Source organism: Micropterus salmoides, unplaced genomic scaffold (genome assembly GCF_014851395.1).
Source record: "Micropterus salmoides isolate LMB-PRFRI ecotype aquatic unplaced genomic scaffold, ASM1485139v1 Ms_hic_scaffold_13, whole genome shotgun sequence".
NCBI lineage: Eukaryota > Metazoa > Chordata > Actinopteri > Centrarchiformes > Centrarchidae > Micropterus > Micropterus salmoides.
This window is the reverse complement of record NW_024040374.1, coordinates 21,101,902-21,328,205: the sequence shown is the minus strand read 5'-3', so window position 1 is coordinate 21,328,205 and position 226,304 is coordinate 21,101,902. Positions and strand designations below refer to the sequence as shown.

Genomic DNA, 226,304 nt, shown 5'->3' with positions numbered 1-226,304 from the left:
TTTTAAACCTATGTTCATTTCAACCTGCCTGGTCCAATCAAGAATCAATTTCTATATTCCCCAAAATGACAGACAGAGTGATAACAACATTAGATTTGATTAATTCTACAGCCAACCACTGACCCACTACTACCAACTGAGCAACAGCTGCCCACACAACAGCGAGACCTGAGAGAGAGTGGTGGAGAGCTGTGCCAGGTGGTTGAAACCATTATACAGTGTTGAGTAGTGGATTGTCTTTCATATCATGGATAGTGTAGAGTGAATCTCCATAGGGCACGCATGCCAAAACATGATGTTTTACATCTCTGAAAATTACCAATGAAACTCCCTGCCAATCCTACCTTCTACTAATGTGTTAGGTCAATGTTAAAGAGTTTTATTCTGGATTGAATTGTTGTAATGCCATGACACATGCAGTATTTTCACAACACACTGTTATCAACACAGGCAAAGAAAACAAAAAAGTATAATATACTGACTTACAGCATACAGCAATATATTGACTTATAGCATACAAGAACAGTCAACATCATCACATTACCATATTAATATGGTCTGAACTAAAAAGATAGAGACATGTTTACAGTTCTAAAAAAGACTGGGCACTTTTCCCACTCCATTCATTCTTAACTACAGCGCGAGGAGTCCCATTTTACTCTTTTGTAGGCTCAGACGCTGACAAAGAGGGGAAGACATGCATTCTTCCTTCAGGCATACTAACACATCTTTTACATTTCACTGCCGCTTTTTAACAGAGCATAAATCAGAGCCTGAGGCAGTGCAGGAGTGTCATATCCAGGTGAAAATGGAGGCTGTGCCATGTTTCATCCTATCTGCAGTCTGCGTTGCTGTCCTCAAAAGCCACAATGGAGATTTCCAGTGCTGGTGCTATATGTGCTGCAGTCTCTGAACACTACAGTGTCACTCTCCACACTGTAGAGTGAACAATTTAAATGGAGAAATTACATAGGTGAATTTTTATTACACAATAGCAACATTGCCACTGGTTACTGCATTTTTAAGCCCAAATTGCTGTACTGTCATAGCCTGTAGTGACCTTCAAGAATGTCATTTCCCCTCAACCATTTCCTTGGTTGGCTTAAGGTAAAAGCCCTGTAGCAGCTTTATAATAATACCACAGCACAGTAATAATCATTATGCCTCCCTCCATGCTTCATACCTGTGGGCAGTAGTCCACTCTGGGTTCCAGAGGCGTTTCTGACATTTAAAGGGGTTTCTGCAGAAGTATTGAGGGGGTGGGTGTTGATATATATTATACATAAAACATGAAGGCAATGTTCCCATCTGCTGTGCAGGTTGAAAAGTGTGTACATCAACTCTAGGACTTTATAGTCATTTGTCAAATTGAAAGAACTGCTTACCCCCGCTTTTGCTGTGTGTGTGTGTGTGTGTGTGTGTGTGTGTGTGTGTGTGTGTGTGTGTGTGTGTGTGTGTGTGTGTGTGTGTGTGTGTGTGTGTGTGTGTGTGTGTGTGTGTGTGGAGCTGTGTTACCAAAAAAAACAAAAAAATTCAGTTATGGTCCTGGGATCCAAATGATGTGGTACTCAGGCAGGGGTCTGAAGCAGTTTAGTACATTCATGTTTTTAAGAACAGAAGTAATGCTACTTACTTTGTGAGATTTACTACTTTAGTTCACAGCATTATAGGGGGAAATATTGTGAAGAAACCAAAAAATCATGCACACTTTCTCACTTGCACTAATTTTATTAATAACCTTTCAATCGTCAGGCATTCATCTGGGAAAGTTAGTCAAGCAGCACCACGTACAGTATTATCCCCCGTGACATTATGAATTCTACTTGATAAAGGTCACTTGTCACATTGACCGTAATTGCTATTTGGAGGGAAATATTGTAAAAAAACTAATAAAAAACTAAATGCCCTTAAGTCCACTTCTTGGACTTAAGGGCAGAGGATTGGCACGAGAGGCTGGACGCGCTAGCCCGCTTCGAGAAGGCTCTGGGTCAACAACCGCGCCTACTGTGTGCTCCAGGTATGGCTGAGCTGCTTTGGGATGTGGGTCGTCTCAAGGAATCCCTGCAATCGGATCTGAATTCCCCAGTGCTCCTCATGCTGGGCTTAGCATGCGGCCTGCTAGCGCCACTAGCCTCCAGTCAGTCCCTCCTAGTCTGGTCCTGATCCCCAGCTTGCTAGCGCAGCCAGCCACCAGCCTGTCCCTAGCGATACCCGGCCTGCTAGCGTCGCTAGCCTCCAGCCTGTTCCTGGCCTGCTAGCACCGCTAGCCTCCAGCCTGTCCCTGATCCCCAACCGGCTAGCCCCCAGTTTGGTCCAGATCCCCAGCCCCCTAGCGCTGCTGGCCCCCAGCCTGTCCTTTGGCCTGCTAGCGCCGCTAGCCTCCAGCCTGTCCCTGATCCCCAGCCGGTTAGCCCCCAGTCTGACCCTGATCCCCTACCTGCTAGCGCCGCTAGCCCCCAGCCTGTTCCTCGGCCTGCTAGCGCCACTAGCCTCCAGCCTGTCCCTGATCCCCGGCCGGTTAGCCCCCAGTTCGGCCCCGATCCCAGCCGGCTAGCACCGCTAACCCCCAGCTTGTCCCTTGGCCTGCCAATACTAATCAGCGAAAATGTGCAGTTTCACTGTATTAGTGGTCCAGGGGAGTCCAGTTTGTGCTGAAATTCTTTGGTGCTGGATGTGAAGGTCCTGGGCTTGTGTGGTTACACGTGGTCTTCAAGTTGTGAGGCCGGTTGGATGTCCTGTCAAATCCTCTGAAACGCCTTTAGAGACAGCTTATGGTAGAGAAATGAACATTCAATTCACGGGAAACAGCTCTGGTGGACATTCCTGCAGTCAGCATGCCTACTGCACGCTCCCTCAAAGCTAACAACATCTGTAGCAATCTGCACATTTTCGAGTGGCCTTTTATTGTGGCCAGCCTAAGGCACACCCGTGCAATACCCATACTGTCTAATCAGCATCTTGATATGCCACACCTGTGAGTTGGATGGATTATCTCGGCAAAGGAAAACTGCTCACTAACATAGATTTTGACAGATTTGTGAAAAATATGAGAGAAATAGGCCTTTTGTGTACATAGAGAAAGTCTTAGATCTTTGAGTACAGCTCATGATGAATAGCGGCAAAAACAAAAGTGTTTTTAATTTTGTTCAGTGTATTTAACAGGACATTTGCCGTCACAGCCTCCAAAAATTCCCATCAAGCTGTATGAACATTTTATCACTATCAACAGAAAATTAAATAGAGGGAGCTTCATAAAACAGTTATTTACTACAGCATTATTGCTCTAAGCTTTGAAGATCTCCGACCACTGCTCACCTTGACTGAAGGCCATTAACAAACACTCACCAAAGCCTTCTGCTAGTTTTATGTCTCACCCACTCATACAGACAAACAAGCCAATGGCCTTGGGCAACTTAAAGCAGTTTTACCCATTAATGCACACCCACCGACTGAAAGCAAAACACATAATAAAGAGGAAAGGTGCAGATTTCAGTGAATGGGGAACAAAGAGAAGCACAGCAGTGGGATGTGGCACGCCTACATTGAATTTCCTGAAAAGTAATTCTGCCAGAATTCAGAGAGCCAAGGGGTGAGTCGGCAAGATTAACATGATTTGAACAAAGAACAACTTATTAATTTATGGATGTCTTTATGTTGAAAAGTAACGTGATGCTAGGAATTTTTAAAAGAATTTTTCGGAAACTTTAGAAAAGATATTGGGTTTAGTAGAGTGTCTCCCAACCTTTTTGGCTTGTGACCTTTTAAAGTGAAGACTAACTGCAAAGCCAAAAGCAAAGCGAGCGTTCGGGGCGGTAAGTTTACATACAAAGTCAATGCAAAGACACTTGCCGTGATTTCCTGTTGGGCGACGCGAAGGGGGCGGTGCTGGCAACGCTAAGGCAACATGAAGGAGTTGAAAATGTCCAACTCAAACGAATATTCGCCACATCGTAATCGCCTTCACGCTTTGTGTGTGAACACTTGCAGCGAATGTACTCACGCGAGGAAAGCGTCGCAAGGATTAAATTCGGGTTTAGTCTGAAAGCACCATAACAGTCTACAGCAAATGCTAGCAGCGCTGTGAGGCTGTACTTAAGAACAGCAGTTCCTTGAGCTAAATGCTAACACCAGCATGCTAACATGCTGTGGTTTAGCAGATATATTGTTTACATTGTTAACCATCTAGTTTAGCGTGTTAGCATGCTAACATTTGCTAATGGCACTAAACATAAAGTAGCCTACAGCTGAGGCTGATGGTAAAGTCATTAGTTTTGCAGGTATTGTATCATAAACTGCAAAAAAAAAAAAAGTATTGGAGAAATTTGACCTGATTGTGGCTCTAGAGGAAAAACCAAGGGATCACCAAAGTTATTACAATTCATCCTGAGGGGCACACGAACATGTGTACCAAATTTCATGGCAATCCATCCAAATTATTTCCTATCTTGTTCACCATCTTGCAACCCCTCACTTCACGTTTTCACTCAGTGGGTGAGAAGGCACGCAAGCACAGTGTTAGATCTTCACTGCCGCCGTGAAAAAGGCAGCGTGAGTAATCGTTGCTGCTCAGCTCGTCTCCCCGCTTTGGACTCCCTGCGGGTGAAGCGAGTTCAGAGGTGGCACATGTAATTCACAAACAGTGCAGGCATATTCAAGCAGAAAGAAACATTAATAACACTACAAGCATGAATGTACCAAAGCAAACTCACAAAAAGCAGACAAAGCATCTGTGTCCGCTGGTGCTGTGAGCTGATGATTTCTCCTCTCGATCAGGAGGACAGAAATTAAGTGACAGTGCTGCATGTGTAACACATTAGGCGGGATTCCTCAGAATACCAGCCAAAACCAGATGAGACATGACACAAATGTTATGTACAAGCTATAACACGATTCAATCAAATATGGTGGCTGAAAACAAAAAAAATTTTAAGGGCTCTGCTAAATTTAACTTTCATCTGCAAGGCCATATCGTCATCCTCGCCCTGTAGTTCCAGCCTTGATGCAATGTCCTCATCCTGATCACTGCAATGGCCCCTTAGTTACATGGCTCTCTGTAGGTGAAGTGTGAAAACAGGCCTGATTTTGTACTTTTCCTCTTAATATGATGTGATGACTTGAAGTGAGGATTTCCATACTGTAGCCAGGCAGAGGCAGGATGAGTAATATGATGGTGCTCCAGTGTCTGTGTGGCATATTATTGTGTATTCGTGTGTAGGCTGGACAGTCCCACACCCAGAGGCTGGGACAAAGGTTGGTGACTCACCAGAGCTCAGCCGAAGTAGGAAGAAAAACAAAGTGATACAGAGAACACATGGGGCTGGATTAGTGGTGACTCTAAGAAGAGGAGAGGGGGAAAAAAGGAAAGGATGGAGGGATGGAGGTCTACAGGGAGCCTAAAGAGGGAGAGGAGAAACGTGTGAGCAGAGAGTAGAAAGAGGCAAAGAGGAGACGTCTACTTCTCCCTGAAGACTGAATCTGTGGGGAGTGACTGAAGGATGAAGTAAATAAAGAAAGGAGAGACCAAAGGAGGAGGGCTAGGCAGGACCCACAGGGACTCTGAAGGAAGCAGCAAGGAGGAATAGAGGAGACAGCTTGGAGGAACTCGAGAGACTACAGGCACACACAATATCTTTTGGATGAGGGCAGGAGACCATATTTGAATAAATACAGAGGCAACTGGGAGACTGTGTGTGTGTGTGTGTGTGTGTGTGTGTGTACACACAATTACACACTTTCATTCCTTACAACAGTGTTTACATAAACAGGAACCAGAGACTGCAATGGTTGTGGGCCTCGAGCTGCTTCTGACTTCTTGCATTATGTCAGACTGCTTTGCAAATCATTGCAGCTAGAACTAGAAAGGCACGTATAGCTTAACACCACCACTGGGAGTAACCAGATGATTAAACAGACTGGCTCTGGAAAAGTCTTCTTCTTACTTTCTGTGCTGTCTCAACATCAACTTAAAAAGGCACCCTGCGGAGTATGACCTCTCGTGGTGCTTTACTGTACAGCAGAGTTTTGATGAGTGGATCTCTGAGTGAAGTTGTGCATAACAGTTTGTGGGTGTGATTTACAAGAAGCAGTACATAAAAACACACTAAAACAGGTTTTGCAAATGTTTTATGAAGTACTGAATGAATTCAACATGCTTGCTCGTTTGATTCTCAGATGTCCATATACATTTGTCACTGCAATAATTCCTCATGGCCATACACTCACCAGCCACTTTATTAGGTACACCTTGCTAGTATCAGGTAGTACACACTTTTGCCTTCAGAACTGCCTTAATTCTTCGTGGCATACTTTCAACAAGGTGTTGGAAACGACCCTCAGAGACTTTGGTCCGTATTGACATGATAGCATCACGCAGTTGCTCCAGAACTTATTTTCATGTTCAAGAAACCAGTTTGAGATGATTTGAGCTTTGTGACATGGTGCATTATCCTGCTGGAAGTAGCCATGAGAAGATGGGTACACTGTGGTCATAAAGTGATGGACATGGTCAGCAACAATACTCAGGCAGGCTGTCGCGTTTAAACTCAGTGGAACTCAGATGCTCAGTTGGTACTAAGGGGCCCAAAGTGTGCCAAGAAAATATCCCCCACACCATTACACCACCACCACTAGCCTGAACCATTGATACAAGGCAGGATGGCTGTTGTTTACACCAAATCCTGACCCTACCATCTGAATGTCGCAGCTGAAATCGAGACTCATCAGACCAGGCAACGTTTTTCAGATCTTCTATTGTCCAGTTTTGGTGAGCCTCAGTTTCCTGTTCTTAGCTGACAGGAGTGGCACCCAGTGTGGTCTTCTGCTGCTGTAGCCCCTCTGCTTCAAGGTTCAATGTTTTGTGCGTTCATAGATGGTATTCTGCATACCTTGGTTGTAATGAGTGGTAATTTGAGTTACTGTTGCCTTTCTGTCATCTCAAACCAGTCTGCCCATTCTCCTCTGACCTCTGACATCAACGAGGCATTTTTGTCCCCATAACTGCTGCTCACTGAATAATATTGTCTATTTTTCAGACCATTCTCTGTAAACCCTAGAGATGGTTGTGAGTGAAAATCCCAGTAGATCAGCAGTTTCTGAAATACTCAGACCAGCCCGTCTGGTACCAACAACCATGCCACGTTCAAAGTCACTTAAATCCCCTTTCCTCCACATTCTGATGCTCGGTTTGAACTTCAGCAAGTTGTCTTGGCATGCATTGAGTTGCTGGCATGTGATTGGCTGATTAGCTATATATGTTAATAATAAAGTGGCCAGTAATTGTACTGGCCCTAAAGCGGCCCCTTCCTAACATTTATGAGAGGGAGGAGGGATACTTGCTGGTATTCACATATAGGTTTATCAGACAAGTCAAACTGCTGAAGCCTCATATTAGCTTCAGCTGAACGTTTAAATGCATTTTTGCAGAGAACAAGATACGCATAACAGGTTTAGTGACAGACGAATATATAAAACAAATGGGGGTTTTTTTGCAGTGAAAATTCTACATTCAAATTAAATCAATTAATACATATATATTGTTTACAATAAAAGCAGAATGAGAAAAAGTAGTAGAATATCAGTACAACTAATTTTACTTGTCTTAAATATGATTCTGCGAAGAGTATTTTTTCTGTATTAAAAAAACTTTCTTAAAGTTTGACTCATGATGACAAGATGACCAATGTGTACTTCAATGGAATATCTTCACACAATGATACAGTACCGTATCAGTATGTGCTGATACGGTACTGTGTACTCAAATGAAAAAATGAACTTAATTTTAGACATGCAACTCAATCATCTCTGCCACAGATATTAAAGCATTGTGGTGTTGAAAAACCCTCTAAAACAGGTATTTATATCCTCACAGGAAACTTGAGTCCAACCATGCAGATGAACTTCTCTGAGGAAGCTTTTCTGCTGCTCCATTTTATTGGAGTTGGGCAACCATGAATATCCAAAACTATAAGTAGCAATAAATCTGTCTTAGTAATAGATTAAGTAATATTGAGTGAGCACAGATATCTGACCCACTTTCTGTTCCATCAGATGTTCTGTCCATCATATCATTTATTACAGCTACAGTCAAGCCTGCAGGGATGGAAAATACAAATGTCCTTCAAGGATGAAATATGACCTGCACACACACAAAATAGTAAAATAAAATTTACTGCAATTGACTGCATATGCGTGTTTCTGGGTCAAAGTCAGTCCTGTCAGAGTGAGAGGTTGGCCCTGCACTTGAGAGTCTGTCCCAGCCTTTAGTATTGAGGGTCAATGCCTCCCAAAAGGGATGTGGAATATCTCCCCAAGTCTGCACACATCACTGCATCATATGAAACAACCCCAGCGGCTTCCTGCCAATGTCAGAGACACACAGGCGTAATAAAACACCCCCAGCGACAGCAGGGAGAGGAACCAAGAGAGACACAAGGACACATTCATGACAGATCTCTGATTAAACACAGACATTCAAATATAGTATTTCATGTTTTCCTGCATAAGTGCATAAGTCTGTGTAGCTGACAGCGGGATGGGGAGCCAAGCTCGACATATCCAGAGCCATGCAGGCAGCTTCAATGTTAAATAATGATTGTTGCCTGGCAATAAGAAAGTAGCAGGTGTGTTTGTGTGAGTGTGTGTGAATGCTGTTCATAGCATATGACTCTGGCTCAGGCAGCGTATGAATTCATTAATTAAGTCAAGGCTTCGGGACTAAACCAAACCCCGTAGATGAGAGTAAATTCCCCTGCTAGGTTAGCTAATTAAATCACAGCAATTATTTATAACACAGTCATAAAGTTAAATTAATGTTTAATTTAAACCAAATGTGTGTGTATGGGCAGAGGGGTGTATGTATGTAAGAGAGAGCGAGTGAAGAATATACTATAGTGTTAGAGAAGGGAGGGGGACACTTTGTTTTCATACTAAAGAGAGAGAAATAAAAGACTGTTGTGGGTGATGGAAACGAAATGAAATAAAATAGTACACAAAATGTGGCTGCAGCTCAAGGATAATACACAACAGCTGAGATTATCCATCATATAAAGCTTTTAGCCCTGAAGGAGCTGAGGCAGCAAATGAAGGTGCAGGTGAAAATCAGTCACGGATTCGTGCCTCAATAAAGCTGAGGTTGGCAGAAATGAAGTAAACATGGCGAGCGGCTGCAATGGAGGAGGAGGAGGAAGCAACATGCAGCCAGCTGCTGGAATGTTGAAACTGGTTAAACAGCCTGAGTAAAGGGCAAACTAAATTACATTTTATTATACGACGTCACAGTCATGTCAAAAACTATTTGTCCACTGCTTTAACAGACTGGCAGCTCCAGGTCATCATCATGTGTGTCTCTCTTTCTCTCTTTCTTTCTGTCTCTCTCCCTTTCTCACATTTACACAAGACACAGCAAGACAGCTGATGCTTTTATGTGTATTAAAAATTGCTCAGGTTATTGCACAGCTATGAAAGACTGTAAACAAGTAAGATACTTTACTGCTTTATCTCACCAACAATGCACAGCTGGATGCTTCCGAGTTAAATTAAATCACATTAAATCAAAAGGGAGGGGGGTAATTTTAATCTCTCTAAGATTTGGAGCTCTTGGATCCACAAAGCCTGGCTGTATGGAGAGATGATGGCATGTTGCTTATACACAGGGGCAAAGACAACAAAATGCTTATTTAAATGGAGGGACAGTCACAGGGAGTCGCTTTTAATTGCGTTTGTTCAGTCTGTGTATGACACAATGGTTATTTTGCCCGTGGCGACGCAAGCCTCCGTCTTTTAGCAGTGCACTCTCACAGTTTCTTGCTGCCTACAGTTACTGAATGTTAAAAGTTGAAGTTGCCTGGAGAAAACAGCGTCTACATTAAATGCAAATGGAGTGTTAGTTATAGATTAATCTTTTCCATATGCCTGTTTTGCTATCTATAGTGCTTCTACCCATCTAGCTTGATGACATTACTTTTTTTAATTATGTAAAATTCCCAATGTAAATTCAAACAACTCATCACTCTACTGTAATGTGCACCATCTGCTCTTGCTGATACACAAGGCATACAGGAATCCACTGAGTCCCCACCTGTTGTCGAGAGATAGTGATTTCAGAATTGCAAAAAAAGAAGTTGAACACTTTACATATGTTATTTCCAGTTTGGATATGAGAATGTCTGTGGACTTTGGACATATATGTTTGTCACATTTTAAGGATTTTTTTTTTTTTAATAAATTGTGGAGGTAGTTATTGTAAGCAATAAGTGTGCACATGTGCAGAAGGGTAGTCTTGCTGTCCATTTGGGCCCAAGCATGGCTTCCCATGTTCATCTCTGTGTGCTGATCTGGGTGCCACTGGGGCAGCAAATGAGCATTGTGAAGTCCAGCCAAGCGCTCAAACTGCTGCCCACAACATCATGGTAGAGCAGGTCTGGGCACAGAGCCAGAACTCAAACAAAGTGCCTGGCTGTCACGGCCACCCTGTGTATATGCTCCGGCTGAACAAAAGGATATTGATTACTTTTTAGTTAATTTTTGGTCTTAGGTGTTGGTGCCTTTTAAGTGTGTGTGTGTGTGTGTGTGTGTGTGTGTGTGTGTGTGTGTGTGTGTGTGTGTGTGTGTGTGTGTGTGTAGACAGAGCTATCTGTTCCAGTCTATAGATTTTATGTATTATCCACTCATACTGTCAACACTAAAGTCTAATGATATCTAAGTTAAATTATGTGCAGCCGTGCCAGTAAAAACAACAGAATTAAATTTAAATTTAAAAGGTTGTAAGGATAAAAGATTTTAAGCCAACTCTAATACAATGACTGTTGTCATTGTCAATCTGTATGTGCTTCTTCCTGGAGGCAATCCTTGATGAATCTACATCGCGACAACAACTTTTTCCAAGACAGAGAGTTCAGACGTATATTTATTCGGCAGGCAGGAGCCTTTGCTCTCATCTTATCAGACGGTAATGACAGAACTGTCTGTAGCTGTCACCCAGAGAAACTCAGTGGCCTTGATTAATCCACCTCTTCCCCTTCTCTGCTCTCCTAAACCAATCTCAAATCTACTCTGTCTTTTTTTTCCTGCAGTCTCAACAAATGGACTGTCCAATCCACAGAGAGAGACAGAGAGCGAGAGAGAGGCTGGAGGACTCAGAAAACAGGGTCAGCTATTGATGAATCCCCAAAGCCAGCAAGTAAGCCTGGGCTGCAGAGAGATGGGGGGAAAGAGAGATATCAGGAGGGTTGAGACAGGGCAAGAAACAAGAGGGGGAGAAAAACTCACTTCACTGTATAAGGCTGGTCGACTCTAAAAGAGAGCGTGTCTGACGAACGGTGTGGAAAATGTGATCACAGTTTCAATTTGAAGCTGTCAGGAGTAAATAAGGAGTATGTGGCTGGAAGGCATAGAGGGCAGGATTACTGAGCCCCGCTCTGCTGCAGCTCATTTCCACCTTTACTACAAAACCCCCCAAAGTAAGAGACTTTAAAATGCTTAATGCCCGCAGGAGGAAGGATAAGCCAACAAAAATATATGGATCCGGTGTATGAAATTCAAAATGCATCATGATGAAAACCATGAGCTAAATGTGTTATAAAAGGAAATTCTGCATCTTTTCATGCTCGTGCATCTGCGTTTCCTCTTACAGAGGATCGGCTGCAGATGTGACGTGATGTCACTCTCTGCAACCTCTTAGCCAAGACAAAAATAACTTCAACTCGTAAAATATGCAGCCTGTGGAACGTGTCAGAGGGGATTATGGGAACTTGGCCATAGCGATATTAAGCACTAAGTTAGAAATCATCGAAGTGCTTAGTGAGCAAGGGGAAAAAAACAGGGGGAAGTTGAGGAGAAATGCAGTATTTTTGTCACAACTTTGGTCTTTCCTTTCAGCATTTTTGTGGCTCATATTTGAACCAGAGTGGTCAAGCGTAATATATAAATGCACATACAAAATCAGACATTAATGTAGAGCTTGGACGCAGCTGAAGGCAACAATTGCTCATTGCTCTGAGCTTTCACATATCTATTTGAGCTTATTGAGAAAAGCATGCAGTCAAAATAAAAGCTAGCAGAAACATTGTCCCCAGACTATATTACAATACATCAACATCCCCAGAGAACCTACAGCCTCTGGCCATATTTGCTTCACGTGCAATGACAACAAAAGCTTTTCATTTCCAGTGAGGGAAAACATGTAATACAGCAGAAAACTCTCCCTGCACAATTATTTAGGGGCCTTGATTGCAGTTCTTGTAGTCCTTTATTAAATGATAAGTGGTTATGTGTGTAAGGTGCGAGTGTGCGAGTGTGTGTGTCTGTACGTGTGCGCGCTGCCCATATTTAATGTGGCATCAGATCAGTGAGTTCACACAATAGCCTCCCACATCGTATGCAGATCGAGGCAGAGCAGAGGATAGTGGGTGGATTAGAAAGCTCTGGGGTTATGTTTCCCTTTTCTGTGGTTTCCAGCCAGTTTTAACAGCTCAGACAAGAGGAATCCAAATCACTGCAGATGATACAAGCGAATGAACCAGTGCAGATACAATAAAAACCAATTAGATGGACACAAAAGGAGACATTTTCCATGCTCTGGCTTTGCTGGAGTGAAAAAAAAATGCTATCAGTAAGTGTACATTTCAAAAATTGGATTTTTAAAATTACTTTAAGAAGGTGGAGAGATCATATTCTCCCTTTGGCCTTTGATGCTCTTCTCATAACTTACTTACACAATGTACTGCTGCAGCTGATATGTATAATATATAGCTATGTTTATACGCAGCTTGTCTTAATGGGAAAAGCATTCATCAACACACAATGGAGTACATGCGCCTTCTCATTTGTATGCACACACACACACATCACAGCACTGATGGTCAACTGCAGGGCAACAATATCCGTGACTGGCTGATTTTTCTTGCTGACCACTGCTTCATTTTGCCTTAAGCTTGTTAGAGCTCAGGCCAGGAGAGTCGATTAGGGTGGGTGGCCAGTTGAGTTAAGCTGAGCGCTGCGATGCACACAGTTCACATAAACATCACCACAAATATCAGGAAGCAAGGGAGTAAGAGATAGAGTGTGCACAGTGGGGAGTGTGTGTGTGTGTATGTGTGTGTGTGTGCGCGGGGGGGATTACTGAGTGGGAAAAGTCCAAACTTATAAACCAGAAGTTATGCAATCAGTTAAGGTACAATGGAAGGCATCACAGCAGGATGCTGCGACAAACTAAACTCAGTTTGAAGAATCAACCGGAGCTGGTTTGGGTTGACATTATATCCAGCTCCAATCACAGCCACACAAAAGGCTACTCTCTGCCTCTGAATGCACAGAGGTAGGAATAAAGACAAACAAGCTGTTACAATTGAACTCCCACTCACTCTATCTGTCACCACATTGTTCTCATCGCCTATCTCATCGCCATCGCTTATTTTTAGACCTGTCAAATGGCCTCTGCCTTGGTGCCTCCAAGTATCAGCTCCCCACCCGGCAGTTCATCAGTCTTGCTCGGATGCCTCTGGCTACTCTCCTCATGTTTTTTATGTTATGTAAGGAGGCTGGAGCCAAACAGCACATCCACAGTTGCCAGGTTCGGTTCCTGCTACTACTGCTACAAAGCTACTCTGACGCCACTCTCCATCGCTACATCCCTCTCTCCCTCCCTCCCTCTCTCGGGTGCATGAGCCAGTTTTTAAAAGGCACACACACTCGCCGCTAACAAGTCTCTGCTCACTCTGGATGCTTTAGTCTTTTTGTGTGTCATCCCTCACTTCTGTCCTCATTTCAAATTCAAATAACAAAAACACGGAGGCTCTTCCTTCTAAAGCTCCATCAGTGTGGGAGCACAGGCAATGAAGAGGCCAAATAGGCTATTGCCTCCATGACCTTTCGCAGTTAAATCAATCACACAGCTGAAAAACCTTTTGAAGGATCTGAGGTATAAACTCACTGTGGCCAATACCCAGTAGCCAGACAGCCAAGGTGAGGAGAAATGAAATCCTATTAAACGCTGAGGTCTCCAGACAGTAGAGTTTCCAAACAAGTATTTCACAAAAACAGCACATTGGTGTGGAAATGATATTTCTGTGGCCTAAGGCCCTTTGAGTTATCTCAGCCTTGAAGTGCTGTTGAGGCTATGAGGAGTTACCTCCTGGTTTAATTTCCTGTTGACTCACCAATCGCAGACATCATCTATACCGACAGGAGCTGGAGGAGGTCTGAGGAAAACATTCATATTCCACTTAAATCAATAACACACTGACACATACATACACCTGTACCTTTCTGTCGTCGCTTGCTCTGCAGCCATGAGGAAATTCCTATTTGAAATGAGCTGAATTACTGAAAGGAAGTCGTCCAACAAATTACTGTCACTCAAGCTACGGCCGGGGAGCATCTAACTTTACCGCTAGTGTGTGTGTGCGTGTGTGTTTGTGCGTAGATATGCAAACATTCAACACAGACTGCAGTGATTCTGTCAGAAAAGATGACAAATCTCATTAGTGCCAGTGGACACATCAAAGATGCGGGTTTTTAGGATTTGACTCTCGTGTGTGTGCGTGTATGTGAGGTCTCACTGTGACTAAGAGGAAGCTTAACATTCACTCTGCATGTTATCAGCAATGTCACTCAGCTGTGCCTGGCATATTTTCAATAAGCGCAGGACTACACAGAGCTGTGGGGAAAAACATAATGACAAACAAAACGACAGCCGACAGTGAACATACCAAAACAACCTTGGCGTCTAGGAGACGCAGAGCAACAAAAAAAGTGTAATTTCTGCAAGATACATCTGGTTATCTAACTGCAAAAGAAATTCTGTTTTCATAAGCCAGAAAATCTGAAGCTACAGCAAAATCGTCTGCAGTGGAAGTTCAGCTTCTTTACCATCACAGCCCCGCATACTTTTATTTATCTGTCCTACATTCTGCAACCAGCATCACCAATACAAACTCATGTAACAGAGATTATTTCACCATGAGAACAAGAAACAGCAAAAAATATGGGTTAATTGGACAGCTGGTAATTGGAGCGTATTAGTCTCTTTGCTGCCACAGACAGTATTCAGTGGGAACAGGAAAGTGGGGGATTTGGGAGGATCTCAAGCTGCTGATGGCCTAAAAACAATCTGGTGAGATGTATGGTCTTTTAAAAATGAGGCTAGAATATCACAATCCAATCACATCACAGAACCAGCTGGTGCCCACACTAGACTTTAGCAGTCATAAAAAGACAGATTTAAAACTCCACAGGAGGCCAAACATACCTCAAAAAAGCTTGGTTGGTGTCCAAAACAACAGGTTTTCATATCTAATTATTTTTATTGTAGCTGCCCTCCCACTCTGCTGTCTCTCACTGTGTTCTACATTCCCACTTACCAACAGTGTACAGTAGTTCTTTTCCCTACTGGTGGAAAGTATATTTACTCGAGTACTACGCTTTAAGTACAATTTTGAGGTTCATGTACTTTACTGGATGGAGGGCCAGAAAGCAGATTTTCGCTTCCCGTGTGAAACAAAAATTCTTATGGCAAAACATCAAGTGTTTTTATTTAAGTAACATAGGTAACGTAAATTGTGTAAGTTACGCAAATAACTTTACTTAACTTATGCGTTAACTAGGGATGGGTATCGCTACTCGATACCTTTAAGGTATCAACCAAAATAGCCCAGTATCTAGTAGAATCGAAACGTCTCCAGTCAAACCAGTACTTCATTCGACACTTTGTAACCAGATTGCGGCAAACACGCAAGCAACACACGGAAAGAAAGAGAAGGGCATGCTTCTTTTTGTTATGTACCTGCACACGCTTATAAGTTTATGTGTGATTTAACAGTCCCTCCACTTTGGCTGCGGTCCCATACATGTCGTTACTTTTGCAAGTTTCTCATCACATTCAAATACAAAAAACCTCCCAAGCGGTCTTCCTTCCTCTGATGACACAACCTGTGAGGATGACCTAATTAGGATAAGGGGCAATCTGATACTAAAACCCAATATATTTCTATAAAAGTTGTTTAAAAAAAAAAAAAAAATCGTAAAATTTTAAACAATATCCAACCCTAGTGTTAACTGACGTACGTAGTTATTTTAACCCAAACCATGATCTTTTCCTAACCCTAACCAAGTACTTTTGCTGCCTAAACATTAACGTTGAAATGTTTCACAAGTTCAGCAACGTGCTTTTTCAAAATGGCTTTCTCCCAGTTCATCCAGCATAATGTGTCATCACAACATAATCAGCTGTGCTAGTAAGACGAAAATAATTTTAATCTGCTAGCCCAAACATTTGTTCCTGCAAAGTATTACCGCATAATGTTATTAGTAATTTAGTTACTTAGCTGATGCTAAATAACTAAATAAATAAAAATGCATTTATGCATCTTTTTCTGAAATTTGAAAGGCAGCTAACCGCTACTCTTGTTAATAGATACACTAATCTTGCTATTTGTTTCATGTCGGTAAATGAAAAATGTTGGGAGGATCATAGCAGTCTTGTGGATCAAGCTAAAAGTGACAGTTAAAATCATCTGTCTACACAATATGTGAACAGGTGAGCAGCCTGTTGGTAGGGTAAGAGCAAGCAGCTGCCTTCCCATCGCCACTTGAGGAAAACAAACTCTGTCAGTTTCTTGAAACCAGAAAAAGCAACCGATGTGGTTGACTGACAGGGATACGAGTCACACTGCAGACACTGCATGTAACTATGGCAGGCGGTCCACTTATTTCACCACCCCAAACTTCAAATTAAAGTTTTTTCATCCAAAGCCAACCATGTTCTGACCAGCCCATTTTATAACAGCAACAACAGTTTCTCTTAACAAGTTTTTACAAACTCCAATTTGTATATTTTTGCAGTGAACAAGGAACACCTGAGTGTAAACTGATTTCCAGATGAAGTCTCTTCTCTCTTCTTGAAAGAACATCTCGTTACTCAGCAAAATTAACTGGTGAAGTGAATGATTTGGGATTAAAGCTTGCTGGAAAGGATGGAAATTTAGAAGCTAGGAGCATCTATGCAGACACAATCTCTGCTGCAGTTGAAGATAAAACAAGGTGCAAAGTGCCAAAGTGTCTTTATTCAAGAGCTGTACCTACTGTCAGCACCGTTTTGAGGTGCTGACACTTGGATTTTTTTTTTTTTTTCCAGGTTAGAAGAGATTTGATACTTTTCAAGCTTTGACTTTGAGGCTTTATCTCACTCTTACTTGTGACATGTTATGAATTTTTATACTTTAAAGTACTTCATAGTAAAGTTATAAGGCATATTTAGACTACCTAGATAAATTACCTTTCACGGTTTATTGCCTCAATATATTTATTAATACTTCTGAAGCATATTTTACTATTAACGCTTCTATACTACGTCTTTGTATACTCCTACATATAGAGCAACTCCTGTAAAGCCATTTTGTATTTTATGTTAAATAGTTTAACTTTTATCACTAAAATACACTTGATAAACATAAAAACAAATGTATACCTAGAGAAAGATGCAGATAGACTTAAATCTTGCACATCTAGTGAAAGCTGAAAAATAATAAACTTCACAAAATGTTACTTAGGAAATAAACGTTACAAAATAAAGCTCCCGCTGTCTGAAAGCATTCAACATAAATTAAGATATTAAGTATTTCACATTTCCATTTGTAGACGTTCTCATCCAAAGCAGCTTACAGTGCTGCCTGATTAAGACACCACCAAATCAAGTGAACATGAGTCATCAAATTACATAGTTTGATTTACTTGTAAGAGCCTCTTCAAGGGTTAAACTCGCTCCTAGGGCTTCAAGTAATTCTCTGCTACAAAGTTCCATTAAAATTTCATTTTTATTCCATTTATTTTTTTCAAGTCACAGGTTTAAATCTGAAACCAAAAATGTTTAATGTCTGTCTGTGCGAGTAGTATGTAGCTGCAGTTTCAGGACCGCAATCCTTGGACATGAACTGCATTGACAGGACCCTTGTTTACTTTGACACTGCCAGCTAGCTCGCTGCTAGCTGTTACTCTTGACAGCCCCCCGAAGCCAATTACCCTTACTCTAACCATCACAGGGTCTGTGCCTAAACCTAAGTTATTCATTATATGCATGTTGACCGGTTAACCCTACAGCTGCACACAGACAGGGTTAACCTCCTTCGTGTTGCTGTGCATTACCACCACCACAAAAGAACTACGTTCCCAGAACTGCGGTCCCAGGATTGCAGGGGTCCTGAAACTTCAGCCTCCGGTACTGCAGCTATATACAATGAACAAAATTATAAACACAACACTTTTGTTTATGCCCCCCATTCATTATGAGCTGTACTCAAAGATCTAAGACTTTCTCTATATACACAAAAGGCCTATGTCTCTCAAATATTGTTCACAATGTCAAAATCTGTGCTAGTGAGCCCCTAGTGAGGCAGTTTTAGTGAGGCAGTTTTGTTGGTTTGGATACACAACCCCCCTGTCTGACTCTGATTACTGGAGGTAAATCCTTCGCTGTCTAAAACACATGATTCCTCAAGCTGTAAAGTGAGAGGTGTTGTTTTAATCCTTCAAGGTTGTAAAGGTGGATTAAAGGAATAATTTGACATTTTGGGAAATACACTTATTCGCTTTTGAGAGTTAACTCAGATGACAAGATCGATACCACACTCATGTCTGCACATGTATACTGAACAAAATTATAAACGCAACACTTTTGTATTGTTCACAAATCTGTCAAAATCTGTGTTAGTGAGCACTTCTCCTTTGCAGAGATAATCCATCCACCTCACAGGTGTGGCATATCAAGATGCTGATCAGACAGCATGGGTATTGCACAGGTGTGCCTTAAGCTGGCCACAATAAAAGGCCACTCAAAAATGTGCAGTTCCATCACACAGCACAATGCCACAGATGTTGCAAGTTTTGAGGGAGCGTGTAGCTGTTGCCTGTGAACTGAATGTTCATTTCTCTACCATAAGCCATCTCCAAAGGCGTTTTAGAGAATTTGGCAGTACGTCCAACCAGCCTCACAACTGTAGACCACATGTAACCACACCAGCCCAGGACCTCCACATCCAGCATCTTCGCCTCCAAGATTGTATGAGACCAGCCACCCAGAGAGCTGCTGCAATGAACGGTTTGCATAACCAAAGAATTTCAGCACAAACTGTCAGGAACCGTCTCAGGGAAGCTCATCTGCATACTCGTCATCTTCTCAACCTGACTGCAACTTCGCGCAGCTATTGAAGAGGAGTGGACCAACATTCTATAGGTCACAATCAACAACATGATCAACTCTATGCGAAGGAGATGTGTTGCACTACGTGAGGCAAATGGTGGTCACACCAGATACTGACTGGTTTCCGGACCCCAACAATACAGTGAAATTGCACATTTTCGAGTGTCCTTTTATTGTGGCCAGCCTAAGGCACAACTGTGCACCTGTGCAATACCCATGCTGTCTGATCAGCATCTTGATATGCCACACCTGTGAGGGGGATGGATTATCTCGGCAAAGGAGAAGTGCTCACTAACACAGATTTTGACAAATTTGAGAACAATATTTGACAGAAATAGGCCGTTTGTGTACATTGAGAAAGTCTTAGATCTTTGAGTTCAGCCGTTAGTTTGTGGACTGCCGTTTTGAATCCTCGAGTTTGGGCGATAGGGGCCGCCATGTTGATTTTTTACAACCAGCGGCACCGGACGTGACCATATTTGGACAAGACAGTGGCGCTAACGGCCATGGTGGAGCTAGCTAGCTTGCTTAGCTAGGTGCATCTGTAATTCATTTTCATTTTAACATTCATTTTAACAGGGCTGACAATTTTGTGTAGCGAACAACAATCTTAAAACTAAATGTAGCTACTCACCAGAGAAAGTGAACAGCCAACTCCTGATAAGTTTTTCAACGGCGCTGGGTACGAGTCACCTTAGTGTGATTGACAGGTCGCCATGGTAACGACTTGTCAATCACAGATAATCCTGCCCTGAAGCATAGTCTGATTTATGGTCTATTTTCATCTAAATGGGACCATAATTTACTAAATAAACATCATGTTATATTGAAGAATACATGAAACTAGCGATTGAGACCATAAACTCATTAGGAAAGTGTTTACTGAGGTAATAAATCAGGTGAGAAGTAGGGACATTACCATTATTTCAAATGGAACCGGACTTCTTCTTGCAACCAGAAGAGTCGCCCCCTGCTGGGCCGTTCGATAGAATGCATGTTTAAGGGACTTCCGCATTCGCCTCAGTTCTCTGACCGGAAGCCTCCCGCTTGTCTCAATCACTATGCCTCACTAGCCTCCACCCTATCGTCCAAATATTGTGACTTCTGGGTCCAAAAACCCAAGATTGCAACGGTCAAAATGTCAGCTTCAAAACGGTAGTCCACATACCAATAGGTGACGTCATGGTGGTTATGACAGCAGTGCATTCAAAAACACATGAAAGGAGACCTTTAAGCTACAAAGCTTTCCGTTGAGACCTACATGTTTTCAATTTGATCCCGCCAAATCTGTCAAATTTAAACTGGCTTGCTGTACACAAAAAGTGACAAGGAATCCGTCTGCACTGCAGCTCCTCATTTACAAGCTGTCTGACTCACAGAGGATTGTCACCATCTCTCTGTATGTCTGCATGCCTTGGCTCTTCCAGTTTTTGCATATCTCGCTGGTCTCTGGGTCGTTTCTCAGAATAGCATCATAAATGTGCAAATGGATTTACTTCGGCAGTGGCTGACTTAACACACTTTGAGGGCTCTGCACACTTTGCTGTGAGTCAGAGGCGTCGGCGACCTTTAGCCAGACAAGGACAATCACAATCGCAGGTAGCGGCAAAGCCTTTAAATCCTACTGGATTGATCAAGGAGCGCAGTGAGATGTAAAATACACTCATCTAGATGATAAGCTAAGGTGATGCTGGCTGGTAGCTCAGGGGACTTTGAGGATAAGCTAGCCTGCGAGGGTTCAGGGCATTAGATTATCATGTATAACTATTTGAGAGGATAAAACCAGCATTAAGGAAATGAAAAATGCTGCCAGGTCAGTGTATCTCTTAAACAAATTTACCTCCCTCTTGTTCTGAAAAAAAGACTTGATTTTGAGAGACAGTACCCTCAGGTAGCAGTTGCTCATCCACCAACAGTTGTTCCTCCACTCAGTCCACAGCGCTTGGATCAACATCGATTATACAAAATGTGACTTTCATGCAGGTTTCCTTTACTCTGAAACTTTCCGAGAGCCTTCAGCGTCAAAGTGTATGACTAACTGTAGGCTCCGTCTGTTCGCTTCATTTTTCATGCCTCTTTTCCTGCTCTACTTCTGTGAAGATGATGGATGCTCTTGAAATCCACGGGGACAGCTGGTCATTAGGCTGGAGGTAAAGCGAAACACGCTGCATGACTGTGTTGAGGGAGGGGGTGCAGAGGGGCAGTAAAGAAATATACCATGGAAAGGTAAGAGGCAGGGGAGCAAGTTTGAGCGCTTTTGTTGGCTGACATTACAGAGTCATATTGTAATGCAGCAGATAATAGCCTGCAGGTCGGACTGTGAGCCTGGGGAGTAGCCAGCACCTGCTGCCATTCATTCAAGGTGACAATAAGCCGATGACACCAAGTCCCTGTTGTGGCTCTGTGTGTGTGTTTGTCTGTCTGTCTGTGCGTGTGTCTGTCAGAGAGGTTTTATAACAATTTTGGCTGCATCAACGTCAAAGTATTAAAAGAAGCTGTGACATAATATGAAAGCGCCTGCTGCCTGCAACATAACCACACCGCATAAGCTGACCACCTACACAAATCACTCTGCATGCAGCCATCCATTACAGAACAACAAGACCACCACTAGATTCCCCACATGAGGCAGGCAGGCAGGCTTTTTGTTCTGTAGAACACATGGGACTGTGCATGAAATTCACAGCCACTTCAAGGCGCCAGGCAAAGACAGAGCTTCTGGTTTAAAAGCTCTCTCCAGCTGGCTACAAACACCAGAGATAGAGGTCGATGCTCTCTATCGCTGCCTCCGCTGAGCAGTCTACCCTTCAAACGTTCAGACAGCCATGAGAGCCCCCAGAGACCATCAGTTCCTGTTCTGTATCCAGCTCTCTCTGCTGCTGCCCTTCGACAAACACACTCATACAGACACACACACACACACACATCAAGCATTTAATTCATACCAGTGGGCGCTCCGTTGCTTCAGTAAGGTGACGGCTGCCTTTGCACCCAAGCATCAGAAGGTGAAAAACATCTGAGAGGGAAAGAAAAAAGTAAGTCACAAAGTTCACTGTCAAAACAACTTCAAGTGCGTTTAGGAATTAACTGAAGGCAACTGAGTAGCTTCCCATTTATACTGGATCTTGTCTCTTTTAAAATGTGGCGTCTGATCACCCATCACACAAACACAGGAAACATAAACTTTAACAAAGCTCATAAATGTTTTTTGACATCTTCAGAGTTGTTGACCTTCTGGCTTTTGGTCAATGTTAGCATCATTTTATGACACTTTCTCCTTTCCCACGTTAGCCTATAATTCAGCAGTGGTTGCAACAGAAATGGCCACAATTCAGGCAGAAAGTATTTGGTTTCTTTGCTCCTCTGTAAGCCTGCGATGGACTGGTGACCTGTCCAGGGTGTACCCCACCTTTCGCCCGATGTAAGCTGGGATTGGCTCCAGCCCCCCCATACCCTGTATGCAGGATAAGCAGTTGACAATGGATGGATGGCCCCTCTGTAAGACATCTCAGGGGCTTTGATTACCCCTTGTATTACAGCTGACACAGGCTGTTAATTATTTAAAATCGTACTCGAATTGTGACCGTGTGAACAAATGTGGTCAGGTCTGTAATCTAAACGCGATTTACCTGAATAAAAGGTTATGTTCTCAGATGTTCCATTATTACACTCACCTAAAGGATTATTAGGAACACCTGTTAAATTTCTCATTAATGCAATTATCTCATCAACCAATCACATGGCAGTTGCTTCAATGCATTTAGGGGTGTGGTCCTGGTCAAGACAATCTCCTGAACTCCAAACTGAATGTCAGAATGGGAAAGAAAGGTGATTTAAGCAATTTTGAGCGTGACATGGTGGTTGGTGCCAGACGGGCCGGTCTGAGTATTTCACAATCTGCTCAGTTATTGGGATTTTCACGCGCAACCATTTCTAGGGTTTACAAAGAATGGTGTGAAAAGGGAAAAACATCCAGTATGCGGCAGTCCTGTGGGCGAAAATGCCTTGTTGATGCTAGAGGTCAGAGGAGAATGGGCCGACTGATTCAAGCTGATAAAAGAGCAACTTTGACTGAAATAACCACTCGTTACAACCGAGGTATGCAGCAAAGCATTTGTGAAGCCACAACACGCACAACCTTGAGGCGGATGGGCTACAACAGCAGAAGACCCCACCGGGTACCACTCATCTCCACTACAAATAGGAAAAAGAGGCTACAATTTGCAAGAGCTCACCAAAATTGGACAGTTGAAGACTGGAAAAATGTTGCCTGGTCTGATGAGTCTCGATTTCTGTTGAGACATTCAGATGGTAGAGTCAGAATTTGGCGTAAACAGAATGAGAACATGGATCCATCATGCCTTGTTACCACTGTGCAGGGTGGTGGTGGTGGTGTAATGGTGCGGGGATGTTTTCTTAGCACACTTTAGGCCCCTTAGTGCCAATTGGGCATCGTTTAAATGCCACGGCCTACCTGAGCATTGTTTCTGACCATGTCCATCCCTTTATGGCCACCATGTACCCATCCTCTGATGGCTACTTCCAGCAGGATAATGCACCATGTCACAAAGCTCCAGTCATTTCAAATTGGTTTCTTGAACATGACAATGAGTTCACTGTACTAAAATGGCCCCCACAATCACCAGATCTCAACCCAATAGAGCATCTTTGGGATGTGGTGGAACGGGAGCTTCGTGCCCTGGATGTGCATCCCACAAATCTCCATCAACTGCAAGATGCTATCCTATCAATATGGACCTTGTTGAATCAATGCCACGTAGAATTAAGGCAGTTCTGAAGGCGAAAGGGGGTCAAACACAGTATTAGTATGGTGTTCCTAATAATCCTTTAGGTGAGTGTATATTTTCTCCTAGAAACATTTAATCACACAGCACATGCTCTAGGCCTATATACTGTATTTAGCCCCTACTGTGAAAAGGGATCAAGTGATTTGGTCTTGCACTTGCATACATTTGGGGTTTGATTCACAAGACTTAAAAAGTCAAATACAGAAGAAGCATCAGAGGCTCCAAAAACACTGGATCCTTCATTTCCCATAATACAACTCATTGGCATCTTTTCATTAGACAATCCCTACCTCGTAAAACCTCACGTCTTTCAAACTCAACTTCCAGTTTGCAACGCAGGTTTTCTGTTTTGAATTTGTAGTCATAACACCTGATGATGTCGTCAGGAGTTATTCTCCAAGATGTGACGAAGCTCCCCCAAAGCCAGAAAACATTCAACTGTTTTCACAGAACATCCTCATGACTAGTAAACATATTTTACATATAAGTTGTTCAACACAATTTTACTTTTAGTTCTTACATTCAACCTGAAGTGTACAATGTCTAAACTGCAAAACAACTTTACTCCAACCATGTTCTGCCCCACCATCAGTGTCAACGAAGGAACCAGTAGTAGCATCTCATCTACAGCGTGGGAGCTGATTGGACACACGAGTGCTGGTTCAGTCATTTTCAAGAGGTTTGGGGGTGGGGGGCTTGTCACAGTAGCCTGCCACCTACTCCCAAAAACACAGCTCACCCTCAGCAGTGAACAGTGTGTGCAGATGGACAGAAGAGGTACCTGCTGTGTGGGCAGCACAAAATTACATTCAACATCCTCGCCTAATGGCACTCACCAGCAGCAGAGTCAGTGGGATTATGAGTGCTGCGATAACGCTCATTTTCTGCTTGGAGGAACTCAGGTTAAACTGAAAGTCGTGCGTGTGTAAGGTCAGAAATAGCACTGGTTTGCAGTGTTTAATATAGACCTAGCACACAGTAACTACAGGTCATGCATGAAGGGTTTCATCTATGACTCATGACAGTGTCCCTTGAAATTGAGGGACTGAAGTTAGATTTTGAAGAGTCTGCCTTTCCTAGCTGGCCATAAAATCCACACTCTGGCCTGAAGGTGGTGCCAGAGGTGTAGCAGCATTAACCCCTTGTATCCTCTGGTGATGAGTTAGGCTGCTTTAATACAATGAAGGTGCCCTTGTAGAGGATCAGCTTAGCCAAACCATTTTTTGGGCCCAAGTGCTGTACAAACCAATGAATACTACCATACATTTGGCAAAAAGTTTCAATCCCATGTTATTTGTATTGGGGATGAAAGTCAGCCTCACATTTGTGTAATGACACCTTTTAATATGACTAAGGTGTCATGTTTGCCACAGGAGATTCATGTAGATTACAGCTCCTCAGAACACCTACACATGTCACTTTGTACATGATTACAAACATTGTTTGAGGCCTTTTGCTTCCAGCATTATCACATGGTGGTTCATTTAGCATAGTTGAGTATTAACAGGGAAATAGCTTTCAGTGTATAAAGCTGCCATTAAAACTTGTACCCTTGCATGTGAGGATTACATGATCCCAGTGGTCAGCAAGTTCAGCTGCTTATATTCAAATATGCAGTTGCAGAGCCAGTAGGCACCTTACCAAAAAACAGATTTTACTAGAGTTCTCTTAATGAGGTCATGTGAGCTTCTCTTGATTAAAACCTTTGTGGCATTTATTTTAGATATTGCAGCGGTCACATGCAGTTGCAAACAGCCCAATATAGGAGTACAGTCGCACTGGTGAGCACAAAAACCAAAGCTTTAACCCCTATGAGACACCAAGGTGAATGCAAAAAAACTGAGAGCCTACACACTTGGCAGAATTTCATCTTTACTCCCACCTGTAGTTGGCACACATTTTAATCCTCTAAGAAGTTGAGCCAAGCTGTAGAAACTACTAACATTTAGCACAACCTTACAGGTGCCAAGTTTAGTTCAAATATTGAAACACCAATGTATACATTTAACTTTAAAATGCTAACGGATGCATTTTAAAGAGAACTGCTAGTATTTAACCTTCACTCTAAATACAAATTGTTACTGCCATCTACTGGGAGGCCAGAGCAATGTCAAGGCAAAGTACAAAGTTTTATTGAATTTATAAACAGAAATACACTGAAACAATACATCAATGTAACTTAACAGGAGGGGGCAGCTCAACATCCTACAAAAAAAAAAGTCTGTTAGAGAATCATCCTGATCTACACATTACCCAGATGTTTCTTAAACTGCACCTTGATCTTACCGTCTTCACGTCTTTAATAATGGCCAAGCCATGCTCAGCAACCTCAATGTCACTTTCTGTGTCGTTGTGCGTGCAGTACTCTTCACTTGCTGTCTCCATGCTACTGGGCTGAGAAATTGTCAGTATTAATGGGGTTGTGTATTTTCCAAGTGTTTACTGTGTTTTCATGAGAAGCTAATATAACAATACATTAGACATGTTACCATGCATGCATATTTCTAGCATTCAAGTGGAGGGGATATCACCCTGAACACCAACCTCATAGTCGGGATCCTCCTCAGGGAGGTCTTCGTCAGTGAGCTCTTTAGACAATGTTGCCACCCAGGTTGGCTGCTCTTCATCCTCATCCTCCAACTCATCCTGCTTTCTCTTGCTGCCCTTTCCACAAGGTTTAGTAGGAGAGACTCTGATTTCTGTTGGGAAACAAGTTTGAAAAAGCTGGCACCAAAATGTGACAACTGTTCCCTGGTTGTCCATCAGCACATTTAGATGTCCACCTTGCTACCTACAAAGCCACCATGGTGAAGTGGGCTACCACATGCCATTAGTTCAGGGTTGTTTTCTTCTGAGAGCACTCCCTACTGTCACCTTAGAATTCACTTGTCTTCATTGCACCATTTGTTACTTTCACTCAGCCCCTAGGTATCCATGCCATTGATTGAGTGTACATTAATGCTATTGCCATTCTGATTGTTACTCAGATCTTTACTGATGCTAATGTTTCTCAAATGTAACATTGGAGGAAAGCATCTGCTAAATGTTTAGATTAAATGAAGTTTTAGTAAATTTACCCCCTCATGAGCCTAAGGTAGTCTTAAAATTTGTCCTCTAAACAGTTCAGTGAAGAATGTGTCAGTGTCTGAAATATAGAAGATGTTTGATTACTGAAATCAAGCACAATGATAAACAAAAGCTCCAAGACAAAGTGACTCAGTGTAATTAGCCGTAGAAAATGGCTGAATGCCCAGTTTAAGGTCGGTCCCTCGCGGGCCCCTGTTGAAACTACCAAAAGAAAGGAGTTCTTGCCATCGAGTACTGTAAGGTATTAGCTCGATGAAAATTAAATATTCACGAACTATATACCCGCCATACCTGGCGAGAGGGAGCGTCCAATGCTGCTGGACACCGGGTAACCCAGGCCGCTCTGCACCCAGCGGGGAAGGATGGACAGCAGCAGGCGGGTGACCCGGCGCAGGCGCTTGCGGCCGGCGAGGCTCTGGCGTGCAGGGCTGGAAACCGAGGGACTGACGAGGGGTCTCTGCTGTGGCTGCCGGAAGCCCAGCATCCACCAAAAACCTCGGTACGCACGTACCTGTTAATCGAGAGCCATGTTTAGTCATATGTAACGCTAATAGGTTAGAGTCTACCAGACATAAGTGCTGCTCGTACCACGATGCCGAATGGCCACAAGAGGCCGCGCAGCATGAAGCGAAACACACCGTCCTTCCTCACTACTCTGTCCTGCAGGCCAGGAGACAAAACGGGTGAAAACTTGAACAATTTACAGTCATGCTGATGGAAGTCATCTCTAGCGACAGGAACGGATTACATGACCACTTAGCTTTGATTTGTCTGCCCACCATCACCTCAGTATTTTCGGCCTGCTCCTGCTCCACGGCGTCTCCACAAATTTCTGAAGTCATCCTGCTTCGGGTCAAAGCCTGGTGGTCCTTGCCGGGCTGCAATGACAAAGATGAAGGGCTAAGGTATGTGGGAGGTTTGGAGGGTTAAATATACCCGGAGGTTGCCACGGTGTAGCCAATAAACAGAGACAAATTCACCTGGCGCAATCAAAGAGGACCAATGAGCAAATCCCGCCAATTAACCTGCAACAGGCCAAGAAATGGCGGTCACGTGACCGGTTTGGACATGATGAAAGCCGTTAAATTTATATTTTGATCAGAAACTAGTAACATGCTGAAATGTCAAATAGCTTACTACTGCTGCTGCTGCGGTCAGGTAGGAAACCCTACTTACCTAAACTGCATATGTTAAATGATCTGTATGTTACTGCAATAGGCTACGTCTAGATTTTTTTGTTACATAACAGGTAAAAAAAATTAAAACAATTGAACTTACATAATGATTTTAAAATCACCAGGAATTCAAATATAACAGATTCTTTAAAACTTGAAAACAAACATGTAGCTTAAAAACAAAATATGTAACTGTTACATTTCAAAAAGTAACCCACTTTACAGTTAAACAAAATATTTTGAATGATCGTGAATGCTACAAGCTAAATTACATCTTAAATATCTTGTGTGCCTCTAAAACAAACATAAAAGTAATGCTAGCTTGTGAGACTTCCTGTTGATTGCTCTTGATTTACAGCACTAACATTATAGATGTTTCCTAGCCACACATTTACCAAAGTCTTTCTTCTTAGGATGGACTTTACCTTTGAACTTAGTAATGGATTTATGAACAGCTGGAGCAAACCAAATAAGACAGAAACCCTAAGGTTAACATTTCACTTGCACTTTGGGAACAAGATGTGATCACTTCATGGATTTCATGTTTCATAATATATGATTGAATGCTGCTGAGGAGGTCTATATAAATTTCCTGAACAGTAAGCTATGCTTTTACTTATAAAATAAAAATCATCTGTACAACAATCAATCATTAGTCAACTTGGTCAGTTAATATAGTCACCTTTTGTACATAATAGTCCCATCTGTTCTATTTGTCCAGATTTCTTATCCTTGTTCTTAGCTGCTCTGTCTGTTCCTGTGTAATTAATATAATGAAAAAAGTGAGTCAAATTCCTTGTATGTTTACAAATAGTTTCTCCATGTAAACATTAATAAAACAAAGTAATACCTAATTTACAAGATAGGCCTATGTGAAGAAAATAGGTGTATATACGAAACTTTTCTTGTGTCTGTGAAATATCTGATTATGCTAAACTAACTGATAATAGTATGTTATTGGCATAATGTTTCATATTTCAAGGTATGTCATGCTGTTTTTGTTAAATGTAACTTAAAATCTTGAAGATCATTATTAAACAGCATTCATGTTTCAGCTCAGATATGTCGACCGTATTCCATATTAGCTCTTTTATTGTAAATGTTAGGGCTGGGATGATATACCTATCTTCCGATTCCATACCATCATGATACTTAGGTGCCGATTCAATATGCGATTCTTAAGTATTCTGATTCTACAAATACTGCAATTCAATATCGATATAACTTACTAACAAAAATGCCAAACATTTCTTAGTTCCAGCTTCTCAAAGGTGCAAATTTGCTGTTTTTACTACAGTATCTATACTATATTGAATAGTTTTGGACTGTTGGTTGGACAAAACAAACAAGACATCGTCCTGGGCCTTAGGAACATGTGATGGGCATTTCAACAATTAATTAATTGATTGAGAAAATAATCTGCAAATTCGCTAATCGCTAATGAAAATAGTCAGTAGCTGCGGCCCTATTGCACACAAAAAATCTGACTGAAAGTATTTAACCATGACAAGTTGAATAGTTTGTTCATAAAAATTAGGAACATGTTACGCACAGACGCTCTGAGAGGCATAGAGATTCTGTATCTCTGTCCGCTCCTTAGCATCTGAAGAGGTTCAATAGAGAGAGGCCTGTCATTATGCTTCCATACTTGACAAGATCCCTAATTGGTAACCATTTCCGCCTCTGGTTTTCGTCACATATACGCATCTGTTGATGTGTTTGATGTTGGACAAAATATGGGAAGTAGAGAAGTATAAAAGCTTGCCAGTCTGCAGCCAAGCCTCTGTGCAATGAGAGAGTGAGAGACATTCAATGATGGATAAGAGCACAGTCACACGGACGTTCAGCATTGGCACTATATGCAGTGGAACCAAAGCTTCAGATGATTTCTACTCAGCACGCAGGCACAGCAGTGCAGGGATCCGTGCACTCTTGTGGGCTACCAGCAGTGCAAAGTCCTTTGGATGTTCTCTTGGATCAGACTCCTTGACAAGCCGAGAGAACATTTTTCCAAATATCCTGACACCTGACAGCATCCCACAGTTCACTATACCAAGTTTGTCTGTGCAGAACAGTTTAAGATCATTGGATAAAGAGAGAGAGGAGGATTATGCAGAGTCAGAAGAAGGCTTAGGGAGTTCTGGGACTGAGCCAAAGTCATATTTATCTGCCTCTCCGCCCTCCTCCACGCTCTCATCATCCACATCGTCCTCAGGCTTCAGTCTGGTTCTGTCAGACCGCAGGGCTGAGCGCAGTGTCTCAGACCCCTTTACTCAGAGGAGATCTCTTCTTCAGAGGGAGGCGTCCTATCCCCGCTCCTACATAGAAGCCCAGCATTGCCTGGACCCTGCCAGCAGAGCCGCTCTCTCCCTGCCACACCTAACCAAAGTCACCACCCCGTACGGCTTCATCACCTTGAGCCAGAGCCCACAGATGGCGAGCGAGGAGGAACTTCTCTACCAAGCTGGGCTATGGCGCTTAAACAAGGACGAGGAGACTGCATCCTGCCTTAGCAAAGCTCCAGGGACGAGGACAGTGGACAACAATGGCAACTCCTCTCACCTGTCAGGAGACGATAAGAGACTGACTAAAGACTCAACTTACTCGCAGAATAAAGGAAGATCAGTAAAGGGAGAGATAAAAGTTTCTTCTACCTCCTCCATCAACACTACAGCTTCAACCTCCTCTACACTCAGACACCCAGACAGCAAGCGTAAGCGGCGCTTCTATGAGGTTATAAAGAAACACTTCACCTCCCGCCATTAGGAATTAAATCATGGGACTGACTTGCAGCAATGCCAAGGAGACGTGTTTAACAACTTAACATGGTTTAAATTTTGCATTTATTCATGTAAAAAAGTGCCGCTTGCCATAAATCTCTTTATGAAATACACAGTTTTTGTCTTGTGTCAGTAGACAAAAATGTCTGTATGACTGAGCTGTGGAAAATGTGCCAGTTGTCGTCACTTGAAAAAAATTAAACCAACAGACTGCTGCACTGTTGTGTGTATTACGTTTGAGTCTTTCATTGTCATCTTTTATTTATAAGTTCCTGTTTCTTGTGTTGAGGAGCACGGAGGGTCACCTTTAAGATTCTCATAACAGACAGAGTGAATACTTCACATCAGCCATGTGTTTAAGGTTAATGAATTCCTCCACTGCTTTCAAGGTGTAAATGTCACCCCTTTAAAGCTGCCTGCTCATATTCAGCCCCCCTCTTGAATACCTCTGTATACTTTCCACAGTAAACCTGAACTGCATGTCCCACAGTAGTAAATGTCTGCTGATGCTTTCTCAGGCAGAGTAACCAAGCAGTTGTCCTTGCTCCTTTGCATATGAAGAGCTTCAGTGGAGAGGCCCTTAATGATGGTCAATTAATGCGTCCTAAAAGCCTCAGCTCTCCCACACAGTAAAATTTAGTGGGTAAATATCACCATGACGCAGATTTCTCTGCTCTAAGTGGAGGGCGAGAAGAATACAAGAGTGAGTCCCGGAACACAAGAATAGATTAAGGTGATCTGAATTTATAATCACTCGCCATGTTCTGTATGTGCATGACGTAAGTGATTTTAAAAATGAATGAAAAAAGGCAGGAGTGCCCAGATGAGGATAAACCTAGCTTTGTAATCTTGAGAACATACACATACACACACACACACACACACACACACACACACACAGCAATTTGCAAGTCTGTTTAAGTCACTGAATTTAACTGCATTGTGTTATACTGAGAGATGTTTCTTATATTTATTTTATCTTCAGTGACCCTAACCCAGTCATATAAATGAGGTCAGCAAAATGTCAGAAACATCTCTCAATATATAGGAATACAGTTAAACAGCACCACAAACCACATCCTCCTAAATGATCATAGTTGAATCACTACCTTTCTAGGTCAGGTCCGACAGAAACTGAACATAATTTATTCCAGGGATGTTGTATCAGACTGCATTAGTTGTATGTTTACCTGATAAACTGGCAACACAGTGTATATCTGTTGACTAATTGAAATATCATTGGACTGTATATAAAGACACCGGACATAACCAGTGCTTCCCTAACCTTGTTGGTCATGCCAGCATTTGGAAGCCAAAGAAAATGTCACTCTCTCCTGTTTAGTGATGGGCATTACGGCTCTTTGAGGGGAGCTTGGCTCCTAAACGGCTCTTCATTTAGTACATTTAGTAATTCTAAGTTACATTCTTGTTTGTTGCAAGATATAAAAATGCAAGATTCTCAATTGGCAACACATTGAAATATATTACTTTTTTTGACATACTGATAGTCAAAAAGTGTGAAATGTCAAGAATAACTGTCTTAGTTATATAATAAAAATGACAGCCTGCTAATGAAAATGAAATAGAATGGTTAATAAGTAATTACACAAGTCTTTACAGACACATACTGTATATTTATATTTCAATTAGCAGAAATGAATTTAACTCCTGTGAGATTAATAAAGAACCCAAAAGCAGCAGTATCTTCTTCATGTTTTTGGATTGGAAACCATGTGCGGCTATTCTATAACAAAGCTGCTCTTTAGCTCCTTATGACGCTGCTTTACATTTGGTTATGTACTGGGGTTCACTTGTCGGTCACAACATCTTTACACACTGTCATCATGTTTTTCAATGAGATTGTGGCTGGTAAGGTATAAATACAACTGAACTGATACTGAATAACCTGAACAGCCCTTTGCACATGTGAGTCATTCTGAAAGGGGAGTACTTCAGCAGCGCAGGCTCCACCTGAAGCATACACTCCACGCAGCACAACAGCACTAATAATGACTCCATTCAGATATTAGAATATAATATCATAGACCCATTGTGTGGGAGTTTTGTATATATCACTGACGTCACACAGGATATCCCAAATTGGTCACTATAGTTGTTTGGTCCTGTGGCTTTGTCACACTGTTGGTTTATAAGTAGCATTGTGGTGTGAGACTTGATTTCTTTGTTTATTATAAATATTAATGCTCTTTGTAATTTATATTGAAGATGCTTCATAGGCTTTCTCACATACTCACCATTTATAGAAGCATTTTTTTGCCATGCTAGCAGCATGAAATATCAACTATTGGATGGATTGTACAGGCATTTATGATCCCCAGAGGATGGATCCTAATGGTGATCCCTGACATTTCCTCTAGTGCCACCAGCAGATCAAAGTTTTCTTGAGATTTGTGGTTTTGAGTGAAATGTCTCCACAACATCTTGGATGGATTGTCCTAATATTTGGCACAGACATTCAGGTCTCCCTCCAGATGAGTCATTTTTGTGATCTTTTGGCTTTACATGGAACATCACGTCAGAATTTCACTTTTTTACAACCAGATCCCTGCAAAACTAATGAAATTCCCAACAGCCTCCGCTGTACTTTGTGTTTAGCGCTAATTAGTGTTAACATCCTAACACATTAAAGATGATAAATTATCATTATACCTGCTAAACATTATACCAGTTAAACATGTCAACATTTAGGCCAAAGAATTGCTACCTAAGTACGGCAAGCCTCACAGAGCTCCAAGTACATCAGTTCACACCTGGCATTAGAATGCGTCTTCACAAAAAACTTTCAATTTGATTTAAGGTATGGATTATAAAATCGAAATCCTAGTCTGAATTATCAAACCCATTTCTTAGATTTAATCTAGTCTTATTACAAAAAAGTGATTCAAAGCCTACATGCCTTGCAGAAGTTCCTTTGAGCAAGACTGACCTCTGACCTCCCAGCAAAAGAGCTGCAGAGGACAATAAATCATCAACTATAACTTAAAACATGCACTGTAAATGCCTTTAATATTTCCCATAGTGCAATGCTCAATAAAAGAAGTTCCTTCATTGCATGATGTATAGGACGTACAGAATAGAATTTACATTCACTACATGAAGTTATCTAACTAAATATTTGTCCAGAATTTCCCTGTTGTGTAAGATATGGACAGTCATCTCTGTCTTTATCTGCTTAAAGGTTTCACCTTTTCCTTTAAAGTTAGTGAAAGCAAAAGCCCCAACATATAAGTACCAGTCCTGCAGAGGGCATTGCATGTGTAAAGACTCAAACTGCATCATCCAGAAGAGAGAACCTCACGCTGAGGCTGCACATGGCAAATGTAGATCGACTGAGAGAAAGGAAGAAACAAGAGTGCAAATTGAAGGGGCTTTGGTAAGTCTGCTCTTCCCCATTCTGGCAGGTTGAGGTTTCCTTAGAGAACTGTCGTGCCCTCAGAACAGACGCAACTTTTCCGGTACCAAACCTCAAGCTCAGGTTGAAAACAATTAGTGCAAAAGATAACGAGCAGAAAATTCACTTGAAAGCATGCAGCTACACAGACAAGAGAGAAAGCAGCAGAGAAAAAGTGACAGAGGGAGTAACTGACAGACGGGAAGTCTTTCGTAAGCTTCACATACGCTGCATTCAGCGACAGTAGTGAAGTGTGAGAGCGGTGGAGGAACAGGTAAAGTGTTGTAACTTTGTAGATTCCTGATGGCATCTGATCCTGGCAGCAGAGCGGAGGAACAGCCACCAGCGCTGCCTGTCAAACAGCACAGGTAAGACAAAATAATTTGACATCTCATTACAAGTTTGTAATTATTCTACAGATTGTCTTATTGGGTTTTCACTGGGTAAAATCATCTTATAAACTTTCTTAAAAGACCCTAATTATTTGGATATGTAAATATCCTTAATTCGGTGTCCTGCAGTGCATGCCCTTAAATGTAAAATGCACCACAGAAAACACATAAGAACTAATATTATAGATATAGATACTTTTTGCAGATACAAACTTTCCATTGGACCTTAGTTTTGTTTTTACCCATCTGTTTATGCACTGTGAATATATTCATGGTAGAAGGGTAAAGTTCTTTTGTTATTCTGTGCATTTCATTACACAGGAGTCACTCCTACAGAGGCTCCAGTGTGGGGTCTGACTGTGTCATGCTCAGCCCTGTCGGACTCCAGCGTCAGAACTACGCATTCAACGATGTCTTCCTTGAACCCACTGATTGTCATGCAGCCCAGTGCCCCATACACCAGCGATACGGTGGGTTTGCAAAATGATGAAGTGAGTTCAATTGAGGGGAAGTAGTCGCATGTACTAAATGCCACTAAAAACAAAAACAAACCTACAGCTATACAGCTCAATGTGATGGAAAAAAGACATAACACACTGTAACGCGTGGTTCGTTTCTTCTCATTTCGCCTTTCCCGTGAGAACTGAAAACGAGGAAGTAACTGTCTGAAACTTTTGCTTTCAGTAACATGCATGTGATATTAAGATCGGTTACAGTGACACTGTGGATGCAGGCACCCTTTCTAATATAAGAGATGTTGGGTTCCAAACTGTTACATGTTCATTGCTCTTGCTCACTGTTCAAGTCTGACCTAAATCCCTCTCACTGTGTTGCTCAGATCCCTCCCGACACCAGGAGAGATTTTTCTCTGATGGCACCCCGCCGCCTGTTCCAAAGAAGAGGTTAGCTCGTACCCTCTCCCTCCCTGGCATCGATGGGCCTCCACTCTCTCCTCTGTCTCCACTGCAAAGACACCCTCAAAACTTTGACAACCCCCTGTACATGCTGGCACCCATATCAGACACCTGTTGCCACGAGGAGACAGAAGAGTTTAAATCAGCCAGAAGGAGTCCTGTCCCTTTGTTGCCGTTGTCCCAGCTGTCCTTTCACACCCCAGACGAACATCTGCCCTACCTCTTCAGCAGCTTTGACGACCAGAGGGTTGTTTGTCAGGGGATTCAGCATCGCCATCTTCTCTTCCTGAGAAGTATGGCACAGAGCGTGGAGGCCGGTATCCTGCTGCAGGGAGAGGCCTCAGAGAGGGACGTCAGCTCATACCAGCCTCAGGATTTCCTGCTGTGCGAGGGCAGCAAGCCTAAGCAGATTGGAGACACAGTTTACTACGGCCTGCGCAGCCCCAAGCTTCTAGGGAAGGTGCTTGGTTTAAGGGTAATGCTACAGCTCTTTTATTCACTCCACAGTTTACATTATGTTCTATTATGATCATGCATGATGTTAAAATGTCCAAATGTCCTGTTGTTCAGTTGCAGCCACTTTGCACTTGAAATTGCATGCAAAACAAAGTAGTCTGCACATTGCACACAGCAACCAGTAATACAAGCACGATCTTTATCAACGGTGGTAACCGTGACACTGACTTGTGGTGCCAGAAACACTTCCTTTAAAACTGTCATCAGGTGTCACAACAGCGACAGGGATATGACACTATTGCAATGCAAGGGTTTCCTGATGATGACTTTAGTTTGATGAGCGTCTCTGTTTTCCATCTTTCTGTGCAGGTGCACAAGCAGACTGATGAAGCTTCGTCAGCTCACACCCAACACCAGTCATCGCATGTCAATGTGCAAGATATTATTGCTCATTTCCAGCCAAGCAACACAGTGAAGAATGATTCCGGCATCTTGCAGGCTCAAGATCCCTCTCCTCCTTTAAAGTCAGACTGCACTGCCGCTAAACCAGCAGGTGGAGGCAGCACTGAGAACTCCACAGATCGCATGAACATTAACCTGCCCTCAGTTCAGTCTTTCCTCCAGAAAGGACACCCAGTTAGCGTTGAGAGAGACCTGCCACATGCCACTCTAGAGGACTTTGTTCAGGATAGCTGCTTGCTGCAGAGCACAGATTGTTTGCATTATGACAGACAGGTATGTGTTCTGTTGCTGCAGATATTATTGGGCTCACAACATCTGTACGTCAGTGCCACGGCAGCTGAGTTCAAACCTCAGAAGATCTTTTTAGTGTGGCCCAACGGAGAGAAGAGAGAGGGAGAAAACGTGTTAGAACAGGATGCTGCTGAAATGAAGGAGGGCTTCAAGACCAGTAGGCCTAGATTTAAAGAAGAAATGGAGTGGGAAAAGACAAAGAAAGGAACGATCCAGATGTCATGGAGGTCACACGGTTCCCCTCGTGTAGTGTTAACCCCGCTATCATCTGCTCTCTCTGTACCTCACCCCCTCACCTACATCAGATCCCAAATTGGAGCGCTAATTCAATACTGCCTCGACTCACAAGAGAGCCTGACACCTCTGGGCTCAGTTCCAACTCTGCCCAAGTCCTCTTACCGCAGGGGGCTTCTTTATCTGGCCTCTGAGCTCCAGAGTGAGAGCAGTGGGCCACAGATGCCTGACATGGTGGCCATGCTTCAAGTGCTCCTCTGGGGGCCACGTGACCCACTCTTCAATCACAGAGGCTCTACGGCCGCCACTGTACACAACTGGCTGACGGTCAAGCGGGCCCTGCTGGTGATGAAGTTGGCAGAGAGAGGGCTAGTCCAGGATCAGTCTGTTCTGGACTGGGAGGACTGTATGTGCCTGCATTACCTGTCATTTGCAGACCCTGAGACAATTGTGAGCGTGACCAGTCAGCTATGGCTCACTCTGAATATGGACTGACATTTAGAGTGAAAAGTTGGGAGTCACGGGAGTTGATGGTTAATTAGTCAACCATCAGTCGCTTTATGTACTGTGGTCAAAAATACACTAAGAATGTGTATGTAGTTTCCATCCTTCAACAATGTTTTCCCTATACTGCTCATCATAATGCAAACCGATCTAATAAAATGCTCGACTTGTTCAAATGAGTGAATATTTGCTGCTGTAAAATCAGTCATTAAAAGGCCATGAAAACGTATTTTCTCAATCAGCTTCGGTATTTCTCTGAAGAAAAAAAAAAGCATACAGAGATCTTAACAGCATTTGTCTGTGACTTCACAAGACCACAGACGCCACTCTGTAAGGTGAGCAATTTTATTTAGTACAGTTACAACATGCAGATTTCTATCAAGTGAATCAATGCAACAAATGAAAATCATGCACACGTAAAAAAAAAAAAACCCTCAATATAAACAGGATAATCAAATGATAATTACCATTAAAACATATCTACTTACATGAGTAGGATGAATTTAAATTTATCATAAATATTACACTGTGGAGATGATCTTCACGGTGTTCAGGGAAGGTAAACAGGAAGTCAGCACTATCACATCATGGAAAGTAATACAGGGTATTATGTGGGCGCTTACTTTACATTCCTGGTATATTAACATCTTACCCTAGTGCAAATATTGAAACACAGCACATAGTAGGTACAGGTAAAACAAACAAAAAGCAACCTTTCACAGGACACCTCAACCATACGTAACTTGGATCATATGTTCATTTCCAAAAAATTATAAAGATGTGTGGGTATGGATTAAAATAAGAACAACAAACATTTGTAACTGCTCAGCGTCATTTAATCATCATCAGAGGAGTCTCGCTCGATGCTGTAAGCCATGAAGAAAGCGTCAGGGCGGGTGGGAACAAGGGGATGACCCGGTCTCACAATCTCAAAGCCCAGGAAACTGAATGTCCGCAGCAGGGATGCTGAGGAGAGATAAGATGTGAATAGATGTAAATCTCTAAGACTTGATTCCTCACCATGACACTACTATCCAAAATAAAGCACACGCAAAACTGCTGAGAAAGGGCTTAGAGTTAGTGTACATATATAGTACAGATTTAAGCACGTTGACAAATAATGTAACCCAAAAAAAAATTTTAGGTTGAGAGTCAAAGTTAAGGTGGGGTCAGTTTCCAGTTGGGTCGGTTCCCGGTTTTGTCGGTCCACTGTAAGAGCTTAAACCGGTTTGAGTTTATGCAAACTTACTAAACCGGCATTTGTCATTATGAGACGTCCTGACAAATTAAAAAAAAGGATCCTACATCAGCAATCTGTGCCGACGGCGCTGAATCCATCTTTGCATTGCATTAGTAATAAGCAATATGACAACATGACATTATGTTGTCAAAATTACTTTTTCAAACTCACTTGTTACTTGACTCTCCCGTGTGTGTATACCTCACTCTCTGCCTCGAGTCACAATGCACAGATTTGAGTGGCTAAGTAGCGACACATAACATGATTTACAATGCATGCAATTGGTTTCCGAGTTTCCTGGGCCGCTAAACTAGTAAGTCTGGGTCAGATTGGATGGTGCCTGTGTCTGGACCCGGAACGTCTATTAGAGACCTTGGCTTTAGAAGAAAAAATGTTAAAGTTAAATGGTTGTTGGGAGAAATAAAAACACGTGTCACTCAGTTGTCCTGATCATGGTTCCGCTACACTCTCATGGGATCATAAGAGCTTAACAAGCCACACCTAGTGGTAGAAACTTGTATTACTGGTCCAGTATATGGCTTAATATCAAACCGGTCTTTTTACACTAGCCCAAAACAAATCACAGTCACAATAAGAACCATCTGAAACACTGATAATTTATTAACTTATTGAAATATTGTAAGTGTTTCTGTGGAGCCCAGGGAGAGCAGCTACCGTTGGTGTTAAAGCAGCTAATAAAAAATAAAAATGGACAATCCACATATGCAGGTGTCTCCTGACTGTACATTTGCAGGTACAAAGTCAGCATCTTCTCTGTCACGATAAAGCTGAATTTCATTGGCCACATTTAACCTGATGTAAATTTCTTTTCAACTCATTGACTACATTTATTAAAGTAAAATTGTCAGTAATTAGTCTTATAGTTAACTCTGACTTTGCCATGCTAGGGGAAAATATATAACTGTGAAACTGTCTAAAATCTATTCTAATTGTTTAGAGCTTCAGTTATATTTGACCTCGCAGTTTGATTATTTCTTTGCCATGAACCAACTCCGTTTCTTGTGTTTGTAATGTTACTTCATGGGGACCTCCTTCATCAGTTTGTAACTGAATGATACAAACTGGATTTACAAATCAAGTGGTACTATTCATCCTACTATCCTTTATGTGAAAATCTAAAAAATGAATGTTGTACACCAGTGTTTCTATATCAAGCATTAAGAGTTTATGAAGCCCAGACCAAAAAGTCTCACCTCTATCGTCACGACTCTTGTGAAAACAGATGAACGCGTGATCAACCTGCAGCTGCTCTTCTGCAAATTCCAACAGAAGGGCCAAGCTGTAAAGAAACAACGCAAACAAAAAGGTGTTACTGTATTATAGGGGGGATGTTAATGAATTTCAGAAGAAAACAATCTTTCATGATGATCTAAGCACATTTCTATGAATCATACATACATCATACAAGTCTGTTTTTACTTTACTGCCATTTGACAAAATAATTGAATTGATTAAACTCAACTTTTGTTTAATTTCATTAATAAAAACAACCCAACTTGCTATGTTTCAACCGAAGACAAAATACTGACCTGTCTTTGCTGCCCTCGGGCAAAGCTCCAGGAGGGATTTCAACATAAAGGTTCCCTCCTTTCAGCGCCGCCCTCCAGACACAGTGCTTGCCCTCAGAACGACGGGGCTCAAAGAGCAAGAAACGCACTCTGCCGTTGGCAGGTGGAGGCTCCTCAAGAACAAGCAACTGGGTATCCTAGAGGACAGATGAAAAGTTTGACACAAAAGAAATGCATTCAGTTCACTTGACATTAAGAATAAAGTCAAAATTACAAAATGCAGGTTTAAAAAAAAACAACATCCGTGACTACTCAAATTAACTTATTATTGAAAAGGAAATTATGAAGTTAACAGCAGCTGTGCCAGATGGCACGTGAGCCCCTGATCTAAAAACACACTCCTACTAAGGCAAGAGGTCAAATTGCTGTAGGGAAAAAAATGAAAAGGTGGTTTAACTTACAGAATAGAATAGCTTAGCTGAAAGATTGCGATCCCGCTGGTCATTCCCTCGCCCACCTGGGATCTTCAGGGGTGGGAGAGGGGCATCAGGAGCACCACAGAGGCCCCGGACACGGGTTACTGCAACAGCGGGAGCACCTCCTGGGACTGGAGATACTGGACGGCGAAACAAACACACACACAGATGGAGCCATAAGCAGTGTATTCACTGGGGGTTCTTCTACCAAACACAAACCAGACTCCAAAAATAAGCAGCAGGCTTAGCACACACAACACCGTTGAGTGAAACAGTTGCTGCGAGTCCTAACAAAATACAAAACTGGGCGGCACAGTTCAATCAGTAACTGTCCTCATCAGACATTTGTGTGACCTGTTGGCTGAACAGGCAGGAAGCAGTTTGTAACACTACCACATCACTGATGAAAAATGAAATGCGATTAACATGTCAACTTTATGGTCAATTATTTAATACAGTTACTTGGGACAACTTTTGTTTTCGACTCACAAAGACATTTCACAATACTCATCACCGTCTCCTGAGGAAACATTTATTGTTCATGTAATAGAATGACATTTGTCTTCCTAAAACTAACAGATCCGTGTGCCTTGGTTTCTGTGGGATAACGTTAAGCCTGTCACATGATTCTTAGAGGAAGGCTGCCAGAAGAACAGGCTCTGTTTGTCTAACCATTAGCCTACTTTAGTCCTGCACTAACCGCACTGCTCCAGTTCACAACAGACGAGGACAAACACCTGTTTAGCGAGTGAGATCAGCCATTTTAATTCAGAGGCCAGCCAAAGCGCTCTATAGAATTAGCTTGGCTTGCTTGCGCAGGGCTCTGTGTGCGGCGCTGTACACATTTACAGTGCCGAGGGTGAGCCCATTCTCAGAGCGCCCGTCAGGAACACAAGCCATTAACAGCAGCAGTGCAGCCACAACGACGCAGACGCTCTCTTACGCAAATGCCACTGCTGTGCTATATGTGGAGCAGATGTGTGAAAACAAAATGAGAGCCATCGTTACTGCCATAGCTCGGGCCAGCCGAGTCAATATGTAATGCACTACTGCAAGGCATTGAGACTGCAAACTTGCTCAGGTTATTTCTTAATCTAATTATCAGATTATGTAAAACAGCCAGTTAACAGTAGTCCTTGAAACCTCCAAGCCCACAGCAATACACATTCAGGCATCAGGTTTGTCTTGGCAAAGGCAGCTAACTCTGGTCACATGAGTAAAGAGTCTCTTGAGCTCTTCATTGCATAAGAGCACCTTTGCCATGTATGACTATTATGTAATGAACCCCTCATCTCTAGGGGGACATTATAATTTAATATTATAAGGGCAAAGTATTGGTGCTTCAGGTGGACATCCAGCTGCTACCTTAAAGTAGACCAAAGGGTTTTAGCTGTGAGGGAATCTGTTAAAAAAAAAAAAAAAATGGACACCTACTAGTGTCTAAAAAAAAAAACACGTTTTAAAGAGAGAAAACAAATGCAATGTAACTCAACATATTTTACACAATCTTCAACCATCTCTACTAGGTGTTGCACAACAGTATCACCAGGGTCAACAGGAAAGTCTGAACATAACGATATATCTATCGATAAAGGACTAGCATCCGTATAACGTAACAATGTGTCATGACAAGACTCCACATGACACATTGTTGAGTCCCCCCCCCCTCTCGCAGTGCAGTGGAAATTTCCTACGAGTCCTTCACAACACTGTTGAGCTACAGGCAAACAAGCCTCGACCAGAAACGTATCAGCACAAGACTTGGGTAAATAAAATACAAACACACTCCTGGGCTAATCTGTCAAAGTTTTTGATTAACATTAAATCCGATATTTCCAGGCATCAACCCCCACTGTGTTCTTATTTCCAATCAATCACCACATTCAATTTAATGGGAACCAGTAAACAAGCTGGAGTCTAACGTTACTGACTGGCACAATTAATATAATACAAAATCAGATCGAATCGCACAGCAAATGTTACTTTAGGTGTTGATTAAATAGCTCGACCTATTGCCCCATTGTAAAACCTAATTGCTTCATCGGATCCTTTTCGACAAGTTACAGGATGTCAACGCTAGCTGGCACATCAGCCCGAGAACCAAGTGGAAAAAAACAAGCAGTGGAGCTACAGACGACCAATTCAGCGATCACTGCGACGGTTAGCAATAAGCTAGCTTTACATAACGTTGTTTAAATAGCTGTATTGTCCCATGTCTTCTAACAAGACAGAGGTAAAGATTTTATGTGAAATATAATCAAAATATCGCCTTCTTGTTGACACAGATTGTTTTCACTGCAACTGCGAAACAAAAAGTGAAAACATCCATGATATTACGTTAACGAAATGTTAGCAATAACGTTAGCCGTTAGCTAGCTATTCCCTATAGACATTCATGAGAAAAATAAGCCACCACACTCCAAATAATCGGGAAATATTGATATTCACACAAGATATTTTGAATAAAATATAAGACGCTAGATAAGGGACAGTCAGTGGCCCTGTTAACAGTGCTAACTTTAGCTAGCTAGCGCCTTAGCATTTAGCTAACGCATTTCTGTGGCGTTTCTCATATTAGCTTGTGCGTTAGCTTAGCTAGAGCGTGGATACCAACAGAACGTCCACAGTGATTTTGTCCATTTGCTGAATACCACTGTAAAGTAAATGTCACACAATCGGGATACAAGTCTGTAATTTAAGGTGATTCAGTAACTTAAATACGTTAAACGAAATGGTTTCAAACCAAATGCGACTGATGCTATTGATTGATGTATTTCGGAAACGTCAACTGAAATAATGCTGTTATGTAACGTTAAACGAGGAACATGGGGCACGGTGCTAGCCACTCCTGGAAATATACCGATCTCTTGGGTAGGCCGCGGTTTTTAAACTTGCCTTAGCTCGCTAAATTAGCTTAACGTTATAACCATTTACAACGACTACACAACAACATACCTTTCACTTTCAGGTTTATTACTGGATTGCTCAATAACAGGCATCTCGGATAAGTTTCTCTCTTTTTCTCTAACAAAACAATGGCTATTCAAAATCGTCTGTAGGTTAGATTTAACCATCCGGCCAGCGTCCGCACCAGCTCCTCGCTCTGTCCGCTCCCCTTCGCCTAATGTTGGGCTGAGAGCTGGCAGGCTGCAGTATTTGTCAGGGGAGTGTCCTGTCCATCATGACGTGCTACTGTGAAAATATGACGCAGTTAATGAGCTCTATTATCATCTTTATTATCTATCTCTATTATTATTTAATTTCATTTAATGATGAGCCTGGGCTATTATACCTTGATGTAGGGCTACAACAAGTAAATGTCCTGTGTTGAGAATGTAAACGTAGGTAATTTCAGTTCAATTCAATTCAAAAAACGTTATTGTCTATCACATTATGATTATGAAAATTATTTTAGGTTTGGGGCTTACATAAAGCATAAAAACAATCACCAATGAAAGACTCACATTAAAATTAAATTTCAACACAACCAATTCCATGAATAAATTAGAGCATGTGTGCAGCCGCATTAAACATAGTGTCAGTCTGTTTGTCCTTGGGAATAAGTGGGAATAAAAGAGTTTTTAAAAATTGTCTTTTTGCCCAGAGGTGCTCTGAAGTGGCAGTGCTGATGGGAGTAGCTGAAAGGAGTGATGAAGGGGGTGTGAAGGATTTGAGTTCTGCCAGTGATTTGTGTTGCATGTTTGATGGTTCTTGTGAGTTTTCTTTGTTGCTTTTCTCTGTGAGGAAGTTGTACCATGATGCAATGTTGAATGTGAAAACTGATTCAATAAAATGGCCTGTCTGACATTAAAACCTTTCAACCTTCTCAGGAGGAATATGCGTTGTTGGGCCTTTTTGTAGCCATTTTACTTTTGTAGCTGGTGGAGGGGAAGCTAATTTCAACTACATACTGTTGGGTAGATCTTCTATTTAACAATGCGTTGTATTAGTAGTAGTAGTAGTAGTAGTAGTATACTTTATTGTCCTCGAAAGGAAATTTGTTTTGGACTGCATGGATGCTGCATGTACATAAAAATATACAATATACAAGTATAAAAAGAGGAAAGACAATTAATTTACAAATTTAAAATTAATAAGATAGACTATTATTCAACATACGTGTAGACACAGGAACAAAAGAATTTTTATACCGGTTTAGTTTGCACAGTGGAACTCTATATCTTCTGCCGGAGGGGAGCAATTCATACTGAGAGTGCAGAAAGTGAGTTTGGTCCCCCACAATTTTCTGCACCTGATTTAAAGTGCTGTTCTCAAATAACTGTTGGAGATTCAAAGATTCCTCATTTCCAACTGTTTTAAGTGCTGTCAACACCGATGTGACAATTTGGATTTTAGCTGTATAGATAGGTTCCCAAACCATACTGTAACACCATACTTAACAATACTTTCTAAAACAGCCTTGTAGAACAGCATCATAATTTTCTTATTCACCCCATAAAAACGTAATCTACGTAAAAAAAAATATATATATAAAATATATATATTTTATGTATTCTTATTCTTGTTACCGGTATTCTCAATCTGCAAATACTTTTCAAAAAAATCTTAAAACATACTTCTTTATCTTAGCATTTCCTTAACCCTCTTTTAGCTTGCTTTATCTTAAGGCTCTTTTATGCTGGCATGCATAGTAACCATTTTTTATTGTGTCTTTTCTCTCGTCTCCTACTGTCCTAATGATATTGTTGCTCATGATTTCTATATATATTTTTAATCCTTTATATTTGATTTCTATTTATTGTTATTCCTTTAATGAACCTTTTAGTTATTTACATACTCATTTATTTGTTGTATTTTTATGCTAAACTGAGTACTTACACTCTTTTTGCTGTTAAGCACTTTGCATTCAAGTACGGGAGGTGCTATATAAATAACATTTATTTTACATCCTTAATTTGCAAACCTGTAACTCTAGCTGCTCTCAAATAAAATGATAAATAATAAAATATAAAATAATTGTAAGTAATGGGGTAGTATAGTAAGTAAGTATAAACTAGCAAAACAATGAAAATACTCATGTACAGTTCAAGTATCTCAGATTTGTACAGTACAGTACATGAGTAAACACACTGGTAAAAGGTGTAAAAGAGTAGCTCTGTTTTATTCCTCTTAATAGTAAATTAGTTTCATTATTTGTATCCCAACATATATAGGCCAATACTGGAAGCACTTATAAAGGGACTGCACTTGTATAGCGCCTTTCTTGTCTTCCGACTACTCAAAGTGCTTTACACTACATGTCACATTCACCTCATTCACACATTGTTACACTGATGGTAGAGCACCAATTTGATGGCACATCAGACCTCGTCCACCAATAGCTTCACTGCTTGTAAGTATCAAAAGTATTAGTACACACTGTGAGTCATTTTCCTTTTTTCAGCAACTTCCATCTGTGCCTGTCAATCAAGGGAGCAAAGTAGCATGGTGTAGGGTGTGTATAACACTGTCTCTGGTGCCCGCAGAACAGAAATCAACACAACCACATTACTCTTCACGTCTGTGGTGAGACATAACTCAAGGGTCTAATCAGGTAAGTTTTTTTTTTTCTGTGCAGATGTTCATATACAACTTAACTCAGCTTCTTTAAATCATATTTGTCTTTTTCAGCTAGCTGCAGGTGCCTATTTTAAGCTGTGTTATGTTGGTCTATGACATACAGTCTAGCCTGAAAGACATGGCACATAGCAGCACAGGCACATATACTTTGCAAAAAAAACAACAACAATTTTCTGTTGTTTTTATGCACGAAAAAAAAATTTCATCTTAACTGACAGCTTAATTTTGGCTCCAACTTTTAACTTAAAACCTCAACCTGCAGGACTTCAGGAACCAGAGTTGGAACATCTGAAAACATCATAAGTAAGAAATATGTCTGCCAGCCGAGTGAGTTCTATGGCAACTAGTACATGCATCTTACTCGTTTGTGTCTCTACATAGTGTCTTATGACCGGATTCTGTCCATCGAAAGTTTAAGTGATGTTCCAAATCCATGGAAGGGGTTCACTATGAACCGATGCTTAGTGCTGGCCCTGGTTGTTCTGCTTGTGAGCTCAGGGGTCACTGAACTGCATGGTGAGTACTGTAATCATGTCACCTTACATACAGAAAGGAAACACGCTTGAAAGTAAATTCCTTGAGTAAGAATGACAAATAAGCTGTATGTCTAAAACAGTAAATTTGATTGGGTTTGTTTCTCCATTATTTCAGTATTATGCCTGTTTCTAACAGTACTTTCTACTTTAGTGTAATATTTTATTATTTTCACTTTCATGTGTAATGCTTAACTCTTTCTCCTCTGTTTAAGCCAACGGGCCTTCAGTGTCTTTAAAATTGTTTTGTTTTCTAGAAGCAATGGATTCTTTTGTTGAGGAGTCAGGTTTGAGGTCTTTCTACGGAAGTCTGCAGGATGGTTCAATATTTCAGGTATCGTGTGTCTCTGTTTTTCATACTTATTCAGTCATACAAATCAACAGAGGCCATTGTTTACGTCTCTGTGAGCAGTGAGAAGATACTGTTTTCCGAATGGTGAGATTGTTTTATTTGAGCACATTTGCAGGATGTGAATGGACTCATTTGCAGTCCTGCTGCTGCCCTAGTCACTCTTAGGCTAATATCGTGTTGTAGAATCTTTTTCTCATCAAGCTCAAGGAGATTTGGAGAAAGTCTTGTCAAAATATGGAAATTAAGAGATAAGTATACATATTTTTGACTGAGAATTTACAAATGCACACTTACTACCCGCTCTATACAAGGATGAGCACTAACGCCACACTCACCCTCATTTCTTTTGTCATTTCACTAGGTTAAGTCAACCAGGGTACTGCACATTTTAATTCACTTACCTTCATGAGCGTGACAGATTTTAGATATGGTTATGCAAGATTAGCGCTAGGCTAATTAGTGCAATGCATTACCAATGCACATTCAGCGTTGGTAAAGATATATTTCCCTACATGTGTGCAGAGCTTGTACTTGATCCTATGGACTTGGGGAGGGACATGGAAGCTGGATGCTCAACATGGGGCGGCTGTGGCTCAGGAGGTAGAGCGCGGTTGCCCATTAATTGGAAGGTTAATGGCGGTTCAATCCCCGGCTCCTCCAGGCTGCATGTTGAAGTGTCATTGAGCAAGAGACTAAACCCCGAATTGCCCCTGGCGGCTGTTCCGCCACTGTATGAATGTGTCCGAATGTTAGTTTCTGTTTGAGCACTTAGGTTCAGTGTATGAATGTGTGTGTGGATGCAGATGTAGTGTAAAAGCGCTAGAAAGAAATTAGAAAGGCGCTATACAGAGCATTTACATCATTGGGGGCAAGAGTCAGACAGGGACGCTGAAAGATGCCAGGGGTCACAGATATTTGTTGTCTCATTCAGAGCTATTGATGAGCTGTTTTCAGGGGCCCCAAAATTTCTAGCAGTGCCTGATTACCGATTTAGCATCCTAAATACACTGTAATGTGTGAAAAGATAACAATGCATTACAAGTATGACTTCATTGCACCATATTACTACAATATGTCATATTTTACAAGGTCAAAGGTGATAATAATTATCAATCAATTTTCTTTGAAGGTTTATAGAGTCTTAAATCCACCAAGGTGCTTTCTGGGATCCTGACAGCATCTGTCTCTAGATGACGTCATCACCACCATCTGTCTCTCTGTTGTTCGTCCAAAGTGAACAAATTCATAAATTAAACTATAAAATAATTTTTTAAAGGATTTCCTTTACGTACAACTAAGCAATACTGAAAAATCACAAAATGTACAATCTAATCCTTGAAGTGACCGTATAATTTATAAAGATATTTTCATCTTTTCTGTATTTATGTGGTTGTGTAATAAGTGGTTTTTGAACCAGACTGTGTTGTTTGTTCCCTGCTGTCTGCCTCCAGATTTCCATATGGGACAGTTTCATGTGGTGGTGGCGATCTGAAGAAGTTGGAGCGATACGAAGAAGAAAAAAGCCTATTGGCAACAAAGCAATCCTGAAACCCAAACCTAAACAATGATTTGTGTGCGGCTGTTTAAAGAAAAGTGAAGAGTCAACAAATGGATGTCATCAACCATCACAGACACACAGTCTTCAATATACTTTGCATTTAATAATATAAAGATACAGAACATTACATTAATCAATTTTTGTTTGTATTGAAAAGAACACAATTTAATTAGTTTGGCAGGACATTCAACTTTATGATACATATTTTAAATCACTCCATAAAATCTCCCTTTTAGTATCACTAATTTAGAAATGTCACCACCACATTGTAATATAATCATCATCAACAACTTGATAGTTTTACAACAGTATTTTCAGTGATTATTGGAATTTTAATTAAAACCACAAAAAGTGGTCTTATGAATGATAAGATGTTTGATGATGATAATACTATATTTGGCTTACATGAAGACAAAGACCCACCCTCGAACACAATCGTTTTTGGTTTCAATACATTTGATTATTTGTAAGTGTGAGAAACACTGTGCTGTGTGCATCTACTGCAAATATTGTCTATATATGTGAAAGTATGTAGCATAAAGACACTTCTGTGAAATAATGTGCATTTACTCCCAGTGTATTAATACTGTGTGAATAAATAAATGACAGTATCGTAACATTTAAGTGATATGTTTCTAACTATGGTCAGTGACTGTTAAACCAAAGATGTAAAATATCTTTTGTGTCACAAGTACACTCCAAGAAGAAAACAGCTTTAGCGGCATCCACACTCCTTCGCTACCATATCTGGTTTAATGGAGAGGCTAGTCCCATGTTCATGCCAGTCCACCACCTCCAGGGCTTCATATGCCACAGGCACACAACACGGCGCCCGCTCGTCCACATTCTCACTCTCGATGTGGGAGTTGAGCAGGACGGCATGGTTGTTGGCATTGACCAGGGGGAAAGCACAAGAGCCATGGCAATTATTGATGTTGGCAGAGTTTGGACCCATGAGACGTCTTTCAAGGGACACAGTGAGGCTCCTCAGGCCACATATGTTGCCCCTCACTGGGTTGTTGGGGCCAGCTCTGGTAGCCCGCAGTCCTCTCTGCACCTCATACGTTCGGGCCACTGTCTTCAGGGCCTTCAGCAGAAGAAATGCACGGTACTGGCTGTCTCCTGTTCAATGCAGAAGAGGGAACAGAAGCATCAGTTAAAAAGTGGTAATAAGGGATACCTGATACCAAAGAAATCTAAAGTGGTATACAGTGTTATGATTAAGAGTACAAGAAGACTATTTAGATTTTATAATATTATTAATATTACTTAAAATAATGCATAATTATTTGAAATAGTTAGCTAAATGTAACTTGAAATACCTAAAAGCAACAGATAAACAATTGAAATAGTTAGCTAAAAGTTGTTAATGGTATCTTAAACAGTTGAAATAGGTAGCTTATGTTAAAAGTAATACATGATTGAAATTACATAAGGAAGTGGATAAACAGTTAAAATAGCTTAATGTAACTTGAAATAGCTAAAAGCAATGGATAAATAACGGAAATAGTTAGCTAAATGTAGCTAATGGATAAACAGTCAAAATACATGGCTAAAAGTAATGGGTAAACAATTGAAATAGTTAGCTAAAAGTTGCTAATGGTAACTTAAACAGTTGAAATAAGTAGCTAACGTGGTTAAATGGTTAGAACAAACAATGGACAAATGGTTCGTCTTCTGTTGCTCAAAGTGGCAACTTAGTACTTTCAATGCAAACTTAAACCGGCCAAAGCACTGACAGACCAATTGCATGAAAAAGTGTGTGTGTGTGTGTGTGTGTGTGTGCCAGATATATATATATACATATATATGGAACATGACTTAAGGGGGTACTGGAGTTGTATGGTATGAGAGGGTTGTAGGGGTGTGTCTGGGAAGAACTGCTTCTTGTACACATCACCTGCTGCTGGTTCCTTCGCTGGCAAAGCACTAAGTTCTTTGAGCCTCCCCAGCCTCTCCGTGGCTCTATGACCGACCTCCTCCTCCCTTATTACCTCCATTATCTGCATCACAGTCTGCTCCAACATCTGCCTGAGCTCCTCCAACAGTGCAGGAGACAGGGCCAACTCTCCATGCACCTGAAACATGGAGCACCAGTTGGAGAAGGAGAAGAAGGTGGGGGCCGAGGAGTTCATTAGTCCTGCCAGCAGGGCCTCGCTGGAGGATAAGCCTAGTGTCAGTGGAGGCAGGGACTGTAAGGAGTCCAGCCTGACAGGAGAGGACTCGGGCTGGTCCTGAGGCTGGACATCACCCAAGAACCGCTTCAGCTCACAGAGGAAGGAGGAGGTCTGTGACGAGGCTGGGGAGGAACCTGAAACATGTGTATATCTGGGAAAGAGAGTCAAAAATGTTAGAGCACGACTAACTATAGTTGGTAAAATAAGCAGGGAACGTGAAAGCTAAGAAAACCTTGTATCAGTTCCTGTTTCCCCAGAGAAAAGCAGAAGTGGACTCATGGTGAAGTTACTTCCTGATTTTCCACCAATAAGGATGTCTTTCAGGCTTTGTTCTGCAAAGAGAGGAACTGTGAGGAGAGTGCACATGAAACAAGAAATCATGTCTTATGCGTATTGTATCTTACTCATCTCAGGGGATTTTGTCTCAACAGAAATCCTCCATTTCTGGTGAACATCTGATGCTTTTCCTGTCAGCATTATGTACTGTGTTTCTCCTGAAATGCACACAGACTAGAAAGCACAATAAATATATCTATGACAATAATCACATTCAGCAGATTTCCAGTGGAAACTCGGGACAGGTTTTCATTCATGCATTATTCACACCAGGCCTTTTTATACCTGTGTGTTAGGATGCAGTGACTGACTAGTGAAAGTGACGTCCAGGTTTCTTCCTGTGAGGGGACTTTCAAACGCCAAGAGCAGCACAGGGTTCAGCTTGAGCAAAGGTGACTGTGGGAGGTCAAAGGTGAACTTAAGCGCTCCTCTCTTGTCTTCCTCTGCCAGGAGCACTGATATAACATACACAACATGCCATAAGATGGGGGGAAAAAAACATTAAAACAAAAACTATTGCAATCTGAGAGCACTGTTACCTCCAGCTGGTTGCAAAACCTCCAATCCATTTATCTGGTTTCTGTTTGTTTCCTTAGCAAGATCTAATAAGGCCGAGCCTGATGAATTTTCAGATACTGTGCAGATTCCAAACAGGGCCAAACTGAAGTTTGTGAGTTCACCGTCGTTCCCCACATCACGCAATGCTGCGAATATGTCATGCACAAAGCACAGTGCATGGTGAGGGATGTGTTGAGAAACGGTGGAGGCTGATGAGGTCTCTGTTGATGGCTCTGCATTTTTTATTTCCAAACCATCTGTGGTCTCTGTGTGGTGGACTCCTTTGATTGAATTGGAAAAAGAACAAATTACATTACACACAGAAAAAAAACAGGAAAGCTAGGAGGGGGAACTACATGCAAACAATCCAATTTTAGCTCAAAACACAGTAATTGACAGCAACATCAAATGTAGAGGCATTGCATGAAGATTAATGCACAACTGTTGTAGCTGGTTTAAATTGAGCTAAATCTGACCTGTTATTGTGGGGCCGTGGGCCGGGATAAGTGGCCGTCCATGTGAGACCTGCAGGGCCACACAAAGCCTGGTCCAGCACAGCATCAACGCTCCATAGTAGAAGACATTCAAAACCAACATACTGCACTGTCTGTGTGCCTGTGTGGTCAGACCCCTTCACTATCGCTTGTTTTGAATGGGTCAAACTCATGAGGGTGGGAGTTATATCCTCCCACATTCCCTTCTCACTAACTGGGGATGAGCCTGCCAAAGTAGGAATATCACGTGTCCTTGATGATTTAGACTGTAGATTATATTTGAGATGTCTGCTGCACATGTAGGTGCTTTATTCACCTTCAGAAGGCAGTTTTGTTGGTTTGGATACACACTGAACCCCCCTGTCTGACTCTGATTACTGGAGGTAAATCCTTCGCTGTCTAAAACACATGATTCCTCAAGCTGTAAAGTGAGAGGTGTTGTTTTAATCCTTCAAGGTTGTAAAGGTGGATTAAAGGAATAATTTGACATTTTGGGAAATACACTTATTCGCTTTTGAGAGTTAACTCAGATGACAAGATCGATACCACACTCATGCCTGCACGTGTATACTGAACAAAATTATAAACGCAACACTTTTGTATTGTTCACAAATCTGTCAAAATCTGTGTTAGTGAGCACTTCTCCTTTGCCGAGATAATCCATCCACCTCACAGGTGTGGCATATCAAGATGCTGATCAGACAGCATGGGTATTGCACAGGTGTGTCTTAGGCTGTCCACAATAAAAGGCCACTCGAAAATGTGCAGTTCCATCACACAGCACAATGTCACAGATGTTGCAAGTTTTGAGGGAGCGTGCAATAGGGATGCTGACTGCAGGAATGTCAACCAGAGCTTTTGCCCGTGAATTGAATGTTCATTTCTCTACCAAAGCCGTCTCTAAAGGCGTTTCAGAGGATTTGGCAGTACATCCAACCGGCCTCACAATGGATTTGAATGGAATTATCTCGGCAAAGGAGAAGTGCTCACTAACAGATTTGTGAACAATATTTGAGAGAAATAGGCCTTTTGTGTACATGGAGAAAGTCTTAGATCATTGAGTTCAGCTCATGATGAATGGGGGCAAAAACAGTTCAGTGTATTTGTGGCACAGATATGACAGTTGTATCAATCTTCTCATCTAACTCTTGAGAAGCAAAATATTCAATCAAGCTCTCACAGTAATGAGTCAGCCTTTTATGAAATGATTCCTTTGAACTGCTCTTTGTTGTGAGAAAAGATTTAAATTTTTTAGATTTAGTTCATGGCAGGCATTCTTGTTAGTTTGTTCCAGTTCATTGCTGACTTGTTCTTGGTCAGACTGTGACTCAAACAATACAAAATCATTCAGAGCATTTGATCCTAACGAATGTGAACAATGTTATCTGCTTTCATTCATGTTAGAAGGGGAAAAACAGTGAATAAAGTCCTGCTCTCAGAAACCCGAAATCTGATTCCTTTCAAAGAGCCGCTGTACTCCCATCACTTTTCTCACAGCTGCAGTCTTGTTTTGTAGACAGTCAAGGTCTCGGAGCTGTTTAGTAGCATTGTATCCCAAGAGATAAAGCCGAGGCTCATTCTTGTACATCACAAATCTTCAGTGAGGAATGACAAGAACTGTTTGTTATTCTCTAATGGCTGCTACATGTTATCAACATCAGAACATTTTTTGGCAGATAACACAACATCCCAAAATCTTGCAGACAACCACGTGAGGTGATTTCTTTATGTCTAAACTGTGGGAATCAGGGCCTGTATTCAACATTTAAATGAAAACATACATCTTTAATCTGGTGTAACTACATATTTCTACTCTGAGAATTTAGTAAAGAACTTTGGAAGTGTCTATCACTATCTAATAATACTATATAACTACCAGGAGCCAGTGTCTTTTGAATGTGTTATTTTCATGTGGGTCCAGGTGAAAAGCTTCACTATACAGACTCGTTGAGACCTTACAGGCATTTTGGCACAAAAACAAGTGCATACCTCTCTAAATTGTGGTACTTGGAGCGCTGGCTATTTGTGAAAGGTAAAAATGCAACAGCACCACATGAAAAACAATTTTCAAATGTTCATTTCAATTAAGCTTGATAAGAACAAAAGGTGACCGAGCATTTGCTGTCAGAGCCCCAAGGCTCTGGAGGCTGGCAGGGTCGGCTTCTTCCTTCAAATCTCTTTTAAAAACTCACTTTTACCGGAAAGCATATCCAGATTTTATCTGAGCTGCCACTCGTTTTACTATTCCTGCCCTATCGTTCTTATCACTTTGTTTCCTTGTCTCATCTTCCATATGTCCTACTGAACATATTTGTTATACTCTGTGATCTTTGTTCTTATATTCTGTATTTTACCCCCCTGTATCTTATTACCCACATGGTTATTTGTTTTTGCATTTTAAGTGTGATTTGTTGTGAAGCACTTTGTACTCTGTTTGATAAGTGCTATATAAATAAAGCTTATTATTATTATAAATACAGTTGGCTCATTATGATAACCATGCAAAATGTTATTTTTAGCACTGGCCTTTTATTTTACTAGTTCATTTCAAAATAAGACAACACATATTTGGTCAAAGTTATGCAGCATAAACTTTAGCATGATCTACTAGTCTTCCCTGAGGGAAAACAGAATACAATCAGATACAAACACCACTACACACAATAAAATTAATTCAAATATTATGAAACTTTTTTTTATTAATAATCATAAAACGCAGAAAAAAAAACATTAATTCCATTTGTTTCATTATAACATCTTAGGATAAAAGCACCAACATCAAACAGTGACAATTTCTATCATGAAAACCCAGGGCCTTTTGGAAAGTAGGTTTGCCGTTATTGCACCTCAAACCTGCCCTGGCTTCACCGACCAGAGATCACTATACACTTGCTGTAGGTCACGTGTGTCCAGTGTCAGTTTACCTCCCAGATAATGGGAAGAACCCCCAACAAAGGACAGCGGACCTCCTTCTTAGAGACTCAATTCTAGACAGAGGCAATTGTGAGATGAGGAAGATGCTGAAGGTGTAGCCATTTCACAGCTTCTCGAGATCAGACCGACTCATAAAGCTTTATAAAGCTGGATTTCACTGGAGAGGCTGGATGTATGTGGCAGCGAGAATGAATCTGAGGAGACCTGACAAGACGGCTGGCAAATTTTACCTGGAAATATGCTTAACTGAGAGGTTGTCCTGGTCCTGAGTTGGGTTAGAGAGGGACTTCATCATGCCACAGGATGGTGAATAGGTTTGTGACATGTAGTAGTTTAAGCAGAATTGTTTACATCATTTCAAGCAATCTGGGAAGTTCCTGAGTTTAGACCTTTGGCAGGATTTAGAGTAAACAGCCTCGACTGCAAAGCTCTCACAGATTAACAATAATGCACCAGGATGGGAGCCTGCTGGAGAACTGCATAGAAACGTTAATTCAAATCATGCGCACACACCAAAGGACTTGAATAACAGCACCTCACCCCATTGACTGATTGTACGAGTAGCTACAAAACTGGTTTAAAATATGTAATGAATATAACTTTTGCCATTCTCACAAACCATTCCCACTTACACATACACCACACCGCCCCTCCAGGTTAGAGAAACATCCGTATGTTAGATTGGACCATGAGAAAGCCGCCAGGCAAGCTCGTGTTGAAGATTATTAAACCATAAAACCCTGCAGCACAACAGGAGAAGAGTAGTATTTATCAATAGCTGCAATTTCCTTGTTTTAAGTGAAGGAGAGCACCGTGCTGTCTGTCTGACTAGTAGTATTAAAAACTGACAAGAATCTGAAGACAATTAAAAGCATAACATGTAACTGCAATTGTATCAAACACCAAGAATAAGAAAATCAAAACAGCATCAACAATAGTTACAAAAGACCTCTCAGTGCTGGTAACAAATGGACTACAGTCTCTAATTATGTCCTAAAATGACTTTCTTCTTCTCACTTAAACACTCTCAGGTGAGAAACACATTTGTGTTTGCAGAGTGAGTGCACAGGACAGGAGTTTACAATAAAGCTTCGATTATTAGTCTACTCTTCCCTTAGATATGCGCTGGCAAGTGGAGGAAAAAAGCGTGCGCGCGCACACACACACACAAACTGAGCTTAAGTGTAGTCCCACTATCAGGAAAAAGGGAAGCTTGGCTGCTCGCACTCCCAACCAAGTGATGAGCGTACATACCCTAACACAAGTGTTTTACATCAGCATGTCTTTGCAATTACACAATATGCTCACATTTCAAGGCATGGCCTTGACAAAGACATGTAAGACATCTAAAGACAGACAGTGTGTGTAAGAGGTTGACACGTAGTTTTCTATGCACCAGTAAAGTTTGTAAAATCTAAATTGCCATTGTTTGGAAACAGAAGCACCATTTTTCCTGCAGAATCTGGGTTGGTAAAACAAAAAAAAAAAAAAAAAAAAAAGAAGGAAAAACAAAGATGTGAAAACATCTGATAAAAGTGATGACAGTTCTAGTGCTGGAATCTAGTTGTGTTCAAGCCACAGCACCTTTGTTTGTCTGCGTTAAATACACACTGCTTTTGAGTTTCTAGTTCTGTGGTGTGTGTATATCACAGGGATTCAGGTGCTGTTGTGCCACCATGTTGTTAGGCACCATATGTTAAGATCCTGTGGTGGCGATGCTCGACACTCCTTGGCTTCAAGCCTCCTGTTTGACAGGCTGAGTTTAAGGTCACAATGCCAGCACCAAAACACCCTTACTCACATATATATATAGATATATATATATACTCATATATAGACTGTTTATAGATACATATTTATATACCTTTCTGTTTATGATGAAGAGACATGTACAAGGAAAACAAAGAGTTATGTACAAAAACAGTGTGTCTTGTTCACTAACAGATAAGCAGCTCGCTTTTGAGAGCAAAGCGGGCTGACTTGTTTAAACTGTGGCGTGAGAAACATGAACAGGTCCTCATACCTGTTTACTCAGACTCTGAGCCAGCTGTTGCAGAGTAGTTTTATCTGCAGGTGGTGTCTACAGTTGCACACTAGGCATTCAAAGGACCAGACGATAGCATATTAAATATGAGAAAAGAAATGCCAAGAAAAGGCTTTACAAATGTCCCTGTGTACAGCACCAAGTATTGGATTTGTTTTTGATGTTTTCACTATAGAATAAATAAGATCAGGTACAGTCCAAATGTAGCACCATTGTTTTCAGACTGAGTCAAGTACACACACTATTGCATTCTACGATGTCAACACATTTCAGGATTTAAAAGAAATACAAATACCAAGGCAAACAGAGAGACTGACAGCATAAATATAATAATCTAAATTATACACATCTATACAGTCGGAGAATGAATCACATTCACAGTACAAACATTGTTTACAAAAAACCACAATCAAATAAGCAAACAAAAAGGTGTGAAGACAGTCCAGTAGTTTGTTGTTGTTGTTACGGGTGTTTTCTCAGTGTGTGAGGATTTGCATGCACGTGTGTGTACGTGTGCGTGTTTGCATGACTGAAGTCCACATACATGTGAGTCCTAAACATTTGCTTAAACCTGTATTTCCCAACAGCAGAGATAAATATGAATATTTTTAGCTTAAGAAGAGTTAAAAATTCCTGCTTTAAGAATATTTCTGCTGCGGTCCCACATAGTAGTGTGATTTACCAAATTGACTGAAGAAGAAAATGTTAATAAATACAGAAATTGGCTGATTCTTCTGTGGTTTCACTGGAATTCTTTTACACCTGGATTCAGCTTCACTAAACATTAACAGAGTGGCCACAACTCTTTGACAACAATGGGCGGCTGACTTTGTCTACATCTCATTAAAGGAAATTCATGGGGAAAGTGTACTCTGCTCTGCATTATTGGCACCCCTTGAAATGTTGCTAAATCACAGTATTGTCAAAATGAGGCTGAAATCAGAACACTGTTGTGTGTTCAGACTTCAAGTCACTGATAATCTTCCATATTCTTCAGTAAATTGGTTTATAGAATGTTAAATATTCCTGATTACTGTCACAAAATACCAAAAAGCTCCTTTTAGAAGTAAATCAACTTTCACTGATATGTTAAATAGCTGATATCAGAAGAGAAACACTGAACCACACCTGAAGAACAATTTTAATCACGTGAACTTAATTAATTTTGCTCCAGTTAGTGGCAAAGACAGAAAAAATTAGTTTTGTGTGCCAAAACGGGCAGCCCGAACATAATTATACAATTTTTGTACCACTTTACTTTTATGTAAAGGGACTTAACAGTAAGAAACCCACATTTTTAACTTTTTTTAAATATGAAAATGTTATAAATCATTTAACATAATCAAGAGTTTAAGGGGTGTCAACAAACCAGCCAGGACCTGTACATCTTCTGCTACATGAGTAACTGTATCTTACGGTCCAGTGTGCAGTTTGACCAAAAGTTCCTCATTCTGCAAGAAAAACTGAATTTCACTGAAGGAAGAAAACAGAGACAAGAAAGCACGCATGCAGAGAGGCAAAACTGCATGACATCTGAGCAGAGTTCGGTGAAACTGGTCTGTGTGTGTGTGTGTGTTGAGCCCATGCACTCATATGAAGTGAAACTTTCGACATGACACATGAGATTCAGCTCAAAAAAGGTGGGCTGTGTGCTTCCATCTGTTGTTAAATGTTACATTAAATCATTGAAAACCGATCATTTTGCCGAACACCAGTTGCTAAAATAGTGACTATGACATAAAATGACACACTATCATACTACTGAGCACCTTAATGTTAAACCAGGTATCTTAATTAGTTCATTCAGCGCTGGGCAGCAGCCAGTACAAATATCCATGTAGGAAAACATTCAACACCCCACACATAAACACGACCAGTCCCTATGAATTCTGCTCAATGTGACCATAGTGGTGGTTTGTGTGTGCGTGTGTGCGTGCGTGCGTCTATGTGTGAGTGTGTATGTGTGATCCCAGTACAGAAGCCGTTCTTGGAGGCGGTTGGGTAGTGCAGACATTTTGAAGCACCAGAGAGTGAGGAGAGTGCCTTCATCCACACCTGGACATTTGCATAGTTTATTTTATGTTGAGGTAGTTTTAGTCAATTACCTGAAACGCCAAAGAAGACAGAAAAAGACATCATGAGTGAGTGTATGGCTGACAGATTCTACACAGCAATGAACAAATGAGTGAAAACACTATTAAATCCTGTGGCTTTCACAATCCAGCACAGTTTGTATACTTTAAATCTATCACCAAAGAATCGACTTACCTTGTTCAATCAGAACAACAGCTTGTGGGAGCACAGGAAAAACAGGACTCCTGTTTTGTTTGTCCTCCCTACCAGTCTTTCACTCTCATTCTCTCCCTCTTTCCACTCTCTGCCCTTCCCCTCTCCATCCTTCCCCCTTTTCCCTAACCCCCTCCCCCCAAACCCTATCTAGGTCGGGAGCCAGGGAGCTGGGAGCTGGTGTAGGTACCGTGCATGCTCTGAGTCCTCCACATGCTCCCGCCACCACCTGAGCTGCTGGCCGGTGGTGGAGGGGGCAGCCGAGGGGAGTAGTGCACTGCGAATGGACGCGAGGACGAGGAGGAAGTTGACAGAGAGGAAGAGGAGAGGGAAGCAGTGGCGGCGACAGCAGAGACAGAAGCAGAGGCAGTGGAGGAGATGGAGAGAGAGAGGGATGACTGTGCTCTCTGGTGGTGGAGGGAGGAGTGGGAGAGACGGGAGGAGTGGAGGGAATCTGATCGAGAGGAAGGCGGGGCGTCGGAGTGCGCGGGTGCCGAGGATGAGGGGATGCTGTGCAGGGGCGGAGGAGGGGGCAGGGAGAGCATGGGAGGAGAGGGGCTGTGCAGGACCGACTGGATGCGGCTGTGCTGGGCCTGGGAGAGGGAGAGGGGGAGAGGTGAGGACACGGAGGCCAGGCGCGTGGAGGCTTGTTGGGGAGTGGTGTGCTGCTGCGTTTGGGAGGAGGTGGAGGAAGAGGAGGAGAGACTGAGCAGAGAGCTGAGGCCTCCAGAGGTGGGCAGCGTCGCCCCAAACTGATGGGAGGACACTGTGGGAACCACGTGGTGAAATATACCTGCAAATCATACAGCAGAAATGAAGGGAGGGGGAGGGCGAGAGAGTGGAGACAGAGGGAAGAGGGAGCAGATAAAAGTGGCGAAGAGAGCGAGAAAGAGGGGGACAAAGAGAGAAGCAGGGGCTGAGCCAGGTTGTGAATAGCGCCAAGCGACTCTTCGACAAGCACACAGAAAGCAAACAGAGTCAGTCCACTGTGACTGTTATTAACCAAATCAAATGGCCAATTTAAGATCGGGAACATAAAACATACTTATTTTAGCTGAATTGATTTCTGGGTTGATTTCTGCTTCCAAGTGAAATGACTCTGACGTACAGATACACCCACAGAAAATGACAATGTAGTGATGTAATAGTTACATAAAACACGTTATTAATTCAGGGTCAATCACAGATTTGAAGACAAATCAATGGTTCCAATTTTTCTATTTTCAACATTTTTGTTATGCTTTCATTCTGCTAAAACGCAGCATTTTCCAAGGGTGTTTCCAACTGCAGCACTCAAGCAGCCAGACCACATCAAAGCGAGGCAGTGAGGCAGACAGAAAGACAGCAGCGTTGGACCTCCACTTACCTGGCTCTATTAGCAGGCCAATTCCCTCGGACTATTCCTCACTAGCTAAGACTATGACCCCGCTCTTGACCAACGATACTGAGGTTAAACTTTACATGATCAGTTAAGTCACTATTGTTTCTCACCTCCAGCCGCTCCCCCTGCCAGCCCAGCAGTGGAGAAGCTTCCCAGGGCAGAGTGTCCGTTGACGAGCCGCGGGGTCCCACTCACCGTAGATCCGCCTGTCTGGGCCCCAAACAAGGTCTGTAAGACTGAGGCCCCTCCGAGTGGGAACTGAGACCCCAGGTACTGGCCCACAGATGATCCCGTGGTCGAGGAAACTGCTACAGGACTGCCTCCCACCTTCCCACTCAGGATACCCCCTCCACTGCTGGCAGCAGCAGATATGAAGAGGTTCTGACTGGCCAAGCTGCTGCTGGTCTTCAGCTCCCAGTCACGAGGGGCCTTCTGCTTCTGGAGGGCCTGGCGTTGGTCTGAACCACAGCCTCCCTGGACACCTCCACCACCACCGCTGCTTCCACCCCGGGGCCCTGCCTCCTGACTGAGGAAGGGTTTGGGGTTCATGTAGTTGGACGACTCTCCATCACTCCCTCTCCTCACCTGCTGATGCTGCTGTTTGTGGTCAGAATCTGAGTCTGTACCCCGGCCTGAACCCCCCATGCCGAATGGAGAGCCCCCCTGTCTCAGGTCAGAGTTGGGTTGCTTGGGGTCAGAAATGGGCGAAAAGGTGGCTTTCCACTTGCTGGTAGATGACAAGGAGGATGAAGAGGATGCTTCACTACCTGTGCTGTTACCACTGCTGCTACCAGATTTCCTGCCTAGTAAAAAACAAACAATAAAAACAACAGAGATTAAGCAGCTAAAGTGCAAAATTAAGTTTTTATTTTAACAAGTGACATTTTCTTTTCTTACCTCTTTCACTATCCCCTAGTCTACCAGGTCCGTTTCTGCTCTCCAGGGATATCGTAGCTATTTTCCTTTCAATTCTAGAGAAAAAGAACAATTAACAAAGAAACTAAAGAAAAACAACAAATAATAACCACACAAACACAGCTGTACATGTGGCTCAGAAATGTGTGCCTGTCCTGTGAAATCTGCAACAGAACTGAGGCAATCAAAAGGCATGGTGTCATATTTTAGAATTAAAATAGAATAGAAAACAAGGAAAATACTATACTTATTTTATATACTTATAATTTGTTAGTAAGCCCTGCAGCTGTAGTGAAGACCAAATAGGAGCTCAGCAGGTACTCTGTTGTTACTCTCATCTTCATATTACAATGACTATATTACCGTGAACTGGAGCTGTCGGCAGGGTATCCTGAATCCTCATCATCAGAGCTGGGGGCTGAGGAGTAACGGCCTGTGCCATTGAGCTCCAGGGGGCGCTCTCTCTTTAAGATGGGAGGCTGGTCCAGGTCCGGCACAGTGGGGCTCCGACTAGATTGCTCTGGGGAAGATATGGCAGAGATCTCCAGAGGCTGGTTGATGTTGTTCACCTGTTTGGGACAAGGAGACATGCAAATGACACCCAGATGAGACCAGGTAATAAAAGCAGGTCTTGTGATGTCCCCGTAAGGTCTAATAATTCAAATACTGTACATGGCCAAGGACTTAAAACTCTGGTGACACCTCTTCCTTTTTAAAACATGTTGCTTCAGATCATTGGTAGCATCAATCTAATATTCAATGATAGTCCAATGATAAACATGCTGGATATTTTTACAAGTTGCACGACCTAATTAAATCACATTAAATAAATAAAAAAATGGAACCTTAAAAATCAATATGATATATGAGGTCCTGTCAGTTTTCTCTCTTCCTTGTTTTTACTGACTCACCATGGAGTTAATGTTGAGTGGTGAACCCGAGGAGTGGTTGTTGGAGCTGAGCCCGGGGAATGACCTCCTCTTTGGGGAACTGCTGGCCGTGACAGCCACTGCAGAGCTGCGTTTCCTTCTCCCCCTCTTACGTCCCTCTTGAGCGCCGAGGCTGTGAGACGAGTGTGATGACGACGTATGCGTGGGTGTGTGAGTGTGCTGTGTGCCGGGGGACAGGTGGTGGTGGTTTCCATGGTTACTGTGGTACCCCTGCTTGGCTGAGTTGCCGGTGTGATGGTGGAGGCGTGATCCTCCGGCCGCGCTGCCTCCACTGCCTGACGAAGAGGAAGACGAGGACGAAGAGGAGGAAGAAGAGAAAAAGATTCTCCTCCGTAGTTCAGTGTCCTGGGGCTCCATGTCGGATTCACCGCCCTGGTTATCCTGTCCATCTTCTGGAAGAATCCGCGGGGGGCCATCTGCATACTGGAGCACCCCTCCAGTGCTGAGTGGGGGGCTCTGGATGGGACCTCCTCGGCCCATTGGTCCCATCAAAGGTGTGTTGGTGTGTGGAGGGGGTGATGAAGAAGCACCATTATGGTCCTCAGGATGGGGACCTCCATTCATCAGCCCTGAGCTGGATGAATATCCTAAAGAGAGACAGTTAATGGTTAAGGGTGCACAGGAAGAGCAGACAGTCAAGTATCAAATTAAACAACATTATTAATGCACTTTATTAGTCATAAATAAGCCACAGAGCATTCAGTGGAAACCTCTTACAGAGATCATGTCTGTCCGGGTCAAATTGATCCCTATAAGCATCTAATTGACATGTGTATATTTATTACATGAATATAAAGTAATGAAACAGTCAGTTTCGCTATTTACTGATGTGTATTGACTCTTTCAAAATACAGTACAGCCGTTTCAAACGCTTTTCAAATTAGTGTACTGTGCACAATTTAAATACACTATACGGTTATACAGTACTGTATATGGTTTACTGCTGTTTACAAACACAGTAATATCAGTAGTGCAAATAGGCTACTAAGCCACAGCTTGGCAGTGGTTTCTGTGCATTTCAAAATTTGGAACAAGCCTGAAAATAAACTGTAGGCTGTCAATGCCGAACGAGTTTGAAAACAAACGTATTCATAAAATAAAAAAAACAAATTCTCAACAATCACATCAAAAAAACAAAAAAAGAGGCTACCTCTGTTTTGTGTGTCAGCTCTGCAATGCCTGGAAAAGTCATTTCACAAACTTGTCCATTGATGCCTGGATCATGGTTCTGTCCAAAATCAAGTTCACTTTTTTTGCAAAGTACAAAGGTCAAAGTTATTGAAACCGACAGCAGATGAGTCTTTGAAGTGCAGATTGCATTCCTCATCTTTGCCCGGGACGGCACTCCTCTTCTTCCTCCTCTTCCTCCTCCTCATTGCCGGCAAAGCGCTCTCTCACCTCCGGGATGCTGTCCTCATCAGTAACAGGCCTCGATACAGGGGTGCTGTCATTAGTTGCAATCCACTGCTCAAACTCTTTGGTGCTGATCTTGGCAAGTGTATCAAGAGTTTCCAGTTCCTCCTCTGGAGACATGACCAGATCTCCTTTCCTCAAGCAATTTCTTATTATTGAGGCCCGCACATCAGCCCATGTCTCCCAAAGCATGAAAATAGCATCTCCACAAGAAAGATTAGGTCTTCATGTCATTCATCGTGTGTCACTGTGCGAGCCTCAGCATCCTCCCCGTGCAATTACTTAAAGACAATGTTCTCTCTCTTTCTAAATCGCTCAAACCAGCCTACGGAAACTTTGAAACTGTCCTCTCCGAGGCTCACTGCCAATTCTTCTACCTTTCTCCTCACTAAAAGGCCCACTCAAGGGGGCATTATGTGACTGGGTGTAATCGTTCCACTTGACAGCCATAGATGTTTCCCCTGTGCAAATTCGTTTTTGGTCTCCATCACTATGACTGTTTCTTGTTGTTTGAATAGACTACACAAGGTAGCGTGAGGAACACCAAGTTTAGCTGCCATTTTTTAACTTAGAGAAAATAACTTTTTTTTCCACCCATCATGATTTCTATGTGCACACAGCACCAACCTCAGGTAGCCAGCCGGAAGCAGGCGAGTTACCGTGAGACAAAGTATCATGGGAGTAAAGTTAAAAATAAATCAAAAATAAAATCAACGTTTAAATTTTATCAAGTATATGAAACAACCAAAATTAACACTGTAAGCAGACTACTTGATTACTATAAGCAAAATATTTAAAGCAGCATTTGCATAGGAATGATTCTGTCCCAAGCTTTTTAATCCACATGTACCGTAATCACTATAAGTGGTTTCCACTGTTAACAGTGAATAGAATATGTGAACAAGTGGTTGACGGGTAATCCTTACCATTGGTCTGACCTGCCTGAGACACAGGACTCGGAGTACTTCTCTGAAATTATGAACACAGAGAATATTTCACAATGTAAAGTCCAGAAAAAACAATATGAAAAATCACAAAATGTTTAAACTTTAAATCTATAATTATCCAGGTGAAACTAAAACTTAACAACTCTAAACTGTGCATCTTACATACTAATCTAAGTCTTCGCAAGTGAACATTTCATTTATTACATCCAGAGCAGGCTGTTAATGCAGTTAGTGTAATGTAGGTAGTGTCATGAATGTGCTCACCAGTCTCTCGGCACGACTGGGCAGCACCACGCTGGCCAGAGGAATGCTGACTGGTAGTTTGCTTGGGTGGACAGTGCTCAGAGGGATACTTATTGGAAGGCTCGTAATGCTGTTGTCACCCTGAACAGATGGGCTCCTCTCCTTACCACCCTATGAGAGAGAGCAAAGAGTGTGCCGAATACTGCAAGGAAGGTAGAAAGCTGTATGCTTCTAGACAGATCAACAGTGCAAGCGCAGAGACAGCAAAGAAAGATTTACATTTACCCTCTCAGAACTTTTAAGAGTATTCTGGGCATCAGATGCATTTGGAGAGGGGCAGTTCTGCTTGGCTCCAAGCGGAGAGTTAACACCAGAAAATTCCCTGAAAAAAAACAAATTTAGCGTCAACTAGTTCCCTGTCTGTTGCCTTAGGGAGAAACTTGGAGACTTTGAAAATGAAATGGTTCATTTTTGAAAACTGAGAGCTTTTAGTGGCAACCAACCTGTGTGTTGCCAGCCCTGGACCTCTTAAGTGAGCAGAGGCAGTGGGGTCCTGGTTAAGATGCCTCCGCAAGGCAATCTTGGCAGGGGAGAAGCGTGTGTAATCAGGAAGAGCATAGCAGGAACTTTGCTGCCTCTGCCGGGCATCAGGGGTGGAAGGTACAATTTCATGGTCTGGCGAGATGGGCAGGTAGCGAGAAATAAGCTCCCCCTTGGTGTTAGCCCGGTCAAAGCAGGGTGAGCTGGTGCCATTGAGAGAAAGCTCTGGGGTGACACCATTGAGAGCTGGGGCTGAGGACAGGCCGAGCTTAGTGGAGTCCATGTCTGTGGAAGAGCGCGATTCCAGACTCTTTCTGTATGGGGAGCCCTCACAGGGGCTGTAGGATTTGAGCTGAAGCAGCTCCTGCTGCCTTTGACTTTTCTCCAGCTCCACGATGCTGATCTAAAAACAGACATCAGGGGGAGCCGTTACACCAGAAAACAGGCATTCTGCAACAAATGTCTAGCAAAATGTTTGTGACAGCAATTCATCAACTCTTCCTGAAAGCTAGTTTAGGTGACATGGCTAATTCTTGTGAATATCCCTCTGAAGAGCATGTGGAGTTAGGGGGCGGCTGGATGGAACAAGAGGCCAGAGTACACAGCAAGTATGGAGGAGTACACAAGAGGCGGAAGAGAACGATACAAGCACTTGGAAATCAATACAACAAATTGAGAAGGTGGACTGTGTACCTGCAGCTCCAAGCAGTGTCTCTGTTTCTCAGAGATTTGTCTGCGTAGCGCCTGCTTCTCCTTCAGCAAACTCTCCAGACACAAAGAGCCCCAATCTAGCTTTAGCTCCTCGCATCGAGACTTCAGCTGGAAAACAACAACCATACACTTGCTGCTATTTGTTTTTTTGGAGAACACTCTAGCAAAATAAGCAAAATATAATTTAATATTGGCTCCAAGTGTAAAGACATGTAGTACAAACTGGACCTGAATTTGCACTTCAACACAGCGCAGCAGGAATGATAACAGGTGTAAACCACTGGGGATGATGCTGTAGTTAACAGGGTGGAGGTTACAACAACATAGTAGCAGGGCCTGAGGTCTCACCAGTAGCAGGCTGTGGTCTCTCAGCAAAGCCATGTCTCTCTCAAGCTGCTTAGTCTGCTCTTTCAGCTGGCGATTGTGGGCTGATATCTCCTTCTGGGCCTGCAGCAGGTCCTCCACAGTCAGTGCCTTCACTCCCAACTGACCACAACGCACACACACAAACAGTGTCATACTACACGATGCTACATGTGTCTCAGGTGCAACAGACGCTTCAACCAGAGGAGCTTAGTTAGTTGCAAAGTACAACACAACCCAGAAGGAAAACACCCAAAGTTTGCTTTCCCTTGCTTTAAGTAGTGTTCCACTCTCTGCTAAAACCACACTCATCTTCACATGAGACGTACATTATTCAGGGTAACTCAATGTAAGCACTAATGGTAAGAACACTTGAAATAAGGATATATTGCTTTCTTTACTGTAACATGGAGAGCAATAGCAAAAGTAGCAGTTCCCACCTCATCTAGTTTGGTCTGAAAGAGACCTTTGATCATGTCCTTGTGAGACTGACAAACAGAGTGGAGCTGCTCTGCCTGCCCGGACAGGTCCCTGTGTTTTTGCTAGAGACAGAAAGGAAAACAAGAACACAGATAAGAGGTCACAAAAAAGTGCAAAACATTAGGACAGTTACATCATAACAATTTAAATAAAATATTTACGTAGTTGACATGCTTGAATATATGCCACTTAATATGTGTTGGCATGATATGGCAGTAAAAAGAGAGGGAATTTGCAGCAGTAGCAGTCTGTAATGGCATTAATTATTACCTTCTCCTGCTCTAAAAGCTGCTGCAGGTTGGAGCGGTACTGAGGAGTCTTCATGTGGGCCATAAACTGGAGGTATTGAACTTTGATGTTATCTGCGAAAAGATGTAGGTTTGGGAAACAGCAGGAGGAAGGGAGCAAAAACAGAAGACATATTATTAGTTAGGTTTGTTCGGAAAATGGAGCTCAGACACCAAACGGATGGATATGCTGTCTTATACCACATGTTCTTTTCACAGAAAATATTTTATTTTTTATACTGAGCAAAATTATAAACTGTCAAAATCTGTGTTAGTGAGCACTTCTCCTTTGCAGAGATAATCCATCCACCTCACAGGTGTGGCATATCAAGATGCTGATCAGACAGCATGGGTATTGCACAGGTGTGCATTAGGCTACGTTCAGACTGCAGGCCTTAATGCTCAATTCCGATTTTCTTTCTGAATTCTGATTTTTTTGTTTGACAGTTCACATTACATGACGTCACACGAGGAGCAACAGAGGTTAGCTCCGGTTAGCTCACGGGAGACTCCCGTTTTTCATGGTCCTCTCATGGGTCACATTTCTCCCAAATTATGACAAGTGTTCACAACTTTCGTCACTGCTTTTTGCGGATGATGTGGTACTGATGGCATCATCGATCCGTGACCTTCAGCTCTCGCTGGATCGGTTTGCAGCAGAGTGCGAAGCGGTTGGGATGAGGATTAGCACCTCTAAATCCGTGGCCATGGTTCTCAGCAGGAAACAGGTGGAGTGCCAGCTGCAGGTAGGGAATGAGTCCTTACCCCAAGTGAAGGAGTTCAAGTACCTCGGGGTCTTGTTCACAAGCGAGGGGAGATTGGAGCAGGAGACTGACCGGAGAATCGGAGCAGCGGGGGCGGTATTGCACTTGCTTTACCACACCGTTGTGATGAAAAGAGAGCAGAGCCGTAAGGCAAAGCTCTCGATCTACCGGTCAATTTTTGTTCCTACCCTCACCTATGGTCATGAAGGCTGGGTCATGACCGAAAGAACCAGATTGCGGGTACAAGCGGCCGAAATGGGTTTCCTCAGGCTGGTGGCTAGTGTCTCCCTTAGAGATAGGGTGAGAAGCTCGGCCATTCGCGTGGAGCTCAGAGTAGAGCCGCTGCTCCTTTGTGTTGAAAGGAGCCAGTTGAGGTGGTTTGGGCATCTGGTAAGGATGCCTCCCGGACGCCTCCCTAGGGAGGTGTTCCAGGCACATCCAACTGGGAGGAGGCCTCGGGGAAGACCCAGGACTAGGTGGAGAGATTATATCTCCACACTGGCCTGGGAACGCCTCGGGATCCCCCAGTCAGAGCTGGTTTAATGTGGCTCGGGAAAGAGAAGTTTGGGGTCCCCCGCTGGAGCTGCTGCCCCCGCGACCCGAATAAGCGATAAGCGGATGAAGATGGATGGATGCTTCACAACTTTCTGTTCGTTTCATTACGCTTTCTGGCGCTGTACAACACAACTGCCCCACAACTCACTCACTCTCTCTCCCCACTGTGTCCACTCGGACAAATAGCATGCACATCATCAGAAGAGAGCTTGCGGTCCAGTGGATTTCAGGTGTAAGACAGGGAATCTGTGAGCAGACGACAGCAAGGTAGAGGAGGAAGAGAGCCACATGTTAAAAACTGGCTTTTTTGAAGCTTTTTCGTTCACCGCGGCTCCGTCTACAGCAGAACTGTGACAACAGCTGACTAGAGTGACATCAAAGTCGCATCAATTCCAGACTCAGGTCGCATTTAAAAAGATCAGATTGTATTTGATTAGTGGCCCAATTTCAAACTGGAAAAGATCAGATTCCATGTGATTTGGCCTGTTCACACCGTCATAAAAATATCAGATCTGCCACAATAAAAGGCCACTTGAAAATGTGCTATTTCACTGTATTGCGGGTGTCCGGAAACCAGTCAGTATCCGGTGTTGCTGTCTGCCATCTGCCCTGTACAGTGAAAACCGGGATTCAACCGTGAAGAGAACACCTCTCCAAAGTGCCAGACACCATGGACTGTGAGCATTTGCCCACTCAAGTCGGTCACAACGACGAACTGCAGTCAGGTCGAGACCCCGATGAGGACGACGAGCATGCAGATGAGCTTCCCTGATGGCTTATGTAGAGAAATAACCATTCCATTCACGGGCAACAGCTCTGATTGACATTACTGCAGTCAGCATGCCAATTGCAAACTCCCTCAAAATTTGCGACATCTGTGGCATTGTGCTATGTGATGGAACTGCACATTTTCAAGTAGCCTTTTATTGTGGACAGCCTAAGGCACACTTGTGCATATGTGCAATACCCATGCTATCTGATCAGCATCTTGATATGCCACACCTGTGAGGTGGAGGGATTATCTTGGCAAAGGAGGAGTGCTGACTTTTGAGAGATTTGAGAGAAATAGGCCTTTTGTGTCCATAGAGATTTTAGATCTTTGAGTTCAGCTCATGATGAATGGGGGCAAAAACAAAACTTGTGTTTACAGTTTTGTTCAGTGTAAATTAACTCTTTAAAAAATAAATAAATAAATCACACCACACTTCCCAGACCAAACCAGCTCACCTAACAGTTGTTGCAGACCAGGAGGAGTCGGGCTCAGCAGCAGTTGACTAGAGGGATAGTGCTGGACCTTGGGAGGTAGGTGGTAGAAGGGAGTCTGAGGTGGCCGGTACACATCTGTACACACAAGAAGCATATCTATGTTACACTGAGATTTCAGTTTAGAGTTTAGATGTAAAGAAGACATTAGTCATTTCTGTAACACGAGGCAGCTTAAGATTTTCCATGCCTGGTTGCCAGTTCCCATTCAGAAAAAGCTAATGCATACAGTTATAAAACCTGAAGGTAATATCTACAATATTCCATGTGTTTATATGTATGTGTGTCCACTGACCCTGAGGGGGAGCCGCAGAAAGGGTCTTGGCGTGCAGCAAATCCAAAGCGCTCTGATTCTTCTTGTTTTTCTTCTCAGCAGCCGGGGCGGCTTTCTTGGGTCGACCACGTTTCTTGTTGTTCAACTTGCGACCCTTGGACAAGAGTCGGGTTCGTCGGGGTTTGGCTGGGGGCTTGACCACTGTCACCAAGCTAGGACGCTCCTCCTCACCACAGGAGTCCTGCTGCAATATGCATGCACACATACATGTTCATACAAAAGAGCACAGAGAGCTTGCCTTGCTGTCTTGTATATACGCGGGACAAAATGACACAAGACACAATATATAGCAAAAAGGTAATGTACCCAGCTAAATGGTCCAAGGAATTGCTTCCCACATAAAGTCTTGTAAATCCGTGCACATGCTACCTTGTTTTGTTCTTTAGGTTTTGTGGGCGTGGTGCTATTGCTTTTACTGTCCTTCGTATCCTTCTGCTGACGTCGCCTAGCTGCCTCTTGTTCCTCCTGATGACAAAATGAACCAAATAACTCGTTTGATACAGAAAATATAGTGAGTACAGTGACACTGTCAAATAGTACAGTGAGGAAGAAGAACATGACTTACCCTGAGTTTAGGATTTTTGAGACTAGCAAAATAGTTTTCAAGCTGAAAAAAGGAAAATGTGGATATAAGAATATTATTTTCATTGCTTTTACAAGAGTTTAAATACCATCCAAGCTCAAATAATCACGGTGTATACAACAACTTTAAAAATCCAATATTTCACACTTTTTATTTTAACCCAATTTCAGAACTGTTATTGTGAATACAATTGCCGTTTTATAAAACCTGTACACTATACAAAACATATGCTTTCTTGTTTCATTAAATAATCAATATACATTATGTCTAAAGCAAACAATGAACAGGATTTAATGGCTAATTTTGGCACTCTGTGTTTTTGAAATATGATGAGTGTTTTTACTTTTTTCTTCCACAAGTAAAACTCAACTGACTGACATCACCAGCTCAAATAAAAATCTGAGCAGATACATTATTAATTCAGATCGCAAGTTTCTAAACTATTTAAACACGAATACTGTAGCATTAAAAAGGTTATCAAAATTGCAGAATGGTTCGTTTTATTTGTCTTTCCACATTTACATTTATTCATTTCGCTGACGCTTTTATCCAAAGCAACTTACAATTGCTATATATGTCAGAGGTCGCACACCTCTGGAGGAACTAGGGATTAAGTGTCTTGCTCTGGGACACAATGTGTCACAGTGGGGAATTGAACCCAGGTCTCTCACACCAAAGGCATGTGTCTTATCCATTGTTCCATCGCCAGCCCTTTCTGTGATGTTTTAGGATTATATGGTAAATGCAGATTACTGACCAGTCATTTGCTTTACTGCAGGCACAAAACCTACGTGCCTGAGGTCATCCGGCCATTGGTTGTAGTCTTGTGGTTCTTTGAGGATGATTTGACTCACTTACCCTTGTTTAACCATCAAAATCCATCCTCTAAAAAGGTACAAAAAAATATAGCCATATGCAGATTGGGTCATGCACACTATTTCTACTGTTCCATTCTGTGAAGTTACTATCACTCACCATACAACGAACAAATATGCAACAAATTCAAAAAGAGTGTGGAGAGAGCAGCGACATTTACTTTGGGTGGTAACACAGCTCTATCACTGGGGTTCCCACTGGTCAACAGGGATTACTGTAACCAATTACTCAAGTGACAGACAAATCAGTGTTATCTAATACACCTGTGTTACTCTGTTTAACCCTCTGTGTTCTCTCCTCAGACTGCTTACTCTTGGGACTGACTACTCATTAGTACAATACCAGCTGTTATAATTATTATGGCAGCCTATCTCTTGAGTTTAGGTTACTCTTTGTCTCTAATGGCTTATGTGTTTGTGCTGCTTCAGCAGTCATTTTAGTGTTTTATTGGTTTGAAAAACTCTCCTCTAATAGAAATTTTAGTCTCTGCAAATGGGTCTTCCTCCAAGAGCTCCAGTACTTACTATGGTACGGTCTATGGTATGCAAGTAGTAGGAAACTGGCTTTCCAGTCCAGGACACGGAGCCCCTGAGTGGAGAAAGCTCCACCACACGCATTATTGTGCCAATATCTGCAAGACAGGTAGAAAAGAAAACATGGCACTGCATGTCAGATACAAGAGCATGACACATTGAAATCTGCTTTTCACTGATCGTGGTACTTACCACTCAAGTTTCGACTGTTTATTCTAAAATTTAAAGGTGCAAAAGGTTTGGAAGATACAATTTTTCCACCTGGAAAATAAAAACAACAACAAACAGTTGTTAACAAAATCAATAAATAAATTAACCTTGATAAATGATGCTCTACAGTCGACACATACTCGTATGGCTCACTACATAAAGCAACCATAATGTCAAACACAATCCTCAATTAGAAATGGTAGTCCATAAACACATTCATCATATTGTTATGTTACACATTCAAAACTATGTCAAGCAGCATAGTGCAGCTGCGAGGTCAAGTGTTATTTTGATCACCAATGAGACAACAGAAAGGTCTGTTGTCACAAGGAAAGGCTATTTAAAAGCCTTATTTGTCAACTTTTGATCAGTTTACACCTGTCTCAATTTGTTGTGGTTCATCAACCAACTGCTCTGCCATAAAAATCAATTAGCACATTTAAAATGACAATGGACATATGGCACACTGATGAAAATTTACTAGAAATATTTGAGGTGACAGGCTTGTGGACATTACACAGTTAGCTTTCTAATAACTATAAATTATAATCATAGTATTTCACACGTAGTCATCACAAAAACAATTTAGTGGTTAGTCTACAAAATACTAACCTTCCTTCATGTTAGCAAAGCGCTCCTTCAGCTGGTGATCTACCTCTGGACCAAAGGCAAAGTTATTCACAAAAATAATACTGGAAGACAGACAAAGAAAGACATTTTAGATCTACAGTTCACAGTAAAAAAAAAAAAGAGAAAAAAGATTTACCTTGAAAGTCAAGTTTTGAGAGATGAACATGTTTCAGCAAAATTCTGAGGACATGTTCAATTGTTAACTTTCTTCTGTCTAAACCTTTATATGAAGCTCCTTACACATTGTGTCACTGAACAGTGACAATAGCAAGTCATAATAGGTTTCTGAAGGGTAGCATTTATCACAGGACTGAACCTTTCTTCTATAATGTACCATGTATTACATTACATTACAGCAGTTTCTATAAATTCAGCTTAATAAATGGTCTTAATAGAAGAAAATATTGAAATTGTTACTGTGGCTGGGTTTGGTATACCACCTTGTGTTGGCGATCCTTTCCTTCCATTCTTCTGACAGAAAGTCCCCTCTTTCCAGCTGAAAGAAACCGAGCAGACTAGTACAAACCCTGAATACACGTGGATCTGCAGAACACCCAACATTTAACATTTTGTGAGTAAATGTCACACTAAGAGTCAACTTACTGTGTACTCCCCGTGTTTCTTCCCATACCATTTCATCCACTTTTTAAACTCTTTATCCATGGTCTGAAAGATTGAATTTGAATATTAATATCCAAACATGATGATTTTAATAAAAGTTATTTTAAACTACAACAATCAGTACGGGATGCGTGTGTTCCAAAAAGGAGGATTAGCGAGTTAACAAGAGCCCCTCAGTGAAATTCTGGCTCTTGCCTTAAGGAAAGCCATGTTTCTGGCTGAGAGCCTGTATCTTTTACTGTGATAACGAACGCTCAGCTGGTTAGACTAACTGTAGTCAGGACTCATTTAGACTAAGAACAGCCCCTTGGCACATGGGTGCAGGGCTCCGTTCTGGTGTGTTGCTAAAGGGCAAAGATGAGAAAATGAAACGTGAACCGGGAAATCCATTTTGATTTACTTTAGGTTTTGGAAAGAGAATAAATCGTACTTCTCCTTTCAACTTCAACGACTGTAATTATTACAAGTGCCCCAGGAACAGCGTTTGACCATATCTTAGAATAATATAGCCAAAAAAAGCTAGAAATTGACTCTTTTTACATTAGAGTCAATGGAGCGCATCCATGAAAATGTTGAACTTCAGTTAGAGCGAGTCCTATACCGCGCTGTGATTGGCCAGCTGTGTATTCAGGGTGTGGCTTAGTGAAGGGTCAATTGGTGCTATATAAATTAAATTGAATTGAAAAGATGGCGATTTATCGTATTTGCGGACTGTCATCTTCAACAGCTCTGTGTCAGTTAGGCACACGTTTCAGTTATAATCACCTCAAAATCAGCAAGATAACGACGCAGTTTGCAGTGCAACGGAAAGTGCAATATAATCCATTTCAATGGTCAATAACTTCTGATTTTCAACATAGAAATCTCAAATCATTCAGTCACCATTAAACATTTCACACCTGTGAGTTTGTAAAAAAACTTATGAAAATAAATAAATTAATTAATTAATTGAGCATTGCGGTTGTAATTTCAACAGCTTGCTCATTTATGAATAAACTGACATCACGTCACCTTGTCCTGGACATCTTTCACACCTTTTAGTTTTCAAGTTCAAATGTTTTTATTAAAAAGGAGTGTATGTTGAAGTGCATGTGATTTATAGTTTTGTTTTTTACTGTGGCTTCCAATTGGGCATCAACAATCGTGGAATTTCACTGCTACTGGTATCGACTATTAAATTTATGGTACTGTGACATCCCTACCCCTCTGCTCTTGTGAGATATTTATGTCGTTACCTCTGCATAGGTAGCTGGAATGTCTGCTTTCTCTACACCGTAGTAGTGTTTACAGTTGGTTGCTGCTGCAACCTGCAGCACTACCTGCCCCACTCCTGCAAACAAGAAACAATAGGTTCATGTCTTACGCCAAACATACAAAAGACACCTAGCTGTCAATGTTGTTCAATTTAAAAATCAAAACATTATTTCTTTTTTTTAACTGCTTCCATGTACGACTGGTAAACTATTAACAATGTATTTAAAAGGTCTGTCCTATTTTTTACTGTGGCATTTGGTTTTATATGACAGAAATGGTGGTAATGTAAAAGCCACGTCGGATCAATTCTTTCTGAAACCTGGATGTCCAAACAATAACAGCAGACTTACCACTGCCGAGGTCAACAAAGGTGTCATCTTCCATCATTTCCATCTCGTCGATGATCTGAGACACAAGGTCGAAAGAGGTCTCTCCGTACACCTCAGGGGAGAAGGGCTCGTAGTTGTTCAGCTTCTCCGGGTCGGTCACCGAGTGGTTGTACACCTGCTGTAGGATGTGTCTCAGCAGCCCATTGGAGGGGCGCTTGTTCAGCTTCATGGGCTGGGTGGTCCCTTTCCACTATAAAATGGGATTGCATATATTTAATCACACACACACACACAAAATCGAGGTATATTGTTTTTCCCTATACATCAATGTGTTCCTAAGTTAAGCGGTGCTGGCCTCTCAAAGAGAAGGACCAAAGAATACACATTCAAAAAAAAGTTTTTGGATAACAACTGTGCTTATGAAACATCTTGGTCAATAACTAGAAGCATAAATACTTAATTATAGATCTTAGTCTCGTAAGAGAGCGTTGGGTCACGCGTGGCACAGATTCAAAGGAACACAGGAACAGACTCACAGTACAGTGTTGTTCACGTTTATGACTAATGTTTTCACATTCACTTCACCTACACAGCACTGAAAGCCTGCACATATACGGACTCACCAGCTGGTGAATGCTGTCGATGGCCCTGTTGTACTTGTCACAAAGTCTCTGCATACTCTCGAAGCTGTGAGAACAACAAGACACAAAATCAATACCCTCATTTTGTACAAGAACTGCCCAGTCCAACGCCTATTTTCCAGCTGACTTCACAAGAACACTTTTCACCTATGAAAATACTTACAAAGATCTGTTAACTGTGACAGAGATTGCACTCAAGGGAAATTATTACTGACACATACACATTTCAATTATATGTTTGGCCTGAGAAAACCAACCAAACACAGTAGAAAACAAAGACTTGAGTTTAGACATACAAACAGGCTGTTAGATCAGCAGTTAGCCTGCGTGGATGAAAGTGTTGACATTGTATGATGTTTTTAGTCCTTTTAGTATGTTTTCTAGTTATTTTCACAGACACAAACATATTTTGACATGACCCTTGTTTCACCTCTTGGTGTCGTAGTCGATGAGTACGTAGTTCTCCATTGCCAGTTTGAGGTCTGGGATCTCCTCACACACCCACCTAGAGAAAGCACACACATGAAAGCGTCACCAGATCATACACCCGACACAGTGACTGACTGTCAGCGTGAATGTGGGGGGGGTAGATGTGGGTGGTGTGTCAGGGGGAGGAAAGGTTGCTTACCGAATGGTCTCGATGATTTCATGAGCAGCATCGTGATGTTTATCCTGAAATCAGAGAGGGGTGGACAAAATGTTAACCTCCTCTCAGTATGACCCATTCAATTCAACAGCACCACAAACTACAGCCTCCATAAAGTTTAATCATCACATCTCAAAACACAGTCTCAATAAAACATTATAGCCTTCATGATGGTAGGATTTATTGCAAAACTGTTTTATTACTAGCAGTGGTTTAAGCTAGGCATACCTAATAAACTTTCAACTGAGTGTAGAAAGCCCAAAACAGATGACAAATATACATTCTACAAGCCAGGTGGCATAATAAAGAAACTCTATGCACTTCTGTCTGCATCTACTAAAGATTTCCACAATTATTTTTGCAATATGGAGGTATGTCATTTAAGTTTACCAACCATTTACTTAAACTACAAGCACTTTTAAAATTCTAATGTAGTGTCAAAGATATCTTGACATCTACTGCTATCACAGCTTATGGAAATTTCCCAAATAAGAAGAAATTAATATGATAATGCAGGAAATCCTATATTATAAGCCAAAATATTTCAATAACAACTTCCTGGCTATGCGTATCATGTAATTATTTGGTGAGCAGAGTTGAATGTAAAATATACATTAATTAAAAGATCAGGCACACTGAAATAACTTAATTACGCCTTCATGACACCGCAGCGCAGTGACCTCAACAACTATTATGTCTGATTCATCCTCTCATTGCAGTGACATCTGACAGACAATAGCCACTGCAGACACAACTGGAAGCTCCAATGTCGCTGAATGCTGTTTAGACCAGTCAGGAACTCTGTCAATGTTTACAACACATACTCTGCACTCTGAATGCAGCAATCTCTCTTTACCTTAGCAGTCTATTATATAAGCCTGCACGTTCACAAAGTTGTCTACCTCTGTATCAAAGCAGTGGCGTGTAGACACAGACTCTGATATTCCTGAATTTATTAAAAAAATCTTGACTAGTTAATGTGTTATTATGGAGTCAGTTTACAAACACACAAAAAGTCCATGATGTGGTGGAATCAGAAGAATAGAAACAGACAAATCAAAGATGTTTAAGTGATACTGAAATGTCAGTATTTGTGGCAATAATGTGAGCTTGAACCCCAGCAGTGAAATAATCTCTACTGCATTTTTTTTCTAATGAAATGGTAAATTTTGGAAAGAGGTTAAAACAAGAATTATTGAGTGTCCTGTGAATGAGTTCTACTCTGTCTCAAAGCGCGTATTTGCCAAATAATCCATGCATCTCTACTGACAGACAGCATTAGTCTGATATCTGGAGTAACTCAAACCCTCCTTCAGAAAATTGGTTCAGTTAACGATTTGGCTCAATGAGAGTATTCCAAACCATGTCCGAGAAAGCCAATTCCAGGTAATCCAGTTAAAAACAGCACTTTAGTCTACAGCAAAGCTTAATAAAACAAGACAAGATTAATTAAATTGATCCCATGCAGAGAACCTATAGTTTGTAATCTTATCTGGAGTGTGCTGCTGCAGCTCTGTGGGAGTAACAGGAGTCAAGTTACACCCAGAGCGCAGCCAGTCTGAGCCTGTTGCCTCAGCTGACCCACTGACCCACTTTCGGTCTCCTGCTCCAGAATATTGCCAAGGAGAGCCTCTGGTGGAGGGAAGGAAAAGAGGGAAATTACGAACTGAGGAGAAATATGAGGGTAAAAAGGAAAGAAAGTGAAACAGAGAAGAAATCTGGAAACTGGGGAGAGTGAGGGGGCCATTGAGAGGTGGGGAAGCCTGGTATTTGTCAGCTGTTTGAGGCCTGGCACTGCAGCCGCAGCTAACAGCTCACAGTCCGGAGCTCCCGTCTTCCCGCTCAATACTGCCCGCCACTACTACACAGACTTCCGCCAAAGCTCACACATGCATGCGCACACACACACACTCAAAAATGCATGGTAACACAGGAAATCTCCTGCTATTTTTGTCAGCACGGCGTTCCGGTTACAGCTATGCATCATAAAGCTAACAGCTAGCTGTGTTGCTAATAAACAGCATGAGCTAAAAAAAAAAATATACAAACATACATGAGCACAACAGATTTAACACACTGTGTTCCACTAAACGGGGAAGGAATACAAGGTGAGTGAGTGTATGAAAAGAGCATGTGCGAGTGAGCCAATGAGATGTCGAACGGGGGGAGGTCACCGGCTCACACAAAGACGGCACACAGCAACACCAGCACAGGGCTGCTGCTAAAAATAAACACAGTCTGAAAGAGAGAGTCTGACAAAAAGAACAGGAGACCCTCCTCTCTCTCTCCTCACTGTGGGTATACTGACGCATGTACGACGACTCCTCTCTACACCACCTCAGTCAATCTCTCCTAACATCAGTGTGACGCATTGTGGGTGTAGGGGTTTTACACCACACGCTGCTCCACTACGTATATATCTGCAGCCCACGAGAACAAATGACTAAGGCAGGCGTGCCACTTACACCCTTCTACTAGTCTTACTAAACACGAAATACAACTAATGCACTTGGGGGCAACTTACAGCGCACCAGTATCTAAAATAAGATACTTGTGCTAACTTGTCTTTTAGGCAAAGAAGATTTTCAAGCAATTCTTGTGTACAGTATCTGATTATAACAAACATACTGCTATCCAGAGGAGCTGTCTTAACATGGTCAGTGATTTTATCTTGACAGACAAGTACATCAGGTCACATGTTGATGACACTGAGTGTCTGCAATTCAGCTGAACTGCAGTGTCTGGCTGCCTGTATCCAACACAGAAACACTCTACATTAAAGTCACTTCCATAACCACAATAGCAGGGCTGCAAATATGAGAGTGTTGCCTTTAGTATTTAAATTTCAGTGCTGCAACAAAACTTGAATCCTAAGAGTTGTGCTCACATGCCATTGACTTTACAACAGTAATTGCAGCCTTGTAAATAACAGGTGAAGTAGGTGAGGAGCAGAGATATTCAGCAGTACTTGAGCAGCAATGTATCTTTTAACTACAATGTACTGTAGGCCTGGTTAGTGCCCACACCCAGAACCAGATGGACAAAGAGCTGCACCACAACAGAGGTGCTCTTCATATGGAAACATTTATAGATGCACAGATGTGGGGATTTAGTGAGAGATGGGGAGAAACACAGAGCAAAGGAAAAAAAGAAAGAAAGAGAGAGAGAGAGAGAGTATTTTATAGGCTTAATTCTGGATGCCAGATCTGCACGCCTTATAGTGCAACAGCCATGTTGTGTTTATCAAAACACAGACAGCACTGTATCCATGCTCTGTGGGTGAGATAAGCAAGTTTAAGCAGCTCTGTGGGAGTCAAGAATACATCTATAAGTAATTCAACAAGGGTAAACAAAATTGATAATTAAACGTGACTTGGAAAATAAACTTGAGCACAGATACTGGCATGTGTTTTTGAATTCTATTAATATAGCACTGCTGAATAGGAGCAGTCTCTTCTATCCTCCTCCCTGTCGAGTTGACCATATGGACATGAGAGGAGGGAGAAGAAAGAGGAAGTCTTTACGCTTTGAAAACAGGAGGAGAGCGCTGCATGAATAGGCACCATATTGCAGGACTCCACATGCAGGACCATCAGCTGTTTCTAATTCAATGCAGGACAGCTAGTCCCTGTATAAATAGCTATCACGCAGGTCAACGGAATAAATTCCTGACATGCTTGTTCTTGTGTTTATCCTCGCGGACTATAAAATGCGGAAATGGGTGAGGCAACAAATCCGGCAGGGAGGAACTGTGAGTGTTATCAGACACTGGCCTGGTGTAAAGGGAGTGTCAACTCTGTCAGCCAAAGCAGAGAGGAGTGGCTGATTACATCAACTTGTAATTCTGACTCAGTGACTTGAAACTCATTCAGTTTGTGATGATGGGATAAACACACTAAAGGATGAAACTGAAATAACCAGACTGCCAGACTAGGTGCAGTGTGGGCGGTGAGGAGATGTACCAAAAGACACCACTCTGACATTCTGAAAGATTCAACGTTCATTCAAAGTCAGCACTTACTGTCTTACCGCAATTACTATAAATGAGATACACAGTTTAAGTTAACTATATAGGCTTCTGAAAAGACCACAGATCTTGCAACCGCTTCCTTTTCCGTTTCTCTTTGACTCTCTAATGAGACAAGTGCAATCGGCCACCAACGTGTTACTTACAGCCATGGAAATAACTACTAAGAGAGAAGTAGTCTCTTTCTTGGCAAGCATCACTATATTACTGCCTCGAGAAATGACAACAAATGGATGTATGGAGTTCAAAATACCCAACACGGCCAGCTGGTCTCAATCGTAGGGATGTCATCAGATAACCAAACAGAAAAAGAACTCGAGGAATGCAACTCGGCCATTGACTTGCAGAAAGCGATGTGCCCTGGGTGATTGTTTAACGTTACTGGTATCAAACAGTGGATCTGAGCATAGAAAAACAGCTATAACCTATTTATGTCTTGGTCCACTTACATGTGTTGGAACATAAACGGACCAAGCCGAAATAAACTAAAGTTACGGTGAGCCTGACATGAAAGTGGATGTGAAGGGAGGTCTGTTTCAGTCGCTCCAATTTCAAAACACCTTCTTTTTACTGGGTGTCTGGCTCAGTTGTAACGTTACTCACGTTACCCTGCTCAAATGTACCGCAGTCTGTATGTCACCGTTTTGGGGCTAATAATTAATAACACGTTAAAAAAACATGCTAAATGTCTTATCAATCATCGTAGCTGTCTGATATAACAACATGTCTGTCACCATCCCGACCAGTATGACCTGATTCCTCGGACGAGCGTGCTACGGCTCCTCCAGCTAGCCAGTGTTAGCAAAGAGCTAGCTAACAAAGACAAAAATAAAGAAAACATCTAAGTCTGTAACCCGGTGACTTTAAAGGTTTAACACTTACGTATACTGGTAGTGGCCACGGATACCCAGCAGGTTCTGCTCCAACCGGCGATTTGAGCTTGAGCTCCAGCTTTTCTCCCATTCTACACTTCACGGCGGCTTGGCTGTGATAGATACCTAGCTAGCTAGTGACTGCTCTCTGTTAGCCAGCTGGTCGGTTAGCGAGCGAGCTACAACGTGAACATTTTGGAAGAAAAAAAACGTTTAAACGCGTTAAGTAAAAAAATACGTCAGTGCTCGTTGCGCGGCAAATACACACACGATACGACCGAGTGTATAAATGTATCTGCTTCGGTTTTCTATTTTGAATAAAATGCCTGTTTATGTCCACTGGCAATAACACATCGTCCGTATCGCCGCCATCTTGCCCGGCATGAATATATATGGCATGGGGCCACTGGTAGCAGAGGGGACACAGACGTCACCGAGGGGACCGTGATGTACGTGGGCCAGCAACACCGAGCACGAGCGATCAGTGTAGGCGAGCACCCGTCATACTCGTCCCACTTCTTCTTCTTCTTCGAATGGCAGCTTGCATTCTTGGTGTTTCATTACCGCCATCTTCAGGAGTTAGTTAACTCCTATAGTGCCATATTTTCAATCCTGTCCTCTTAAGAAAGCTGACTAGACACTTCCTGCCTTATCCATTTCTGCCACACTCCAGTATGCCCTTTAGTCCTGCTCCTGTTTGCCCGGATCTGTTCATTCCCTCCACAATGTCCTTTCTTTCTGAGGAAGCCTGCAGTAAACCTGTAGCCTACATCTTCTACTGTTTCTGGTACCTGACACTGTTCACAAAGTCCAGTTGCTTCCCTACAATGTGAAGAGTAGGCTACCATTCAGGTTAATGTGTCCTATTATTAATCTAGTCATTACTACCTCCCCTTTTCTATTTCCTCCCGTTTCTCTCCATATTCAATTCAATTTTATTTATATAGCACCATATCATAACAGAAGTTATTTCGGGGCCCTTTTCATATAGAGCAGGTCTAGAACCTACTCTTGCATAATATTATTTACTGAGACCCAATAATTCCCACCATGATGTTAATCCCCACTCTATATTGTATTGCATGTCGTCCTCTTATCTCCTGATCCCAGTGTTGCTGGCACTCTTTGTTGATTTTCTTCCATGCATGGAAGAAAAAAAACAAAGAGTGCCAGCAACACTCAAAATAAAAGGGAAAGGTCCCTTTTATTTTGAAAGTTTAATTATAGTGTCTATCTTTTTTTAACAGCTTGTCCACTCTCTCATTTCCCATAATGCCAATGTGCGCAGGAACCCAAATGAGTGTGACCACAGTATCTTGTTTACTCTTAAGTGTATTTGCATTATTTCAAATATTAGGTCCCGGCGATTACTGGATGTACCTAGCTTTAGCTGTACAAAGCAGATGCTGAGTCATCAGAGCTTGTTTGAGTTTGGCTTGTTCAATCCACTCTAAAGCCGTCCAAATGGCGTACAACTCAACTGTTGCAACTGCAGCACCAGTGTAATTTTATTAAATGATAAATATAATCAATTAACATGTCTATTTTTGAAAGCATTCTACAGTTTTTTCCCCACACCTGCCTAAAACTCTTGCACAGTATTGTGTGTGTGTGTACATATATACACATATATACACACACATATATACACATATATACACACACACACACACACACATATATATACATATATATACACACACACACACACACACACATATACATACAGTATCTCACAAGTGAGTACACCCCTCACATTTTTGTAAATATTTGATAAACATATTATTATAATATTATTATTTTTGTAAATATTTGATTATATCTTTTCATGTGACACCACAGAAGAAATTACACTTTGCTACAATGTAAAGTAGTGAGTGTACAGCTTGTATAACAGTGTAAATTTGCTGTCCCCTCAAAATAACATCACACCCTAAGTGAAAATTCCCCATTTTCCTTCCCCGGTGTCATGTGACTCGTTAGGGCCTCTGTTCACCAAAGTGTTTTTTACCAGCTGAAAACGCCAGCTGCTGTTCTGAAAACGCCTAGCTGGGAGCGCTAGGGAGCGCTTTGGAGGCGCAGTGTTTTTTTTCGAGATGCTGTGGTTGCTATTATACATACTATCAGTGAAGGTGATGTGCTGCAAATAGGCTACTACTATTTTACTGAATGTAAAAATGTCACCACAAAGTATGAAGGTCTACTTGCTCTGGCCCTTGCTCAGCATGAAGAGAAGGCTAAAACATGAGAGCAAAGATTGTCCGTAAGTGGGGTTATGAGATTTTACGGGCGAGGAAACACATCATGTCATTCAAGATCGGATGTGCTCGGTGTGGTGTTTGTCCCGCCCCTCCTGCATTTTGATTGGACAGCTGGGTTAAAAGTGACAGTGACGAGCGCAGCTCGCAACTCTCGGTGTCCGGAAAAAACGCTCAGCGCCCAGCACCCAGCACGGAAAAGGCGCCCAGCATCTCGTCACACTGATGGCATTTTTACCAGGTTGGAAAAATGCGGCGGTACCATTGCAATTAAATGAAAAAAGGCCCCTTAGTGTTACAAGGTCTCAGGTGTGAATGGGGAGCAGGTGTGTTAAATTTGGTGCTCGCTCTCATACTGGTCACTGGAAGTTCAACATGGCACCTCATGGCAAAGAACTCTCTGAGGATCTGAAAAAAGAATGGTTGCTCTACATAAAGATGGCCTAGACTATAAGAAGATTGCCAAGACCCTGAAACTGAGCTGCAGCATGGTGGCAGGTTCCACAGGACAGGTTCTACTTAGAACAGGGCCCGCTATGGTCAACCAAAGTGGAGTGCACATGCTCAGCGTCATATCCAGAGGTTGTCTTTGGGAACTAGACATACAAGTGCTGCCAGCTTTGCTGCAGAAGTTGAAGGGGTAGGGGGTCAGACAGTCAGTGCTCAGACCATACGCTGCACACTGAATCAAAGTGGTCTGCATGGCTGTCGTCCCAGAAGAAAGCCTCTTCTAAAGTTGATGCACAAGAAAGCCTGCAAACAGTTTGCTGAAGACAAGCAGACTAAGGACATGGATTACTGAAACCATGTCCTGTGGTCTGATGAGACCAAGATAAACCAGCGGTTTAGACATTAATGGCTGTGTGATGTGATATTTTGAGGGGACAGCAAATTTACACTGTACATTGTAGCAAAGTGTAATTTCTTCAGTGTTGTCACATGAAAAGATATAATCAAATATTTACAAAAATGTGAGGGGTATACTCACTTTTGTGAGATACAATATTACAGGATCTAAAGTACACCTTCCTTTCTGTGCTCCTTCATCTGTTTTTCCCCTGTCATCCATCTGAACTTTTCCCTTCACGCTAATCTCTTGCACCTCCACCTCTCTTCTCAACACTTCACAGTGGGAATACACAACACTGTGATTCCATCCACAGTCACAACACTTTGGTCTTACTTCCTCTCCACACTTCCTATATTCATGTTTCCACATATTCTTGTCCCTTTGCACTCCTTAGCCACATTCCCACATCCCTGGCAGTTAAAGTGTCTCATTGGATTTGGTAGAAACTCCCTAAGTCTGTATTTCTTGAATCCAAAGTATAACTCCTTTGGGAGAAGTTTTGTTTCAGACTATCAAAATAGTCTCACTCTTCTTTTCTCTACTCCACTTTTTTTTTCTCTTCATTTTAGCATTCCAATTTCTATACCTTCTCGATCTGCACTTCAGTGTTGCACCCTATGAACACGTTTCCATCTCCAAAAACTCTCGCAAACTTCACTTCTCCATCTTGATTTTTGTTAGCTTCAGCAGATCAACTTTCTTTACTCCCTCCTGTCCCTCAAATCTCACCAGTACGTTTAGAAATCCATGCCTTTGGGTCCTTCTCCTCACCCTTTCTCCCCTCACTCTCCATTCCACCTGAGTCATTTTTCTTTCTCCTAAAGCTACTTACCTTCATGACTCTACTCCCTCTCACCACCTCTTCCCACTCACTCTTCCTACTCTCATCCTCCTCACTAAACTCCATGCTGTTGCTGTCACCGTCTCGTCTCCCTCCCTGCCATCCTGTCAGTTTGTAAGGAACAGTGTAAGAATACAGGCCATCAGCCTGTATTCCTACAAAAATTTTACCCTAATACCTAATACTACTGCTGACAAGTCCAGACCCACACATCCCACAGCCCATGAGAGCTGAGTTAACGTTACAACTCTCAATAATATTTATGCGGAGCTTGTAGAGCTGGATGATAACGCTATATATTTATAAGATCTATTTAAGCCTTGATGAAATTACCTAAACTTATTTCCCTAATCAAAACAATTAATTAAACTAAGCAGTCTTTAATAAATATAAGATTTATGCAGACTTAAATATACTTTCTATCACTGGTTGGTTGAACATTATTATGACAAACTGCACCCAGTGTTGACTCCCACTTTAAGAAAGTCAGGCTTTCGGTCACACAGTCAGGTCAGATCATGAACATTTTCAGACAATGATAATTTATTACATTATATTGTTTATTTAATACATTATATGTTTATTTAATTTTTTATTGTAATATTTTATAATATTAATTATCTAAATCATCTATTATCATCAGTTTCTGGCCTAATGGTGTTATTGCATTGCAATTTATTGCAAAGTGAGCTGTTACAAATGACCAACACACATAATCAGACCATGGAGCACATCTGCACTCTCTCTCTCTCTTCCATAGCAGACCTTCAGTCATGTAGCAGACAGCAGTGTGTGTCAGTAAGCTCAACACCTGGGTCCTAGAACTGGCAAGCCTATATGGAATGCACACGCCTAATGATGTTGATTACACTTGTATGTGATAAGTAAAAATGTCAGCTGTGAGATAGGTACTGTATATTGGCGGCACAGTAGCTCATAGATATTGATGTTGGGGCTGTGAGGGTTTACTCCTGGTGCCCCAGTTTCAGTTATTATTATGGATTAATAAAAGTCTTTAAAATGAATTTGCTCATGTTACCGTCCGGGGGCTCCACAGTAAAACAGATAATCTCCTGTTTCCTGGTTGAGGCTTATTTCTGAGGTGAACCCGCAGGCTGGAGAAGGCACGTGTGTGTGTGTGTTTGTGTGTGAGACAGAGATCATTTGAAATTTTGAATTAAACCTGAAACAGCTGTAGGTTTGAATCTATTAACCGTTCAAAAGAAGGGAGAGAGGGGTCCCAACTACTGAATAAAAGAGCTTAACAGAAAATCACCAAGAGGCACAAAGTGCTGGAGTGTGATCAGCCACTTAAAATAAGCCGTTACTGCCGAGGTAGCCTACCACTCGAACAAGACACAAAATAGAAATGACTACTTTTATTTTTTAATTTATTATTGTCTTTTTTTTTTTAATTTGAGGTTAAAAAGTCGGAACATTTGTGTTTTGCTCTAGAGTGAGAGCTAAAGTAACATTGGAGTCAATGAGACCATTGAGGGCCATCTTGGTGCTTTGAGGCAGAAAATTAAAAATTGTCCTTTTTAATAGTGACATTGTGTGGACACATTTAGATGTGTAAATTATGCTTGACAAGTGAAAATTGTGCGAGCAACGGGGTCATCATTTAAAAAAAAGCCAAACAGCAGAAGAGCATCGGCGGGTGACCTCATAGGTCATGTGACATGCCTCAATATAAACAACGACTGAAAAGAGCATACAACTTAAACCGTGATTATTCAAAAACTGCAAAAGATTTTAAACAGCTGAATAGAAGTTTAATAGTTCAACTTCTATGACTTGTTTAAAATTTAAATGAAGTTTGTAGCTGAGGAGTGCAGGTGGCTCGGTGGAGTACCCACCCCATGTGCAAGGCTTAGTCCTTCTTCTAGCTTCGATTCCAGCCAGGGGCCCTTTGCAGCATGTTGTCCCTCATTTCCTTCCTTCTCTCTGTCCTTTCCAAACAAAAGGCTAAAAAGCCCATAAAACATATTTAAAGAAAAAGTATGAAGCTGAAAGGACTTTATGCTGAGGCAATAGAAATGAAAAGATGAATAAGTTTGAAGATTTCTCCCATTCACTTCCATTGCTGGATGCTGAAAAAAGCTGAGTGGAAGCACATGGCTTTGTGGCGCTCTGGACATTTTGACATTCGAGAGGTGTCTGTAGCTGAAAGTATGCTGAAGTAGAAGTCTACATAAAAAAACATATGGAATAAGAATAATTTAGAGTGACTAACACTAATTCACTTCACTAATTAACCTTGTTTACCTTTGAAATACACATATATTTACACATTATTCATGCAAATATGCTAATGCTATTTTATGCACCAAAAGACAAGTATAGAGGAGTATATTACCTGCGGTGGTTTTTAGGCAATCAGATTCCATTTTTATTGACAGGACAAGAATTTAAACGTAAGGGTAAGCGGACAAACAGCGCTACAGAATGATGTTTTTACAGCTCAGTTAGAGGGGTGAAAGAATGTGTCCTCAGCTCCTTCACAGAAAACTTGGCTGATACAGCATGGCAATCTACAACAGAGCCAGTATTGTTTGGAAGACGGTTTAGTCATGTGCAGCCTGAACGTGACACGAGATTATAGTTGAAAAGCTTGACCATCAACCATAAAATTCAAGTCAATTAAAAATCCCTACAATTGTATTAAACAGTATGACCAGAACAAACACCACCTGACTTGCTTTACTGTCAGTACTACAAGATGAGCAGTGAGGGGAGACAGTCCTTCTACTGTTAAAAGTGACACCGAAGGTCATAACAGTCACTATGAATCCCCCACTGTCCCACACAGAGAGACAGCAATGCCGGATCCATAACAAGAGGACACAGTGGGCTGCCACAAACACAGAAGCTGCAGAAGGAACAAGAGGCAATCAAATGTTTATCATCTGGATTATTGGCTGGCTTTGGCAGTAAATCAGCAGACCTGGTTATTGCTCGGAGCTTTCAACGCTCACTTCCCCAGCAGGTCTGTGGACACAAGTGTGCATGACTACTGTTTTGTGTTCAATTCTCTGCACCAGGAGTACAAAACTTAATCAAACTCAGAGAAAGCTACAGACACCAGAGTAGCAAGAACAATTGTGAGGGTTACTTTTAAAGGCATATAGTAGAGCACCGTTAGTGGCTCTTTGACACAGCAAAATGAATTTCTGTCACACTGTATTGGTTCATGTAGTCTGAAATCAGGTGCCATAACCCTCACAAATGATTACGTTTACTCATTTAGCTGACGATTTTATCCAAAGCGACTTACAATTGCTAAATATCTCAGAGGTCACACGCCTCTGGAACAACAAGTGGCAAGCACCTTATCCACTGCTCCATCACCACCCCCAAGATGATACTTCAGTTATCACAATGATTTATTTTATATACTGCTACTACATTCACTTCAGCCTTCATTTTACTGATCGTATTTTTAAAATGCGACAATTTAAAGGCTGTTTTTACTGTATATAATATAAAGGCCATGTTTCCTTGTACTTTGTCTTTTATGTGCTCGTCATAGGTTTCTGAGCTGCCCACAATTCAGGTGCCAGAAATGTTTTTCTCTCTTAGCCTATCAACCTACATGTATGAGCCCAGTATCAGCGGTTTCTGTGGTTGGATGTAGAGATGGGCAGATTACGTAGAAAAAGTGACCCATTTTACTTTAAATCTATTATGAAATTCCCTCGTCTAATACACATACCGATTACCTCAAATAATTGACTGACCTTTATTTCAACCATGGCCTACATTCACACATTAAAGCACTGACCCGCACTGTTTGCAGAGGATCTAAATACAAGTAGAGCCCCTCTCTGCATTTCAGCACAGAAATACCAGACAACGTAAATCCTGTCTGACTAGTAAAACCTTTAACACACAGAGGCAAGCTCTCCATTTCTTTGCCGTGTGTGTAAACATGTCAGTGTATGCTGCTGTATGTTGAGGAGAGGGAGAGCTGGCAGCTTGCCACAGTGAACTTGCTGACCGGGCTCCCCGCCTGCCCCCTCTCTCCCTTCCAGCTCCCTGAGTAGCGCTGAGGCCAACTTTGGGATGGGAGCCAGTAGCAGCATAGCAAGGCTCAGGCAAAGCTCAGCCTGGCCAACTGGAACACAGTCGCTATGTAGATTTCTGGGATCTTTCACGGTGTGTCAGATTACAGCGAGCCCCGTCCCCTCTGTTGTCTTGCAGGAGCATCTTCTGCACACACTGCTATGCCAGGGCCTTTTTAGGATCCAGGTTTCAATGCAAACCACAGACTTGGCAGTAAATAACACATTCATGGGTTAGAAGAGTATGCCCATTAGACACAGTAAACACAAACAGAAAACTATAGACTGCACGAACACCCTGAATGCAAAAGGAATGGTTTAAACTTCTCCATCAATCCTTTGCAATCAAACTGATTCCTGAGTTAGTGAGTAAAGGTCTACCGCTCAGGGGAAACACCGCGAAGTGGGATCCGGATGTTTCTATATATTTTTTTACTTTTTAAACAAAAACAAGGTGTGCCAGCCCTGTGACAAGGCTTTGGAAACTATGTGAAACTGCTGCCATCTACAGGACATCCTCCATTCATTACAGTAATTGTGAAGAAGTATTAGAAAACTTTCATCACGGTTAATTGGACTTGACAAAGAGAAAGCTCCATCAAGTAAGCAAACATCAGTTTGTTTTTTTTAAAAATTTATAATAGTTTTATGTTATAGCATATCCAGACTTGTCTCCGTACTTCCAAAAACCTGTTTTCGACCTTAAAAATAGGTGCTCTGTGTACTTTCCGAAAGGAGAGTTACATTTGGACTTATGTCAGAACCAAAATGTCAAGACATGATCCCATAAAAATTGTGCTTCTGTCTAATCCAATACCGACTGTATGTTGGATTCATGATGTAACTGTCCAATACAGTTATTCTCTAGAACAATGTACAATTTTAAATAGTTTGTTATAAGAATATACACACACACACGATAAACCAAAAACGTCATTGTCTTCTATGCAGCAACTAAATTTCAACTTCATTACAACAATGGACAGCAACAACCGGTTCAGAATTTCACAAATAAGTATTTTAAAGAATTTTATTGAAACAAAGGTCAATTTCAGTCTCAGTCCCTTATGGTTTTCAAAAAGCGTGCTTTGGGTTTTAGCGCCAACATTTCATGACTCTTCTCCAAAGCCCTCTTTGCTTATACAGCAGCATGTACATACTAAGAGAAAAAGAAAATAAACCCTATACAACAGGTCATTTTGGCACAATCAACTCATACAATGGTACTCCTGTGCTGGCATATCATTACTTTCAAACAGTTTGCTCTCCAGCGGAGCAAAATGTGTTGTACTCAATCACAATGGATGTTGACCATAATAGGAGGCGCAATACAGTAATCATGTCAGAATGTTCCTAGAAAACAAGATACAGTAAGAATAGTGAAAAGTGTCTTTCTTGTTAAAGGCTGCAGTACAGGACGATGCTGTGGGTGTTAATTCTGGTAACGAGACATTCACCTTTACGTCCCTCAGACATCATCGAGTCCCAGACCCAGCCTTAGTCTAGACCCCGCAGCATCGTTGTGATGAGTCTTGGCGCATTTGGCCTTAATGTAGTGACTGCATTAGGAGAGTGATATCATCCGAAACCTGGCATTACACTGAAACATTGAAACACTTGAGCCGATTCATGCAAATCCCATCTGGAGCAAAAGGAGCCTTCTCTGACTTCTCGCAAAAGAACACTGAGAAACTTTCCACTGGATGATAAATTCTTACAAAAGAAATGATCACAGGAAGTAGAGAATACTGTGGCATGTTCCTTTGCCAACATTTGGTAGAGCGTTTTGTTTCATCCCACTCGGTAAGCACTTTGGTATACATGCTGGTCAGAGCCATGTCGAATTGATTACATACTAATTCTGCTGGACTAAGCCTTTGCTTGGATTTTGATATCCTTGGGCAGTTCCTCCCCCCTCCCCAAGTAAAGATACAAAGACTGTTCATTGTAACACATTCATAAAGCATGCACTCTGATGGACAAAGAGAAAAGTCATTTGGACAAAACCTCCAGGTAACAGCAAGATCAGGAGAAAAAGTGCTGATTTTTCATATTCACATAAAAAGGTCGATATAAGAAATGCATTCGCTGACTAAACCCGGCTCACTCGTATGTCAGGTTAAGTTCTTATACAGCATTTCTAATTCGTCTACGGACACGTCGAGTGCATCTGCCTCGATGCTTCTCAGAGAGGAGAGCTAATCCAGGAAATAGATTTCACATCAACCTCCGCAAATATCTGACATCACATTTGAAAAGGCAAAAACTGGTCGCAGGCGAGCCTTCCATCTCCGACAGGCCCCCACCTGGAAGATGATCAAGGATGGCTTCATCTTAACAGTCGTCTCGGTGGACTCGTGGATCGATGAGCAGACAAAACAAAAGATCTTCTTAAAGGACACTGTAAACAATATTTTAACATAACTAAAGGGGACAATTATGACTTAGGTTGATCCAGAGATCTGATATGTCCTAAGTTTTAAATATTTTGAAGATGAGAAGAAAAGACCTGCAGATCGGCATCCTCTGTCTGAATCATCTTAGAATTAGAGGATCTTCTCTATGAAGAGTACAACTGGCAATGAGATCTTCAGATAACTTAAATTCTATTGCTACAAAAACCACCATTACCTAAACTGGAAAGACAACCAATTAAGAGCTAAATCTAGTTTTTCATTGATATAATATGATAAATAATAACTACAAGGACCTCTGCCGTAACCGATGAACAAGCACTGCAGTTCACCGTGACTGAGTGAGGAGACTGTTCAATGAGAATTAAAGAGTGACTGGAAACTTTCACACGTCTCCCTCTGTTAAGACATATGCACATGATTTTAGAAAAGAAAAGCCAAGCGCACAGACCTGTGTCTGACTGTGTGCATTTAGATGCATTGTTTTGATTTAATCAACAGTAATATATCTGCATCTCTTTAAAAGAGAGAAAAAAAAAAAAAAAAACAAAGATTGACAATTAGATGGGCAAGGCAGCTTCTGAATAAAATACTGGCTGACATTCAAGATGTGAGGACAGAAAACAAGAGAGACAGCTTTGAAGAACTGATATTGAGGAGTGTAAAACAGACTCATCCCCCCAGTTAAGTGACAAAAATAAATAAAAAGCAAAAACAGAAATAAATTCAACGTCACAGCCATTCGATCAGCAATCTCGGGAAAACTGACGTATCATTCACTTAAACTTCTCTTTACTCAAAAACAAATTTGTTGCATTTGGCATATACTCTGCAGTTTTCATATCAGCATCCCCTTAACTCCAGTTTCAAAAAGCAGGAAAGATTATTTGGATATCTCCAGAGAAAGTGGGAAAATGTCCATCTTTGACTCTTTCAGACCTCTGTGCACAATAAGCGGGGTGGGCTGTTGAGATTTCATTGGATGCATTGTAACTACACAGGCCGACCTGGCCACTCCAGGCACAACCACATCGTCCAAAAAGAAACGGGAAAAAAAAAATAGAAGAAGAAAGAGAGAGTAAAAGATTGTGGGTCCTATTAAGTCCTCACTAGAGCCTTTGGCCCCAATGAGGGGAATACTCCCTTCATGGCATCTTTCATGAGAATCCAGAGTTTTCCTTTATCTGCTTGGTTTCCAGAGATAACAGGGAAACAATGTCTAGTAACTACTTTTAAAGTTGCTGTTGATCGTACTCTGCAATAAGTCTCTTTATATGTGCCAGTTTGTTGTGTAGATATTCACAGCGGTTCTTCTCCTGGCTATAGTTTGGATTAGTCTGCAAGAGATATGAGAAAGCACACAGTCACAATCTGATAATCTACTTGGACACAATGCCATCAAGATCTGTTACAGTGGGACTTAAATGTACCTTTTTTATTTTACGATACTCTTGAAGTATCTGATTGTGGATTGTCTGAAGAGAAGAGACACAAAAAGCATAAGTAGTATGAATACAATGGATATCTTGTATAATGAACCAGTAAAATAAAGCATCACTTTAGTTACTCGAGGTATTTTCTGTCCTTCAGGGAACCTACCTTGTACTTGTCTGTGCCGTGTTGGAGCTGTTTGAGCTCATTGTCAAGCACAGTGAACTGCCGAGTGATGCCCTCTATCCGAGCATGCAGACCCCGGTACTCACTGTACTCGGCATTGAAATCGTTTTTATACCTCTGACGCTGCTCTGGAGAGCTGATCACTGTGTACTTCCTGAGAGGGAAATAAGAGAAAAGACTTAACGAAAGGTACCAACACAAACCAATGAAATTAATTTCTCTTTTCTTTATCCACAGAAAGTGTAAGACACAACAAATCTAAAACATTGTGTATCGAGTGTTCAGATTTGACAAAATTGAAAAGGAAATCGGGCACTTGTGCAGGAAATTTAAGTATTATATAAGAGCTATGCATCATAGCCACTGCTGCAACAGTTAATCATGTTGGTAGCTGGCCAAATTACAATATCCAGCTTCCTGTTGTTTTTAAAAACACTAGCACACAACTGCCCCTTTCTCTATCTCTTCCTCCAGGAGGCAAACCTCTGATTCACTCCAATGAATTTAAGGAGAAATCAAACTATTCTAGCTAGCAGCATGGCTGTGCAACCTACTGAATCCGGAACTTGTTAAATACTCACAATAAATAGTCTGCCACCTCAGGTGATGACGAAGGAATACTGGTACTGTTGCACATCCCATTCAGATCTGAAACAAGATCACACAAATACAAAATGTCATTCATCTGAATAAGATCTTTGCTGCGTTCCTGCATGAAACCTGCCATGGTGCAACTGTAAAGGTGACACCCCAAAAGCTCATTATTTATAATGATAATTAATTATTGTTTACATAATTAGTCTCTTAAACGTGTAATCCTCTAAAGATGCTGTCTGCCAGTTGTATTCACAGGTGTGTATTTGAGGTTATTTAAAGGCATGAAGCTGAACAGCAGGGGTCTCCGTTTAATCAGTGAGTCGCAAACTGGCCACATGATGCGTCACCTACTCAGTGATGACTAACTGGTGTCCATCCGCACATGAAGTTATACTTTTATTCAGAAATCTTATCTGATGTAAGAGCTGTGAAACTGAAGACATTTTGTGCAGGAGAACAAGATGTGTGTGTGCGCGCATGCGTGTGTGTATGCGTGCTACTCTCACCTGTGCTTTTGTGTGGAATACTGTTGCTTTTGAGGTTTCCTGGGCTCATCTCACAGGCTCTATTAGGCTCAGGCACACGCTCCTCACGATTCTTCCTTTCCTTCTCCTTTTCTCTCACCCTCTCCTTGTCTTTACTCTTCTCCTTGTCTTTATGCTTTTTTGACTTCTTCCTGGACTTGTTGTTGAAGGTTGAAGGACTCTTCTCCCGAGGCCCATCCAGGCCTGTGTCCGCAGGCAATGATGTGCCGATGCTGGGCGCGGTGAGCGTCGTTGCCCCCGAGGATAGCGAAGGAGGCTGGCTGAGCCTCTCGGACACCGCCGTTTCCTGAGAGTCACAATCTCTCCCGTTGTGGCTGGAGTCGTTGCTTACGTCCGACAGTGCTTCAAAGGGACGAGGGATGTCCAGCACAGGCAGCTGCTGGGAGCTGGACGTCATGGTGCCGTCCGACACCGAAACCGCCACGGCTGCCTGCGTGCCGCCACCTGCTTCTCCTCTTCCGTTGGAGGAACTGAGATTGCCATTAACTGGGGCTGTTGCAGCCTTGCTGGCGAGGTGAGATATCCTGGGTTTTTTGTTGAGGAGAGGGTCGATGAAGTCAGCAGCAGGACGTTTCTGGCAGAGCAGAACAGTTTTAGTAACATCACCTAAAATAGGGTTCTATATCAATTCAATTCACCTCAGAGTGAGTGAGAGAAAAACTGCAGTCCAGATCAGAGCAAACAAAAAATGCTCTGAGCGTACAGAGGAGAGGATCTAGTATAAGCAGATAGATGCAGAAAGCTACACAAACACAGAAGAAAGAGTACAAAGAAAGCACATTAGAGGATCTGCATTCTCAGTAACCTAGAATTTCACAATACCAGTGATAACATTACAGAGAGGCCCTGTTTGACCCAGCCCACACTAATGTCTTTGGGAGTCGCTGACATGCTAACATGTCCCACCCTTCTATATGCTAGTGTGAAAGGAAAACTTTTGCTAGCGGGGACCCAAGTTATTTTCAGGTTTAGCCATCTTTGTGTGGACATGGTCTTGCTGTGGTTCTCTCTTTTTATACCAGTGAATCTAAAGAAGAGCCTGGGGTACTGTTTGCTTGTGCGTTTGTGTGCTGTGTTTACTGAGGGAGGGAGTGGAAAGGAAGAGGCATTCAGTAGGTGTCTGAGGCGAGAAGAACCTGAGAGGAAGGAGCTATTAATATAACAGAGCAGCTCCTCCTCCCTCTACCTAATGGAAGTGTGAACAATGGGTAAACTCGGGAGTCTGGACTGACCTAAAAAGGGAGCAGCAGGACAAGGAATATGAAAAATTTTTTTTTTATTAGCAATGAAAAAAGGAGAACAGAGAGCTTTAGTACGCATGCAAACAATACATCGGTGGTCGGCAATAGGTGGTCCACAGGCCAAAGCTGACCCGCCAGCAATAATAATGGCCAGATTACTTTAATATTGGCAATAAAAACTAAACATTATAGCGGCTGGTGCTGAAACAGATCTCAGTCATGACAGCAAAAGTTACTCACATAATCACTTCCTCTTAAGTGGTTGTGCCTACAAAATAAAAGTCCAAGAACATCTTTGCAGCAGTACTTTATGTCGTGTTTAACTGAGAGCTTTTACTTTTCTGAAGGAAATTCAAAAGAGTCCCTGGCTTAACACACCTCTGAAAAAGCCGTCAGAAAATGTGAGATCAGATTCCCCTGAGTGAGAAACGCAGGAATTTCCTCTGCCTGGAGATACTGGGGAAATGAAAATAAGCATCCATAGGCTGATGTGGACCAATGGCCGGGAGGGACACACTCCTGCACATGCTTAATTGTGAACATGTAAAATCTCTCTCTTCATAATCAATTTGTTGAAAAGGGAGGAAAATAATACAAGTAGCAAGTGGGGATTGAACGCACAACTTTTCAAACAACAGTCCTGTGCTCTACTGACTGAGCTAAACAGGTACACAATATTTGAAAGACCATAAATGATAAATTGACTATGTTCTGGCCTGCCATCTAATGACTTGAAAAAAATTTGGCCCAATGACATGCTTATTTGCTGACCCCTGCAATGTTTGTTTGAGCCCATAAAAACCATTAGAAAGTAATACTGGTCAGCTGGAACCAGTTCAGAAAACATGTGCACTTCACTGACGAGACCGAGAGGAAACACAAATCAGTTTGGAATTTAGAAAAATAAATAAAACCTTCATGGGCAATACCAGAAACCGCCAGACTACAGGGACAACCCAGTTAGCAGGCTGTTTGGTGAACTGGTGGAAATGCAGGAAAAAAATAATCCAATACAGATGTTTGGTGAAAATTTGATTCCCACAATTCCCCTACCATCTCTACTGCATCAGCAGAAAGCAAACAAGCTCTGGTTAAAGATTAGCTATGCAGAGTGTATTTAAACTCTACTGAAGTAACATCGAGCAGTTTGAAAGTCTCAAAATTCATCATAATTACAGCTTAGAAGTTAATAAAATGAAGAAATACACTCTCTGGCTACTTTATTAGGTACACCTGTTCATTCGCTTGTTAACACAAATAGCTAATCTGCCAATCACATGGCAGCAACTCAATGCATTTAGGCATGTAGACGTGGTCAAGACAACTTGCTGAAGTGCAAACAGAGCATCAGAATGGGCAAGAAAGGGGATTTAAGTGACTTTGAACATGGCATGGTTGTTTGTACCAGACGGGCTGGTCTGAGTATTTCAGAAACTGCTGATCTACTGGGATTTTCACTCACAACCATCTCTAGGGTTTACAGAGAATGGTCCGAAAAAGAGAAAATATCCAGTGAGAGGCCAATCCAATAGAGCACCTTTGGGATGTGGTGGAGCGGGAGAGTCGCATCATGGATGCGCAACAGACAAATCTGGAGCAACTGCGTGATGCTATCATGTCAATACGGACCAAAGTCTCTGAGGAATGTTTCCGACACCTTGTTGAAAGTATGCCACAAAAAATTAAGGCAGTTCTGAAGGCAATAGGGGGTCCAACCCGGTACAAGCAAGGTGTACCTAATAAAGTGGCTGGTGAGTATAGCGTCACTGTTGAAACCAAAAGATAAAAACCAGGCACTCACACAGGGTTATTTTATTTTCAAAAGACCGAAACAGACTTGAAAAATTTGTCGTTAAATTTTTACAATTCTGAAATATCATGAGAATATCATCCCTCACAAGCCTCAGGGGAAGAGGAGTTACACTATAGATGGGAAATTGAGAGCAGAGTGGCAGCTTCGGGAGGGAGAAGTGTGTGGGAGTCGGAGACCTGTAAAAGATGGAACAGGGAGCTCACCTGAGATGGTGAGCTGCTGGCCAGCTCTTTGGGCGGGCTCTCCAGAGGCGGTGCAGAGCTGTTCTGGGCCTGGCCCTGTTTCCTAAAAGAGTGAACACATGCACAAGAAAAGCTTGATATCATTTTTCTGCAGAATTTAAATTGTATACCAGCAATCCAGGAACACCACTTTATCTACGCCTGTAGACTACTACCTGTTGAGGTGACGCAGCATTTCCATTGGCACTAACGTTACACAGAGGCTTCAACTAGATTGGTTTGACCAGACATTTGGGTAAAACACATCACAAGATAAAGCCATTATGGAATTTGCTACAGAAATGTATTTGCAGCAATTTCTGCCCTTAATATAAACCAAAAGCACAAACTATATAGCTGCTTCAGTGACAAGCTTAACTCTAGAGATGTATGAGGACATTAAAAACCAAGTTACAACAGTTGCTTTGTGAAACGGAGTGGGTAGCTATGACAACAGAGCACAGGAGGACCTACTTGACAAGCAGCATTTCCTCATAAACCCCCCCCGCGCACACACACCTCATTTCGAAGGCAAAATTGCAATACTAAAATGTTTCATTGTCAGTCATTATCCGTTTACCAATGATCAATTTAACAGTCTTAAATTTTATTTGTAGATATTTCAAGGTGCCATAGAATTGAAAAACTGTATTTACCTTGACATAGTTGAAAGCTAAGATGGGACATTCAGACCAAGGGGTCACCTCCGAATCTGAAAAGTGAGGCGAATGCGAAGTCCCATAAACCTGCATTCTATCTAACGGCCAGCAGGGGAGACTCCCCCTTGATGCAAAAACAAGTCTGGTTCCATTAGAAATAATAGCAAAATGACCCAACTTCCCACTTGATTTATTACCTCAGCAAACACTTTCATAATTAGTTTATGGTCTCAATCATCAGTTTCAAGTCTTCTTCAATACAGCATAATGATCATTTAATAAATTATGGTCCTATTTAGAAGAAAATAGACGATAAAGCAGTGTATACTTTTGGGCGGGACTACCTTGTGATTGACAAGTCGCTACCATGCCAACCTATCAATCAGGCTAGAGTGTTTGTATTTATGTTGTATTCGTATTTGTTTTTATTTTGTTTTAAGCCTGTTAACGTGAATGACCGATGCACCCTGCTAACCAAGCAAGCTAGTTCAGACAGAGTGTAAAAAGAGTTGAATAATGTGTCTGTAATAATGTTTCAAGTATCAACCTGAAAATGAGTATTCCACAGCACTTTTAACACAATCTTGCTGTCTTTTCGTTTTTACAGAAGCACAAGTATGATCTCAAGTTTATTTAATGTGAACAATTTTGGCAGCTAGTTCAAGACATGTGAGAAAGTGGCATGACACTCTACAGTGAGAAAGCGAGCAAGAAAGAATATTGTACTGCAGCTCACTTTGTGGATGGTATTGTTTGGAAGGTTCATCAGACAATATGCACAATACAAAGTTGACTACACGGTAATAAAATGGGAACAGGGACACGACTATCCCTGACCACCTCCACAAGAGGCTTGAGTAACTGTGCAGCATTCACACCTGTATTACATCAGCTAAGCACCATCTCAGTGCCAGGTGTGAACAGAGACTGGGTATGAGGCACTAAACTCTGGCCTCATTATCGACCAGATGGATCTGTCGCACAGCAGAAGTGTCAAAACAAAAGTGCTGTGCCAATATAAAACACAACCCATTCACAAGCCGTTAAAGAGTTCATGATTAAAAAGTAAATTCCAGTATGCTTGCATGAACACACAGTCCTAGCTCTGGTTTAATGATGCCAAAAAAGATGCCACAGCTGATGACATCATCAAATTGGGCAGTTGGGTACATAGAGTCTTGTCAAGACCCCACCCTAGTTCAATCAGGGTGTGTGGGTGTGTCTGTGCTGGGGACAGTCAGATGCACAGGCAGGTTCTACGAGTGAGACAGCAGGCGGACAGATTATGTCTGAACCTTGGACCGCTGCCACCTCACACATGGATCAGCATGTGCTGGAACAGTGTTGCATCATGTGCGTTCCAGTCATGTTGCTGTGCTCCCCCTGCGTGACTGACTGCATCAGCTCAAAACTCTGGAGGAGCTGGGGTGGGGGGGAGGTGGCATTAGGTGGGAGGCTACGGTTGTTATCCAGCTGATAAACTCACAAACAGAGCTCAAGGTACATTAAACAGAGAGAGACACAAATAGGGTGCAAGTATGTGTGCATTATGCATGCCTTTACATACAAAATACAAGGATGTACACACACACACACACACACACACACACACACACACAGGTCATTCAGTGTTAACACTAGCTGCCTTTAGAGTTGCACCAGAGGTAAAACACAGCTTATCATGAATAGGAGCTATTCTTGAGTCCACTACGTAAACACACACACACACACACACACCCCCCCACACACCCCCGAGCATTGCTGCCTGGTCTATATATAGCTAGCTGGGAGCTCGCTTTTCCTTAGTGTCCCAGATCCTGAGAAACCAGATTTTTCCACTGGGAACAAGGTCAGCGGCTGATGCTGTCAACAAATACAACACTAAGATTAAATTCAGTGGAGCGCACACAAAATCTTCCCGGGGACACACCTGCCATTCTAACAAATACAAAAGGTGGATTTGGAAGTCTTGCACATCCAAACTTAGGTATTACATAATTCTGTGCATAAAAACCAAACCAAGACAGTCTTACTTATCCTAATCATATTTAAAAGGGGTCATTCCTTGTCAATGTCATTCCTTTATAGGAAGGATGTTTCTCTACAATGCTTGGCAACTCCACAATTCTTACATACCAGAGCAATCATCCCGTTGCCTCACTCTCGTCAGAGTCAACACAAAAGACAAAACAAGGTGCTTTGCAGTTTGCAGTGTCTCAAATCCAAACTACACAACAGCCTGAAATGAAATCCACTGCTACAGTATCAGCTGTTTGTTTCTCAGAAGCTAAGTGACCTCAGGCTGCCGGTATACTAGGTGACCTGTAAGACCTATTCACAAACATTACATAATAAACTCCCATAACACTGACATCATCAGTGTTATATAAAAAAAAAATAAAAGAGGAGGAAAAAAATGACCATTGAGAGAACAGTAGACTGGTATAAGCAAGACAACAAAATATACACATTACACCCATGTGTAAATATACATGCACTTCACTGCAAAATATGTCACTGAACATTAGGAATGAAGATTGTTAATTTTAACTTATTGAGATCGTTAATTTTTTCTTATTGAGACTGCTTAACGATGCGACTCTTTATGGATACCACTATCGATACTTTACTACTATTTACTGAGGGTTATTTGAGTGGGTATATATTGAGATGACATACTTGCGATAAATAAACATATATTGAAGTGTGCATATTAACTGCCTGTTTGTTTTTAATTTAATATTTTAAATACAGCTAAATGTTGTTTCTAGAGCAGCAACATTAATGTTTACAACAGCAAACTCTTTAACTTTATTACTGACACCACAAGTAGCGAGTGGCGTTAAGAAAGAATAACATCAGTCTGTATCAGTCCCTCGTCCTCTCTCGCTGGCTGCAGGTAACATAAACCAGGAAGAAGGAGGCCCGGCTGGTGTGTCTCAGCCAGCAGCTGAGTTTTTAAGACTACAGACCAGTCTGTGCTCCAGACAGACAGCTTTCTATTTAGCTTGTTTTTAACATTTGGCTAATGCCAAGCTAGCGTTAGCTGTGCTTGTATAAAAACATACAGGATGAGATACTGAGGACAGAGATGATTAAATTAACCATTTCTACATGTTTAACGTTACCTTACAGACAGGTGTATTGATAAAAGTGTTGTCTTTTTACTTGCGAAGGTTTTATTGTCTGTACTTACAGTAACGAGCGTAGCTGTCATCAACTAATGTTATAGTAGTTTGGAGCCAACTTCACCCTCACCGTATTCCACCGCGACGCTGCAGCCTCTCTCTCTGCTGTGTGTTGTGTGTGGCGTGTGTGTAGGAGCCGACAGAGCAGGCACAGACTGCAGCCTGATGATTTTCTTATCCATTGCATTTCAAATTAAATCACATTTGACGCTCAAGACATAACTTTACATCATAGCCCGCAAATATTGAAAGCAGTATCGATAAACTCGAACCTTATTGTCTATGAAGATTCTCAGTCATCCAGGTCATAGTTATCCAACGAAGGTTAAAGTCAAGGGCAACTGGACTTGGTTGAAGATACTGGAACCAAGTCCAGTTGCCCTTGACTTTAACCTTCGATCGAACCTTGAAATTGATTTTCGGGTTTTGAGAAATTTTGGAACCAGGTCCTTTTGGAACAGGGTCTCGATCCCCATCCCTACTGAACATATATCCATGTTTTTAAAATAACAGTTCAGCTGCCCTGAATTTATGTCTGATGACAATCACCATCAGTATAGGTTAACTTGGGAGAAGTGAGAGTAATCCACATCTGACATACCTAAACAGGATTCTCTTGAGAAGCTGCTGGTCTCCTTCTGTGTAGCCTGGCCAGTCCTTCTGAATTTCCTTATACAAAAAGTCCTTCAATGTGAAGATGTTTTCTCTCCCGTTCAGGTTCGCCACCTACGAAATGACAAAGGCATGGGTGAGTCTACTTTCCTCTGTAGTTGAGGATAATCAGAAGGGACAGCTTCACTGTGAGGTCTAAGCGAGTGACACAAGGTGAAAATACTGAGGGAATGAATGTCGGTGTAACCTGTTGCAGGTGGCTATCCAGGGAGTCCTTGTCTAACGGCAAGAGGCCATCTTTCTGCAACCTCAGGATCAGCTCAGGCTTCTTGTAAGGCTTGAGGGCCAACAGGTGTATGAGGCGCTCTCGGAGCGGCCTGTGCTGAGCTGTGCCCTTCTTTAGCGTGCTGCTAGAGATGATGACAGGCCGAGATGTCCTCCGTAACGGGGCAACGTCTGAGAGGCCAGGTGCCGGTTTCCGGATCTGAACCTTCTTACCTAAAAAAGGTATGGAGGAGTTACAGAAGTGAAGGAAGAGTTTGCAAAGGCAGATTTCTAAATCAACAAGTTACCAATGTAATCCACAGTATTTTCTTTCAAACACAGAAAAGTAATTTTCTATTCCATATCTACAATTGTATTTATTTTAACTATTTTTGTAGGTTGCACTTCTAGAGTTGTAATCATCATCATCATCATGTAATTATTCTAAAGAAAAAACAAATTTGTAGTTGATTTTCAGTACAGTTCTTATGCAATCTCAGAAAGAAATATTTATTTCTGTCAACATCTTTTAACTCAGTGAGTGCTAATGGCGGACAGACTCACAAAAGATGTATCGCACGCTGATCTTTATGCCTTCCACCTCCACCCTGAACTCAAACCTTCCATTACAAATGTCAGCTATTACCATCTTCTCCAACAGAGACTTTTTTCCCCAGGTGATTCAGATTCAGATGAATGTTGTGCTACCTCCTACTGAGACCTGAGACACTCTTTGGCTCCACAGCACACATGGACTAAACACTTTTTGACTCACTGCTAACTGTGAATAGGCTTACCCTGGATTTATTTCTTTGCGGACAATGAGGCAGGGCTGCTGTGGTGCTCTACTTCAACTGTAGCTCAATATGTTTTATAGTGCAGGTCAGAGACCAAAACAAGAAGTCAGAAAGCCCGGGGGCATTTCTGCCTCTGTGTGTTTAAATTACATTCATAATGTTAAGGAGATAGAGGATCAGCATGCATGTGGCACATTATATGTTTGAGCACCACTGAGGAAACAACAATCATCAAATTTAGTAAAGTCCTGGTTTACAGATGAGGCAAGCTGGCCCTGTGCCATTCAACCCCAGACCCAAATAACCTGTCTGGTGCAATGTGAACCCATTCACCAGTATAGAAACACAGAATCCATTTGGATGTTTGCAGGGTACAGAAACTCTTCACGCCTGTTAACACCTTTAGGCTGTTTCAACGGAAATCTCTTTTCCATCCACCAAAAGCTGAGTTATTATAAAAAAAACCCCATCTAATAGTTATTATAGAAAAAGTCTAACTGACCGGTGCATGTTTGGTGGTCTGCATGTGTCTGTACCATGTCTCCTCACCTACATATCTTCCCCCAGGCTTGATGACAATGGCACTCCTACTGCGAGTCTCCTCCTCAACCTGGGCCATACTTTCCCTGGCCTTCTGGTAGGAGTCGTCAGTGGCACATACTGTAATCTTGTCTTGGATTCCACCCAAACAATCCAGCTGAATGCTCCCTTCACTGCCAAGACAAAGAGGAAGACTGTGAGAGAGGAAGACCGGGACAGAGAGGGAGTAAGGGGGAGAGACAGGCAGGGAATAAACCAATATCATGTTATATTTTAGGGGGTGCTGCTTTAAAATACTGAAGATAAAATCGGCCACTGCGAGTTAAATCTCTGCATTACACTTACATCTCTCACTATTCGCAATAACCCATCCCTTCAGTGTGCATTCCTGCCCAGCTGAGATCCATTAAACACCCTGAGGGCGCAACTATTATTTTTTCAATTTCCATCCAACTGTGGGTTCCCACAGTACGACTCACTACCGCATCAAATCCCATTCTTTCCTGACTTTCCGTCTCTCTTTGATTCCCCTCCACTTTGATGAGGATTTGGCAGAAAATGAGATGGTGCTGGCGCAGTCAGTGGAAGCTGAGCTCTGTCATTTGGGTTTTAGATTGGAACCCGAGGGGTGATTAGGATCCAGTCAGAGATGCAGATGAACTCCACCTGACCCACTTGTTAAAAATATTTTCAGAATAATGGGGTCACAAATTCAGAGAAGCAGAAGAATATTGTTGTTCCCTAGCTTTTTTTCCCTACTTCCTTCTCCTTTCCCGTGTGTTAGCAAAGCGATGTTGTGCAGAATGAGTTTAAATGGGTTTGATAGACGGAGATGGGCCCACATCATGAGCAGGTCTTGTGTCATTATAGAAATTCCTGCAAGAGCCAGTGTTATAAATATTAAAGTTAAAATGTATTCTTACATCTCCAAAGCCTATATCCAAAACTAAAATGTATATGCACTGTTTCTATAACAACTTCTTTATTATCTTGCAACTGTGCGCAAATATATTCTACATTTGAAGAATAATGGGCGAAAGGTCAGTTTTGATTTAATGCTGTGTGTCCCTTGCCCTATTCATTTTCAATAAAACAAGTGTAAAACAGTGATACAGGCAAAGTGCATCATTTACCAGTGCAACGCCAATAAACCTCAGGGTTACATCTATAAATCTAATAGCTCCTACTTGGAGCCAAAGTCCCAATTATGTTCACCATGGGTATATGTTAAACATCTTAAATCAAAAGGTCCTCCTGACCATGTTAAACAAACAGATCGCTTGGAAACACTCGTAAGGAAACTCTGTCGAAAGATGGTTTATTATTGACAAGTGCTCAAAGACCCGTAAGGTAATTTGAATGCTCAACCACAGGCATACATTTGACATTACAGTTTTTGTGTGTTTCTGACAAAAGGAGAATAAAGGTGAGTGAGAGTCAGTGGTTGCTTTTTACCTTGTGATGTACTGCTGGATGCAGTCAAAGCTGCCCTGGGGGTTATCTCTGCCCACATTTGACAGGTAGAAAGTAAACGTTTGCAGTTCACTGGAATTTTCTGACCGTGGTATTGAAATTTTCTGTTGAAGAAAAAAAGAAAAAAAGAAAAACATGAACTGTGAAATAAACATGATAACCCTGTTCTAAATTATTTGGTGTACGAACAAGGACTCCGAGGCTGCACTGATATCCACCAAACACAGACAAATACAGTTCAACATCTTACACAGAACATATTACACTCCTTATAGACTAAACAAGCTTAATGGTGGGATCTCGGTCATGTGTCAGATGTTGAATGTCTACTGGGACTCTTCTTCACATGCTCATGAGTTTGTTGGAATTATGTTATCACAATCATTTTCTGGTAACGAAGCGCTGCCAGCTTATAAATTAACTTTTGCAAGTCAGACAATGTGCGGGAGTTTCTTCGCAGCAATCACAACAATTTCTGAAATCTCAATCTTACACTGACTTTGATCTTAAAAGTTCAGATACTGGGTGAAGTCAGCTCACTTAAAATGATTCATCATGGGAAGCATTGTATCCTGCTTACAAGCACAGCAGCGCAAAAAATGTGGAAAATGGAAAAAATTTGTTTCATTTCAGTGCGGAAACGATCAACTTCTTTTTATAACACTCCTGAGAAAATACTGTATTGTGTCAGGAAACAGCTACGAACTTTGTATCTGGCCCCCTTTTCCTGATATCCCCTCACGGTTAGACCATAATGATATATAATGACATACTTCTATATTTAGGTTTATTATTATTTTTAGATTTTACTTATCATATATTGTTGCATTTCTACCTTTGTTAATACAGAATATATCAATTATGAATAATGAAACAAATGTACCATATCCATAACTACACAAAAGAACAAGGCCTAAGTTACTACCTTACTTTAAAACACAACAAAACTATAGTTACTCAAAAGCTAAATTTTTCCACTCTTTCATAAATTTGTGTGTTCTCCACTCTTTTTTGGCCCTGCATATTGTTATCACTTAGATACTTTTCAAACAAGCACTAAAAATGGATTACAAACTGCACTCCTCACCCTATTTGTAGACTTAAAATTCTCGTTTTTCCTTTTACTATAAATGAAGTGGTGTATACATTAAAAACCTGGCCCTGACTAGGCAAAACTGTGAAAAAGCCCCAAGCATTTTCTTCCAGCTTGTTTCTACTAGGCTAGTCTATGCACTGCGTGTCTATGCACTGCACTGAGTGTTCCTAACTGTGTTTCCAACGTGTGATTGGAGGAACCACAGGTAAATTACTAACAACTATGGTTGGTATTTCTGCAGTCTCTGGCCTTCGACACAGTTATGCACACCCTATTCCACCCACAAAATGACCTTCTCCCACACTGCAGGTGTTACTTTTAGAAGACTACAGAGGAAGTGGAGTTAACCACTATGAACTAGTGCTCCTAACCTCTGCTAACATCTAATCACCAGCAAGTTGCTGGACACTTGCAGGAAATATTCTGATATATAAAAACATCTCACTGGATGAAAATGGTGAAAACATTTTAATACAGTGCAGAGAAGTCTGTAATCCTGAGACTGAAATGTGAAAGAGAGGGGAGAGAGAAACCACTTGGTGACCAACTTGCCACTTGACTCTACCAGATTCCACCTAAAAATAATTATTAACACCCTATCATTTGGTTGTAATGTGAAATAATTTGACAACTACAGTTCAAGTAGTTTAAGACTACTGCTGACCCCTGCTCAGCTCGGTTTTTCCTCAGCATGAATTCAAGTGGTGACACAGCCAAGGACTGTGCACTAAGCCAGGGTAACAAAAGATAGCTGAAATTACCTATTAGATGGTTTTGAATCCTCCAGGACATGCCCTCTTGACTAGTGAGGGGCTCATTGCCAATGACTAAATCAGAGGCTGAGTCTGTGACTCACTGGCTTCTTCATCAGTGCTGGGGCTGATATTCAGTCAGACTGTAGGTAGCTCAGCTCACCAAAGGTCTCAACATGTGTGAAGGCTGTTGGTGGCCAACTATTTATTTACAGTGTCCTTTAGCTGCCCTCCTAGAAGACCTGTGCTTTTAGTCATTAATAATGTTCCACTCCAGTATAACAACCCACACCGCCTCTGCTGAAGTCTACCATATAGAGATAAATCAGTAACTGATAATTTGAAAATACAATCTATAGCGTAGTTTTGCTTTTTATTATCGTCATTATTATCACAATTACTAACAATTAAAACAGTAAGACCCTCCTACACCACAATGTCATGGACTGGTCTCTACAGTTTGCTGGTAGACATTTATCATGGTAGGAGGTGGAGACATGTTTGGCAGCAGAGGCAGAAAGACAAAAAACAAAAACTTGAACTTTATCCCCATCACACAGTTCGGTCTGAGACCATTGTGATGAGGTGACCTGCCTCCGGGTAACAACACATGTTACTTTATAAAAACATTAACATTATCTGAATTATCCTGCTGTTTAATTTCACTGCTGCTCTAAGCTTGTTTCTTGCCGAACAGGAACTGAGCAGCATTCTTTGCTAAGTCCTACATTATGTTTGAAGCTGCGTGTAAGCTATGGACGTCAAACAGCAAAATAGTTCTTGATAGCCCAGTCGTGAAGCCGTTTCCACACATATTCACTTGAATAACTGCTTTCAATTTAGTGTTTGTTGTATGAGGGTGTTAGAGGCCATGTCCAGTCTCGGGAACATTAAACATGATGAGGCAAGTTTGATTACATGAAATATAGCCTATGCATGTGGGAAGGCGATCGACAGTGATACAAGCTGCTGTGTTGTTGAAAAGCATCTAAATTTACAGCTGGTACAATTACTAGACACTCGTGTTCTTGCAGAAACACAAAAAGGACACAGGTTGAGTGTGTGCATCCAGAGATGATCCAGAGGAACTGACTGAAAGACAAGCCTAAGCCACAGTCTATTTGAGCACTTGGAGTTGCTGACAAGCTAGGTCATGTGCAGATAAGGTATGCTTGGCTTGATTTTGATGTGATGCGTAATTTGTATGTGTTCAATTTTGATGCTTGAAACGTTTGTTTTATGTTCTCTCTCTCACTCACACACACACACACACACACACACACACACACACAGTAACTTCAAGCTAACACATTTGTATACCAAAGTACTTTCTCCTCTTAAGGAAAACAAAACATGTTAAAAACAGTTTAACTTGCAAGTTAAAAACCTTGCATGCAACAGGATCTGTTTATTAAAGCTTTGAGAGCTTAAGCTCTGCAGTTGCCAGAAAACCTAGACAAAACAGAGCGGGGGGGGGGGGGGGGGGGGAGTCAGAAGAGCACACATTAAGAGCATGGAGAGATCACTTATAACACAGGCTGAAGGGCAGGGACTGACAATGAAACACACCCTCTCTACCAGTAATAATCCCCTTTATACAATGTTTTCTAAGGGTAGATTTTAAATAGGCTGTCCAACCAACTACTCCTTGTTCTGCTGCTAGCCTCATCTTCTCATTCTGCATGGCATCTAGTTTGAACTAACATTGTCTGTCTGTGGTCTTTGGCTTGAGGAAGATAGAAAGAAAAGTTGAGACAAAAAGTAAGAAGAAAACTAAATTGAACAGGTGACACTGCTGGTTTTCTAGGCTGAAAAGCCGTTCAGAAAGCTCTCTGTCCGACTGACTGTCAGTTAAACATGCTAAATTGCCAAACAGCAGTGGATATGGGTGGACTAGTGTCAATGGTGGCAGATACATCAAATTCTGCAATCGACATTTATCCACGTATACTCAATGATCGCCCAACGACCAAGTCACACAACAAACAGCAATTCAGAGAGACAGACGGGGAGGGTGGAATGTAAGACAGAACAACAAGTATAGATCTTCTCCATATATTCAGTTACACAGGTCAGAATCTGCCATACTCAAAAATACGCACACAATGACACGTGAATAAAATGTGAAGGAAACCAGAGGGTGAATACAGGCTTCACCAACCATGTTGAGGTTTTTCTGTATAAACATGTTTTATGCAACCCATGTGTGTTTTCTCACCCCAACCTGTCTTAAAAATACCTGCCGTTCTTTTCTAGTCATTTTATTTTTCTAAAAAAATATACATAAAAAAAAAGTGCAAGAAATCTGGTATGTGTGTGCGCACTTTGTCAGAGCTCAGGGAGAGCTGTACAAGATGAATGAATATGACTGAATGAATATGGGATCTCATCGTGACAGCCAGGCCATCTGCTATGCAATTAAGCCGCTTTCACACTTCTGACTAGCATTTTGATCTTAACAGTAACAGATTTTCCTCCATGGAGACCCTGCTGCATCAGTAAAAAAACATGCCTTACTTATTTTTCTATTTCAGCAGCCGAAAAACATCAGATAATAAACATGAAGTCTCACGTCTGACTTGTGCAATCAAACATGATATATGCGTGTATACATATGCACATGGTTTCGACACATTTCAATGTCTGCTGAAAAGAAGGAGATTTACAGATACAACTGACACTTTCACTTGATAATAAAGTATTAAGTTGAAGTAAAATTGATTTTACTTTATGATAAAGCATTAGGTGAAAGGGTATGAGATGAAGAAGATGGAGTCTGGCTCTATGCAGGGTTGCAGTGTTCTGCACTGCACCATCCCCAATTTTACACAAAAATATTGACAGCAGGATGCCTGCATCAAATAAGACTCCTGGAGGAGGTAGTTGCAGATGTGTGTGGAGAATGAATACCACTTGGGCATTCTGTTAACACTCAATAAAGACTTGATGAAAAACGACAGACTAGTGTAAATAATGACTTTCTATTGTAAAATCTAGAAATCACGGACCATAGCAACAAAATACACAGACCTGAACAATCATATGCAATACCTTACAGTCAACAACATGCACATCAAACAATGCTTGTTGAACTGCTATGCTAGGCTGCCGCTGCTTAAGGTCCGTCTATGAGAGAGAGCAAAGCATTCATCGGATTCCCAAAGCAACACACCTAGACTAAAAAACACATTCAGCAACAAGCTGTGTGCATCACACTGCAGCATAAACATAAAGCAGTATCGGCAGAATGAGGTGCTGTGCTATAATGTGACAGTGTGTAAGTAGTTTTTGCTTTTTATCTGTGTGTCTTGGACATGAGTGTCAACTTAAAGAGTAAATTGCTTATGTACCTGTAAGTCATAATATTAACAAGTCACTGCTCTATTTATTTCTCCCTGCATTCCCAACTCTGACCCTTTTCCGTGAGTGGGAATTTGCATGTTCAATGTTGAATTTTAGACTTGACATGAGTTGGAAGTCTATTTATGGGCTCGCTACGTGATGATCACAATTTTTTTAAGCCAATTCATCCATTTTCTGCTGTTTTTGTACAACTTCTCTCTCTTTTCATTTTGGCCATCATGTAATTGTTGGGTAAAAACATTTCACCAACGTCACTGCTGAGATCAGGGGATATGGCAACTCTAAAGGTTCACGAGGAAGCACTTTAGGGTGAACACAACGATCCTCCTCCGGAAATTGAGAAATATGCAGAAGTTTAGATGCCGACACTCAGTGTAAGACCAGTGTAGCAGGCAGCCATTAATTAATAATTAATCACCCTTCTACACCAAGGACCCACAATCACCTTGCATTTTTCAATATGGCGTCAACCTGTACCGGAGCATTTTATATTACATTTGATGACCAATGAAAAACCAATGTACAACCCTTCAAAAGGAATGGGTGTAGAGTAGGCAGAAAGGTTGAAAGTGAATCTGTAGGGAGGGAAGAATTAAGATAGATACAGCATAGAGATGCTAGAAACCCTATAATTGCCGGCCTAGTGACCATGTTTATAGTAATGTCCACAAACAGCCTATTAAGACAACCATTTAGAAAGAGATGTATCGCAAATTAAATGTTTGACATCCAAAGGGCTGCTTCTTTTAGTGATTTGCCTGATGTGTCCAAACAGAGCTGAAACCTGCCAGTACAGAAGTGCACATGGACGATCTAATTATGTCAGACTGGGCATGCTCACACATGCAAAGCCTGTCTTCTGCCCATGCAGGAAGCTGCTTGTGAGCATTAGGATGTTTATAGTCTTCATGGGTAGAGTTAATTGCTCATACAAAGAATACAGGCACCCTAGTATGAGTTTTGTCATTATCATATACTGCAAAAAAACTAAAATCTTAGTTAGATTAATTATCTTAATTGAAGGCAAAATATACTTGTGTTTTGTCTGATAAGATATTTCTTCTTACCAGGCAGCTTTTATGTTAGAGAATTTCAATTGTTTCAAGTATTTTTTGGCCTTAACTAGCGAGTGAAATACTCTTGTTCTGGTGGCAGATAACTTTGCTTATTTTAAGTAATATTTCCCCCATTTACATGCTTTTTTCCCTTGTTTTTGAGAGCTCAGTTTTTGCAGTGTAAACAAGCAGGTAACGGTTGTAGAAAAACACACTTTCTTGGATTCTAGGTCCAAAAACCATGCACAAGCTACTTTACATTGCCATTTCTTTTGTTTCTTCTCTTAGCAGACCTTCTGTTTTTATTGACGCGTCCCTATTGCAGCAAAGAAGCAAGGCAGGGAGCAATAACTTTAGCTTTGTTGTGGTGATGCACATTAGCAGCTACAAACACCTGCAGCTTTCACTGTGCTGTCTCGAGTCTGCTTTGCCTTTCCTTCAAATCACTGTACAGCATCCTAGAGTGGTCTGAGAAACTGGTACATTAAGATCAAATTGCATCACCAGCCAGAGTTCCTGTCTACTATAGACAGAAAGGGGGAAAAAAAAGATTTTTACAAAGAATACAAACAAACATGATCCTTCCTTTATCTTTCTACACTACATCTTACACCCACACATGGTGGGAAAGATACACTAACAGAACAAGTGAGAAGTTATGAACACCAAGGCAGCAAACTTGACATTTTAAAAAGGAGGTTTAGAAGTATTTTTCCTGCCATGCAAGAGATACTGTAGGGCCAGGTTAACATTTGGCACATTAGGGAGCCACGACAAAACATACCAAATCTTGTGGACAGTAGCAACAGAGGCCGGGAAACTGATCAGGTCTCAGTGACAGTAGCGCAGTAACATCAAGCAATTGTTGACACAGTGCATGACACATATGGCAAAAAGTACATCAATAATTACAGAACAGCTATACCAGCATCTTCACTTTAAGACATAGAACTGAAGTGTCAGCTTGGAGGGAAAAAATATCTAGCTTGCAGCTGACACCAGTGTTGGCATAATCACATGTCTTGAAAGTGTGTGCGCGTGTGTCATTTGGTGTTTAAGCTATACATGGCTCTTGAAATTTTGAATTTCTGTGTTGTAAGTCATGATGAATGTAAATTAACTTCTTGCTCTGACACCTGAATTTTCAAAAAGGTGTTAGCAGCTAATTGTGGCGATTCAGGAGGCCAAATATAATAATAACCTATGAAAAAAATTCACTTATATTCATTATTTCTAGTAACAAACAAAACTGTATGCATTGGATTGGAGGAGACCGATATATGTTCTTACCCCTTGGTTTCCATTAAATCTGATCAATGGTTGTGATGACAGGACCTACAAAAGACAAACAACAGCATTGTTAAATCATTTTCACAGTAAACACATTCAAACATTTCATTCAGGCAAATTTCCAGCCAAGATCTTACAGATTCCAATAATGAACTACTTATCTATGTGTTTAAGTGTGAGCACTTAAGACAAGAAAGACAGTGGAAGCATTACATTATCTTCTCTGGCATGCACCAAGTGCAGCAATATCAATTCATGAATGGCTATTATGAATTCATTTTTTTCCCCCCTCTTCCTTTGTTTTCAGCAATAGGAAAGAAGAACAGGTATTTTGCATCAAGCTCCTACATAAAACCAGTTACACACAGGCTGACTGATAAAGATTTACATACAAACCTTTGTTTGAGATGTTAACCAGAGAAACCAATTTTAATATAATTTTCTATTCAAAAAAGGTTTGAGATTACAATTTCAAATTTGCATTAGCTCAGTTCACACCTTGAAGACAAATACTCCCTCACTTTAGTACTGTGTATTTCTACAAGATGATTTTATTTCCAAGAACTATTTGCCCTTTTCATATATGAAAATCCAAGCAATGTTTGGGTTCAGTGATTAAGTCCTATTCAAGAATACATTAATAACATTAATAACTGATGCAATTTTCTTACATTTATGAGAAATACAGTGCCATAGAAATGCATGTGGTTAAACACGTAATTTGTTAACATGCCTTACATCAGGGCTGAAACAAGAAAACAGCTGAAAAAAAAACAAAAAAAAAAACACCCTTCTCAGTGACTTGTTTAGTCTATAAAATCAGTGTTTCTCAAAGCCCAAAGATGTTTTGTTGTCCACATCCCAGTGATATTCAGTTAATTGTCAGAGGAGAAAGGAAACTAGAAAATACTCACATTCAAGAAGCTGAAATCAGACAATAAATACGTTTTTCTTTTCTTTAAAAAGATTACTCAAACCAGTTAATTGATTATCAAAATAGTTGGGCGATTAATTTAATCGTCAAAACTGAACGATTAATTGTTGCAACTATAGTAAACTGAATGTGTTTGGGTTTTGGACCGTTGATTGGCATTTTACAGATTAAATGATTAGAGAAATAATCTGGAGATTAATCAATAAAATAATTGTTCGCTGAAGCCCTAGCTTACATAAACACAAATCTGTAGGGATTTGTTTTTGTTTTGAGAGTTATTGTTGTTGCTCAATGTCCAGAAATGCTTAATTCAGTGTGACTAAAGTTAAAAAAAATTAAAATAAAGTAAAAAAGGTAAGATGGCCTAAATATAATAAATTACAACAGGCAGAACAATGACCTGCAAGTTATGTCTGTTTTGGAGATTAAGGAAAAGAGGAAGGGCTGAACAGGGTTTCTACTTTGTTTTCAGTTGTACTCAGCTGTGGAGTTACTCAAAGCTAGGCCTTTTCAACTCAGGCTTATTCAACTGGTGGCCTGCGTATCACTCATTCAATAAATATAATTTAAAACTTAGGGGGGGAAAAAAAAAAATAAAATAAAAAAATCACACGAACGGATATGTTTTCCACAACAAATTCTTCAAACCAGCAGAGTGCTCCTGTGCTGTCAGACAATCATAAACATGCATTATTGATGATGAAAGCCCTCTTTTTAATGCTGCTGCCTGCATAAAAACAAATTTTTGAGTCTCCTTCATTAACGAGCGTTTGCATCGCTGTTTGTGGATTGCCCTTGCTTCATATGAACTGGCCTTCACTGCCATCGCCCAGTCAAACAAGTACAGTATCTCTCATCAGTAGCCTAAGTGTGTAGGCCATGACTGTCTGTGTACTACTAACAATACTGATTCTCCAGTTCAAGGGAAGGGTTGACATGCAGTGTTTAAATTAATATACGTCACAGCAATCCTTTTGAATTTGAGGTCCAGTATTTTTCTGATCCAGCATTTGACAAATTGCATTTATGTTTTGATATTTATTTTGGTTATATTAATGGAATAATTAAAAGTTATCTTCCGAATAAGCATAAATAAGTTGTTACATTAATTGACTAATCGATTTGTTTATTAATCCAACGTTTGCACACAGAAAGAGCTAAGCTAAAACAACCCGTCTTTGCAAAATAACTATCTGCAAGAGTGTTACACCAGACGCTGTGTGTAGGATGTCAGACGCATAGTGCTGATTATAATTTGTTTTCAAATATATTTTACTGTTTAATGAAATGCAACAAACTGAACTATGAGAGGAACAACTGTGGCACTGACTGTAGGAACTAAACATTCATCATAAACATCAAAAAGAGGAAGTTAGCCTTTTCTTCCTTAGTGGATCAAATGTGATCAAGTGAGAGAGCTAGAAGTTCAAGGGAGGGCCAGCCCATTAAAGACACAACGTGCTTTATATTCCTACCTGTACTTGACCCAGAGGTATTGAGCATGCATACAAACACCTGTGAGCATCTGTCTGCGCAGAATCACTTGCATTTCTCCAAATCAGTGCTTGGTGTCATTTACACCCAACCAACAGAAGCCATGTGGCTCACATTAAAGTTTGAGCTGTGTATACTACACGGGCCACAATTCTATTGCGTAACATGCAGACATTGTACGACAGAAGTTATAACTAAGTTAAGTTATAACTGTTGTTGTGATTTGGCACTATATGAATAAAACTGAATTGAATGTAAAGAGGCTGTACAAATCCTGCCCAAACCATACTGCCAGAGCTTTGGAGGTTGCAGCTAATTCCTCTCGCATTACTGTTGCTAACGTCTTTCACCAGACACATGGGGACAACACCTCCCTGCCTAAAACAGTCACTGAGTCTGTGGCGAGATGCATTTACATTTATGGCTGTCCAGCTTAGCTGGAAATGCTGGAGTCTGAGAAATCCTTCAAAAGGAATATGAAGTCAAGCATGTTCAATACCATTTAAAAACACACCCACTCACTTCGCCACCCTTCCCTTCAACTGAAATCCCTTACTCACCAGTCACTCCCTTTCCACTCTTGCAAGTACAGCAAAGTTTCAATTGGTACTGTCACTGCTATGATCACTACTGTACTACTAATACAACAACAATCCAACACCGTTTTCAACAGAAGCGTTGCTGCAAGTCAAGTTGCAGAAATTTGGGAAATTGCTTCCATTTTATTTATTTTTTTATGCTGCGCACAAAATATTTCCAATCTTTATATCTAAGGTTCGGTGAGGTGGTGGTTTGTTGGCATTCTTTATGATTGTGGTTAAAAGGCCAAAGTAATGATGATGGCCTTCATAGTAAAGAAAAAGCTTTTGCATCAAACTGTAGGCCAAACTCTAGCGGACAGGCTCCGTCTCCAGTCGACCACATTAGTCCAGAGTAAAATATCTCAACAACTACTGGATGGCTTTCTATGAGTTTACATACCTTACTTAGGCTAAACCCCTATGAGGGCTTTCACATGACATTCATGGTCCCCAGAGGATGAAGCCTACCAACTTCCATAAAAGGTTGACATTTGTGTTTTTTCTGAAATGTCTCAAATATTGGATTAATTGCCATACAATCTGGTACAGTCATCCATGTTACCCTCAAGATGAATAGTAAGCTCTTCGGTAATCGTTTTATTTTTATCTTTTTCGACATCATCATGTCATCATTTTCATTGTTCAACCATGATGTGCATGATATACCTCTGAATTACAATCAGATAAAAGAAGAAAGCCACCGTCTCATTTATCTTCCCAACAGTATTATATTGTGTGACTTTGCCCTGAGCTCTGAACACTAAGAGCCTATCCTGTAACACCAGACCTTTCATGGAGCCATGCTCCCTGCTCTACCCCTGCAACGTTTAACACAGCACCAGTTTTAGCACTCCCACCCTGTACCCCCCCCCCCACCCCACTCAATTCCAGCACTGCTAACATAATGCTACCCTCAGCCTGTTCATTTGAATGGGCTGCTGACATGTCACTATTCTCTGGGACCTGAGCCCAGAATATTCCACAGAGCTAACCTTGGGGACGGAGTATGGGTCCTGACCATGACAAGGCTGTGGATGTTCCCACATGCTGCCAACCAGCAACAGAATGGGGATCAGCTGGACAGGGCATGGACTTGCAGCCCAGTAGCCCGTAATAAAACTGAACTGATGACATTGTAGTTCAGGTCTGTTTCCTACTACAACAAACATTTGCCTTCAGGCTGTGCATTCCCTTGCAACATTTTACATAAAAAGCTCATTTTAAATCAGCATGTAGGCTTATGCATCGTGGCGCAACATCAGCCACACAAATAACCACCACAACATATATTAAAACCAATAATGTTACTCCAAAGATCCGTTATGTCAAAAAATTGTTTTAAATCGGCATCTATACAGGACATTGAAAATTCAAAACAGTAACTGGCAAAACAATGAAAAGGACCGTATATTAGCTGTTGTTGAGCTTTTGATTGTATTGTATGTTTTTATTTTAATGCAAAGTCCTCAACATGCTCAAATTGTTTTGCCCACAAGGTTTCCAAAGTATTTTTTAAAAAGGTCCAGTGTGTAATATTTCTGATCTAGTGACAGAAGTGCAATATAATATCAATAACTATGTTTTCTGGTGTGCAGTTAGCTCAGTTAAAGCGCAAGCGCAGGACTCTCACCTAGAAGGTTGCGTGTTTGATCCCACCTAGGGACAATTTTTTTTCCCCCTCTTCAACAAATGTATTCTACAGCGCATGTTTCTCACATTACAGCATGTGCTGCAGTGTTTGATCCGCATCAATCAACCTACAGACACTTTTTCCATTTCCCCAGCATCTCCAAGCAGAAGACATTTAGGGGAATCACGTTTTCTGGCGGCTCTTTCAGAGGCAAATGTCGTTCAGAATTTTCAAAATAAAAGCTCTCAATTCAACTCCAACTAAAGCATTATAGCAAACAAGCTTCATGGTCTTTTATTTTGTAGGCAAAACTACTAAAGAGGAAGTGACCATGTGAGTTACTGTTGCCGTCATGACTGAGGTCCATTTCAGCACCGCTATCAAAGCACCATAATCTGGCCGCGTGCCACATATTATGGCTGGCAGGCAGTTCTGACGAGGGTCCATAATCAGAGAGAACAAAAATGTTTCCCTTCAATGTTTGTATAAACTTCATCCATTATGTGGTTTATAATGGACTGTGGTGCAGAAGCAGTGACAGTGTTTCATACTCTTGGCTTACATTTTCCATGTTGTCTGTCAGTGGCCAAGTCAAAACAACATATGGTTCTACTAAATAATTAAGTAAATATAATTTCTTAACCTACCTAATTTCTTGCCTGGCTACTCTCTGCTGTCTCAAAAGACGACACTTTTTGTGCCGTGTCACCCACCGTAGCTGTCCTCTGCTCTTTGAAAGGGTAGGGGGCAGTGGCAGACTTGACAGTTGTTTGCAATTTGCAACCTCACCGCTAGATGCCACTAAATCTTACACACTGAACCTTTAAAAGAACTGAGAATAAGAAAGCAGAGCCTGGATTTAACTTGCAAAACTTGCTAGGGTTTATCAAGTGCATGACACTGTTTTACTGAGCATAAGAATTGCCAGCTAGGCCATCATTTCCCTGAAACCTTACTGAAAACATTCCCATGGCTCTCAATGGGCCCATTAACAGTAAATTACAAGTTGCTATATTGAGACAATATTGTGTTGGTAGAGAATGAATTCACTTCTTAAAATCCAATAACTATTTATAAGCCAGGAGGTTTGTTTATACAAGAAACTGGGCATAATTCATAGAAAATTATCCAACTTCTTCATACAGACATATAGAGTAGGTCAGGTCAGTCAACTAAATAACTGATAAATCGACTAATTGTTTCAGCTGTACTTGTCTAAACTGTTGGGTAATTTAATTTATAAAAAAAACAAACAAAAAAACACATCGTTTTATATATGCTTCAAATGTTCTGTGTGTAAAAAATAATTTGAAAATAAAACTGTCAGATAAATATAATGAAGTAAAAAGTATAACATTCCCCTCAGAGATCTAGTGGAGTAGAAGTACAAAGTGGCATAAAAAGAACACACTCAAGTAAAGTACAAGTACCTCAAATTTGTACTTAAGCAGAATAAATGTAATTCCTTACTGTCCACTAATGCAAATGATATCCTCACACAGGAGTGTAACTCTCTACTCAGTTTCAGGTTGCACTGCCAAAGGATTCCTATGTTTTGTAGTAGATGCACACAGGAATAGCCATGTCTAAATCCCTATGGGTCTGGTTGTGGCACCCAAATTGTCAGGTGTTTAGTTGCATCACTGTCACCCAGATGAGATGTTCCACCCGTCTAGGATTTCAGAGGTGGAAAGAGCACTTTGTCCCAGGCACTCTGCAAGAGTGAAATGGTACTGGGTGTCCGTTCTCAATATGCAGTGCTCGAGCATCAGTATGTCCTGTGTGTAATGTTGTGGTGTTCAAGTCTACTCCTTTAAAATATCTGACAGAAGCGTGTCAGATGAGTGTTTGAAGTAACACTCCAGCTTCATTGGACCTACTTGTTGGTGTATTTACTGTAAGTGGCTCTTCATTGCCAGACAGAACCCTTTGAAGCTTTTTAGTGTTTTCCATCTTGTGAATGCTGAGCTACCTTTGATCTTGTGCATGAAATGGCAACAACGCACGTTTCTTGTGCGCACCATTTCTTTGTTATAGGAGTAGGATCAGTGCATTCATTACACTATCTTTTTTAAATAATCAGCAGCAAATTTTAAGTTCCCACACCAACCCTGTGTCAAAAAATAACAGTGTCTTTGCCTTACATCCTTATTAGGCTACGCCTGTTGCACCTGCTGTTTTGTATCAGCTTTGTCCAAACTCCAAGATGAGACCATTGTTTTCAGATTGCTCCACTGTGAAGGGCTCAATTTATTGTGGGCATAGCATTTTACTTTCACATAGATGTATCAGTACTGAACTTTCCTTAGCTGGAACCAAACAAAGAAAGGCCAAAAAATGTGGGTATTGCATCAATGCGGTACCAGCTTCATCACAAATGAGATATTTAGCAGAAAACTGAAGTGAGTCTCACTTTTCCCCCTGAACTTAGTAAACAAACTGCTTTCTTACTAAAAAGGTCTTTAAAACAGCTGTCTTCTAGTAATCCAGGGCCTTGAAAAAAAGTGATGTGAAAGTGGTGTCTCAGCATGCATTCATAGCAGATTGAAGAAGGGAGCAATCAAAAAGAGGGAACACACAATTTGACGGATTCAAAAATTTGTTATAAACCTCTTACAAACGCTTAAATTTGACTTAAATTCACTGGGGTACTGCTGTATGCTATACAGGTATGTATCCTGATCTATCCTGACGTTTCTAGCACCACACCATAGTTTCTTGTTATAATGTTCATATGCCATTTCATCACTAAACTCTCTTTTCAGGCGATAAATTAACTGTGAAGAATATTGACAGTTTCACAAAAAATGTTTTGTGAATCAAAAATGTGCCTGGGCCATCAAACAATAACCTTGTCTTAGCTCTTTACTCATTTAGCAGAAGCTTTTATCCAAAGCGACTTACATTTGAAGAACATACAAGCATCAATACAGCAAGAGATCTACAAGTGACAACCGTTTGAGATCAACTTACCAGAAGGTCTCAAACGGTTAGCTGAAAATCAAATTTACTTAACCTCGAAAACCAACGCCAATGTCTAATAATTAAGATGCCCATTCAAAAGCCTACTTCACGTTTTAATAGCTGTCGGAGTCTCATTTCTTGGTCTTACAAAATGAAAAATAAATTAAAATGCCTTGCTTCTATAAAAACAGTATGTTCAAGTACAATTTCCATGGCAAAGAGCTGCTGCAAGCCAAGCACGGAAGACAATTTTCATTACTAGTGTGACCACTGGCATCAGGTGAAGTCGGGCAATTAGGGAGTCTAGCAAGTCTATCAGAGGTTATATATATCTGTCATTTATAGGTCTGGCAGGTTATCTTGTAGTCAAGTGAAATTGAAGATAAAAACACAGTCCCACTGCCGCTGGACATGAGAAATGTTGTTTTCTTAGTGCGATTACCATGTAAAATGAACTGTCACTGGGCGGACAACGCTGACAAAGATAAACACTTTGACTGAGGGAGAGAGGAACATTATAAAGAAAACAAAAAGGAATCCCCTTACATGATCAGTCTTTTCAAATATGGAGAAGCCTACATTGATTTAGCAGAGATTCCTTATAGGTTTGGCCTAATTTAAGTTCTCTGAATCGACACAACAATATTTCAGACATCAAAGTTTGGACACTGATTCATTACCGTTACTCCCATACCGAGTGACCTAATAAAACTTGTAGGTGCATAAACTTGTTCTCTGGCTGTAGTCAAAATGTTACACTTGTATCCGTTTTCAAGCATTGTTCTGTTCCAATACTGGTCAAAAACCATAGGCACAAAGCACATTTGTGGACCAAAGACAAGACACAGCAGGTCAGGGATTGTGCTCTGTGTGCAGTGACTCCAGGTTGACATGGTCATTGTGGCAACCCTGCCACAGGACAGAGGAACACCATGACATTTAGAGTCGTATTTGGCCTTAGTGTTTATGGTCATCTCTTGCGGTGTCCCGTGATCTGCTGAAACTGGGGTGTCAGCATTCCTTAAAATAACCATAGCACTGGCAAAGGCTGACCAGTGTGAAGAAACAAAATCCCCACCCGGTCTCCATACCATCCCCATAGGGTAGAGAAAGGAGGTAGATAACAGCCAAACAGACTTGGTGTAAACTATATAAAATGCTTAATTGTGATTATTTTGTCTGATATTGCAATTGCGGAAAGTCAAAATGTCGAGAATGAAGTCAACAAGATGACATTTTGAGATCAAAGTTTAAATGGTTCTTCAATTTGATTCTCATCATTGCGAATTTATTCTCATGTCTTTATTCTGGACATTTCAACTTAATTCTCGAAAAAATAAATAATATTTTCATCCTTATTTTTCCCCTTAATGTGGCCCTAATACTCTGTCGTACATTGAAGAGAATGATAATTTACATAATTTTTTTGTCATCATATTTTGAATATGATTATGATAGGATGTTTGCGGGGATCTGTATGAAACAGATGTTTTCTTAAGTCTGTAGAATACGATGTGTATGCCAGGACTTCTGTGCACCACAGCAGTATTTAATTTAAGATGGTATTTTTACACACCTTTTGCCTTAAACAAATATTGCACCTCCTGTGATATGAAAATTGCAATAGGTCATATTGCAATTTCAATAAGATTTTGATTAATTGTTCAGCCCTACTGTGTAAACTGACCTCCTTAGTGAAGCCATTTAGCAAGTTCTTGACTGAGAATTGATGTTCTGTTGCACAAAAAGCTCTGGCATCTGACTAAAAAAAACCCCCCAAACAAACTGTAATTTAAAATCTGGAGGGCTTTCAGATACTTGATTATGCAGAAGATGTCAATGTTTCATCCATGAAAACAAACAAATTCCAGGTTGTTTACCTGGTGAAGAAACCAAAGAGCAAGCCGAGTAGATCAGAGGACCCCTTTTCTGTGGTGAAAAGCTCATCCAACAATATAGAGACTCAGTTCAGTTCCCAACAACGTAATCTGAGTATTTCACATCTCATTCACGGAAGCATAAATGAGTTTCTGCGAGGACAATTTTGATAAAAACTCAACAATTCTCCATTCTGTCATTGACTCGCCATTATTTGACAGGCATGACATGTTTACTGTTGACTTGTTTACCTGGTCCCTTGTCTGTCACCTAAACGTCAGCTTTTATTTTCTTAACAGCTCATTATTAGAAAGAACTGAATTAAAGACTAATTTATAATTATATTAATTACAGTTACTTGTAATTCATTCCAGGGCTTAAAATGTAAATGCAACAAAAAATAAATTTCCAAAACACAAGATGGACGCCACTTCTGTGATGGAAGTGCATGCATGTTCATGGGCAGCCTTTGAATGTTTTGATTTGAGACAAGCTTCATATTTTAATTCAAAGCTTAGGTTTTTCTTTTTGTGAGTTTTCTATGTTGAGAAATTTTGAATAACAGCCACATCATTCACAATAAAGATGATGAAAACTCTACTGAACTACCGAATCAAACAATTTAAGTGTTTTCCCAAGACTGTGCTCAGTGTTTCCTCAATTTCACGTACGCCACTACTAAAAATTTCCCACGATCATTAAACTATGTTCTACAAAATGTTTTCACTCGCACACTGTGCGAGCACGGCAGCACTCAATGCTCGGCTCGCTTCCTCTCCTCTTTCTATGCAGAACATACGTGACAGATGGTGTTATAAGAGCAGGTTAACTCTGAATCAGGAGGTGCGTAGTGAGTGTTTGATTGTCCGAGTGGCAGAAAGTGACGGTGATCGCGAGCGGAGGAAAATATTCTGGCAGTAAATGGACGGTGTCTGTTACAGTGTATTAGCTTCTTAGATAAATGTCAGAAGCTGTAAAATGAAGACACAAAAGGCAAACATGAACAGTCGTATCTATAATGATTCTGAGGTCATATTAACAGAGTTTTCCTGCCGTTAAGGCTTAGGGGTGATGCCCAAAACATGCTGTGCCATAACTGTAAAATCACTGTGGAGCAACAGAACCAACCAAATTACTTTCTACAGATCTAAAGGTTGTAGTTCCTCCAGTAGACTGATCTTTGGGTGTTGTTTATTTATTATCTACTCTACTCTCCAACTATTTGTTCAGAGATATAGTGAAAATAATTGCCCAATATGATGTGAAATTACATATTGTAATGCTGTTTGTCCCGCTGCTGAAAAAAATCCTACAGGAAACACTGTGTGCTGTAACAACAGTCATCCAGAGACGCAATTATAAAAACTTTTATCCGTACTCTCTCCATAACCTTCAGCTTGATGACGCTCCAATAGCCTTAGTCATTTCCTTGCTTATGACACAGCCAGAAAAAAAAAGTGAGTCTCTGGGCTGCCAGTCGAGCAGCAGGAGCTCCAGTTCACTCTGCACTCAGACATACCAATAGAGTAACCAGCTAACACTCATGTCCAATACAGGAAGAAGTCAATATACACTACCGCTACGTGATGACTGGTGTGGCATAACACGGAAACACAATGAGAAATGCTCAGATTTTCCCACAAGGCTGTAATACAGTAACACTGACTATAGGACAGCTTAACTGAATCAGCTTAGCATCTCATCATTTAGTTAGTTTACACTGAAACGATATCAACAAGCCTGTAAGAATTTCTTGTTCTCAAATGATGTAGACCAATATACTGACTTTACAATGACACCACTGGATACATTTTTGTTGCTAGCTAGGGTCTGCGATTGATCAAAGCAACTGTGCTGGAACAGCCCGGTTATTAGCTTCCTTATAAAAGCAGGTGCCTGCCTGAGTTTACACATTCCCCAGTCAAACAAAAGCAAAACTGGGGTCATAAACATTATCAGCTTTGTCTAATTACATCCTTGACCACCACAACGTTTACACTGAAAGGCCTGTGTCATTCTGTTGCTCTTTCCCTTCCTTTAGTGAGTTCCCAGCTCACCCCTGCTGTTGGCTGCCAGCCCTTCTTTGAATTATGAGGAAACTGGAGGGGGTTCAGCTCCCCTAAAACGTACCCGAGCCACACAGAAAGCAATGTGAATTTGGGGTGGTGGCCTGTGTGATAAAACTTAGCCCTCACTTTTTATTAATAAATGACATTTCAACTTATTTGAACCCCTACAATGATTTTTATAAGAGAAACAAACTAACTCTCTCCACCAAAGCACAGGATCTAAGATAGCCTGAACATGGACATAGTGACAGAGCATTGCACTTAGCTTCAATTTCTCAGGAGAGTCTTTTGAGCTCTTTTGCTTGTTTTTAGTTTGCATAGGGTATATTTTTCCAAATTCATGACCAAGCCTAAAATAAAAACCATCAGCACAAGCAAACAAGAAGCCCAATGCTCATATTGATGTTACTCCGTTGTGTAACAAACCTGGTAGACATCAAACCACATTTTTTTTCCTCTGTATGTAAGATGATATCTTTTCTTAAACTGTGTTTGTACACTTGTGGTCTGTGTTAGTTGAGACACTATATTTGCAACACTCTGTGCTCGTAATGTTGGGCATGAATTGTTGTCTTTGAATTTCAATACGCTACTTGTAGGCCTATAAACACATACAGTATAATGTAATTAATTTAGATATGCGGCACACCTGCATGCCTGTGCATAATTACTGAGAGTCAGATGAGTTGTTTGATGTATGCTCATGTATCATCCGTGATCGTGTGAAGTTACTGTGACAGGGCTGCAAAGAAAAGCTGTTAATAGTCACGATAACAGTGTTTATCGTGTCTTATGTGTGTCTGATAAAAGGCAAAATACAATGTATTGTCATGCCAAAGGGACACCCTCTTCCCTAACAAAAAGACAAAATGTGATTGAAGCATTTGTGCCAGCTAAGTTGGAACGTCCCCAAAACGGTGCAGCACACGCTTGTATCACCCTGCTGCTCTGAACGTTCACCACAAACCGAGCACCCACTACTATACCATGCAGACATTTGATTACTCAATAGCCCTTATCTGGTCAAAATGTGAAGTAAAGTTTTTCTCTCAAATAACAGTGAGAAGGTGATTCAGTGAGCATACAGTGAGCAATACAGCTCAAGTGCCTAGCAAGCCCGCAAGTCTGTACAAGAGGCAGTTCTCAACTGAGGTGCACCTTCACTGTAAAATATGATTCCAACTCACTTCTTCCTTCGTCCATGTATACACCAGCTGCACTAGTAAAAAAAGCCAAACATTAAATTCCTGTTTATGATGTGCTAATCAATGTTTAAAACATGTATTCCTAACATATTGTGAAAATTAATTTGAATTTAATGTGTCTTTGTGGAGGTGCAACAATGGTGTTTAAGATGGGACAGTATTCTACTCCTCAAGGAAAGCCCCGCCAATATTAACTTCATAGAGACTAATGCAGCATTCAGACCAAACCGAATTTAATCCATGCAACGCTCTCCTCGCGGGGATTTTATCGCTGGACAACTGCTGAGTGTTCACACACACAACACGATAACACGAATAAACACAACTTGCCATTACTACAGCTGTATGAACCCAAAGTAAACATTTCGCTGTGATTAAATAGCAATAAACAGATCAAACTGATGCCGAAATAACTACAATATGATGCAGATTTGTTAAACATGTGAATTTATGCTTTGGCAGGTCTGTCATCAAGACAGTAGGACAACAACTTCTAAAATGTTTGTTTTCGAATGGAGTTCTGATCGATCAGGGCTATGCTATGCTAACTTGGTCACAGTAAAGTACAACGATAGCTGGAATAAAGTTACAGACACATGTTTTCTGAACTCACCAGGTAGTTCAACCTCCTTGCTTTTGTTTTCTCCCAACAATGTCCAGTTTTGTCCGTTTTTTATATAAATATGAAGCAGTAGTCCAACAGAGCTAACAACACTGGAACCGGATGTGCACGGAATCTAGCTGCTGAGAAGCTCGAGTGAAGATAAATACGTTGTAATCCCAAAAACTAAAGTAGTTAATTTAATAAAAGCAGTCTGAGCTCCGCCCGCGAGTAAACGGCGCAGTTGTCAGAGCATAACTACGGGTGTTTATTTGTCCAAAAGCTGGAGCACTCCTCTCCCAAGTTTAGCAGCTCTCCGCCGGCCAGCAGAATGTCACTCTCGCTCTGCCTGGCCCTCTCCACAAAACACTCTGAAGCCGTCGGTGAGTACGGACAATCTCAACGTTGATAGGCTCTCGCGACTCAGCATCAGGCGAATTCCTTCGCGTTGCCTTTGCGTCGCCAGCACCGCCCCCGTCGCGTCGTCCGACAGGAATTCGCGGCTCTACGCATCTTTGCATCGACTTTGTATGTAAACTCACTGCCCCGAACGCATGCTTCGCTTTTGGTCTGAAAGTACCATGAGGCTTGAGACAATCACAGGTGTCCTGCCACCAGATGAAAAACAACAACCTATTCTAAATCACATGCATTATAAATTACAGGCAGTGGTGCTTATCCTGCATGTTTTTTTATGTTTTAGTCAAAATAATGATCCAATTTACCTGACAGTAGCCCTGAAAGCTGATATAGTGAAGGTAATGTAATGTGCACATGGTAATGTAGGATAGGTAGGGTACATTACATTTATTCATTTAAAGCAACTACAATTGACATATGTCAGAGGTCGTACACCTCTGGTGCAAATAGGGGTTAAGTGTCTTGCTCAGGGACCCATTGGTGGATGTGTCATAGTGGGAATTGAACCCAGGTCTCTCACACCAAAGGCATGTGTCTTTTCCACTGCTCCACCCCCCACATTATGCAGTTTTCCATTTTCAAATTTGGGATAATGGCCAAAGCGTTATAATCATCAGCAATGCGAGTTTGTTGCAGCAGTACACACATCTGTGTTTGCATGCTTCATGTTTCAGCCTAAAAAAAAGCAACAATTTTCTTCTGAGCATTCACATGCACTAAACAATTTTGCGAAATTCACAACTTAAAGAAATACTTCTCAATGCAAACATGTAGCAATAATGTGCACTCACCTAAATGTGAGAATGGTTTACACACAGATCCTTTAAAGATGATTTGCCAATATAACTACTGTAGCTACAATATCTTTAATATCATCAATATCTATTGAATATTTTTAATAAGCACTCTTCCTACTACTAGTCCCCCAATTAGCTGTCATAATTTATTGTTCTGGCTTATCAACTGCAGTCCTGCTGTACACAGCCACTGAAGCAGGGGATAAGGCCCTTTTCCTCTGGCCTGCCAGGTTTTCCCTGTCAAATATTTATAGAAGCTGAAACGTTAGATGGCCATCATCTAATGTTACAGAAGAGTCCAAGCAAGCAGCACAGATCCTTTCAGAGCCCAAACTTTGAACTCAACCTCTTATTTAAAACACCTACTACTGAGAAACAAATTGTTGAATCTACTGTTTAATAACTTTGACGCACTTCTAAAAGCTGTCAAGTGAACACGAGCCTTTAGTGGCAGTGAGGGGGTTGGGAATGGAGATGGCTATCTTTCGCATGAATACTGGGTACTTTTCCAAATTATTCACCATGTTGTCATTAGATACTCAACCAGGGCAACGCTTCCCTTCAGTTAACTGGGGGGAAAAATTTGTTAGCGAGAAAACAGGGCTTACATATCCAACTTGCTGTTCCCATGATGTGTAGGCAGCCGCTGGCTAGTTTGGTTAGCAATGTTTGCCAGATTGTTTTTTTTGACAGCTTAACAAAGTTTCTGGAAACATCTGTTCACACAACACAAGTCGCTTCATGTTTTCAGTTAGAAAGGTTATTAGAAACACTGTGGCAAGATAGGTTAACAACAACACCCAGTTAAAAACGGTTGCGCCAACTAAAACAAACACATTTATACAATGAAATAACAGCTAGGACTCCGAGTATCCAGTAGCTCTGAGCGGTGAGCTGGATAAATGACCGAGTAACGTTACGGTGTTCAACAGTCGGTGTGGAGAGAGTCTGGGTGTAGCTAGAAACGCCGGACCGGCTACCGAACATCCAAACACCGGTCAGCCTGGCTTTTGATCGCTAAACTACACACTTATCAAGCAAAAGCCTCGACCAGCCTGCTGTGTATGAAGGCAGCAGCAGCAGCAGATAGAGTGTGGACTGACCTCACTCCGCCTGTCACAGCCGCCCGGACAGACTTTAAACGGAAACCATATTGGCATAGTACCGAAAAGGGCCGTTTACCTTGCTGCTCTGGTAGCCTTCGAACGCCTTCAGTGCGCTGTCAGTGAGTTTAACGTGAAAGACGGAGACATTGCTACCGTTGCTCACTCTTCCACAGGACAGCCCGTAGCACTGCTCCTCCTTCAGCGCCGCCATCTTGCTACCGTTCCCACCACGCGCACGGACGCACTCTGTCGTAAACCGAGAACTCCCGTTGCTTTTCAATGAATATGACCGCCGCCGACGAAGTCACTGAGCAGTAAGGAAGCCCTATATAGTCAGTAACCTGCATAATATATAACAAAATTACATTTACACTACAGCAAACATACAGTGTAACACTTCAGACATAACACATTGATATAATTATTATAGTAGTATTCTGTTCGTTATTGACTTTTACATAATTTACATTTGGACACAATACGTGAATCACACGGTTTATGTTTATGATGCTATTGTTTTTTGTAATTATATGTTTTCATTATCAATGGTTGATAAATATAAATATGTATAAATGAGCATTGCACATCAGGCTACTGCGTAGGAAGAGGGAAACAATAGGTCATCTGATTACGTCAACCAAACGTCAGTGTCTGAAGAAAAAAAAAGCAACTTGGGAATATCCACAAAACTTGGGAATGTCCAGCTATAAACAAATAAAGAAGGAGAAATGCAAGAGACACAAATAAACAGATAGATACAAATATTTGTTTTATTGGAGGTCTGTCTAGACAAGTCTGAATCCTTCAGTTTTATAATGCATGACTGCTGAAAAGCAAGCTGTATTCACCAGTGGACCAGGAACAGTCAGTTCAGAACTGCAAACAGGGTGCAAAATCAACTTTTTTGTCCACCAGCCAAATAACTAGTAAATGATCACACTCAATAGATTTCAATTGTTTTTTTTTTTGGCTGGTGAGTGAAGTAAATGTACCACCCATTTGCATATTTAACCAGCATTTGGCTGGCGGCTGGTGTTAATTTGGCACACTGGCTGCAAATAGTTAAAATCAGTGAATACCTTGGTCCTGATACTTGTGAGATACACTGACGGAAACTTTGATACGATACAAAAAAAGAAACACTAAGAAATTGTTTGACAACAGACAAATTTTATTGTGATGGATATAAAATTAACAAGCAGGGAATGCCAGAAACACTTCATTAGAGTTTATGGAACCTTTGGCTCTGTAGGCCTACCATCCACAAAAAGCCACAGATTCAGCGGTGTCGCATTATGCATGTATTTAAGAAAGCAATGGTCAAAAACTGTGGAATAAATAAACACCCAAAGGAACGTGATTAATAGGAAAACAGGCAAAAAATCTAGGAGAAAAAAACCCATACACACCCAACATTGTTTTTGAAGGGTTATCCTTCAACATTTGGTCGTAATCATCAAAAATGGAGGTATAACTGACTGAAATTAGACTGCAGATGAAAACTGATCTATTTATGGATAAGTGGTCCCCTGTTCAAATGTATATTTCATGATATTTATGTTAAATATACATATGTCTTGTCTGTATTGTGATGGTTATACTGGCTATATTTATCTCCTCTTTTTACTCTATGGACAAAACAAAGGCTTTTGGGGAGTGCTAGGCATATGGCTGTATCCATGTATGTTGTACTGTCCATGGTGCCACATTTGTATGATGTGATTTGCACTGTTTGATCTCAATAAAAACAAGTTAAAAAAAAAAAAATAACTGACTGATTATTCATAATCACATCACTGAAACATTCTGTGTATCATTCTGTCAAAAAAAACCTGAAGAAATTTGTCAATGACCGGGGATATATAAACCCTGCAGCATTGAACTGCAATACAAAACAAAGCCATGTATATGTATAAACCAACTTCGTGAAATTTTATTATTTTTGTTTGTTCCTGTTGACAGAGAGGTGTATATACTTTTAAATGTGGTTCAGAACGCTTACAAATCAAAATAACAAATCGCCCATTTTACAATCAAGAAAAATTCCTTCTATCCTAACTCAAAAAGAAAGACGAAAACCTTCGAGTTTACGCAGTAGTTACTTCAACTTCACCTCTGTCCAATAAGCGTTGATTCAATTCTCTGGTACATTTTGAGGCTGCAGTTTGTTGTATATTATTTCACTACATAATGTTGTGAGGTGTTACTATATTTGCTAATGAGGTGGATACAATTTTAGGAACACCTTTCAGTATAATATAAAAACTAACTCCAGCCTCAATTCGCACAACTAAAGTAAGAGCCTAAACAGAAAGTGATTGCTGTGTTGCATTACATTGTGCAGGTGTTTCAATTTTTGTGGTCACTTTGTGTATGAGTAGAGTCTGTAAGGTACCTTGCCATCGAGTGGACCTCAAATAATACAGCATCCACATTCTACCAGTGGACATGAAACATTGTACCTTAATTAAAACAAATGGAAATCAAATATTCTTGGGTAGAAAATATTAATTTAACTGCACAATCTGACACTATAAAAGTAGAGCATAATGTAGGACCATATCACAATAGCTATTTTTAAATGGGGAAAGTATTTTTAAATAGCTCCTATCTGAATCTATAGTAAATTATGTTTAATTCTCAAATAATCAGTTTTCAACATCAACTACCAAAGACACAAACGATGGCAGCAAAAGACAACAGTGTCTGGCAACGTGACAGATACGCAGAAACCTACACAGTTTGGAAATACAGTTCCTATATGCAACTTCTGACGTTTTATTATTTGTCACATAGTTCTCAAACATAGCAGAGAAAGGAGAGTGACAGTGAAGAGGTGACATTTCCACCCCCTTGGAAGGCACTGCCCAGATTAACTTCTTCTGTGTTTAAGCTCTAAACAGTGGCTTGGTCAGGCCATCACCACAGGCTTGGTTTAATTTCTAGCAGCGATCACAACGGATAATGCTACACCGCCAATGGCTACTGCAGTGGCACCGAATAGCCACTTCCAGCTGAGACCCTGGGAGGGGGGAAGATAGAGTGGATGTTAAGTAGGTTGAATATCATAAGACAGTGAAAAGCTCGAAGCAAGATATTCATCTGACTTCAAATACTGATAGATAACTCCTGCTCCTTGTTTATGATCCCTAGACAATTACATACATATCACTCCAAAGGAACTAATGAAAGTGCGTTGTGTGATGACGGACAAAGATTCAAGTTGTATTCTAACCCATGTTTAACACTTAAAAACATTTGTTTTCTTAGCAAATGAATGTCTCACCCATGAAGACTTGGCCCGGCGTTTCTGTGTACTGCTGCTGCTACTGCTAGCAGGGTTACCCAGCATCTTCTTATACATGGCCTGCTCTGCTCCTCTTTGCTCCGAGTTCTTCTTCACCAGCTTGGAGAGCTCTGCGTGGATAGTCTGTACAGAAGGGACAAGACGAAATAGGTGTTGCAGACTCCAGCTCAACACTGAAAACCCCTCTCTACTCCTTCAACCCAGCCATCCCAACATGAGGGAAACAAAGTCCTGCTACTGTATAACACCACTAAAGACTGATATCCTTGTTAATGTGTGAGGATAACAATACCCTTCCAGCAAGTGGTCACCAAGTGGTCTGGAAAGCATGCCAAATGAAATCACGAGGCATTTAAAAAGGAATATTACCAAACGTTTTTCTACAATTAAGATGGAGGGATAAAGCATTGACTTCTTGCTCAATGTTTTATTTAATACTGGAACCACTTTTTTTGCCGTTATTTGTTGTCTTACAAGATATTACAAGCTTAAATCACAAAATTAGCCTGCCATTTAGCCCACATGTCCACACAATTCCAGGCTATGGGTTGAGTTATTGTTCCAACACTGTCTCAGATCTGAGTCACTCTACCACTCTTAAAGCTGGCGAGTGACTAAGCAAACCACTGCTCTCTCAGAAAACAAAAATGTTTATGCTTTATAAATGCACTTCAGAAAGACTGATGGGAGATCCATTACACAGAGTTCACAGCAATGTTCACTTAATAGTAATTTTATATATTAGCACAGACTACATTTAAAGACATTTGTGGGAAGGGGAGAGTCAGTGTAGATTCCTACCCTGTAGATTCTTCTGTTCCTATCTAATGCTAAGAGAAAGCAGACCCGCTTACAGCACAGTGTTTGTGCAGGGCACCCTTAACGAGTTGGCACCACTATTGTGTAATCAGCTACCCACTGACTTGTCCCCAGCGCAGGGATAAAGTAGGCTAAACAAACATGTAAAATCCTGTCCTAATAGTATCTGTGTGAGTCCAAATACTGTGCTGGTGGTTTGAGGCTGTCTGAACTGGAACTGTCAAGTCTGTGTGTCACGTCAAAAAGTAAACAAACCACAGACAAATAAATCTTCCCTCATCCATTTTGGGTTGACGATAGAGGGCATGAATAGCTGACACTGGTGTAAAATATGTAGACAGCATGTCTGTCAGAGCCTGGAGAAGAGAGCAACGCGCGTCATCCTGTCACTCCATGATGCCTGCGCCTGTTTAAGACCGCCTCATTGATTATAATGGGAGCATTCTGGTATTGTCACTGAAGCACACCCACTGTTCTTGCTGTTAGAACATGAGGTTATTTGGGGAGTCTTTTAATTGTTATAGCACTGAGAGGCGAGTCCGTTTTATTATTAAAACAGCTAACCTCGCAACAGTTTAAAAAGTTTGACAGCAAAAGGGCCTGCTAGTGAATACATGCCACAACATGCGTCTTTGTAATTCATATAAGAAAAGATCCCAGCAGTCCATCTAAGATGTAATATTGCAAAATGAAACAGTACATTATATTTACACTGTGTGTGTTAGATGAAAAGCCTAATTGGTGGCCAGGCCATGTCCAGTTTGACAGATTGGTGTAGGACTCAAGTGGGGGATTCTGGGCATGCGTACTGTGCTGCTGCAGATCACAGCTGATCCAAGAAGCCCACGCACTGAGCTGTGTTCTGTTATATGGCCTTGTGTAGCCAAGGAATCACATATACCTGACTGTATAAGCAGGAAAACAGGAATAGTGGCTAAGTATTAGATATGGCTGGGGTGCAGGGCAAACCTATTTACAGCAACATCATAAAAACAGATCCCCTGAAATGATGAATCAGCAGTCCACCTGACCTTCGTACAAACCTGGTACAAACTAAGTGATTTGATATTTTACCCTATGGCACCATCTACTGGCCATAAGAAAGAAGTGCCATTTAAACAGACACAAAGCTGTGTTCTACCAGAAATTAATGTGAAGAGGCCAAAAGTACCTTGTTGCTTGGCTCCAACTTCAGTGCCTTCCTCAAAGTTTGAATGGCTTCTGTGTATTCACCTTGCAAGGCTAGTACCTTGAGTGAAAAAACATACGTTTAATAGCACAATCTATCACAGACTAACAGAGAAATTGAAAGAACACGAGCCACGTATACCTTGCCCATGCGGAAAAGTGCTTTTATGTTGTCTGGCTGGTGAGCCAGTGCTGAAACGCAGGATTTAAGTGCGGCATCGTAGTGGTCCAGTTTAAGCTGAGAAGCAGCCATGTTGTTTAAACACTTCACTTTTACATCCATCAGCTCATCCTCCTCCTCAGGACTAATGTCAACTGCAGAAAAATAAAACAACAAAGTTTACAACCAATAAAAAAGGTAACAAGAACAGAATCTTAAAATAAAATAATTATAACATCCATCAGTGCATCATTAAAATAATCACCATCACAAGGCAGGCCACAAGTGAGATTTTTTCAACCATGCAAGACATGTCGGGGAGAAGGCCCCTCTTGCTTTGGTAGTTCATCTTAAACTGTGCCATGCTACCCTACCCGTTAGGTACCCCGTAAACCCAATGCTACTGAATGAAAACCACCACTGTTCGTTTTGACTCTCTGACCTGCAACTCACCTTTAGAACTAGACTCTGCTATCTGCAGAGCTATGCTGTATGAGTTAACAGCGAAAGCGTAGTCCCCACGCTGATAATGAACGTTGCCTCGCTCTCTCTTATGGCTGGCCAGGGCAATCTTTTCTGCAGGGGGCAGCAGTTCCACGTCTGGGGCATCCGTAGCTTCCAGCAGTTCCACTTCTAGTGACAGCCCAGCATTGGGGGGAACCTCAGGTTCAAGACTGGAAATATGAAGAAAAAAAAATACACAGTCCAGTAAAGGAGTTCAGGAAATAACTAGATTACACAAGTAATACCCCAATGAAAGTGTGCATGACAGAAGGGTTTAGAACATCCAAGAAGCCAAGAACAAGTAAAGCTATGCAGTTTTGTTCCAATTAAAGACTGAGTTTATATCTGTTTATGAATTAACTGTAAAAAAAATTTAAAAGTTTAAAATTGCAGCTGTTCTATGATTGTAATATTTTTGTTTACATGAAAACTGCACCTTTAGCAGTTACATTAAAACATTGTCCTTACCTCCCCCGGGCACCATATGCATATTTTGCACCAGTCTGGATGAGGGCCTTCTCTCCCATTTCCATGAGCTGGACTGTGAGATCCAGAGCCTGAAAGCAAACAATCTCATTGCAGTAAGATACCAATATGTACGACGTAACACTAACTACTGCTGTTAGTAGCACAAACCAAGTCATGCATAACTTAAAATAATCTCTACACAGTCTTTCCCATTTGAGAAGTGTCTCAAATCGTTACCTGGAAGACATCCCCATCTCCAAGAGTGAAAGAGAGGTTGGGCTGCTCTTCTACAAGCGTCCCGTCCTTCGTGTATGTTTTAAGATTAATCTTTACATTCTGTCCTTTCTGTGGCCGACTGTCCCGCCCTTGCCCTGCTTCCAGAACTTTTTTCTTCAGTTGGTCATTACCTGGAGACAAAGAGAGAAATTCAGTCAATGACTGTGGAGCAACCACAAATCAGAAAGCTTGCTCAAGGGTATCACAACACCTTGGAGTGTGTGTGGATTTGATCAGAGCACCTTCCTAATAATAATAATAAATAAATAAATAAATAATATTAACTTATAAAGCTACTGCTACACCCTCTACAGGAATGCATTGTGCTCCAGTCTGACAAGTCACCAGGGTGCTTTTGTTACATACCTAATACATCCAGCCATTCTTCCACTGGACCTACAAGGTCTGGATCTGTGTCTGCAATTTTCTTTTCAGACTCATCTGTGTTTTTCCCCTTCCCACCTCCGGCATCTTCCAGAGGAGGGGGTTCGTCGTCAATGTCTTCTTCATCTAAAACCTCAAAGTCCTCCCCACTGTCCAGCAATGAGGTCCGTCCATTCTTCTTTCCTGATGGTGCACTGTAACGGCTATCAGGGGCGTCCATAGTCTTCTGTTTTTCAGTCATTAGTACTCTGGGAAAGAAGGTGTACAACTTTAATAATGCAACCCTATAACCTTCTTTAACCGTTTATCCCAAAGAAGGAGTCAAAATTAAAATCTAAATCACTGTCATATATCACATCAGTGACCTTATAACCTCTACAATAAACACGGCTCCCATCCAAAACCACCCAGGACCGAGCTACGACAGGATATTAAAACATTAGCCAAGATAGCCACAACTTTCCAGAAGGAGGGAGGTCTGAGGCTCTGCAGTTTGCACCCTTCTGGAAGTTTCGGCACAAGTTGTCCTGCTATGGAAAGCGGATTGTTTGACGCACGTGTTTACACATCCATTTCTAACGCCTTAAGACGTTTGGATCATGCTATTGGTTAGCGTAAACATGTCCACATTCCCGCATCCACTTTCAAGCGGCTGGCAGGCTACTGCTAACAGACGTTAGCCTTTAGCAGACTAGCATGTTAGCAGTTAGCTGTAATCTCGTTGGGTATCTAGGCCAGCTAGCTAATGTTTGAGAACATAAAATGGCTGATTTTACCTTGTCTTTCAACGAACCGCTGCTTATATCAACTCCCGAGAGAGTGAGTCAGTCAGAGTGTCATATGTGATAAACCCATTTATCAAAATAAACGGAACCTTACCATCTAACAGTACCTATGCAGATGCTTGTTTTGGTCCTGGGCAATCTCCTCTCCACTGTACAGTGTTGAAGTTAGTTTTCTGTTGGGGAACGGCAGCCCGGTTCGACCAGAATGTGTTGCTGATTGTACAACATCAAACTGACTTCGTCGCGGTCTCCAGCTCATCCCAACAAGCTGCTTCCGGTTAACCTTGAGCTCCTGTGCGTCTATTGGACCTTTTCCTGCATATTAATGTTTGACCTCATAGGCATCCCCGAGGACAGCACTTTTAATATCGAAAAGTTAGTCCACCTGTATTCTGTCATCTTCTTGCTAAAGAAGGTAAGTAGCCTGCATAAACTGTTATTTGCATGATTATGACTTTATCTGCTGAAGATTCATTGGGGTAAATGCTTCAGAAATAGTACCAATATATAACTGTATCTTGCCTAAGGTAATTTAGAAGCACCTATAGGTAGAAACAGCCAAATGAAAAGCATTCACCTGATATTATCTCCCAAAAAGTGCATTATTGCCAATTATTTAGTTCCTGAATGTACACAGCAGGATTTATAGTTAATGCTAGGAGCTGTGATAAGACTAGATCGTGAAGTGTGGTTTTAACCCACACCAAAACCGGTAAAACCAGTTGCAAACATTAAAAATGTATATTTTTGAAATGTTTCATAGCCTATATGGACTTTGAATGTTTGTGCACAGGAAGGGTGAAAAACCAATGCTTATGATAGAGCAGTATTAACTTAAAACAGGGCACTAATCCTTTTTAACCATTTAGGTGCAGGAAGGCTTTAAAGTTATCCCTTACCCTCCACGTCTTTACCAGAACCTGTCATTTAAATATCATGCAGGTATATGACATACCAAGTTATCAATTTTGAAAATAATGCGTCCATTGGAAAGTAGTTATGTCAGAAATTGACTTGATTTAGAAAAAAGGCATACACACACACACACACACACACACTATATGTGTGTGTGTATATATATATGTATATATATATGTGTGTGTGTATAAGTTATCTTTGTGTACTGCATAAGATTGGGGTTGAAAGTTAAACGAGAGCTCACAGGAAGAGATTCAAACAACAAGGAAAAATCAAATGACATTTATTATTGATGCATTGTTTCTTTTTAGATAAGCAAATTATCTGTTTTTCTTTCAGTCTAAAGAAACTTTACAATATAAAGAAACATACAAAGAACATCTTTATTACCTACACAAGACACCTAAGTCCCTAAGACAAGTTTCTTAACTACCCTACCATGTAAATACAAAGCAAACCCAAGAGACAGACTGCTTCATATTGAATACTGCCGTGTCATCAGAAAGGACCATGAACGGTACAGGAGAATCATTCATATCCCCTCCCTTTAATCCCCATCCCTCTCCACATACCCACCCCACCTGACCAGCAAATCTTCCTAATGGTACAGTATTATACATCACAATAGAAGTACAGCGATGGCCAACAATCGATATACACAGAGGACTGAGAGAGGATCAGTGAGAGAGCTTCAGTCTATACAACGCTATAACAGGAGCGCATAGCAAAGGACACAGTTAATGTTTGATCTATTCTTAATTTAAAATGAGGTTTTCTTAAGTATTTTTACCTTTTTAAAAGTTTTCATGAATTGATAAAAATCCTTCATATTAAAAACTGCAATAAGAGGTCACGTGAGAAGATGCCCTTTGAAAAAAGTATTCAAATGATTATTCAAAGCCAATAGTAACATTTAACTGAAACATAAGGAGACAAGGGCAGAGCGAGGACGCCACAGCTTGTTTGCTTCTCTCTGTCCTGTCCTCTCTCTGTCCTATCCTCCCAACCATACAAGCATACAGTCTGCATTTATTGTGTTACTGTATTCTATACATTTTAATGGAAATTTAGCCACATGAGCCAAATAGTCAGCGCATCCATTCTCTATGAAAAACATGGACAGTTTTATTTATAATTTACTTTCAGCTGTATTCATTGGTAGTGACTGACATATCAAAACATGTCAATGATATCAAAATGCATTATACAGTATTTACAAAAAAGGAAATTAAAGAGGGGTAGGGGTGGAGGTGGGAGTGGGGGTGAGGGATGGGATTTGGAGGAAAGAAGGGAGGTGTGTGTCAGTACACTGAAGGAACACTGGGAAGAGTGTTTCCCAGGCCACCGATAGCCAATTGCTGGAGATGTCCCTGTTCTCTGGGTACAATCTGTTCACATTGATATCAGAAAATTGTTAAGTACATCACCGTCACCCATAGAGGCTACAATGGTTGTTTAGTTATTGTTGGTCTGAACACAGCCAGGACGTAAGTGCTGCAGTGTGATGCCATAAGAAATCACTTATCCCTTTGAAACAGTGACAGAGAGCTGATCAGGCCAAGAGTACATAACATACAGAAAGAAACAAAGTAAATAGCGAGATATGTATCTATGCTTTTCTTTGTGTGCAGATTCTATGGGCTTTTTTTTCAGTTGATTATATTTAAAATAAAAACAATCTGCTGAAAACAATCCACAAAAAAAAAAAAAGGAAATAGATCCATTTAAAAAGTCTCCCATTATTGTTCCTCTTCTTTAGACCCATGTGGCTGTACAGTCTGTTAACCCCAAGGTGCATCACTCTGCTCCCATCACTCACGCTGCTACAGCTTCCCAAATCTCTGGATCCATTATCCTGTAAATACGGGACTTGCTGAGGGAACCTGTCGATGGGAGCTCCAAGGAGACGGTTATTTTAGCCCATCTTGTCTGGGTTAAGAAAGTGGATTGTGAAGGATCTGTGAGTTCAACCCAAACTCACAGCGAGAAAGCGGGCCTCACAAGTGAATCTGAGGTCCCACAGTATCTCCTAGTCCAAAAGGAGACATTGACGAGAGACCAGAATGAATCCTGGGATGAAAACAGTGCCACTTGGGAGTCCACAGTGAGGTTGAAATCAAACAAAGTGATGAAGGGGAAGGAACCACATTTCAGGATTCACAGACAGCTTGTAAATAACAGATAATAAAACAACCACAATACAAGCTAAATATGTTGTATTTACAGACAAGACCAAATTCATAGAAGAGATGTTCTCTCGCTCGGTCTATTACTGAATAAGAACTGGCACCTGTCCTGACAATCATCTCAGGATTTCATCTGAGCCGTTCCCGCGCAGTATAAACCTAGAAAACTGTGAGAAGGGATGCTTATTAAGACAAGATACGATCATTCAGACACTTTGTACCAGAAAGCCTCTGTTTTAACTGTATGGATAGTTTTAGACACTAACACCTCAGTTCAAACTACTTCATTCGGTAAAGACAATCAATTATTCCGATCACACTTACTTTGAAGGTTTATGTAAATGATGCTACAAACATTTAGAAGGCAATGACTCAAGCTACAAGTTCAGAGGAAGTTTAAAGGAGAGGTATGTGAAGTGAGACTGACAAACAAAAACAAACATCAAATAAGCTAAAATCATGTAAACAGAAAATCATTGTGCATTTTTCCAAGTGTGTGCTTATTCTGTCATTGTTGATGCTGCTGCTGAGATAAAATGTGCCCTTTACAGGAAATCATTAGTAGAATAATATCAATTATGAAAATTATAACAATAATATCACCATCAACAACAAAAAAATACAAACATTTAATGAAACCATTCTTGCCTAAAATAACATTATCAGTTCATCTTTTTTTGTCTTTTCTTTTTTTAAATCATTCTCCCACAGTAGCAGAGTTTCTGAATGAGAGTTTTCAGCCCCTGTCAGTCAACAACTGCATGCCCACATAAGTTATGATCAGCATGATATAATGGAGTGGTGGTTGATGCAGAGGGGCATCTTGATTGGACTTGAATGCCACCCATGAGGGCAGGTTTTGGGTTTGGGGGAGACAGGCTTGGAGCAGTTTCTGGCTCTTACTGTCCTAGGGCCCATGTTCAGGCCCGGCAGGCGAGGAGAAGTGAAGAAGAGACTCTTCCTGTTGCTTGGAGGCCTTTTCATGTTCTTACACCCATTTTACAGGCGTTGAGGGGAGTCCTGCTTTCCAGGGGCATCCCCAGGGGCTGTGTGGCACAGCACACCGTCCACGAGGAGGAGGAGGTAGGAAGGGAGGAGGGTAATGCAAGACGCACCAGGGTGGATGGGACAGGGAGTTGGGATAAGGGAAGATGAAAAAGAAATAAAATAAAATAAAAGATAAAATAAAATAAAAAAATCACACACTCATCGTCATGTTGGGTGAATACTGTAAAGAGAGAAAAGGGGGGGGGGGGGAGATAAGCCAAAACTATATTAAACTTCTTACACTACCCAGTTCAAGATGAAAGCAAAACAACTAACTAAACTAAATGCCATGTACACCGGCCTTTTGCAGCATACATTACACATGACAGTTAACTCTTGGTAATTGACTTTCTATGTCAGTAAACCAGCAGCAAGCAAAGCAGAGTCCAGCCCAAGGAGAAAATGTTAAGGGATTTCAGATCACAGTGAAGATACTGTACATTAACCACTATATGACAATCTCTCCATGCTTTAGAGAAAGCATATTATGTGGTGCTTTTCCATGCACGCATTTGTGCATGCTATGTTTGTGTGTGTGGGGTAAAGCTGGGGAAACTGGGCACAATATTTGGGACAATATAAAGGACCAGTTATCAGCTCAATTTAGCCCGAGCACTGGTTTCAAGGTCATGGAGATTTTTTGGTAGTGTATGCTAAACGAAGCAGGAGCTGGTCTCGTCTGTATGTCTTAATTTAGTTGTTTGATTAGTCTAATGCAAGCTAGATAGTTTCTCAAAAATAAAGGCTGGCTTACTGTAAAACTTCAATTAATTGCCCAGGCTTTTATTTGCTTCAATCACCAACCTCAACCTGCCTACATTTGGGACAGACATCTATATGGGACAGGCCTTTCATGCCTTTCGCACAAAACTCTCGCTCAGCAAAGATGGGAAATCGGCTACGATCAAATTGTTTATTTTAACCAGTTTCAATATCACTGGTATAACAATTTGGCTTTTTATATATCTCTTGTTTACCATGCCAGTAAATCTGAACTGTTTCTGTAAAACAAACTAAACGGTTGAATTGTGGAGAATCTAACCGATCTAACGATGTGTAGCATGTCCATATTGACAAATTGTTTAAACATTGATATTGGTATTGATTTTATATAGTCTTCTAGTTTGTTCCCAGCTTAATAGGTATGTTGGCTCCTTTGTTACTTACACTTTCACTTTGGAATGGGTTTAAAAAGTTGCCTGCCATCTCGCCGTCATCCCGCGGAGTGCCGGGAGGATTGTTCATGCCTGCCATGTTGTTGGGAGAATTCTTCAACACAGATGAAAAGAACCAATAAGAATACATAACTCCTCACTGACAAACAAAGAGACACACAGATAGATAGACAGACAGTCTGTCAGTCTTACCTTTGGCAACCCATCCATGTCACCAGAGCCTGTGATCAGAAATGGAAAAAGGAGAAACCGTTATAATCATGAGGTGACTGCTAACTGATCCATAGCGTCCTGCCGCTAATTCAACATCAGTTCAGGATTTCCAGTGCAAGTAGAAACAGCCTGCCCTCTCACATGTAATGACCTTTAATGAAGCTATTTGTTTCAGATACAGATGAGCACCAACTCAGTGATCATGTCTAACTCATCTACAGGATCAATTGACCTACTCACTGCCCCACTAATCCGTTTTTAGCTTTGTTTAATACCAGGCGGAGGGTAAACACTTCCTCTACAAGCCATGAGAGGGCAGAGTCCTACTTCTGAATGCCTTGGTTCATAGAAAGTAACAGGTTTCACTCAATACAATCAGGAGCTGAGCAATCACTCTTTGGCTACTCACCTAGTGATCCGTTCATATGATGCTGCTCCATAGCACCCATTCCACCCATGGGTCCATCGGGACCCGGTCCCATTGGGAACTAAAGAAAAATAGCAGTAAAATGTCATTCATCTTGCTCTCTACATGCTTGGGTTAGCCTGGCAGAGTATGCAGAAAAATAAGAAATAAATCTTGGGTGAAATGATGAAACAATAAAGCTATTTATTGTGATTCAAAATTGAACCAACTGACATTACTTACATTAGGTCTATTTCCACCAGGGCCAATGGGGTTCATCATTGTGTAGATGTTTTCACTTGAGTTTGTTGAATCTATGAATAAAGAGCAGATGGATGTTTAAATTCAGAATACTGTAAAACACTTCCTCCTAGACTCACAAATACTTGTGGGTAAGCCCTAATACTGTTACCTCTGCCTATTTTCATAACCAATATCCAGTTGATCTTGAAAATGTCCAAAGATAACGGGGATTTGGAGTATGGAATGGGGTAATGAATGGAAAATAACAAGCTAGGCTGCACAGAAATGTCTGGATTTGCACCGTCTTTCACTGTATTTGACATCGCTTCACTTTAATTTTGCCATTTGTACAATACATTTACTTACAGCCCAGACATTTTCTTATTCCTGCAGTACAGGACAAAAGACTACCTGTATGTTAACTTTAAGTGCCAATACATAATGTCAGTAAATCTGTCTGTCAATCAATTCACAAGCCGCTCTCCGCAATGTGCAATAAAAGAAACCCATTATCTCTTATTCCTACAATCAAGAGATTTGACCATGTTTTTATATGGACACCTTGGCAACTTAGCAACAACCGGTACATGCTGTCCTCATGTGTCTGTCTGTCCTGAAAAGATTCAGAAGGATGAGGTGACCTTGATCTGACATTGCAGGCAGAAAGTTGTGAGTTTTAGACTAAGAAGAGCAGGAAAAAAACAACAATAATAATTAAAAGACAGGGGAGGAGATGGATACATCATATGTGCAAAGTGGTGGAGAGATCTTGCCTGTTAGTGTCCCTGAATCTAGCTTGTGTTGTCGTGACTGGAAGAGGGGGGGCAATACCGAGTGGGAGGTGTGCATTTTTTTTTGTGTGTGTGTGTGTGTGCGTGCGTGCGTGCGTGCGTGCATACAGTCTTGGCGACTGCAGTGGAAATATACTTTTCCTCCCGGTGTACGTGTGAGCAGGAGTGTTTTGTGCAAAAGGTTGCCCCGGCAACGTATCACAATAGAGGTACGTATATAAATAATAAATAGTGGCCACAAAAAGAAGCTCTCCACAGGCCAGCAGAAACAGAACATCTACAGGATACCAGCAGAGACACTAGATTGACGGACCAAAGCTGAGATGGATCATTTGATTGCAGCCTGACATGTCTAGGCTTCCCTTTTACACAACTGTCTCCACAATGAGAAAACACAACTAACAACACTAGAATATTTTCCTGAATGTGCCAAAAATGGAAAATGCTCACAACAAATGTGATACCCAACAAAAATCCCACCAATACCAAATTAGCCTCAATACAATATTTCAACATTTTCAATGTTTTACATGCAAAATTATGAAGTATTTACAATCCTATCACTCTCTCCCAATGAGAGATGTGTATCTGACAGAGAACAGATATGATGTTCGAAGACAGAGCCCTTGTTCAGTGAACACTGGATAAAAGCAGAAATCAGAAGGGAAACTAAAGTGTATAACTCACCTCCGGGGCTAGGCATGATAGGAGTTCCTGGTGGGCCGCCTCCCCCTGGAGGGCCCTGGGGGGGTGAAGAAGCGAGTGAAAAAGAGAAATGAGCACTGAGTGCATCTAGATGGCAGCGCGCCTTTTAGATATCACTGCATGACAGGTAATTTATGGCCCGTGGTCGAACACGAGTCCATGACGGGACACTTACCACATAGTTGCCTGGAGATGAAGATGAATAAGCTATCTGCGGAGAGAGAATAGACCCGGGGTGAAACAAAACATGAGACACAGTTATTGTAAACACAATCAGTCATGTAGGAGATAAAGATGTAAGAGAATGTGACTTACTGAGTTGGTGTTGGGGTTCGGCCATGGACCTCTTCCACCAGGACCCCTGGGGAAGCAAACAGAGAGGAAGATTAAAATATTTAATTAAAGATTTCTAGCACACAACCATGTTTCATGCATCACAGGAGATGGTTTCTAATTAGTGATTTCTTAAACTCATAAACACAGTCTACTAGTTGATATAAACAGATAATCCAGAGGTGAATTTACATGATAAACTGTACATTTTGAGGGTGGTTGCACAGCACTATGCAGCAATCTAGAAGACACACACTCACAAACATCCTAATGCAGTAATTCTTTCTTATAAGATAATCGGTCAATAAAGAGTTTTGTCAGTAAACCAGAATAGTTTTTGCATTGTGATATAGTCTAATTTCAAAGACATGACAGTGTCAGTCAATTTATTTTCTTGGGGTTTTATTAAAAGAAAGGTAAGATTTCCAAAACCTCTTGGTGAAAGCTGAAATTTCCTTTTCTCAACTACGTTATGCTGAGATCTGGGGACAAATTAGTCCAAAAGGGCTGAAACAACAGCAGTATTTGGAGGAGAGAGCAAAAGCAAGTGCTGCAGCTATTATCCAATCGATCCCTTGTACATTTTGATTTTGCAAACCAAGTTCCATGCTCACTGTAGTGGTGCGTACACCGTGCATTTAGTTATGCAGAGTCCCACATCTCAGCAACTGACTCAGTGAGAAAAATGTTCTCATAACCACTAGAAACAACGGTAAAAACAACAAAGATAAGACTTGGGTAGTAAAAGAAAATGAATATCCCTCTACATCAGGCTTTTCCTTGGCAGCAGAATTCACAAACATTTCATTTCAATTTACTAACATGTTCATGCCCGGCATCCCTGGCCCCATGGAGTTTGGAGGAGGCCTCATCCCTCCGCCGTAGTTCTGCACAAAGAGAGGAGGGCACAGTAAGCGTGGCGTCTCACACCTGCTCTGTCTAAAGGTTTGAATCTTAATGAAGGTCAGCGACGATCATGTCTCCCACTAACTAGTGTATAATTATGTGATGTATGGGGCTGTGTGTGTGCGTGGAAGTGCACAGCTGTGTGTGAGTGTGTTTGAGTATGTCAGTATGTTGTGTGCCTCTGTGTATGTGCCTCTATGTGTCCATGCTCCCCTCTGTGTGTTTACGTGTATGTTTTCATGGCTACCCAGCAGGCGGGTTTGGCTGGCACTTGTGTATTTGTGTGTGTGAGAGTGTGTGTGAATGGGACAGATATAGACAGAGAGAGAGAGAGAGAGAGAGTAGAGGGGCAGGCCAGAGAGCAGCTCCACTCAGAGGAAGAGTTTTGTTCAGCAGACGATTACACTTGTCGAGCAGATGCCACGCCAGCTGCTGGTACGCTCACTGCCAAAGTCACCGAGCCAGGGTGGCACAGAGAGGGGCCGAGGGGCATAGGGAGAGCGTGTGTGTGTGTGTCTTTGTGTGAGGTGATGTTGGAGCGGGAGGTGGTTGGGTGCAGGATGAAGCAGCTGTCTGGTAATGGTAATTCAAAAGGACACTGTTGTTTAAGCATCTTATGTATTACACTGAATCGCATCAACAAAAATTAAAGTGATAAAAAGGAAACCAACAGAGCCACAATTGGCACCATTTTTGGTCAAAATGTGTTGGTGGTGGCTGGCGCAGAGCAGCCTGAGTACTCCATCTCTGTTTGTCTCCCAAGGTAGGAGTCGGCAAGTAGGACTGGCGTTGGCAGTGGGTGAGCTCTGTTCGGAGCCAAGCTAATCATCAGAGCGTTTCTGACATTTAAAGGCAAAGTTACGAGGCTGGCAGAACCTAAATTTCTCATCAGCAGAGACGAAGGATGTTCTGCATGCAGTTTAAAGGCCTGGTTTGACATTATAGCTCTTTTATGGTAGCCCTTAACGAAGGGCAACCCAACATTGGGTTTGTTCATAAACTGACAGGCCAAGCACCTTCAAATCTGGCTGTGTGGCAGCTGCTGAGTGAGAGTGCAGTGGGCTGGTAGTGCTGAAGGACGCCATCCACTGTCATGACTTTATTAACACAGTCCTTTGTGTTTTATTCTATATGACTGCTTGAGCAATAAAACAGGTACCTACCTGTGGGCCCATGCCCCCCATGCCCCGAGGAGGATTCATTCTCATTGGACCTCCCATGTTTGGATGTCCTGTGGTGAAACACAGAGAGTGCAGCTTGTTAGAATGGCAGCACTATTTAGATCAATAATCATTCCATAAATGAGAAGAAAGCGTTCTCATTCAGAATCCAATATGAGATTGCGAGTGTGCGAGGAGGGGAAAGAGCAGCCCTCTCTGAAATAACACCACACCTTTGTCAATACCTTGAGGTCTGGTGGGGTCCAGGCTGTTTGGCAAGAGGGGCTGTGACCCGGGGATGCTCCCAGGAGGCTGATTTGGCATACGGAGGGAGGGCCTCGGGCCACCTGGGTACCTTGGAGACATGAATGGCTGCAGGAAGGACATGAGATGGACAATGAGTACTTTATTTCAGGATGATCACGAGCAGAATACTTGCTTTAATTCTTGACAGATGGGGCTTTAAAGTTTAAAAAATAAGTTTCCTCTTGACCTCGTTTTAATCAAGTGCAATTCCAAAACTCTAAGATAGGATTATGCACAAGTGCATTAATTGAATTTGCATGAAATCTAGCGGATAATTTATAAAGACAACCAAAATCAATGAATTCCATACCCAGAAAGGGTAACGTTATGATTTTCTCAAAAGACGGTGATTATGAAGAATTAATTAAAGGTAATCTGACAATATTTATTTATAGAAAGAAGTAAGGACATGAATAGAGATGAAATTATAAAAAAAAAAACAATGCATGAGATATAAAATATACAATCCACCCACAGCGTTCATGTCTCAGTGTATCGCTTTCTTTATCAGCTAAGCCACTGTTTTTTTTTTTTACTTCTCTCTTCTTTTAAGACACTGCTATTTGGGGGGTTTGAACTATCTAAGCGCAGATCTCTACAGAATAATAATAACACTAACATTATGGTAATAACATTCTTACAATCAGCCTAAAGTAAAGGTCTCATCCCTTTGTATATCTGTGAATATACTCCTCCAAAGCAGAAAGGTTTCCACATAAAATGGACAAGTCACAGGGTTTGATGACAGACAAACTCTTAATAAATAAGACTCCTACTTCTAGGTAGTGAAACTAGCACAAAAGGCTTAGTAAACTTGACTCTCTGTATCTAACCTGCACGGTGTTGCGCTGTTACCTTTGCAAGTCAGCAGGGGGAGCTATTGTGTTGACGAATAATATACTGTAGTAGCTTTGTTACATTTACCAAGAAAAAGGGGCCTGTCATTAAGTTTTATAAAGTAAGACCTCGGGTGGTAAAATCCATTAGGATAAAAGTAAAGGAGGACAGATAAGAGAGGAAGAGAACATGCAGGATAGAAACTTAAAGACTGGAAGAACAATATGGGAGGGAGGTGGAGCAGAACAGAACAGGAACATGACACAGTTGGATGGGAGGATGAAGTCACACAAGGAGAGGAAGTGTTCTACATGTTAATGTTTGCCTTTTTGTACAGCTGCACATTTTCTCACCGTGTCTGTATCACCAGACACCAGTGCTACAAAAATGCAGCCCTGATAGTGAGATTCATAACATAAACTGAAGACATCATCCACACAGATGTTTCAGCAGAGAGGGGACAAGAAATGGCTGGCCAAGACACACATACAGAGCCGGCGCACAACTAGTGAATAATGTAAAGCACCCCAGACAGATGGTTTTCAGAATCACCTATGAGAGTGCGCTGCTGCAACTACAAATACCCACATCCAGTGAGCCATATTTCAGTGTCAGATGATAAGAGTTAATTCTGAACTCAATCCAAGTATTTTAGTATCAAGGGGAAACATGCTGATCTGAATGCAGATTGGGTGAGAGTTGTGTGTTTTGGTCACGGAGCATGAACAGCAGAATAATGTTCATATCATCATCTTCACACAGAGATAAGCACAGACAACACAAATACAACAGGAGACTGGCTTTCAATGGTAATTATGTACTGTATGTTTTGTGTGTATGTGTGTGTGTGCTTGGGGCAAGTGGAGGACAAGTTATATAATTCCAGTTAGCCCTTGAGGCGAGGACTGACATACTACTGTTTTCTTTTTTCTCCTACTCCTTCACTTTCCTCCTCCTCTCCTCTCCCCTCCTCCTTTGACCATGTTGTGGTGGGTTTGTGCATGAAGAGCAGCACCATGTCAGGCTCTGCTGCAATATTAATGGTCTATTGATGGACTATGGGATGATGAGTGCTGGGCTGAGGAAGAGAGAAGGCCCTCCAGATGCACCTCCGCTCCTTACAGCTGGGCCAACACAGCTAAATTATTCATCCAACCCACCATCGTGGATGCTGCCTGTCCTGTTTGTTAGCACAACAGGGGACCTGTGTGCTGTTCGTACACTGTTGTGCGAGTGAGTGCATGAGTGAGTGAGCGAGAGAGTGAATGAGTGTGAGAAAGTGAGAGAAAGTAGGCTTAGAGAGGGAACTAAAACACAGCAGCTTAGGGGAGGGTGTAAATGTTTCCGTCTTACCTGTCCGTGAGGTCCCATCATGGGATTACTGGGGTTGTGTGGGGGAGGCTGCGTATGAGGGGAAGGCTGAGATCCTGGAGGACCCTGGTGAAGAAAATTTAAAAAGATATCAGTGAATTGCTACGATAATGTATTTGGTGATATTGAAAAAAATATGTTCAACAAAATCCCTTTTCATTGATTACAAGGACAATGTGATCTAACATTTCCGCTGTTTGTAATAATAATTTCCCTTTCTAGAAACAGTTTTCCGGTCACCAGTAGGAATAGAGTAGTAGTATAAGGGTAAACTGAACATTAAATTTTTTTAATATTGTGTATGTTGTAGTAGCATTTTTTCCACAGCTGATTATGACATGCACAAGAATAAAAATTATAAATTAATGATCATTCTCATGTGTTCAACATTTTAAACCAGCATTTGGAAACGTTTCTGACATTATTACTGAATCTAATGTCTGCCTGAAATGGCAGTCCTACTGAGAATCAACACCAAACTGTAATTTGTGGCTGCCTTTTCACCACTTGCAAATCTGTGCAATAAAATTGTAACAGTTTTCAGCAAGCCAAACACCATGGTAGCCCACAGCACAGACACTACAAGCACTCCGACAAGACAGTTAAGGTGCGACACCTTCCAGCATGACATGGTGGAAAGACAAAGCAAATGAGTGACTGCTTAGAGACATACAGGTAGAGCTTGTATTTTCCACAGTAGTTACTGAACCAAACCAGAGCTAAAATACCAGTAAATATTTGATTTATAAGCATCACGGCTAGAAACCCAACTCCTACGGGATGATAATGCTGCTCTTTGTGAGTCCAGTGTGTAAGGAGGTAACTGTTAGCTAAAATGTTGCCGACAACATGATAAGTTCATTTATAATGGCAAATCTCTGCTGCTGTTTGTTTCTTCCCACTAGTGGTCAAGATCACGTAGTGCAGATTTAATTGCCCTTACAGGCAGAGAGTAATTACAACATGGCCAATTTAAGTATGTATAATTACAGCACAACTATCATATCTATTCTGCTACATCAACAAGGACTGCATGAAATGAGATTTGTCACTGGCATTTGCAGAGGGCCACATTGATTTTTATGTACAGGAATTGCTAATTGCCAAGATGAGGTCAGATCACTTTACAAGGTGGACTTTAATCAACATTCAATTACAATCACAGTCTTATTTTTCTAAATTTTGCCATGACAATGTTTGATCCAGTTTGGCAGAGGCACTGCTGTCCATTACACAGTCAAGGGCCAAAGCAAGCTTCATTTTATTGCTCACTTTCAACTCTACAGAGATGTGCCAAATATTTGAACTCAATCAAACATCATTATGGCAAAACACAGAAAAATGAGTCCCAGGTCAAAAATAATATAAATTATTCTGTCTCTTAAATCCACTCTGTATTGATGACTCAGACACTGGTATGTGAACTGCAGTTTCAGTTTGCATTTCGACAGTGAATTTACCATTTCTCGAGTTAATCGCTCACAGCAAACACTGTTCTAAGTACATTAAAGTGAATACTGTATGAACTTTGACCTGGTTGCCCCTTCCTACAGCAAGCTCATCTGACTCCATCTGCAGCCGCTTCAGCAGAGAACTGTTACTACCTGTACATCAATACGGAGAAAGAGGACCACCCACTTCCCAACCAGGCTTATCTCCTAGTCTGCCAGAGCCTCTGTCAAGCACTCTGCTATCAGGTAACATTACAGGTGGGTGTGTGTACGTGTGTGTGAGTTGTGCAACTGAGCAGTGATGAGTGTGAATATGAGATCTTCCCCTTTTTCACAGGTGAAAGCAGGATCTTCTTTCAGGTGCTCAGTGTGCGTGCTGGTTTGAATATGTGTGTGCATGTATAGTATGTGTATGCAAGGAGGCTGCTGAGGGGTGGAGGAGGATGCTGCTTCAACAGGTGTGTATCTAACATCACAGTGAAAAGCTAAGGGATTAGGGGATTACCCATGTGCAATATAACCTGACACACATGCGCGCGCACGCACGCACGCAAGCGCATGCATGCACACGCACACACACACACACACACACACACACACACACACACAAACACTCTGACAGGCTCTGGTAGACATGTTTACATAATTTGGCATTTTTTCAAGTCCATAGATAAATTTAGTAAATTTACAATGACATAAAGCTAAAATACTTCACATTTCAGAAGCTGCAATCAGCAAATATTTCTCAAGCATTCTGGTTTAATAAAATTACTTAAAGCTGACTATAACATCTTTAAAATTGATGGATGACAATATTTTGTTAGGAGAAAGATTAGACATTCCTAGTGAAAACTGGTGCAGGCGATGTGTCCCCATGCGTCCCTCTAGCCCGACACCAACACTTGCACACATACTCCCTTTAAATCCCTCCTTTCCTCTCCCTCTCTTCCCCTTTCCCACACTGCCCAATGCGCCGCCCTCCCTGTGTGAGTGCTCTGTTGGCATGACTGGGATGGTGGAGTGCCGACAGCGCTGAGCACCAGAAACCTATGGGCACTGCCACAGTGGGAAAATAAACATATCTGACTGACAGCTTGAAACAAATGCTTTCCCACAAACACAGACACAGTGCCGCTGCGCTACCAGGTATGCTGTATAAGCTCAGAATTTGGCAGGAGAGGTGAGCTTTACATACACGAGAAGACCTTTCTGTTCATAAGCAGAAGCACTTACTCATGGATTCACAACGCTTTCTAAAAAGTGTTGAGCTCAGCAGTAGCAGAGCTCTAAAGACAGGTGCTTCCTATCCTTTTGAGACACGGCAGTTGACTTTTCTTGCCGCATTGATTCTATTCATCTCATTATCATGAGACCGACTCATCTGAGAAGCTGTCAAGTCTTCAATAAAGCCACTTATTAACCAGCTACAAAACATGGAGTCGGTCAATAATCGAGGCAACATTCTGGAAATATTTATTTAGTTTTACATACAGTGTACTCTGGCTGTGTTGACACAGTTATGGCTTTGTACCGGTGCCACTGTGGTTGTTCTGCCACTCTGTGTGTGTATGTTTTGGGTGGTTAACACCAGCTGTACTGACTCGCTCTGTCTCTCAGCAGGTTCACACTGGGGCTAATGCAGCGCTAGCTCTGTCTGACCTCAGAGGTTATTGTTGTTGACGTGCCAGTCTGAGTGTGTGTTTGTGTGTGTGTGTCTCTAACAAGACACCCCTGCGGGGTCTGGCTGCACTGATCCAGCTGCAGCAGTCTGCTTCTCTTCGGCACACAACCGAACACACACAATCTAGTTTTAGTCACTTAGGGGGACATTGCATTGACTTGCATTTATTTCTTGGAGCCTTACCTTACCCTAATCGTAACCATAGCCACCACATGTCTAACCCCACCCCCAACCATTAGCATAACCATAATCCAATCCTTTTCACTTTAAACCAAAAATAAATAAACAAACAAAAATCTTTAGGACCGAAGCTTAGAAGAAGAGTACACATAATGTGGCTGTGTGAATATGCACACGCACACGCAAACACAGACACACGCACACACACAGACACAAACACAGATTGTGCTCCTCTCTTGTTCCTCTCTATAATGTGCCATAATAGAGCACAGCTCCTCTGGCTGGGCCTCCCTGGGCCTTCCTGCTATTACATCTGAATGGGGCAGCATATGGCCTTTATGGCCTTACTGTTCTCTCTACAGGTCCCTGCAGAGAGGGGGAGAGAGAGAGAGCTTCAACTGTCACAGAGGTGTAGGCAGGGCGAGTTTGAAAAGTAGCTTGGTTGGAGTGTGTGCGAGTGAGTGTGTTTGCGTGGTGTTGTTTGTGTGTATGTGTAGTAGAGGGGGAGTAGGAGGGGGACACGGGGAGCGTTAAATGAAGCAATTAATAAAATCATTTTCTACCCGGCTAAGGAGATAACAGCTTGGCACAGTACCACAAACCCATCAACACAGCCCCTTCGCCTCCCCACCACTCATTTCAGCTTAAGGAAGACCCACACCGCTGCCCCTGATGGACCAATAACAGAGAGGGGGAGAGAGGGAGAGAGAAAAAGGGATGGAAGAGTACCAGTCATTTGAGTTTTCTTTTCTTGTTTACAGCTGCTAACACTAGAGGGCAGTGTGTAACTGCCGTCAAACTACTGGACACACACACACACACACACACACACACAAACAGAGCAGGAACACAAAGCAGCCTGCATCACTGAACACAACAAACAAAGCCAAGATGAGCAGCACCACACACACACACACATACAGACACACACACACACACACACACACACACACACACACACACACTGAGTGCACACTCATTGTCATTCCTTGCTAACATTCCAGTGAGAGCGGCAGTGGCAGCAGTAGGTCTCCTGCTAGCTCATGCTATATAGCATGGCAACACGTCAGCTCAGAGACGGGAGCACACTATCAAGGGGTGTTTTCTCCCAGAGGACGGCGGTGAAACGCTAACAGCCATTTAAACATGTTAGGATGGCACCAAATGATTTATATACATCTGTGACCCCCCTCCTTAGCTGAGAGGAACATTCAGAGTGTACAGGCTGAAGTTTCACCAACACACAGGGAAACGTGTGCTGGTGTGTGTGCGTGTCTGTTTAGAGGGAGTTCTCACATCTGTCTCTAAACAGATAAAACATAGTGTATCGGAAACGTGCTGCTGATAGGGAAGAAGCATGCACAGTTGGAGACAAAGGCTACATTGAAATCACTGTTTAACTGTAGTGACTCTTATCAACGTGTTTGAACTACGTCTAACAGAAGCTACAGGCAGACAATGGACAGAGAAAACGTTTGCTGAGGACTGCCTCTCATTTCTAAGTGTCTGTCATTCCAACGAGAGCTGTTAGGTATCATTGTTGTCGCTGTCCTCTCAAGGATAAGCATTGACGATAAGAGTCAAAGACGGTTCCTCTCCCCAATGGGTTTAGTGCAGGCAGAAGTGGAAACTTTTACCTGCACATTCTCACCTGGGTCCTTTAGCATCTTTCTTTTTGAATCTTCTATTCACAACGCTATTTCAGATATGGTAGAAAAAGATATTAAAATGTTTCGCAGAGCTTATTCATAAACAATCTGTTGGTTGCTTTTGTCCGGTGGTCAAAGAAGTTGAAGACGTTTCACACTTCTGTCCTTCAGTCATCCTGCATCTAAACCGACATCCTCCACTGAAGGACCAACACTGACCCCGACCTAACACTGAGATTTGACATTTCAACTTTACCAGATAACAATCCCTGAGCCACCATTCTCCAACCACGTCTGCATGATTGTCTGCCATTCATGTTTTAAAGCCACCTTGTTAACCTGCACCATATTTATCTGGGTCTTTGTAATACAAATGACCAGAATGAACCCTGAGATCAGTCTTTACCTTTGATAAATAAACTGCTGAGAGCAGATGTCTCCCTAATTCACCATGTGCCTGCCATGTGTCAGCTTTGAACAGGTTCTTAAATTTGTCTTTGATACCTGGGTTGCTTGTTCTTAAATGTGTAATCAAATCTAATCCTCTTGTTGTGCTTTTCGGTGTTGTCCCTGAAGAGCTGCAATTACCTGCAGTACAACACACTGCCCTTAACTTCGGATCCCTTTTTTGGCAACAGGAGCCATTTCAGTTCAGTAGAAAGAGGCTGCCCCACCCCAAACTGGTATACAGACTTAATGGAGTGCATGAACTTTTTAGAGAACCTGACATACCACGTGTAGATCAGAGAGTAACGTCAACAAAGACGGATTTTTGGGGCACTATTTGATAAATGGACCATATAAACCTCTAAAGAGCACATTTCTTATCTAATTAGCTGCTCCCAGGACAGAAGCCTAACACTCTTCTTAATTATGTATTATAAAAACTGTGCAGTAAATCTTAACATTTTCCTGATACACTTCATGTCTGCCTATGGAGCAGCGGCAGGGAGGTGAGTCCATCAACTGTCCACTCTTGTCGTCAGCTGTCATTTTTGTTATCACACATCTCCAATAAGTAACATTTTTGAAAGACTTTCCTGACGCCTCAGTGTCCTCTCCTCTCCTCCACTCTGCTGCTTTCTTTTCCTTCTCCTCAATGCCTTTCCTTGCCCCCCACCCCCCCTTGCTTGTCCTCCCCAGAGGGCCATGATGCAGCAACACCGGACTTTCAGTGAGAGGAGAGGAGGATTATATAGCAAATGTATAGTTCCCCATACCAACACAGACACATCTCTCTGTTATTTTTGCCACTTATAGCATGTCTCTCATGCCCAGTTCGTCCTACAGCTACAGTTTAGGGGGGGCATGGGAGCGGACGCCCTCCTTCTCCTCCTCCCTCCAACTCCATTTTCCTCCACTGTCCCTCCTTTGCCCCTCATCCTTCTCTCACAGTACCACAGCCAATAACAGTGTTGGGGTCACCTATGTTAATTACCTCGCTAGTGCAACTGGGGAAAATATCTGCAATACACACACACACACACACGTGGACAGTTCACACACAACGGAATCGGTGAGTAAGCATGTGTCACTGAAGCAGCGTGTGTGAGAGTGAGAAAATAATGGTTTCAAAGACAAGGGAAATGGAGAGAGTGAGGAAATGTCATGGAGAAGGATGCCAGACGTACGAAGGAGAGAGGAGAGGGAGAAGGTGGCAAGAGGAAGCCGACCCGGAGTTGAAATGGGAAATTACTAAAGCACGGAGAAAATTCTGTTTTAATAGATACAATACATTCACAATTTCACTTCAAAAACATAATATAATGTTTAATATTTGAGTTTTGACTCTTCTGCACTAAAAACACTACAAACGTGGAATTTCCCACTGTCAGTTGACTGACCTTACTTCCAGTGTAACTTAGAGCAGTGAGGTGAGTGTGTAAATTCTCAACAATTTGAGGGAGGGAAAGATAAAAACAATTTGCTTCCCCTTCACCTGAATGAAGAAATGAACTGCAGAAAACTAAGTATGAAACTAAGCAGAAAACTAATGGTTGCAACCATTAGCTCACCGGGGAGTGGATGTCAGCTACATAAGCAGTGTGGTTTTAGCCGTAGTTGAAAGATGTCATATGGAAACGCTACAACACATTTAAACAGACTGTTGTTCTGCTTGTTAAAGGGAAATGATTTATTTAGGGGGGTGCAGGGAATATTTTCTTCATGTTTCTGAGGGTTATGCAGGCTCTATGTCCACACTTTTATATGGCTCTCTTTACCTTTGCCTGTCTTGCTGCTCAGATTATCTGAGCTAAGCAAAAAGAAGAGAAGAGAAGAGAGTGAATATTGCTCTACCCTCTGCCCATCCTGTCTGTCTATCTGTCTGCCATGCACACAGGCTCTATTTATGGAAAGCAATGTCACTCATGCAACACCATCAGATAGCTTTCTCCCTGGCCTGCTCACTGCTCATACATCATTAACATTCTCCACGATCCCAGTGCGCGCGCACACACACACACACACACACACACACACACACACACACACACACACACACACACACACACACACAGGCTGCACAGCACACGTCATGATGCCAATCAACCAGTACAAGACAATGCAGCCACATGGCTATACAGTTCCACACTGTATGTATACAAATCAGGCATATAACATTTTTTTTAAAGCGTCATCATTAATAATACGTAGATTATTATCAGATACTGTACATTTTGTTATTTTTATAACAAATACTCCGATGTGTACAGTTATTAGAGCTGCAACTAATGAGCAATTAATCTGCAGTCCGTTATTTTTTCAATCTACAATTTAGAGAAAATAGTGAAAAATGTGCATTAGTTTCTCACAGCCCAAAGTGACGTCTTCAAATCACTTTTGTCTTACCAATGGTCAAAACCCCCATGATATTCACTTACCAAAGAAAAGTAGAATATCCTCAAATTTGACACATTTTTGGCACTTTTACTTAGTGAACAAACTGAAAAGGATTCATTATTCATTTTCGGTTGATGAACTGAGTAAGTGACTAAAAACTTCTGCACTAACTGTCAGGCTACATTTTTAATTCAAGAGTCAGGGCTGCTGCGATGGACTGGCGACCTGTCCAGGGTGTACCCCGCCTTTCGCCCAATGTAAGCTAGGATTGGCTCCAGCCCCCCACGACCCTGTACGCAGGATAAGCGGTTGACGTTGGATAGATGGAGTCAGGGCTGCGATGTCTGTCATCACACCTCAAGAAATAGCTTTGGACATTTTGGGAAATGCGCTTATTCGCTTTGACTTTTTTGAGTTAGATGAGAAGATTGATAACCAATCTCGTGTCTGTATGGTAAATATAAGGCCCGAAGCCAGTTATCTTAGCATTAATCCTGGAAACGGGAAAAGAGTTAACCTGGCTCTGTACAAACACACTGTAAGCACCTCCAACATCACTAACATTTTATAACTCAATTGGTTAGCATTGCTAAAAGAAACACACAAAACTGGGTGTTTTTAAAACTTCTGTTTTTGTATGGACAAAACAAACAAGATATAATGTTTTAATTAGCTAGCTTTAGTGGTGCTGGAAAAAGCACGGCATGGTCTCCCAATTATTAAAGTCTTTGTGCCAGACAAAGCTATTCGGCAACTGGTGATCACCCCTCTAACTCTCAGCAAGAAAGCAAATAAGTGTATTTTCTAAAATGTTGAACTATTTCTTTTACAGGCTGTCACAGGTATAGAGTCTTGCTCAAGGAAACATACATGCTGTGTGTCAGATTGATGTGACAAAGTCCAATATTTGCAGGTGAAAATTGTTGGTGGCTTCAACAACTGTCTTGATAGTAAAACTATTTTACTTAAAGTAGTTCAGCCATTTTCCTTTATTTTTTTCACCTCTGCTAATCCTGTGAATGTCTTTGGGCGTGTGGATACTTTAAAACCTCAATTTTTTTTTGTGTTACTAGTTTAATGTGTGTCAAAGTGTTAAATAAAGCTTTGCGTGTGTGCATGTTTGTGTATGAGAAAGGAGAGAGTGACAGAAACAGAGAGAGAGAGAGAGAGAGAGAGAGAGCATGTGACCTCGTCAGCCTCAGAGACAGCCTTCAGAGAACAGTGATGACAGGAGGAATTAGTGAAGCAACACAAACCAGAGAAAATAGCCTCCTCTCCTCTCCTCAACCACAAAAAAATCTCCTAGCACTTTCACTTGCTCACTGGAGCAACATTTCATATTTGGGCAGATACAAGGATTCACAAAAACTCTTTAGAAGTCAGTTAGTAGTATCTACAGCTTCACACAGAGCACCAGGAGTTAACAACCCGAGCATGGACATATGGGACGGAGGCAGAGAGACAGAGAAGGGAACACATCTGGACAGGGATTAGGACTGCTAAAGAGGCTAAAAAAGGAGGTGGAGACAGAAGGATAGGCTTAGCGATGGCTATGGGAGGGGCAGGGGAGCTGTCGAGGGTGTTTGATGGGTGAAGGTGGGGGTGGGCGAGGGATGAAGTCAGCGAGAAAGTTATTTTTTTCTTACTTGAAAGAAGCCCGGGGGCATGGGTCCTCCTGGCATACCATCGTTGGGTGGCATGTTGCCCATCACTGGACTGGGAGCAGCGGCCGCACTCTGAAAAAACACATGAAAGCACAGTAAACTCTCAGTATTCATCTTTGATGGAGCAACAGAAAGTTGTTGAAACGGGTTAAAATAATCGTGTTCACTGCAAATAATGGAAAGAGAGATACGGTGTGTAGAAAATGATTTGCCACAAAATGTCCAACCCTGATTACACTCACTGAGTTTCAGGACACAAATTGAGCCATTACCAAAAACTGATGAAGATATGATTCTTTGTTCACAGTGATAAATTATCTGATGGAAGACACAAATCTATCGTGTCAAGGTGCAGATAGTTTAGGAGGATCATTATGGCTTTGGCGTGCTTCCTGTGAACTATGATGCACCGTCTGACTGCAACAAATCAAGACAACCAAATCAGTCCTACCTTTTCAGGACTAGCTGAAGAGTCATACAAATGCACAGATATGATCCCATTTGCTCTGTTGTGTTCCAAACTGATCTGTTGACTAACAACAACTATGTGAAAATATACAAATTATACATTTACACAATGTACAATAAAAAACTATGAATAACCAAATTCCTCAATGTCAACATTCAACACTTCCTGCAACTGCTTCAAATTAAAAGCCTTTCAGTGGTGCCTCCATGTAGGGCTAGAGATCAAACCTTTTCAATGCAAGTCCCAGAGTTGATACCCAAAACAATGCCTGTTTCAGAACCTTAATTTGAGAAAAATAGTCATGTTTTTCTATAAAACTCTTTTTTTCATTTATTGAATTATGCCAAATATCTTATTTCTTCATTTTTCTTTAGATACAAGAATAAGCAGTTTTTATAATGTTTTAGACACATTTCATTGGGTAAAAATATTGATTCATTTCACAGCCCACCCATATGGTTTTGGTGGATTTTGTTAAATTTCTAGCAGTGTTTTGGTCCCACTTCATAATGTTAAATAACAACAACAACAAAAAAACATAATCTTGAGAGCAGTCTTTATTCCTGTGTGTAACCCCAGTTTGAATATGGCCTCCAAATATATTTTTGGCAATAATACATCTTTGCTCTCAATCACAATGATTTTCAACATCGCAGAGAGGACAGATGTGACACTCGCTGCTCTGGTTTTCTTCTGAGGCACTGAGGCTGACAGTTGATGGTTGGTTATGAATGCTTTGTCTGAGCTTGACATTCACACATGGCCAGCGCGATGAGAGGAGGAAACAAAAAAGTTACCCAAAGAACAAATTTTCAGCCAGAATGTGGAGCCAATTTGTGCGTTACAGGACAGTCCTGCGCTGCGGAAGAGGGAAGCTACAAACTGCAGTTCTTCCATGCCGACACACTGTCCTCTTACAAAAAACAGTACTGGTTGTATGTTCAAACACTTAAAGCAACCTATCTTTATATTTTCCTGACAAGCGACATTTTATGGTTGTGCAAAAAATGACTGTCCAAGTAGCAAATGTGGACGTTTCGTAAGGTGTTACGCTTCTTAAAATGTCAGTGTAGATGGATAGGCATAACAAAATGTTAGTCTTTGACACCAGAGACTGTTTGCATCCTGTCTCTTACAATAGACAGCATTGGTTTATTTTAACCATAACTACAGTCTTTTCCTAACCAAGTAGTTTTAGTTGCCTAAACGTAACCGTAACTTTGACCATGGAGGTGGCAGAAAATTGCTCATATAATAAATGACTTTGTTGATTATGTTGGATGACTTGTTGCATAATTGTAGAGTAACCACAGGTGCTTTAATAGAGTTAACAGTAATTTTTTTATTTCACAAAACCTGTTAGCTACCGAACATACAATGTACAAACCACAAAATGTACAAACACACACACACACACACACAGCGCTCTCCTCCGGCCCTTCCCCCCACTGTAACAGGAGCTTCACTCACTTCCAGAGCAAACAATCCCTCCATCCCTCGGCTGACCCACACGGCCCAGACACTAACTAACAGGCCCCGGGGCCATGAGGCAGGACAAACACACATGGACACACTGCACTGGTAAGAGGGTGTGAATCTGTGGGACTCTGAACAAATCATAAGAGACTTACAGAGTGCGGACACGGACATATCCACAGGAGTGAGAAACAAGCAGAGAGTGGAGGGAGAGAGAAGATGAGACAGAGAGAGAGAATAAAAAAGTTAGGGAGAGACATTTAAACAGACGGAGCTGCCAAACAAGAAAGATGGAGAAAGAGAGAAGAAGAGACAGAGGGATCTCTCCAATGGTGTCGAGAGGTCGGACAGTGAAGGACAGTCTGCTAAAGATGCTTCTATAGTACTCTGAGGCCTGTGTGTGTGTGTGAGAACTGTATCAGTCCCTCCCAGCATCAAGCATGAAGACAGAGAAGTCACGGGTATCAACCAAACCAGAATGTAAAGGAGCATGCAGCTAACTTGCTAGCAATGCCCACAGCATCACAAAGTTATTAATGATTCATTTTATTTATCCAACAACACAGTCTGCTGACAGCAGAGGCAGCCTAATACACAAGTCAACAAAGGATTTGGGTTGACCTGAAGTTTTATGGTTCATCATAGATGGACATTAATATAACTGATATGAAGCGCGTGCTTTTTAAAACATCTGGAGGGTCCTTGTAACCTGGTGGTCTTGGACATGTACAAAGTGGCCGAAACATGTAATCTCATTCCATTTAAAAAAACATTTACATGTCAGGTATGGGTGGGGTTTTCCACTTCATACTGTGTCCTGATTTAGTGCCGAAGACCTCTATAGTATATGTAACAGGATTAATAATACCATATAATTCTAGTTTGATGGATGTAACAACTTTGCAGGATCTTCTACAAAAACACAGAGGGATCTAAGACACTTCTGACCTCAGCTGGGCCATATGAGTGTTTAATTGTGTGCTGTTATCGAACAATGGGGCAGCAAAAACAATAGGGAAAATGCTGTATATTACACACGCAAATGTGAACAGGCACACACACAGTTGACCAGCTGTGGCGCATCGGAGAGCATTATCTATTATCTAAGGGATCAGCAGAGAGAAAGAGAGAGAGAGAGAGAGAGAGACGAAACGAGAAAAGGAGGATGGAAATGAAAATGAGAAGAGGAAGAGAGAGAAGGCCAGAGGTAGCTGGATGAACGGCAGGGCATCTCAGGGAGAGGAGGAAGAGTGAATGGAAGTGATGCTGGCATGCAAGTATGTGTGGCGAGTGTGTGTGTGTGTGTGTGTGTGTGTGTGTGTGTGTGTGGGGCTCCATGGTACTCAGGTGAAGCAGCAGCAAAAGGCCCCTTCTCCTAGTTGCCATGACAACCCCGACCTCAGCTCCTGCTCTCCAGTGCCCATTAAAACCCTCAGGCCGTCAATCATCAACATGGCCAGGGAGCAGAGAGAGAGAGAGGGGTGTGTGTGTGTGTGTGTGGGGGGGGGGGGGGGGGAGAACGAGAGAGGTAGGAAGAGAAGAGGAAAAAATCAGAGAAAAGAAAGAGAAAGAAGAAGAAACAGAGATGGAGTTTAAAGCAGCCTGTGTCTTTTCATAGCTGCCCTGTTTGCCGCTATCTCCCTCTTTTCTCTCTCTCTGCACACAAACAAACCCGATGCACAATACCTGAACAGTGTTAACTCCTCACACACATCACACTCCTCTGTCTCACCCTCTCCCCACCTCCATAAAACCATACAATAAAGGCAGAGCTGCATTTCATGTCATTATCTTTATTCCTTCAATTTCACACAAGCTATCTTCATTCAGCACGCAATTTTAACTAATGATCCTGCTTGTTCGCTATACAACATTTTCAGTCTTAATTCTGCATCCGTCCATACCTCCTCCTCTTCCTTCATATTGGAAAAAGAGCTTCTAGATCAGTGATGTATTCAGTGTTTTTGAAATCTAAAGCTCTCTGTGTCCATTTGTTCTATCTGTTCTCTGAGCTGTGGCTCTGATGAGCTATATGAGTTTATATCTAAAAGAATAATTTGTTTGTTGAGGGAAACATACATTTTTTCCTACTTGCCCAGGCTCACTGATGCCCTTTTTATGTTTCTGCTTGCAATTTGAAGGTATATTGAAAGGTGTAAGCTGAGCTTCGTGAATGCCTCTTAGTTCAGGGAGAAAGTCTGTATAAAGGAACATTTCGACATTTTGGGAAGATCGCTTTTTGCTTAGACTTAGATGAAAAAAGGTTGACGCTTTCATCTTTGTATGGTAAATATGAAGCCAGAGCCAGCAGCTGGTTAGCTTAGCTTAGCTTAACTTAGATAAAGAGTGAAAACAGGGGAAACAGCAAGCATGGCTCTGTCCGAAGTAACAACATCCACCTACCAGCACATCTAAAGATCACTAATTAGACTGTTATATTTCGTTTGTTTGATTTCAAATGACAATGGAAGTGGAAAAACTCTGTCGTGTTTTTTACATTTAAGTAAGCCAACCAATTGAGATTCTGTTTAACATGTTAATGTGAGTTTTAGAGGTGTCGATTAGCTGATTTTGTTACCTTCAGACAGAGCCAAGGCTAGCTATTGCCCTTCGTTTCCAGTCTTTATGCTGAGCTAAGCTAACTTCTGCTTTATTATTTTTATCAAGGGAGTCTGCTGTCTTTGACGAGAGCGAAATGTTTCTGGTTAAAAAAAAAGAGTTGGGCTTAAAATATTGTAGTTTTTCATGTAATAAATATAAAAAGGAAATAACAAGTGAAAGTCTCATCACATGTAGTCACATGTAATCTACAATTTTTGGACTCTTCTATTTGAGCCTGTTACTAACTAATCTCACAGGTCAACATACATTCAAACTGTAGGCACAGACATTTAAGCTATCCTCCTGTAGTTATCATCAGGCATGTATTTGATAATTTTCTCTTACAGAAGGGGTCTGCTCTCCTTTTGCCCCTGGTTGTGATCCTCTTTAGCTTCACAGCGGAGACTGGCTGGTTAGGTGGCTGGCTGGCCCACAGACAGTGAGTGAGCGGCTCTATCTGTCCGGTGATCAGACCTCAGCTTCCAGGGGGTAATGGATCTGCTGTTATCTGGGTCCAGACAAGCAGGCCAACACACTGCTACCTGCTGGCCACAACAACACTGATACCGACCTGTTAGTTCTTGTGTGAGTGTCTTTCTGAGTGTGTGTATGTGTGTGTGCAAGCTTGTGTTTCTTTTAGATCACGAGGGCTCTGTCTGACCTGCCTGGACTGACCTTACAGTCTGCAGCAACCCCCCACACACACACACACACACACACACACACACACACACACACACACTATACAGTCCCCTCCAAAAGTATTGGAACGGTAAGGCAAATTCATTTGTTTTTATTTTTGACTGAAGACATTTGGGTTTAATATCAAAAGATGAGTATGAGACAAGAGTTCAGAATTTCAGCTCTCATTTCATGGTATTCACATCTAGATATAGAGGACATACCACCCTTTGTTTGAACCAACCCATTTTTCAAGTGAGCAAAACTACTGGAACATGTGACTGACAGATGTTTCTTGTTGCCCAGGTGTTGCCTTTTAGGTTGATTGTCCAAACATTAAATATCTCTGCATGACTACTCTTAAGCTTTCATCCTTGGTTCAAACCTATGAAGACTGCATTTCCTGTTAAAGAGGATAAACCAACATGAAGACCAGAGAGCTGTCTATGGGAGAAAAGCAAGCCATTGTCAAGCTGAGAAAAGAAGGAAAATCGACCAGAGCCTTTGGACAAACACAGGGCATAGCAAGCACAACAATTTGGAATGTCCTGAAAAAAAAAGAAATTTCTGGTGTACAGAGCAACAGATGTCGAACAGGTCGGCCAAGGAAAACAACAGTAGTTGATGACAGAAACATCGAGAGCTGTGAAGAAAACCCCCAAAACATCAGTAAGTGACATCACCAATGACCTCCACAGTGCAGGGGGGGAAGGTATCACAATCCACTGTTCGAAGAAGACTCAGAAAGCAGAAATATAGAGGCCACACCACAAGATGCAAACCACAGATTTAAATTTGCAAAGAAGTACAGAGATGAGCTGCAAAAGTTCGGGAACACAATCTTACGGACTGATGAGACCAAGATTAATCTCTAGCAAAGTGATGGAAAGGCCAAAGTGTGGAGGAAGAAAGGAACTGCTTATGATCCAAATACAAGCTCATCTGTGAAGCATGGTGGAGATAATGCCATGGCTTGGGCGAGCATGGCTGCTTCTGGAACAGGTTCATTAATATTTATTGATGATGTAACTGATGATGGTAGCAGCAGAATGAATTCAGAAGTGTACAGAAACATTTTGTCTGCCAATTTACGGAAAAATGCATTGAAACTAATCGGGATGAAGTTTATCATGCAGCAGGACAATGACCCAAAGCACACTGCCAACAAAACAAAGGACTTCATCAGGTGGAAAAAGTGGAAGGTTTTAGACTGACCAAGTCAATCAGCTGACCTTAACCCAATAGAGCATGCATTTCACCTCCTTAAGAGGAGACTGAAGGGAGAAACAGCCCGAAACAAACAAGAACTGAAAGAAGCTGCGGTAAAAGCCTGGAATAGCATCACAAATGAAGAATACAACAGTTTGGTGATGTCGATGGGTCGCAGGCTTGAGGCAGTTATTGCAAGCAAGGGTTATGCCACCAAATATTAAATGTTATTTACTTTAAGATTATTTGTTTTACTTTACATTACATTTGCTCACCTAAGCCAGCTGTGGTCCAATACAAACGGTGATATGTCCTAAGTTGTTTAACACATCTAGATCTGAATACCAGGAAATGAAAGCTGAACTGAAATCTTGTCTCATACTCATCATTTGATCTTAAACCCAAATGTCTTCAGTGAACAACAAAAACAAAGGAATTTGCCTTACCGTTCCAATACTTTTAGAGGGGACTGTATATCTCAAACACACAAAGAAACCATCAAAATGATAAAAGTCTGTGCTGACATTTTAACCACAGCTCTGGACAAAAAGTTTTCACATGTAGACATACACTTACACTCACACAGAGTCCAGTCCAACTCCTCTATGAGCTTACATTATTCACTCAAGGGCTCTCTCATTCTTCTGTTTATACCCGCTACACTCTCTATTTTTCTCTCTCATTCTGTGTCTGCTCTACTGCTACACACAACAGCCCAAACTGTGAATGCTGCTGAAAAAGCAGATGGGTTGAAGATGTTAATGTAAGAACCTGGCTTCAAAGAAAGGGTGAGGCTGTGTGGGCATATACAGGTATGCGAACGTTTGAATGAATACTCCATTGTGTGTCTATATATGTAGCTTTCTGTAGCTTTCGTGACGCTTTGCAGGCAAACTAATGGTTTCATCTGGCCTTGTGCATCTCCCAAATCTCCGTAACCAAACCAGGAATTCCTCTCCACGCTGCTCCTAACTGTCACTGCCATCACCCTTTCCTCCCAACTCCCCCCATTTGTCCTTCTGTCACAGCCTTCCTTCTCCTCATCTCTCCATCTCAGCCCTCGAGTGCTCCAATAACTCTGTCAGTGAAGTCAACTCTATAAAGATTAGCAGAGAGGCATGGAGTGTGTAAGCAGGGCTGCCGGCCGACAGACGGGCCTAATCGATGGAGCTGCCGGGCTGCTCTGCCAGGAACCCAAATCCCAACCCTGCGACATGGAAATACCCTCGATGGCAGGAGCTGCTCCCTGCGCAGGCGTGCATACAAACACACAACAGGTATGCAGCCAAATATGCTCTCTCTCTCCGTCTCACACACACACATATGCCATTGCCTTCCCATAGCTCCGGCAGCTGTTATGTCAATCAGGTGAATTAATTACCGGTAAACAAATCTGCTTGGGATCCCCTCACAGAGCACACACAAACACAAACATACACATATCCCTCCTCCCCCGTACCGCCTCTGTCTCCCAAGTATCTCCTCCCAGCATCAGGGCCCCAGGAGCCTGGAGCTGCCTCCCAGCTACCCAGGCACCGCTTGGAGCTGGGAGCCCAGAGGGAAGGCGCTGCGGCAGGGGGACATCGCCCCGGCTCTCCCCCTGCTGCCCTGGAGCGCCTGCCTTTACTCCCGCTGCTGCCTCTCAGGCTAACCAATCAACCCATGGCAATTCACACATACTACCTGACAGGAAAGACAACACACTCAGGAATATAGATGGCATAAACACACACACGTTTGTGCACACATATATGCGCACAGACACCTGAAAAAAAGACTGCTCTGAAATTAAACAAACAAATGCTGAAACACAGACAATTCAGCTTGTCAATTCCTGCCTCCTGTAAACATGATATTGATGTGGTGACTCTCTGTGGGCTGGATGGCAGCTGACAGAACAAAGACAGGGATCCATAACACGTGACAGACAAAGCAACCCACAATGTGAATAAATAAAAACAAGCAACAAAAACTTGTTTAAGAACTAAAGGTCAGATTTCACTTCTGATGTGCACATTAGAAAAGGATACATTTAAAGCAATAATTCTGGTTTACTAAAACTTATTTTCATAGATTTGGTCATCATTCCTTCCTGAAGAAACCTGAGCAGTGAAATGATCACAGGATTTAAACAAACCTCCAGGTTAACCAACACTAGTTGGACGAAAAGACAAAGAGGAACAGTGATATTATTACCCAAACCGATATTTGTACTTATAAACATCCATCACAGTTTACAGACCCACTCACTGGTTTAAGTTTGACCTACAGTACTTGCTGTAGATCCAACTGACCTATTGGCTTGTTTACAACCTCTCTGATCAGCTGACAGATCATTTCATGCTCCACTGGATTTTGTTGTGACAGTGTTTCCTTTTTCCCAGAGCAGAGTGACTTCAACAATCACCACCATAACCAATATAAATGATCGCAGCCAATAGAAATGATCATAGCTAATATAAATGATCGCAGTCAATAAAAATTATCATAGCCAATAGAAATGATCGTAGCCAATAGAAATGATTGCAGTCAATAGAAATTATTGTAGCCAATAGAAATTATCAAAGTCAATAGAAATGATGGATAAAACCTCATAGATCCAACTGAGATTGTAATAAACTCAAACTATCACCCCGTACACTTCCAAAACACAGCATTCACATGCCTCTTTGTTATATCCCAGTGTTAGTTCAACAAAGAGCTAAAACAATTAGTTTGCAACTATTTTGGTAATCAATTAATCGTTTAAGTTATATACCAAGCAAAAATGCCAATGTCTGATTGCAGCTTCTGTCTTTAATTGTTGCAAACTTAATATCTATTGATTATAGACTGTAGTTGGAACAAAAATGTAAAATCGATGCTTTGGGATTTAATAAATAATGATGGACTGTTTTCAGCATTTTCTGAAATTTAGAGTAGAGTAGACAAGGAGGCGTTAGCAATACAATACAACTCAGTGCCTAAATGCTATGTAATAATATATGCTAAGTGAAAGTGCCACAAACATGCATAAACTCGGTAAAACCACATATAGATGTAAAGCCAGTAAGAAGACACACACACACACACACACACACACACACACACACACACACACACACACACACACACACACACACACACACACACACACACACACACACACACACAGAAATGCATAAACACATACCCAGAAGCCTTTATTGGCGTCAGTGGATAATGACCAAAGGTTGGCGATGGCCTGCTGCTCGCTCTGGTGACCCTTTCTAACACAGGTCCCCCCTGCTGGCACTGCTCTTTAATTACACACATGCGCACACACACACACAAACACAAGTGCACATACACACATTGATATGGAGCCCCCACCCCCTCTGCCCATGGCCTTTCACTCCCTCATTAGGCAGTTGGTGTTGGGTGCAAAGCCACCAGAGCACCAGAGGACAGGGTGTCATGACGCTCATCCACACACGCACACAAATGCGCGCGCGCGCACACACACACACACACACACACACACACGCAGGCACAAACTTTGAATGAAAGACGCAGACTTCCACATGCACTCAAAGCTATATGCCTATTTGAAGATTCTTAATGCTGCTAATTAGGGAATAATAGAATGCTTGGAGCTTGGAGACAAAACCTAATGTGAAGAAAACTGTAGAAGAATGAAAGGTGGTCAACGTTTGTCTGAGAGAGAGCAGGAAGAGACAGGAGACAGAGAAGGAAGAGAGAGTGGGAAATTATTTTATCTTGCTTTATCATCTCCCTCCTGTCCTCTAAAATAACTGGCTGGTGTCGAGCTACCACGGCTCTCATTCACTGACTCCAGATGAGGAGTCTGTATCAAGCGGGGGTTCAGTCATCGCTCAGCTCTGCAGGTCAGAGAGGGCTGCAGATCAGGACGGAGCAGGTAGATCATCCCCTCAAAGGCCACTTCATAGGTGATGGCACACAAACACATCCAGGCACACTAAAATACTTGAAGAAACATGATGATGTGCGCTGATGCTCACTATTACCTCAACAAAACTAACTTTGTACTCTTTCCACCTACACGTAAAAAAAAAAAAAAACACAGCAGAAAATCAGTTGGTTCACAGCCGCCGTCTGGGGCTTGTAGAATATAATTCTAGGAACAGTTGAGGGAAAGCTGGTACCACAAAAGGTATGTAAATCATAAACAATTCATCACCAAAAAAGACTCCAGGAATGCACTGAACCTCTCAGACCGATGATAAGTAACAGCATTAGAGGATCCAACAGTGGAACACATACTGTACAGTACATGGACACACAAGCACATAAAAGGTATGTCTGTATGTGCACAGTGACATTTAGTGATCAACACCAAGTGACATTTGCATCTGTTCAATTATTTATTTGTAGAAAGTTCAGACATCTACATTCATGTTACTATATCCTAAAAACTGTTTACATTAAACTGCAGATGCCAATGATATTCAACCAATTTTCTACTAACTACATTCTGTGTGTTGAAATATTGTTTAAATATGTCTCCAACATATTCTGCATTTGCAACTTTACAAATTAAGGAATGCTGATACTGAAGGATTGTGTAAGAATGAAATAACAAGAAGTAATTACAACAATAAAATAAAATAAAACCTGAAAAATTGGAAGATTTCTAATATGGTAATTATTAAATATCAGCAAAGGAGGATGATAATCTGCACAATGCTTTTTATTCCCATCAATCTTAGCAACAGAAGCATTCTGCTAACATGCACTAGACAAATTTGAAAAGGAGTTTTTCCTAGTCCACCAAAACAAGCACGTTTTTAGTGGTGAATGCTATCTAGTTGCTATTTTTGATAGAAAAATCTTTAACAACACTTATGCTAATGTCTCTGTGAACACAAAATGTGTGTTGAATGGGGCATCCTGGTGGCCAGTGGGACTGCTTTCAGAGCCCTGGATGAAAGGAGGTGCAGGATTGTCCTTTTTTTTACCTGACTCAACATTTGCCAGATCGCAGCACGTCATTCAGCAAAAGGCTGCGTTGGCCTGACACGTTGTTTTAACACAGTCATTTTCACAGTCTGAATGCCTGCTAAGGCGCTGAACATATAATCACAAGGCCCTCTGTTCATGTATGTTGGGGCTTACCTATGTTTGTAAGTCCAATAAGCTTAAAGTAGTCGTCGGACGAATTCCTACTATGGTATTGAACAGAGGAAGGGATAAGCTAAACGAAAACCTTTATTTGCAAAAATGTTGCAGATTATGTATGACTTATTTCATCACGTAAATGTAAAAGCTTTAAAGAAACTTATTTTTTAAGATGTCCTCTGTAGAAAACACATGTATCTTTACAGGCTGGAAGAACCTGTCCCTTAATTTTGCTGCAGTTTATCTAACCTACAGACTTACTTTCACACTTGCTACTGTTGGAATCTGTTGCAGCTCAAACTTTGCCAAGATTTAATAATATAACATAACACTTTATCAGCCAGACCTCCTACGGGACTATTAAAAATGAAAAGAGTCTCTGGCAATCTTGTTAGCAATATCTACCTCCTCCTTATTCTTTGGCATTCTTTCATATTCTCCCGCTCACTTCTCTCTCTCTCTCTCTCTCTCTTTCTCATGTTATGCTCACACAACTGGATTTTATTTCTGCAGCGCTGAGAAGGTGCAAGATGAAAAGGAGAGGGAAGTGGTGGCACCGTATACTGTAAACACAGAAAATGGAAAGAGAGAGAGAGCAGGCAGGGAGTTAAGAGTACACGTTCCATAGCGCCTGAAGCAACGTGGTGGACCTCAAAGCTGAAGTCAGACGTCTTTAGCAGTTAAAGAATTACCATATATTATCCTGCATAATGTGGTAATAGCCAAAATGAGCTGAGTAAACACTGTACTGGAGAGACACAATAAGAGAAATGTTGAGGAAAAAAAACTCCAGTCACAGCTGAATTTTATTCTGTTCTATTGCAACAACAGACACACGCCTGCACAATCGACATTCAGATCAAATTCTTATCCGTCCACTCTCAGTCTGTGTGTCTGACACTTGTGTTTAGCAACTAACAGAAAGAGACCAGACATTTAAAATCATCTCACGCCATTCTGATCCACTCACCCCATTTCTATTTTAGAGTATTCATGTGTGCGTGTGCGTGTGTGTGTGTGTGTGCGTGTGTGTGTCAGACCAGGCAGGAAGAGGCATTCCCATAGGAGCAGTCCTCCTGAGCGCCAGAGATTGGGGGGTTGGGTGTGTGAGACACACTCAAACACACACACACACACATACAGACAGTACACCAATTTCCATTTCGTATCCCAGAGGCACCTTTATGTAGACCACCTCCACCACAAAAGTCACAAACTATGGGATTTTGATAAATATAGAGATTCACATGAAGTTTTTACACTCGCAATGGTAGGGATTCTCATGTGTCTAATTGCGTGTCACCTCCTCCGTCACACTGATGGATACGTTGTAAGAATTACTTACACATAAAGCAAACACACCTCAGGAGGATCACGCAGTCAGTTAACCCAACAAGAACATTTAGAAGATGTGACACATTTTGTGCCAACGTTGACTTTTTTTGAGCATCTTTATAGTCATTCAAGAAGCTTTTCCCTGTTGGTGATGTTTTGAGTTACTGAGCCAAAGTAATCATTGCTTTACAACAGTGCACTGCACAACAAATATTTTTATTCATTTAATGATCAAACAAACAAGCCAGCGTACAGAGCAGATCAGGGTGAGCATCTCTCAACTTACAGGCTTGTGATGACAAACCTGTCTTCTCTAAACAGTGTCCAGATTTCCACCAAGTCTAAGGCCAAGTTCAGCCTGATCAGCTGTCTTGGTCCAGGTCCTGGGGTTAGTTAGGTTCGACTCTTTAAACCCAGTGGCCTTGAGGACCCAGCAGCCAAACACTACCTAACCCTGTCTCCTGCCAGACAGGAGGAGGAGGAGGTGAGGGGAGACAGCAAACCGCATTCCCAAGACAATGGACGGTCTGTGGGACTTTCTGAAACTCTGAGGGCCCTGGGGCATGTTGAGGAAAGAGGGAAAAATTGAGGGAGAAAGGCAGACAGAAAGAGAGAAAGATGTTAAGAATAATAAGAAAAGAGGTCAGAAAAAAGGAAAAGAAAGTAAATAATGTGGAGGAAAAACAAAGAGGAGGTGTAAGAGAAAGGAGTGCTGGCACAGTTGTAGGGAACTGATAAGGAAAAAACACAGGTAGAGCAAGACAGGGAAAAAGATTTTTTTTAAAACAAGCTTGACTGTTATTGCTGTTAGTTTACCTGTGAACTATGAAAGTTGAGTCAGTACTCGTGTTTCAACTTATGCTAAGTTCATGTCACGTCACACAAACCCTAAATATAAGCAGCCATGTGGGAACAAAACATTTACAAGCTCCTAGTCCAGGGATTCCCCCAGGAAATAGTTTAAGAGAGGTGGAAAGCCGCCAAGATCCTGGCGAACCTCGACTCCTAATCAAATTTCTTAAAAACAACATTTGCTGGAATAGCACCGCTTCTCTTTTTTACCTGAAGTTTCATGTTTTGTTTCATGGAAGTGTATTAATCTTGTATCCCAGCTAGTGTAGGCTGTCTCGTTTTCAGGTGAGGTGCCTCCACTGTAACACTGCGGGAAACCCTGTAGTTGTAATTACGAGTAGGAGATCTGGAGATTGTCTGACGGCTGCGATATCTCCCACTTGGTGAGAGAGGAACTGCTGAAGTCCAAAAAAAACTAGTGCCAAACTAGCCGCAAAGTAATTGGAAACAAAATCCAACACTAAGACTAATGCTGTCAACTCAGCTCATTAGAATTGAGCTACCTGGTTGAACTTGTACCTGAAAAACAGCTAATTTAGTCTACATTTCCTTTCATGTGGTGTGATTATGGTGATAAAAAAGTTTCCATATTAGTGTGTGTTGCCCCTTAAGCCTGATTTATAGCTGTACGTTACGTAGGCTACGCTGTAACTGACCTCCTCAAAAATGTAACTACACGTCAAGGTTATGGCAGCTATAGGTTACATGGATGTAACTCCAGTTCTCAAGTATGCGCGTAGCTGAAGAAGAAAGTAAAATGTATTCACTGTTACTGTGGGGATTATTGTTAAAGCATAGTAACGCCCAATCATGCACAATATGAGGCATTCAAGGGTTGCAGTGGTCCAATCAACGGGTAAAATGCAAGGCTCAACCATATATAAAAACCTACGCTGCAGATATCTACAGCATTACTCCCGTTAACCTATTCCGTCAAGCAAAAATACAATTTTACCCGGAACCCAACTATGGAAATCTCTATTTGAATGTAAAACAGACTTTGACACAAGAGTTGAACACTGGCAGGTTGTAACAATGGGACGTGTACTCATTTTACTGACGTTGCCCAACTGCAGCATTAGGTAGAAGATACCATGCTGCCAACAACCAGTGGGTCACGTATCCAGGAAACGGCAACCTTACAACCGTACCTGCCTTCTTCCTCCCTCCATTCCATCCCACCTCCACTAGCACCTCCGCCTGTCTGTCCCTGGAAGACACACCGGAAGATAAACGGCCTTGGTAGGACCTGCTGACCTCTGGACCACCAGTCGACAGGCTCCCAGAGTTCAGCAGGCTCTGACATACAATGAGATCTGACATTTATGTGCTCTGTTTGCATTCTTGCTCCCACAAACTAGTTCGGTTGCCAGGCAGCATTGCTCATAGCTTGGCATAGCTTTAGCGTTGTCAGAGATAGCGGCGTCGGGGAGGTGCTCTTTCAGGGATGATTTAAACTTCCATTTTCAGTGACAACGGCCTTTCATCCTCCACACGAGACAAGACAGAGAGCACAAAGCAGCCAGTTCCCGTCCGGCTACTCAGAGGTCAAAGAGCCAGCACTTCCTGGGTCGGCCCCACGCTGTCAGTAGGACGGAGGTTGACAAATATTTACTCTGGAGGAGTCATGGGAGGAGGAGATGAAGACGAGGAAGAGGAGGTAAAGATTTCCAGAGAGCACCTCACTTTCGCTCAACACAAGCACGCATGTAGGCAGGCAAACTCTCACCAGCGTCGCCATCAATAAATAAATAGAGGCTGACAGAAATATCCCCAGCATAGCACAGCACTGGCACGAACAGAGAGAGCACCAGAGAGGGGGGAGCACACACACATACACACAGACTGAGACGCGAAGATAAAGGCTGGAAGAGATAGCGACAGAGAGAAGAGACAGAGGCAAACAGAGCGAATAAAAGAGAAGCCCATAGAAACAGAGAGAAGAAGAAAAAGAAGATGAACGGATTCAAAGAAAGGGAAAGAAGATGACTTCGTTCTTTTTGTTTGGTCGGGGTCTCTAGTCAGTACAAAGGATTAATAGCTGAGGTAAAACCTGCTTACTGTTCACTCCTGTTTGCAGGAAGAGGGGGATTATTTTCTCTCACACGCTGAACGCCCCACATCCCTCTTTGCCCCCGCCCCACCTAAGTCAGACTCTCTCTTTCCCCACCCCTCACCTCCACAGACGGACAGACCAGACCGGGCTGTGCAGCGCCGCAACACACACATACACACACTCCGGAAACACACACAACGACCCCCCTATATGAGCCTCTGCTCCGTCACTCTGTCTCAACTTCTGGTTCTGATTTAGAAACAACCTCCTCTCGTTCACCGCTCTCCCCTCCTTCTCTTCAATCCATCTCTCTCTCTCTCTCTCTCTCTCTCTCACAGCATGTGTGTGTGTGAGAAAGAGAGTGCGTGTGTGTGCGACAGTAACACTCGGTCTCCTGCAAATGGTTACACCAACACGTGTGCATGCACAGCCAGAGACATTTATGCCCCCTGTGTGAGTTGTGGTTACACACACACACACACACACAAACAGCATGCAGCACCCGAGATCATATTCATGGAGACACATGCTCCCCCTCTTCAATGATTAGTTTAAATATGCCAGTGATCACAGAACGGCAGGAAGACCCAGTACACATGGAGCTACACGCACACTCTCCATTCCTCTCTCTTAGCTCCAAAACACACTCGCTTTTCATTTGCTGTTTCCCCTCCAAGCAGTGCTGGCAGGCTGCCAAGCTACACATAAACATGGTGCATTGCATTTCACAGCCTTTCTGCAGGTACAGTAATGCAAACACTGGAAAATATTTAAGCCACATCAGCGGTCCGCTCGCTCTCAGTCGGAACCGAGGCTTCTGAAACTCTGATGCTTTTACCATCCAATCGCACTGGCAAGGAATGAAAACACTGGCGGCTGCTGTGTGTCCTTCTAGTACATATTAGAGCAAAGAACCAGATTGTATTTCATTATTATATTCATCATTATTAAAAAGTTGGGACTTGATCAAATATGTTAATGGTTTTCACTCATGAGTTAGCTTGTTAGCTTGAGAGTCTTAAGCAAAACATTTTTATCTTTTTTATATTATTGTTTTCTATTATTTGGTTTGTTTGGGTGAAGTACTTAAAGATTTTACTGTCCTTGATTTTTTGTCTCTTCTATCCGTTCATCTGTCCTTAGAAAACTTCCTCCTTTGTTTGTCTTTGTATCTTTCTCCTTCTCTGACTGAGGGAGCTATCCATCCACAGAGATGACAGTCTTAACTGAAGCTTTTCACAAAACTGGCTATGAAGAACATGTACTCAGCTAAATGAATGAATGTAATGAATGTAAATGTAATGTACTTTCAACAAAGTCATGTATGATGTCAAGCCTTTAACTGATCTCTATATACATTTTTTCTGTTATGTCTATGCAGGATGCTGACCCCACAACACTGCAACCTTGTGCTTTAGAGGGCCGGGAGTCTGCAGGTGTTTACTTCAACCAAACATCAGGTGATTTCACTGATTAACACAACTTTAACGGCAAGACAATGCCAGGTAAGTGACGTTGGTGGAAATCTGCACACTGTCAGCCCTCCATGCTTTTAAGAGACGTGTTGGTAGAAACTTGAGTTTTCTGGCCGTGACATTAGTCCAAATATGTTCAGCCGTCTTCATCATTTGCTCCTGTGATCCACAAAAAGAAACGCTTAGCGCATAAATGAGCAAAGTGAATTCTACCAAAACATAATTACCAAGTTTTTGCTCGACTTACTTTTTTCTGTTTCTCCTCCGTATACTGAGTCTGTAGCATCTCTGCTCCAGCAGAGGTTCATGTCAAATTAGAGCCTATTCCGATACTTTTGATACTGATTTTTAGCCATCATGGCTCTAGGGATGGCAATGGTACTCAGTCATTGCACCATTTTGGTCCAGACTGACATATCTCAATGGTGTTGGATATATTGCAATGAAAGTTTGTTCAGACATTCGTGATCCCCAGATGATGAAGCCTACTGACTCTGGTGATTCCCGACTTTACCACCAGCAGGTTAACACTTTTGTTTATTAGTGAAATGTCTCGACAAATATTAGATAGATTATCATAAAATTTGGTAAAGACATTCATGTTCCTCTCATGATGAGTTGAACTTACTTTGGTGATCTCTTGACTTTTTTTCTCTAACTTTTTGTACAATTTGTATTCATAGTTTTCATGTGACATCACATTCCAAGGAAAATGCTTCCTTGGCAGGGCAAAAAAGACGCTTTTTACGCTGCCTGCCAACCAATATGCAAATGATACACTGTTACTTTGAGTTTGTTACCTTTTGCGTTGCTAAAATGCTGGATGGTTGATGTTGTGCTTTCAGATTTACTAATCCAGGAGGAGACAAGCCAAGGCTGTGTTAGGTGTGGGATTCCCCATAAGGTAAAAGTAAACATTACCGCAGTCAAGCGGTGGCAGGGACCTGGTGGTTTTTAACGGTAGAAATGCGGCAGCGGATGCTGTAATGTTATATGGATCAGATATGCCCAACACTTGCAGTTTGTGTTCATATCTTTCTTTTTCTTAAGTTGAAAGGTGATCCAAATAAAATTGAACTGCTTTTGCGGCGTCTCTACGGGGGAGTCGCGGAGTGAGCCGCTATGTTGGTCTGTTGTTTTGCCCTCCAGGTCAACGCGCAAGTCACATGACTGAAAACTATGAATTGGGTTTAAAATCAAATTCCTGCAGAACTAATGACATTCCCAACCGCCTCAGCTGTACTTTGTGTTTACTATAGTTCTACTTAGCATATGTCAGCATGCTAACATGCTAAACTATGATAATGAACAAGATAAGCATTGTACCATGCCAAAAATCAGCATTTTAACATTGTCATTCTGAGCATGTTAGCATGACATTAGCATTTTGCTCAAAGCACAGCTGTGCCTATAAAGCCGCTAGCATGGCTGTAGACTCTCTTTTAGGCATGTTTTTTAAACCAATGACTAGATCTAGAGACAAAAAAAACTTTTTCCCCACTGTGCCCTATTATATCATTGTATAGTAGTAAATGATAAGGAACTACTCAACAATATTTGCACTTATGTCATCATGACCAGGAAGCAAAACCTGATCTTCTACTAGAGCTCCAGGTGATCTTAATTAAAGGAAGAAATTTAGTGGTCTCCAGCTACAAGCTATTTCACCATGACATCAGTCTTAAGAAAACACTAATATGAACTGCAAGATGGGACAGTGACTCGTGTGACATGACACGTGTGCACACATTTATACACCTGGACCAGGAGCTTGATTATACGACCCTGAGAAGATCATTTACACTCGTGCTTCGCACACACTGGCCTCCTGCCCCTCCCAACCTCTCCTCTCTACCCCTTCTCCCACCTTCTCCCCTCTTCCTCTGCTTTCTCCATCTCGATGGCAAACCCGCCCATGAACACGAACAGGCCGCACAGCCCCGTGAGGAGAAACGTGGTCGTTTGCCTCCGTTATCTCCTTTTTTCCTACACCGCTCCCCCGTTTACACCCCCTTTTCTCTTTCTACCCTTTGCTTAACTTAGCCCTGCTTCTTTCTCTCTCTCTCTTTCACTCTTCTTTCTCTCTCGCCACTTCCCCCTCCCCCAACAGCCCTCAGCCAATGGCGTCCGGGTGTCAGGCAGCTCAGAGAAGCTGTTGTCATGGTGACGGGGCTCCTGTCTGTGCTCTGTCCCTCAGGCATCCCAGATCCAGAAAGCAGCATCGTGTTTACGTGAGAGAGGAGAAGGGAGGAGAGAAAAATGAAGGGGATGGGAGGAGGAGGGAGGAGACAGCAAAACAGTGCGGGGTATAGACGTGAGGGACAGAGAGGAGGAGGAGGAGGAAGAGATTGTGGAGGGAGGGAGAGAAAACTGCCCCACTTTGACCAGCTTTTGTTCTGCTGTGTCTTCAGGTTTGAGGGCCTTGCATGCATGTGTGTGTTTGTGTGTGTATTTGTGTACCTCACATGGCCCTGTAGACACCCAGGCATCTCACACCCCTATTCCTGGCACCTCCACCCAATCTCTGACCTTTGCCGGACTCCAGCACGCAGACACACATGGGCCTGACGCAGCACACAATCACAGCTCTTTATATGCCCCCCCCCTCCCACACACACACATTCATCCAAGATCATGTAACCAGCCCAAAACACTTGCACCTGGTGTGGCCTAAAATAAGGTCCCCAGGCAGCCATGTCACAGGGTGGCACGACGATGACAGCAGCTCGGAGGGCCTGTGCTGACCACTGTGCCACTGAACAACACACACACACACACACACACACACACACACACACACACTCGATGTCTAGATCATTTAGCTCCAGGGGGCATCTGTTGCTGATTGGTCGATGCCATCGCCTGTGCCCTGATCATGACACTCGCAGTATGGGGGTTTGGGTTTGCACATTTTAATGCTGTGCAGTGAGTGTGTAGATACACAAATATTCCAATAGAGCAGGTGTTGAGCAGCACCCCAGGCCCTCCCTACTGTATAATGAACCCTGCCAGCTCCTGTATCTGTATCAGTGGTGGCCTATTGCTCTACAGTCTACACACTTGACTTTTTCTTCCTTTTCACAGGACAATCCAGCACATTAATTGCAAGGTAAACAACTGAAGAGGAGCGTCAACCCCACAGGAGCTCTTTTCCTCTTCTCTGCTCTCCTCCCTCCCTCCTGTTCGTTCCTCTCGTCTTTTCTGAGGCGAGGTTAGTTAAGCCCCCCTTCAGAATCAGAATCTGGACAAGCACCAGTTGGAAGCTAATCCGGCTCGCCGACTGGACCCCTCCTCCGAAACAGCACAGCGGGGGTGGACTGATGAAAGGAAGGCTGATATGAGGGACATGAAAGGCATTGTAGAGGCAAACAGAGCCACAGACAGTCTGCCTCAGACCCCCGCGCTGTGTTCAGCACTGTACAACAAGCCATTTAAGACATTAAAACATCGTCAGAGTCGTTTCCTTATTTAAGCTCAAGGCTGGCGTCCAACTTTCTTTTAGCTGTACGTTTCTACTCTGTTGCCACTTGATGCACAGGTTAAGGCACTTAATGTCTAATCTTTGTTCACACTGTGTAACATCCTGTTTGTTCAAGGCCGAACCTCTTTACTGGAACATAACGTTTCGCTCACAGTCAATGAAGTGCAGCAACAAAATTACCTTCTATTGGAGTAAAATGCCTATATGAAAGGAAAAGCCTCGAGGATATCCCAAATTATTTTTTAGCACAACAGCCCTGTCAAAAGTAAAAATGAAATAACTAGTAAAAGTACTTCATTTCTAATTTGAAAAGGTGGCTCCTAAATGGACCCGGCAGGTATTTACACACAGTAATGTGAGAGCGTTTGAAAATGGTGGGATTCTGGGCGTGTGCAGCCAGGAGCATAATTTCGGTTGGTGGGTAAATTACCCCTTCACGTTTTAAAATCCTGTTTTTGTCTCCCCCTCTTTTATAGTTTCGCTTTGGTTTACTCACTTAAATCTGTCTAAAGGATGTCTTCTTATTGTCCAGCTGCCAAAATCAATTTGAGGGAAGAGATGAGCTGATAAAAATGTTGTATGCTAATCTTTGTGGCCTTTAATTATTACAATACGCTCACAGCAGTTAAGCTTTATGGACAGTAGCAAGTGATCTGTGGACTTTTCTTTTTGCCTCACAGGCTACTGCCCTATCCTCTGATTGGTGGAGGATCTACCGGCAGGTTGAAAGGTAGACTGCAGGCACTACTCAGGGCTGGTAAACAACTGAAAAGCTGTATTTTTATTTACAGTAAATATTCTCTTTAAAAATAGGCTTTAATTAACCATCAATCAAAGATAAGGCTGTAAAGGACAGTGCTTAGTAGGATCTTAAGAAGTGTATTTAAGTGCAATTTACATTCTATTACTTTTATTAGACTATTAGTTTGGCAAACCTTATAAGCCATTTAACAATAATGCGATATCTTCCAAATCTATGTAAATATATTCACACAGGAAACAGCATTCACATTTTTTTTCGAAGTTTTTTTAGTTGAAGAACCTCTGACTTCATGTGCCCCCTCCCCAACGACTGCACCCAAAGGCCTTGTGTGCACCCCTACTGTTAACCAACACATAATCCTCACTCTTCATGTTCAAATTTTACAAGATTAAAAATAGCATTAAAAAAACACAAACACAAATGACCTGCAGCCGACAAATACAGAATCTGGTGCGGCGCTCGTTGAACTGATCATTTTGGCGAGGCCGCGTGAGTTTGAATGACTTTGACAAGATGGAGTAAAATGAGATTTTGATGTTTTCAGAATAAAGAAAAAGAAAAATCAAACCAAGGACGTTTCTGTATTTTGTCTTTGAAATACAGAACAGACTAATTGTCTGTTAATATCTGAAGAGTATCTATTCATAGACTAAGACAGGCACACACACAGAGGACAACTTGATGACAGATGGAAAGAAATTAAAGGCAAGTATAGCATTAATATTCCATCTCTTAATAACAAGCAAAGCCCTTCCCCCACCTCTGGCATTACACAGTCACACCCACACAGACACACAAAAATGCATGTACGTGTGTGTGTTTGCAACAGTCCTGTCCTGGAGAGCATTTTAGCTCGGCCCGAGACAAACAGGAAAAATTCTTCAAATTCAACCGCTCCCATCCTCCTCCTTCTTCCTCCTCTCTTTCCCTTCCCTCCTTTTTTTGCTCCCCCCGAACCCCAACCCCCCTACAACCTGGTCTCCTTCCCCTTCCTCTACACTGCTCCCCCTCCCCTCACCACACCCACCCAGCCACCCAGCCAGCCCCGCTGCCCTGTAGCCTCACAGCAAAGTAGAGAGCAATCCCTTGGTGGGTCAGCCAGATTAAACTGCCACTGTAATCCGCTTGGCTTTCACCTCCTTGTCCTCAGCCGAAGAGAGAGAGAGAGAGAGAGAGAGAGAGAGGGAAAGAGGGGGATGGAGAGGAAGAGAGGAGGGGTTGGTGGACGAGTAAAAGGGCAGAAGGATGGAGAGAGAAAGAGAGATGGGAGAAAAAATGTAAGATAGCAAAGAAAGAGAGGGAGGGGAGAGAGAGTAAAGAGAGGAGGATGGAGGGGGAGGGCAGAGCTGGGGGAAGTAGCTAAATGACAACAAGGGCATGGAGAGAGAAAAACAAGGAGTAGGAAAAAAGAGGGAGTGAAAGCTGGCAAAAGAGAGAAAGTGGAGAGAGAGAGGCAGAACAGGGCTGAATTAAAGGAGTATGAAAAGGAGGAAGTGAATAATGAATCTCATAAAGGAAAGATATTAAGGACGAATAAGAGTCAAATAAACTGTGTTAGGAGAGGGAGTGATGAAGGACAGTGGGGTAATCCTGGTGGCAGAGATTCTGAGGCGAATATAATGAACCAAACAGGAAACTATGTTGAAGTACGCCCTTGTATCCATGTAATGATGAAATTTGTTTTGTATAAAATTCGTAGGAAATGACACAGTCCCACCCCCCCTTCATGACCAATCACTGACGAATCCTTCCCTTCATCTTGGTCTGACCTGGAACTGTTGTGCCCCCCCCGGGCCATAGTGTAATAATGAAAACGCCGGAGATGTGTGGTGAAAAGTTTTATTCAAATCTCATCAGCAGAGTCGCAGAGATCTAATATGAAGGGCAAAATGAGAGAATGAACGAGCGATGTTGTTGTGAATGGTGCAGATGAAGCTGGCTCCTGTTGAATATATGGATTGTTTTGTCTTGTAATTCACGACTCCTAAATGAAGCGTGCAGGATCTGTGCTAGCGCAGCTAATTCATCCATAAATATAATGATGTAATATTGATTTCTGCTCTCTAGAAAACATTTCTGTTATGTTGACGTTCTATAGTAAAACCTACTCTTTCCAACTATCTTGATTGTCACACCGTGCTAGCATTGAAACGTGGTGCACATCCTGACGTAAATTTAGCAGATTTTCTTGGGCTCCAAGATATGTGGCAAACTTTTTGGGAATCACATGCTAATGGACACATCCAACTAACACACAGCAACACTATCATTCAATTGTCACTCATTTACAGCTCCGTTTTTGGTCTCCACCAACCCCTGAGGGCTTTTTAGCTGCTAAATGCTCCATGTTCACCAGCTAACTGGGTCTGTCTGCTGTTTGCTGCTGAGCAGGTAGTGAACAGTGGGTTTTTAGAGCTTTTTCACTGAAAACAAAGGCTTGTTGCAGCCAAAACTGACGCTTTTAGAGCAGTGGAAGTGAATCACAACAGTAAAGTTGCAGCAAAATAAACTGAAACTCACCATAAAGCTCTGTAAAACTGTGTGGAGCTGCAGATTCAGGTGATAACTCTTTGTAGGTTCATCACTACATGCAATTTTTTTCACACTGTCATTTTGTTTCCACATTGTCATTTATCTGTAATAAGAAACTGGGTGTGAACAGCAACCTACCATATCAAAATCACACTCACTGTGTGCCCAACATCCAAACTTTACCTTCTACTTTTGCTGTTTAACATTTGTTTCTGAGAGGCAACAGTCATGCTTTGAATTTACCACTTGGAAGCTGCTTGTCTGGTTAATCAGTTGTTTTAGGCATTTAAACAAATGATCCATGCTGTTTCTATGGAGAAGACAGTCTCCAGTGACCCGACTTCCCCTGTTGGATGGTCAAGTTAGTGCCTGGAACAACGTGTTGGAGGGGTAAATAATTTTTGCACTGATGAATTTACAGAGGCCATGGTGCTCTTTTTCCAAACAACTTTGCATTGGATCAAACTGTGAACATTGTAGTATGTGTGCAGGATCACATGCCAAGGGTAATTTGAAACATTGAGCATGAGCATCTCAGCCTTGTTAATCAAATTATACGGATATAATGACCTTAATGTAAATAAATTTACCTGACACTTTCTAAATTGCTATCCTCCGGTTACATTCCAATTGCTTGTAAATAATATGAATCCCAAGTCCGGACACACAAGTCTCAAGTTATGTATTAATGTAATGTTATGTATAAATGCAAGAATCAGAATGTAAGAACTAAGTCACATGTATCAAAATCACCACTAATTCAATGTCTAAAACATTGGAATAATACGTCTTAGTAGCTTTAGGACAAATGTGACAAATGTTACATTTATAAGGTATTTATGAAGTATTTTTAAAAAGTGATCCAGGTCATACTTGAGTTCAAGTCCATGTCGCCTCTGTTGTCTAATTTGATTATTCAAATAATGAAAGATTCAAGCAAAACATGGAGTTTGTGTCATGTGAAGCTGAGCTCGTCCGTGCTGGTGTGCAGATATCTAACGTTATCGTCCGTGTGTGTGTGTGTGTGTGTGTGTGTGTGTGTGTGTGTGTGTGTGTGTGTGTGTGTGTGTGTGTGTGTGTGTGTGGGAGCATGTCCACTGGGTGCATGGGAAGAGTGTTAAAGTGTGGAAAAGAAATAGAGTTAACAGGTATTCCCCTCCCCCTGACAGAAAGGGGAGTGATGAGAGAGGGAGGGAAGAGGAGGGAGAAAGAGAGAAAGAGAGGGAGAGGCAGGAAAAGGGAGGATATCCTGTGAGGAAAGGCTGTGATATATGAGCAGGCCACTTCAAACAAGCAGGGGGAGGGGGACACTACTTCTACAATAAAACCAGGGGAGGTAGGAGAAGGAGAAGAAAAGAGGCAGAGGGATTTAAAGAGTGAGGTACAGTAGAAAAGAGGAAAGTTGGAGGGAAGTTGGTGCCAGATGAGCCGGAGTGGAAAGATATGAATGAGAGTGGGATGTCCCCACTATAGTCGCACAATAAAACCCCCAAAAGTAGAAAAGACTAACCAGGCCTGGCCTGCAATATAACTACCTTTAGACAAAAATCTGCAGGAGGGAATCTTTAATGTTTAAATGAGGCCTCACGAGTGAATGAGTAGGAGAAAAGAGTGTATAACTAATGCTCCATCTATCATTTCACTCATCAGATGGTGATTTATCAAAAAAAAAAAGCCAAATACTTTCACACGAAAATACTCAACGTAACTAAAATATGAACTTCTCTTCTCATCTTCATTTTTAACCATTTTGACCCCAGAATATCCAAATTTCTTCAGAGAAGTGGGACTTTTCAATCAGATTTTCATTTATTTATAACGTTGCTGTGGTTCCTGCTGCAGAAGGACGTTGACCACTGTAGTTTACTGTAAACATGGTATTGTTGCACCATCACAGCTTCTAGGGAAAGACAGTGAAGAGAAACATTTTGGGAAAATGCAAATATGCCACTGATTATGCACCAGAGTCCCTCAAAATGAAAGGAAAACAATAAATTGTATTTTTTTCATCCTGTTCTTAATATTCAAAATAAACACCAATACATTTCTAGATGAGTCTTATTTATCTATAATTGAAAAAGAAATGTTGCAAGCCAGAAATTCCCACAGACACACACACATTAACATACACACACGTGGACACGTGTCCGTGCCCTACAAGAGGTGATTGATGATTTCAGGAAGGGGCTCTTGGGCAGAGGAAGTCCAGTCTGGGTCAGACTTCACCGACACATCCAGGCATGAGCACCATCTGCATGCACTCAAAAGTCACACACACTCTAAAGTCCACACCCCCCTCACATACAGGAAAACACCCCTGTACTCATTTCGACATGTGATACTGTTCCTCTCGTGCTATTTACTATATAATGTCTTTCCTCTGCTGTCAGCCAGCAGCAGTGTGAGTGAGAGAGGCGGAAGGGGGGGGGTTGCAGAGTCAAGGTGAGCAGAACGAGATTCGGGTATGCTGGCGCAGCGTGCACTCTATACAGTTTTAGGGCTTCATGTGCCATTGTGGGCCAGCATGGGGCTGTTTTTGACAGCAGCCATTACAACAAATAATTGAACAGCAAATGAAGACAAATGATATGATTGCAGTGAGCGTCCCAGCAGTCAATCCGCTATCTAGGTGGTTCCCATTCAAAGCCATTGATCAGCTTTACAACCTAAGTAGCTGGCCAGGAAACTAAATGGTGGCAATCGATGCTATTTAACAGATTATTGACTGCTGACTGGTTGCCTGAGATCAAAATAGAGACAGGGGGATGAAGAAATAAGCAAACAGAGGAATGGAATGAAAACACATGAAATTGGAATCGGTTCCTTTGCTTCATTGATGATGAATGGGAAAGAAAAACACTGAGACAGCAGACAGCGGGGAGAAGGAGAGAAGTTGCATTTTCTGTGTGCGCGGCTGAATGTGCATGATCATGTGCATTTAATGAAGAAAGCAAGCAAGGAAGACTGAAAAAAACAAAGAAAGGAAGCCAGAATGAATGGGAGAAAGAAAGCTCATTTTGCATACAGTCGGTGTTATCTAAAGACTCTCTCCCTTGTTTCAAGTTTCACATGTGACCAGATGTGGTCTGTGTGCCTCGGTTTTCGTGCTTCTCGCACTCCCCGCCAAGGCTGCACACCTGAAAACTCCACACATCAGTCGTGCTTTAGGAAAAATCAGCTCAACAAGAAAGAACCTGGGCAGAATCAGCCGGTACTTTCTGCTCCTCTTTGTTCAGCCAAGTCTTGATGGAGCTTTCAAGTGGCGCACAAGCTGGCACATAACAACAGCCGCTTGCACCGCAATTACATCCTTTTGACTGCGCGCTCCTTCACGTGTGATTCTGCTGTCTGTGTTTACAGTGCATGAACCAGACTTGAGCCACCCGTCAGCCCATCAGGCCTTTGGTTGCGGGAGGAGGAGCTTTGTGTTGTTCACCTGAGTGTTGTGTGAGGCCATTAGTTAATGAAAATGCGTACCAGGAGCAAAGCCTTCTAAAGATTGACTTCAATTCGAGCAGAGACAGACTGTCGTGGAAGAAGCCTGCACTGACATTTGTGTGTGTGTGTGTGTGTGTGTGTGTGTATAGATGGGGTTGGGGGTGTTTAACAACCTCCAACAGTCCCAAACCACTGTAGTGTTTAATACACACAAGTAGTGTGTTGCCATGGTGACTGGGCCCAGCTATGGGGCCCGAGTCATGAGGCTGCATGTTTGTGTGGTGTGTGTACGTGTTATGTTCACGTGTGCACTTGAAAATATACCAGGTGCATGTAGATTTTGTCGGGCCTCAGATTCAGCATTGGTGATTGTTGTCCAGCTCTTTATCTCTGTCTACATATCCGCAAATTTATTTTAAAAATACTGAAACAGCAGAAAGTGGCCGAGCTTCAGTGAATCACTGTGAGTGTGAACATGGGCTTAAATATGGCTATAGTAGATATGTGCCTGTGAGAATATGTGTGTGTGTGACTGTGTAACTGTGTCTCCCTGCCTGTGCGTGTGTGCGTGCGTGTGTGTGTGTATACACTCCCCTTGCCTTTTCTCAGTTCAGCAGAACCTCATTAATTCAGCAGGAATGGAAATCATTTCTGCACGGAGCGCACAGGAGACAGAAAGAGATGGAGAGGAAGACGCGTGGAAGGGTGGGGGTGGTGGTGGGGGCACAATGAATACTCAAATTTCTTTATTTTTCTTTACTGAGAATCATTCAATTCAAAAAAATAATAATCATTTCATGTTCTGGATAAACCGCACAATGATTTACAGTGGGAGTAACAAAGGGAATTTTAAAATGTTAATACTAACTAATCATAATTATGTTACATTGCGATTTAGTCATTTGGTATATAACACATGTCTTATCTCAGCCTTGATTTATCTAGATTGAAATCTCATAAGGCTTATGCACAAACAAACAGACTGGACAAACAACCAAATATAGCAAATGTCCAGATGGATACATTAATAAAAAGGTAATCTTCCTTATGTAGCAGCATATCAGAGCCTCCTGCATCCCTCCCTCTCTCCCCTCCTCCTGCCATCTCTCCATCCTGCAGCCCGCCACCAGACAATATGGAGCAGACAGTAATCTGGCCATGCGCTGAAGAGATTACAGCATCCAGGAGAACAGCTCAGCACAGCACAAAGCAGCATGGCTTGTCTTACAGAGAGGAAGAAACGCAAGTCATCGTCCGAACCAAGTCAACACGAAGCAGGAATCTGTAGTACATCCAGCAAAACCGAGCTGGTCCAACTGGAAACCTCTCCCTCTCTCTTGCACTCGCAGAGCGTCGGCTGGTCACACATACTCCTTCAGTGAAAGCTGACCTTTTCAGAGTGCAACAGTGTGCAGTGTCGCAGATCTCTCTATTCCAAATGTCACTTTTTTACAGAAAAGATCTGATGTGGTGAAAACTGAGCAGACGGGACACATAAGAGGAATAACACATGTATAGTACGTGAATGTGTAACTTTTGGTCCTTGAAATCTCCTTTTTTTTTTTCTTTTTTTTTTTTTTAAATGGATGCACACATACATACATACATGAACGGACACTGAAGCTTAGTCCAAACATTCGGTCAGCAATGAAACAGATGTGCTGCCCTATTTATCCACTGAACTTAATCATAAGAGATATAAATAGCTGATCTGAAGGCTTACATCCAGACAGCAGAGTCGAGGTTGGAAGTTCACACGTTGCACTTGTTACTAAGTACATGATGTGGATTTTTAGATTTTCCGGCCCTCTCGGAAGAATAAACCCTAAACAGCAGCAGGGGCAGCGTCTGACCCTGCGCTGACCTTAAGGCTGGCTAATAGCTGCATATTTGTATATTTATATAAGTGTTGTGGCTGGCTGCTGGTGTTTGGAGGACTAGCTTATGGAGAGACACAATTATTTTGACCTCATCTACATCAATCAATGTAACATTTTTGAGCTAACAATTAAAAGTCTGAGTGTTCTTCAGTGTGTCTATGAAAAGCTGACAAAGATGTGCTTTGTAGCGACAGTTACTATTATTATTATTATTATTATTACATCAGTGTGTAAATGTGAGATGGAGGAGTGAGATTTAAAACCTAAAAATCTAAAATAGTTCCAGGAAACTCACAACTCCTTCCAAAATGATGTCAAGGTTGTCATTAACCAGCCATTCTGAGATGGCTTTAGAGGGTTACTATAAATTACCTCATAAGACGCACTACTCTTGATTAAGTCTAAAATTCTAACTTTCACCCTGTGCTCAATGTGGGAGTACAAGCTTCAAATCTAGCTCCAATTATAAGTGGCCCAAAGGTAATGTTATGTTAACTGCCAAAGCAGTTTGGGTAAGCTGCTTTTCTTTTTCTAAAGAACAGTGGCGTACACGGTGAGAGCCGTGACAAAGATTCAGTAAATCGGTGAGCAGGACAGGAAGGTACTCTCCTGGAAGGTTAGAAAATAAACACGATGTTGACTTGAAACATTCAGCAGAGGGAAAAAAATTAATTGTGAGCAGTTCATCTTCCCTTCAAACACATCATGATCCGTTTACACGTTCTTCTGTTCTAATACCCTTCATCCCTAAAGTGATCATAAATATAACTATTTCCTCCTGTGATAGACACTTTTTTAATCAAGAACACAAAAGCCTGATGATGGACAGAGGCTGTAAAGAAGAAAGGAGGAACCTACAAAACCCCTGAATCTCAAGACACATGCTGTGTGTAGTTGAAGTCCTGTGTCTGAAACACACAACCAAATGGAAAACACACACAGGTTTATTTATAATAATTTGTAAATACATTCTCTGTAATTGTTTTACGAGGTTTATTCATTTCATGTGCATTTTGGTGTGCTATATGTGGCAGTGCATCCGATACACATACACAGACAACTTCACAGACTTGCAACAGTAAAGAGCATGTTCTCATGCTTTAAGGTGTTGAAGCAGGAAGAGCAAAAGAAAAGCTTTGGTACGGAGGAAGGTACCGTCAGCAGGTTGAAGTCATAGCGCTAAATTTTGTAAAGGTAGGGGTGTAAAGGTGTAATGACTGAGGGAAGGAAAGGAAGAGGTGGAGATGATAAAGGTGTTGTAGCACAGAAAGAGACCGAAGATAATGAAGGTGTTGCCCACTGTTGAATGTACGCAGTGGGTAAAGGTATACAGAGAGAGAGAGGGACGAACAGATGAAGGTGTAGTAATAAAAGGCAGAAGGTTCTGAAGCTGTAATGGTGGAGAGAGGGAGAAGCTGAAGGAGCCAGGTGTGGCAGCAGCCACAGAGGTAATCAGTGGGCCAATGGGGAGTCATTCCACTCAGAGCGAACGGGCTGCCGAAGTACCTGGAATAAAAATAATCATTACACTGCATTAAAGTCACTGTCTGTAAATATACCCTGGGCAGCAGTAAAGCACGCTCACTGCGGCCCCCGCCATCAGGACACTTGTGCACCTTAACGCACACATATGTGAATATGTAAATACATATGCATACAAATAAAATCAAATGCAAATATTCCTGAGGATGTGCAAGCGGTGAGAAAACCAGCAACTCCCCTGCTGATTCTGATGCATTTATCCCGTCATTACAAAGACAAGCTTTTAACAGAAACAAACTGTTCTCCAAATATAACTCAACCAGCTCAAAGCACATTCATTATCCCCCCTATAACTTATAAGTGTTATTTTAGCAACAGAAACCCCGACAGAGGCCTGAACTGGATCTGTCTCACACATTTATTCTGCCTCTCAGTATTGCTGCCTTTGGAAAATGGGGATTAAGTCTGCATTTAGGAGAATCTGAATTGCAAATAAGTCTTTGTAATTGTTTTAGTCTTTAATCCTAGCAGGGAGGGCCTCAGTGTAATGCAAAGTTGAGACAGGCGAACATCTCAGGCATTCATCTGAGGAAGGACCGTGTTTGTTTCGCCACTCGGTTCAATGAGACTTAATAAGCAGGGTGTCCGAGCAGCACCAGACACACACACACGCAAGCAAACGCACTTCTGCACACACCCTTCAGCCCATGGTGGGCTCATTGATAGTGCGGCCAGTTTATTTTGGTTTGGAGTTTGGGTGCCCAGCTGGTACTTGAGACTGGTGGACTAGCAGAGCTGTGCAGCAGACAGCAGACACACATACAGAGACACGCACACGCTGTGCCAGGGACGCACTGTGCCAGGCTGCAACGTTTGCCAGCTACTAGCCTGCCCACTGCCACAAAGAGAGGCAGAGGCAAAGGAGAAAGGGCAGCACTAAGTGTGTGTATGAGTGTGTGCGAGAAGGGGAAAGATTGTAAGAGTGGACAAAGACACGAGGAAGAAAAGAAAAAAAAAGAGAGACGGACTTTTAGAAAATATTGTTATAGTGTTTTTAAAAAGGATGAAAACTCCAGAGTGTCAAGCAGAGACGCTGTGACTTGAGGGAGGAAGTGAAGCTGAAGTTACTTATTAATTAACATATTTATTAATTTCTCAAAGCAATTTAAATTGGCTGCATTTGTATTTGAAGTCTGTGGCCCCTGTGCTTGCTGTGGAAAGTGGTATTGTAACATGTAAATGCAAGCATGTGGAATAATCAAGTGGACCACATGAAGTGAAAGAACAGAGGAGAAGCAAAAGCTGCAAACTTACTTTAATGTCTGCTTCAAGTTATGACATGTATGACATGAATGTTTGGTCACTGAGAAAACAAGGCATAATATAATATAATTAATCAAACCTATGTTACTGATAATAAAGAGGAAACAAACAAAATGTGTCAAAAAATGGGGCTCATTTTCAGCTGTGTGGAACGTTTCCGGATTTTAAAAACAACAACAGTCAAAACCACAGAATCAGTGTGGTGGCGGCAAAATCTCAAATTTATACAACCACTGTAAGTATCACCACAAAATACTGTGTGAGGGAGCTCTGAAATTCACAAGGACTGAAGCCGAAACCATCCAGCCACTCCACGCAAGAGCACATCTTCCATCGGGGTCCCCCTCATTTTTCAAAACCTTATTATTTGTCACTTTCACAGTTTCAGGTTGATTTTCTTACTCAAGCTTCTCTGAACATGGCTCTCTGACTGTCCTGCCACCACCATCCAGGTGAGAGAAGATCTGAATTGACAAACACGTTGATTCACTCATCTGAGTTGTTTTCAGTTCTTACTGTTCACTCAAATCAATGAGAAAATACTGTTTTTGGAATTTTACCTATCAAGCGAACGAGAAGTTCCTCCTTTTTTACACTTGTGCCCACCCCCCTTGACCCCACAAACACTTCTGAATCCTACACCTTTGGTACGACCTCACAGACCTCCATATCTGGGTTAATGTGTACTCCTGTACTCAACACCATCCTTAAGACATATTATGCAGAAAAAATCCTAAGTAATATGTTATATTTTTGGATTGCTAAGCACATCTTCCACGTAATGTAAAAGACTGAAATATCTATAAGCAGTGATTTTATAAAAAATATAAAAATAAATAAATATCCACACACACTTTCACAGAACGTCCCAGTCCTCATGTCCTCTACTTTTTTGCCAGTTTGCCAAACGCTAAATTCCTCAGCTGACAGTAAACGTTCGCTCTTGGACCCGTACAACAGCGAGCAATTAAAATCAAAAATCTAACTTTTCTTATATTATGTCCACTAGAGCAGCTGCAGTGTGAGCTGATTTAATTTAGGGACTTGGCATAGAAGAAGTAAGCTTCTCAACTCCCCAAGTTACCCAACAGGAGTGTTTAAAGATAGGTTTCACTCCCCGGGACCCACCTGACAGTCCTTGTAACCATTGTCAGTGTTTTAGACCTAATGAGGAAGAGCAGTAATGGAGTGCTGTTCCAAGCTTTGCTCTGGGAAGAGAGAACAGGGGGCTCCACAGCTGGAAAAGTCGATTGGAGAAGAGCAGCGTTGTGTTGCTTTGAAGAAAAACCTTCCTTGAAACTGACTTGGTAAAAGAGTGAAAATTTTACTTACACTGTTAAAACATTATAACAGGTTGTTCTGCCCCTCATGAAAACACAAATTCAGTGTAGGTTGCCAAAGGAAAGTTCAAACTAAGCAGAAGCATCATAATTGCGGTAATTTATGCCATTTTGTGCCGGACAGGGTTTTTTTACACAGTGGATAAATGGGTACTTTAAGTGGAGGTGGTTTGGGAGTCACCAGTGTCGGGGAACTTCAAAGACGTTTGTGTATGTGTACGCACAGTCAGGAGATGCAGGCTTGGCAGGCGAAAACACCACAGACAAGATGCCACAGACACAAACACCTCCGGCATGGAAGGTCGCCCTCGAACTTCCAACCCCCTGACAAATTGCTCACTTCAATTCCCCCACAGTAAACCGGTTACAGTCGAGGCAAACAAGTGATGAATGTTGCTTTTTTTAATTATTGAACCATAATTTATATCCGCAAAATGACTAAACTGAAACAGAATTGGCAGCCCCCCCCCCCCCTTCGCTGGGAGAGAGAAACAAATGCCCCGAGGAGTTTCCACTCTTTCCCAGAATGTAGTATTCATTTAAAGCATTCGTTTAAATTTTTATGGATGACGATGTTGCAACTAAGAGGGCATTCATGGGTAACTGGGTTAGGGAAATTAAATGGGACTGGGTTGGAAATCTGCATGCAAGGAGGGAAGTAAACGCCGCAGGTTTGGCTCCTACAATAACTTTGCTCAGGTGGATACATGCAATTTGTGCTTGCTCTGGCTAGCAAAGATGCAGTGCATAGCTCGTACCGAAACTCAGATAAACTCTGAAAAATGCAGACTTCAAAAACAGTCCCTAGTGTCTTCAAACACCTCTTTCTTCCTGCACACTGACACATCTCCCTCCTTCCTTCTCCAGCTCCTTCTTGCTTTCTGCCTCTCCCCCTCTTCTCCCCTCTGTCGCTCGTCTGCCTGTCTCTGTCCCCGGATTGTCGTCTCCATCTGTCTGTCTTCATGTCTGTCTCTGTCAAACACAGATCCGGGAGCCCGTGCTTGTGGAGTCAAGATCAAATGCTAAAACCACAGCACATCTTAAACTCGCCCAGAATGAACGCGCGAGGGAGGGAATCATAAACAATATTTGATCTTCTGCTTCTGTCACTTCCAGACCTCCAGCCGAACACACACACAGCTTGAGGGCAGCACTTTCAGGCTTTGTTGCTTCCCTCAGATAGGGAAAGGTATACACAGACAGAGGAGCCAACTGGCCCTTTTCATTTAGACAGTAACAAAGGTAAACAACGGCACACAAAGACACCGTCCTCTCGTTCACCGCCCGTCTGCCTGCAGCCTGCACTCCACGCACTGTTTGATATTAAAAGACGACACAGGCGCAAATGGAGGAGTGGTGGGAGAGATAGAAAGACAGATAGAGACAGACAGAAATGGAGATGTGATGTTGTGGCACGCCGTTTGTGTGTAGGCTATATTTAAACAGAAAACGGACAGGGGAATCTGTATAAAGACAACATTGCCGTGCCAACGCCGGCTCCATTCCTCCGCTCTCTCTTTCTCTTCTTCATCCCTCCATCCATACCTACTCTGCCTATATTATGGATGTTATTATTATTCCTGCATGTCGTCATGTCGCCCCCGCTTCTCTCCTTCCCCCGAGCAAGAAAGCGGGCACTACTGGCACCCAGCCAGATTACCCAATCAATCTCCTCTGAGAGAGGGGGAGGGTGGCGGGGGGGGAGTGGTGGAGGGAGGGAGGCAAAAAGGCGAGAGGGGGAGGAATAAGAAAGACAGCGTGGAACAGAGAGGAAAGGAAAGAAAGAGTTGGGGGGTGGAGGATGGTGAAGGTGGGGGTGTTGGCGGTGAAAAAGACCTGAGAGGAATTGAAGCAGGGGAGAAAAAAAAAAAAACAGTGCAGGATGAGTAAATTCTGTGTTTGAATAAAAGGACAGAGACAAAGACTGCTACGAAAGGGAAGGAAGGGTTTCAGCGACATGCGGCGTTAAAATTAGGCCGGTGAGCACCTGGTACGGCAACGCAGGGAGTTGTGGAGATACAAAACACACACAAAATCCCACACAGAGTCCAGACAAAGGCTTGGCCATCAACGGTTGTTTACAGAGTGCAGCTCCTCCCCTTGTGCCACCTGTTACTGTGGTCCAGCCTGACAAATGTTTAACCCTCTCAAAGGATCCCCAGGCAACAGCCAACCTCCATCTATCTACTGTCTGCACACTGCATGCTGGGAACGGATCAGATGAGGACTCCAAGTTATTTTCATTATCCTTTTTATTTAGATTAATTGATTAAGAGCTGAAACAATTAGTCAATTGACAGAAAATGAATCGGTAACCATTTTGATGATTAATTGATTAATCATTTGAGTCATTTTTTCAAGCACAAATGGGAAACATTTGCTAGTTCCAGCTTCTTTAATAAGAGGATTTGCTCCTTTTGTTGTCATGATAGTAAAATTAATATCTTCAAGCTTTGGCCTGTTGGTCAGGGGAAATAATTGTTAGGTATTTAGTCTTTAAATGGCTAAGAAAGCCCTGACATGACATGTTCAAATCTCAAATTTTTTACAATTTACAAACACATAAAACAGACAAAAACTGCAAATCCTCATCCTTTGAGAAGCTGGAAGCAGTGAATGTTCGGCATTTTTTATATAAGACTTGAACGATAGAAGGCTTGATCATTAACCTTCGAATAATCATTTCAGAACTAGATCAAATTCACAACTGTATTCATACTAGTTTTTCCTGATGTGATCTATTTTTGGACAAGGTGTGATGCTGAAAAGAAAACATTTCACTGGCCATATTTGACTCCTCCATCTCAAACCATCATGATGACAGATCTCATCAATAAGCCGAGAGCTGCATGGACTCAGTGATGCTCTGCGATGTGAATGACGCACTTGTGGCACTAAATCTGCGACACTCCGCAGGCAGTGAACCCAGATTGGCATGAATCACAGATGTTCGGGGTTGCGACCTCTGGCTGGGGCAAAGCAAAATGTCTGCAACAACAAGGCTGAGTGTATCACTTCCTGAAAGACTGTCTGCGATTGCAAGTGAATCCGTGTGTGTGTGTGTGTCAGAGAAAACAGAGACTCATTCTTCTGCCTGCCTTTAATGTGAGCAAGAATGTGTGTGTGTGTGTGCGCGCGCCTGCTCGCTCGTCAATACATATGCTTTCTTCATCACAAAGCTTGCGTCCTTTAATCATTCATATTGAGTTACTAAAGACGTGCCGTGTTCTTATAATCAAACACGTTCCCTCAACAAAGTAGTCTTTTGAGGAACATCCAAATTCCAGCAGAAAAGACGACTATAAGATGTGTGGATCTCTTTTAGGAAATAAACATGATTAAAAGGCAATGTGAAGAGGAAGGACAGCAACACAACTTCAACAATTAAGACGACAAGAGAGACCACTTAAATTACTTTACAGAGGAACAAGACTTCAGGCTGTTCCAGCTCTTTATGATACAGTATCATCTCTCTCACTTTGACTGTGTGCATTCATTTGCATATGAGTGTGGGTGTGTGATATGCACAGAAGCGTGCCTGCATGTGCGAGTGTTGACGCGTGAGTTGGAGTGGCTACGATTGCGCATTCACCATCCCAGGGTGAAGCCAACCAGCGATCCAGCTAGTCAGAGGCCTGCAGTTCTGGGAGTGTGGCCAGGGCTCCAATCCCACCACATTCCCCTGGATTAGCTGTCAACCAGTCCCCAGATCTGAGGATTAGCACATTATATTCCATTATCTTTCCCAAACTGGAGAGTCCACACAGTCGACATCATTGCTCACAATGGGGGCCAGTAGGACAGGGCTGAGTAAGAGGTGCCTTCAAACCGGGCCAAATTGAGCCAAACTGTGCTGAGCCAAAACCAAATCTGTAACGAAGACTGTACTCTGGCTCAATGTCGCCTAGCAACCAGATTAGATCCAGGAAACAAATAAGCAAACTGTTTTTCTAAATATTAATTTTATAGCGCAGTGCTGATTTTTGTTTCTTTGTTACCCACAACAAACTCATAGCATAGCTACCAAACAAGACTATAAATGAAAAAAATAAATTAATAAAACATAAATAAAAACAAACACAGATCCCATTTATCTTGCACACATTCGTTTTTCACTGTTCCCGCTGAACGACACACAGAGCAGAGTGCGTGCGACTCCTGGGAACCGTGTTGTTTTTCACTCTGTGATCCGGGGGGACTTGGGGGAATGAGGGAGCCGTTATCAGCAAGGGGCCGTGATAGAGACTTGATCAGGCCGTCGGTCTGCGGGGACCGAGGAGCCAGAGTTAATCAGAGACAGACAGACCCCTCATCACCCTGGGGATTCACACGCTTCGACCCTGACACTCTCTCCCCCTCTCTGTCACACAAACGCACAAAGACACACACAGTCGCAAAAGCACATGTGCTCACACACACACACACACACACACACACACACATATACTCCTGCATTTAACTGTCAGATTCTCTGCCACACCCTCTGTGCACACACACACACTTTGTTGTCATGCTTTCCTGTTGACTGTCACTTTGGGTTAAGGTTCCAGCATTTACAATCAACAAATAGACCAAATCAAAGGGGAAAAAATCCTTTATTATAAAATAGCATCACTAAAAAGCAGGGGCCCCCTGGGTCAGTCATTACCAGCTCATGCTGTGCAGCCAAACACCGTTCAGAGACACATAACTTTATTTTAAATTTCAAAAAGAACAAATATATATGAGTCTGAGATGGGGGAAGATTTAGTGCACAAGATATGTCGAATATTTCCACTTGTTGAAACAATAAAATCATTTGAGTCTTGGATTTCAATATTTCACTCAGTGAAAAAACATCATAAAGCTTCAGTGAAGAGTTAAAAGAGGATGATTTTTTTTTCCAACCATTATGTTAGGTGGAAATTAAAAACGGAAAACTGCACCTTAAGGAGTCAAAGGCTAACAACCAATTCTTAAATTAAAAATGTTAATAATGCGTCACCAACAACTCAGTCAGACATCTCATACACACACTGACCTCCTGAACTTGAGCCGGGTCGAAGGTCACACACATAGTTAGTCTACATCAATTCCTACACTACAGTTTCAGTCTACATTTTTATTCCCACTGTAAAAATATACAGCAGCATTAGTGATCCTGACTGTCGTCACACTGATTTATGTAGCCAGAGACTGAAACACACAGACTTTTGAAATGCGCCTATTATAGCCGCAGGATTTGAAGCTTGCCGTTCAGCCATATATTGACCAAGCCTGTCAAACCAGAGCCGCTAAAGAGCTGACATGCAGGTATCCAGCTGGCCTACCTCTGGAGAAAGGTGTAGGAAATTATATTGCATTTAGATTAATTAGACACAGTTGTCAGATTTAATTAACTACTAGGTTTAATTAACCATGTAATTAATCTTATGGTGGTCCAACACATGCACACACACACACACACACACACACACACACACACACACACACACATCAACTCGTGCCCACACACACATGCATAGTACATGCACAACAAATGTAATCTGTTCAACTGACAAGCGCTCACACTTTCGCTGTCAAACCTCATAAGAGAGTTCAACTGAATGGGTGACTGGCTATGGGCTAAAACAGCCTGAATGAAGAGCGTATGGTAAGAATACCGCCTCTAATCCATTTCAGGTTTCACTTCTGCCCAGGTGGAACGATAATCTAGTAGTTTAAGCAGTCTGTCCGGTCAACATCCTAACACCCATGTAATCCTTAGTCAAATATGTCTCAGGCAACACAGAGCAAATATTTAATATGGTGTGGACAAGCCAAAAAGGAAGACGTTGAAGGTTAAGTATAGAAATCCTTTTTAAATCCCAGACTGTCAGAGAGCGAGAAAGTTACGTCTATGAGGGCCATAATCACCACAATATGGCTATTTGCAATAATGAGAGCTGGACCAACAAAGACCTTCAATTGTAGTCGATCCACTCACACACCAGCCAGCTCTGTGTGTGTGCGCGTGTGTTCGATAGGTTACTGATCGACTGCTCCAACTCTTCAGAAGATGAGAGGGTCAAGGGGGCCGTGGACCCTGACCTTTCATCGCCCTGCAGCCACAACTAGCAAAGCCGGTCCAGCTCTAAAATGTGTCCTATGTGTATATGGATTGTTTGTGAATGTGTGTGTGTTAATGTGCTTGTGTGATCAGCCAGCTGCTTTATGTGCGTTGACCTCTCCTGAAGCCTTGAGTGGACCAATGAATAGCCAGGCAGTGCCGTGACCTTTCACCTCAGGCCGACAGTTTTGCTAAGACCTGAGGGGTCATGGGTCAGCGTTTGAGGAAGTGTGTCCAGCAGATGAGCTACAGCGTTATGTGGCTAAGGCAGATTTTAGTTTAGTTTTAGTAGAACTGTTATCTAATCACAGCTGATCGTGTGATTTATAGCAGAATGGCATGAATATATTTTTATTAGATTTTTAAAAAATTCAAAGATGGAAGTCTAAGGCTTTCCCATAAAATATACAAGCATTCATAGGTGCTCCATTTTTGAAAGCTTGCTATTTCAGACGTCTGTCCCATCCAGAAGTAAGGCTGCAGCAGGCAGACCAGACATGTCAAAACAAGAACCAGCAGCATTATCACAGAAAGAATAGTCCCTTCCCTCTGATACACACTCTGCGTGTGCTTGTATGTGCTCACAAGCATGTGTGAGCGTGTGCGTCCAAGTGGTGGATGTGTGTTTATTTGTGCACCTCGGACACAACTGGTGGGTTGGTTAAATTCACTCACATAGTCATGGAAAGCCTTGGCCTCGCTGGAATGTTCACATGTCTCCCTCCGGTCCGGGGCGGCGCAGTACAGATCCCAGAATACACTGTGCACACAGGAGAAAAGAGCGACAGCAGTTAGACACCTCACGGTGTGATCCAAAGGCATATTATGTTCATGGTTTGTGTGTTTCTGATGTGGATCCAGTTGCATTTCCCTAATGGAGTGAAGTTTGTGTAACATGAGTGAATGTAGGCTGATGGAGGTGTAACAAATCTACTTGGATAATTAAAAAGTTGAGCTAGGAATTGTCTGAAATGTTTAAATACTTGTCTGAATAAGATACACAAGCACATTTTTCTGTGCAAAGCAAGCTAAACGCCTCTGAAACAGTAGTGGATTAAAAGTGTTACTCTGTGCTCATCCTTCACAAGCCTTTTTTGGGTGCTGACGATTATATAGCAACATAAACGTACGTGAATCACAGCACTCTGGGAGACTTGTGTCAATATTGTACAACTGTGACAGCAGTGTTAAAAGGTGCCTTAACATTAGCAGCCATTCAAGGGCAGATATAAAACAATATTGTGATAAATCTTATTTTCTCTATTAATTGTTTTGTGAAAAATATCCATCACAATTTTCCAAAGCCCAAGTTTACATATTTAAACAGCATGTTTTGTTCAACCAACTGTCAAAAACCCAGCTATATATAGTTTACTATCATAGAGGACTGAGAAAACCAGCATATGTCCATGTTTGAGAAGCTGGAACAACTGCATTTTTGCTTAAAAAATTACTTAAAAGGATCACTGTTGATCAGCTTATCAATTAATAAACTAGTCTTTTGTTTTCAAAACTCAACAACACAGTCGGCACTCCAAAGTATTGCGGTTCGCTTCCATGTCCTATTAAAGAGCCATATAGAAACAGGAACCCTCCACCACTTTAGCCACCACACAGTCCTACAGTCTGAAGCCTGCAGCCTGCAGCTCAGCTCCAGAGAGCTTTTATCCAGGAAGGAGAGGTCACCAAATGTTCCTCTCAGCCTGCCCCAGCGACCTGCAGGTTATTGACCAATCAGCTGTGATTATGTTACTTACTGCCCAATCAGCCATACTCACATTAGTTAATTAGACCAACCCCACTCCTCCAGGGCAGAAGGGGCCGCCAGGTCCCACTCCAAATGGACCCTTAATTACTGCACTGAAATGAAGTACCTGCTAAGCTGGACTACATTCACGACTTCTCCTTCTTCAAGATATTGATTTCATAGACAGTGTATCAACAAACAAAAAAGAACTGCTGAAGTCATGAGAGGAAATTCTTGCTGCCATTTAAAGGCACAAATAACCTGTTACTCGCATCCTTTGTGCTGATGTTGGGAACAGCTGTGACACTTGATATGACAGACTGCGAAATGGAGCAGAAAATATTAGCTGATCGCCCATAACTGTCGGAGAATCGCTCACCAGCTCCCTGTCACATGTGGGTCATTTTTCATTGAACAAGACATTTATTTTTTTATGGTTTAGTGTTATTTATCCCTTAAATCCAGTTATTATAAAACAATGTTGATGCCTGATTTACACTTATTTACACACTTACACTACACTTATTTGAGGGTATGAAGAAAACAAGACTGCAACAATAGGTGTCCAAAAAAAGAAAAGAATATTTAAACAATAAATGTCAACCATTCAGCACACAATACCAACCACTCAAAGTGTATGAGCCACAATAGAAATTGTGTTACAGTATTTAAAGACTAAAAGACAGAGTCCGTGCCCTGAGGCGATCAGCGAGCACTGAGGGTCCCCCTCTAGAAAAGCAGGGCACTAAAAGGAAAGACGGTGGTGAACACCTTCTGTCACTTGACAATAAAGCCAGTGTACATTATCATATCTATCGGTTGGTGTTAAAGAGATTGCTGCTCCGTCAGACACGAGCCACGGTGAAAAGGCGCGATCATCGCAAATCCAATCAGCTCTCAGGGAAATGAAATGAGACGCAGGTTACAGTCTGCTACCGAAAAGACACAACCAGGTACAGGAGCAGGGGTAGGAGAAAGGTGATCTTACATCTCATGGCCTGTGGAGTCTGAAATATATTGCGATTTGAACAGCTGACCTGCATCAGTCTGAGCCACGCGGGGAAATCTCATTCTCTGTGTCTCTGCATATAATCTGAAGCAGGATCGCTGGTGGACGAGACTAAATGTAGAAACCAAGACTTTCATTATTCTGATATGATTTTTTCTGTTTAGAGTTAGAAAGGAAAGAAACGTAGTTGAAAGGAGCCATTAGGTATGAGAAGGTGTTGGATTAGTAGGCATAATTACACTAATATTGTACAAATGAAAAGCAGGTTCTCTGAACACAAGATTTTCAGTGGTCAGGGTGCAATCAGAGGAATTCAGCTCATTCCCATCTACTGCACCATCTCATGTGTCACTGGGACTGAATCCAGGTAAAGTCTAGATGGGACCATTGTTAGCTCTTATTTGACAATCCCACCCACATTTAAAAGGGAAAGCCTATGTCATAGTTGTTGTCGCTTCCTTTTCAGAGACACTAATCTCTGGAAATCATCTGGGAAGTCAACATTCGTGGTTAATTAGCACCAGCAATCTGCAAGAAATCTTGTACTCTGCACACCCTTGTAATACTAAATTTTCTATCCAATTATCTAATCATTTCAATCTAATCATCTCATCATGGGAAGCTCTTTATGGTATTATGGGTAGTAGAGCCGCACAACTTCTGTGTGGAAGGAAACTTTAACCGCTCTTACTTTTGAAGAGTCAGTTTTATTCATTCAAATGAGAAACAAGGGGTATAAAAATATGAGCATGCACTGTCAGCACACACACACACACACACACACACACACACACAGTTTGTATCCAGAACAGAAAAGGATGGGATTAGCGTCCAGCCGTCCAGAAGAAGACAATTACTAAAATTAAATGCCATCATGATAATTATTTGCAATTAACTGTGGTCTGGCAAAGCCGGTGGTTACAATGTGCTTTTCCATTATAATAAGGAGAGTAAACAAAGACACAGTAAGGCAGACACACAGGCTGCTTGTGGCAGGTCTACATGGTAATCCTGTGTGCGTCTTTGGCCAGTCCGTCAGTGAGTCAGGAGAGGGAGAAATACACATAGAAATAAAGACAGAGATGGGGACAGATGGAGATAAGGAGGCAGACAGAGCATGAGTGAAAGAAACGGAGTCCAAAAAAACATAAAGTTACAAAGAGACAACCATGCTGTCTCCTCTTCTTATCAGAACAGTCTCTTCCTAATGGGACAAAATGTTGCCATCAAAGAGCGGAGGAGGGAAACACAACCCTTCCAGTTGTCTTTATTACCTTGACTCAAGTACTAGCTATTCTCCTGGTGGCAATGCATTCAGCAAGCAGGAAAAAACAACACTGCGCCATCAGGAACACTCCCTTTGGACTGTGGCTAATAATTACAGTAACAGTCATCACAGAAAGACTGACAGGGGAAAGGGGTACCAACAATGCAGTGAAGTTTTTTGATATTCACACATGAAGGTGAAGGATATTCCTGCATTCAGGTACAAGGTGGAGATTTGAGAGACCATCTGGATAGGCAAAGACACATTGCCCGGTCACACAGGAAAGTGGCAGAGCAAAATCAATTTGCACGTTGTCTCAAAACAGTTCGCGCTGGAAGGCAACCCTAACCGGACAGCAAGATAACATGATTATTCTCAGCAAAAGTATGTGTACCACCTCCTACTGTCTCATGACTGGCTACAATATCATATAAAAGTGCATGGTGAGACACAGCTAATTTAACTTACTGTAAAACTTTGATTAATAACCCAGGCTTTTATTTGATAAAATCAGCGAATTGACCCTACCTATATTTGGGACAGGCGTCCATATGGGACAGGCCTTTAATTCCTTTTGCACAAAACTTAAATAGGCTACTATGAAACAGTTTATTTATTTCAAACAGTATGAATGTAACTGTGTAAAAATGATCAAATAATACCAATACACGTCATTCATTTGATCTAGCTCCGACAGGTGGCTTATGTACTTTTATTTGTAGGCAACAACATCGTGCAAGATTAGAGAAGTGTGGCAGAAGTTAGCAGACAGAGAGCAATGGACTTCACATGACAGGATTCACAACTTTTTTACCCATATTTTTTTGAAAAGCTGCTTTGATTCTTTTGATCGGTGGTCGCTTACAGACTAAAATAATCAAGGAATGGACACATTCGGACTTACACCATTTAATGGAGACCTGCGTTTATTTGTCAAAATGTGTTCCCACACCAGGCTAGTAAAAGGGGTAGGCGGCTATTTGAGACTCGGCTATTAATTGAAGTTTTAATTCTATTTTGGACTCCCCCGAGTCTCTGTTCCTTCAGACATCATTGCTGTCAACGTGGTTGGCAATTGGTCATCAATGCTAGTTCACTTGTCAAAGTTGAGCTAAGGAAAGCAACTGACCGCAGGAACTGACATAAAACTAACTGATTTTAGTCTAAAATACTGCTTTTATAATATATGTAATACGTATATAATGTTTATAATATGACCAAACCGTAATTCTTCTAAACCTCTTCAAGAAGTTTGGCAAAAGTTAAGATAAGATTGATGCAGTGATGAGATTCACTGGAAGGGGACATGCAGGTATCTTAGCCTATCTCTGCATTGGCATATTTCTCATAGACTTGGATTGGATTTGAATTGGCTGTAATTTTAGAGGAGTGGGAAGAACAGGAAAACCTCCCGTTACTCTGACTTAAGACCGCTGATGCATTATTCCAAGATGGTTACCCTGCTTGCTAGCTTTGTAGGCATACAAGAAAAAACTTTTTTTGTTTTGTTACATATTTCATTAACAAGGGAACAGAAACAAACAGGTTCTTTTAAACTAGCTGAACTGACTGCATTAGTGTTAATATTGGATTTTATTTAGATATCACTGCCAGCGATGGCCCATCTCTGACTTGGAACTGCAACTACCAGGCTGACATGGTCCGATGTCCGATCTTAAAATTGTGAGGAAAGAAGGATAAGCAAGCAAGTAGAGAAGAAGGAGAAAGAGAAAGAGGTGGAGAAGACTGTCCTGTTTAGAAGGAGCACTACAGATATTTAGGAGCAGAGGACGGCTGTACTCTCTCTGTTTTCTCTGCCCCTAACAAACAAGAATTTCAGCTAGAGGCTATCACACAGAGGATCCCTCTACATTCTGTTGTTGTGCTAAGGTTTTTATGTGTGTGTTTTATGTGTTATGGTGTGTGTGTGTGTGTGTTTGTGTCTGTGGTGGGGGGGGTTGTTTATTGAGGGTTCAGCGGCCATCCAGTGAAAACTGGTTAAAGAAATCGATTTTGGGATAAGGAGGAGACAACTAGCAGCAGCCAATAGAGAGGGAGCTAATGACACAATCAACACCTGCAGCCCTCGCTGAGCCTTTTCTTTATCCTTCCACCCATAACAACAGATGTGGATGAGTGACCCCCACCACCAGACTCCCCCTTCCACCCCTAACACCCCACCCTCCCCCAAGCAACTACCAACGCCGTCCTACAGGAAACAGCCGCAGAGGCAGAGACAGGAGGGAAGAAAACCCCAGTGAGGTGCTGAGGAGGGGACAACGGGGGTGGGGCTGGGGTGGCGGCAGGGTTGGGGTCTTAGATTTGGCTGTTTAACACAAAAGAGGCTGGAATGCAAAGAGTTAATCCGTTCAGGGGTCTCTCTTCCGCAAACAAAGGGACAGGCCTCCAGACAAAGGTTGAGGGAGGGGGAGCGAAGGGTGAGGGATGAGGGAGGTTGGTGGCTTTCTTACCATCTGGAGCTTTTGTTTTGGGGGAGGCTGGAGGTTGGGAGGCGTAGGGGTGGACAGGGGACTCCTTCCCCCCTCCTCCCCCAGCAGCCGACCCCCCACCCCACCCCCAGTGAGTATCTACGTCCACGTGCTGCGTGGCCCAGACAGACGCCCCTCAGCTAGGTCATACTACAGTGGAGCCCTGCCCTGCTCAGCCTGGCTAATCATCAGCCTACTCTAACTGCTCTCTGGCGCCCGCGCGCACACACGCACACACACACACTAGGTCATCTCTCACACTGTGCTGAAATATATCAACACAGTCAGAACACACACACACACACTACGCTCAGTTTCCCTTTCTGTTACCCACTCTCTCACACACACACACACACACACTGGGCCAGTCACCCTGAGCCCTCTCATTGGTTCGGGCAGAGGCGAGAGCAAACTTAAGCTACGCTGTATGTTTGTGTATGTCAGTCTGTCAGTATTACTGGTAGCTGTCCAATTGAGAGCTGTCAGGTTGAGAGAAGCCAGGCTCTTTAAGGACCATTATGAACCGTGTCAACAGGCTGCACAATTACAACACACACTGGGGCCAGAGAGGATGAATGAATGAAGCCGCATGTCCGGGTTTATTACACAGGGCCGGCCAGGGGCTTTGGGGATGAGCAGGATAGCATGAATGACAAACAAAGCGAGTCCTGTCAAACCTCTTATCCTGGCTTTCTTTGCCTCTCGTGCTGCCTTGCTGGTGATTCGGCCTCTCAACCTCCCTGCCTGTTTGCCTGCTTGATTCTTTGTCTGCATCCTTTCCAGCTGCCCAGCTTCCCTCTTGCTGCCTGTCTGCTCTCCTCTTTGCTTTATAGTTGGATTTCCTATCTCTTGGCCTGACAACTGGAAAGGGGGAATCCTACATTTGGGTGTTCCCATTCACTCTAATTTCGACATGGAGAAAAACAGTGTCAGGCACTAATCTCACTGACCCGGTTCTTCCAACCAGATAGAAATCGCTGTCCTCTATTTATCTTGCAGATTTGTTTAAAGACACAGAAAGAACAGAGGAACAACCCACATCAGAGCCACGTTCTCTTAAATTGAGCATCAGCTTAAAAAAAGTCTCAAAATCTTGACTATGGAATAGAGGTTTAGGGTAGGAGAGTTGAAGGGGAGGCATGACGTGACAGATGTGGGGCAAAGGATGGGTGCAAGCCAGGAAGTTAGTTATTATAGTTTGGCTTGTTGATTGGGCCTGCTCACCAACACAGCAGTTGCAGCAACAGCAGAGGCTGTGATACGCTGCTCATGGAGGCAATTAAGTTATTTTAAAACCCTTTGTGCCCAATCGTCACAATTTCAGTCAAAAATGGCATTTCTCTGTGCTATGGCTCAGACAAATCGTAACACAGAGACATGATACATATACACTCTTGAACAAAATCTTAAGACCGGGGGAAACAATGCAAGTACTCGCATTTCGCGCTGGCGGATCATAACCGGGTTGTAAGTACTGCTTCAAGATGCCAAAAGAAGAAACAGGAGCAAGAGACTACATAGATAATAAAATAGAGAGTAGGCAATTTATTGAAAACTGCATTTGAACTCAAACAGGCTGTTCATCAGCTGATCAAAAGTTTAAGACCATAGCCCAAAAATAAACCTACAACAGAACTAAAAGTGTCAAAAAAGGACTCAGTAGTGAGTAGCCCCACCGTTCTTGTTGATCACTTCAAACACTCGTTTCGGCATGCTTGATGCGACTGTTCCCAGGAGGCTGCTGGGAACGTTGCTCCATGTGGTGAAGGTGGCTTCACGAAGGGCATCCACGGTCTGGAACTGACGTCCGTTTTTGTAAACTTCCCCTGCCATCCATCCCCAAATGTTCTCAATGGGATTTAGATCAGGAGAACACGCAGGATGGTCCAAAAGAGCAACGTTATTCTCCTGGAAGAAGTCCTTCGTCAGGCGGGCGTTGTGAATTGCAGCGTTGTCCTGTTGAAAGACCCAGTCATTACCGCACAGACGGGGGCCCTCAGTCAAGAGGGATGCCTGCTGCAACATGTCCACATAGCCAGTCGCCGTTTGACGCCCCTGGACAACCTCAAGCTCCATTTTCCCATTGAAGGAAAAAAGCACCCCAAATCATGATGGAGCCTCCTCCACTGTGCCGCGTAGAAAACATCTCCGGTGGGATCTCCTCTCTCATGCCAGTAACGTTGGAAGCCATCAGGACCGTCAAGGTTAAATTTTTTCTCGTCAGAGAATAAAACTTTCTTCCACCTTTCAATGTCCCATGTTTGGTGCTCCCTTGCAAACTCCAAACGGGCAAGTTTGTAGCGTGGGAGGAGACGTGGCCTTTGAAGACGTTTTTTGTTCTTGAAGCCCTTCTCTCGCAGATGACGTCTTATGGTTATTGGGCTATAGTCAGCATCAGTAAGTGCCTTAATTTGGCTCGAGGATCGACCTGTGTCTTCACGGACAACCTGTCGGATCCTGCGGCTCAGTGCAGGTGAAATTTTTTTGGGTCTACCACTTGACTTTTTTGTCCCATAACTCTCAGGATCTTTTAAGAAATGTAAAATGACTGTCTTACTGCGTCCAACCTTGGCAGCGATGGCGCGTTGCGAGAGGCCTTGCTTGTGCAGCTCAACAATCCTGCCACGTTCAACGAGAGAAAGCCTTTTTGCCTTTGCCATCAGGAGATCATGACAGTGTGACTGCCTGAAGATCAATGACACGAAAGCCATATTTTGGTGCAGATTTTACCTTTTTATGCCTATGGTCTCAAACTTTTGATCAGCTGATGAACACCCTGTTTGAGTTTAAATGCAGTTTTCAATAAATTGTCTACTCTCTATTTTTTGTCTCTTGCTCCGGTTTCTTCTTTTGGCATTTTGAAGCAGTACTTACAACCCGGTTATGATCCACCAACGCGAAATGCGAGTACTTGCAATGTTTCCTCCGGTCGTAAGATTTTGTTCAAGAGTGTATTTGTAGATTTGGTGTGACTTACATTTTCTGGGGATATCATTATTTGCGATGTCCATCACAAATAAACACGCATAAATCAGCTTAAAAATCACAGGAAAAATATTTTCCCTGTGACTGCTGAATTTGCGCGAGAAACATATCAGAGAGTTTTCTCAGTATCAAAGTAATCTAGTGATAGTTACACTGCAAACAAAAACTGCTAACAGCTAATTCAGCATACATTTACTGATGCCAATTTGCCAAAATGTAAACTAATATAGGGCAATGCTCAAATTGTAGAACACAGCATAACTCGCTGAATCCATGGCGCCATTATACTTCCTGTGTACATCCCAAAAGCACTGTGGGATCAGTAGTTGCAAAACTTCAGCGTCAGACTTTGAAAACCCCTGCTATAGGCTTCTCTCTCTGATTTGGAGAGTGCATACTTCAACGTGAAGTTTAAAAAAACAAAACAGTCCAGCTTAAATGACAGAGCAAGGCAAGTATGCTCAGTTGTCAATCAGAGGGTTTCCCGTAGTACAGCACTTAAACATGTGTGAGATGATGCACTTAGCATTCCCTACAATTACTGCCCCTCTCCACCCCTGCACATTCTTTCAGACCATGAAGAGTACTTCTACAGTATGAATGTGAGCTGTTGTGTGTGTGTGTGTGGTCAAGAGAGAGAAAAGGGTGAGATGATCAAGGTATACATACCACCACCATGAGTGTAAAAATCCTGGAGGTTCCCCAAGTGTGATGTTCTTCTCCCATCGGATCTGAGAGCAAGAGAGAAGTGTAAGAGAGGAATGAGAAGACAGAGGAGGGCAAATGAAAAATTAGACACTCCAGCATGTTTTATGCATAATGTAATCATTTTGCTCAACTGTCCTTCCAACTTCAGACAGACGGGAGCGATAGTCGGACAGAAAAATAGGCCAACGGGCAGCTCAGTAAAGTGCAGTGCAGTGCGGAGTTTGTGGATAAGAAACTGTTACTGTCTTGAAGCAGCGGCCCTCTCCACTGCCCTCACACACCAGCAGAGCTCCTGCCTGTATCTGGACACCAAGATAAGATACAGGGAGAGATAACAGACCCGCTGCCTGCTTCACACACTCCTACTGACATGACTCTGCACACACAGACACACACGTTCGCTGCATACACACATAATTCACCAGAGTCTGTGAGGACAGCATGACAGCAGCAAGATTAGTCTATTTCTTCTATACAGTATGTATAATATAAAAAAACATATCCAAGCCTCAGATTTCCATTTGAGTGTCTATTCGATAGATTTCCCAGAGCAGTTCATGGTGATGTGATGTGCCATATGTGGGTTTGGCCTGTTGATTTAATGCTGCTAAAGAGCTGAGTGGTGCACTGTGCGGGAGAGCATAGAGAGGCAAAGTCCTCTCGGGGACAGAAGTGAATTGTGTGTATACTATAAATGTGAGTGTGTGTGTGTGTGTGTGTGTGTGTTCCTCACTGAAGAGTAACAGAGGCTAATTGAGGCAGGAGAGTCCAGGTGAATGCGCTCTCATTAGATGGCACTGAGCAGATGTATGCTTGTGTCTGTGTGTGTGTGTGTGTGTGTGTGTGTACCTTCAGTCTACCTGCGAGGATAGAAGTCCCTTATCTATTGAAATATTCCTGTGTGTTTTTCTGTGTGTGTATGAGAAAGAGACTGTGAGGTACATAGGCGCCGAGATTGAGAGATCTTACCGCATTGCAAAGAAAACATCTTCACCCCTTAAACAACACATTTAGTGGATTTAGAAAAAAAAAACCCTAATAAATAAATCGCAAGAAAACTAAGCAACATATTCACCGATTTGTTTTTAAATAAATACACTTTAAATATACAAAACGGAGTCAAATAGGGACATGCTGCAAATTGTACAAAACAATAAGAGTTTGTGGGATGCACTTAGAATGACATCCTAAAGTTGATAATTTGTCAAATGACAATAAAAACAGTGTTTATTTTAGTTTGATTCATGATTCAGACATTATTGAAGGTACTGGCTTTTCACCTACAGTAACGCTAGCCTTCTCTTTTCTAGTGTTTATGAGTTTTTAGTGGCAATGAACCAATCTTAATTTGTTAAGTTATCGATTGGTCGATGGACAGAAAATGAACTGTTTTTACAATCAAGTAAAAATGCCAAACACTCCATGTTTTCAGCTTTTCTTTGTCATTTATATTACAAAACTGCATCTCTGTGGGTTTTAGACTGCTGGTGCAAGAAAAAAAACAAAACATCTCCATACATATTCCTTCTGAATAATTCTCCTTGGGTTATGAGAAACTATAACGGCCATTTCTTTTACTATTTTCTGATATCATTCTAATAAGGTTACTTGGCAGATTAATCAATAATGACAATAATTGTTAGTCGCAGTCCTAGTTCACTTACTAGCTTTCCCCAGACCAGGGCCAGTATTTATCAAGCTTCTCAAAGTGCCATTTTATTTAGTGCAATTTAGTGCTTAAGTGCTGAGAATTCATGAAATTTACTCCTACTTTTAAACTTAAGAATAAAAGCAAGTTATCAAATTTCTTAAAGCTAAGAATCACTCTTACTCTCCCAGTTACAGCTCAGACAGCTCCAGAGGTCTCTCAAGTGGTTAGGAGTTGCCAGTAGGGCTTGTGATGGCACTGTGGAGACAGAGACATGCGGAGAGGAGAGGAAGAATTCTGACGACGCGCAGTTAATAAGACGGGGTCGGACAGCGCAGGCATAAACTTTTTCAGCGACTTGGTGAGGGACGTCATCTCATCACTGACTTTACGCAGTAATGTGTTTTCAGCTAAACTGAAGGTTGTGCTGACACTTTGTTTCTTTACCACAGGACAAACGCAGCAATGCTGATGATTTTGGCCGTCACAAACATCAATAAGCCGAACAGTCATGGAAACAATTATAGCACTTAAGCTAAAGCTCCACACAATGTCACGTGTTTCATCGACTTCCCAACAACACCCCTGTAATCCGACAGAAGCACAGTTCACGCAAGTAGCCGGCTTCACAGGAGTAGTAGGCGCATTGATGGCGGTCATATAAAGATAAACTTTTTTGATCTTTCATTTATTAATGTGTAGGCCTATGTCATAATTTATTATCTTGAAAATTCTTTATTGCTGAATGTGTGTTGAATATAAACTCCTCTTAGGAATTTCACCATTCAATGTGAATTTATCTGAGAATATTCTTAAAGAAGGAAACCTATTCAGTGATTGGTCCTTGGCTACATCGTCGTCCGAAATCCTGTTTGCGGCACAGCAAAGTGTCGTAAATCAGCACTAAGACTGACACTTAAGATTTAGTCCCATACTTCACTCAAATTAGGACTATGATGCTTGATAACTAACTTTTAGGCACAGCTATATTTTTTTTTACCCTTAAGTCAGTTCTTAGCAGTGTTCTTATGAGTAATTCTGAGAAGCTTGATAAATACGGGCCCAGATCTTTAACTGCATCTCCTAATTTTGAACTACAGTTTACAAAGTCAAGAATGGACTTTGACGCTTAGTTCTGTTGCGTGCGATTCGCAGCATGTCTGTATGTGCAGTGCATTTTTTATGTCCCTTCTGTTTTCATGAATGTGTTCCTCAATTTGTTTGTGTTGTCAAAACGGTGAAGATATTTTCTTCATCTGCTTGTGTTTAAGCTGCAGTCCACTGAGCGCTCTCCTGCCTCGGTGGAGAAACAAGCAGGAGAACAAGGGGGAAACAAGGAGGCACTAAACAGTGAGGAGAGTAAGAAGGAGGACATAGAGAGGAACAGAAAGAAAAAAAGGCAGCTCATCAAAGTAAGAAACACAGGGAAAATCAAAGCAAGGGGTAGGTGATCAGGTTTTGTGTGCTTCAAGAAAGATCTGGAGAATGTTAATAAGTGCTAACATGGTAATTGAATATTGAGTGATGCAGACGAGTCTAACAAATCAAGTCTATTGGCAACTTTTCTTCATTTACTCGTTAGAATTCCCACAACACTACTGCTAGAGGTATACGAAGGGGAAAATGTCAAAGGTGAAGCCGCTGTGCTTGCTAGGCTATGTACTCATTTCTGTGAGTCTAATCCAAATACACTGACTCTGACCATATAAGACAACTTAATACAAACAATGCTGCAGTTGAAATAAACAAAATCATTAAGCAATATACTGTTGCAGGCGCAAAATTTGAGACAACTGGCGTCAAACTGACTTAGCAGTCTTAGCATGCATGCCTTGTGGACATGGATTGTTTGTGTGTGTCTGCGTGTATGTTGTTTTAATCCCTGTCTGTGCAGATGTTGTTTTAATTCCTGTTTGAGGCCGTGTAAGTGTGCGTGGGTCTGTGTGTGTCTGCCTCCGGTTGTCTGAGACCCAGAACTTCACCCTTTTCCAGCAGCTCACCAATAACACTCCCCACGAGGGCTCTGCAATGAGCAAGGCTCTCTGCAGCCCGACCACTTAATCCTCTGTGCTGCTCCCACCATCCTTGCTTCATATTTTAGAAGTCTGCTCGTGGTTGTTGGCAGCTGGGCCAGCCTCCAGCAGCCCTGCCCACCCTGCTGCCCGCCCGCTTGCACGCTATTAGCAAAGGCAACCGATTTCTGTCTGATTGATACATCTTTGTCCCAGCAACGGTGATTTGGGGCAGGTATCTGCTCCTTTTAAGGTATTTTCCACTACGTTTGCGTTTGATGTTTTTTACTCTAAACATCTGAAACCTTTTCAACACAACTGGAAGAGATATACTGCTTTTTAACTATTGACTATAATGAGGGCATTATCATCTGATAGTGACAGTTGCAGAAGCTCTATCAACATTACTCCATTAAAGTAATAGTTCTATCCATCCATCCTCAACCGCTTATCCTGCGTACAGGGTCGTGGGGGGGGTTGGAGCCACGACCTTCTTGCTGCGAGGCGACAGTGCTAACCACCGGGCCACTCAAAGTAACAGTTTGACATTTTAGAAAAACTTATTTGCTTTCTTACTGAGAGTTATATGAGAAAATTGATAACTCAAGTGTGTACTGTAAATATGAAGCTACAGCTGGTGAAGACGAAAACTCAAGGAAGTTACTGTGACCAACCAAGAAATAGTCCAGTACATCAATCCCATAAAACCACAACTTATTATTTTATACTTCAGTTTTAGTACAGATTAAACAAATATCTTACTTCATCAAAGCCTGTTGCTAGCACTCCAACAGATGGACATTTGAACTGCTTGTTGAATCTGTGTAGCTCACAAGACTCTCACTTCTGGTTGTGCAGCATGCATGAGCTTATGCATGCACAACAGTATCTCTACGTGACTCTACATTAAGCTCACCTTATGAAATGATAGATAAATGATGTCAGTATTAAAAGTTGAATGATGTGGACCTGCCTTTGCTTGCCATCAAAGCCCTCTCAGTGTTGGGGAGTGTATTAAGTGAAGCTGAATAAAGCAAGTGGGCTGGAGAGGTGTTGTACAGGAGACGACCTGGACATGGGACCATTAGCAGGAAGGATGTCTAATAAGGAAGACAATGCAACACACTAGAGACCTTACCTCTTCAATAGTTCAGGGGCCTAAAATGAGACTAATACAAGCCTAGCAGACCTGGGACAAATGCTTTCCAATGTAAAAGGTACACTCGATTTAACTGGCTTTGCTTCTTAAATGTCATAGCAGAAAGCGAGCAACACCACATGTTCACAATATGTCAAACTGCTCTAATTATAGAGTCTTTATGATTACAAATTAGAGCTAATAATGAAGGGCGGGTAATCATATTAAGTAGCCCAACCGATACCATGTTTACATTGTCCCAAATTAATCAGAAACCCCCCACAAATCTTGGCTCATTAACGTAGTAATATTGTCACAGCTTTCAATGTCCAGAGCTTTAAGTAAGATTGCTCAACAGCTGCTTGAACCCAGAACAACTAATAATGTGAATTCCATCCCTGGTCATACAATAGAGGGGGAATCACACAGTCAGCCTTAAGGCACAGGAAGTCAAACTGAAAGAACATCTTACCTCTGACAGGAAGGTCTGTGCTGATTTCTGTGCCCCGACGTGCAGCAAGTACTCGTACACATATAAAGCTAACCTGGAAAACAGAAACAGAGAGAGAGAGAGAGACAAATATGTCATTGTTGATACCACATCTTTTGCAGTCCATTTGCTCCTTAAACCTCCTCATTTCACTCTCAAACAGCATTCATTTGAATGATTATTTCAAAATTAAAAAATAAGCTTGCACACTCTCTTCATCCCTAGCTGTTTCATTGCAAGTAGCCAGTCAGCTTAAACCCAACAAATGTGCACAATTGGCAGAAAATCATCACTGTGTCATTTTAGATGAAGCTTGGATAAACAAGATTTTACAGTATGAAGATCATATACACTGTGGAGGGGCTGTAAATGTGTGATGTAAAGCTCTGCAGCTCTGAGCTAAAGAGCCTCTGTGGCACGCAGCCATATCCCTGTGGTTTCAGGAACTCTGCTGTTGAGGCACAGAGGCTGAAAACAAAACAGCTTAGACACAGAGAGAAACATGGGCAGAGGAGACGAAAAATATCTTCAGACGTGGCTGAAGTTGGACTTTCAGATGTCGCCACGCTGTTGGATTCCTGTTATTTGTAGGTGTCACACATATGAGGATATCAATCTATGCATCAGATATAAGGGTGGAAAATTGGCTAAACAATAGATTGTAATTAATTTTTGTTGATGAAAGATTCCTAAACAAACTCACAGAAACATAGCCCTCAAATTATTATGACTATCAAGTTGTTACAGAACTTATAACATAACCAGCAGACACAAAGCAACACTGGAGTTAAATCGTGCATCCTGACATGTGTAAAGTCAAGAACTCACATTTTAGCTCTGGTTTGGTCCATTAAACTCAAATACAGTTCACATTAGGAGTGTGCGATATGTATGGTCTACTATAACATCTTAACTGTTGTTTTAACGATGTGTGAGCAGACATAATCGAATAAACTACGTCACTCACTTTGTAAAGAAACTTTCAGACACACCTTGTCAAAAAAAATTCATGGCTGAAGTTAAAAATGAGTGAACAAATGGCGCCAGGAGGTAAAACACTGATACCACCAGCCTCACAATCTAAGTCGTTTGGATAGCTAGCTGTGGATCAATATCACTCACATGGAGGTGGTTTGGCTTTAAAAAGATGGATGTTGCTCAAAACACGTCAATCTGCAAATCTTTGTCGGAAATCTGTTACTGTTAAAGACCACAAACTTACTACCAGACAGAATTTCAAGAGTATGAAAAGCTTCGGGAGTCAGCTGTCCACAACTGACCTAAACCAGCCAAGGTACCAGCACAAAAACAAACTCCAGGTCAAACACCGCTACAATGATTACAAAGATATTACAGCTATGACAGAACTCAAGGCTAATATATCTGTCATCTGTCACTGAAATGCTTGAGTCATACTTGCACTGAGGATTTTCTTGTTTTTACTTGAATGCTCAATAAAATAAATAAGACCTGTTTCCATTAATGTCATTAGTAAGCAACAATTAATATCCTATTAACTACAGCAAGCTAGTACAATTTTAGACTTTTACTAACACATTTTTTGAATGATGCAAAATGTGGTCCAATTATCGTTATCGACAAAATCCCTTAAAATATCGAAAAAAAACATTTTTGTCAATATCACACAGTCCTAGTTCAAATATAGGGGCAATAGTGAGAACTGTTGGGCATCAACAAGATGCTATAACAACCGCAAGAACTGCTACAAGTAGCAAAGGGCCGGAGTTTGGTGTTGACTCTCAGTTGGTTTGGTTCCACAAACAAGCCTTTCACATCACAAGGAGCCATTTGATTTAGTGTTAACAGCAAAAACACGTCTTCATCAACTTTTAAATATTTTTGCACTAAACAATATACTTTTTATCTTCATATAATACCTTTCTTCCTAAAACGGCTTTCTTTCTAATGTCTAAACACAGCACAGCCTCTATTTAACACACAAGGTGAAAACTGTAGTTGAAAGAAGAAATATGGTGAATGTACTCTATTGGCAGGCTGAACATTTTAGTCAACGGGAGAACAAAAAATACTTATCTATAATAACAATACTAATAATTTCTACTATTACTAGTAGTTTCTTACTATTATATAATTTTTAACAAGTCATGCAAAAGTTTTCCACCGCTCAAAATTGTGACCAAGAATTAAACACATTTTTACTTCCTCTATGAACAGAGAGGCATTCAGTTGATGTGATATGTTGATCCAAAGAGTAAAATTAATGTTTTCATATAGCAAGTAAAAGTCTAGTTGCCTAGCAACAAGATGAAAAGACTCCAGGAAGTCACTGCTTCCAGCAAAGAAATAGTCCAACATAAAACCCCTCGTAAAAGCACAATATGTCATTTTTACCCTTAGGTTTTTATATGAATAGAACACATAATATAATGTGTTAATTAGTGAGCTTGAGAGGTGCTGGTAGGTACATTTTGTTCTCTCTTCAGACATCTTCAGACAGAGCCAGGCTAGCCGTTTCCCTATGTTTTCAGTCTTTATGCTAAGCTAAGCTAACTGTCTCCTGGCTGTATCGATCTTCTCATCTGACTCTCAGCAAGACAGCAAATCAGCACATTTCCCAAATGTTGAAAAAAGTCTATTAACTACTTAAATTCAAAGTCTGACTGAAAAAAGGGCTGTTTTAAACTGATGAAGCAAAAAGGGAAGAAAGTCCACAAAAGACTGCTCTGAAACTGATCCATTAAAATCAAACCATCTCCATATCACTACAGAGTGTGATATTTTGGAGGGACTTGATCATTGCTCTCTTTCTCTCAACAGCTGACTCATCCTTGCTACTTGTAATTATTCATTGCCAGACTCAAAAACTTAATCACAACATCAATTTTGTCTTCTTCTCCATCTGCAACAAAGTCATCATGAGGATCTCAGATATTCTCATTGGACTACTCATGAACCTGCAGAAAGACGCACACGGACCTCTCACTCTGACCAGATCGGGACAAAAACAACCTTTGCCCTCTTGACAGCACAAAGAAGCAACACAATGTTTTGGACATGACATCCGGCAATCGTCTGTATGCAATTGTTTCCAGGTCTGAAAAAGAGTAGAGGGGAGCTGCTGTGCTTTTGTTTACAATGAGCAACTTTTTTCAGGCTGACCAAATGCGTCAAGGCCAAAGCAGACACAGAGTTATGATGTGTGCATTGATGCTGGATGATAGTGAATGAATCAATAATGAGCCAGGCCAGAGTTGAACAACCTGACTCTTTATCTTCTCAAAGATATCACTGAATTTCACTGCAATGTCTTGACAACCATCTGCTAAAAGAAAATTATCTACTGCAGCTGGTCCAAACCAGTTTCAACTAGCATTAGACACTAGATGCTATCGCCTCTTCTATTTCTCACTCTTACATCAGATACAACTGTATCAACACCCATTTCAGATACGTAGTGTAAACACACCATAAAAAAAAAAGGATTTATAGTTCAACAGAGTTTTTCATTAGAGTGTGTGAATGTGTTTGTTGAGTGGATGTGCTGGAGGAGGGGTGGTCAGTGTTTCTGTAACGAGGCGTCACTACTAAAGGCCTGCTCACAGATTGCGTGTGCAGAAAATGACCGTGAGAAGCAAGCGTCACAAGAAGGAGCAAACTGCTTGTTATAAATGTTTAATACTGATCTCAAATGGAGTGACTGCCCAGGTACTGTTAAGTGAAACTGATCCATGTTGTGTTTAGGAACAAGTATATCATGTTTAATTACGTGTTGTCTGACCAAAAAAAAAAAACTAAGTTGCAATTTATACATGTATATCAATTTAGCAAATAACATATAAACACACATCATGCTTTTAAAAATAATGGCAGTATAACAAAAATTTCTATGTAAAAAAAAATTGGCAGTAAAATATAATGCACTAATGCACTTTAGTTTCCTAAGTAGATACCTGTAAGTCATTGGTAAAAGAAGAGCACTGTCCATTTCTGCCATATCTATGTTCATTTTAACTGTGTTTTCAGGGAGAGTACTGCACTGCAAAAATCAAAAATATAATAAGATTTTTTTAAACCTGAAAAAGGAGTATAAGTATAAGTAAGGTTGTTTACAGAAAGCCCCAGGAATGGCTTTGGACTGTGAGGCGATTTTGGTGTAGTGGCAACATAGTGTATTGCAACTTCTGGGATCATCATGTGATGCACAAAAGCAATTTCACCATAAACAAAATTAGAACAGAAGCAGCTATTAAATGATAAATACATTTTTCTGAGCATGACAAACCCCTGAAGTGACTCTTTTAATAAGATAAGAATTTGATCAATTCAGTCCAATAACATTCGGAAGGTCTGGAAGAGCTGTATGAATATACTATTTTGTCCCATTTATTAGTATGTGGACCCAACAGAAAGTCAGCCGGCTCAGCCAGTGGAAGTCTGGGATGTTCATGCTCGTAACTGGCTGGAGAAGGACTCCAGTCCACAATCTCTAAGGACCCAAAAACATGGAAGCAAGAGGAACCCCATGGAGGCTTTTTCAACATACGCGACTGGTAAATGCATTATCCATATGTGCTTAATACATTCATGGTATATGGCCCCAAAAACCTCTAGCAGTAAGGCACAGTAAGTCTACGTATATCTCACTGCTGCTTATATACCTTAAATGCTGTGAGCGCATGGTAATAAATAAAGCAAACGCAGATGAGTGTCTCAACATTTTCATCAGGTCCTCTCTTCTCTCAGCCGGATAGTCAGAGATTAAATGCACCTTAGTAAGTAAAACAAACTGAAATGGTTTCCTTGATTTTATGGGTATTTTGTGATTGTGATTCTTTGGTCATTCACTGTAATGCTGGCGAAACCATCCATCTTCATTTTTGCTCCAACAGTCAGGGTATATTTAAGTTTCCCGGGTTCTGGGTAAAGTGAGGGGGTCCGTTGGGCTAAAATGTAAAAATTAGGCCGTCTTTGCGCTGTGAAATACCCAGCGGCAGACGTCAGCTCCTATGCACCCCGTCTGCACTGTACAAGATCGAACAGAGATTCCCATGAGCACTGCTGCAATGAAATTTTCATGGCAGAGCCTGGTGTGATCTGAGGGGCTCTATGCCCTGGCGATGGGCACCTGCTCTGGCTGCAATGCATTATTTAAAAACATTCATTCAATCCAGGCTTCGGGGGACACCTTTTGTTACTCTGTCAGAAGCAGTAAGTGTAACTCCGCTGAGGAGGAAACTTTTTTTGCAAGCTGATGGAGAAGAGCCCGAGGAAGGCCAGGCAGATAAAGGAGACATGGGGATTGTACTGTACAGGAGAGCTGTGTCAGAGGGAAACTGAAGGTCAGGGCCTCAACTTTTTCCTCTGTGGATACTGTAAACCTGAATTCCTTCCCTGTGAACCCTGCACCAGTTACATATGTCACTCAGGAATAAAAGATGAGATGCTTACAAAGACAAACCACAACCACGCAGTCCACTCCACTTCTAGCATTTCCTCTGCTACACATTTGACTCTCTCCTACCTCGGCTGAAGTCGCCTAGACGAAATATAATTGAGAAATTAAGCAAGTTGATGCCGATGACATAATGAGAAGCAGGAGATCCATCTGAGTGGGAGGAAGAGCATTTGACCTGCGCTTTGACTGCTGACTGGATATGAAGGTTCATGAGAGTTAACACTATCTCTCACGCTCCCCCATCTTAAGATCATTTGTAACTGTTTTTCCACCATATACTAACTTGGTGGGACTGTAGTGGAGGCAAAAACAAATCTACTGCACAATTTCGGATCTTCTTTCCTTCCCTGGCCCTAACCTCATGCGGCCTAACTAGTACTTTGCTCCATGTCCAAACATCAAGGAGACTTCTCCCACTGCCACGTCCCCAGGTAACACACCTGACATTTAGCCCCAGGCTGCCCCATCCAGCCTTCCCTTTCCTTCGCTCGCCTCAAGAGACAAGGGCATCTCAGCTGAGTTTAGCCAGCTAAAGCACAGACAGTTAGCAAATTAACTTTCATGTCTTCGTTTCAATAATTCAGCAGCGGGAGCAGGGGCAGGGTGAGGTAAAGTATGCAGAGAGGAAGTGATGGAGGAGGATAAGGAAGGGCCCGTTGCTGCGTCTACTTTCATTTACATTCTATGTCTTTCAGAAAAGAATAAAAATGTTTAGCATTCATAATTTATATATTCAGTGGTGAACTGAGTGTAACACAAGTGTAACAGGATAACAACACAAAATATTATTTCCTAAATATTAAATATTTATATCATCATATAAAAGCAGTATAGATCTGACACCACTGGTGAACGGGTGTGAATGTAGAGATGTTTCACTTAAAAGGTGAATGAGAGTGGATGCCTGTTTGAGACACCTGTGATCTTGCGAAGCTGTTTCACTAAAGCTTATTCCCACTGCACACACTGTTTATATTTGCTTGGCTTTGTTATGGCAGTTCCTTTGTCAAAACAAATCAGTGTCAACAGGCATGTAAACACGCATGGCTTTAGCCATGGGTTAATCCACACACTGTCACACACAAGCTTCTATGCTCACACAAACACACACACACACACACACACACACACACACATTTACTCCTCTCCCTTTCTACCAGCAGCAAAGCTTGACTCTGTGACGTTACCTGTCAACAGACTCACCTGTAAATGCCCTCTGACCTCAGAGAGTCTGATAACTTTCATTGTTTGATTTTCACTCATAAAAACACCTTCTCCACGAAACAGGCAGAGGTGAGAGATTTATAATGATTGGTGATAAGAGATTATATTGACATAGCTGACAGTTCTGTTATCACCAGAGCCTCCTCCCACAGCAGGTAATGAGGACAATAACATGTAACTTACAAGAAATAATCCAAACTTTAGAAAGAATCATTTGTTTTCTATGTTAAGACTTCATATGAACCTGTTCTCTGTTCAGAGAGATGCTCTGTATGCTGATAAAAGACATTCACACTTCTCTTATGTGTGCTCTGTTGCCAAACTGGTTAACAACTTCAGGCACGTAGCCTCAATATTTATACTGTATCCTTTATTTCAAGTGAGAAAACTAACAAATTTGTGCGGATGCACCCAAAGCAGCTGACGAAAAGCTGCATTAATTGACTGTTGACATATCTGAATGAAAGCACAGTCAGCCAAAGGGTGCCGAGGGTAAATCAAGGGTTTCTTTACTTTTAGTGCAGTGTTTCTGCCTATGTTAGTGCGCAGCTCTTTATGCTTCATTCAAAAGGCTAAAATGCAGATGGCAGAGCCATCTGTGTAGAATCAAAACCATGCATTCAGACCTGAAGATCCCCATTAAACTGCATGCAAATACGTGGGAGGAGCCAGAGGAGGAGTAGAGGATGTAAAGAACCCCATGTTCAAAACAAACTGATTTACTTGAAGTTGAAGTCCTTTTCCAAAACAAATTCAGTAACACTTGAAATCGCACAAAAATGTCTGTAAACAAACCCAGAGGATTAGAAAACAAATGCAGGGAGCTGAATTCTTTTGGTAACTAAGAACGTGCTTTTAAAAATGAGATGTTTGATCAAGCTATTAAATATTTTTGTGAATGGCACCTTTAATTAAGATGCCGGATTCATCAGTGCGTATTTCAAAGAGGTTCCAGTTACTAAATAATAAGGTGACATTAATATTGAAGCTGCTGTATTACCCCCTGATAAAATTTAATTCAATAAAACACTAGAGAAAAAAAGTGTGGAGAGTAATTAATTTCTTTGGTCGCAAGGGCACCAATTCTTCCTTGATTTATATTATTATTATTATTATTAACATGTTTCCTTCATACAAAATGTCTAAAATTAAATGTCTGGCCTTGGCTGTGTGGAGGAATCCACATAGGTGTGAAAAGTACATGTTTGTTTTATGTTGTACTTCTGAACAAACAGGTTGGATTTGAGCCTTCATTTCAAGGCTTTAAAGGAAATAAAAACCCACACTGTACACACACACACACACACAAAGACACACACACACACACATACACAGAGCGTTGTGCACAGGGTCACAAACACAATTAAGTGCATACTTGAGCTTGTAAATTGGAACACTGAAGAGTGTGTATATATATATATATATATATATATATATACATATATACATACACACACACACACACACACACACACACACACACACACACTCTCTTCAGGTGGCTGAAGCGTTTTGCAATATATATGTGAGCATTTGCTTTTTCTTCTTAAATTTTTTTAGGTGTCAAAGCCTACCACTGCACATCTGTACACACCAGGTTACACGCAGCAACTGTACCAAATCTGACAACTCCTAACTGAAGTCAACAGATCATCATTACCAGCGGCAATATGGGAGTACTGCAATACCAGAAGCTAATAAAAACCCTCCAGCACCTGAAACACTGACAGCGTTGCGGCACATTCAGTAAGTTAGGAGCCTTCATCACAGCTTCTTTAGATGCTGTGATGAATGCTCCTAGTTAAAAGATTTAAAAGATGATAATGAAGATACTGTCTCTTTTGACTGAGTGAGGTTGATCCGCAGTTGCAGCTGAGCATCACTCAAAATGACACCAGATTGCTAACAAAACCTATCAAATATGGTGTTAAAAAATAAACTGTATACTAAGATACTGTATGTGAATTATTTTAGGAATGTTATGGCGCAACATGCCCCAAGAATACTCACAGCAGCAAAAGTTACTGCAGGAGCTACACAAGGAAGCAGCTCATATAACAATCAAAATGCACTCATCAATACACATTCCTCTCTTCTTCCTTGGAGCACCAATTGGTTCGGTGTAACCTACACCCTTGTATTGTCTCATTGCTCTCAACTATACAAGGAAAACACTTCTCTCTGTAGACAAATCACATTTTTCTCCGGTCTCTTAGACTCTACTAGCAGTCTCTACTTTTCCTTCAACAAGTTCTGTGCATCTAATCTAACTGCAACACGGTGTGGCCGAGTCTAAATCAAAAGAATAATAAGCTTAAACAGACACACAGTCACAAATTACTGAAATAAACGTATTCTGTGGAACAAAACGAGAGAAACGCCTAATATATTTGATAAAAGCAGATATACAGTGGTCAGTGTTTTTAATTATCTTTTGTCAAACAGCTGACCAAAACTGACTCTAACCTTACTTTGTGAAACCAAGAGAGCGAGATTAATTACATAATAAATGTATAGTTTATTGAATTGAGTAAATAACATGATGATCAATGCTCTAAGCAAAAGCTGCAGCTGTGATACTGTTAGTATGACTTCAGTCTGCTTTAATCCGATACAAGTCCATCCGGGAGCCCTCTTTTTAGTATCTGAATATGTAAAGAGCCATATGAATATGTAAATATGAATATGAGCTAATTCAGTGATGCATTGAGGCAGCTGTTGTGAGCTCCACATTTACAAGGAAACATGTGTTGGCCCTGCAGGCAGGTTAGGGTGACAAGACAGGTGAGAGGAGAGGGCAAGCGTCATCCATTATGTCTGGACAGTACCTATAGGCCTGTGACATCAGGCAACACACACACTCAGGAACTAAACTAAATTTGTACATAGGTTTAAAAAGTATGAAATTTGCTGGGGAGTTTTTGATAAATGAAATTATTCTAAACAAACACACAGATAAGCAAGTTCAAGGACTTTGTTATTCACGAGCAGCCTTAACACAGAAGCATTCACCATTTTCAGTTCTCAAAAGACTTTCTTATGATATAAATTATTAATCCTCCTCCTACACTATCATTTGAAATACATGCTGCCTCTGCACTGATTTCACTCCCAATAACACATGGAACATAATCCACAGTCCCTGAACAAGCAAGTGCAACTAAAAACTGTCCAGAAAACATTCAGCATTTAGATAATCTGTTGCTTTCAATTTATTGTAAATAAAGTAATAAAGCCATGGCGCACAAACAGGTGTATAAGCAGCCTAACGTCTGCTGATGGCTCCAATGCAATATTAAAGCATCATATGTTGGTTCAAAGGTCACTCTGCCTGCTGTTCATAATACCACATGGGACTGTTTCCATTTAGGATTCACTCCTCCACCTCAGCACAGACACAAACACACACGGAGCTGCTCAATTCTCCAATAATCTGATGTGAATTCAGAGTGAAATTAAACGCTCATGGCGCTCGAAGTGTACAAAGTAGTATTCGAGGAAGCTTACACTAAGCACATAAGCGAGCCCCATCTCTAGAAAGCTTTATCAATTGAATATGACATGGCAATGCATCAAAAAATACAAGAGAGTCTCTAAAGAAATTTAGTTTCTATTACAGATGTATGAGGTGCTGTGTAGCAGCACAGCCTCTCAGGACTTGACAGTGTTTTTAGATTACAATTGCATCTCAGCAGGGATCCCTACTGGCTCCTCTAACCTCGGACTGTTTAGTGCTTAAAAATAGCTAATGGTGATAAAAGACTACACTGATCTAAAGTGCTGGGGATGCAAAGGAGGACCAAATCTGTGAATGGCCCCCATACAGAAATACTCCATGCAGTATCCGAATAAAGAGCAGGCATGAGGAGCAGTGCAGACTTCGGTCTGCAAGGGGTATTTAAAAGTTGCATTGGCTTTTTAAAATGGCTTTATATTCAAAAGCACGAATGCATGCACTGACATGTGCTTTCAAGTAGAAATTAAACACAAGAGCCTAGCAAAAAGCATGTTGCAATTGTATCGTATTTAAAAACACACAAGTGATTTTTTGGGGGGGGGGGGGGGGGGACTTGCAATACACAGTAAGCATCAAGAATTACACGCGACCCCACACGTTCATGATAGAAGTCTGTTAAATATAACAGCTTCATATTTGTGGCACGAGGACTCGCCGTCGTATGAGTGGATGCTAAAAAGTTTACCACCGCTGTATGACTGCTGAATGGGACAAAACTTTTCCCTTCATCGCCAGGGTCTGTTCGCGCCCGGCTTTAACGTTACCCATCAAAAACACAGCGAATAGCCCGAGCGAGCTGCCTATTTCTTCTTATTTCTTAAACACGATACAATTCAACCATCCAGCACCCGAGTGTCCTAAAGTTTATAACAGAAGACCGAGCAGCCCGCCTGTGCAGGGACGTGCACATACATCCCCACAGGAACATGTTTTACCCGATATTACAAAGGAAAAAAAGCGCTTCTGCTATGCTCTCAATGCTGCAGAAAAGTGCTGCACGCTGAAACGTTGTTTTCACATAAAATGCATTGTTGCTCTCCAAACGCTTGTGCCAAGTTACAGAAGAAGAAGCGCACAGCAGTGACTATCCTGTGCCAAAACGCAAAAGTGCAAGCAAGAGGTAAAATTTAAAGGGAAAAAAAGTTTAAGAGACGCACCTCTATGGTGGTCGGATGGGAGGGGAAACCGCACGGAGGACCGCACTTTAGTACAGTACACTCCTTTTAAATTACAGTACCTAGTTTAGAAAGTTGGACTCCTCTCCTCTGCCCCCCTCGCCCGCACGATAAGCAGGTAAACTCTTACATATAGCGCATAATTCACTTACTTTTCTCTCGCTTGGCTATCGGAAGGGACGACAGCTCCTTTACCTTTGGCGTACATGCTGGATTCTGTTTTAAGACTTTTGCCCCACTCAACACCTGTCAAAGAAAGCAGCCAGGAAAACGCTCCATCTCCATAGCTACCCCTTTAGTGTTTTTACTCCCCCCCCCCTCCCTCCTCCTCCTCTCCTCTCCTCCTCCTCCCCCTCCTCCCCTCCTCCTTCTCTCTCCTCTCCCTCCCTCTCTTTCTCTTCTTTTTTTTTTTCTACATCTCCAACATTGGCCACAAATCAGGCACAGTTTCTATTGGGGGGACTTGAAACCGTCCTCTGCTGGATTTTTTTCCCCTCCTCAGCCGCT

At 41.7% G+C, this 226,304-nt stretch overlaps 8 protein-coding genes and 1 long non-coding RNA gene across 27 annotated transcripts; 2 read left to right on the top strand and 7 right to left on the bottom strand.

Moving 5' to 3' along the window:
• Nucleotides 1-26,105: 26,105 nt before the first annotated feature.
• org (oogenesis-related gene) lies at nt 26,106-27,983 on the bottom strand. Of its 2 annotated transcripts, none has more exons than XM_038716169.1 (6): nt 27,870-27,983; nt 27,673-27,744; nt 27,376-27,595; nt 26,542-26,696; nt 26,284-26,391; nt 26,106-26,202 (listed from the first exon to the last, which is right to left on the bottom strand). In XM_038716169.1, the coding sequence occupies exons 1-6, from the start codon at nt 27,924-27,926 to the stop codon at nt 26,167-26,169; spliced, it is 648 nt and encodes a 215-aa protein (XP_038572097.1). In that variant the 5' UTR covers nt 27,927-27,983; the 3' UTR covers nt 26,106-26,166. The 2 variants fall into 2 exon arrangements, with proteins under 2 accessions (XP_038572097.1, XP_038572096.1); XM_038716168.1 differs by having other exon boundaries at nt 27,864-27,977.
• A 6,381-nt stretch (nt 27,984-34,364) lies between these two features.
• On the top strand, nt 34,365-38,135 carry peak3 (PEAK family member 3). 2 transcript variants are annotated; one of them, XM_038716165.1, is made up of 5 exons: nt 34,365-34,433; nt 34,748-34,819; nt 35,165-35,313; nt 35,682-36,232; nt 36,583-38,135. In XM_038716165.1, exons 2-5 carry the CDS (start codon nt 34,755-34,757, stop codon nt 37,693-37,695), a joined length of 1,878 nt encoding a protein of 625 aa, XP_038572093.1. In that variant the 5' UTR covers nt 34,365-34,433; nt 34,748-34,754; the 3' UTR covers nt 37,696-38,135. The 2 variants fall into 2 exon arrangements, with proteins under 2 accessions (XP_038572093.1, XP_038572092.1); XM_038716164.1 differs by lacking the exon at nt 34,365-34,433 and having other exon boundaries at nt 34,457-34,819.
• Nucleotides 38,036-44,089, bottom strand: oaz1a (ornithine decarboxylase antizyme 1a). Its single transcript, XM_038716167.1, is given in 6 exon segments — nt 38,036-38,670; nt 40,159-40,244; nt 40,495-40,670; nt 40,935-41,021; nt 41,023-41,089; nt 43,905-44,089. Coding segments are annotated over 6 exon segments (666 nt in total). The 5' UTR covers nt 44,024-44,089; the 3' UTR covers nt 38,036-38,539.
• On the top strand, nt 42,629-49,252 carry LOC119900872. 6 transcript variants are annotated; one of them, XR_005444116.1, is made up of 6 exons: nt 42,629-42,714; nt 46,436-46,503; nt 46,792-46,832; nt 46,911-47,045; nt 47,320-47,396; nt 48,866-49,252. It is a non-coding gene; the product is annotated as an uncharacterized LOC119900872 (long non-coding RNA). The 6 variants fall into 6 exon arrangements; XR_005444114.1 differs by having other exon boundaries at nt 42,632-42,714; nt 46,354-46,503; XR_005444117.1 differs by having other exon boundaries at nt 42,657-42,714; nt 46,441-46,503.
• A 41-nt stretch (nt 49,253-49,293) lies between these two features.
• amh (anti-Mullerian hormone) lies at nt 49,294-52,678 on the bottom strand. The gene is made up of 7 exons (XM_038716166.1): nt 52,520-52,678; nt 52,025-52,324; nt 51,771-51,940; nt 51,554-51,659; nt 51,382-51,481; nt 50,873-51,300; nt 49,294-50,094 (listed from the first exon to the last, which is right to left on the bottom strand). Exons 1-7 carry the CDS (start codon nt 52,638-52,640, stop codon nt 49,688-49,690), a joined length of 1,632 nt encoding a protein of 543 aa, XP_038572094.1. The 5' UTR covers nt 52,641-52,678; the 3' UTR covers nt 49,294-49,687.
• A 2,528-nt stretch (nt 52,679-55,206) lies between these two features.
• dot1l (DOT1-like histone H3K79 methyltransferase) lies at nt 55,207-82,646 on the bottom strand. 5 transcript variants are annotated; one of them, XR_005444113.1, is made up of 29 exons: nt 82,180-82,646; nt 77,253-77,296; nt 77,055-77,129; nt 76,607-76,670; nt 76,005-76,233; nt 75,636-75,730; nt 74,383-74,445; nt 74,220-74,275; nt 73,762-73,841; nt 73,132-73,200; nt 72,931-73,037; nt 71,513-71,554; nt 71,254-71,412; nt 70,909-71,131; nt 70,578-70,691; nt 68,015-68,106; nt 67,705-67,806; nt 67,250-67,387; nt 66,884-67,009; nt 66,154-66,593; nt 65,936-66,032; nt 65,672-65,821; nt 65,387-65,429; nt 63,009-63,634; nt 62,461-62,666; nt 62,080-62,153; nt 61,293-61,985; nt 59,784-60,594; nt 55,207-59,620 (listed from the first exon to the last, which is right to left on the bottom strand). XR_005444113.1 is itself a non-coding variant. In XM_038716159.1 (28 exons), exons 1-28 carry the CDS (start codon nt 82,258-82,260, stop codon nt 59,948-59,950), a joined length of 4,935 nt encoding a protein of 1,644 aa, XP_038572087.1. In that variant the 5' UTR covers nt 82,261-82,646; the 3' UTR covers nt 55,207-59,947. The 5 variants fall into 5 exon arrangements, 4 of the variants coding, with proteins under 4 accessions (XP_038572087.1, XP_038572089.1, XP_038572088.1 ...); XM_038716159.1 differs by having other exon boundaries at nt 55,207-60,594; XM_038716161.1 differs by lacking the exon at nt 59,784-60,594 and having other exon boundaries at nt 82,180-82,644.
• Nucleotides 82,647-91,196: 8,550 nt separating this feature from the next.
• ell (elongation factor RNA polymerase II) lies at nt 91,197-129,674 on the bottom strand. The gene is made up of 12 exons (XM_038716151.1): nt 129,475-129,674; nt 113,720-113,764; nt 106,146-106,267; nt 104,700-104,863; nt 103,337-103,587; nt 103,079-103,203; nt 98,613-98,694; nt 95,317-95,929; nt 94,795-94,861; nt 94,196-94,367; nt 94,027-94,071; nt 91,197-93,933 (listed from the first exon to the last, which is right to left on the bottom strand). Exons 1-12 carry the CDS (start codon nt 129,607-129,609, stop codon nt 93,829-93,831), a joined length of 1,926 nt encoding a protein of 641 aa, XP_038572079.1. The 5' UTR covers nt 129,610-129,674; the 3' UTR covers nt 91,197-93,828.
• An 874-nt stretch (nt 129,675-130,548) lies between these two features.
• On the bottom strand, nt 130,549-137,572 carry fkbp8 (FKBP prolyl isomerase 8). Of its 5 annotated transcripts, none has more exons than XM_038716152.1 (9): nt 137,397-137,572; nt 136,487-136,752; nt 136,082-136,251; nt 135,845-135,933; nt 135,326-135,546; nt 134,855-135,027; nt 134,696-134,773; nt 132,685-132,828; nt 130,549-132,420 (listed from the first exon to the last, which is right to left on the bottom strand). In XM_038716152.1, exons 1-9 carry the CDS (start codon nt 137,546-137,548, stop codon nt 132,334-132,336), a joined length of 1,380 nt encoding a protein of 459 aa, XP_038572080.1. In that variant the 5' UTR covers nt 137,549-137,572; the 3' UTR covers nt 130,549-132,333. The 5 variants fall into 5 exon arrangements, with proteins under 5 accessions (XP_038572080.1, XP_038572083.1, XP_038572085.1 ...); XM_038716155.1 differs by having other exon boundaries at nt 137,384-137,531; XM_038716157.1 differs by having other exon boundaries at nt 136,487-136,747; nt 137,384-137,500.
• A 901-nt stretch (nt 137,573-138,473) lies between these two features.
• ssbp4 (single stranded DNA binding protein 4) lies at nt 138,474-226,104 on the bottom strand. 4 transcript variants are annotated; one of them, XM_038716149.1, is made up of 17 exons: nt 225,950-226,104; nt 214,427-214,499; nt 209,118-209,179; nt 199,627-199,711; nt 159,335-159,424; nt 149,869-149,952; nt 147,606-147,744; nt 147,376-147,443; nt 146,129-146,193; nt 145,289-145,334; nt 145,149-145,184; nt 144,956-145,010; nt 143,478-143,548; nt 143,238-143,316; nt 142,808-142,836; nt 142,608-142,709; nt 138,474-141,621 (listed from the first exon to the last, which is right to left on the bottom strand). In XM_038716149.1, exons 1-17 carry the CDS (start codon nt 226,003-226,005, stop codon nt 141,592-141,594), a joined length of 1,170 nt encoding a protein of 389 aa, XP_038572077.1. In that variant the 5' UTR covers nt 226,006-226,104; the 3' UTR covers nt 138,474-141,591. The 4 variants fall into 4 exon arrangements, with proteins under 4 accessions (XP_038572077.1, XP_038572075.1, XP_038572078.1 ...); XM_038716147.1 differs by having other exon boundaries at nt 138,474-141,439; XM_038716150.1 differs by having other exon boundaries at nt 147,618-147,744.
• Nucleotides 226,105-226,304: the final 200 nt, after the last annotated feature.

What these genes read in the sequence shown, in the direction of transcription:
- amh (XM_038716166.1), bottom strand. Translation starts at nt 52,640, where the DNA reads ATGTTGGTTTTGAATGTCTTCTACTATGGAGCGTTGATGCTGTGCTGG. An exon ending in GGTTTTGCAACCAGCTGGAG is followed by an intron (nt 51,941 to 52,024) that starts GTAACAGTGCTC and finishes ATGTTATATCAG; the next exon opens with TGCTCCTGGCAGAGGAAGAC. An exon ending in AGCGAAGGAACCAGCAGCAG is followed by an intron (nt 50,095 to 50,872) that starts GTGATGTGTACA and finishes TGCATTGAACAG; the next exon opens with GAGACAGCCAGTACCGTGCA.
- dot1l (XM_038716159.1), bottom strand. Translation starts at nt 82,260, where the DNA reads ATGGGAGAAAAGCTGGAGCTCAAGCTCAAATCGCCGGTTGGAGCAGAA. An exon ending in TCAAAAATCCTAAACTCAGG is followed by an intron (nt 71,413 to 71,512) that starts GTAAGTCATGTT and finishes TTTTGTCATCAG; the next exon opens with GAGGAACAAGAGGCAGCTAG. An exon ending in TTCTGCGGCTCCCCCTCAGG is followed by an intron (nt 70,692 to 70,908) that starts GTCAGTGGACAC and finishes TTGTGTGTACAG; the next exon opens with ATGTGTACCGGCCACCTCAG.
- ssbp4 (XM_038716147.1), bottom strand. Translation starts at nt 226,005, where the DNA reads ATGTACGCCAAAGGTAAAGGAGCTGTCGTCCCTTCCGATAGCCAAGCG. An exon ending in CACAGACCTTCCTGTCAGAG is followed by an intron (nt 209,180 to 214,426) that starts GTAAGATGTTCT and finishes TCTTGCTCTCAG; the next exon opens with ATCCGATGGGAGAAGAACAT. An exon ending in TTTTTACACTCATGGTGGTG is followed by an intron (nt 199,712 to 209,117) that starts GTATGTATACCT and finishes CTGTGTGCACAG; the next exon opens with TGTATTCTGGGATCTGTACT.
- fkbp8 (XM_038716152.1), bottom strand. Translation starts at nt 137,548, where the DNA reads ATGAGCTGGAGACCGCGACGAAGTCAGTTTGATGTTGTACAATCAGCA. An exon ending in CAAAACAAGCATCTGCATAG is followed by an intron (nt 136,753 to 137,396) that starts GTACTGTTAGAT and finishes CTTCTTTCCCAG; the next exon opens with AGTACTAATGACTGAAAAAC. An exon ending in CACTTTTCCGCATGGGCAAG is followed by an intron (nt 134,774 to 134,854) that starts GTATACGTGGCT and finishes TTTTCACTCAAG; the next exon opens with GTACTAGCCTTGCAAGGTGA.
- peak3 (XM_038716165.1), top strand. Translation starts at nt 34,755, where the DNA reads ATGGCATCTGATCCTGGCAGCAGAGCGGAGGAACAGCCACCAGCGCTG. An exon ending in CTGCCTGTCAAACAGCACAG is followed by an intron (nt 34,820 to 35,164) that starts GTAAGACAAAAT and finishes TTCATTACACAG; the next exon opens with GAGTCACTCCTACAGAGGCT. An exon ending in GGAAGGTGCTTGGTTTAAGG is followed by an intron (nt 36,233 to 36,582) that starts GTAATGCTACAG and finishes CTTTCTGTGCAG; the next exon opens with GTGCACAAGCAGACTGATGA.
- org (XM_038716168.1), bottom strand. Translation starts at nt 27,926, where the DNA reads ATGACTTCAGAAATTTGTGGAGACGCCGTGGAGCAGGAGCAGGCCGAA. An exon ending in CCGAAAATACTGAGGTGATG is followed by an intron (nt 27,745 to 27,863) that starts GTGGGCAGACAA and finishes CCTGGCCTGCAG; the next exon opens with GACAGAGTAGTGAGGAAGGA. An exon ending in TTATTAAAGACGTGAAGACG is followed by an intron (nt 26,203 to 26,283) that starts GTAAGATCAAGG and finishes TTTTTTTTGTAG; the next exon opens with GATGTTGAGCTGCCCCCTCC.
- ell (XM_038716151.1), bottom strand. Translation starts at nt 129,609, where the DNA reads ATGGCGGCGCTGAAGGAGGAGCAGTGCTACGGGCTGTCCTGTGGAAGA. An exon ending in TGGATAGCCACCTGCAACAG is followed by an intron (nt 103,204 to 103,336) that starts GTTACACCGACA and finishes GTCATTTCGTAG; the next exon opens with GTGGCGAACCTGAACGGGAG. An exon ending in GAGGTGGCAGACTATTTATT is followed by an intron (nt 94,368 to 94,794) that starts GTGAGTATTTAA and finishes TTTCCCTCTCAG; the next exon opens with GAAGTACACAGTGATCAGCT.